Below are 228,137 nucleotides of genomic sequence, written 5' to 3'. Positions count from 1 at the left end.
AACAGGGAGCCAATACAGGAGAAATCTGCTCTCTCTTTCTAGTCCCTGTCAGGACTCTTGCTGCAGCATTTTGGATTAACTGAAGGCTTTTCAGGGAGTTTTTAGGACATCCTGATAATAATGATTTACAGTAGTCCAGCCTAGAAGTAATAAATCCATGAACTAGTTTTTCAGTATCACTCAAACACAGGATATTTTTAATTTTAGAGATATTGCACAAATTGAACAAAGCAGTCTTACATATTTTTGTAATATGTGCATTGAAGGACATGTCCTGGTGAACAATGACTCCAAGGTTCCTCACAGCGTTACTGGAGGCCAAGGTAATGCCATCCAGAGTAAGAATCTGGTTAGATACCATATTTCTAAGATTTTCAGGGCCGAGTACAATAACCTCAGTTTGATCTGAATTTAAAAGCAGAAAGTTAGCGGCCATCCAGGTCTTTATGTCTTTAAGACATTCCTGCAGTTTAATTAATTGCTGTGTGTTATCTGGCTTCATGAATAGATACATTTGGGTGCTATTCCTTCTGATGATACTGCCTAAGTCAGGGGTCTCGAACTCCAGTCCTCGAGGGCCGGTGTCGTGAAGGCGACTGTTGTTGTGATTTGGCGCTGTATGAACAATAGATGCACTAGAGGGGAAACAGCGGCACTGCCTCCAAAGCTGGAATGTTTTTACAGAGGGAAGTCATTCTTGTTTTTTTCCTCTACATCTTTTCTGACTGTCTTGAAACTTTTTCATGTGTCCCTGTTGCAACACACCTGAATACAATTAGTAAGACTCTATAGAACTTGACTGAATGCTGAGGTTGCTATTCAGCCAGAGAGATACTCCCATACAGCTTATGACAAAATTTAATCCGAAGTGATTGATGGCCCTAATCATGACCTTTTGACCTCCCCCCTCCCCCCGGAAGTGTGTAATGAGCATGACGAATTGCATCCGGAAAAGGGGGGGTGAACCCCGGAAGCGCGCCATCTGTCGCTAAGCGTGTCGAATTGCATCCTGAGAAGGGAGGGGGAAACCTCCGGAAGCGCGCCATCTGTCGCTAAGCGTGTCGAATTGCATCCTGAGAAGGGAGGGGGGAAACCTCTGGAAGCGCGCCATCTGTTGTTGGGAAAAAAAAAGTTTTTAGAGGGAGGGACTGCAGCAGGGGAGGGAATAAAAGCAGAGAGGAGGAGTCCGTCACAATTTCTAAGTCACAGACACACAAGATGGAACCTTTCATTCTAACCCCCAACAGCGCTCCTGTTTACTTGGACGGGGAAGAGATCTGCTCTCCCAAAGAAGAAGGCTTTGAATATGACATATTCAAATACAGCATATTTACTATGGAAGGCCTCGATCCGGACCTTATGACACTTCCGGAAATACTCCGGAAGTGTCTAGTCATTTTCAGACCTGATGCGTCATGTTCCATAAACATGAGGGGAGGGGTATGGTTCCTGAAGCACAGCGGTGATGCAGCAGCTGATTCTGTGCTGTATAGAGAGACAGAGCGGCAGTTAGTTTTCCGCAAACTCATAGTTTGAATTCTGTTTCGATATTATGACAATTTTCTCTGTTTTTTACAATAGCGGGTGTAATTTTACTTTCTTAAGCTGCACCGGCGTTTGTAATGGGAATAAAGACTGACTTCCTGTAGAGATTTCAATAGTATTTTATTTTCCTATAATACAGACGCAGTAAAAAAACCTTTAAGATACACCATAGCTTGTGATGAAAAGAAGAACTTTCTATCCGCTTGTAACCTACAGGCTGCCTACTCTATATGTGTAAAAAACGAATAAATATTCCTTAGTGAATACTACTTTTCCTTTTGAGAGACTGAAAAACAAACCATAATTGCCGTGACAGGCGATCTTGTTTCACACACACACACACACACACACACACACACACACACACACACACACACACACACACCGCGGGCCAAGGAGGAGTGAGACGGCGGAAGAGTTTTTTTCTTCAATACTTTTACAATAGGTTTTCTCAATAGATAGAAAATGATGACGCTGAGGAGTCAACAGCCGATATTATCATTGCTTGTAACCCGGTAAATAATTTCGTACATCTCCCAATAAAATAAGTCTTAGTGGAAAAAAGCTCATTTTCGAATAAGTTTATTAAAGCACCCCCCTCTGTGGAAAAGAGTCAACCATGAGGCGAGTTTTGTCAACAGCAATTGTCCATTTGGTAAAACAAATATCCGCCTCAAAGTCGTATTTTACCGTTGCAGAATGTGGAAAACAGACGGCGTTCGCAAGAAGGCAATCAAAAAAAAAAAAAAAAAAGGAAATTTGGTACCTCCAACTCTCCCGACTGCGCGCGCGCACACACACACACACACACACACACACACACACACACGCACACACACACACACCGCGGGTCAAGGAGGAGTGAGACGGCGGAAGAGTTTTTTTCTTCATTACTTTTACAATGGGTTTTCTCAATAGATAGAAAATGATGACGCTGAGGAGTCAACATCCGATATTATCATTGCTTGTAACCCGGTAAATAATTTCGTACATCTCCCCATAAAACAAGTCTTAGTGGAAAAAAGCTCATATTCGAATAAGTTTATTCCCCTCTGTGGGAAAGAGTTTTTTTCTCAGAGTCAACCATGAGGCGAGTTTTGTCAACAGCAAGAACAACTGTTGCCCATAAAGTAAAACAAATATCCGCCTCTAAGTCGTATTTTACCGTTGCAGAATGTGGAAAACAGACAGCCCTCACAGGAGGCACCATAGTTAAAATATTTAAATTTCAACTAAATTTGTAGTAATGATCGGATTTCCTCACTTATCTACACCACACTCCTTGTCCTTGATTTCTTATCGTTCCTCTGTCCCTTAATAGAAACCACATATATAGAAACTATCCTCCCTTTCAGTTGTCTTTTGCACTTCCATATCGCAAAGCAGTTACTGTAGGTTATTTTCTGCTTATGCATTAATGTAATTAATTAACTTATTTATCCTTAAGTAAGGTAATGACTTGAGTTCTAATGCTTTTTGTCTCTTGAGTTAGCTGTCAATGTGGGATTTTTTTCCCCTTTTGTCCAGTTAAAGCTGCCTTTCATTCTTCAACACAGCTTAAACTCTAATAGGTAAGCTTTCTTGTAATTTCTTAGTTCTGCAGGCTTCTTGAAAGACATCCGAGACTCTTCTTTGGATGCTGGCTGCCTTTTGTTTTGTTTTCTGTCAAGATGATCCCACACTGCTTCGATTATCTTGAGGTTCGAACCCTGGAGAGATCAATCCATGACTGATGCGTTGTTTCATCCAGGCATACTTTGACTACATTGGCAGTATGTTTGCGATCATTGTCGTACTGAAAAATGAAGTTGAAGCCAATCAGACACTACGTGGTATTACATGGTCGATCAAAATCTGGTGGAACTTTTCTACATTCATAATTTGATTAATTTGGATAAGAGCTCCAACAACACTGGCTGAAATCCAGCCTCAAAGCACGGTAGAGTATCCACGCTGTGTTAAAGACGGCTATAGACATTCACTGTTGTATCTCTCTTCGGACCTCTTCCATGCATATTTCAAATTTGGATTCATTACTCCATAAGACATATTACAGCTGATTTCTTTTTCCAGCCAATTTCTTGTGTAATTTGGCACACCTCAGCCTTATTTTTCTCTGTTCTCCTTCCTTAAGAATGGCTTATTAACAGCCACCCTTCCAACTCAGATAACTTTTGATGAGGTTTCATGAAATGTTTACAGCACTTGAGTTACTCGCCACGGCCATCCTAAATGCTAAAAACACTAAACTTTAATTCTAAATTACGTAATTAACGTTAACCAGAAAAAACAAGCCAAAGTCGAAATGTTGCTGAGCTGACCTGTGGTATGCTATGTCTTCTAAAGCACGTATAATGTAAACAGAACTGGTCTTTGCACAGAAGCCTGTGGAGCTTCATAATTAACCTCAGTGTGTGAAGAGGACTCTCCATTTAATAATAGCTGTAATAAAATGTTCTGGCCGACGGTGTTAAACGCTGCACTTGGGTCTAGCAGGGAAGATTTCAACTTTTCAATATGAATGAAGGCTGAAAACTGATTAGATTAATGTCTGATGATCTTTTCCGTGCTTCTTCAAGTTTGTAACACCAAACATATTAAAGGATGATGTAAGGCTCACAGGAAGAGTTTAATTAGACACACATTTACTATTTTTCTTTATACTCTTTCTTTCTTGACATGTTTAATATGATTACTATCAGAGGAGAAAATGAACCTTGTGTAGTCTAAAAACTTTTTTATTTAATCAAACTGTAATGTTGTTGAACTCTGACGGATGTGTCTTTTAATCTTGTCAACAAATCCTTAATCACCTAAATCTGCCATTTATCATCTTGTAAAATGTTCCCTCTGCTTCTGTTGCACATCTCCCCCCGACACTCTCTGCTTCACCTGTCCTGTGCAGGTGGTCCAACCCCTGCCTGCCTCCTTAAACTGGGGTGTTTAAATCTCTTTACCTCTGTTGTGAACTTCACACAAAGTTTGTGGTAACAAAATCAAACTGACGAGGATCTCGTTTGAAAAACACACACACTCACGAGACAAAATAAAAACAGACTGCTCAAAGCAAAAGCAGAGCCCTCACAGCTGGTAGTACAAACACAGTGACAACATGCGTATTAGATACCCTCAGTGCCAAAAGCATAAATATGAAAAAAATGTGATCACCAAGAATATCCTAAAAATGGCATTGAGGTGCGTGTTACAGTAAAGAAAAAAAAAAGTAGCCAAATTTTCATCGGAAAATGTTGAATTTTAGTAAAAACAATGCTCTGTAGTTTGATACTGTCGTTACAGACAAAGCAGATGTTTAAAGCCTTTGGACGCACATTTGAAACGCACTCATTCTCCTTATCAGCTGGAAACATTAAAGCCATAAAATGACTTTTTCAAACGGATAAAAACTATTGAACAGCAGCAATGTTGAGCCTGTTCCAAAATTTGAATGTACATGTGTTGAAGGTGCGGGTCTTGTTGAATTATTAAACATACTTTCTTTAATTTTTCGAGCCACAAAAACAACAACTTTTAATTTTCTTCTGCTTGAGTATCGGCCTCGGGTAGCTCTACTTATCATTGCTCAGTCAGTTGTCTGTTTGTGCTACTTTTTTTCAAGGAGCAGTGGATTATTGGTAAGGGTGACTTTATGTGTTTAGTTACTTAAGTGGAAGTACTGTGGAAAGTTTTACCTTACATACATAGATCTACCAGTACAGCTTCTGAGGTATCTGTTTACAAAATGTTATAATCTATTCAAAGGTTCTTTGCAATTTTACATTGATAAACATTATCCTTAACACATTTGGCCCACATAAAGTACTATGGCCATCACACGGTCATTTAGAATTGTTTAAATAACTCGTGTCTTAAGTCCTTCCATCAAACAGAAAATAAAAAAAAAAAACAAACATGGTTCACTTTTACATCACAAAATGTTAGAAATATAAGCCGTTCATAACAACCTGAAAGGCTGGGAGTTTAAAATGCAAACCGATGGAAGCAGAAGTAGAAGACTATAATGTCTCAGAGCACACGGTGTCTATTAATGTGTAGACATGTATAAATAAGAGCTTAATAAAGATGCTTAATTTCTTAAGAAATAAACAGGTGGAGTGATCTTTATCAAAAGTGGATGTTGCATCTGTGGCTAAACCACTGTACCCAAAAAAACTTTAAAAATCTACTGTGTGTGAGGCTGTGTAAGTAAAGCTTGCCCTTCACACCTGCGTGTAATAAACCATTTGTTGGGGGTTGTGGATTTGACACCTCAGCATTGTGAAAGTGGGGAAACATGTTTCTGGCTGTGCATAAGATTCCTCCTTACAACTTAGAATCTCAGTTCTAAATGAAATTCAGATGTTTTTTTAAGTATGGCTAATGTATTATTTGACTTCTAAGGCACACACACACACACACACACACAAACACACACACACACACACACACAAGAACAACACAGAGAAGAAGAAGAGGGGGTCGTTTTACTACACATCATAAAAACGCAATCATTCATCTTCCAACTGTATCTTTCTGTTCTGGCTTTAGAGTCATAGGTTGTTTACTGAGCCGTACTTTGGGAGTCATACTGTTGTGATACTGAGGAGAAAAGGGTAAGGTTTGATAGACTAAACCATTACACACACCAAACTTGAATAACCTAAAGAGTGTGTGATACTGCTAGCTGTGTTGTTCAGCATTAAACTCATCTACAAATGTGTTAGTAAAGAGCGACTTGTACTTCTGTCCCATTAAGCAACGGTTTAACAAATTTCACTGCAAACTATAAAAGGAATCTGGATTTATATAGAACATAGTAGTGATGGATTAAGTGCAGGAAACACTAGTATAAGGTGTCTATTGAACAAATCTCCTTCAGCGTTCAAAATGACCAAAGTGAGGCCTACAGGCGTTTCTCTCGATTGGTTGTGTTCAGGGAAAAAGCAGCTAAATACACTGAGACTGCTCCACATTGTTAGCGAGTTAACTCTGGATATCTGTAGGTTTTGTCAAACTTGGAGTGAACAAAAGCAGAAAAACAGTAAAAGATGCAGACAGTGAAAGTCTGGTTTATTTCATGAACACAATGAAACATTTTACAGTCCACAGAGCAAAGTAACATACATGATAAATAGATACACATAACATGAGAAGTAAAACTCGTCGTCTTACCACATGTTATATTCTGTAAACTTAAAATAACCACAGAAATTAGAGTTTAGTGTTTTAAGTCATCTATTAAAAAACATGAGTCAACATTACTGAAGTGACGCTTTAACGATGCGTCTTATCACCGTGTTTATGATGATAAAACATGTTCTCTCGTTAGTAGATGTCAGCGCTGTCACTTGTCATGAAAATGTCCAGAGCCAGGGTTCCTCTTTAATTACCATTGATCATTAATAGGGTCACAAAAGATTTGTCACATTATCCCCATAAACAAAATTGCTTTTATAGAAATCATTGTGATACAAATATTTAGATTCTTGATTCACAATGTGCACGAACTCAAAATCTTTAGAGGTTCATATTTATAAAGTATCGCAAATAATACATTTATACCATTGTATGAGCTACACTTCTTGTAAAAAACTGATTGAAAAAAGCTCCTGTCGTGACCTTCCTTCTGTGAGGACACACACACACACACACAGAGAGAGAGAGAGGGGGAGATCATTAGGATTGGAGGCGTTTTTGGATTTTCACTTATTGTTGGCTTTACAGTCACATAAAATTCATTCCAATTTTTTTGCCTTTGCTTCAATTAAGGTGTTTCTTTAAATCTACAGCAGCTTCCTTTTCAAAAAGTTTACTGACATAGTAAGGAAGTAGCTAGGGAACTCAGTAAGTATGAGCAACAACAGCTTAGGGACTGTTTCTACAATAAAGAGGAATTCATCATCATCCGCAGTTCATCAAAAAAAAAAAAAAAAAAGTGCCATTAAAAACAATTCAGCAGATCCTCAAAGTATGGATACAATCTGTTTTCAGCTGTAGAGGTACGCTTCATGTACTTATCAACATGCAGTTTAGAGGCTTGCATTAGAGTGCTTTGGTACTTTGGTATGCTCAAGAGTCTATTGTATGTTTGTCATGCAATTAAAAATTCAAAAATATAATTTTTAAATCAGTAACTTTGCAAATTTAGCGCGGACCCTCACCCCTCCCTCCGGCTCCCACGGCCCCGCTGTCACCGTAAGACTCATACTCTTCCCCCACGTATGCTGCTATTTCCCCGCGCCCCAATAATTCTTGTCCTTTTTCTGTTGCAGCCTCCCACAGTCCCGTTTTCGGCATTCCTGCGCGACTCATCTCCCGGTCCCTTGGAGTATGAGTCTTACGGTGACAGCGGGGCCGTGGGAGCCGGAGGGAGGGGTGAGGGTCCGCGCTAAATTTGCAAAGTTACTGATTTAAAAATTATATTTTTGAATTTTTAATTGCATGACAAACATACAATAGACTCTTGAGCATATTTATATAGCTAAATACACAATGGTATAACCGTGCTAAATAAAAGAGGCCCAAGTACCAAAGCACTCTAATGCAAGCCTCTAAACTGCATGTTGATAAGTACATGAAGCGTACCTCTACAGCTGAAAACAGATTGTATCCATACTTTGAGGATCTGCTGAATTGTTTTTAATGGCACTTTTTTTTTTTTTTTTTGATGAACTGCGGATGATGATGAATTCCTCTTTATTGTAGAAACAGTCCCTAAGCTGTTGTTGCTCATACTTACTGAGTTCCCTAGCTACTTCCTTACTATGTCAGTAAACTTTTTGAAAAGGAAGCTGCTGTAGATTTAAAGAAACACCTTAATTGAAGCAAAGGCAAAAAAATTGGAATGAATTTTATGTGACTGTAAAGCCAACAATAAGTGAAAATCCAAAAACGCCTCCAATCCTAATGATCTCCCCCTCTCTCTCTCTCTGTGTGTGTGTGTGTGTGTCCTCACAGAAGGAAGGTCACGACAGGAGCTTTTTTCAATCAGTTTTTTACAAGAAGTGTAGCTCATACAATGGTATAAATGTATTATTTGCGATACTTTATAAATATGAACCTCTAAAGATTTTGAGTTCGTGCACATTGTGAATCAAGAATCTAAATATTTGTATCACAATGATTTCTATAAAAGCAATTTTGTTTATGGGGATAATGTGACAAATCTTTTGTGACCCTATTAATGATCAATGGTAATTAAAGAGGAACCCTGGCTCTGGACATTTTCATGACAAGTGACAGCGCTGACATCTACTAACGAGAGAACATGTTTTATCATCATAAACACGGTGATAAGACGCATCGTTAAAGCGTCACTTCAGTAATGTTGACTCATGTTTTTTAATAGATGACTTAAAACACTAAACTCTAATTTCTGTGGTTATTTTAAGTTTACAGAATATAACATGTGGTAAGACGACGAGTTTTACTTCTCATGTTATGTGTATCTATTTATCATGTATGCTACTTTGCTCTGTGGACTGTAAAATGTTTCATTGTGTTCATGAAATAAACCAGACTTTCACTGTCTGCATCTTTTACTGTTTTTCTGCTTTTGTTCACTCCAAGTTTGACAAAACCTACAGATATCCAGAGTTAACTCGCTAACAATGTGGAGCAGTCTCAGTGTATTTAGCTGCTTTTTCCCTGAACACAACCAATCGAGAGAAACGCCTGTAGGCCTCACTTTGGTCATTTTGAACGCTGAAGGAGATTTGTTCAATAGACACCTTATACTAGTGTTTCCTGCACTTAATCCATCACTACTATGTTCTATATAAATCCAGATTCCTTTTATAGTTTGCAGTGAAATTTGTTAAACCGTTGCTTAATGGGACAGAAGTACAAGTCGCTCTTTACTAACACATTTGTAGATGAGTTTAATGCTGAACAACACAGCTAGCAGTCTCACACACTCTTTAGGTTTTTCAAGTTTTGTGTGTGTAATGGTTTAGTCTATCAAACCTTACCCTTTTCTCCTCAGTATCACAACAGTATGACTCCCAAAGTACGGCTCAGTAAACAACCTATGACTCTAAAGCCAGAACAGAAAGATACAGTTGGAAGATGAATGATTGCGTTTTTATGATGTGTAGTAAAACGACCCCCTCTTCTTCTTCTCTGTGTTGTTCTTGTGTGTGTGTGTGTGTGTGTGTGTGTGTGTGTGTGTGTGTGTGTGTGTGTGTGCGTGCCTTAGAAGTCAAATAATACATTAGCCATACTTAAAAAAACATCTGAATTTCATTTAGAACTGAGATTCTAAGTTGTAAGGAGGAATCTTATGCACAGCCAGAAACATGTTTCCCCACTTTCACAATGCTGAGGTGCCAAATCCACAACCCCCAACAAATGGTTTATTACACGCAGGTGTGAAGGGCAAGCTTTACTTACACAGCCTCACACACAGTAGATTTTTAAAGTTTTTTTTGGGTACAGTGGTTTAGCCACAGATGCAACATCCACTTTTGATAAAGATCACTCCACCTGTTTATTTCTTAAGAAATTAAGCATCTTTATTAAGCTCTTATTTATACATGTCTACACATTAATAGACACCGTGTGCTCTGAGACATTATAGTCTTCTACTTCTGCTTCCATCGGTTTGCATTTTAAACTCCCAGCCTTTCAGGTTGTTATGAACGGCTTATATTTCTAACATTTTGTGATGTAAAAGTGAACCATGTTTTTTTTTTTTTTAAATTTTCTGTTTGATGGAAGGACTTAAGACACGAGTTATTTAAACAATTCTAAATGACCGTGTGATGGCCATAGTACTTTATGTGGGCCAAATGTGTTAAGGATAATGTTTATCAATGTAAAATTGCAAAGAACCTTTGAATAGATTATAACATTTTGTAAACAGATACCTCAGAAGCTGTACTGGTAGATCTATGTATGTAAGGTAAAACTTTCCACAGTACTTCCACTTAAGTAACTAAACACATAAAGTCACCCTTACCAATAATCCACTGCTCCTTGAAAAAAAGTAGCACAAACAGACAACTGACTGAGCAATGATAAGTAGAGCTACCCGAGGCCGATACTCAAGCAGAAGAAAATTAAAAGTTGTTGTTTTTGTGGCTCGAAAAATTAAAGAAAGTATGTTTAATAATTCAACAAGACCCGCACCTTCAACACATGTACATTCAAATTTTGGAACAGGCTCAACATTGCTGCTGTTCAATAGTTTTTATCCGTTTGAAAAAGTCATTTTACGGCTTTAATGTTTCCAGCTGATAAGGAGAATGAGTGCATTTCAAATGTGCGTCCAAAGGCTTTAAACATCTGCTTTGTCTGTAACGACAGTATCAAACTACAGAGCATTGTTTTTACTAAAATTCAACATTTTCCGATGAAAATTTGGCTACTTTTTTTTTTCTTTACTGTAACACGCACCTCAATGCCATTTTTAGGATATTCTTGGTGATCACATTTTTTTCATATTTATGCTTTTGGCACTGAGGGTATCTAATACGCATGTTGTCACTGTGTTTGTACTACCAGCTGTGAGGGCTCTGCTTTTGCTTTGAGCAGTCTGTTTTTATTTTGTCTCGTGAGTGTGTGTGTGTTTTTCAAACGAGATCCTCGTCAGTTTGATTTTGTTACCACAAACTTTGTGTGAAGTTCACAACAGAGGTAAAGAGATTTAAACACCCCAGTTTAAGGAGGCAGGCAGGGGTTGGACCACCTGCACAGGACAGGTGAAGCAGAGAGTGTCGGGGGGAGATGTGCAACAGAAGCAGAGGGAACATTTTACAAGATGATAAATGGCAGATTTAGGTGATTAAGGATTTGTTGACAAGATTAAAAGACACATCCGTCAGAGTTCAACAACATTACAGTTTGATTAAATAAAAAAGTTTTTAGACTACACAAGGTTCATTTTCTCCTCTGATAGTAATCATATTAAACATGTCAAGAAAGAAAGAGTATAAAGAAAAATAGTAAATGTGTGTCTAATTAAACTCTTCCTGTGAGCCTTACATCATCCTTTAATATGTTTGGTGTTACAAACTTGAAGAAGCACGGAAAAGATCATCAGACATTAATCTAATCAGTTTTCAGCCTTCATTCATATTGAAAAGTTGAAATCTTCCCTGCTAGACCCAAGTGCAGCGTTTAACACCGTCGGCCAGAACATTTTATTACAGCTATTATTAAATGGAGAGTCCTCTTCACACACTGAGGTTAATTATGAAGCTCCACAGGCTTCTGTGCAAAGACCAGTTCTGTTTACATTATACGTGCTTTAGAAGACATAGCATACCACAGGTCAGCTCAGCAACATTTCGACTTTGGCTTGTTTTTTCTGGTTAACGTTAATTACGTAATTTAGAATTAAAGTTTAGTGTTTTTAGCATTTAGGATGGCCGTGGCGAGTAACTCAAGTGCTGTAAACATTTCATGAAACCTCATCAAAAGTTATCTGAGTTGGAAGGGTGGCTGTTAATAAGCCATTCTTAAGGAAGGAGAACAGAGAAAAATAAGGCTGAGGTGTGCCAAATTACACAAGAAATTGGCTGGAAAAAGAAATCAGCTGTAATATGTCTTATGGAGTAATGAATCCAAATTTGAAATATGCATGGAAGAGGTCCGAAGAGAGATACAACAGTGAATGTCTATAGCCGTCTTTAACACAGCGTGGATACTCTACCGTGCTTTGAGGCTGGATTTCAGCCAGTGTTGTTGGAGCTCTTATCCAAATTAATCAAATTATGAATGTAGAAAAGTTCCACCAGATTTTGATCGACCATGTAATACCACGTAGTGTCTGATTGGCTTCAACTTCATTTTTCAGTACGACAATGATCGCAAACATACTGCCAATGTAGTCAAAGTATGCCTGGATGAAACAACGCATCAGTCATGGATTGATCTCTCCAGGGTTCGAACCTCAAGATAATCGAAGCAGTGTGGGATCATCTTGACAGAAAACAAAACAAAAGGCAGCCAGCATCCAAAGAAGAGTCTCGGATGTCTTTCAAGAAGCCTGCAGAACTAAGAAATTACAAGAAAGCTTACCTATTAGAGTTTAAGCTGTGTTGAAGAATGAAAGGCAGCTTTAACTGGACAAAAGGGGAAAAAAATCCCACATTGACAGCTAACTCAAGAGACAAAAAGCATTAGAACTCAAGTCATTACCTTACTTAAGGATAAATAAGTTAATTAATTACATTAATGCATAAGCAGAAAATAACCTACAGTAACTGCTTTGCGATATGGAAGTGCAAAAGACAACTGAAAGGGAGGATAGTTTCTATATATGTGGTTTCTATTAAGGGACAGAGGAACGATAAGAAACGATAAGAAATCAAGGACAAGGAGTGTGGTGTAGATAAGTGAGGAAATCCGATCATTACTACAAATTTAGTTGAAATTTAAATATTTTAACTATGGTGCCTCCTGTGAGGGCTGTCTGTTTTCCACATTCTGCAACGGTAAAATACGACTTAGAGGCGGATATTTGTTTTACTTTATGGGCAACAGTTGTTCTTGCTGTTGACAAAACTCGCCTCATGGTTGACTCTGAGAAAAAAACTCTTTCCCACAGCGGGGAATAAACTTATTCGAATATGAGCTTTTTTCCACTAAGACTTGTTTTATGGGGAGATGTACGAAATTATTTACCGGGTTACAAGCAATGATAATATCGGATGTTGACTCCTCAGCGTCATCATTTTCTATCTATTGAGAAAACCCATTGTAAAAGTAATGAAGAAAAAAACTCTTCCGCCGTCTCACTCCTCCTTGACCCGCGGTGTGTGTGTGTGTGCGTGTGTGTGTGTGTGTGTGTGTGTGCGCGCGTGCAGTCGGGAGAGTTGGAGGTACCAAATTTCCTTTTTTTTTTTTTTTTTTTGATTGCCTTCTTGCGAACGCCGTCTGTTTTCCACATTCTGCAACGGTAAAATACGACTTTGAGGCGGATATTTGTTTTACCAAATGGACAATTGCTGTTGACAAAACTCGCCTCATGGTTGACTCTTTTCCACAGAGGGGGGGTGCTTTAATAAACTTATTCGAAAATGAGCTTTTTTCCACTAAGACTTATTTTATTGGGAGATGTACGAAATTATTTACCGGGTTACAAGCAATGATAATATCGGCTGTTGACTCCTCAGCGTCATCATTTTCTATCTATTGAGAAAACCTATTGTAAAAGTATTGAAGAAAAAAACTCTTCCGCCGTCTCACTCCTCCTTGGCCCGCGGTGTGTGTGTGTGTGTGTGTGTGTGTGTGTGTGTGTGTGTGTGTGTGTGTGTGTGTGTGTGTGTGTGTGTGTGTGTGTGTGAAACAAGATCGCCTGTCACGGCAATTATGGTTTGTTTTTCAGTCTCTCAAAAGGAAAAGTAGTATTCACTAAGGAATATTTATTCGTTTTTTACACATATAGGGTAGGCAGCCTGTAGGTTACAAGCGGATAGAAAGTTCTTCTTTTCATCACAAGCTATGGTGTATCTTAAAGGTTTTTTTACTGCGTCTGTATTATAGGAAAATAAAATACTATTGAAATCTCTACAGGAAGTCAGTCTTTATTCCCATTACAAACGCCGGTGCAGCTTAAGAAAGTAAAATTACACCCGCTATTGTAAAAAACAGAGAAAATTGTCATAATATCGAAACAGAATTCAAACTATGAGTTTGCGGAAAACTAACTGCCGCTCTGTCTCTCTATACAGCACAGAATCAGCTGCTGCATCACCGCTGTGCTTCAGGAACCATACCCCTCCCCTCATGTTTATGGAACATGACGCATCAGGTCTGAAAATGACTAGACACTTCCGGAGTATTTCCGGAAGTGTCATAAGGTCCGGATCGAGGCCTTCCATAGTAAATATGCTGTATTTGAATATGTCATATTCAAAGCCTTCTTCTTTGGGAGAGCAGATCTCTTCCCCGTCCAAGTAAACAGGAGCGCTGTTGGGGGTTAGAATGAAAGGTTCCATCTTGTGTGTCTGTGACTTAGAAATTGTGACGGACTCCTCCTCTCTGCTTTTATTCCCTCCCCTGCTGCAGTCCCTCCCTCTAAAAACTTTTTTTTTCCCAACAACAGATGGCGCGCTTCCGGAGGTTTCCCCCCTCCCTTCTCAGGATGCAATTCGACACGCTTAGCGACAGATGGCGCGCTTCCGGAGGTTTCCCCCTCCCTTCTCAGGATGCAATTCGACACGCTTAGCGACAGATGGCGCGCTTCCGGGGTTCACCCCCCCTTCTCCGGATGCAATTCGTCATGCTCATTACACACTTCCGGGGGGAGGGGGGAGGTCAAAAGGTCATGATTAGGGCCATCAATCACTTCGGATTAAATTTTGTCATAAGCTGTATGGGAGTATCTCTCTTCAGCCATTTGATTCATGTTACAGCAGCTCATGAGTGAATGAACACGGTGCAATAAAAGTACTTTTAGAAAGAAATTTTTCCAAACACTTAAATTTACTTGTATAGGGTTAGGGGTTGCCACTTCAGCATGCAGTCAAGTTCGTGAGTAAATCGCTTTGGCTGAGATTATAGTTTGTAGATTATAGCTGGTGATGCAATTCTGAAGGCTAGACCATCCCATTTCACATCCTCGCCCTTCCAGCCTTCTCAGTCTTTGAAGGACCCGGCCCGTGTAGAGCACAAAGGCTGCGTCCTCCGAAGGATGCAGCCTAGTTTTTGGGACACAGCTACAGTGTACTTTCAAGAACAATTTCCCATCAAAAATCGCAATTTTCTGTATTATTCGCCTCCTTATTACACACTACTCTACCGTTGTTTACAGCGCAGTCAGCCACTGTTTTTTTGTTTTGTTTTGTTTTTCCTCCAAAAATGACCTCAGACAAGAAAGCCTCATTTCTGCTCTTCAGTACTGAAGAAATTGAAACTTTTTAATTGTGCCAAATTGCAAAACGCTTAGCTGTGTCTCTAATGAAACCGCTGTAACTTTTCTCTGTTTCACTTCAGCAGCATCAGGTAATGATCCTATGTTGATTCATTGTAGCTTGCCATCACCAGTGTGTGAATGTGTGCGTGAATGGGTGGAGGACTGGATGTGTGAAGCGCTTCAGGGTCCTTAGGGACTAGTAAAGCGCTGTACAAATGAAGGCCATTTGCCATTCAGGGTTTTCTTCAGGTTTTGTTCTACTGTAGAATATTTTTAAGGATATCTCACTTATCTGCTATAAAAAGCCAGGCCAGGAAAATCTCCTTCATGTTTTTCTGTTTTATTACTTTGACACAAAGGCATCTGCTGTGATGCTCACACCCAGGGGCAATTCTAGGATCAGAGCTTTGGGGGTGCTGAGCACCCAGAAAGCTGCCCATCCAGGCAAGGTAAACTTTACTTGTCACAATGAGACTTCTTCCCTGTCTCTATCAGTCCCTGCATCCTTAAATGTCTCCAGTTGTCCCGAGTTCCCTCTGACTGTCTCCTTGGTGCATTTAAACCCCTGTTCCTCCCTGTCCTCATCGTCTGTTGTCTTCAGCTCCATTATCAGTCGGAATTTTACCCTCTCTGTGCAAGTCTGCAAATTTCTTTATTAAATCATATGATTCTTAAATTCACCAAGCCTCTCTGTACCTGGGTCCTCGTCACAAAACATGACATCACTGTTTTGTACATTTTAACACAATTTAATCCCCACATTTGTGAAAGAAAAGCAAAACCCTTTTTTGAAAAGTCTGTAACAAAACCATCAAATCTGATAAAGGTTATTTAAATGCTGCTAAAGACTACTACTGCCAAAGAAGAATGGATTGGAATTTAAAAAAAAAGAAAACATATCCTAACCTTAATTACTGCGGGAGAATAATGAATGATGCTTACAGTGAGTAAAAAGTAAACTGAGTGCATTTTTTTGGACAGAGATTCACTTTTAATGTGTTTGCATAATATAATACAGATACATAAAAATACACTCCAAAAATACAAGAGTCCTTGAAATGTACAAAATATTATTAAAACATTGAGACACCTTGGCCTATGGTACAATGTATACAATGCATGAAAAGATCTTTACTGCAGATACTACTATGGCTCTGCAGATTTTTTCTTTTCTTTTAAACTATGTCGCCTCAGCTTGAGGTTGGTAAATCTGTCTATCACATTTTGGTGGTCAAGTCTCTCAAGCATCTTTCTCAACTGACATCACAGCCAGGTGCTGGAGTCTGCTTTGACCCATGGTCCTTCTCAGCCAGGTATGAAGCTGACTCAAGACACTAAAAGACCTCTCACAGCTACAGCTGCTAACTGGGTTTGTTAGGGCAACCTGAATAACAGTTTTCAGTGTGGGAAAGATCCGATTATCCAGAAGATGAACTCCGCTGCGTCTCAGCCACTATCGCTCTGGCAGCAACGGCGCTAGAACCAGAGCAGGGGGGGGAGGGGTTATCTATACTTTTGTTGTTAAAGTGTTCCATCTCAATTAAGTACTGTATGCTTTTTATATTTTTAGTAGTGTGTCACACAAACAGCAGATATTGTCAAAAAAGTAAGATATCTTTGGGGGTGCTTTGATTCTTTTTGGGCTAAAATCACCCCTGCTCACACCTCTGATGAAGTCTCACAAGCGTCAGCTTTGTTTTTACACATAGATATAAAAATATGGATATGTACTGATAAATGATCAGAATTATAATATTTCTGCCCATCTGAGTTAAAGTTGAATCGAATCGGATTGAATTGAATTGGGACCTTGTGAATCGGAATTGAATCAATTACAGAAATCAAAATCAATACCTAGCCCTACTCTGGCTTCCTCGCACAGTCCAGAGATGTACTTATTGATACAACTAGTGATTCTAATTTGGCTGCGGATTTGAGGTGCTGTATGAGTGGTTTAAATGTGACTGATTATGCTGCCTTAATGACAGTAAACAGTGGATGTCTTTAAAAAAACATTTAATCAAATGAAAAAAAACAAGAGCCCCAGGTGGTGTATGGATGCTTCCCGACGTTCCTTATACTCGCGATCAGTGAAGAATATGTTATCATAACTTTCTTACCTTAATAATTTAGATCATTTATGCATATTTCCCCTCTAATGAATCATTACTATTTTACTAAGCCATTTTAGATTCTGCATTAACTTACTTTTGGTATTTTAGAGAAAACTGGTCTCACTTTGCGTTGAGGCTCTTATTTTATTCACCTTTCAAACTTTGTAAACAGGTCTCTTTTTATTCAATTTGAAATTTTTAAAAATGGAAACCTACCTTCTTTTTTAAATTATTTGATATTGGATAAATATCAGATTATCTGAGTGAGCTACACACCCTTTACCAGGTCACACCCAGAAAGGACACTGCTTTCGGGTAAAATTCAGGGGTAGGAACTTTCTGTTGGGGGATGTGTGTTGCAAGGGGGAACAAAACAAAGTCCGGACTGAGGGACACGCTGCTGTTTTGGTCATGTGCTAGTCGTTTTTATCGTCCTCATGGAAGAATCGTCGCTTGTGCCTTAACTTTTTGTGGTGTCGTGGGGACTTTGAGTGTCCGCATTTGGAAAAATGCAGGATCATAATTATTATTTCTCAGGAGAAAAGATCAAGGACGTGCTGTCGAACAAGCTGGGGCACGAAGAGGAAAAACTGGAAGAAACGAAAGTGTTCTTAGGCGTCGCCTTCTCCAGGTGGACCTCGCTGAAGAGGGACAAAAGTTTTCAGAGTGATGCCGAAGTGGCCTGCTTTCTGCTGGACAGGTAATTCAAGTTGTGCCCGAAAGCGACGCGTGAATCGGTGTTACTGTTAGAAAAATTACGAAGTGAGACACAGCGTAACAATTGCGTTTATTTGCATGCGAGGAAGCAGTGTTAACGTCCCTTCGAGCCTCTTTATCTTTCCAACGCTGTGCTGGGAACAGAAACGTGTGAGACGGTTTTACAGGAAACAGAGTTAGCTACGTGGTGTACTAGTACAGGGGTACTCAACCAGGATTTAGAGGTCAAGCAACATAGAACTATACGTACACACATTATAACCATTGAAACGTGATAACTGTGCACGTTCAAGTGACTGCTGTGAACAGTTTTAGGGGCTCATTTTCTTCCGCTCCTTTAATCAACTCCCCCACTTGTTTGCTCGTTAAAATAATTGAGCTCCAGCTTGTCCTTCCAGGATTATTATTTTTTAACCCGGGCTTACATGTGGAGGTGCCCATTCATGAGCTGGGATGACATTTAGCTTTGAGCATGTTCACTGTGGAGAAAATTGCATGGCTTTTTTGTGTGGAGGCATTGCTCTGTTTTCAATGGCCACTTTTCTTTTTGCACAAAACGTTTGTTCTTTATTTTTTCTCCGTTTTTCACAGCTTTCTCCGGCGCACTCGTCTGTATCGGTCCCTTTCATTTTCTACACGTATCGCTTTCTTCCTGCCGTCTTCTCTAATCTAATCGCTTATTAAGCCCCTTTTTCTACAACCCAGTAATGGCGGCTTTAGTTTTTCTTGAACGAGACGCTCGCATTACTCATCTAGTGGGTAGGGTTACTGACCAGCCAATCGGTGGCATGCAGTCGGATGACGTCACATTTCAGTACCTGTTCAGATCGCTTGGAACGCTGTCACTGTCACGAGAGAGGAAACAAGATGGCGGAGTGAGCAGCAACTTTACTGCAGGCGTCCGAACTTTTTGGCTTTTTTTTGTCCTGAAACTCTGAATTTATTAAAAGCAATAACCCGTTTTTTGCGCTTTTTGTGCACTTCAACCAGCCACTGGAGAACTAACTGTAAACCAGCTTTAATTTGTAATTTGTCCGGGGTTAATTTTGATACTTGTCCTATGATCACGATGGATCATGACTACAACGTTTCGGTATTGAGGGAGGCGTGTGACGAGGAGGATATTCAAGATTTGGAGATCACTGACATGACTTCCAAGGACTCCAGAATCAACTGGGCTCACACTCCGACGAAAAGCCCTAACCCGAAGAAAGCAAGAGGGGTGCGAGCGCAGCCGCTGGAGGAGGAGGACACCGCTGCAGCAATCTTGCAAGCAGTCAATGTGTTAACGCAAAAGATGGATGAACAGACGGCGTTGCTGCGTAAGTTTGAAAAGCGCATTGACATGAACACGGCGGAAATAAGAAAAAATAAAGAAAGTATAGTAGAACTCCAGGAGAAAGTTGGTGAGCTGCAGAAAGAAAACAAATCCCTGCGCAGCTCCTGTGAGGAACATGCTCGATATAAGAGGAAATGGAACCTAAGGCTGACTGGTCTTCCTGAGAAAGATGATGAAAACACGAGAGAGTCAGTTATCGGGATTCTCACCAGAGTTGTGCCCTTGTCTGTGGATAAACTGAGAGAGACTGTTGATACTGTTCATCGGCTGGGAAAGAGGGGGAACGCTGCATCTTCCGGGTCCCCGAGAGCCATAATTATCCAGTTTGGCATGAGAACGGTCCGGGACGACGTCTGGAAGAAATCGAGGCATGCGAGGGTTTGCAAGGAGATGAACATCCACTTCAAGGAAGACTTCTCCAAGGAAGATCGGGAGGCTCGAGTTAAGCTGTGGCCGCTGGTCCAGGATGCCAGGAGTAAGGGAAAGGGAGCGTTTTTGAAGGACGGCTACGCTCTGATTGATAACCAAAGAGTGGACCCGAACTGATTTTCTTTTGTGTGATCTTTTACACCTCTCAGGTATGCTGCTGTTGATTAAGCCTATTGCTTAGCATGTCATTTAATTTAAAATTTCCCGGTTGTTAAGGGTTATTGCACTGAATAGTTATTTTATACAGGACACGGCTGCTCGTTCCTGCGTGTCTTCTTAAGTTTCTTTTTCTTTTCCCCAATACTTTTGTAATAGTGTTATATATTATCTGTTATTTCCTTGAACGTCAGGGGGCTAAGAAACATTGTGAAGCGTAAGGCTATCTTTCTTTTTTGCAAGGAGCAACAGGCTAACTGTGTCTTTCTACAAGAGACCCATTCGGCAGAGGCAGACACAAAGTTCTGGAAAACACAGTGGGGTGAATCTGTTTTCTTTAGTCATGGTACGTCTCACTCAGCTGGAGTGATGATTTTATTTAATAGGTTTCCGGGAAATGTCATAGACTGTAAAAGTGATTCTGATGGTCATTGGCTGATGATAGTGTCAGAGATTAATGGTTCAAAATACATTCTGCTGTGTGTATATGGTTATACTAATAGAGCTCAGAATAAGAAACTTCTAACCTTCCTTTGTGAACAGTTAGAGCAATGGAAATTGAGCTATCTTGTTGACAAAGTTGTTGTGGGGGGAGACTTTAACATAGCTCCTGATCCCTCTGTAGATCGTCTTCCATCCAGGACCTCATGCCACAGTTACGATGAAAGTATCCTTAATTTGGTCAACAAAGTTAGTCTCTGTGACGCTTGGAGGCTGAAAAATCCATCTGTATCTCAATTTACTTGGTTTAATTCATCTAATAATGGTCAGTGTTCCAGGATTGATTACTGGTTAGTCTCTAACAATTTGATCAACAACATTTCTAAGTGTGAAATCTCCGCTTCCCCTCTAACTGATCACTGTTTGATTTCCTTATTCATCTCATTAACCAAGGTGAAACATCAATCCCTTATTTGGAAATTCAACAACAACCTTCTGCATAATGACAACTTCTGCCTTGAAGTGAGAAATTTAATTGTGGAAATTGATAAACTAGATATGTCACATGTGAGCAAATGGGAATGGTTTAAATTCCAAGTTAAACAGGTAGCAATTCAAATTAGCAAATCCATTGCTAAACAGAAAAGACAGGAGCAACAAAGCATTATTGAAAGAATTAACAGGCTATGCTGCAAACAGGATTTATCTCTGGACGAACATATACAACTAAACACTTTTCAATCTCAACTAGACAAAATGTTCTTAGAGAAAGCCAATGGTGCCTATGTTCGTTCAAGAGCCCGGTGGATTGAGGAGGGTGAGAAAAACTCTTCCTACTTTTTTAATTTAGAAAAATACAGACAATCAAATAAGAAGATTCAATCACTGAATATCAAGGGGGTTTTGACTGAGGACCATGACAAAATAAACGTGGAAATACTTCATTTTTACAGTAACCTTTACAAGTCAACCTATTCAACGGAGAATGGCACTGTGTTTCTGGAAAGTCTTAGAGGCCTTAATGGGACATTGGATGTGGATATAAAGGTTCGTATGGAGAGTAAACTTGCAATCGAAGAGCTGGACAAGGCAATCGGACAAATGCCCAGGGGCAAATCACCAGGTATTGATGGGCTAACAGTGGAATTTTACTCCTTTTTCTGGCATGACATTAGATTAACTCTTTACAGTGCTTACTTAGAATGTATCTCATCAACTAATCTTTCACCTACAATGAAACAAGGTTTAATCACTTTAATTCCAAAACCCAACAAAGACAAACTACTTCTGGATAATTGGAGACCCATAACCCTTCTGTGTAATGATTATAAATTACTGGCTCATGTATATGCGAACCGCTTAAATGATTGTTTAACACATTTAGTGGATGAATGTCAGTCGGCGTTTATAAAAGGAAGACATATACACAATCACATTAGATTGATTTTTGATATGCTTGATTATCGCCAGTATATAATTTGTATGGTATTAACATTTTTGACAAGGAATTCAAAATAATCCAGTTTGCTGACGATACTGCACTGTTTTTAAGAGATAAATCCATGGTAGCTAAAGCGCTTAACACTATCTCATTATTCTCCCAGGCGTCAGGACTATGTCTGAATATTAACAAATGTGAATTGTTACCTATTCACACGTGTTCTGATTCTAATATAGCTTCTATAAGAGTTGAACTGGAAGTTAAATATTTAGGTATAGTGATTTCTAAAAATATGTCCCGAAGAGAAGACAACAACATCTGCAATCGTATCGTCGACATGAAGAAATCCCTTAGTCGTTGGTTGACCAGGGATATCACTATATTTGGCAGAGTCATCCTTTCCAAAGCTGAAGGTATCTCTAAATTAATTTACCCATGTCATTCTCTTTATGTTTCTCCCCAAAATATTAGGAAAGCCAACTCAATTATTTTTCAATTCCTATGGAAAAACAAAACCCACTATATTAAGAGATCACAGTTGGTTAAAGATTATGAGAAGGGTGGTGTCAGAGCCTTAGACTTTGAATCAACGATCGGAACTTTTAAGATCAACTGGCTCAGAGCTTGCTTATCTCAGTCTGATTCCATGTGGTTTCATATACCCAGATCTTTATTTAAGGAACTAGGAGGAATTGATTTTCTATTAAAATGTGACTTTGAGACTAGTAAAATACCTGTTACACTCTAATTTTCACAAACAGATTCTTCATGATATAGCATGTTCTGACGGAGAGATTTCTGAAAAAATTCAAATGTACAGCTCTGCTATCACTTCCAACATAAATGAAGACAGGAAACTAAACAGCAGCGACGTTTGCAGGGTTACTGAAGTTGGGCTAGCTGGTATATAATGATGTGCTATGTGATCGCTAGCGACACAGCTATGTTAGCATAACATAAACAGTGAAGCTGGAGGACGAACACTAACACTTTTCCACTTATAAAAGTTAACGTGAAGGTTCTTCATGGTTAGAGACAAATGCAATCGCATGGCAGGATGCTGTAAACGGACCAAACTTCAGTCAGGAGAACAACTGAGATAATCCATCCACAATACGAGGTTAGTCATTAATATACTGCAGCAACATGGGAATAGAGCAGCTGCCAGAGAATTCAACATTAATGAATCAATGGTACAGAAGTGGAGGAAGCAAGAAGAATGAGTTTAATAAAGTTTGATTTATCTGACTGCTTTGTTTCGCTTAATGTGCCTTATAATCCCGTGCACCTTATGGTCCGAAAAATGCGTACTGCACACTGCAGTTTAATGTTGCAAAGCACCTCTTTTTAACTTCAGTGGATATTATACATGGTTATGCTCAGGATATGTCAGCCCATTTCTACTGGAAATGCCTTTTGGTTAAACTTTCAGCAAGGAATTTGCATTTGCACTGTTACATTTTTATAAAGCTTTAATGTACATAAAAACCAGCTTCTTGTTTAAGTGAAAATAAATGGAAGGTTGTCTTTTTGCGCTAGTAATGTTGTGGAGTTGTATTTTGTCTCGCATCAATTATATCGTCGGTTATATCGTTATCGCAAATTTTCAAATATATATCGTGATAAATATTTTTGGCCATATCGCCCTGCTCTACTTCACGTGACATATTATAAAGTCTGTATTATTAACTCTGTCATTAGGCACCATTCTTCTTATTTTACGGCGCTGTTGTTCAATCGGTGGACGCTCTGTTGAGGAAAAAAGCAAAAATTTGTTGCGGATACGGATTATTCATTGTTTAAATGTCCCGGTAGTCGAAAAGGAGGCAGAGCTGCTGAGAAATGCTAGGAGCTAACTGGGCGCTAACCGTATCATTCAAATATATTGAATGTTGGCAAAGAGAGGAAGTGACGTAAGATTTGCGCATGCGGGGTACCGATCGGGTTTCCGGTACGGATCGGGTAGTGACAAACCCATGTGTTCTGGGAATCCATCCTACCTCAAAAAACATCCTACCCAATGTTTCTGCGCAGACACGGCGCATGCGCACAACACCAAACTCACATTAAGTGTAGCTTGCCATCACCAGTGTGTGAATGTGTGTGTGAATGGGTGGATGACTGGTTGTGTAAAGCGCTTTGGGGTCCTTAGGGACTAGTAAAGCGCTATACAAATACAGGCCATTTACCATTTATTTACCATTAACTTCTTTTTCTCTCACCCATTCGGAATACTTCTTCAGGTTATGTTATGGTTAGGTTAGGGGTAGGGTTAGGGTTTAGTCACAAGCCACCGTCAAATTATAATACGGGTAGGACGATTTGTCAGAGTAGGATGGTTTCTCAAAACCCCGGGAGAGCAGGTACTAAAAAGTACTTGCTACCAAGTAATATGATCTAATGGAAAACCCTGAAAACCGTGCTGAGGCAATCTGACTAGGTATTAGTTAAAAAAGGGCTTAACTCCGAGCTGTGGCACTGTAGCGTCTTAGTATTTTCCACCATCATTATTGCGTTACACCTAGGGCTGCCTCAAACGATTATTTTGATAGTCGACTATTCACCGATTATTTTTGCAATTAGTCGACTAATCAGATTATGCATCCACTGGACATAAAGCGTACAGCTTATTGCACCAGCATGCATCTGCTCTTATATAACTATCATTAGCTTACAGCTTTAAGTGTCTAAGGTATGTGCTAACTAAAAATAAAGATAAGATGATAGTTTATTAAACTTTTAATGGAATTTGCAGATTGTCTCAGTGGTGTTTAATAAACTCAGCCGTCTGCTCCTTGCTCACTAAAATATAATAGGACACTGGAATAAATTCTCACATTTGTTTAATCAGTTTTCTGTTTGATGTTTATTCAGCTGTGTGAAAACTGTAACTTTAATCTCAGCCAAACTGATTTACTCAGGAACAAATAAAACACTGAAGAAAGCCAAACAGTAAAATTTTTGTTATCTAAGTGACTTATATATCATGTTTAACCTGAGTAGTGAAAGACCACAGGGGGTTTGCGGTTCTCACCAGCTCTAGTGAGCCTTGAGTCCCCCGGCTAGCTATCGAGCTGGTGGGTAACGGACGTCTCCGAAAACGTCGGAGCACTTATGCAAAAATGTGATGTCTTGATAAACCGAGCAGATATTTGAAGGTTACACAGCTACATTCTTGCTTGAAAATATGCTAAAAGTTTAGTAATATTAAAACTAAATAGCTGCTGCCATTGTTGGAAATTGGAATTGGCTGGGCCGTGCTATGTGTCTACGAATTTGGACAGCCTTCGTTGCGTCGCAATAGCGTAATGAGCCTACAAATGCAGCCACCGAAAGATGCGGCTCCTGAATTTGTACACGGCTACAATACCGGAGCCTGCTCCTGCTGCTGCTGCTGCTTCTTCTTCTTCTTCGTCTTCGTCTTCTTCTTCTTCTTCTTTTAATGGTAGCTGGCATCCTTGTACATGCATTGCTCCAACCTTCTGTTTCAGGCCGTTCTTACACTCTGAAATCCTACTACTTATTCCTGCATCTTTCAGGATCTTACAAAGCTTCAAACAACGCGTCGGCTATTAAATTAGTCGATGTAATCGTGACTTGTCGACTGATCGTGGCAGCCCTAAATACACCCCAGTGCTGTCTGCAGTGTCATCATAGGTCATCTGTGCAGTCGTCCACCTTCTGCCCTATTTGGTGATACATGATGGTCTTGGTTAGAGCAGTCAAAGGAGCTTGCAAAGAAAAGCGTCTGGACTTCTTTAAGTTACTTGAAGACGTTTCACCTCTCATCCGAGACGCTTCTTCAGTTCTAAAGTCAAATGGTGGAGAGTCCCAGATATAAGCCCTCCTTTGACTACGATGACCTGGATGACTGAGAACCTTTACAGACACCTTGGTTAGAGCAGTTTCGATCAGTCTCTGGATCAACCTTCTCAGGGAGGGAACGCAGCAGCATTCGCAAACAGTCAGCAAGGCCATTGCAACTGCTTACTTGTATGTTAGATGGAAGTACATGACCACCAGCTTCCTTTTGGATAACTGTGCGAGTAACGGCACTGTCACAAAGAACAGTTATTGGCTTACCTGTAGCCAGCAAGGATACTTGGGGCAGTTTTTCAGCTGAATTTAAGGAAATCACTACATTTTCAAAGACAACACTTCTGATTTCCTCCCATCTAGTCTCCCTTCCCATTTATCTTGGTGGTTATCATCCCTCTTGCGTTGATGTGCATGGCATAATAATTTGACACTGTTTCAACTACAATTTCCAGAAGATGGACTACAAAATGCACATCTTACTTCATGTTTTTACTGCATTGTTACAGCTGGTCTCAGAAACAATGGTGTGAAATGAAAAAACACATTAACTTTGTGCTGTTCAGCGGTGTAATTTTAAAAATGTGTATTTATCAATGTTAAAAAGGGTTCGAGTTTCACAAATTAATGTGTGTTTTGATGCTTGATCTGTACAACAGTGTTAGTTGTGGGTTAAATGTTGTTTCATTTGATCGATTCATGTGATAGGAACAGTCAGAGAGGAAGGTTAATGCCACCAGCAGTTGTCATGTAGAATTTAACATTTTGATGTTTCTGTTGTTTCCTCCAGCTATGAGAGAGTTGTGATGACATCAGCGCCCACAAAGGAAAAGCCTTCACAAGTCCCAGCTCCAGCTACCTTTGGCACCAGTCATTCTTTTAATGGAGCCAACAGGCAAGTCCTTCCATGTCAAGAAATTCCATATGTTTTGAATACGAATGAATACATGTTCATGTATATGTACACTACCAGTTTAAAGTTTGGACACACCTTCTCATTTAATGTTTTTTTTTCTTTATTTTTATGACTCTTTACATTGTAGATTCTCACTGAAAGCATCAAAACTATGAATGAACACATTTGGAGTTATGTAATAATTGAAAAAGTGTGAAATAACTTAAAACATGGTTTATATTTTAGATTCTTCAAAATAGGCACCTTTGCTTCTTTAGGTTGTTACCTGAAATGGTTTTCCAGCAGCCTTGAAGGAGTTCTTAGAGATGCTGAACACTTGTTGGCCCTTTTGCCTTCAGTCTGCGGTCCATCTCATCCCAAACCATTTTGATTGGGTTTAGGTCAGGTGACTGTGGAGGCCAGGGCATCTGGCGCAGCACTCCATCACTCTCCTTCTTGGTTAAATAGCCCTTGCACAGCCTGGAGGTGTGTTTGTCCTTTTGAAAAATAATTGGTAGTCTAACTAAACACAAACCGGATGGGATGGCATGTCACAGTAGGATGCTGTGGTAACCAAGCTGGTTCGGTGTGCCTTCAATTTTGAATAAGTCCCCAATAGTGTCACCAGCAAAGCACCCTCACACCGTCACACCACCTCCTCCATGCTCCACATTGGGAACCATGCATGTAGAGACCATTCGTTCCCCTTTTCTGCATCACACAAAGACACGGCAGGTGGAACCAAAGATCTCAAATTTGGACTAATCAGACCAAAACACAGATTTACACTGGTCTAATGTCCATTCCTTGTGTTTCTTGGCCCAAACAAATCTCTTCTGTTTGTTGCTTTTCCTTAGTGGTAGTTTCTTAGCAGCTATTTGACCATAAAGGCCTGATTCACACTGTGTCATCTGAACTGTTGATGTAGAGACGTGTCTGTTACTGGAGCTCTGTGTGGCATTTTCCTGGGGTGTAGTTAACTTGTGATTTCTGAGGCTCGTCACTCGGATGAATTTATCCTCAGCAGCAGAGGTGACTCTTCCTTTCCTGGGGCGGTCCTCATGCGAGCCAGTTTTCTCGTTGCGCTTGATGGTCTTTGTGACTGCACCTGGGAACACATTCAAAGTTTTTGCAGTTTTCTGGACTGACTGACCTTCTGTTCTTAAAGTAATGATGGACTGTTGTTTCTCTTTACTTAGCTGATAGTTTTTGTCATAATATGAATTCTAACAGTTGTCAAATAGGGCTGTCAGCTGTGTACCAACTTGATTTCTGCACAACACAACTGGTAGTCCCAACCACATTTAGAAAGCAAGAGATTCCACAAATGAACCCTGGCAGGCACACCTGTAAAGTGAAAACCATTTCAGGTGACTATATCATGAAGCTCATTAAGAGAAGGCCAAGGATTTGCAGCGCTGTCTACAAAGCAAAGGGTGGCTACTTTCAGGAATGTAAAATATAAGATATATTTGGGATTATTTATCAATTTTTACTTTGCTACACAATTACATACATCTTGCTTCATATATTTGATGTCTTCAGTATGTAGGTGAAGGAAAGATGTGAAAGGGAATTTATAATCACTTACAATGAGAACATCGTTGTGTACTCCAGACTCTGTGATTATGTCAGAGCTTCCCAAAGTGTGCCCCCCCCCCCCCCCCCCCCCCTCAATGAAAAGGGGGGGAAAAAATGCTTGGAAACTGCTAGCATGGGGCGCCCACACAAACGCAAAGCAGGAGATGAAGCATCGCTGAATATGTTTCCAAACCAACTTCATTCTAAGACAAATGGTGTGAAATGAAAAAACACATTATTAACTTTGTGCTGTTCAGCGGTGTAATTTTAAAAATGTGTATTTATCAATGTTAAAAAGGGTTCAAGCTTCACAAATTAATGTGTGCTTTGATGTTTGATCTGTACAACAGTGTTAGTTGTGGGTTAAATGTTGTTTCATTTGATCGATTCATATGATAGGAACAGTCAGAGAGGAAGGTTAATGCCACCAGCAGTTGTGTCATGTAGAATTTAACATTTTGATGTTTCTGTTGTTTCCTCCAGCTATGAGAGAGTTGTGATGACATCAGCACCCACAAAGGAAAAGCCTTCACAAGTCCCAGCCCCAGCTACCACTGATACACCTCGTTCTTTCAACAGGCAAGTCCTTCCATGTCTAAATTTATAAATGTTTTGCATATATTCAGGCTGCTAGTTTGGTTTTAAGATAAATGTAATGCTGCATTTTGTTGCCACTGGCTCAGAACTAACAAACTTTGATACAGTCAGTTTGGACTTTTTCTTCCAGCGTCTGTACACACAACCAATGGCATGAAATGAAACATATTTATATTTGTGCCGTTCATTGTTGTAGGTTTAAAATAAACCATCTGTTGATATGCTCCTCATCGTTAATGCCACCAGCACTTGTCATGTAGAATTTAACATTTTGATGTTTCTGTTGTTTCCTCCAGCTATGAGAGAGTTGTGATGACATCAGCGCCCACAAAGGAAAAGCCTTCACAAGTCCCAGCCCCAGCTACCACTGATACACCTCATTCTTTCAACAGGCAAGTCCTTCCATGTCTAAATTTATAAATGTTTTGCATATATTCAGGCTGCTAGTTTGGTTTTAAGATAAATGTAATGCTGCATTTTGTTGCCACTGGCTCAGAACTAACAAACTTTGATACAGTCAGTTTGGACTTTTTCTTCCAGCGTCTGTACACACAACCAATGGCATGAAATGAAACATATTTATATTTGTGCCGTTCATTGTTGTAGGTTTAAAATAAACCATCTGTTGATATGCTCCTCATCGTTAATGCCACCAGCACTTGTCATGTAGAATTTAACATTTTGATGTTTCTGTTGTTTCCTCCAGCTATGAGAGAGTTGTGATGACATCATTGGCTACAAAGGAAAAACCGTTACAAGTCATAGGTCCAGCTGCCTTTGGCGCCACTTTGAGTGGAGCAAACAGGTAAGTCTTTCCTTGTCCAAATTTGTATGTTTTTGTATATAGTCATGTATACATTTTAAAGATTAAATTCCATGGCTAGTATCTGTTTTTGGATCAGTTGAGCCCAACAGAAAACAGAACCATGCGCAAACACAAAATTAGTATTTATAAGAACCATTAGTCTCACGCGTTGTGGGGTATAACTCTGAATATCTCGATGGCTTATTGTTTTTCAGATTTCCGTATCCAAGATTGCCAAACGGAGTGGGGATGCGTCCAGTGACTAACCTTCAACCACCTGACCCCAGAATTCTCAAAATGGTTGTATTTGTACCTCCACGAGCAACATCAGTGTTAACACAAGTCAGGAGAAGTAAGTATTAAATTATTTTTAATTTTATTGTAGCCTATTAAATTACCATTATTCCCACAGAATTATGTAAAAACTATTAGATGGCACAATAACTTAATATTTGATGGCACTAACTTACACATGGCTGGGCATTATTTTATCCATAAATTACTACAATTGACTGTTGCAACTGCTCTGTACTTTGTGATTTAAACTAAAGAAAGGTAAATAATACAACAACTGTCAAATGGGTCCATCAGCTGTGAAGTGGAACTGAGACCTTTTCACCAGTTTTAATAAAAATAAATGCTGTTCTTGGATAATTTGTAATTTGAAAATCTTTCCAAAAATAGAAATGTGTCCTTTTATTTTCAAAATAATATTAAAACTGTAGACACACACTCATCCGTTATCCACATCTGTGTTCAATGCAGATGCCCAAGATGCTCCACCTCAATTAAATGCTGGTCTGAAACAGCGGGTCATAGATCATCTCCAGCTAAAGAAAAAACAGGAAGAAGGGCCCACAAAGATGGAGCTGGAGGAGCGTTGTATAAAGATGGAGCTGGAGGAGCGTCATATAGAGGAGGAGCAGGAGGAGTGTTGTATAAAGATGGAGCTGGAAGAGCATCGTATAAAGATCGAGGTGGAGGAGCGTCGTATAGAGACGGAGCTGGAGGAGCGTCATATAGAGATGGATCTGGAGGAGCGTCGTATAATAAATCAGCAGGAGCGCATTGAAAAGGAGGAGCAGGAAGAATGCCACTTAAAAGACGAACACAAAGAACGCCAAATAAAGGAGGAGCAGGAGGAACATCACATAAATAGCGAAGAGGTTGAAGTGAATCTTAATGGGATAAAGGAGGCTGATATCACCGGGTTCCTGCTCACTTCTGTTCATGTGAAGAGTGAAAATGATGAAAAGAAACCGCAGTCCCCACAACCTCATCAAGGCCCGCCTCTCAAAAACATGGAAGCGCAGACACAAACCAGAGGATCAGGTAAACAAATGAAAACAGAAACTGAGGACGATGAAGGAAGCAAAAAGGCTAGGAACTCTTATCACAGTAGCTGTTTACCACAGAATACTAATTTACAGGCTTCAGACTTCACCGAGACTAAAGATGGTACTGTGGATGGTGATAATTATTGGCAGGAGCCATTGTCTGCTTCTGAACCTGAAACTGAAGATGGCAAGAGTAAAAATTCTAACCTGCATCAGTCTCTGTCAGAATCTGGATCTGAAACTGAAGACAGCAGCATTGATAATTATAACTTGCACAGATCTTCATCAGAATCTGGCTCTGAAACTGAAGACAGCAGCATTGATAATTATAACTTGCACGGATCTTCATCAGAATCTGGCTCTGAAACTGAAGACAGCAGCATTGATAATTATAACTTGCACGAATCTTCATCAGAATCTGGATCTGAAACGGAAAGCAGCAGCAGCATTGATAATTATAACTTGCATGGACCTTCATCAGAATCTGGATCTGAAACGGAAAGTAGTAGCAGCAGCAGCAGCACCAGCACAAGCACCAGCAGCGTTGATAATTATAATTTGCACAGACCTTCATCAGAATCTGGATCTGAAACTGAAGGCAGCATCAATGAAGATAATGGTAAATGGCGGAAACCGTTGTTAAACTCTGAACCTAAACTTGTAAACAGTGGTGCAAATGGAAAAAAGCGATTTCACACACCAGAGAAACCTTTTCGTTGTAAAATTAGACGTAAAACAAGTAAAATATTTTAATAAACTAAAACAGATTACTTAAGACTCATAGGACAGGACAAACAGTTTGCAGCTTTTATAAAAAAAAAAAAAATGATGACAATAATAATAATAATAAGGTTAAAGTGTCAGACGTAGGGGTTCACATGGGGCCGAGAGAGAGACCATTTAGTTGTAGCGTCGGCAGCCACATGACTGATGGCATGACATGATTAATTATACATTTTTAGTGTTATGGTCATTGGTGTTTCTGATGGCTTTCTAGCATGCACGGCAGAGTAGGAAATTTGAACAAGGGGTTATCTTATCAAATTCATGTTTCTAAATTGCTGAATAGTTAGTTGATCAGTACAAGGGAATAATTCCAGATGATGCTGTGTACATGGTCTTTTGGTAATTATTAGTGGCAGTAATCTGATTTAAACCATTTTTGTTATGATGGCTAAGGTAACATCAATAAAGCACACTGAGAAACTGCCTCCATGCTTTTTCTTTACTGGAGCCTATCCCAGATGTTAGAAATCAAGAGAAGTGGGTACACTTTGAATTGACCTTTAAGGTGGAAGTCATTAAACTGTGATTTGACCAAGTTTTTGTAGCTAATCTCCAACCTTCCCTTTGTGAAGAAAAAAAAGAAAAAGAAAAAACATATATTTAAAAGATTAGTTGTAAAACAGCTAACTGATCAGCTGCAAAGGAATGGTTTATTTGAGTTTCAGTCAGGTTTCAGAGCTCATCACACTACAGAAAACAGGTGTACTTGGAGAGTCCTGATGTGTTCAGTTTTTTCAGAAGAAAGTACAGGAGAAATGTCTGTCGTTTAAAAAGATTTAATTTCAACTGCCGACCCTGGATCGGGCCATACAATTTTATACCCCAATAATAACAAGTGTTATTATGACATACTTCTTACAGAAGCGACGTGGCAGTCCTGCTGTCTCCCTACGAGTCTTCTCTCTGTTCATGTCCAACCTTGCCTCATATTGCTCCTCTTCCTGGGATAACAAAGACAGAACAAAAGAAACCACCTCCCTGCTTAACCTTGATTATTAATATTATCCTACTGATTCCATTTAATATCCAAGTTTGAGACATTCTATTAAGACTCCCTTGGCCCAGAAAATATCATCTTGACTGTTAACCGGCGTGATGTGTATGTATGTTGCAAAGAAAAGTCACTCTACGTCAATCGCAATATTTGAATTCAGTCATGGCTAGGGATGGGTATTGATAAGATTTTCACGATTCCGATTCCATTTTCGATTCTGTTTAACGATTCGATTCTTTATCGATTCTCTTATCGATTCTTTTTAAAAAAGGAGAACACGAAGGTCGATTAGCTTAGAACTTTGTTTTATATCTTCTCTTTGACCAAGATAGAAATTTAGGAGTAACAAATCCAGCAGTGAGATCTTAAGAGATCCAGCCTATGGCTCTTCAATGGGGAGTCACAGGGTCCCCGGGGAAAAAAAAATTGTAAATGTAAAATAATAAAATAAATATTCTTCTGTAGCAATAACAAAGTATAACATAAATTATTCTGTAGCAATTACACAAAAATATCCAGTAATGTCCCTGCCTACAATTAAACACATTCACTTACCGAAAATCGGGGGCATCTGCTGTGGCAAATGGGTGCAAGCCTTTGACCACAAACTTAGTCTCTGCTCGGTAACATTAGTCTATCCTGGCTTGAAAGGAGACGCTACCGGTAGACTGCAGCGAGAACTGCCAGCGAGCGCCAGCCAGACTCTGTCTCTCTCATCATGGTCATCTAAACGCACAGTAATGGCAGATAAGGCAGATCGCGCTAACATAATATGCACTGTTAGTTGATTATTTACCTGCCGCATTAACGGGAGAGGACGTGCAAACGTTACCGCTGCTGCTGGGTTGAGATTCACGAGTCCAGAGCGGAATTAAAAACACGACATTCATTTAAGGTCATCGCGTGTTTTGTGAGCAAATGCTTTTGCATATTCGTAGTGTTTCCTCCCTTAAATGAAATATCTACTTTGCAAGTAATTGCAAGTTGCCCTGTTGTCTTCCGTTCTTGTAAAATATAACCAAACTTTTGAGCGTTTGAGCCGCCATGTTTCCAGCCAGGTAAATGACGCTCCGCAACGTGGTGACGTCATTCAGGGCGACTGGAATCGATAAGGGAATCGTTTGCAAAAATGGCAAACAATTCCAAGGAATTGAAACAGTGGGAACCGGTTCTCAACAAGAACCGGTTTTCGATACCCATCCCTAGTCATGGCGCTGAATGAAGCTTCTGACCTTCATAACATGGAGCACCAACACTTTAATGAGCACATCGCAGTGTGTTTATAGGAAATCATAAAAACAGCTTTATTTAATCATTTTAATCCTAACAGTCCTCTAATTAAGGTTAATTATGGAATTCCACAGGGTTCAGTGCTAGGACAGATTCTTTTTTTTTTTTTTTTTATGTATTTATATATGCAAGTTTCAAGATTTTTTTACACATTCACAAACAGCGGGACAGAAGAACACAGACAATAAAGACAATAACAACCAAAAAAAACAAAGAAACAAACAAAAAAAACAGAGCAACAAACCACACAACAGGGTACAAGGCCAGCACTTATTAAAAACAGCAGAGAAGCAAACAAAGCAAGTGGTATACATGTCAAACAACTCACAATCTAGTGAGTCCAATCCACAAGATCAAATCCAAAGATCGCTAGGAGGAGCTGATAACAATCATGCAAAAACAGTTATGGGCAACAGCTCAGAATGAAAGCAGTTAAAACAATGTGGTCAGGACCCAGGGCGTGGACTGTCCTTCTTAATGTGGTCTATAAAGGGCCCCCATATCTTCCTGAACTTCTCCATGGAATCAGACGTAGAGAACCGAATTTCTTCCAGGTATAGACAGGAGACCATCTCCTCGAGCCACCTCTTGAAGCAGGGAGGGGAGGCGGATTTCCACTCCCCCAGAATCAAACGTTTGGCAATCACCATACCAAACATGAGGGCCTGTTGAACAGCAAAGGGAAGTGCCAAGGAGTCGCCGGAGCAGCCCAGGATCACCATAAGACAGTCAGGATACAGTTGCCTATCATAAACAGTGCTATAGAAACTAAAAATACTAGTCCAAAAGGCTGTAAGCGTAGAACAGGACCAAAAAAGATGCCCAAGAGTACCGTCCACAAGTTTACATTTATCACATTTGGGGGAAACGTTAGGAAAAATCTTGTTCAATTTGGTTTTGGAATAGTGCAGTCTATGGACAACCTTAAATTGAATTAACTGAAGCCGGGCGTTAACAGAGCATAGTTTTATCCGACTTAACACTTCAGCCCATAGATCGTCAGAGATAACCAAACCAGTGTCCCTTGTCCAAGCCTCTTTAATATGGCAAGAGGGGGCTGCCGAAGAAAAAAGGTTGACAAGCCGAGAAATTAAGTGTTTTGAGGTGGGAGGTTCGTTCATCATATTGTAAAAGACATGCTGTATGGGGATGGTATCTAAATTTGAGAATGCTTGCTTGACATAATTCCTAATTTGTAAGTACTGAAAAAAATGACTTGTAGGGAGATTGTACTTTGTCTGAAGCTGAGCAAAAGAGGCAAAATGATTGTCAATATAAAGATCCTTTATAGCAATTAACCCTTTGACAGGCCATTGTTTGAAAGCAGCATCCATTGTACTAGGCGTAAAGCTAGGATTGTGGCAGATCGGGGCAAAAGTTGACACTACCGGGAGTTTCAAGATTCTCTTAATTTGATTCAATATTTTTACGGAGTTGCAAAGAATAAAGTCATCACATGCACTTTTAATAACCGATTTTGAAAATAAGATAGCTGGCAAGGATGCTCCAGTGTGCTCGATAGCAGTGCTAAGCTCCAATTCGAGCCATTTAGGGCTGGACCTGCATCCCACAGCATCACCAACTATAGGCAGATTCCAGAAGACCCAGGCTAGGACAGATTCTGTTTACATTATACATGCTTAAGCTAGGTAGTAACATTAGAAGGCAAAGCATACATTTTCACTGCTACACAGATGACACGCAACTTTATCTATCCATGAAGCCAGATAACACACACCAACACTTCTTTCTTCCGTTTGTGCAACATCTCTAAAATTAGAAACATACAGTCTCAGACTGATGCTGAAGTAGCTAAACCATTTATTCTAGGCTCGACTAGTGTAATTTGTTATCATTAGGATGTCCTAAAACTCCCTGAAAAGCCTTCAGTTGATCCAAAATGTTGCAGCAAGAGTACTGACAGGGACTAGAAAGAGGGAGCATATTGGCTTCTCTTTATTGGTTCCCTGTTAAATCCAGAACTGAATTTATAATCCTGCTTCTCATGTATGTATGTATATATTTTTATTAGGGGTGCAACAATACTCATATCGATATTGAACCATTCGATACAGTGCTTTCGGTTCGGTACGCATATGTATCGAACAATACAAAATTTTTAATTTATTTTATCGACTTTTCTTCTGACGATGCTGTCTGTGTTGAGCACTCAGTGGATCTGCGTTCGACTACTCCGCCTAGGTTGCACTGTCGAGCGCAGATCCACTGAGCGCAGCGCAAGCTAGCAAGACAGAAGCTAAGCTTGTCGCAACATGGCAAATTGAACCTCCTCCACCCTCATTCAGATCTGGCCTTTGGAACTATTTTGGTCTTCTTGTGAAGCATGACCCTGAAGGTAAGCGCGTCATGGACAAAAGTAAAACTATGTCGGATGTGCCACGCAATGCTCAATTGGTGGGAACTACTGCATTAGCGCAGTTTGCTCGTTAACGTGTTGACGCCGTCCAGCCCGTGTTGACGCCATCCATATATATGTATATGTGTATATCTACGTGTGTGTGTGTGTGTGTGTTTAAATATGTATATAATAACGTGCAATCAAGGCCAGTGGCTACACTACTGCATATTTGAAATTTACAGGAACCATACCACTGGTGTGGCTGTAGCTCAGGAGGTAGAGCAGATCACCTACCTATCGGAAGGTTGGTGGTTCAATCTTTGGCTTCTCCAGTCTGCATGCCAAGTATCCTTGGGTAAGATACTAACCCTAAGTCGCTCTCTGATGCATCCATCGGAGTATGAATGTAGTTAGGAAACAGTACCAAGCTTGGGTAAAGTGCTTGTGAGATTGGGTAAATGTGGCTTATCCAACAATGCCACAGGTTATAAGCATTGTGATAAATGATGATAATTGATGACATCATGCTTCAAGTAAAAAGCTCAAGAGGAAGAATAAAAAGAATAAATATTTTATTAATCAAGAAGTTGGCAAGTTACTGTTAGAGCAACCAAAAAAGAAAGTGATTAAATACAAAATCTAAATACAATAAGGAGTTGAAATTAAATGCAAAATTAAAACCTAAATAACATTAGTTGATATACTCCATACCAGAAAAGCAATCAGGAGTAGATGTGTCCATCTGGTTCTGTGTTATCCAACACCACATAGCTGCTGTTTGACTGTGGTATGCTGATCCAAACTTATTTTGGTGCACACCCACCCACCCACCGAGTTCTGGTTTATACAGAAAAACAAAATGCTCAAGCATAGATTATTATTAAAAATATTATGACTAAACATGGTTATGTACCTTGGATATAGAAAATGTATAAATAAATGCTATCTGGAATTCAAGTAATATATTTCCCAATTACAATATAGCTTGCATCACTTTGAGCACATGGTACCACCCCTACTATAAATGTCACCAGCCATAGTCTCTATTTTTTTTCATACAGTACAGGGCATCCTTCAAAGCACCCAATAGCATGAACAGACATAATTAATGACCAAACAAACAAAAAAGATCCGTCCAACTTATTCATTAGCAGGTAAGTGCATTCACAGAACCTTCAAAGCTGTTACTCCGTGTGGGTTTTCACGTGTCTGTTTAGATTTCCCTTCTGAGTAAACGTTTTACCACAAACACCACAGCTAAATGGCTTCTCTCCAGTGTGGACTCTCATGTGTCTCGTCAGAGTTCCCTGATGGGTGAATCTCTTCCCACATACAGTGCAGCTAAACTGTTTCTCTCCGGTGTGAACTCTGATGTGGATCTTGAGATCGCGCTGATGTACAAAGTTTTTGCCACAGACATCGCAACCATGTGGTTTCTCTCCTGTGTGGCCTCTTGTGTGGGCTTTGAGATGTGATTTCCTGTTAAATCTTTTGCCACAAATATCACAGCCATATGGTTTCTCTCCTGTGTGAACCCTTGTGTGTGCTTTAACAAGCGCCATCCGGTTAAACCTTTTACCACAAATGTCGCAAGCAAACTGTTTTTCTCCTGTGTGAACTCTCATGTGTGCACTTAATTGTGTTTTCCGGTTATATCTTTTACTGCAAAGATCACAACCAAATGGTTTTTCTCTTGTGTGAACTCTCATATGTCTCTTCAGGTCCACCTGTTGTGTAAATCTTTTTGTGCAAACCCCACAACCGAATGGTTTCTCACCTGTGTGAACCCTGATGTGCCTCTTGATATTTTGCTGTTGTGTAAACCTTTCACCACAGATGTCACATACAAACGGTTTCTCTCCTGTGTGGATTCTGATGTGCGCCTTGAAACTATAGAGATGTCGAAAACGCTTTCCACAAAAATCACAATGAAATGGTTTTTCACCAGTGTGAATTCGGATATGTGTCTTAAGATTTTGTTTTTGTGTAAATCGTTTTCCGCAAATACCACAGATAAATTGTCTGTCTTGTCTGGGTGAATCTACATTTCCCAAATGCCTGGAGGAAGTTTCCATTAAATGGCTTGTCATGAGCCTCTGAACAGGCCTCTTGCTTTTTGGAGATTTGAGTCCATTTGCACTTGATGTAGGAGCTCCCTGATTATTTTCACCGTCATCATTTGGAGGTCCAGAATCTGACAAAGGTTCCTGCCAATCACCACCACCATCGTCACTATCATCATCATCATCATCTGAGACGTCAGTCGCAGAAGAGTCTGAAGCCTTCTCATCAGTATTTGGATCTGGGTTCCATAGTCCAGGTCCAGGTCCTTCACGGTCCTCTCCATCACTTTCTGTTTTTATCTGTTTAGCTAAGCTGCAAAGTGGAGGCTCTGCCTCTCCCATTTGATTCTGAAGGAGAAGTAAAGAGTTAGGCTTCTCTTCATCGTTTTCAGTCTTCACAGGACCAGCAGTGAGTTGGAGCCTGATGATATCAGCCTTTGTTAGATCATTAAGCGGCTCTCCCACCTCACTGTTACTGAGTTCATCTTGTTCCTCCTTTTTAAAGAGAAGCTCTGGGCCCTTCTGGTCCGGACTGTTGCTCCATTCATGGGAAACCTCTTCTTTGATCACCAGCAGCTGTTGGACATCTGCAGAGAACACAAAAACAGACACGGGACAACAGTGACTCCATATTCTTGTGGTCAACAGAAGAATTTGTATACATGGTGATGGTGCACACTGATGCTAACTGCTGTATCATAAAGTGCTTGAACAAGAATCTAATGTGAAAATAAATTAACACTTTTTTTTTTAAATCAAGCCTTCCAAATTCAACATATAACTACATGACCTGCAACAAATATGATTATTTCCAGCTGTGAAAGCACTATTAGTGTTTGTCATTAACTTCCAAATGCCAAATACTAAAAGTGCTTTTCCATTCTTAAAGAGCTTCCAAAGGCAAAAAACACCAAAGCCCTGTACCAGATTTGAGTACTTTACCACAAATGTCGCAAGCAAACTTACTTTCTCTTCTTTGTTTCCCAACAACAGTACAACCCCACAAGATAAAGCAGTACCTGCAGTCAGACACTTTTGTATCAGGACGCATAAGCAAAGAAGCATGTTTCTGCCCGGTTTCAGACCAGGGACTTTTCACATCTTAGGTGAACGTGATAACCACTACACTATGGAAACGGCACATGCTTCTACTGTATTTGTTATTTGTTTATTTCTGGACTGAAGAATATGTTTTCTTTAAAAAAAATTTTTTAAAGAACTGAAAGGGTTTAGTTCTTTTGACAAGCAGTTATCAAAAAATTATGCAATTTCTAAAACTGAAACAAAAGAGTAGTCCATTTTTTTAAAAAAATAATCTTTTTTTTCTCTTTGAATATTTACTTTTTTCCAATAACAAGACCAAATTATTTCTTATTCAATTAGCTCCAGGCCTGGCTATGGTTATTGTGAAAAGATGTGGGTCATTAGGTTGGTGGCAGTGTGAAAGATAAAAATACATATAGCAACATAAAAGTATCTCCAACTGACCAGAGCGTATTTCCAGCAGCTCGCCTCGATAACCAGTAAACTTGTTAGTGACTACTGTCAGCAGAAAACAAAAAGACTAAATCCACATACAAAAAGAAAGTAACTTGAGAGTTTCAGGTGCTGTTTAGTAAAATTATATTCTTTCTCTCAACTTCAAGTCACCTAATCCGTAACAAAAAGGGAAATAATTTAATTACCATAAAAATGTCAAAAACCTGAACCTAAGACTTTCATTTTTTGATTCTGTATTCTTTGTAAACAACAACAACAAAGACAACTGTAGCTATGTTGCTTGAAAAAATACATCTTTATTTTTATCACCACAGACATCTTACACACTAAGAACTATTAACTTACAATGTACAGGTTTAATTAAAAGAAAACAAGAAATCCATCAAAGAAGTTAAACATGACAAGGCATGGCCCAGGCTGCTAGCTGCATTGACTTTTTGACAAGATAACTAATCAAAAACAGATCTGGACGGGATGAGCTAGGCAATGACCGGAGCCAAACCAGATCCAGGTGTGATCCAGTCTGAATCCCCGATCCATTTTGGATCCATCCTGCCATAAAAACATAGTCTGACTGGGAAATGATCTGCTGATCTAGTTCTGGTTCTGGGTCAACAGTCTTGGTGGGTCCGACTCTGAATTTCAGATAATGAAACTTTAAACTGGTATTTTACGTCAATTAATGACTGAATTCCAACCTGTGGACACACTTCAATATGAAATGTAATTAGATTACAATCAGACTGTTTGCAGCTGGATTTTAAAAGTCACTTTAACAACACATTTTGTTCAGTTTTACAGTTTTAAGTCATTTCAGTCTCATGTTCACTGAGATTTTCTCCAAGATCTAGCTGTGACAGACATCTTTCCAACAGTATGATTGATTACAACACAGTAAACATCAGTGAGGACCTCACCTGGACACTGAACACCACACAGCTGGTCAAGAAGGCTCAGCAGCGGCTGTATTTCCTGAGGAGGCTGAGGAAATTTAATTTGTTGGCCAAGATCCTCAGCAGCTTCTACAGCTGCACTGTGGAGAACACACCATCAAGCTGCATTACTGCGTGGTACGGCAGCAGTACTGCTATGGACTGCAAACGCCTGCAGAGAGTGATAACAACTGCAGAGAAGATCGCCCTCTCTGCAGAGCATCTACCATCACAGAGTCCAGAGGAGAGCTGCCTCCATCCTCAAAGACCCCACACAGCCTCAACACGGACTGTTCACACTTCTGCTTTCAATACCAAGGTTTAGAAGTGTGAAATCCAGAACATCCCGATTCAACAACTCCTTCTCCTATCAGATTCCTGAACATCTGACCTACCTCAACTGCAATTTGCACATCAGGACACTTTGCACACTAAGTTCATTTTGCACATTAAGCTCCTTTGTACATCCATTTACATTGACATCTGCATACCTTACTTGTCTTCACTTATTTTGTTTGTACTTATTTATCTTTCACTATTTTTTTATCCTTATTTTTTTTATGTTATTTATCTTAATATCTTGTCTTATTTGTATCCTTATTTATCTTGCTCCTTCAACCCTACCTAACTTGGCATTGGTGTGTGGACAGCAAAGGAAGAATTTCATTGCACAGAGAAATGCTATTTCTTCTGTACACGTGACAACACTTTGAAACTTTATACAGGTGATTTTGATGTAAACAGTCATTCTATAGTAATGTACACTGTTTCCAGTCTAATTTAACTAACTGGCTGACAGTCTGATACCTGCATTAATATTCAAAGACTCTCACAGTTAGAAAGATGGATTTACAGTGGCTTGCAAAAGTATTCGCCTCCCTTGAACTTTCCCACATTTTGTCACATTACAGCCACAAACATGAATCAATTTTATTGGAATTCCATGTGAAAGACCAAAACAAAGTGGTGTAAAAGTGAGAAGTGGAATGAAAATCATACATGATTCCAAACATTTTTTACAAATAAATAACTGCAAAGTGGAGTGTGCGTAATTATTCAGCCCCCTTTGGTCTGAGTGCAGTCAGTTGCCCATAGACGTTGCCTGATGAGTGCTAATGACTAAATAGAGTGCACCTGTGTGTAATCTAATGTCAGTACAAATACAGCTGCTCTGTGACGGCCTCAGAGATTGTCTAAGAGAATATTGGGAGCAACAACACCATGAAATCCAAAGAACACACCAGACAGGTCAGGGATAAAGTTATTGAGAAATTTAGGCTTAGGCTACAAAAAGATTTCCCAAGCCTTGAACATCCCATGGAGCACTGTGGGACACTCAGAAATTGAAGGAGTATGGCACAACTGTAAACCTACCAAGACAAGGCCATCCATCTAAACTCAAAGGCCGAACAAGGAGAGCGCTGATCAGAAATGCAGCCCAGAGGCCCATGGTGACTCTGGACGAGCTGCAGAGATCTACAGCTCAGGTGGGGGAATCTGTCCATAGGACAACTATTAGTCGTGCACTGCACAAAGTTGGCCTTTATGGAAGAGTGGCAAAAAGAAAGCCATTGTTAACAGAAAACCATAAGAAGTCCAGTTTGCAGTTTGCCACAAGCCATGTGGGGGACACAGCAAACATGTGGAAGAAGCTGCTCTGGTCAGATGAGACCAACATGCAAAACACTATGTGTGGTGGAAAACTAACACTGCACATCACTCTGAACACACCATCCCCACTGTCAAATATGGTGGTGGTAGCATCATGCTCTGGGGGTGCTTCTCTTCAGCAGGGACAGGGAAGCTGGTCAGAGTTGATGGGAAGATGGATGGAGCCAAATACAGGGCAATCTTGGAATCCTGGGGCAGAGGTTCACCTCCAGCAGGACATCGACCCTAAACATAAAGCCAGGGCAACAATGGAATGGTTTAAAACAAAACATATCCATGTGTTAGAATGGCCCAGTCAAAGTCCAGATCTAAATCCAATCGAGAATCTGTGGCAAGATCCAAAAACTGCTGTTCACAAACGCTGTCCATCTAATCCAGCTGTCCCCAACCCCCGGGCCGTGAGTCGTTTGGTACCGGGCCGCGAGAGTTGAGGCTCAGGTGTGAAATGTATGGTTTTCAGGGTTTTTATCGGTTTTCAGCGTTATTTTGTTATCGTTTTTATCGTTAACTCTGTTTTCCTGGGTCTTTTCAAGTGTGTTATGAATAAATCTTCTTTTTTTCGGTACCGGTACTGGTTTTATTTTGTTGTATTTATCCGCGACACCTTAAAGGCTGGTCCGTGAAAATATTGTCGGGCATAAACTGGTCCGTGGCGCCAAAAAGGTTGGAGACCGCTGATCTAATCTGACTGAGCTGGAGTTGTTTTGCAAAGAAGAGCTATAATTGCAGCAAAAGGTGGTTCTACAAAGTATTGACTCAGGGGGCTGAATAATTACGCACACCCCACTTTTCAGTTATTTATTTGTAAAAAAATGTTTGGAATCATGTATGATTTTCGTTCCGCGTCTCACGTGTGCACCACTTTGTGTTGGTCTTTCACGTGGAATTCCAATGAAATTGATTCATGTTTGTGGCTGTAATGTGACAAAACGTGGGGAAGTTCAAGGGGGGCGAATACTTTTGCAAGCCACTATAATTCTTAGCTGATAATAAATAAGTGAGATATTCACTTTCTTCACTCATACAAATTGACCACTGAAAAATTAAAAAGCCAACATGGTAAATAAAAAGATAGTGAATTGACACCTAATCAGCATTTTAGTGTTTATAAAATGTAAACTTGTCTAAATTCATTTGCTCCACCAAGTGGTTTGATAGCAACTTTTGGAATAAGGAAATGAGTCAGTTTGTTAAAGAAAACTTGTCAGTGAGTAGGTTTAGTGTACAGAGTCTCACTCAGTTTAAGTTAACTTTCTTTGTGAATCAGAAATCCTCAAGTTTATCTCATCTCAGGTTTAACGAACACAGATTGGTTGGTTAAAACTGTTTCAAATAGCACTAAGACCCAGTACAATTTCTACTGTGTGTGGCTTCTCGTGTGCCTATTTAGACTTCCCTGTTGAGTAAAAGTTTTCCCACACACATTACAACCAAATGGTTTCTCTCCAGTGTGCACCCTCATGTGTCTCTTGAGGCTTCCCTGCTGAGTAAATCGCTTTTCACATGCAGGACAGCTGAACTGTTTCTCTCCAGTGTGGACTCTGATGTGTATTTTGAGGTCATGTTGATGCACAAACTTTTTCCCACATGCACCACAGCTGAATGGTTTCTCTCCTGTGTGTACCCTCATGTGCCTCTTCAGAACCCCCTGCTGTGTAAACATTTTATTACACAGATTGCAGCCAAATGGTTTCTCTCTCGTGTGAACTCTCATATGTCTCTTCAGAACGCCCTGCTGTGTAAATCGTTTTGCGCAGACAACACAGCTGAATGGTTTCTCTCCTGTGTGAACCCTCATGTGGCGTTTGAGATTTTGCTTTTTTCTAAATTTTTCACCACAAATGCCACAAACAAACGGTTTTTCCCCAGTATGGATTCTGATGTGTACTTTAAAACTATAGTGATGTCTAAAGTCTTTTCCACAAAAATCACAGTTATATGGTTTATCACCTGTGTGGACTCTCATATGTGTCTTCAGATTTTGTTTCTGTTTAAATCTTTTTGCACAAACACCACAGGTAAATGTTTTTTCTCCTGTGTTGACTATCATCTTTGAAAATTCACTTTGTTTCACTCTGTTAAATTTCTCATTAGCCAAACAGCCATAAGGCCTTTTGAATGAATGACATGTCTTCCTTCTCTGAAAAGAACACTTGCTTTTCAGTGATTTCAGAGTTTTCAAGTTTGATTTAGGTATAGGGCAACCACTGTCACCATCTTCGTTTGCAGGTCCAGCATCAGACAAAGGCTCCTGCCAATCATCTCCATCACTAATGTCTGTTTCAGAAGAGTCTGGGGCCTTCTCAACAGCATTTAGTTGGAAATGGAAATTTGGATTAGAGTTCCCAGCGATTTCTGGTCCTCTACAATCCTTTTCATCAATTTCATTGTTGATATTTGTAGCTGAGCTGCTGTTTGTAGCTTCTGCTTCTGCATTGTCTTCAGTCTGACTTTGATGAAGCTGTACAATCTGAGGTTTTTCTTCTCTTTCATCTTCACACTTCATGGAAATAGAAGACAATGTGCACTTAGTGCTAACAGCAAGATGCGCTCCCCCTGTATCGATCCACAGCTCCTCATGCTCCTCCTTTATGTGGAGGTGGTCTAGATTCTGCTGGTCCAGACTGGGGGTCCAGGGTAGCTCTTCTTTAATCACCAACATCTGCTGGACATCTGCGGGGAATACTGAAACATACATGTACATCACTGACTGTAGGCTTCTATATGTTCACCTTGATTTCAGTAGCTGTTAATGTAATCTGAAATTCAAGTTACAGTGGGGATTATTTTGAGACCAAAAATGAAACACTATCCATCACCAGTCACCCTAACAATTACAGTAATGGTAAGAAGTTTAAATCCACTTCTCATGGGTGTGAATGTCATGGTAATTTTGGGCTTTTAATTTTTAATTTCTTTGAGCTGTTCTTTTAAAAGTAAAAAAAAAAAAACCCAACAACAACAGAGTTCACAGTTTAATTTTATTTCATTTATTTGAATTAATTTAATTTATAGACGGCATTGCAGAAACACTGTACCAACTGTCATGCATGGTGATTCATGCGTGACAGTTTCATTGTCATCAGGCTGTTTTACTGCCTGTGCTAAATTCCACCAACAGAATGGAATAATGAAGGAAGACTACCTCCAAATTCTTCAACTTCACCTCAAATCAACAGCTAGATGGTTGAAATTGGGACACAGTTAACGTTCTAACAGGATAATGGGCTGAAACACATCAAAACTGGCATCGGGATGAATAAACCAGGCTGACATTAAGGTTCTGGAATGGGCAAAGCCCAGAGATCCATCCACTTGAAACTTTGTGAACTATGCTTACACTCGGATCTGTGCCAGGAAACCAAACAATTTTAAATAAACGCTAACAATTCTGCTGAGAAGAGTGGTCAAGAGTGGTCAAAATCCAGCCTGAATTATGTGAGAAGCTTGTTGATGGATAACAAGTCTGGTCAAGGTGCAGTTAGCTAAGGGACATTTAACCAAATATTAATGTACATATTTCAACTTGTATGACCCTGTGTGGCTTAGAAAATCCAAAATAAATTCAAAGTTGTGCACATAATTGTTGTTGTTTTTTAATCATTAAAGATGTATGCTGTATGGTAATTCTAACCTACCTGGAAAAAGAAGTATTCAAACAAATTGTTAAATGACCAAATTCACTATGACACTTCATGGCCATGATGAGTGGATGGAAGCTTTGGACCAAACATTTATCAATTTCATTTTCCCCTCTTCTGTAGAACCAGATTCCAGTTTGGATTCAGGAGATGGACTTAATCTTTACTTTTAAGATTAGGCTTCAAACTTATCTTATCCCTGAATCCTCCCTTAGTTATGCTGCAGTAAGTGTAGGCTGCTGGGGGATTCCCATGATGCACTGGGTGTTTCTTCTTCAGTCACCTTTCTAACTCATTATGTGTTAATAGACCTCTCTGCACTGAATCATACTTGTTATTAATCTCTGGCTGTCTTCCACAGCATGTCTTTGTCCTGTTTTCCTCCTCTCACCCCAACCGGTTGCGGCGGTTAAAAGGGAGTTTTTCCTTCCCACTGTCACCAAAGTCCTTGTTCATAGGGATTCATATGGTTGTTGGGTTTTTCTCTATGTATTATTGCTTTATATTGTACAATATAAAGCACCTTGAGGCGACTGTTGTTGTGATTTGATGCTGTATAAATAACATTTTTTGAATTGAAATTTTGGTAAACCACAGATCTTTATCTTGGGGATGTGGTAAAAATAAAGCTTAGATATAATTACTTATGAAGCAGTAAAGGAAGCAAAAACAAAAACCTCAAATGGCTAGAGACAAAATAATGATGGCTTAATAGACTGCCTGGAGGTCTTTCACACCTGTGACACCAAAACCTTTTCTTTCTTTCTTTGCATAAGATCTGATATAAGCGCATGCCATCATGATTCAGTTACAACAATGCTTTCACAATGAAAAGATTGTGGTTCAGCATGCCATCCAGTATGGAGATGTCAGGGGGAACGTGGGTCAAAATGATTTGGTCAAATTTCTCAGCAAGACGGAGCTCCTTGCTACACTTCGGGTTCCATTTTGAAGTTTCTCAAAGTGAAAAAGCTCAAAGTTCTTTGGGCTTAGCCAGCAGTCTCTTGATGTGAATATTATTGAGTACATCTGAGGACAAAGATGGAAATATGGAGGAGGAAACCCAAGAAGCTGGAGCAGCTTTGGGATGCCTGCAGGCCAGCCTTTGATTTCATACCCGATGACTTCGTGTCAAACTGAATAGCAATAGTTCTGCAGTTCTGTAAGCTAAAGGAAGCCGTATAAGACATTCAGTTTCATGTTTATACTGTGATAAAATAATACACTGATTTTCAGTATATAAAGTATTTACTTAACCCATTTAATCCCAAATGTTTCCCTGCAAAATGAGTGAATGCATTTTACTCCTTAGACTTCCCCTACACACAATATGTTGAATTAAATATCATAGGCAGTTAAAACGGCAGTTGTTGCCAGTGGGATTGAATGGGTATTTAAGTAAAAACATAAAATGTTTTGACAGTTTGATTGTTTTAATATGCAGCAGAGTGTTTGTTCAGCAATAGGCTGACATGTTTGTGATTATCATATAGAAGCAAATCTCAATTAAATTAATACTTTTTTAGTAGCCTTTAAATAAACTGGTGACCCTCAACAAAAACATGAAATACTCCTGACTACAAATTTTACACAAAATTAAAAGTAATATATTAGCTCCTATAATTGTGATGTACCCATCACAAGACTTTCCTCCAAGAATGTATCAGCCCATCAGGAGATAAATCCGAAGCATAACGTAAACACTGATATTCTATTGGAACTGGAAAATGTTGTAACAGCTCACCTAATTTGCTCAGCAGATCCTGATACACTGCAAACAGATTTATGAGCATGCAGAAGGACATTTATTGTTTAAAGGGAAATCTGATCATTACTGTTATTAAGTGGCGAGAGGTGCTTTGCATTACATGATCCAGGATGAAATCTTGGAATGTTAAAGTGTACAGACACAAAGTGGTTATCCCATAATCCCATATGTAATGATAAACATAGGGAAGGCATGTTGCTCTGTGATGTTTTCATACCACAAATATCTTTGTTTCATGAACTAAACTTAACTTTAGGGAGAGCACCGTCCATATTTTTCTATCTAAAAGCAAAAATCATGAAAAATTATATAAGAACATTCAAAAGCTGAAGAAGCTCCTTTACGGGTGACAAATAATATTTATTTTTTATAATGAAATTCCTAGAAAAAAATAAAAATAAAAAAAGAGTTGAATGCTTAGAACATTTTTTTTATTTGGTTGTACTTTTTCTTTGAGCTTTTAGGAAACCAAAAAACTGGAGGTCTGAAAAATGTTTCAGTCAGAGCGACGGTTACAAAATGCCACGTTTAAAGTCACCAAAATCAACTTTCGCCTTCATTCTGATGCTCAGTCTCAACAGCAGGTCGCCTTGACCACTGAGATGCTGCCATGTGACTGACTGATTAAAAATTTGTATAAATGAGTGATTAAACAGCTGTACCTAACAAAGTGGCCAATGAGCGTATATCTGCTAATTAATGTAACCAAACAAACCATTTAGATTAATGTCAGACATTTTAAGGAAGGAGTGAAATGCATAAAAACCCAATAAGCCTTAAAACAGATAAGTTTATTTGTATATATGTATTTATTTTTTTCATTTATCTCTTGTTTGCCCCTTATATCATTTGAAAGTTATATAGATTTTTTTTCTTTGCTCAAAGGTAGTTTTTAAAAAGGAATTACTTTAAAAACTACAAGATTTCTTGCATATGTGCGCGGTGTAAAGCGGCCGGGTGCTACACGATGCCCAGATGAGTTCCGCCTTTTTAACTCCGAGAACACAAAAAGTCATTGATAGCAAATACTTTTGTTATTTTTACAAATTGAGATTAGCAGATCGTGAGAAGATGTGCGATCGTGATCTCCACCCAGCCCCACAGCGAATCAGCTGTTAGCAGATTTCTTCGCATTCCAGCTGTGTTTATTCTTACCAGCGGTTTGGTTTATATCAGCGTCCTGCAGCTGTTCAACATCTGGAGGTTTAATGTCCGGCTTTTCTTCAAACTGCAGACTCTCAGCTCTGTTATGATCAAGATAATCCACTTCATTCATGGTGTCGACTCCTCTTTAAAATAAACTGCAGGCTTGTGTGACACGAACCAGGCCTGTGCAGAATCGATCACCGCCGATCACAGTGAAACACGCCCTGGTTACATTTGTCTGTCTCGCTTTGGTCCATGAACGTGTTCAAGTACTCAAAGGGGGATCGTGCTCTTCTGAATTATTTTGGAAACGAATTATTGATGTCTGCTGTGTTTTGAACAGGCATCTGCACGGACAGCTTCCCTCTTCATTCCACACAGCATCTCCACCGGCTTTTATTCGCGCTGCATTCACGCAGTTTACCCACGTTGTCATCCACTCACCTCGAAAACCATGAAACCTTTAAAACACAAGAGCACACGAAGTAATTCAGGCTATTAAAAATAAAACGGACCAGGGTTTACATGTGCGTTTTATCACGATGGTTTACTGGCCTCTAACGGCCGATCTCAAGAAGTGCATCACAACATAACGAGACGTACTGACACTTCCGGTGGGTACGTTCAAAATACAAGTTAAAGTATTAACCAGCATTAAGATTTTAACTTTGTAAAAGAAAATAACTTACTTAGGGGAGTGTCATTTTTTGTGTGTATGAAAAAATTTGCTGATACACAAAATAATGTTACAACACATCATTCTTATCTTGTAAAACAAAACCAAATGTTATGTTTTCTCTAGAGAGGGAAACAGAGATTGATTAAATATTTGGTTTTATATTTACAATCTGTTTTTATTTCTATAAACAAAAGAAACACAACTAGGACAAAATTTTCTCATGTACAGTATCAACCGTTTCTTCCTCATTTCCTTTTTTCTTCCACCCATTTATGTCTCTCTGCTTCATAGACGAGAGACTCCTCAAATTCTTCCAGGCCATCTCCTTGGCCATGCCTTTATCTCTGTATAGAGAGTACACTTTTGAAGGGCAGTAGATGTATTTCCCTGCCACTTCAGGGAAGCCCATATGAATGTGTGGGCTATTTGGTCCCTGTTCCAGGTCCATGTCACAGAATCTGCAGAGGCGGCCTGTTTGTTGGGATTCTGGCCTTTTCCTTTTTTTCTCCACCCTCTTCTTGGTAGCATCCAGTTCCCTCTGTCTGAACAAAGGGGTATTTTAGGGTTATCATTCCCTTAGCAGTTTAACTTTGATGCACCTTCTTTGAACAATAGAAATACTATAGTGGATGGAGGCTCCAACTGTCTCATATTGGGACTCGGGCTAACTACAGGCAAGGTTACTCTTTGTCTGCCTTTTTCCCTCAGGCTGCTGCTGCTTTTCTAAGATGCCTTCCATAATCTTCTCTATTGAGTCTTGTGTGAGAGATGTAGACAGGGATGGAGGAGGTGGGTTAAAGACACCTGGCTCCATGGAAGACTACAGGAACATTAGTTGTGTCACTCCCTTCTGTTGAAGAGTGCCACAGTTGCTGAATCTACAGAAGTTGTTTCTGGGCTTGTGTTCAAAGAAGAACTGATGTTTAGAGGTTTACCTAAGTGCTTCACATAACAGGATATGTACAGTTTCCTTTTTTGCCCTCAGTTTAACTTTGTTGTCCTCATCCATTTCATCATTTTTGCTAGCATTAGCCCCAGCGCTAGCCAAAATGTCTCCCTCGTCATTAACTTCACTTTCTACAGTGTCCATCTCAGCCATAGATTGAACTCGTTTCTTGTTTTTTGTCTTGCCGTGTTTGTCGTTCACCATAGCCCCATCCTAGTTAGTCATTTTCTGCTGTTTATCTTGGTAGTATTTCAAGTATTCAGGGGCTTTGACAAAAAAAGACCCGGGAACAGTAGTTCAGTGGTTGTGTCTTGTTCCTTTTTTTTTTCAGTGTATTACTCCCGAACCCTGATTTGATCCATATTTTCTGCACTCTGTACCCATACTTTCACACCTAGTTTTTTTAAAAAGTAAACGTGGCCACTTTTAAATAGCTCGTGACTGAATGTTTGGACTTAGAATAAATCAGGAAGATGTTAGAGTGAAAACGTAATTATAAAAATGTGAGTTTGAATTATTAATAATTAATGTGAGTGTAACAGTGGGTGCAGAGAACTGTGCTAGAAAAATTTGTTTGAGAACGGTAAAATCATCTAGAATTAATTTGCTTTTTTCATTTTCATTGGGAAATTTTTTAAATTATGAAGATTAAATTAAATTCAAACTTTTGTAAAAGAACAAAAAAACAAAACACACAAATCTAACACACTCCAAATACTCAATCTGTGGAAGTTAAATTAATTAACATGCAAATTTCCAATCCTTTATCACAGGTTACTCTGACTGTTTGTATTGTCACTCTACTTTGAAAGTCCACACCGGAAGTTTTGTACGTTCACACTGTAGTTTCTGTGTCTGACCACTGGAGGGCAGTGGAAACTGGTGGATCTCTTTATTTTAAACTGTGTTTACGATTACTCGGCTCTACCCTCGAAACAGCTGTGATTTTAAAGTATTTTCATGTTAAATAACGGCAGGTCTGTCATAAGTTTGCTCTAAATGGGCGCTTTAACCAAATGTCATACCAGAAGTGTCTGTCCCTGCCGGGACACCGTCCTTCCTGGTGTGGGTGTGGACACAGATGACTACACAAATAATGGAGGAGAATCTTCACAAGTCTGTCTCTTGAATTTAGCTTTACATTTAAGTAGTTTGCCCTCCTTTTTTGCTTTTTGGTTGAGACTTTTAGCTGGCATGCTGTGCCAGGATGGGAAATCTTTTTGGAAAAAAGAAACAAACCCGAGTGACAGAACAAGACAAAGCGATTTTGGTAAGTGTCACACAGCTAGCTCAAGTGTTAGCCTGGAATTCTGTGCTGTAAAACAGAGCGAGCTCTTGTGTGCTAATTTAACAACTTCGGTTATCGAGTAGCCCTCAGCAATATTTTATAAAGCAAAACATCTAAATGTTATTATTATTCAGGGTCTACTCTTCTGTCTTAACGTACTTAACCGCTTAATCCTCTTCGATTCGTTCTTTAAAGTGTCCTTTAAGCAAACACTGTAAGTCATTCAAATTCTAACACTGTAGTGTACTTATTTTTCTATGCCGGTATTACCGGAGGACCTTAACGTAAGCGCAGCCAGTAATAATCAGATTATAGCTGCTGTAGTTTGTGCAGACTGCTACAATTTCTAAACCTGGATCAACAAGAAGTTGGTATGGCTGAATTAGTTTGAAGCGTATCTGAGTGCAGTGCAGGTGTTTGCTTCGTTCATGTCTCTATTTCCTCATTTCAGCAACTCAAACAGCAAAGAGATAAGCTCAGGCAGTATCAAAAGAAGATCAATGTGCAGCTGGAGAAGGAGAGGCTTCTGGCCAAACAGCTGCTGAAGGATGGCAAAAAAGAGTGAGTACAGTATAATCAATGAAACCATAGTAATGATTGAAAGGAGAGTAAAGGCATATATGTTCTCAGCACGAAATATATCAATACTGCTCAATAGGGAGCGTAATACTCAGGACAGAAAGGACAGCTTCCCTGCAACTGTTCTTGCAGCTGACTTCCCAGAGTTCATTAATATAAAATTAAAATTAAGAAAAATAAAGTTTTGAAATCTGCAGTTCTGAAATGTTGTTCTAATTGATGTCTCTAAAGCTTATTTCAGGCAGAATCCTTAAAAAATAATAAATAGCGAAAAACACAAATCAAGCTGACGTCTTCAGTTGTTTTGCTTGTTTGAGCAGCTGTGAAGAATCCAAAATATTTCCTTTCACTGTCACCAAATTCAGTTTAACAGAGGGCTGAACTGGATGAAAATCACCTTCTCTCCAAACTTCTTTATCAACCTTCCTTTTGTTTTCTCTGGGTTATCTACTGCAGCTGACTGTGAGCACATGTACAGTGTTGGTGCATGTGCTCAGGGTGCTTGGACAGAGAATCAGAAACTAAACGTAAATCCAAAGCCAGTTAATAGTGGCAAGAAAGCAAATGGGATGGGAGATGGGAAAGAAGAGAGGTTTTTTTTACTGTTGCAAAAAGAATTTGGGAAGACGAGACATTTTGTGCAGCGCTTTTTTTTTGATTGTCAATCATCTCTTACATTTCTCCCTCCTTACTACAAGCTTTAACGTGTTTATTTGAACAGGAAAGCTCTTCTCTTACTGAAGAAGAAACGCTATCAAGATCAACTCTTGGACAAGACAGAGAACCAGATAAGCAACCTGGAGCGCATGGTGAGCGATCGGCGAACTGCACTGACACTCAGCAGCGTTTAGGTGGCGCTCACAGCTCCTCCCTGTGCTCCTCGTTTCAGGTTCAAGACCTGGAATTCGCCCAGATCGAAAGGAAAGTCATCGATGGATTGAAAGTTGGAAATGAATGCCTGAAGAAAATGCATGAGGTAGGTGATGACATGTGGCCTGCAGATGTTTTTAAAATTCATCACCTGTTATTCATGAGCTGTTATCAACTCTTTTTCGCTGCAGGTGATGTCTATTGAAGAAGTAGAACGGATTATGGATGAAACTCAAGATGCCATTGAGTACCAAAGGGTAGGTCCTTTCAGCTGGTAATTGGGTTCATTTATTATTTTAGCCTCTTTTACTTCATTCTGCAAGTAGATGTGGAGAGAGTGAAAATTTAAAAGGATTTCTCAAATCTCTGTAGATTAAATTTCACAGATGTAAAATTGGTTCGTATCCACAGTCATTTCACTTTTTAAAAACTTGTCGTCTCTCTGCAGCAAATTGACGACATGCTGGCCGGCTCCTTATCTCAGGAGGATGAAGATGCTGTGCTGGCTGAACTGGAGGCAATAACTCAGGTTAGTTTAATCAGCTTTAAAAGAAAGAAAAAGAAAAGATTAGATCGCACTTTTAGCAAGCAGCACCCTGCTCTTCATTTTGATTCTGAGTTCTGACCTGTCGGATTTTGAACTTTCTCTCAGGGAGATGTCGAGCTTCCTGAGGTCCCTTCAGACAAACTGCCAGACGTTCCAGAGGCCGCGGAGGAGCAACCAGGTTTGTTGTCTCATGTTTTTCCTATCCCAGGTTCACACTGCTGCACAGTCCTGTTCAAAAAGCAAGACTGACTAAAGTTCCAACCAGAAGTCTTTCATTATCCATTGATAACTCTGTTGTCACACCTCCTCAGGTTAAGAGTCTTGGTTTTATCCTTGACAGCACTCTTTCCTTCACAGTACATATTAATAATGTCACTCAGTCTTCTTCTTTTTTTTTTAATCTTCATATTAACCGCCTTCATCCTTCGCTCACTCCAAACAGTACCGTCATACTTGTCAATGCACTTGTCATATTTCATTTAGATTACTGTAATTCTCTTCTCTGTGGTCTATCTCAGAAATCTCTCCACAAACTGCAGTTAGTTCAAAATATAGCTGCTCATATTATATCCAGAATTAGATCCACTGAACATGTAACAGCTGTTCTTAAACAGCTCCATTGGGTTCCCATTCACCTCCCTGTAAATTTGAAGATCCCACTTCTTACTTTATAACCTCGCTCCTCCATATTTATCTGATCCTCTCCATACGTTTTATTTTGTTGTACTAATGTAAGGTGACCTTTAAAGGCACCTGTTAATAAATATGTTATTATTATTATTATTATTACTAATGACTTTTAGAATATGTGCATGACACTTCATAGAAAAAATCCAACAGCCATCCTCCCATCGTGTTTCATATCGCAGAGGCTGTGCTGAAACCTCAATAATATCTTCTTTCCACGACTGTAAACACTTCACCACCAGAAAGTAATTTTAGAGGAGTCAATAAATAGAATGCTTTTATTAAAAGGCTGTGCTGAGTCACCGTGGGCCCCGGTGACCTTATCACTCTGTTTAAAACTAAAACATGCAGTGTGATGAAGCTTAAATCTCGCTGCTGTCTCACGTCTTTAAAAAGGTCTTTAACGAGGTGTCTTCTTGTCACGTTGGCGCTTTATTAGATGCTTAAATGCAAAGCTCAGAAGAGAGAGGTCCTCAGAAAGCGAGGTTATTACATCTATTAACATCACGTTTTTATTCAAATAAATGGCAAAAACCTGCCCTGCAGCTGTTTGCAGCCACTACTTGCAGATTTTTGTGTCGATCATTGTTCTTTCGCTGCTGAATCAAAATGTCTGGAAAGATTCCCGTCTCATTAGATTAGATTAGATTAGATAGATTAGATAGAACTTTATTAATCCCTCGGGTGGGTTCCTCTGGGAAATTCGATTTCCAAAAAAGCACAGCACCGACAGAAGTTACAGAGTTACAGAATATTATATATATATATATATATAATACACACACACACACACACACACACACACACACACACACACACACATATATATATATATATATATATATATATATATATATATATATATATATATATATATATATATATATATATATATACAGAGACAATATAAATAAAATATACAAAGGGGATAAATAGAATAAATAGGAATAAAAAATAAAAATACAAGTGAATTGCACATTTCAAGTATTGAGTCTATTGCACTGTTGACTATTTACAAAAAGTATTGCACAAGGTATTGCACAGTGAGGTGAAGAGGCACTACAGCTTAGTTGTTCCCCCCTCCTTTGTCCTCCTGTCTCCCCTCCCTCTCCCCTCCAGGGAGGAGTTAAACAGTCTGATGGCGTGTGGGACAAAGGAGTTTTTAAGTCTGTTAGTTCTTGTCTTGGGGAGAAGCAACCTGTCACTGAACAGACTCTTCTGGTTGTTTATGGTCGTGTGCAGAGGATGCCCAGCATTGTTCATAATGTCCAGCAGTTTCTTTAATGTCCTTTTCTCTGCCACTGTCACCAGAGTGTCCAGCTTCATGCCGACCACAGAGCTAGCCTTCCTGATCAGTTTCTCCAGCCTGGATGAGTCCTTCTTTGCTGTGCTGCTCCCCCAGCACACCACAGCATAGAAAAGTACTCCAGCAACCACTGACTGGTAAAACATCCTCAGGAGCTTCCTGCAGATGTTAAAAGACCTCAGCCTCCTGAGGAAGTACAGTCGGCTTTGGGCTTTTTTATACAGGTGCTCTGTGTTGCATGACCAGTCCAGTTTATTGTCCACCCACAGCCCGAGGTACTTGTACTTGTTGACCACCTCCACCTCCTCCCCCTCTATCTGAACCGGCAGTGGACCTTCTCTGGACCTCCCGAAGTCCACAACCAGTTCCTTAGTCTTTGAGGTGTTGAGTTGCAGGTGGTTTGTGTGACTCCATGCGACAAAGTTCCTCACCAGACTTCTGTACTCCTCTTCCTGATCATCCCAGATACACCCCATGATGGCCGTGTCGTCTGCAAACTTCTGAATGTGGCATAATTCAGAGTTGTAGCAGAAGTCAGAGGTGTACAGGGTGAAGAGAAGAGGGGACAGCACAGTTCCCTGTGGTGCTCCTGTGCTGCTGACCACAGTGTCAGACGTGATGTCCTTCAGCCTGACGTACTGTGGTCTGTCGGTGAGGTAGTCGGAGATCCAAGCCACCAGGCAGGGGTCCACCTCCATCCTGTTCAGTTTTTCTTGAAGCACACAGGGCCGGATGGTATTAAAGGCACTGGAAAAGTCAAGAAACAGGATCCTGACCATTGCCATCTTTGTGATCTTTGACTCTCAGTTAATGGTGAGGAATGGTAGAGGCACACCTGATAGGAAGTAAAAGGCTGTCAATTGTTGAAGCTTAATCACTCTGGGGACCGTTAAATTGTGTGTGTAACATGCATATAAGCGTGAAAATGCTACATTGGATTTACTAAAAATGACCTACATACATGCACTTTCTATACACATAAAAGGTAAAAGTACTCTTTATTTGAAGTAAATGTTTTAATCAATCCGAGTATATATGTGAAGAGTCTTGGTAGCCTTGGTAGTTCATAGGCAGAGTTTCTTCAAGATTACATACTCTATGGTCACTGTAGCATGATTAGTACTCAGTAGATACTTTATACATGTATAATCTGTATTAGGCCTGGGCAGTGACACCCAACATCTGGTCGCTACAGAGAAGTTTGTAATTCCTTAAATGGTTGACAAGAGGCCATAAGGGGTTTTTGGGGGCAGCACCGTGTGCTTCTTTGCATCCAGTTTCACTCTACCGACGGCAAATGTCCAGCAAATCCTCGTCAACCATTCAAAAAATACAAATTTTTCCTTAGCAACCACTTGTTGCCATATGTTCGCTGACCCGTCTCTAGGCCCCTGTGGCTGAAACCTCAGTTTTGTTTCTGCATTGTTGGATCTGTGAGTTTTCTGCACTTGATCTGTGATCTCACAGCAGGTCCAGGTTGTGTGTTTTATGTTATTGGACAAGATGGTGATGATGTTGTGTCTGCTGTCAGGTCAGGCTTCAAGAAAAATGAACTTGGGTTTTATTTTTGCATAAAAATGAGTTCACTGCAGTGAGATCAAATAAAACAATACAGAATAAAACAATTTTGGTAAGTAAAGTTCAATAAAGTAAACTAGTCTCAGCAGAGGAAAAAGCTTGGAGCATAAAATAATACATTGGTTAACCAAACTTGAAAAACTTCAGGAAGATAACTGGTGTACATGGTATGCAAACAATAGCAAGCACTGAAGCATACTAAAATGCTGTAAAATACTGTAACATTACCTATAAAGATTTAGCATGTCACGACTCTACGGCCCCTCATCCTGCTTCTTTCTCTGTCAATCTCTTTGTTTCAGAGCGGGAGCGTCCCAAGAAGAAACCGCAGCGAGAGGCGCTCGCTTTGTAGGAGCACGACTGAGGATCTTCAGCCGACAGCAGCTGGTTGCTCAAAGACCCAAAGACAGCAGCCAGTCTCAGATAACCGAGCCTCCTCCACCCCATCCAGCGGCTGTTTCTCCTCATGGGCTGCAGGTTCACACGTGAAGCGAGTCAGGACCGGTTCACCGCAGTCACAAATGCTGATTGAACCATGAAGACCTGTGAGATCAGATTATCGTGCCTAACCTTTGTTTGATTAGTTCTCTGTGTTTACCATCAGTCATTTGACATACAGTGACCTAAAGCCATGTGTGTATGTCATTTTAATTCCTCCCTCAAAATATCTTCGCCTGATGGGTAATGTTTTTAAAGAACCAGTTCACCCACATTACAGAAACACACATTTAGCTCTGTGCATCCAGGTCTGTGCTGCCATGCTTTCTCAGATTGTGGTGATTTTTTTTTTTTTTTTTTTAGTTTTTAGTTTTTTTGCTTTACAGCTGCAGTAAGTCCAGCTGAGATTAAATTGCTTTTTTCCTGCTGTAGAATACATATATCTGTTCTGTCGTTTGTCCTGTGAGGGAGGGGTAAAAATGCAGAAGAGACATTATGATGGTGCTGTGCTCTGGCGATCTGATCCACCTTCCTGTCATCTTGTTTGCCCTCTGTGTGCTCACCAGTAACTGATACCTGTACAGCAAGTTGGAGTAAATGGAGTTAGCCCTATCTACCCTTATTGTAGACTTTGTGACCTAAACACATAGAACAAAATGATGGAGGAGTTAATTTCCAACTTTCACCATGAACAGAGCCTCCTTCACATATGGCGATAAATTGTTCACCCTAACATTTGCCTGGCTCTTTACTTTCTTTGATATATGTCGTTCTACTAATGCACTCAGCCTGTTTTTATCTGTGTAAAATCTCCCACTCAGCCTCCCTGCAACAAACGCACACATCTGGTGAAACAAAAACTTGAGGAGCGCAAAACAAGCATCTCCGCAAACATAGTAACATAGATGATGGATCGGTGATCGGTGAATGTAATAACAGAGAAACAAGCCTGGGAACCATCATTGGTCTCTGACAAGTTCACATAGAGACATTTTTCTTCCATGTATTAACTTATTTGTGATTGCAAAAAGGGATGATTAGATCTCATTTCTGCTAGTTTTTAAAAATCTTTGCTTATAAAACATTTGCATTTAGCAACAGGATGGAGGGGTACGTTGTTTTTCTTGTGATTTGAGTGAACTGATCCTTTAAAGCAGGTATAACAGAAACATAACATTTTCTCTGTAAAGTCTTTGGTGTCTTTCTCTTACCGTAAAGGCCTTCTCTTCATCTGGCTTTGCTTTCTGAGTTACTCAACCCACCCTAAAGTACCCCCCAAAAAACAAAACAAAAAAAACTATTTGCATCAGATTCGCAGAATATTCTCTCAGTCTGACCCCTTTTCAAGCAGCTTAACTAATCTAATTCCTTGCTCCCCTTGTGGATTAGTTCAGTGTCATTGGAGAAAGGGCTAATCATATCGTCTGTGGGCTTACCTCTGACGCCCAGACAACAGCTGGTAATCTCTTCAAGGTAATAACTTGACAGAACCTGGGGCTTTACCCATCAAGTATGATCAAAACTAATTATTTCAGTGTTTGCGTATGATGCTTTAGATTTTCTTACATATTCATGTTAAAGTGGTGCAAGAAGGGTGGCCTAGATCCAGAAGGCTTAAAGCTTGTGCATCTTTGAAGATCCAGCTAACTAATCTGTAAATCAGTTAATCTCACAGACAGAAACACTGATGACTAATACTGACAGTCTGCGATTCGCCAGTCCTGCTGCAAACTACTTGTCTTAAAATGGCCTCAGATATTGTACCTCTATATATTCTTTTTACAATAAAAGTGTTTTTTTATTGCCGTTCGTTATCTCACTGCCTGTAAATCACTGTTCCGATTGTTATTCAGTGAGTGAACACAAGGTGGCAGCAGATGACTCAGTTTTGAAGCTGCTGGTCTCCAGTTTTCTCTCTCCTCACTTCACAACTGACCAAGGCAGGTGGTCTCTATGTGTTGGAATAAATGGGAGTCCTTCTCTCCACTATCTCCAAATGCTTCTTATAAGGGATTCTTTCATCACTGAGCTTCTGTCTCTAATTTTGTAGGGTCCTTACATAAGGACCTTGAGATGACTGTTTTGAACTGGTGCTGTGTAAATAAAACTGAATTAGGTACACAGTTTACTGTGGGGCTTCCCTCTCATATCCAGATGAAAGTTATCTTGTAGCTAAAATGTAATATTTTGGGCCGCCTTATTTTTCTAAATCTATACCAATCAGGCATAGCATTGTGTTGGTCCCCCATTTGCTCCCCAAACAGCCCTAACCTGTCAAGGCATGGACTTAACTAGATGCCTGAAGGTGTGCTGGGGTCCAGCACATCCCAGAGATGCCCAATTGGATTAAGATCTGGGAAATACGGAGGTCAAGTCAACACTTCAAACTTGTTGTGCTCCTCAAACCATTCCTGAACCAGTTTTTGTGGCAGGGTGGATTATCATGCTGAAAGGGGCCATCAGGGAATGCTGTTCCTCTGAAAGAAGGTACATGGTTTCCAACCATGCTTAGGTAGAAGCTACATGTCAAAGTAGCATCTCAAGGTTTCCCAGCAGAACATTGCTCAAAAGAATCACATTGCCTCCACCGACTTGTCTTCTTTCCATGGTGACGTGCTGGTGCCAGGTTTTCCCCAGGTGAGCAATATCCATGCACCCAGCCATCCACGTGATGTGGAAGAAAATGGAATTCACCAGACGAGGCCACCTTCCTGCACTGGTCTGTGGTCCAGTTCATGCTTGCGTGCACATGGTTAGTGCTTTTAACAGTGGACAGGGGTCAGCACAGGCAGCTGGACTGGTCTGCAGCTCTGCATCCCCATACACAGCAAACTGTGATTCACTCTGTACTATGACACCTTTCTGTCAGAACCAGCATGAAGTTTTTCAGGAATTTCAGTAGATCCATCTGTTGGATTGGACCACATGGGCCAGCCTTCATTCCCCATGTGCCTTCTGTTCCTTCCTTGGACCACTGTTGATAGAGGAACACTCTACTGGAGATGCCCTGACCCTGAGGACAAAATGTTAACTTGCTCCTTTATATAACCCCTCCCTCCATGAATATCCATCAGTGAATATGATAGGTATTCACTTCACCTGTCAGCGGTCATCATTTTACGTCTGATCGGTGTATGTTTAACCTATTTCCCACATCACACAAGGGGAAATGGGTCAGATGATGGCATACAAAGAAATTTGTTTCCTGCTTTGGTGTGGAGGAGCTTGAATGTCCTGCACAGATCACTTTAACGATTAAATGACAGTAATGCTTTTGTGTCCATCTGGAATGAAAAAGGCTCTGCTGACAGTGAAAAATTGAGGGTTGTAATCCAATCATTTGCTTACCCACATTGTTTTAGCCTTATGTCAATTTATTTAATTTAAATGTGAAGATATTGAAAACTTTAATAGCACAGTGTGGTGCTAATGGGGGTACAGAGGTGTGGTGCTTTACCGAATTCTATAAAATTGCATGATTTATCTTTAAAGTAACGATTGGCATTTCATCAATGCTATAAAAGAAGGGGAGACTGTTGACGAGCCCTCACCATCCTCTTTAATTTCATCAGAGTAGGAGGCACAAGTTTAATGATCTGTGTTATTATAAATCTCAATGATTGGTCTGTTTTATGGTTTGCAACCTGATTTGTCATATTTTTGAATCAATATTAAAGATTAAAGGCCTTTAAAGTCTTAATATTAAAAAAACAAACAAAAAAACACACATAATGAATCTGTTACCCCCCCATTCTGTGGCTTCTAGCATGTATGACTAGCATGTATGAAAAGTACAGGCCCACCATGACCTTGCTCTGCTATTGTTCTGAAGGTGATCGAAGCTCATTCAGCTAAGGACAAAGCATCAGATAGATAGGGAGACATTAAATGTTCCCATCTCTAACCTTGAACCATTCTCTCCGACAAAGCCGATGTATTGACGAGTCTGAAATAGCCCGAATTGCTTTTGTTCACTTCACACTGTTTTTTGTTTTTATTTTATTTTTTTTTGAATGGACTGAATCCACTCTGACTGTGCACTACAAGCCTTTTCGGAGGTGTGTGGGAGTGGGCGGCGCACAGACTGAATGTCAGAGCGCCGCGCTTGCTGATGAATCACAGACGTGGATCTAAAGCTGAGAGAAAAAGCCTGAGAGGACGATGATGAGTAGGCTTCACATGAAACGCTGCTGAATAAATGCTTCAGGTATGTAGGTGTGTATGTGTAACCTGCCCACCCGGAGTCTTGCCTACCTGATTACACCCCCACTGTACTGAATATACACACATGCAGAACTTTACTGAAGTGAAATGTCATTTTCAACAAGTTTATTTAAAGGCCCCAGTCCTAAAGGACAATTTTAAGTACTTTGTTTCCAAATTCTGACAAGTCACTTAATTTTTACACTGTTTCCTGTGTTCCCCTTTCAGTTGCCCGTTCACTTCCTATCATCTCTCCATTTTTGGCTGTCTAATAAAAGGATGAAAAGCCCCAGATTTATGAATAAAATGTCTCTAAATCACTAATTAGCTCACTAAAATGTTTTAAATGCTTAAAATGGATAAAAATACATTGGAAAGACATTACTTCTGGGCTGGTGCCTTCAGGTATGCTGATTGAAGCCACGTGGATACAGCTTCATATAATAGACCATGGATATACCACTCTGAGTGTCATCACAGTCCAATCTTAGCTTTTTTGAAACCAGAGGTCATGAAAATGTGTTAAATCTGACATAAATATGTAAACTGACACTACATCCTCATGCAGTAACAGGTCATCTGTTATAAAGTGAGCCCACCCTAATTTGTTCCCTGTTTTATTTACCTGTTTGACACTGACAGAGATCATAGCTGACATATAAAGATCATGCTGTGTAAAAAAAAACCATAAATTTGTCTGGAAAATCGTCAGCCTGTAAATTCATGAGATCACAGACCAAAGGAGCCAACGACTGTTTACTTCCATACAATCAGGCCTCCCATTTGCAACCAGATGTGTTGCTCCACGCTGGTTTTTATCAAGACTGCATGGTTAAATGGCCTTCATTTTCAGATCCAGAATCTGCATTGATCTCATAAGACAGCTCATAAGCGGTTTCATATGTTATATATTTAGAATAATACCAATCTTATCCTGCCAAAAACGTCACATCTCATAGATGTTTATTTTGTGGTTTGAACCCCAGCCTCAAGTAGAACCCAGTTTAAACCAAAAGAAAATTTAAAAAGTATGTGTAAAGGAACAACCTTCAGCAAACCAATGTACTAACTGAGACTATTTTTAGGGGCTATATGCTCATTTTGGATTAAATGCCAGAAATTTGTATCAGGGGCATCAAAAGACTGGATAAGTTTAATGGTTAAATGCTTTGTGTTGTTGTTGTTGTCATTTTATTAGTTTCAGGTCATCATTTTTGCCACTTCACGCCTGAGTTCAGTCTTAAGCCTCCAGCTTTGTTTATTTCTCAAACTACCCATAATTAATAATCAATGTCTTAATTAATTTGTGTACAATTATACTTCAGAATAGGTTGGATGTCAGCAAACATAATGGCAGCTCACATTCAATTACGGAAACTAATTGTGGGGATTGAATATTCACAGAGGACTAAATCAATAGCCTCGCTGACAGTGGGAAGGCTGCTGTTTGCTCCAGTGAAGACCAAACATGCCTGATTGATTTCCACTAACTGTCTGCAGTTTGGTTTCCTCGGGACTCGCTCTAATCGGATGTGATGAACAAAACAAAATAAGTCTGTTCTGGTAGAGATCCACGGTGCCACTTTATTATCTGGTCTACAAGCTGCTCTTAAATATCTGCTCTATCTCACTAAACGAGAGAAAAAAAAGTGTTGCAGAAAAGAAAAAGGCATGACTGTCCTCTTTCGCACTTATCTTCTGTTATCTTCTGCTTCTGTCTCTTTTATTTAAATACATCCCCATTCAGCAGCTCTCAGATCGTGATGTGTGGGATTTCCCGGCCCACAATCCAGGGCTTACAAATCCAAGTAAATGTGGCTCCATCCCACTCATACCAACCAGAGCCCACTCACCCAACCGCCACACAAATATAGAGCAGGCACACATATGGGGCCACGGTAAAATCTTTCTCTGTTGTGGGTTTATTAAAACTTACATTTTCACAAAACAAACACACAAAAAAACCCTTTCCATTATCTTACAGCCCCTTTTATGTAGAGGGAAGACTGAGCCGGAGGGTCTAAATGACTGAAATAATAAACACAGACTGAATAAATCACTATAAGAATAGGGATACTGGAAAATGTAATATTTGTACCGACTAAATGGATGAAGATTGTTGCAGTTTCTGTATGGAGCTGCTCAGTCAGGTCTTGTGAATGGTTGTAGCAGAGGAGGCGTGGGGTGGCTGACACAGCAGAGCAGATGTGGCTTCTTTAAAAGCCGTGCTGCATTTCTCGACTCAGTGCAAAGCATCATAACACAAGAGCACACTGCCTGGTGGTTTCAGTCATGATGACTTACAATATTAATAATAATAACACAAATTATTGGCTAGAGGGCGAAGGAATCAGGTTTTATTACAATTATCATGAAAAAAAGATGCCTGATTACTGATAACTGAAACAAAAAAAATCACCCGACTTCAAGTCTTTAATGTCAAACAAGCTGTCTATACTCCCAAAAAGAAAAAAAGGTGATTCCTATAAAGTCTGTCAAACAGTACAAACCAGCCTTTACATTTTAAATGAGATTAGTGCTTTTTAGTAGGAGGAACTCAGCAGTGAAACCACCTGTCAGATTACCAACAGGGAAAAGCAGCTTCTAAAGCCATGAAAGAAAGCGTGTCAAAGTGTCTGTGCTAATTTAATTAAAAACTGTATTTTACTGCTAAATCTATCCATACATCCATCTATTCACCTCCACTTATCTAATTCAGGTTTGTGGGGGGCTGGAGACTTATCCCAGCTATCATAGAATAAGGTGTGGAGTACAGCTTGGACAAGCTGCCGCACTGTCAGGGGCTCTGCTGTATCCAGCTAAATCAGAATATAAGGACCAACTGTTTGATGTCATGATGACGATTTTAGGGTGGGTTCTTTCAGGGATGTTTACGTGATTTTTTTTTATGTGGGGCCCATCCATTTTCTTTGTGTATCCAGTTCGTGGTTGCAGCTGGGCCAGAGCCCATCCCAGCTGTCATAGGACAAGAGGCAGGATACAGCCCAGACAGGCTGCCAATATATGGCAGGATTAACACAGAGAGACAGGAAACCGTTCACCCTCACACATTCACACCTACACCCAAGTCCCCAGTTAACCTAATGCACGTCTTTGGAAGGATGAAGCTGGACTACCAGAGAGGAACCAACCCAGATTTGGGGGACACTGATTAACTGTATTTAGGAGGACCACACCTTTTCTCCATACCTCCTCTGCCGTTTTGGGGTAGCACAGGTTTGGGGGTCCAAGCAAATTTTACGGAGGCCAGTGCCACCCCTGGACTCCATTTTGGCTCCGTCCTTGCTTTGTTCTCTTTTAGATCCACATGCCAAAATCCAGTTTTGAGATTTTTTAACAGAGCGTATTTCTTATTTTTAAATTAAATTAATGTCTGCTTATTGTTAGGCTAACATCCGTTTTATCCTTCCCCCAGGCTTCAATGTGATACGCTGGAGAATGATGGCTCCTGCCGCTTCATCCTTATGTACTGTTGTAATTTAGGTCGCAAGTTACTCTATTTCCCACCGCCCTTGAAAGCAGCACCGCCCCTCTCAGAGTGAGTCCGCCTCTGCGCTCCAACCGAGAGGCACCGACTGACTGACTGGCTGCGTGGGGAGCCGGTGTGGGCGCAGCGGAGGACTTTCCTATAAAAGCAGGGATCCCACGACCAGACGCGCTCTTCTCTCTCAGTGAACGGCAGACAGGAGCCGCTCTTTCCCGCGAACAGCTGTTTCATTCCCCTTGTTACAGTTCGGAAAACCCTCCCAGCCTCATCCGAAAGGAAATCTTAGTCTATGGTTCTGACTGACACGCCTACAAGGATGTCCCGGACCGACGAGGTGCACCGTATAACGGAGAATGTCTACAAGGTAAGCCGGGCTCTTTGGTAGTTTGTTTCGGATCCGCCGACCGTGCGTCCTTCTGCCGCTCGGAGACACCTGCTGCACCGGTGAACCGCGGCGTTTAGAGGACGCGCTCAGAGGAGAGACAGCGGATAACTTTGTCTCAGCTGACCTGCACTGTGTCTTACCACTGTAGTAATAGAAGTGCCGGTTTATATATGCTGTGAAGGAATTTACTGATAAAGGAAATGCGTCCTGAACAGCTCAAGTTTATTCATCGTTTTCCTACAGCTGATGCTCTGAGTTTGAACTGTTGGAGACGGATTTTAGTCTCAAAATTCTTACAGGTGAATAATTTGTCCTGTTTTAGCCTATAACGTGTTATAAGTGATAATAAATCAGAGTCAGACCAGTCAAATCAGCAAAGTCACATTACAGCGATTAATAATGTTAGGAGTAACAAATTCCAGGTAGATAATCAATGACTCGAGGTGTAATTGATTTAAATTGCTTGGCACGGAGTATTTGATTTGCCTTAGGGTTGAGGGAAAGGGTTGAACTGTGCCCAATGCTACAATGCTACATTTGCAATAATGATGAGGGAGCCAGTTGTAAATGCTGCAAACTGACAGTTTGCCCTGGGGTGATTTATTTCAACACTATGCAGAGCAGAAGCTGTCAGCCTCAGTGGTAAATCCTGCTGTGAGCAGGTGAACTTGACATTATCTGCCTCAGTGAGACTGATCATTAATTTATGGAGTCTGCGCATCCTAAAAGGGGTCCCCATTGGTCCCAGCAGTCTTCACATTTGGGCTTTTTTTCTTAAGGTGTCTGTGCTGTTGATAGTTGGATCACTTCAGAGAGAAAGGACAGAGTCATTATCAGCATGGTGGTATTTGTAAAAGTCAACTGTAATTTTGCACTCTGGATGCCCCAAATTGGCATTCAATTTGGGATCTGAAATGCTGGTTGGAAAAGTCATGCTCAAGGTTTTGCTCTGCAGAAAAGAAAACAAACTGCTTCTCGGTGTCAGAGGTTTCTTAAATATCTCAGCATGCGCTGAGCAGACCACCCTGCACTTGTTGAAAGATGAGAGGCAAAACGTGGCAAATGATTATGTCCTCCATTTTTATTTCCACAACAAAGCCCCTTTTCAGCAGTGTCTGTGGTGGAGGTGGAGAAGTGTTACTCTTGACTTTCACTGCACTCAGGGCAGCTTTCCAGGCGAGGTAGATTTCAGCAATGGAAGTACGACAAGGGCTTTCCTTTTATGTGAGGAGACTTGTCACCGTTCCATACGCCTCCACAAAAATGCTCAGAGAGAAGATTCGGAGTGCCTAAAAGCTTGTTCGTGCAGGACACGACTTGGTGGATGCAGGAGGAGAAGGGCATGTGTGCTTACTGAGCCAAAGGTGTACTTGAAGGGGGGTTTGGTTCAGCGAGAGTTCATGGTTCCTTGTGTGACAGAGGCGGGATGGTGTAGCATGACATTACCATTTAGGCTGCTAAGGAAATGATAGGAATTTTTTCAGACTGGGGCTGACTTCAGCCAACACACAGATACACAAACCCTCAAAAGACTCTAACAAGGGATCAGAGGGGCACAAGCAGGAGGCTAGCTGCCTTATGTTGCAACCTGTGGGTGGGTTCTATAGCCTGAGCTGGATAGAAAACTGCAGAGAGGAGGAGGAGGAGGAGGTGGAAGATGATGAAGGAGGATAGGTAAAAAAAATGGTGGTTGCGTGATGGAGAAGTGGGCAGTCTTGTGATAGGTTTATTAGTCAGTTGATGACAAATTATCTTACTATAAATACTATAAATACAATACTTTAAATTGCATTTCTGATGTGATACTGATACCTTCTACTAATCTGATCCCGGGGTTACATTAACAAGCTGTCCCTCCAGAGCCTAGCTTTGTGACTTCAAACACACCAAATCAATGCATATTGTTAAATATATTCATTCATATTTAAAAGCAAAATAATGAAAGACAACTTAGTAAAGATTTTAAAAAGTGTTTTGCACTAGTTTGTTTTTAGCTCAGTGTGAGAGTCTTTACTGCCTAGAAAGCCACAAGAGATTACGCCGCATGTTTACAACAGAAGAGTTTAATGTCAAATACTCTTCCTGATGCAACCCCAAAGGGTATTTGTGTCTGTGGCGAATGTGTTAACCGCTAAACCAGGGATGTTTCATTTTGCATCAAGGCCACATGCAGCCCCCTTTATTTAGTTTTTACTGGGGTGAAGCAGTAAAACTGCCCTTTCTGTCAGTGTAAAGAGGTTTATCTGCACAGTTAATCCCCAGAATATCTTAATAATATGAAAAAGAAGTGCACTTGCAACAGAACATCTCAGTTTTCCTACATAATAAAGAAATGCCGCTGTAGTAAATCTGTCAGCACATTTCTTTGGGCTTAAATCTTTGCTTAATGGTGATGGGGGTGGTCTTCTTTATCTGCGAAGTGGTCCAGTAGGCCAGATTGGAGCAGGCCTTATGTTTGATACCCCCCACTACACCATTGGAAAGACATGTACAGCATGGTGATGTTAATTGCAGCCATTTTAGTCTCTCCTTCCTCTGTGATTGCACCTCCTCACACACGGAGTGGAGCAGACAAGGAAATGAAACGCCTCCAAACTGCTGACTCTTTGCTGTTCCCTTTCCCCACACTCTCGCTCCTGCTGAGGTGTGTCGTAGTAAAAACAGAACTGACCTGATGTGACTGGACAGCTCCGTTGATTGACTCCGTTTTTAAAAGAAGTTTTTGTTGGATAAGTCAGGCAAACCGAATGTGCCGCTGACCCTTTGGTCATAAGAAATGTCAGATAAACTGACAAATGTTTATCACAAGTAAATTTATGTTGGATTAAAAAGATGAAAAAGAAAAAATGTGACCATCAGTTTCAGCTTCTGTGAAAATCTGTGTTAGGATGCGGTTTTGTCTTGTCCAAAGAACGCCCTGCTCAGGGGTCGGGTATGAAAATGCCAACCTGCAGAAATGCAGCTCTGGGTTTTCTTCCTGTCATCAGCAGGCTGAAGCAGAGCGCTGCTGCCAGTCTGACCCCTGATGGGGGGCTGACTGTAGGAGGCTGATGCTCACTGGTGTGGCAGTTGGTAGTGTAATGGCAGGCCTATTGCTGGTCCAATGAGCTTTGTGTGGGACTGCTAAAGAAACGAACAGGTCTTTATTAATTCATTATAAGCGTGGAAGATGAAAAGGCCTGAAGGTGCTCGCTTCAACGCTCACGTCTGTTTCTCCACCGAGGAAAGAAGACGCAGACAGGATGACAGGAATGCACTCCTGTGGTGTTAGGATGGTGATCATCTCTTACAGAACATGATATTGCGGTAAAGTGTCTAACAGCATGTACCCACAGAGGGCATGCCTCTGTGTAAAGTCCCCAGTTTAAATTAGACTTTGACTTGCCTTTAATGATTGAAAACTACACCAATTCAGTGATGCACATTCATAGACGATTAGCTGAGAGGCTGATTGAATCTTATCATGTTCTGGTTATGTCCAGGTTATTCCACCTTTTCCTCAGACTGAGTATTTGCATGTTTTATCTAAGTGTGTTTGAAAAAGCTTTATTAGTTATTGATATGAAGTGGATACAATTTATAGAACAGAAAACAGTCCGAGAAAGGTGTTATTTGTACTTTGGGGCAAAAAATACTTCTTTTTGTTTTAATGTGTCAGTGTTGGTGAGCGGCTGCCTTTAATTGCCACATGGAGGTGGATTTCATTATGAGTGGAGAAAGGTCACCCATTATTCTGCTCAATGGTGGCCAAAGACTAAAACGTGAGTGTTTATTTAGAAAGTTTATGTTCCTCCATTGTGCATCGTACTTGGTAACAAGCAGTTATGAAGAGAATCCCTCTTCCCCCAGAAGACATCCATAGGCAGGTGAGTGCTTTAAGAAAGTAATAAGAAAATAACCTGTGTATGCTCTTTTGGAATAACAATAAAGCATTCATCATCTCCATCTAGTTGACTTGAGGAGTGACAGTAATGGTTTTGCTCTGCAGCTCGCAGAACAACAAGTGTGATAAGCTGCTGCAGTCCAAGATGCTCTTTAGCAGCGGCTGAACTTTGAAAATACAACTTTGAGGACTGTCTGCTAGTAATTTGATGTTGTTCTTTTATAGGGTTGAAAACTGTAATTAAATTACAGATGTCATTGTGAAGCTGTTAACACACCTCCAAGAGTATTATGTGGTAAATACGATGGTTGTTTTTAATCCTTTGTGTTTCTAGCACACAATGACCCTTTGGTGGATGAACGCTGGTTTTGTTTTCTCTGCCTCCTGTTGTTTTCTTTGTTTGCCTGACTGTTAGCTGCCGGAGCAAAATAAGTTGGACTCAACAGCAGAAGACCAAAGTCTTAACCTCTCTGCTCTGCTGCTGAAATGCAAGATGCTGAATCTAATTTTTGGATGACTCACATCAGTGGATGCGAGTGAGTGTGTGTGGGCAGTAGTGCCTCATGACTATATGTGTGTGTTTCACTTGTTTGTCAGCTCCCGTACTGTACTGCGAGAGTGGCTGGCACTGTGCGTTTTGTTTTTTTCTGATGTGAGATTGCACATCATCACAGAGCCAAACTATGAAGTGAAGTTATCGGTCTGTGTGGATTGAAATGTCAAGAAAAAAGTCCCAGAGGACTGTGTGTAGATACTACACGGAGACGCGTTTGCTACCCACTGACAGTGTGTGTACACTGTGTTTCCTCGGGTTGTTGTGGTTGCTGAACAAATGCCATCTGTATGTTTGATCAGGAGTGTATTCAGCCAAGCATTGTAATCCCAGGAGTACTGCAGGCTCAGGTTGTTGAATGAAGCTCGAGTGTCAGGGCGAGGCTGCCTCGATTGTTTCAGGTGTTTGATGGTGAGAGTGGACTAAAGGGAGATCAGTAGGTCAGTTGATGTTTTTTTGTGGTGTGTTTGTGGTATTTGTATATGCATTGAGCCATTTTAAAGTTTTCTACTGGCCACACAGCACAAGTTGTGTGTTTGAAAGACCACATAATACCTTATCAATGCGTTAGAGCACTTTGCTCTCAGATTGCGGCCTTACTTGTGGTTCCTAGATTATTTCAAAGTAGAATGGGAGGCAGAGCCTTCAGCTTTCAGGCCCTTCTTCTGTGAGATCAGCTCCCAATTCGGATTTCAGAGGCAGACACTATCTCTACTTTTAAGATTAGGCTTAAAACTTTCCTTTTTGATAAAGCATATAGGCTGGATCAGGTGACCCTGCTGCTGGGGGATTCCCATGATGCACTTGGTGTTTCTCTTTCCCCTCTGTGTTTATGCTTCACTCTGCATTTAATCATTAGCAATTATTAAACTCTGGCTCTCTCTCATGTAGTTTGCCTTTTGTCCTATCTGCCTCCCATCAACCCCCAATCAACTGGCAAATCACAACAACAGTTGCCTCAAGGTGCTTTATATTGTAAGGTAAAGACGCTAGACTAGAACGAGGACTCGCTCATGGGGGGGTTGTTTGAGGTTTGGACAATATAAAAGCGACTGTTATGGTCATTTGGCACCGATGGACCGATCTCAACGAAACGCTGTACAAAGTAATTATTAATATCTATATGTTGTTCACTGCTTTTTATAGTGAACAAGCTGGAACATATACAGAGTCCTGCTTCTGTAAGTGTTTGGATTTGGACTGTTGGTTGAGCCATACCAGGAATCAAAAGATTCTGTTTTTCAGTTAACAAAAGAAAAATCATAGATTCATTGATAAAAATACGTGATAACTTCATGCCTTGTTTTGTTGCTTAAAGCAGAACTGCAGTGAATGATTTTCTGAGGAGAAATTATTATTTGAGGCAGTTGTCAAAAGACAGGATTGAAATGTAGACAGGCGCTTGTTTGCTTCCCTGTGAGATATACAGGTGATGAAAGAAACCATCCCACCTCTGATTCTCCTGTTATTGACAGAAGCTTTCAAAGTGTCTCAATTGCAGCATCAATCTCTCCTTAAGATGCTATGTTAGTTTTTGTATTGCCTGACTGTCACCAGAGAATGTTATCAACCGATTGGAGTCATAAATCCTCCGTAAAATACTGTCGTACTATCAGGTCCAACTTCCGAAAGACATAAGGCAGTCCTCCTACTAAGCCCAAAGTATTTGTTCTCCAGGGAGGATTTTTTGTCGCGTGTGCGTGTTTTGGGAGTGTTGTGAGTAATACTACCGAACACTTTATCCCCACTGTCACACGTACAATCTGTTCAGGTTTTTTTCTCTATGAACACAGACTTTTCAGTTTAGCCAAGTGGACGAATAAGCAGAGAACTGCTATCAACATTAATCGTTTCTGGTTATTTTTAGAACTTCTGTTCTTTGTACCACAACCTCTTTTTGTTTTATTAGTTCATTGCTTTCTTATTAGAGTTCTCACCTCAGCTCATAAGCACCACAGGTGAGAAGCAGGACATCTGCCAGGAAATTGAACCTTAAAGGTTAGCAGTGGATTGACTGAGGAAGTGAAGGGTTTTTGGCAGAGACCTCTCAGCAGGATTTCCACCTCCTCCTTCTTTCACACCACAAAAGGATATTTCTGGGTCGAGTCCCACCTCTGTACTGATCGGGTAGATTAAACCAGTCTGGTCATTTTTCCTTTTGTTCACATTTGAAAGGTTGTCTGAGGTGAAAACAAGCCTCCGGCCTCTTTGCTCATGTGCATAAAAACCTATTGAATCCAGATGCTTTGCTTAGGCCAGATTACTCCAGTGTAATTGTTTCAAACCAGTGATTTTCTTCTCTGATTAGTCACAGTGCTTTCAGCTCTTTTGTCTCTGTTCAGCGTTATATCGCAGGCTTTGTGCTTCAGTCCCTGCAGAAAACTGTGCCTCCTCAAGCTTCAGGGTTTGTTCTAGCTTTGTGTGTCTTGTCACTGATCGTTGGGCAGCAGTCGTGTTTGTGAGCGTCACAGTGACGGTCTCTGACAGCGTTGTGGGGTGTGTGATGGTGTTATGTAAGATGGGAGCGGTGCAGGTAGAAGGGGATGCAGTTATGCACATGTTTGATATAAAAGTTAATTTAATTTATGTTTTCAGAGTCACGGCTAACACTCTGTGGCGCTTTTATTTGTTGTGCATTGACTGATTTAATGTATAGTACATCTTCATGAAAGTGGAGCAGCTAAAGTGTCTGATGCTTATGTGCATATGAGCACTGGACAAACAACCTAGTTGTAGGGCTGCAAAACTTTTTGAAAAATTGTGTGCAAAAAGCCAAAAAAATAAAAATGCAGAGCTAAAGAGGATTGCTTAAAAAGCATGCTTACAGTTAGCATGCAGCTCACAAGAGTGCCAGATGCCAAGAATTTGCCGATCCTAAATTTCCACAGTTTCTCTATTTACACAGATCTCGCAGGTATTAATATGATGGTACAATTTCAGTTTCTGTCAAATAGTCATTGCTTTTATTAAATTTGCATCAGCAGTTTGGTGCAACTGCAGCTTACAGTACTTCAGGACAGTATTTCTTAGCTTTAGTGGTTTAAAAAACACTTCGAGCATGAAACCAACAGTAATGTACCCTAATGCTTCACTTATGATGCTTAATGCATCTGTTGCTGTTTATTGTTATTTATGTACATCTACTTTCTTCGTTTTTGCGAGAAATCCCATACAAGATGATTTCACACAAGAACACACGTGTTCTACTGCTTGTTAACACAAATATCTAATCAGCCAATCACATGCCAGCAACTCAATGCATTCACACATGTAGACATGGTCAAGGAAACTTGGTGAAGTTTAAACTGAGCATGAGAAAGAAACTGAATTTAAGTGAATTTGAATACATTTGGAGTATTTTCAGAAACTGCTGTAATTTACAGAAAACACTCTCAAAAAGTGAGCAGCAGTTTTGGATAATGAACAGACTGCTTTGAGCTGATAAAAAGGCAACAGTAACTCAAATAAGCACTCATGACAACCAAAATATGCAGATGATCATCTCTGAATGTATAGAACATTGTTGTTGGAGGCCAGCGGGCTACAGCAGCAGAAGAACACAGTAGGTGTCACTTCTGTCAGTTAAGAACAGGAAACTGAGGCTACAGTTCGCAGGGGCTCACCAAAATTGGACAATAGAAGATCCAGGGGTGGGGCTTCTGTTGGCTGCTTCCAGCAGGATAACACATCAAAGCTCAGATCATCTCAAACTGCTTTCTTGAACATGACGGTGAGTTCAAATGACCTCCACAGTCAGCAGATCTCAATCCAATAGAGCACCTTTGGGATGTGGTAGAATGGAAGATTGGCATCACGTGTGCAGCTCATAAATCTGCAGCAGCTGTGTGATGCAGTCACATCAGTAAGGTTAAAAATCTGTGAGGATGTTTCCAGCACCTTGTTTAATCTGTGCTATGGAGAGTTAAAGGTCTTCTGGAGGTAAACGGATATCCAGCAACGTGTACCTAATAAAGTGACCGGTTGAGCTCAAGAAGGTAGTGAGTGTTTGTTAATAACGGTAATAATTTTACAGCTGCAAACTCAGTTTTTTCTTCAATTTTCAGCTCTGCCTGTTTAACCCCGGCTCAGTACTGAGTGTCGAAAGAAGACCTTCCTCTTTTCCTCACAGGGCAGATGATGTTTAAGATGGCTAGCAGCTGTAGCTAAGCATTTTACTTTGTTAATATTGTGCATGTTTGGCTAGTCATCTGTGGGAGTAAGAAGAACACCCACAAAGAACAAAATGTACCCAGAAAAACGAGATGCTTTTTGTGTTTCAGCCATTTTACCTCTTAAATGTGTGGACTTAAAATTCTTAGAAATATCAGTGAGCTGTGAGCATCCTTTGTGCTGTTTTACATTTCTTTACATAGACTACACAAACTGGACCCTAAATCAACATCCAGAAGGCGTCAGCTCAGTGCAGGTGCACAGTGCATGGAGTTGCACTCTGTATTATTTAGATTTCACCAACTGCTCTGTTACGACACAGCTTCCATAGCTGTCATACAACATAACTGCCGGCGTCTGCTGTGTGTTTGCAGCATGTCAGCAGCCTTTAGCACATCGGTAAGTTATCTAACTTGAGCTGGAGGGAGATAGATAAGGAGAGATGGAGGCTGCCAGGGAGCAGGGGCTTGGCAGAGGATGAAAGGAAAGTTGCAGGGATTGGATCTCAATAGAAAGAGTGTGAGGAGACAAGGGTGTGGATCCCCTGTTCTGCTCTTTTCTTTTCTTACACTAATTAGACTGTAATTAAAGGGGAAAGGCCTGAGGGGTGAAGAAAAAGCAGGTGTTTATGGAAGATTGCTGTATGTATGTATGTGTGCTTGTTCAATTGGAGATGTTGCTCTGGAGTGGCTTTTAAAGTGAAATTTGACTTTGAGAGAAGAAGAGAGGGGATGAAGATGTGCTTAGAGGGGTTTAAAAAGCAGAAATGTGTCATTATCTGATCCTTTCGTTACTAACACACACACACAGAGCCTCCTTTGAGATAAACGGCACATCTTGGCATCACACATGTGCTGATACGCTTTCATATGTTGTACCCTTGCGGAGGAAGCGGTGCCAAGATGAATCTTCTCCCGTCATTTTCAGATTTAAAACCTGACCTCGTTTACGGTGTTCATGAATACTTTGTGGGAACATATGTGATCGCGTGAACATGCATTCGTTCACGTGTAAATCTGAGAACAACTGGTGCACCGGCTGAATCAGATGCGTCACTGTGAGGCGATGACGATGATGATCTTCTTCCTTCAACACGGCAGCCGTGGAGACTCCCTCTCTTTCCATTACCCCCCCTTCCTCCCTCACGTCCTCGTTCTCGCCTCTCCTACCACCCCGTCAGCTTTCCTGTGGTATGAGCTGAACGTGAGGTGAATAAAAAAATGGGTTGCCCTGTCACGGAAGGGGGGAGATTCCAGCACTTCCATATATGGCTGCCGGAAGTTCACCCCTCCCTCACTCCTTCCAAAGCTGCATCTGTGGAATAGGGGGCGCTGACTCTCCTGCTGCTTGCCTGCACACAGATAAGAGCTCATCTGAAAGGGAAATTGGCTGACTTCACACACATGCACGTGCACATGCGTGCACACACATGGCATATCGGCGCTGTATTCCCGTCTCCTGAGGGCGTTGAAGAAGGGCGTCTTTAGCGCCGTGATTGTCACACTGGCTGAGCAGAGGCAAATAACATCCATTTTCTGGAAACAAATAATAAGGGACAGCAGCAAAGCACTAACGGTACATAACGGTGCATATATCTCAGCTCATCACTCCCACATACTGTATATAATGCAGTACGGGACTGCTAATTGCTTTCTTCACATTAGCAGCAATGTTATGCACTGCTTCTTTTGTGCGGTGCGTCACATGCTTTAAAGCTTTGGTGACTGGGAGCTCTAAAAACCCCTCTGTATATGTGTTTGTTGATATGTGATGGATGATCAGCAGCACGGTCTTCAGTGAGAAGGCTTCTCAGTGTGAAGCCATAACACTAATGTAAGCTATACTCACGAGAGAGCTCAAAATCACAGGTAGCCTTTTTCTACATATCAGTGGAAAGGAAATTTAACAGATTCCTAGATTTTGTTTAAGAAGGTGGTAAAATTTCCTTTGTGCTCGGCCGGCCAGACTGCTGGGAGAACCGCTGGATGAGAGGTTGGAGAGCTAACTTATCCGCTAAGGTCAGAAAACTTGGATGCAACGTACATATACAGCTGAACAGACACCTGCTAATTACTGCTAACTAAACGATTAATAACATACCAGAATCCATCTTTGTATCTGGAGGCGGGAAAAACAGAAATATAAGAATATGATCTAATTCATAATTTGAAAAAAATACTTCAGTGGTTCCTGGATCTGAAACTAAAAACTCATCACTTGTGTTTTGGCCTGTGTTCCAACACTCCACCAGATTTAATTAAAATGTATTACTAATTTTTCCTTCTGAATGTCTTGTGGGCTTACACACGGACAAACAAACAAACAAGACTGAAACCATGGCCGCACTTCTCCATCCAACCCTTGAAAATGACAAAATACAGTGAATGCAGTAAGGTGTATTCTCTAACCGTACTGTTCTTTGTTAGTTTTACCCTTTGGGGGTGATATTTGTTGGTTTCTCTGTCTCCACAATCTGCTCAAGGGCTGCCTGCAGGCATCTGTACGAGCAGCATTCAATAACCTCCGCCAAGGCTGAGCATTCCCTCCACACCATGCATGAACTGAGTCACTGGATCCAGAAAGAGATGAGGGCTGTTTTTCTTATTTAAATTGATGTGTTTGTGAAGATGTAATGTGAATTGTCCGATCAATTCTCGTGTCTTCATAGTAAAAATTCCTAGACAAATGCAGATCTGATTTTGACACTAAAACAGTCCCTGCTGTGTTGGGCAAAGCCCGGCTTCTGGTAATATTATCATGCAAATCCATTTATACCTGTCTGAGTAATCCTTCAGACAAACAGGGAAACAGACAAGCTGAACATCCTTGGTACAGGTAATAAGCGTCCAGGTGAAACACGCAGCTGAATTGGACCCAAGTTCTCATCATTTTTACTACTTCAGTTTGAACTTTCACATTAGGAGCAAGTGGCCTTGAAATTGTTGTCTCCTCATTAAAGAGCGCTTGGCGATTTGTTCAAATGTTCACAAGAGACACTAAAGCACCTGAGGTGATGCCAGCATCCATTTTAATCCGATTCCTGCCGATTGGAACGTTTCCTCCGTGAGAATAAAGACCTCTCTGTCGTTATCGGTGGGACTTTGTGAGAAAGCACACAAAAAACAGAACAGCCAGATTGGTAGAAAGCAGCTTCTACCAAAGAAATGTCTGAGTCATTACCAGCACACAAACGGAGACCTAATATGTGAACAAACACAATGACCATGGTACCTATGCTAAAAATGTCATGTGGTGACAACAAACCCCCGTCTGTACCATGTCTGGGAATGTTTCTACACCAGCTGATGCCACGAGAAACGGCAGTATATGAAGATAAGTCACGCTCATGCGCACACACGCACAGTAAAACTTGATGACAGGAGGTCACCTTGACATGTGACTGTAGTCAAATACACACCAGCGCCGCATGAGCCCTCCCCATTTCCGTGGCAACCACATAGAGCAGATGACCTTTCCTGTGTGTGTTTAATCTGGTTACATTTTGTATCCCACCCAGACGGGAGAACAAAGTGGAAACTTTCCTTATCAACTGTTGACAGTTTGGTGTTTTTGTGGTTGTTATCCAGGAGCTTTCTCATTCAGAAACACAGTTGAAACTTTTGTCACGTGACAGAGAAACAAAAGTTTTCTTTAAAATAATATTTTTATGGTAAATGGCCTGTATTTATAGTAAATATTTATATATTTTTATTAAACCAACCTGCGTACTGTTCCATCTCTGCTTTAGTTGTGGTCAAAATATGATGTTAGTGCTATTTTCTTTGTAAGGTAGAATGGGTGGAAAAAGTCAAGGTCATTAAAATAAGCAATAAAAAAAACATAATGGTGTTTTAAAATATTACAAATACATCGAGGAAAGTCTCCCCCCCCAATAACTCACAAGCTGCGCATCAGATATGGACCTCTTTTTCTTTCTTCTTCAAAGGAAGGAGGTGCCAGTCCAGTCTGCTGGCCCATCTTGCAAACATTTTTCTTTTTTTTAAAGAACGATGAAGTTTTGGGAGTTCCTGATCAGCCAACCAGAAGAAAGAACATCTATTTTCATTAAATACTAACAGTAAATAACTTGAGGCTGGTGGCTTTCACTCATTTATTTTTGCATTTTTTTTGTAGACTGTCTGTTTCGGTCTCCACCTGGTGCGTCCCTGCCTCTCCGTCCTCGTTGGGGTTGCCAGATCTCCTCTCGCTGGTTAATCTGTTTGGCAGCCAGCGCCGCAGCAGGTTCTAATGGTGCCACATGGCTGTCTTGGCTTTACAGTAATTTACGCCACGACATGATATGAACCTGCTGCTGTTTATGTAGGCTCTGACTCACCCCACGTTCTCATCTCCTGCCACCAAATGACACATGCTAACACACACATATATGCTCACACACACACATATAGACTGGCTTCTCTACACCATCGCTGATGAAGGCAGCTAGGTCACAATGTTCTTAACGCTGCTTGCTTTCTTTCCTTTGTTCTCTCAAGTGTTTCCCTCATCCATACCTGGGTGGGAGGCATGTATCAGATAGTAGGTCTTTTGAAGTAGGTTCACTACCTAGATGTTCTTTTTTAGGTTTCTGTTTCTCTGCTTCTCTTCGTAGATTCTTTTCTCCTTTATTTATTTTGACCTTGTTCTGTTCTTCTCTTGTTTCTTTCCTGCTTTGTTGCCTTCCTTCCTTGAGTGATCAAAAGAAACAAAATCTTAACAAATTAAATTGATTTTAAAGCATTTACCACGGACAGAGCTTTGGGTTGTTACCACCAAAATTAACTTGGGATAAGGACTCACAAAGGTTTATGCATGTGTGGGCTCTAAGTGTTTGTGTATATAATTCTTCAGTGTGTTTGAGTACACTTTAACTTGTCACGAACGCTGCAGTGTAACACCAGTTTTCCTTCACGCTGCCCTTTGTTCTGTTATTAATAGCTTGTATAACCTCTGCCTCTATTCCAAATCACTCATCTGTCATGGGACGTGGTGTCCGTGCCCTGCGATGTTGCTCTGATGGATCTATTAACCTTGGCTTTGAGGGCTAGCTGCTACCTATTCAATCTCCTTCTCATCATACTAGCAATCTGTTATGGCCATGGCAGCAGTAAGTAAAATATCAGTGGATTTAGGTTGTGGGATTTTTGGATAGATTCTTGTTTAAAACTGCGAAGGAGAACTTTGAAGAACCTTTCCAGCTTACAAAGGCAGCTCTTTTCATTATCAGTTCAACATTTGTTATATTTTCTTTCCTTTTAATTAACAGGGCCAGTGTCTCTAACAGGATGAAGCTGCAAATCACACCTTTCAAACAAGATGTTAAATTGAAAACAAGGTACGCCAAAAATCTCAGTGTACCTGTGGCCAAGGTGGTGTTTACTACACACGTTTTGTTTCCAACTACACAAAAACAAAATAAAATGATAATGCAGGATTTGAGAAATCTTCTTAGCTGCTCCTCCAGTTCAGGTTGGCAGGGAAGCTGGAGCCAAAGATGCAGTGAAATCAGCTGACTTTGGTTTCAGACTCATCGTTTATCACCTGAAACAGCTGATCATTTCAGCAAGCTCAAAGTGGAAGACTCCTGATTCTGTACTGTTTTCCTTTTATTTTAAATTACGTTTGCTCTTCAGCTCTTGAGGTAATGTCAGGTAAATATGCTTGGCCTCTCGTGAGCTCATTTTTGTGGTGGAGAAAAACTAAACCGAGTCTCCAATAACCACATTGGCTGTTTTGCAGTTTTCATCCCAACTCATACCAACATTTGATCTTGGTTTCTTTAAGCCAACATGTTTTTCCGGTGGTTGCCAATTATTTTTACTGTCCTAACCACAACCGGAGCTTAATCATAAAGCTGTCAGGACAGAAAATGCGATCCTTAGTTAGCAGATAGACCCATACTTTGTTTAGTTATGCAAACAGCCAGTCCTTCCTGCCAGCACAGTGCTCTGTGAACACACACACACACACACACACACACACACACACACACACACACACACACACACACACACACACACACACACACACACAGGACCATTAAAGTGCTGCAAACAGAAGGTTGTTCCAGAGTTGTGCTTTTGCGCACGCACACAAACAGTCATTCTGCCACGCTCGGATGCTTCCAGGATGAACATCTGTCTGGCCAAGTGCTGGTGAGATGTGGAGGAAGATAAATATTTCACCGAACAGACCGATAACATGTCAGGGAGATGGATCGTACTGCTCTAAAGTCATGTGCGTAGTCTGTGTGAGACTGCATGAGGATGCTCACATGCTTCCAGTACTCTGTCTGTCTATTGGATTGATAATTCATTTGATCTATTAATGCATCTTATTTCTCGTAGATGGTTGCTGTGCACTCGGCAAAGCTTAATTTTCTCTCCTTTTTACTAAATAATTATATGAACATTTGTTTCTTTCTTAAATATGCCTCATGTTGCTACAGTTACTATCTCTTGGCCAGACTTTGCCCTCCCAAAGGTTAATTCCATTTTGCTCTTTAGTCAGCTAATTATTTGCTTATCGTTTCTATCTTCACTCTGGGATCAGCGATGTGCTTCACGGTAGATTATCTCCTCTTTAGCATTTAGTCTGCGCTTGTCACATTAAAAAAACTGCGGCCTCAGTGACACTCAAAGTCCATTAATGATTGATTAAAAACTCGTGATCTAAAAAGAGCAGAAATCAGAGTATCTTTGTCATCACTTGTGTCTTGATGACAATTTTTCAACTTTTTCTTGAAGATATGCTTATAATTTCCCTCCAGATAACATTCACTCGTGTTCCCCCAAAGCTGCAACGTGATAAGACAATCCCTGTATTGTTGTGGAGGTTTGATGCTTAATTGGTAAGAGTGATTAGTGAGTCAATTAGAACACGTGACTGGAGCAAACGGGCAAAGTGAGACAAAGCAACGTTTGCTCTGTAATCCTTCTCATTTCCCATGCAGTCAGTTAAATATGGTCTTTCATTCAGTGGAATGCTAATCAGCCTCAGCCCCTGTTGCTGAAGGAACAATCTCGACTGATTGAGTGTGGATTAAGCAAGGACCGGACAAATTAATGATCCTATTAGATTATCCCCTAAACCGCATGAGCATGTCGTGACCAGGGGAGAACCCGTGAATTATGGCATGTTTATTGCATTGATAATGATTGACTGTTTGGTGCCGGCTGAGAGTCTTTACATTATTCACAGTTGTTACCCGGTTTGTTTGTGTGTGTGAAGGGCAAAGTTGTAGAACTCCAGCATGGACCCAACTGAACTTGGAAAATGTCAAGAACTTAAAATTGGTGGTGAATTGGTATTCAGTGAAGTATGCTGCTGTTCCTCTGCACAGATGTTTGACTTCAAGACTGCAGTCAGCAACTTTCATTAAAAAATGCACCCAATGCAATACGCACAAAAAAAGATTCTTGGAGTAAAATGCAACTAAAATATATAAAACTGAAGGTTTAGTTATTGGAACTCTCTCCAACTGAGCTTAAGATCTGTGGACTCAGTAGTCTCTGCACTACTGTATAGCTCTGTAATAATCATTCTGTACATACGATAATTTTTAACCCTACAGCTGTTTACAACTTGCATAGTTCTGTATAGCTGTATATCTCAGATTCTGTAAAGTTATTTATTTCATATTCTGTATAGTTTTTCATATTTATATCCTGTTCATAGCCTGTACATAGCTTGTACTCACTACAGCCTGTACATACTTATAGTTATAGAATATTCACAACATACTTCATACCGTGTACATTATAACATACCATAATAGACCCATTTCTGTAATATATTTACATATCTATATTTATTGTAATATATCTATATCACTAAAGCACTTCTGGATGGATGCAAACTGCATTTCGTTGCCCTGTACCTGTGCATGTGCAATGACAATAAAGTTGAATTCTATTCTATTCTATTCTCTTTTAAAAAAACAACTAAAAACATCTTTTTCGAATTGCATTTTGTTACCTTCTGTCTGTTTTTGTTTTTTTTGTGAAGCACTTTGAGATCTTTTTATCTAGAAAGGCAAAATAAAATTTTACTTACTTACTTCATATAATTAAACCATTAAATCAAGTAAATTTAATGTGACCAGATTCCATGGAGTTAATTTTCTACACTGTGGTTAAGTAACAACATTACATAAAACATTTAGGTGTAATCAGATTACTTAAAGTCAGGATTTCTGGCATATCTATTTGAGTGTATTCTGTTGTGTATAGAGGTTTTTGGTGGGTGTGCAGTTGAAGCCGAGGTGGTTGGATCAGGATGCTGAATTTCAGCATGTGAAGGGCCACTTGTAACTACACTACATCTGTCGAAATCACTCAGGCGCTCACTCTGGCAGAAAGGCACTTAGGTCAGGTGGGTGACAGAAATCTTGCATGAATTCAGACTTGACTGATATCACACTGCTGAGAATCAGACCTGAGTTAGAGTTTAGTGCCACATATATAAAAACTGCTTGGTTTCGGACAGTTTTTTAGCTCTTAAACTGCTCGCTTCAGACGAGAGAGAAACTGAGGAGAGAAAATATATAAAATAATTTGACCCATCAAAGCAAAGAGCTTTTCCTTTGCAATGTTTCTGTTTTATAATTTCTCCGTGCTTACAGTGAACACAGTGGTCACAATGACTGTTTCTAGTGTGCAGCTGAATGTGTCAGTAAGTAGCGCATATGAAATAGTTAAGGTATTTTAATAGGAAGCATCACATCAAGAATCAGGAATGCAACACATGAAGCTGGACCTGTCTGACAGTGATTACATAACGCAGCTCACACAGTGACACTCACGCAAACGCATACACAGACACACACTTCTTCACACAGTCGTTCCCCGTTCCTCGCTCTGTTTATTTAGACATGAGATCCAGGCCGCTTTCCATCATCTATTTATATTCTTTTGTTGATCGTTCCTTTCTTCCTGCCAACTGGTGGTACAGCCATGGTGATGATTACTGCTGCTAGGAGTGTTCCTCCGTACTGGGTTTGTTCAGCAGCCGACGCCTTGCATAACAGAAAATGCACCCAGAGATGGGAGAGAGGGGATCTGGATATAATTAGGTTTGTTTTTGCCAGGAAAGCCACAAAGAAACACCACCAATGGCCTTTTTTCTTTATGTGTGTGTGCACACACACAAAGCATTTATGACATCATATTGTAGCAATGCAGCAATGTCAGTATCCACAGCAGGGTGCTTCTGATCACATGCAAAACCAGTTTTGGACCCAGAACCTTGCAAAGCCGAAAATACTTTTATGCATTTAGTTTCAGTCCATTTCCCTGCATGTCCCACTCCTCTAACTCTTCCTTGGTGCCAAACTAAACCAACCTCATCTCATTTGTGCACCTTGAAGCTCATCTCACTGACCGGGCAGTCAGCCTATTTTCCTTGCAGCCCTGTGTCGTCCTGTCCTACTTCCCGCTTCCATTTCTTTGAAATCATGGAGAGGTTTGTGAACCAAGGTGACTATTCTGCGTCAGCCGGTGGGCATGAGCAGGCGTCCCGTGTAGCAGGCTGACTTGGAAAAAAGGCATCCATCAAATTTAAACGTACCCTACTCTTTCTTTGCAGAATACTCATTATTCTGTCTGCTCTGTCCCTTTGTGCTTCTTCCTTCAGGCACTTTGAAAAGAACACAAGCATCCTTACTGCCTCAACTGAAGTCGTAAGCCAATATCAAACAGTGATATGCTTCTAAATTCACTGATTAAATACGCTGTTCTCAGAATCTGTTGGTCCTTGCACTCTACAAGACCAAGGTGCCCTGTGGTATCTGGCAAATTGATGTTTGCAGAGGACCTTTTCAGATACTTCAAGCACACTAGAAACCCTGCAAACTTTGGCCTTGTGTCTTACTAGTTTTGGGGTACTTACATGGAAATAAGAGCCCACTTTAATGGTCTAAGGGGACCTATGTATACTCCAGGAAGTTTTTGCAGTTTGTAGTTCCTGCAGTGCTCACATGGAAAGTCTGGGACGCGTCCTTGAACGACTAGAGAACTACAAAAATGTTTCTACTATCTGAAAATACCAAAATTAGCGTGGGCCTTTTATATTTCACTAGCTGGGCCCACGTCCTCATTTTAGGTTTGACAGCGTTTTACTAGGTAAAGGTGATGCTTTGACATGAATTGAGCTGTGGTTTGGGGAAGGCCTCGAAGGGGACTGGCGACGGCTCCCGGGCCTGGCAGATCCCCGTGTACTGAATAGAAATGAAAAAGTTAAAGGATACATACATTCTCTATCACCATTTCCATTGAACACGCTGACTTTAGAAACTGTTTACTTAACTTCCAACAGGCTTTGATTGTTAAGACATGAGTGATGTTCTATTCACCTCATTAGTCAGTGTGCCATAACTGATTTAAGCGCCTTTTTGCACTTTCTAGGATTTGGATCATAGTCATGATGGCTTAGATTAAGGCTGTTTGTTAGATGCTGCTCATCCCTCACTCCCTTTACCTTCCCTCTGCTTCCATCCGTGCTGCCTCTCTGGCAAGTTTGAAAAGAAAGTTGCAGAGAGAAGATTTCTGCTTTTTAAATTGCTGGGTTTGGCCGGAGATGCAGCGAGAGTGAAAGGGCAGCTTGGATTGAGGGGGAGGCTGAGTCACTGCAGAGACAGACAGTAAAACTCATTACGCATTTGTTCTTGACTTTTTCTTCACTTCCTAACAAGGCCTCGGGCCTCTGTTTGTTTGTTCTCGTTGTGGATGCACTTCACTGCTTGTGCGCTGCTGACCAATGCTTGGCCATCTGTCATGAAGGAAGGAGATTTGGATTCGTGCACTGTTTTATGTGTATATCTGTTGGGGAGTAGTCTGAACTTGATATTGGCAGTTTTTCCCTGTGCTTTAAGTCACAGCGTTGCTCATTTTTACTCATCGTATTACCAGCTTGTTGCAGTATTTTGCCAGTCTTCTCTATTATTGCAGCTCCAGCTGTGACGTTTTCTCTCTGCTGCCAATCTCCCAGAGCAGCGTGTTATGTTGCTGAATGTTTCACAGGCAATAATCAGCAAATTCATCTAAACACATGATCTGTCTTCACCCACTTTGCTGTTCTTGATGTTTGACTTAATCTCCCCCACTCCGTTTAGCAGATATCTACAGAATCTGACTTTTCGGAATTGCCTATTCTGTTTAATGCTTCACTGAATAAAAAATGAAGTGCTGTGCTGTACAAGAACATATAAGCAAAGATTGGGGTGCTTAGTTTCGGTGTTAGTGTTCTCTGTATTTTGTATTAATGATGGAAAAAGCGATTTGTAATGTGAGAGTTATCACCTTGCCCCGCAGCGCCTCAGAGCTGCGAAGCGTTAAGCAATTTTACTGTTCTGGTTCACTATCACCGCTCTCATCAATCTCATTTCCAGCAGCAGGCACCTTCTTCCAGCTAAAGAAGCTTTGGTAAACCCGCCGTTCCGTATGTGATCAGGATGATTAACGCGGAACACAAAGAGCAGCTAAAGTACTGGACATTAACCTCTTAATATCCAACACTGACCCTCTAGGGTTTGGGTTAGGTTAACGGCCACTACTGTTTTCATTTGTTTGCTTGGAAACATTGTTTATGTGTGAGACTTCATTTAGGAGTTAACATCTTCTAGCTTGTGAAAGTTTTCCTATTTGGTATGTGGCTAAATAAAACCCAACCCGAACCCTAGGAGAGTTGACACCGTAGATTTTAACAGGTTAAACTGAAAGTTAGTGAGTAAATATTTAAGTGGAAAAAAATGTTGCTGGGTGTATAAGACACCATAAGGAATCATTTGTTTGTATTTATTTTATTTTAGCAAACTTTCTTTGTAGTTTTAATAAATATTTTATTTGAAAAAGTATTATTGATGTCCTGCAAGCTGTAGATGGTATAAGCTTGTTTAAGTTCACTTCCGCTATGTATGAATGGGGCTTTTTGGGTCCAACGATGATCGTCTTGATTTCATTTGTCTGAATTTCTGGTACTGACCTCTGAGACTCGATGACCGCCGGTGAAAAGGCAAATTTTGTGTTATTTTTGGCCACAAAAGCAATTAGCAGGAGCAGTGTGCCAGAGTTCAAGTGTTAGGGAGACAGAGGGAAATGGCACTGGGTCCAGGTCTGCTGCTGAGCTGAAGGATTCAGCGGCCAAAACCAGATTTTATTTTTAATTCATACAGCAGGGGAGCTGAGGGGACAAAGCACCACACAAACATACAAATATAAGCCCTCCCTCAGTGACTCTTTCCCTCTATTTCATCCAACCATCCTCATCGTCAGGCTCGGAGTCTTGAAATGAATCCTCTGCTCTCCTTTTCCTCGTGGTTGGCTTAGTTTACTCTGTCTATGTGTGTGTGTGTGTGTGTGTGTGTGTGTGTGTGTGTGTGTGTGTGTGTGTGTGTGTGTGTGTGTGTGTGTGCTCATGCCCCAGTAAAGAGCAGAGCTCTGTCACTGTAGCTCATGTCGGTGTTTGTATCGTATCTTTCCTGCTTCTAACCAAGCATACCTTCTCTTTTTTCTCTCTCCTTTTCCAGTCCATCATGGAGCAGTTTAACCCGTGCTTACGGAACTTCATAGCCATGGCAAAAAGCTATGAGAAGGCGCTCACCAGTGAGTACACCAACCATTTCTTGTTTACCGTCTGTCTTCGTCGTTCTCTCGTTCCTCCAGTCGTCCAGGCAGAGGGCCAGCTCACCCGACACTTGGCGCTGCTTCTGTATCGTCTTGATTTACCTGGAGACTGGTTAGCTTTAGGGTGACGATGGCTCAGATATTCACGTTAAGAGCATTGTTGATGCCAAGCTTACAATCCCCATCAGAAGCTTTTAAACTACACACACTAGTTTGTGCCTAGATCTTATTCACACGTTCGGTATTGTGCTGTGATGTCCTGTGATTGTTCCGCTGTGATGTCTTCCTCCTTTCTGTCCACCAGCAGTTCCTCTCATCATTCTCATTAACGTCTGTCTCTACCTTTTTATCCTTTGTCATTGCTTTTTGAGGTTTGAATTGGTGTGATTGTGTGTGCGTGGGGGGCAAAGAGTAGGGAGGTGTGGGAAACTGAGGTATACACTCAGTCAAGGTCAAAGACAAAACACAGGAAATATCCAGAGGGAGCTAAGTGGAGCATTAGCCAATGCAAAGTGGAACAGGGAGAGTCGTGAGAATAACGGTACCCCTACCCCATGAGGCCCAAGAAATGAGAACGAGCAGAGCCGGTATTCAGGACAAGACAGGATAAAAAAATGTTTTGAAAAAAGGAGAAGGTAGAAGGAAAAGACTGCGAGACAAATGTTCACAAAAACAGAAATTCCAAAATTCTCAGCAGTTATTGGAATCCTGGAGAATGTCCAGTGGCTTATTCTTTAACTTCACAAACTCTGATTAACTAAAGCTACGCAGTCAGCATGGATAACGTGATTTCATGCCTCTGGGTCAGGCCGATAATGCTTGTACTGATGCCTTGTACAGTATATGTATTTAGATAACACACGCCTCCAACCATGTTGAGCTCATTTATTGATAAGAAAACCTTCCAGCTCTGCTCTTAGATGTCACTCTGTGGAGGGAGGAGGATGAGGAGGAGGAAGAGGAGGTTATCGGGGTCGTATCATATATTCAGTGATGGTGCAGACTTGCTTGGTATGCTGCGTGCGGTTTCGAACCGGGCTCTCCTTTGTGTGCTCGGAGAGGAAATGCAGGGAAGACTCGGCAGCCTGCAAGAACAATAAAGAAGGCCTCACTCTAGTCTGATAGATAAGGCTAAAAATAGCCCTGCGACTCTCTGAGTGGGGATTACACTTCATCAATGCCAAGCAGCGGCACAGAGGCAGAGTTTAGAGTGGGGCTGGGCACCCAGCAAGCATCTATTGTCATAGGAAAAATGCCAGTGCAGCCCCTCCTCGTACTAGAAGTGGGGCGGCAGCTTGACATCTCAGCGGACTGAGAGGACCAGAATGATGCAGGAAGGAGCCTGCTTTCTGGGCTCGATGAGCACAGTGTGGTTTGGGATGTAGCGCTCAGCCAAACTCTCTCTTTATTAAAATCTTAATTGCAGCGTGGTGCAGGGCTGCAGCAGAAACGTGGGAGCTGTGCGGCTGGAACATGCTGTGCTTGTGGAGAAAGAGGAGAACACATGTGAAATCAAATAAAAGGAAGATGTCAAAACTGGGCTGTTCAGCTGAGACTGAGATTTCTGTCTTGTTTGGTGACATCACTGAAAAATCGTTGGTCTCAGTGGAACCTTTAAGCTTACAAGAGTACAAAGATGTGTCTACTGATGGCTCTGTGATTTAGTAATGGCCAACCTTTTCTTCAAAAGCAGTTAATTAAAAACTAGTAACTTTAGTTTATCTTTAATCTGCTTGTTTGGTTCAGTTACCATAAAACAGGAGAATATTTGAAGCTGTAATCAGGAGCTGTCTTTTTCCAAATTTAGCCCATTTATAAACGAGACGTTCGGGTTTTGAGCTGAATCAGATTTGTCTGCTTTCTGTGGAGGAATGTGAGAGGAGGCTTGATTGAGGTTGTGGAAAGCTTGATTTTGAAATTGATGACATTAACATGAGTCACGTGTCACCAACCTCAGCTGATTTAAACCTTGTTTATGTTTCATCTGCTCTGCTCTGTATTGGCTTTATATCACTGTTCTAATCCTCTTTACAGGCAGGTCCTCCTTTTCCTCGTCCTCTGCCTTCTTCTTCTTCTTCTTCTTCTTCTTCTTCTCTTCTTCTTTATTTTTTCTCCTGCTTCTGTGCCTCTCTGTCACTTTCCAGCTGACAGACAAGCAAAGCATTCCCTGGAGCTAATCCGGCTTCACCTGGACCTGCTCTCCTCCCGGCTGAGATTTCTCTGCACATCGATTAAATTAGCCTTGCTCACCCAGCCATCTTAGCCTTACCTCCATCCCCTTGCTTTCGCATCCACTCATATCCTACCTAAGCTTAACTCAAGCCAGGCTTCAGAGAAGCCGGAAAAGGGTCTTGGCCTGTCACTGTCATAGCTTACGGAGGAGGGTTGCACTGCTGTGTAAAGACTTTTGTGGCTTTTTATTCCTGGTTTTCATAAAAGAGTCCTCACAAAATCGTCTTACTGGAGAAATGAAATTGTTAAGTGCTTGTGCAGACTGAGAAGCCAGACGCTGTCTTAATTTACAGAACAATAACTTGCATAGCTCAGTGTCTCCGCGGACTTCTAGATGTGAATAGATTTTCATTGTTTTCCATGCGGGGATATGAATACTTGTCATTTTCCTGCTCTCTCTGTGGGATTCTGCATGAACCTTCTCTGGCAGTTCAAAACACACTCATCAACATGACGGCCCTGTAATAAACTCAGCGCTCATCCATATGTATATCCTGACTGGGCATGTGTCCTCTGTCATCATGACTTTCACTCCCCGTGTAGCTGACCCCTGACCTGCTTTAATTCACCGTCACCGCTGCCTGAGGCTGTCTTGCCCTCATTTCTAAGCCCTGAGTCACCGCCGTGTCTCGGCTCGTGTCCCCGGCTTCTGTGGCGATACACCGCAGAGAATAATGGTCGACAGTATTTGAATTGTAGAGTGCTTACACATCACTGCTGTGAAAGGGTTTGTCAGCATATTATTATGTATGGGGCTGTAAAGATGTGAGGTGCCATTAGGATTTTAAAGCTTTAGTTCATCCAAATTACGAGAATACTTATTTTTTCTGCTTATGCCATGCAAATCATTTTTATTGTCTGTCATAATGTAAATTTCAAGTGCACCAAGTGGCACATATTCAAAAAAGCAAACATATTGTTCACCTACTTGGTGTTTTTGCTTATATTTCAGAACCTCTACAGCATCTGTGTTTAATTTAGTCCAAAATCTGAGGGTCCAGGTTCATAACTAATTTGATTAGACTAAAACATTTATAACCTGTATATGAAGGACAAACTTGGAGTTTTAAACCACCAAAAGAAATTTAACTCAATCAGCTAGTTTATTAAACTAGAGAAGAAACATTACTCTGCTGGTCTAGATTAAATTAGATGAGATTAGATTAGATTAGTCCTTATTGTCTCCCTTGGGAGAAATTTGTCTTGGACAAGCGAGGGCGACACGTCACATAAAATCATAACTTCACACACTGATAATCGCCCTGAAGTTTGGTGCCTCATACCTTTATCAAGACAATGAGGAAATCGGTTTTAAGATTAATCTCAAGCAGCTGCATATAAGTTACAAGTGCCATTAGCTTTCTTTATTCCATTTGTAGTTCGTTACAGCATTATTGAGCAGATTCAAACAGGTTTTGGATCCATAAGGGTAAACAATGTTTAAAATGCCCTCACGTTATTCGTATTACATGGCACTGAATAAAAAAACAAAACAAAAAAACAATACAAATATTCATATTTTATATTTTTCATGTTTCATTTCTTCTCATTGTATTTCCACTTCTCCAAAGAGGCTGTTATAGTTTCATAATTATTATTTTTTAAATATACAGAATTACCTTTTGGGATGGATGCAAAGTGCCTTTATGCAGTACGACTGATTTCAGGCTGAGTTTTCCTCCTCCACTCATCTGTATCACACTCACAACCCACAAATAAACGATAAAATAAAATAAAAGTTTCAACATCAACACAACAGACAAAGTCATCATCAGTTTCAAAGAATGGAATAAGATCCTTCTCACGATGGTTCCTGGAGCCGAGAGGCTTTTCTCACTGAGCCTAGACTAACTCATGTGACCCTGGCTGAGTGAATAACCAAGGGACAGATCTTCAAAGTCTTCATCACTACAATGTTGTGCAGCCAGAGACTAAATATCACCAGACTCTGATAAACTAGACCAGTTTAAATGGGAGTTGATATTTCGACTTAATGTGATGCAGATCTATAACTGATGACAGGTCAGGGTAACTGATGGATGATTTAATTTTGGAACTGTATCCAGAAAAAAGATCAAATAAACAAAAGTAGCAGACATAAAATGATTCTGTGATCTCTCCATACCAAAAACCCGAGCTCTTTCCCCTCCCCTCAGTTCCTGCTCTCTCCGTCACGCTCTGTGTGTGCTCCGTCACATGACTCTATTTCCTCTATTTTCTGAGTGCTGCCTACTCCAATCAGAGAATGTATCAGATGATGATGATTAAAAACGTATAAACCTAAAATTTAGATCAGTGAAATGCAGGATTTGTCGGGTTGTCGGTTTACTTCAATGTGATGTCTACTTGAAAACTGCATTGTTTTCACATTTTAGACATAAGATTACTGTATGATGGGAGGAAACTAAGAAACAAACTCATTGTCAATATATAGCCCAGAATAGAGAAACCTTTTTTTCCCTTTATGACCTGAAAAAGAACCTTTGTGCAACTTACAACAAAATTACTTTTTTTAAGCATTAAAAATGTTTCTCCTGGTAAATTATAAAAGAGGAAAGTAATAATAAACGAGGTAAATAGGAAATGAAAAAGTCAATTAAGAAGAAGAGAGTCTGTTGGTTTCAAAATGCCCACATTTCAAATTTGGAAATTTACTGAGTGATTCTGCTGAATATAGGAAAACTGTTAGCTGGATGGTATTCACTTTGCAAGAAAACAAAAAACATATTACATTTTCTCTGTTGACACAGAATCTGACCAAAAAAGAAATCCTTTAAAACTGATTAGAACAGGGAAGATGAACAAATAACATGTTTGTTTTTTTTAATTTTCCTGTAATTTGGATAAACTAATCCTTTAAAATAGATTTTTCCAAAGTAGTTTGTGGTGAAAGGTTGTGCTTTGCTTTTTAACCTGGCAGTCTTGAGATTTCTGTTTCCTGTAGTTGCCTCCATAGAGCTTTTTCTTTTCCCGCCTGGTCTCCATTTCCGCCTGTCGATCTCCCAACCTTACCTCTCTGGGGGAGGGGAGGGTTGTAGGGGATGGTTGCAGAGCTGAAGAAGACATCATTTCAACTCCGCACCCTTGATCTGATGCCCAATGCTTCCATGTTTCCAGGTGTCACATATGCTGCAAAGGGCTACTTCGACGCTCTGGTGCGGATGGGCGAGATGGCCAGCGAAAGTCAAGGCTCTAAGGATGTTGGTGAGTCCTTGTAGTGGCAGTAGCACCCTTGATGGGGTACAGGGGGGTTACACAAGCAGATGGTGGATGGGATCGTGCTGTAGGGCAGAAGCAGCTGATGACCAACCTGAAATTGGACACACACACCCAAACACACACTCACAGATGTTTTTCTAGCACTTAAGTGCTTCAGAACGTTGTGTAAATCTTAAAGATGAGCGTTAGCCTGTCTTTTCCTGCACTTCAGAGCTTATTTGATACATTATCACCTCCAATTCATACAGTGAAACACATTCTGGTTCGAGAAGAATTAATTCTGCATGATTGTCACAGCTTGCCCATTTGGTTAATCCCTTGTTTCCTCACATTCCGGAAAGATAAAGGCTTTCCAGTCACTTTTTTATTGCACCGCTGTGAGCGAGTAATAAATTTACAAATTTGTTTGGCATTTGGTATTCACAAGAGCGCACATGGCGAGGTGGATTTGCTTTCTATTCATAATAAGCCCTCAATATATTTACAGTGCTAATGAAAAATCTTCCTGTTTTGAATGGCGCTTCCAGCAAGTTGTCAGGATAAAAATTTCCCAGCTCCCTTTGCTCTCACGCAGCGTGTCGTCTGGTTTCGGTTGGATCAGCTCTGGTTCTGTTTGGTATAGACGCAGCTATAGTGATAACTGGTGTTGATGAGAACTAGCTGATAGCTGTTGTATGAAGCAGGACAGCACTGTTATAATTGTAGACCAGGTCACATGCCGGGGCGTGTGCAGAGTCTTTGTTAGTCCGGGATTGTGGAGGCTTCTTCTTTCCTTCACCTTGATGGGATGTAAGATAGCAGGCGTGTCCTGAATCAGCAGAGGAGAGGAGGAAGAAAGGATGGAGAGATGGTTAGAGGAGTGTGAAACAGACATATCTGAGGTGACTGAGGAGGATATAAAAGCTGCATCCATTATTCATGTGAGGACCTTTTTTGGGGGCTTCCTCGCATTTCTTCTGGAGCTACATCTTTTCGCTTTTCCTCCCTTTCTCTCTTTGAGCAAATACCGGGTAGAGCTCCAATATGAAAAGCTCTTTTCTTTATCTATTCGGTTTCGCCTCCATGATTTTTTTTTATGTAGTTTGAATCATTTTCATATCACACTGTTTTAGGGTTGAATGTTTAAACATCCAAGCCGGTGACTAACTTTAAATATAAATCATTAAAGCCACTTAAAAGTAGGAGGAAAGGCCTTTGCACACCAAGACTATTTTCATCATGAGTAAATATTTCTCCCAAAATGTCCGTCACAGTGTTTTGCAACTGTTTGTAGGAGTCACTTATTGTGTATATATGCAAATATGCACTACACATGAACGCTTTTCATACATTAGAGATGATTCTTTTTAAAAAATGCAAATTTTTGACTTTGTGTGCAAACTCCTTAACAGGACATCCCATCATCCATCTCTGCATCCCCATTTCCATCAGCTTGGTTGCTCTTCTGTTTGCCTTTCATGCTCTCTGTCCTCCACGACTGTGCTTCTGTAGTCTTTTTGTCTGCATGTTTGTGTTTCTTTTTCAGTTTCTTTTTCTAGCAGCCTAACCATGACTCAGCAGCCCTTTAACAACTCAGCAGAACTTCCCTCCGCCTCCAGTGAAATGACAGACTAGGCTGAGCAAAATGGATTGATGCCGTCTCTGCATATCAGCAGCGCTCAGAGCGGCTGTGGTCTGTGCAGAGCGGAGGGGGAGCCCTTCTGACGGCGGTTATTGCTTTTGTGGATTCTTTAGCATATTCCATTACTGGTGTTAAGCCTCACGGCTTCACTGAATTACCTGATGAAAACAGAAGAAAAATGTAGTTTGTGGATGATTCTGCAGTCACTCGGTATGAAGTGTGCAATTTATATCAAAGTTCTCCCAGTTAATCCATAGATGACAGTGTCTCAGTGGGATTTTCTTTTCTGCAATAGTAGTAGACAAATATGAACGTTTTCTGGAGATACTGAATTATTAAAAATACATGAGCAGGCGATGAGAGATAATTATCCAATTTTTCTCATTAGACCAATTCAATGATACGTTATAAAGTAAACAGCCTCCTTTTGCCAGTTTTGCCGGTTTTGCTCCAGAAGAAGCCGGAGGAAACACTGAGCACCATTGTTGCTGCATAATGTGGAAAAACTCCCAAGCCTGCCAGCTTATTAATTAACAGATAACAAGGGTTGTGCGTTTGGTTTTGTGTGTGTGACTGAACTAAATTTCCTCAGCTGGCACATGTCTGTAGCTGTGACCGGAGCCACGAGCACAGAATCCCAGATAAGCAAAACTGTGTGTGCGTGTTTGCTGGGGATAATCACTCATCCAGGCCTTTACCACAAACTTCATAATTAATGAGGAATGAAGGCAGATTTGTAAAATCGTCCAACTTGTAATTGTTCCTTTAATTGGGTTTTGTTGAGGAGAAAATGTGTTGGCGCCGTGGAGCTGAAGTAACAGGGCCAAACTACAGACTGCTTCAACTCTCAAAGTGAAATCTGGCAGAAAGGCTCCGCCACCTCCGACTGTACTCTCTGAAACAATGTAATTAATCACAGCGCATTAAAATGAACAGCAGCTAATGGCATTAGCACATGAGCAGAGGATGGAGAGTTGCATGTGACAGGGTGAAATGAGGAGGGAAGTGAAGTCGGGCTGAGAAATTGACCTTGATGGTCAAAGAGAAAAATTTAATGTGGGATGGAAAAAGCACTGGACTGTTGATGAATTAGCTCACACATTAGCAGCTCTGATCTTATCCAGGCTAAACGGATCACTGCCGTTCCTCTTAAATAAAAGATGGCGCAAAAGTTGATCATATTAGACATTATTGAACAGCTTTAAGTTACAATAAGTGTCCTGTTTGTGGAAGATCTGATGTTTTAATGAAATCGTGAATGAATCTTTGAGGCTGACGTTTGCAGTTTGAGTCTGTGATAGTTTTTCTTGTCCTGTAATTGTAAATGGTGAAATCCACTTTGTCAGATGGCGTTTGTGCCTAATCATTAAGCACAAGGCATTTTATAGCAGTGGCACCTGGTCAATACTGGTTGCCTGTCCTAAGTTGGTCTGCAGAGTCCACTTGAGGAGGCTGAAAGGGTGGAGGTGGGCTAAGTCACAGGTAAGTCAACCATAAAAACCACTTGGTTAGATTAAGGCATTGAAAGTTACTTATTTGGTGAAATTTAGTGGTTTGATTTAAAAGGCACCCTGCACCTTACCCCAGGTGGCAGCAACCTTCGACCAGTACCATAAGTTGCTGTAGGACCGTGTGGACAGCCTAGCTTCAGTGTGGCGAAGGAACTAGTTCCTAACTGAAACTTCTGTCTGTGTATATTCCCAGTTATCCATTTCATGGTAACCTGTAGATCCTGAAAATATGTTTTACCTCTTCAGAGCTTAAGAAGCCTCTTAGATGAGAGGCGGAACAGCTTAAAAACCTGAAGAAGTCCAGCTGTGGTTTTTTTCAAGCTCTGAGGACTTCTACATGGGTTTGCTGTTCTGTTTCTGGCACTATCACCAAACAATGACTCGTAAAAAAAGCAAAATGTAAGCCTTGAAATATAAGCATACAGCAAAAAAGGTTGACTTAAGGATTTCTGGTGACACCAGCGGTAAAATAGTGTTGTGGATTTCTTCTCCTTACTGGCCACTTTGAGCATTTTACACCAAAAAACATGTTCATTCATTCATACAAGGCGTTTATCCTTCACATACAGCATTATATATGGAGTATATGGATGTTCACACACTGATGGATGCATCAGAAGTGATCGTGGGTTCAATATGCTGAGTGAAGCTTCGATGTCTCAGTGAGAAGCTGAAGCTGCGATCAGTGGGAGACCGCCTCTACTATTTGAGCGTGAGTCGCTGAACTAATCCAGCCTTTACCCATGAATAGCGTTACAAAAAAAATGTAATAAGGACTAATGCATGTTTCATAATAAAGCCTCAATCTGCTTTTCAACCCATTTTCAGCACCAGTTATTAACAGCAGAGGTTTATGAATGTGTCAAACTGCAAAAGAAGTTCTAACACAGAGATGCTCACCACGGTGTTTTTAAACTAAACACTCTGGCAGCTTTGTGTGTCACTTAAGAAGCAGCTGTGGAGACATGGGAACAGTTTAATAGTAGACTTGAGCTGCCGACACACAAACACATACTCATAAATAGACTTATTGTACAAGCAAACACCCTCACATGCCAGAGCAGGCCATAATCAAACTGACTAAAAAGCAAGAAAGCATTACATGATTATTATCCACTCCTGCAGCCTTAAAATAAACTGACACACATCTCCACACGGGGACAGAGATGGACCGTGTGGTGTCATACATGCTAAACAACACTTGAGAAACTGTGACAGCAAGAGGAAATGATGCACCGCTGTGCTTCATTCACTTGTTCTTAATTTACGCGATGCTGTCAGAGTTTGAACAACTGCTCTGCTGCATGACTCCCTGTGAGGAGAGACGAGATACTCCATGACTGCAGAGTGGAGTGTCATCCCACTCATCCTCTCCGCTTTCACTACGCTCTGTGTCTGCGAACGCCCCCGCTTTGATGTGGGAGCTCAGGCAGCCCTGGGAGAACACGCCGACTCTGCACACATTTCTAAAAATAGATTAAGTGAAACGCAGCGACTGGAGCTGCTTCAAAGCAGGAGGAGAGAGGAGCTCGGCGCGCGAGCCGCAGCCCAAACATGGTTCGCCGGTGATGTCAGTATCGATGAAAATGACATTATCCTTCTTCCGTATACTAAATATGGGCATGGTTGTGAGCAAAAAAATAGGAGGCTCCTGCAGTTCCGGTTCCCCTTTGTCCATATAAGGTCTCTGCCATTCAAATGCAGCGTTAGGCAGGGATTGTACTCACTCAGGTCTGTGCTCAGACACAAAACCTGCTGGAAGCATGAGGAAAAACAGCCCTTTGGCTTTTCTTATCGTTTCCTGCAGTACAGCTAATTTAAAATCAGCAGACTGTACATCCAAACCCGCATTCATTAAAATCTACTTTAAAATCTCGTCATTACTCAGGCTTTTCACGTATGTCTTACCGCAGGTAGAACATGGAGCAGGATTGTTCAACAAAACAGGATTAATATCATGAGCCTTATAAAAGATGACCTCATTAAAACTGTTCTGCTCATACAAAGTCTGCTTGGGGTGGCAGCAAATGGAGATGAGATCCAAAAAGACATCCTATTCAGATGTTCAAACTACCTCAGCTGTCGCCTCCTGATGTGAAAGAGCAGGAGCTTCAAGCCTCCTCTGGATGTCTGTCTTTAAGGCTGAGGACAGCCAGTGGCAAAGATGCAGCTTCATATGTGAGGGTTCAACTGTAAATCGACTGGTAGATCAAAATCAAATCAAATCAAAATCAAATCAAAATTTATTTATATAGCACATATTAAAAGAAGCTTTGCCTTCTGGCTCAGCTCTGTCTTCGCTTGGATTCTCTGGTACATTTACATCACCGCTGATGCCGCACCGGTTCAGCTCACGCTCCATCTTTTCATCACTCCCGTGTAAGACCTTGAGATAACTGAACTTCACCGGTTAAGAAGTCTTCCCTCAGCTCAGACAGAGCCACAAACTGTTCTCCAGCATAGATTCTGATCCCGGGTTTCTCACAGTCTTCTCATGGTAATGTTCCGATGAGGCCAACAGAGCAGCATCATCCCCCATTCTGTCTTTTTTACAATTAGATTAGGACATTATTTTCTAAAGCACTGATTTATAGCGCTTTCACTATACATCAGCTCTTAGGTAGATTTTTATATTTCTGTGTCTGTTATTCATGAAATATATTAATTATTGTTTAATTCCATAGTAAGCACAAAGACCTCATGATTCCTGACTATCTTCCACCAGAACTCCAGCTCACTTGGGATGCGTGTGAGCAAATTATCGTGGTGTATCCGCATATTTTATGCTCTCATTTTGTTCCTATTCATCAAATTAAAATCTATCCCGTGTCTTCTCATTGCCGTGGGCTGAGCACTCTGTAGCATAACATCCATCTCATTAAATCAATTTAAGGTTAATTTAGATGGCCAAATTTAAGGTCCAGGAAACAATTACCCTTTGGATGATTAATTCATTGCAACACATATTAGAGAACTGTGTCGACCTTTAAGGCATATTTCTCCACTTCAGCCAACATACTGTTAAAGGATAGCACGCTTTCACAAATGGGAACAGGGCTAGATGCAATCAGTGACTCAATTAGGCAACGGTGGGGGAGAATGTAATTCTGACGGGTCAGAAAGACAAAAAAATTCCTTCCTGTGGTTCAATATTCATCAGCAAATTTCACTGTATAATTTTCCCCTCATTTGTCTCTCAAATAATTAGCTGGTGTTGCAGAGGGAAGTGGTTTGAATCGCCTCTCATGCTGCACAGCTGGATGGCGGCAGCAGAAATATGAGCACTCGCTCTTTGAAGCAGAGGTAGAGAAAACAAGATGAAAGCAATAATAAAGGCTCGTAAAGAGGGACATGAAAACATCATTTGTGACATTCTAAGGCCATCGCTTAGGGAAATTCTTCCATAATATGCACAACTGGTGTCCCTCCAAATGTGTCTTGCTTGAAATCTCATGCTGCTCAGCTTTAGGGAAAAAAAAGCTGTTGACCCCAGTGTAACCCTCATTTTTCTGATCCAGCAAAGGCAGAATTTCCCCTGAGCTTCAGCTCCAATCTGAATTCAGCCAACATTCATTCTGCATAGAGGGGAGAAAATGCAGCAGGAGCAAATGACCGTGTATAACTTTAAAAATCATTGATTGCAGCATTTTGAACCATCGCTTGACGTGCAAAGTCAAAACGAAAGGATATTACTGGAGTTTACACTCAACTGGAATGATGAGGGACACAGCACAGGATGATAAATCGGTTAGTGTTTGCTTTCATGCCGAAGCGAGGACAGTTTTCCTTTTTCTGTGGAGAGTTATAATTTTTCTTTCTCCTGAAGGTCTTAGTACATAATGAAGTAAGTACATCCCATCTCATCCCAGGGTGTCTGCTACTGCCCTTTAGATGTCCTTTAGATACTACTGATGTTGCAGAGATGCATTAAGGTATACTTTGGCACTTTAATGAACCGGATGCAGCAATTTAGTCTTTCAGTCCTCTTTTAAAACTCTAAAGAGTGCAAAGAGCCGGGTGGTAGGGGACGTGGTCGAGTAATGCTCTACACTGCACATAAACGATGGACATAGTCACTGAAATTTCCACATTTTGAAGAATTAACTTTAGCATTTTAGCTGCTGCTGGAACCTGGGGACGGGTCATAGGGGCAGCAACGTAAGCAGAGAAGTGCAGACTTCCTTCTCTCCAGTCACCTCGTCCAGCTTATTCAGAGGAGCTGAAGGTGCATACTCTCCAGCATGTCCTGGGTCTACACCGAGGCCACCTCCCAGATGGGCATGTCTAGCACACCTCGCCCAGGAGGAATCTTTGTCAGGGTCCTGAACCGCGTCAACTGACTCCTTTTGATGTGGAGGAGTAGCAACTTTACTCTGATTACTCAGAGTGACTGAACTCCTCACCCTGTCGCTAAGTTAGCTGGAAGCTGTCCTTTGGAGAAAGCTCATTTCCACCGCTTGTATTTGTGATCCCATTCTTTCATTCACTACCCAAAACCCGTGACTGCAGATCAAGGCGGGCGAGGCTTAAATGCTTACCTGCCAGCACAGCTGTGCCACCAACTTTTAAGCCTTACCAAAATCCAAACTTATGTGTGATTAAAAAAAAAAATATTTGATATATATTCCAAAATATATACTATATAAATATTTTGGAGCTACCCTCTTGTCGTCATTGCCAGTCGTTAGAAATGCACAGGTTTGTCAGCCAGGAGACCGCTGTTTGTGTCCTGTCTGGTAGCTTCATGATTTACACTTTGTTTGGCTTTGTTTTCACTTCCTCAATCAATCGGACTAAATTAGGACAGAACCAAAGCACGCAGTGTTCCAAAAGGGCTTAAGATACAGTTTTTGTCAGCTTTTTTTCCCTAACTGGTGATGTAACCGAAAACCCAAGTGGCTAATCTGCGACTGGGTACCAAACTATCCTTCCTCTGCCCGGACATCACCAGAGCAGAGCTGCCCTGCTAATTTAACTTCCCTTTACTGCTCCTGCCTTTGTCCTCATGTCACCCCAGGTGGAGAGGGAGGATGCAGAGAAACAAAAAGAGGAAGAAACAAGAGACATGGTGAAGAGAGAGATGCAGAAGAAAGAGCAAGGAAGGCGAGACAGAAAGCGATGTGCTCCCGGCTCGTTAGCAGCTTCCACCCAGTCTCTTGGCAAATCAAAACCAAACTGCCGAGTGAGCACAAAGGCCGGAGCGCCGGCACTTTGATCACCTCCACCTGCCCTTCATTAATACAACCCACTGCAATTCATCAGCACTTTAAAACAAGCTGTCTTGTCAACAGTGAGCTGGACGTCTTTTTGGGTGTCAGTCAACTGACAAAAAAGAGATCAGCGAGGGATTGTGTAGTGATTAATTTAGCAAATGTCTCTAATGGGATGTTAATGTGGCTTTAATAATGTGTTGGACTATAAAATGTCCTTGAGCTGTCGCATTGTCCTTGATGTGGGTAGTCGGCCAAATGGTGACTTAATGATGCTGATAATAGAGACTCTGATCTGAGACACTTTTCATACATGCGAGTCGTTTCGCACAGGAAGCTGTTGTTAGGCTCTTGATGCCTGTCTCCTCCCAGGCTTGTGGGATTTTCTCTTTCTGCGTGTTTATCCATTTCAAAAACCGAACATAGTGGCACTTGTCAGCTCATTATTAACTTATTGTCACCAAGCTGTAGCGTGAAGCTGTCAATGAATTCTCCTCTGTCATGCCTTTTTAAAGCAATGCCCCATTTAGTGGAAGAAGAGATGTTTATAGGCTTGAAATCCACATTATACCCTGATTCCCACTGTCGCCTGTGCCTCAGTGTGCTAACTCTATACAAGCACACAGAGCAAATATATCTTCTTTTTCTTTATTTGTACATTTCTCACTGTGAGAAACGATTAGAGGTCAGAAGTAATGATTTAAGATGACACAAATTGTGTTTACCTGCCTGGGTCTCTGTTGATTTGTCGAAATCCCATCCACCACTCTGTGCCTGCGTCTTTGTAGCAGCTTGCATCTTCTGCCACAGATGATCACTCTTCATTTAGCACCCCATCAGCCACCACGTAATGATTATGTATAGCCAGTCATTCCTATCGATCTCCTGTAGCTCGATCGCGCTTTTAAAAGATTCATTTTTCTTTCCGATAAACTGCAGAAGCGAAGACGTCAAACAGCCCAGATCTAAGATGACATGTTTACACTCACTTCAGCGGGATTTGTGCCCTTATTGTAATTTATAAGATGAAACGCAGTGACAGCTTTTAACATGTCAGCTTGGGTTCTTACTGCCGGTGGAGTGCAGGATTATAGCTGGACTACAGATGCACCAAAAGTTATGCTGATTAACTGCGAGTACAACAAAAAAACTTGTTATTACTTTGTTGTCAAGTGGATACTTAAAATCTGAATGCTAAATCAAGCATTGTTACTACTTCTGGGGAAATTTGCACATGTTCTCGGGGGTGTTTATATGCACCCTGATGCAGCCGGTGTTTAGCAAAATTAAAGACCCAGAAGAGCACAACAATAACGGTGTCAATCATGCGGCATTGTGGAGGACAAATCTCCCCGCAGCACCTTGTACTCCCTTCACTGCAGCTTTCTGGGGATTAGAGCTGCTTGTTTGCTTTCAGCCTTCTATAATACAGTCCCTGCAGAGATGCACACTACATAAAACACTTTCCTTCATATGGCCATTAACTGTGGCTCACTCCCTCCTTCTCACTCTTTAAAGCCCAGGAGCTGCATGGAAAAGTAGCTGGGGTAATAAACCCAGATGTTAGCGCTGCCCTTTGGTTGCCCAAATGAGTAATGGGCTTGTTCCCACCCTGCAGTCTGAACTGCTCTTACTGCACATATCCACTGACAGAGTGTGGTTTGGCAGTTGAGTCACTGGAGTGTTGAGCGAACTGTGATTGCTGCTTTTTTTCTTTTAAAATCAACTTTACTCCACTTTTGGTTTCTCAGCATTTATGAGTCATTATTTCTCAGCCCATCTATGTTGAGCTGTTGTGTTTTTCTCATGTGTGCTGTAAACCTTTGAATCTCACTTAATTGCTTTTGAGCATTAGGTTTTCATTTGTTAGCTAGATGTGTCCTTTTTGTGTTAATTTTTCCAAGAACAGCATGAAGGAACAATGTCATCCTAGGTGGAAGACAATGCGACTAACTGTGAGAGTGTGGCCTGCTTGAGTCTTGGTTTGTGAGAACATTTTGCAGACAAAAGCAGCGATTGTGTATTTAATCTTTAATTGATCTGGACCTGCGTGTGCTGAGTGTTTTACTCCCTTTTAAGCCTCAGATGTTGTGATCGGCTCTGATTAACAGTAAGCAGCTTACTTCTGCTGGGTAGAAGTCCGATATTTCACAATGCAAGGTGGAGAGATTTTGGATTAGATGGGTGCAATTAAACAAGAACATCCAGGAATTTGGGGATTTTCCAGGTGATAAAAGCCTGTGGGTCAAAGCCACAGAGGAGCACTGTGAGACCTGTTGGCTCTTTAACAGTTTTTTTCTTTATTACAAGTTGGTTTTCATTTTTTGACCCTTGTTCCCATTGGCTGTAATAGTATTGAACTTTGGCAAATGGATCAGGAGATGCCTTTCAAATTTTACTTATTTATAGAAGATCGGTGCAGCCATACTGAGATCTGCTGTTGGCTTTGCACTGTATAGTGTATTGCTGTTTATTATTGTGCTGCTTGACAAATAAAACACCAGAACACCACCGTAACTGAAGGTCTACCTCTCAGTAGAGCATATTCAAATTCAAATTCAAATTTTATTTGTCACGTACACAGTCATACACAGTACGATATGTAGTGAAATGCTTGGACAACTGCTCGTGACCTAAAGAAAACAAAAAGGAAAAGGCTATGAATAAGATAGGAAATAAATATGAAAAATTAAAAAGGGTAAATTTAACTAGGAAGGAATAAAATATAAATTAAGGTTTAAAAATGAAATAACTGTACAACACAAATTAGAATGAAGGGTAAGGTATTTATCAGATAATTTGATAAAAGTGCCAATAAAGGCAATAACAGCACAAATGTAGTTAAGCTGTGTGGTTCAGTTTTTGGTAGCAGGCTGCAAACTTGCTTATTTCTGCTGTAAAGTTGAATATTTAAACGTAACCGTCTCACTTTTAGAGCCTGCCTCAAGTGGTCATTAGAGGTATTGCAGTTTTTGGCACATATGCGTTGCTTCATTGTTCAGCTGCTTGTCTCTTACTAAATTGCAGACATTGTGGTGATAGTTATGCTCCCATGCCAGCTTGTTATCAGTCAGAACTGCCCTTGAAGGCATAAAAGCTCAAACGAGGATTTATTTATTTTTATATGCTTCAGCAGCTGGTGGCAGGGTCACCATCTGCTGCTCTAAAGTTTAAAGTGAAGTGAATGTCTCTAAAGTTAAAGTGAGATGCTCTCAGTATGTTGATGTGGAGACTGAACTCTGGCCTGCAAGGGGATGAGAATCAGAGAGAGAAGTCTTCCTCCTCAGGGACAATGAAGAACAACGTAAATTAGCCTGCAGGTACATATTTAAAAACCCAGAAATATGACCAAGGCCAGTTCTTTAAATGTTATTACCAGCTGAGAGGCAGTTTTGTTGGCAGTGAGGGAGGAAGTATGGAAACTAATGTCTGAGGGCTACCTGTGTGATTTAACACACTCGTTTCTCTCTATTTGGACATTTTCTGCTAATATATGGTGAGAAATTCTGAATATTTTCTCATAGGGAAATATAAAGGAAAATGGCCAGAAATGAGAATAATAGAAATAAATTAACAAGGAAGTTGAATCCTCCCCAAGAATCTGATATTTTGTTATATTCTAGAAATGAATGCCCCTTTAATCTTCAGTATTCTGCTACCCCCCTCTGGCTGAAATCAACATTGGTGCAGTTGTGTGTGATAGAGGTGCTTGAGTTCAGCCCGGTCGCCGTCGCTTGTCGATGGCCAGCGGCTGTTTATTAATGGATGGGATGGGAATGTGCGTTGGGTGTCCTCCAAGAATCAAAGGAGAGTTTTGAAAGTACACATCAGTGCATTTATCTGCCTCGTTGGCCCCAACGCCCTATTCGCCGGCAGTCAGACACTTCCACAGCGTTATAGCCTTTCGGTGCATTTTCATAAGGAAGCAGGAGGCTTTAAAGTAAGCTGGTGCGTTGGATGAGAAGGGCTGTGGGCTCAACTCCCCTGTGTGGCTTTCTGTTCTGCATGCATGAGTCAGGTTTGCCTCGTGTGTGACATTGGAGTTTTGTGTGAGGTTAAAGGGCAGCCAGGATGACATCTTGCAGAAGTTAAAATCTTGTACTGAGAAACTGGTGACAGCAAATTTACAAAAGAGGGATGTGCTGCACGGCTCTGATAGCTATTAGCAAGAAAACAGAAACCATTTACTTTGTGTGTTTTGTAGGACTAATAAGATTACCTTATTATACTGACAGTGACAGGCAGAAGCTGTTGCAAATGAAGCAAATAGGGGAAAGTAGGGAAGAATGACGGCAAGAAAAAAGGCTGGTATTGACCTCAGCTGCTATACATCTATCTGAAATACTCAAGTTATTTAGCAGAAGCTTGGATGCAGACTTAAATCCAGTCCCCTTAAGTAAATATAAACTTCTTTTCCTTCCACCTCTGCCCCCACCTCCTCCTGCTCCGACCTTTCCTAAATCCCCTCTATCTCATCTGCATGAACACAGCACTTCCATTAAGCCCATTAATCCTGTCCAGGCAGCCCACTCTCTGTGTCCCCTCTGACTGTCCACTGTCCGGTGTTCACAGGTCTACCAACACACTCACATACACCCTTCGCTCAGACTCACTTCAAGTCAGCGCTGCAGCGGCGTACATTATCTAATGTCAGCATGCATTATGCAGGAGGCAGATGAGTGACATTAATATATATTAGTGGGTTCATTTGGAATAAATCGGATGCTTTATGGTGCCGCTGCAGCTGTAAGATGTACTTTAATTTAGGCTTTTTCATAAAATACCAAGAGCGGTTTACTTAGTGTCTTATATTATTAATATTATATTCTTATATTGTCTAAGAAAAGGGAAAAACTTCTGTATTTCCAAATATTATGGTAGATGTGCAATAAGAAACTGCAGTACATGTACAGGATGTTCTATGAGATGTGTTTGTTTTTATAGATGATTAACTATTATTTTCTTAAGGCATGTGAGAATATTAGGTTTCCTTTCATTTATAGGTTATATATAATGTTACTAGTACATTACTTTTTAGTATTAAAGTATATTACCTTGTTTGTAGAGCTTCACTGATGCTGGGTTTTTGAGGCAGATACTGAAATTTGAGAATTTACAAAGCATACAAGTAGGGATGCACTGATCTGGGCTGATGTTTTAAAAAGTGCTTGGATTCAGATAAAAATATGTTTAAAAAGAAATTTGTAATTTCACAATTTTTTAAAATGTAGCCAATCCAAAATTATTGATGAATATCAAAAAAACAAAATTGCCAGTATATCAGTTTTCCCCTATTTACGTGTGTTGATTTCCATACGCTGGACAGTATTTCGTTGACAAACAAGAAGCCGACACGAACATTTAAATAATACATTTCACGACCAAATTAATACCCCAGTTTTTAGTCAGTCCTAACATCTGCATGAAAAATCCAGTGTCCGTCTGAGCTCTGGTGATGCGGAGAGCACGTAGATGGTTTGTAAGGGCAGGGTCAGACTAACTGCCTGTCTGAGTGTTTTTCTGTGTGAAATCTTGTTGTGTGTCTCATTTTTCCTGGGGTAGTTTGATCTGTCACTGTCTCTTCAGGTCTCTATCCCTCTGTTCTTTGCTCAAACTAGATCTTTTTGTTCCTTTTTTTGTTTTTTGTTTTTTTACAATGCATTGCGTATTCAGAAGAGGCAGCATGTAGGTATCTTAAAACAATGCGCACCTCCCTGGCTGCATGAATCATCCTTTACTTTCTACTTAGTTTTTTGTGTTTTGTTTCGTTCTCTATTTTTAGCTTTGATTTCTTTCTGGGGTCTGCTTCTTGGTGTTTCCCCCTGTTATGTTGTAGTAATACATATGTCTTATTGCAAGGATGAAATACTAAAGATTTTTTCTTTTACCATGCTGTTCCTGTGTGTTTCTTAGCAGTAGTGTTGTAAGCTCTTGGTAAAAGGGAAATCCACATACTTTCAGTAGGTTTCTTGGTTAACACTCTTATTTTTCATTCATTAGCGCATATTTCTCGAGTGCACTTTTAATTTTTGTCACTGTTTTGAGTTTCGTCTGCTTCGTCGATATCATGAGCTGTCTCATTTTGTCCTCTTCCCTCGACACCGTACACCTGTCTCTCATCTGTTTTGCGCAGCTGCATGGTCTCTCTTTTTGCACGATGTGTGTTGCTCTCACACAGAGTTTGAATGATTTAATATCGCTATCTTTTTTCCCTCTCTCCCTCCCCTCCCTTCTCTCTTTTTGTTTATTGTCTTTCTTTGTCTTCTCTCTCCAGGGGATGTGCTCTTTCAGATGGCTGAAGTGCACAGACAGATCCAGATCCAGCTTGAGGAGATGGTGAGCATGTGGTGGTGGTGTTGCTAAAATCAGCAGTTCTTAAGCCTCGAGCCAGACGGATTGTGGGATGGTTGCTTTGGAGTCACACGATATATTTTAACATTTAATACCCAGCAGGACACACTCCCTACTGTACACGAGTAGCTTCTACTGTAAATCCAGTTTCTAATGGCAGCAACTCTCTTTATTTGCTATGGTTTGTTTACTGATACTCTGATATGTAAATTACAGTCATTACAGACTGAAAACATTCTCATTTCACTTCTCCAAAAGGTCTTTATTTGAATCCAGCAAAGAGTAAATTGGCCAATTGTGGCAACATTAGAAGGAAACGCTCAGTCAACAAAAAGAAACAGCGAGGAGCATCCTGTCTTTAATGTTTATGCAAATTGTGTTAAAGGGTATTTTGCAACTGGAATCCTTGATCTTTTGGATAATAGGTGTCAAAGATTCAAGGTAATAATGATATTTTTTTTGTGCAGTGGTACAAGATGCAGATTAGAAACTGAGCAAATATTAAATTTTTATGCAAATATTTCATTCGGTGCTGACTCTCAGCAAGTTAAATAGAACTTGGGTTATATGAACATATCCAAAGGAGAGAAGGAAGGTCACAGTATATTATGTGCAGAATCCAGTCTATACTGTCCTGTGTTCTCTCAGCTTATACGTGCACACAGGCAGCAAACTCGGTGCACACTGCCAGACACCCTCCTTTATTTGCATTGTAACTGGAAAAGTCTCACACTTCACGGCATTCCTCTGCACCAACACTAACTCATGAGTGACGTTCCTGTTTTAAAAAGAATCTGCTGTGGTTGATCATGTGACTGCTTGAGGTTTCAGTGCATTTTGTTGTTTCTTGCATTGTGTTTGAGGCTTTTCTGTGTCTTGCAGTTAAAGTCGTTCCACAACGAGCTGCTCACAGAGCTGGAGAAGAAGGTCGAGCTGGACGCGCGATATCTGAATGTGAGATTCCCTTCTTCACAAGTCACTAAACTGTGCCGCTCTGATGGGCCTTTCAGCCTCTTCTAGCTTATTGTTTTGGTTTGGCTACACTGTTGCTGTTTAGTTCAAACGCATCACTTTGAAAAATACTTGCTGTGTGCTGTTGGAATAAAAGCTGCAGACTGGTTTAGAAACCACCTGGAGAAACTGGTGGAGACCAAAGCAGCGCTAAAAGAAGACTAACTGATGGACACTAGCTAGCCTTTACTTGATTCAGTCAATTTCATTCATCTCTAAAATGTTGTAGACGTTCATAGACAATGATACCGTTTAGTTACGTCTACCTTGTGCTTTCCTGAAGCATTTCATGGACATTCGTTGGGTACTTCTTCATGTTTCATTTTAAGGAAAAAAAGATCCCGGCTTAATTGCATGAATTTTATGAAAACCACTTGTGATAAGAATTACTGCTTGAGGAGATTCTGATGGCATAATATTCAGATTCATTATGTAACAGGACACCTGCCCCACCACGAGCTTGAATAAAACATCCTGTTGGACCTCTCATGGGAGTGAATTTATGTGGAATACAGTAAGAACCACATTCTCATAAAATCACTGGCTCGGAGTCAAAATGCACTCCTTAATTTTCCACCGGCTTTCATCCAAACCACTGCAGCAAGTTACATAAATCACATCCTATTCTGTCCCGTGAATAGTGAGAAATTCTGGGAAACTGAGGAGTTTTGCACAAAAAGAACAAAATTAAGTGGAGGAATTTATTTGGGGTGATCTGTGTTTGGAATCAGCCCCCAGAGCGTTATGTAATGCTAAACAAAGGGTTTCTAAGCACTCTTGGAGGGCTTTTGGATGAATGTCACTCAAATATGTTTTCAAAAGAATGCTTTAATTTGATTTGCATGTTCCTTTAAGTTGTTAGGAACATATTATATAATGCATACTATTGACATGAACACGCTACAGTTGATGTTGTGATACATACATGTGATACACAAAGAAAAGAAAAACATCCGATCAGGAAACAAAATATTGGGAGTGAGGAGGAGAAATAAGAGACCTCAGTTCTCCTGTCTCAGTGATGCAGAAGCTGACCACTTGTCAAATAAATGTCTGCCTCTGTCAGTGTGAAACATCATCTGCTGATGCTGACACGTGCGAGCAGCTCTGCTGTGCCCCTGCTGACTTTGTGCTGCCCCCCTTCCCCCCCAGGCTGCACTGAAGAAGTACCAGATGGAGCACAAGAGCAAAGGGGAGAGTTTGGAGAAGTGCCAGGCAGAGCTAAAGAAACTGCGCCGGAAGAGCCAGGGCAGCAAGCACCCGTCCAAATATGGGGACAAGGAGATGCAGGTCAGTGTGTGAGTGTGTGTGTCGGTCAATGTAAATGTGTGCAGCTTCTTCAGTGGCTCAATAAAGAAAAAAGCAGATGTCTATGGATCACCAGTATCCGTATGGCTATCTGCAGGACCTCTTTTAAAAAAATGCATGGCAGCATGGCTACAAATGCCAGTGCCAAAAAAATGTGATCCGGCTGGCTTCAGGCCAGCATGTGGCGCAGACAACCTGTCAGTCAGCTTCTGCTGAAAATGTCTGTTTCACATAATTCACTCCATCTTTATTTCAGCAGTGTCAAAATTCGAAACGCCAACAGAGACTTTTAGTGAACTCGTGCTGACTTTTCAGTCTAACACACACTCGGCTCCTCCTGGCTCACAGATGCTTTCCCTCCTCCTGATGGGATTTGAGCCTCAGTGCGCCTAGTAATCCGTGACTGCTGCCGGTGCTGATGGGATAGGACGTGCTGAGCTGAATGGGATGTGGCCCCCGACCGTGCATTCGTGCTTTGTGTACCCGGTCTCTGAGGGGAAGTGGAGATAGCGAATGTTACCACTCAGACAACAACACACAAATTTTAATTGAGACTGGAGTTTTAGTGTAGATCATAAAACAGTAGATGCCAACAGACATAGTAATATTTAGTCTACTCCCCAATAGAGTAGACAAAATAAAGCCATGTGGGTTTTAGACCTACCAGACTGATGATTTGGGTAACAAGCATTATCCTGTACATGCTGTTTAAATGTTGCCTCTAAAATGTGTATAAAATACCTTAAGAACCCAAATAAAAAGTCTATGGGAAAAAAGTGATGAAACTCTTATATATTATACTAATAAATCAAAGAATCTGTAGAGATGTTGCACCTAAAGAAAAGATCTGACAAAGCAACAGAAGCAAAATAGATGCTGATGCATAAAAATTGCTTATGTCCTGCTAGATTTAAATTTCTGTAAATTAAATTCAGTTTTATTTATATAGCACCAATATAATATGAGCCATGTTAACCAAAGCTAACATGGCTATGATCGCCGGTGTTGCACCAGTTTAAGAAAAAAACAAGCATTATGATAAAAGGAGCTTGACTACATCTATTTGGTAACTGTTCAATGCACTCCCACAACTTTTAATAATTTATCTGTGTCATTAGTTGCTGCACTTATCGGCGTTGCATAATATTTGTTGACAGTATCTAGGCCAGGTGAATGGGTTGAGTGAGGCATATTTCTCTCGTGTCCCGGTAACTGCTTGAGCGGAGGCGTGATTAGACGGTGCAAGTCTCTGCGCTCTCATCTGTAGGTGTTGCAGTGACACATGGTGGGCGTGCCCTCTTATACAACCTGCACAGGAGATGCTGCTGTTAGCTGCTGTGATCTGACAGGCTGATAGAGAGTGAGGATGCAAAGGGAAGGAAGATGATATCCTTTTATGTTCTTATGCTTCTTAGTTAACGTTTGCACACGTATGCAGCCTTATATAGGTTAGCCTTAATTGGCTTCAATCCGGAAATCGCTTTTGTTACAGCTGCAGCGTCATAAAGTCAGTTTCAGGCAGATTTTGCTGTCTCCACAGCTGGCTGTCTGCTTACTCAAATGTCACACACACTTGTTTATGTTTGTATATTTGGGTGTTAGCAATATGCTGAATGTATGATTGATGGACCTCTGAAGCTTATATGTGTTGTCAGCACTTACGATATCAAATTAAACTCAGTGTAAAGGGGAATATGGGGCTTCATCTGCTGACAGCCTGTCAAGCACAAAACAAGTACTCACCTGCAGCTGCACTGGGTAAAAACAGAGGTTCACACGTCTCTTTAGAGGTAATTTCTCTGTCACATCAGCTATTGCTGTTTGAACAGAGCACTGGTCCAAAGTATGTATTGTAAGTTCCCTTCCCCTGAAATGTATTACGGTCATTGTTAGCTGACTTGATACTATTTAGAGATCAGTTCTGGTCCAACTTACAAAAATTTACAGAAAGAGAGGTCATCATATATCATGAAGTCATACACAATGTGGTTTTAACTTATTGTTATACTGCAAAGAAAACAGGGATCAGAGGCTAAAAAGCTAATTGTGCAGCACATATAAAGGCTGAAGAAGTCGCCCTGTGCTGCTCTGTGGGAGCAGCAGGGGAGGTAATTATTGTGTAATTGTTAGTGTTGCCGCAGTGGATGGCTGCTGGAGCATGAAGGGGGCGGCCAAGTCGGTCGTTCCAAAAATCGATACGGGGGGCTGGGTGGGGGGGTTCAGCTGCAGCATGAGGAACACCAGCACAGGGTCTGTCATTCCCTCTGGGCCTTAATGTATTATTGGGTGTGAAAGCTCCGAGCAAGAGCAGCCACGTCTTCACCTTTTGAGTATGCTAGCATGTACTGTGGACCTCCTGACTAGCCTTAGCACAGTCAGAGGGCAACAGCATGTTTAAAAAGCCAGATTCTTGTTGTGCATCATAAGGGCTCTCGTGGGAATCAGGTCTTGGCAGGAACAAGTGACACCAGGCAAAGGTGAAACACAGATCTGCCTTTTTGTAGCATGGCATACAGCAAGGATCTGGGTGTTTTCTGGCAGCAGCAAGCTTGAAAGTTTGCTTACTTCCTTCCATGAAATGAGGCCATCACTACAGCATCCTCCACTGTCTAACTTTTAATTAAATGATGGCACAGCTCACCGGTGCCTTCTAGAGCAGCGAGGAAGAGAAAACACAGATTAAAGTAACTGCCGCTCGTTCCTCCAGCTCAAGACTGATGTTAATATTAAAGCGGGCAGTTCTCAGGGGCAGCAAAACTTCTCTTTAAGCACAGCACACAGTCTGATGTGTTTGTTATTTGGACTCTAGGTTTAGGTTATGCTCATTAGAACAGTTTTATTCATCCTCCAGTTTAACATTATCATGTTTCAATGGAAAGAATATCAACATCAGTACTTCACATTATGATTAATGCTGCAAGAGTTACAAGGTCAGTACATTTGCAGAATCCCAGGATGATAAGAAGAGAAATAAAATGTTTTTAAAAAAAGCTGAATAGAATAAAAAAGAAACCATTTTCTTCTCCTTTGATATTCATGAACTCTAAACTCAGGAAAACACTGAATATAAAACAACATAACTGAATAATCTTCAGTAATTTAGCAATAGTTGTATCGTCATCCTGTCAAATATGAGTGTTAGTGAGTTGTTTTTATTTTAGATTATTGTAAATAAACATACTCTGTGCTTTTTATGCTAGTTTTTACAAAACAAGACTGACATGGCCTTTTACTACTTTTAGAGACAGTACTAGTAATAAAAGTATTTGATGAATTTGCATTATAATTAGCCGTAATCGAGTCGCACTGGCACTTGAATGAAGTCTCGTCGGTGGTCTCTCATCAGCGCAGAGCCATTTCCCTTTATACGCTTGTTCGACTCACTGCGGTCTCCTAAATCATCGATGTCCTACTGAGAAAAATACACCAGCATGCTTTTCCACACTTTTCTGAAGAAAGTCTCGTCTTTCTGAGATCTCTTCTGTTCGGGGCCAACTCTGAATCTTCCCACACTGATTGATTGCAGAGACTTCAGCTCGTCCGTTTTATGTGCAGCTTACAGAAACTGTGAGATGACCACGCTTAGGACACAGATCGTTCGTGTGTTTCATAAAGGGACAGAACATATCTGCAGACACTTGTTTAATGCATATTTCTGCATATTGAGCAACGATGTCACAGATATTCACATTAATCAGCAGTAACACCAATCAAAACTACAATCTCATCATGAGAGGAATGCGAGGCTGATGAGAGGTAAGTGAGAACTGTGCATAGTTAAAACCTTTTTCTTTGTTTCTGTGTGTGTTTATTTTTTTATGGGCGTCTTGTTGAAGATAAGAGGAAGTCAGCTCGTAGCCAGCTTGGCTGTGATTAATGATCTCCCTCTGCCGCTTGTGTGCTCTTGTTCTTCACGTGTAAACACACTTAGCTGGCTCCATCAGACACATTTCTGCGTTACATAACCAGGCTCAGTTGATAAGTCGCTTTAATGGAAATGTTACGAATGGAAAGAGATGCGGTTGTTTCTACATTTATGTGCCGACGCTTTTTTGTTGTGATCATTTCAGATGCAAAGAATAGAATCGCACCCTTTGCTCACATTACAATACTGATTTCTGATCAGCTGTAAAACAGACACCAAATATAGCATGATATACAAATAGGTTATATACTGTAAATGTAATTATAGTTTAATAACTCTGAACCCTGCTTGTTAGATATCATACGCTACTTTCTGATATCCGAGTTCAAAACTATCCTGCTAATATCCAAAATTACAGCATAAACGGTATATAAACGATGGGCATAGCAACCACGATGTCACCCTTTCTGTTTTCAGCTATAAATTTACACCTGCTGACTTCGAGGGAATTATATTTGGATGATTTCTAACTTAAAAAAAATAAAAAACATTGCTTGTGGCTAGGTCCATCTTTTATGTACCGTCTATAGGATCAACTCCCTTTTGGGGATTTTATTATTGTTATTATTATTATGTTGTTGTTGTTGTTAGAAGTCTGCCACATGTATCTGATAACCAGGTTTTATTTGAAACACATATGCTGTAGGCCTTCTACTCATGAAGATGGGACCTTACTATTTGGGTTTCTTATGACTAGGATCAGCGCTGAGACATCAAAATCAATTTCATTTTATTTTTATGGCTGGCAGGCTCCTCTGGAGGGAGTTAACACAATAGTCTGTTATTACTTTCGCCCTTTTGGCAGTTTGCGTTTACTTTCCTCTCAGTGAGACACAGAAAGCTTTAGCTGTAAGAGCTGGATGTGGAGGTAGTCTTTAACCTCTCCATGTAATGAATGAATTTACCTACAGCCGTACACTGCTTAACATCCCTCTGTGCAGCTCGGTGTCATTTTGAAGAAAACGCTGCAAACGGTACCGATAAGCTTTTTGAATGGCCGTTTCCACCACAGACAGACATGTTTCATACTCAGCAGAGTTTTTGCACCAGTGATTTAGACCATCTTTAATGTGAAAACTCGGTGATTACTTGGACACCATCTCCCTCTGTGCACAGGCCTTAAATGCTGATCGGGCTCACTGTCAGCAGAAACCAGAAGCAGTGTTTGGCCAGATTTATATTTGTGTAAAGGCGGAGCTTTTGGGTGAAGAGTGGCTGATTGGCAGTAACATGAAAAGCAAGTAGGAATCTAATTAGGGCTCCATATCTGAGGGTGATCAGGCTTAATGTAGTGAAGCTGCATGAATAATGGAGAAGGAGCTGTGGTGAAGAAATGCACTTGGATGTGCAGTATATCAATTATCCAGGGATGCTTTTATAAACATTTGCATCCTATATTCCATATACGTTCCTTTCTCATGCATATGCAATGGCAGCATAAGGATTATTTAAGATATAACAGAATTCATGATCTGAGAGATTACATTGACATACTCCTCGTTTATTCAAGTTTTTGGTCTTTTCGAGGAGGTTAAAGTTTTATTTTGATTCTTCTACTGTAGCTACACTTGATTTTTCTACTTGTCATTGTTTCGGCCTACTTAAATGTAATTATTATTACATTATGCAATATTATTATGATGATGATAAACCAAAAAGCTGCTGTTGCCAAATATTTCCCCCCTTCCTTATACAGTCTCTTTAGATAGATCAACCATGTGTAAGTACAGTATGGCTTTTTAAACTAGGTTTTAATACCAGACCCGTTATAACGCAGTACGTCTGCAATAAATCCTAAATAGAATAAAGAAAATGAGTTATGCCCCAAAACACATTCAGGGACTACAGTTTAGTCTAAGCTTGCAGCCCTTTATGTCTACATGCTGTGAGTAAAGGATCTTAGAGGAGGAAGGCTTTAGGCTTCAGATAGAGGAGACCGGTTTGGCAGCTTCTGCTAATTAAATGTCTCCTTTTACGTTTTTCGGTTTCCTTTTGAGTTCACATGGCATTCTAGGAAGATGACATAATCACGAGGAATTCAGTAAATAAACAAGTGACCTCCTCGGTAAACCGCAGATTTATTTCCTGTAACTCTTAAAGAGTAAAATTCTCAGGAAATCAGGCAGAGAGCTGACGGAGGGGGAAACCGCTCCGTCAGTCACTTCCCGGTGATTGACTGCACCCTTCTGGCCGCTCTAACCTCGCGACGGTCGGAATGCGATACCTGCAAGCGGCTCCACCTCCGCTGTTTTTATGACTCATGAATGGCCTTCATCTTCCTCTGCTGCTGCCACTTTTTTGTCACCATTTATTATTCCAGTGTGGGTGATTGGTGCATGTTCAGCCTTTGTTCGCCTACATAAACAACTTTGTTTAGTTCTAAGAGATTGCTCTTTTCTGCTAAATAACCAGATTCAGCCACATGACTGTCTTTATTGTGTAGCACTGAGTTTTACCACCTGCCTATGAGGAGTGCACAGAGCACATTATTCACCCCATCACAGAAACTGGGTGGTGAAAAAGGCTCATAATTAATGGGTATATGTTTCACTTTTGGAAAAAAGGATGATTTTAGCATGAGCAGTCATGCTTTCTGTCTTTGGTTAAACTATAGATACTTGTAGACAGTATCTTACATAGTATCCAGTTTTTAACAAAAGAGTTGCTTTATTTTTGTCAACTTTTAAGCCACAGTGGATCATCTCTCTTCATTTCATCCTGTCACACAAACCCTCGACATGTCTCCCTTCATTACATCCATGAGTCTTCTCTGAGGTCTTCCTCTTTTCCATCTTTAACACGTTTTGTCCAGTATATCCACCCTCCCTCCTCTGCAAATGCCCAGACCATCTCAGCCATCCCGCTCTAACTTTGTCTCCAAAGTAACGGATGCTCTTTTACTAATATTTTGTTTTCATTTTAACCGGAAATTGGTGATAATTAACATAAAACTTAGACGTAGAAGAACAAACAAAAAGTTGGCTGAACTTTGATTAAAATGCAAAAGAAAACCGAGCTTGTGTCTCTTCGTGTGGTAGGATTTAAACCCCCAACCAGAATTTAAATAGTTCAGATGTCCAAAATCTTTGTAATATCAACTGTCAAATATGTCACAGGAATAGATTATATGCATATTTTTCATGACTGCACTCAACCTAGTCTCCGGCACAAATGGGGCTCTGTGCTTCCAACTGTAATCACTTTGTAGTGAAGAGTGAAAGGATGAGATTAATTGCTGGTTGTCTGCAGCTGTTGCCACATCTTACCTGTCAGTCGGGGTCTATTAGACTCATTAAACACCAACACCAGCACAGACAGCCGATCGCTGTGAATGTGTCTTCTTCCTGAAGACCAGTGACCGTCTGTATGAAGACACAGGTTCAGTAAGGAGTGGAGATGACATAGATCAAATAATCATACCATACTCTTATTTATGCCTACTTTTATTACAGTCATAATCTCGACAGAGTTTTAAAGCACTCGCAGTGATAAAGTGTGTAAATGACCCCCAGTGAAGGATTATCGTAAAGCTAACGAGCATATGTAGTTAAGGTTCGGCACAGTATTACACTGTAATAAACACTGCGTGGCTATGAGAGTGTTATTGGTTAAAAAGCAGGAAAAATAAATATTTCTAGAGTTAGTCGGTTCCATAGAGAACTACAAGCCTAAACAATTAAATGCATGATGAACCACTCTCTGCAAAAGCCCTCACTTAACTCCTAAATGTAACATCAGCAGATAGAAAATCCACCACTGCTTATTTCACAATAATGTCTTCACGGCCAATTTTCTCAATAAGGACGAGTGGAAGTGAAAGCCTTCCTGTTTTAATGTTGATCTCTGTGCATTAGTGTTATTTTGGTGCCTGCACATTTATTTCCACAGATGATTTTTAATTAAATCTCTCAGCCGGCAGAGCGCTATGGCTACATTTTAATTGGAGCACTTACTATTTAAAGGATGAGCTAAAGCTTTACATGAACACAAGCTTACTGTGACGATATTGTTCAGTTTTGCTTTTAAAATTTAGATTTTCTTTAATAATTCAGCAAATTCTTATTTCTATTCAATTATATACAGAAAAAGTCTGAAGAAGCTTTTTTAAAGAGTCAGAAAAGAGTCAGCTTTCCCCTTTGTCACGAGGTTGTTGCCACAGAGAGTAGCTCCACGTGTGTTTTACACCAGACGCTCTTCCTGACACAACCCCAAAAGGGATTTTTGGCACAGATAAAACAAAAATGAATATCATGTCAATAAAATACATCTACAGTGTGTAAAATCAGTTTAACTGGAGTGAACCAGTTTAAAGAGCTGTGAAAACACAAACTATGGACAAAAGTGGTCGAGGGTCAGGTAATGACGTGAATTAATAGTACCTAAACGGGGCTCAGTTTTGCTGTGAGAAGGTTACGCGAGCTTATAGCAGCACAACTAAGGGATGGTTTAGGGTGACCTGATCCAGCCCTAATTATAAGATTTATCCAGAAGGAACGTTTTGAGGCTAATCTGGAGAAGAGGGTGTTTGTTTGGTGATCCCAAACCGGTTCCATAGGAGACGGGTCTGAGCTGAAGGCTCCGCCTCCCATTCTACTGTTAGAAACTCGAAGAACCCCAAACCAGCCCGCAGTCTGAGAGCAAAGTGCTCTGTTGGGATAATATAGCACTATGAGGTCTTTAAGATATACTGAGGCCTGATCATTCAAGGCCTTGCATGTGAGCAGAAGGCTTTTAAATTAAATTCTGAATTTAATAGAAAGCCAATAAAGAGAAGCTAATATGGGAGAAATATGCGCTCTGGTACTCTCGCTACAGCGTTCCAGATCAACTGAAGGCTTTTCGGGGAGCTTTTAGGGCAACCTGATAACAAAGAATTCAAGCAGTCCAGTAAATTTCAGCTTTGCATAAAATACTTCAGATGATTTCTTTTTATACATTCAGTTTCCCATGTTGTCGGTAAGTGTGATGTTGATGGTGAGGCAGGAATATTTTCTAAAGAACACATGATTATGCTTCATTAAAGGACTAATTAGTACATCTGGTGCTGCTTAGTGTGTGATGGTGGTTATAGCGCAGTGTTAGGTCATTTAAGTGCTGCTTAAAAGTCACCTCTCTTTTCTTTATTTTCTCTTTTTTAAAAGCTCCAGTCTGCCATCCACAGCACTGGTGCTAGTTCAAACAGCCAGTTGCACATGACAGTGCGTAGGCTTCTAAGTTTCCCTGCAAACCACCGAGCCGCGGTCATTAACGCCTCATCCAGGAGCTCCTTGCTGTCTGGCACTCAGAGAATGTTGTTTCACATTATGTGACACCGTGGGAATCTGAATGTTTTCACTTACGTAAGCGAGCCTGCGTTCATTCTAATTTTGCCTTTGTGTGCCTCAAGGTGATTGTGGGTGTGGACGAGTGGCTCCACTTGTTTGGTGGAGAGGAGCCATTCTGCACCCTTACGCAGTACAAGCACTAAATGGACTCAGTGGGCTGAGCCGGTGAAGGAGGTTGAATGAGTTTAAAAGCTCGATATAGCTCGGAAAGAGCGGATTTCAACTAATCTGCGGGAAATTTAGAGCACCAGTCACTGTGATCACATAATAGATATGTGATCAGACAGCCTGAGGGGCCTGACTTCTTTCTGTCTAATTCACGGTTTTCAGGTCTGATGTGCTGTGACATTTTCGATTAAATTTTCAAGGCGGCACACGAAAGCCCAATTTGTCTGCTTTTTATATGTCATGATTGTGATGTATGATGCCTGAGCCATCGAAATTCTGTCCATTATCTGAAGTCATTTAAAGCTTTGATTGTTAAACGGTTGATTCACCCACTTCACATAACAGTTTTCGGGGGTTTTGAGAATAATCAAGACACCGCATCCCTGAACTTCTGTAAAAATACATTTCTGGAAAGAGATTTTGTTCTTAAAAACTTACTCCAGAGTGTATCAGTTTATTAATCACCGGAGTAGATGTTGCGCATTTCCAGTCCAGTTTATGGCGTCCTACTTTTTCCTTGAAACTTGTATTATCAGTCGAGTGTCTGGATTAAGATTGTCCTCCATGTTTTTGTTTCATGTGCTTTCTTTTTGCTCCTAGTATGTGGAGGCCATCAGTAATAAGCAGAGTGAGCTGGATAACTACATCGCTGAGGGCTACAAGAACGCTCTGTCTGAGGAGAGGAGGAGGTACTGCTTCCTGGTGGACCGTCAGTGTGCTGTGGCCAAAAACAGCAGCGTCTACCACAACAAGGTGAGAAGATATTTGATATGTTTGAATTGCTGTTGCTCCTACAACACCATCATTTATGTTGTTCCAAAACCTGAAAAAACAAGAACTTTTATAGGTTTTAAAAGTTTTAGTTTTTTTTAGTTATCTTTGTTTTTACAGTCACAAGGCTGTGACATCACAACAACACGATTGGTCTTCTCACTGACTGTTGGTCGTGGTAGGACCACATTCATAGCTCACTGGTAACTGAGGCATTTCCCAATAAGGGTAGCAGGCTAAAATGCTGTTTTAGGACTTCCAGTTGTGTAACAGGTTTGTGTTATTGTAGGGTCTTTAACTTCCAATGTAAATCGCCTTGAGGCAACTGTTGATGTGATTTGACGCTACTGTATATAAATAAAAATAAATAAAATTGAGCTTTGGGGCTTTATCAGCTTTATATTTGTATTCCTGGAAACAAATGATGATGCGCAGATCAAAATAATCATTACTTATCTCATAGTGAGTCTTTATGCAGCCCCTCAGTTTATCTTCATCATCTTAAAAAAGATGTTTACCTTTAAGTTGTTACAACTTTAGGACCACCCAGCTTCAACCTTATTGTTTGACTTCAGAGCCTCGGCGAAAGTATGAATGTATGTTCCCACTTGTTTGGTGGGGAGGAGCCATTCTGCACCCTTACGCAGTACAAGCACTAAAGCACTAAAATCCAATATTTCACTCCAAATGAATGATCATGTTTTCTGCCACTTTTACCGCACATACCGTACAAGCTGTGATAGGAGACGTGTGCCGCTTTATCGTCTTCCTTTACCAATCGCGGTGACCTTCTGCATTTTTCATGTATTAATTCCATGAAAAACCCTAAAGACGCCTCAGATGCATCAGCCAATCACGACTCCTGTATCGCACTCCCTCACAAATGGTAAAATGTGAAAATGTCAGTTTCCTGTTTTGTCTGTTTTGTACAAATGTAAAATGTCAATTATTTTTAAAAAAAAAAGTAGCAAAGGGAAGTGCGAGAGGATGTAGAAGAGGAGGATGGGAGGGAGTGTGGAGGTCGGTGGGAGGGAGAGTGACCTACTTCTGCAAGAACACTTGGTTCAGACTCACTGTGTGTGGGTGTGAAGTGTCTGAATGGGTGATTGATAGACAGAGGGAGGAAGCACAGAACACAAACTGCTGCTGTGATGATAAAACAGCCTTAAAAAAATTGTCTTAGAGGAGTTCACATTAATACTTATTTTTGAAAAAACGGTTCCCACTTTCAGCTTTATCAGTGGATGTGAGGCTCTGAAAGACTCTGATAGTTGAATTAAACTCATGTGGTGATGATAATAATCATTTGTAGTCACCCTATTTATGCATAAATACATTTAGATTTATGTAAATGTATTTTTGGGTGGTTGTGAAGCTCAGGACCAGGTAGTTGCTTCAGACTCAGGGAAGCAGCTGAGGTATCACTATGTCGCCGTTTCTTTGGTTGTAAGAGTATTAGAAATGAAATGTAATCCTAAGTTATTGCTGCTTTGCTCCACTGAACTGTTGAAACCCTGCAGGTCCGGTACTTCTTAGTTACCCTCAGGAGTACATGTACTGTGAGATGACTGCTGAAGCTCTCTGTTACTTTGGGAAATCTCGTGTTTTATTAGTTACTGTAGGCGAGCGGCTCTCTCGTGCTGTTGTCAATCAGCCGAAAAGAAAGAATGAAAGAAAACAGAGCCGCCTTCTCCTTGTCGATTTCTGTCATCACTGCTAAAGCTCTGCCCACCTACGCTCCACCTTAACTATGTGAAAAGCTTAGATTGTTATGACTCATCTTTTTCGCCAACATCCACATGAACCAAGAGAGAGTTTGATGAAAACACAAAGCTTTGCGTGGGTCATACTTCATTCATCGCAATTTCACTGATGCAGGTACAAAAAGGAAGCGCTAACAGTGTTTCCTTCTGACCTGCTTTGTTCAGTGATAATTTAAGTCCCCTGAAACAACAAAAGCTGCATTAACTGTGGATAATCTACGTATGTTGTGTACTCACAGCCTTATAGCCACAGGTGGCGTGAGCTGACACGGCCGTCTCTGAGCCCGACGACCAAACTCTCCGTAGAGAACAAGTTTGAATCGCCACTTACATGATGTCACTTTATCAGTGCGAATTAGTTCTTGCTGCACTTTTTTTCCCTTTGTGTATGTGTGAGTTTGTTTGATCATCCAACCCACACGCAGACACCTGACACTGTGGCCCACATGCACTCAGCGGGGCCAGACAACCTTGGAACCACGCTGTGTTTATCCTCCACACCAGCCTGGCATGGTTAAAAGCTGTTTGCAGAGCAGATTCTGCTCGCCGTCTTTCTTTATTCATGAAAACTCAGAACTTCATCATTTATTCACTGATGACAAATGCAAATGAGAAGTATCTTTATGTAACTGAACTACTGTATAATGTATGGCTTCTCATCCCTGGTGGCCTGCGCTGACTGCGTGTTCTTTCTCCTTTTTCCTTTTCCCTTTTCCTTGCATCACCTTTTTGTCTGCTCGGATTATGTAAAAAAAAAAAAGTGTTGTTATATTGATGCCTACAGGGGAAAAACACTTACAGAAGCGGCTTTATTTCAGAAGGTAAACAAACTAGAGAAATATATGTACACCCACAGCAAACAGGGGCAAGCGCTGCTCCCAAAAAAACAGAAAAATTAACAACTCACGCTGTGGAGCTCCAGCTTTACCTGTTTATTGCGCCACAAAAAAGTGATATTCACAGCACATCTGTGAGCTTTTTTCCTCTTTTTGTCAGCCAGGTTTTTTCTTACAAATAAGAAATATTTTATTTCTTTCTGGAATATTACATAACTGCTTAAGTGGCATACGGCGCATGTGCAGAAGAAGTTGTAAAGTGAGTAGTGACTTTGGCGGATCCGCTGCGCTCTGCTAGTACCCTCTCATTTCCTTTCAGCTACAGATTCAAATGATTTAAAACTTACACATTATTTTGACTACCAAGTATTTCTCATCTCTTTCTTTCAGGGGAAGGACCTTTTAACTCAGAAGATCCCACTGTGGCAGCAGGCTTGTGCTGAGCCCAACAAACTGCCAGACCGTGCCATGTTTCTGGCCCAGCAGATGAGTGGTGCAACGGGCACCATGCCTCCTGGTGCTCATCACCCCGGCCTTCCCATCTCTGAGCCTATTCCTGGTGCTAAACCCCTGCCAGTGCCTCCAGAGCTGGCAGCCCTCAGGGCCAGCGGTGGCATGGGACAGCAGGTGAGTTCTTCTTCTGGCCTGATTTAGTTTGCCAAACACTGGTACACCCGTGTGCTTTGTTTCTTCACGCTCACTTACGTGTTAGAAATAAACATCTGTTACTATTGTGTTCCAGTGAGCTCGCTGTGGGCTTGTTGTGATAGAGATTCAAGCTTAGACTACAATGTACAATAGACTGTATGTAAAAGATGGGTGTAGCCACCATGATGTCACTCACTGGTTAGTGAATTTCTATGAAGTCTTCTGCTGTTTTCACTGTTTCTAGCCATTGGAAAACAGCACAGTTCAAAGAGTCGCCCCCTGCAGGCAGTTAGAAAAAATGCACCCAGAAGCTATGTCAGTCTTTTTTTAAAGAGTTTTCGGTTATGGACACTTTCTAACTCTTGAGGTTTGAGAATGAGCGGTCAACTGCATCGGGGAATCCCTCAACACATCCTCACAAAATCTGGGTCAAGGGAAATGAAATCATTTGGTCCTTATATCCTCAGGCTCTTTGGCACCCTGCCCCCTTCCTTCTCCTCCTGCAGGCTCAAAAATGAACACAGACTTTCAAGATTCAAAGACTTCATCATTTTAATTACGGTGGTGCAGATTAGTAGAGTTTTATAACGGCAGACTAAATATACTTTGAAATTCTTTTTGCCGTCTCCCAGCTACTCCTTAAGCTTATCTTCAAATCAGCGTGAACTCAAATAGTGTTTTCACTAATCACAATTTCATGACCCAGATCTGCTCTCCTCCTTCATTATCACTAATGAGCTTCAAGATGTTGCGTAACAGCCTTTTGTGACGTAACGAGAAAAAATGTTTGCATTTTAATTGCCTGCATGCAGAGGCTGATGGGAGGTGTGGAAGGAGGGATGCCTGTGATGAATGGTACGGCCGGCGTTCATGGAGGAGAAGACTACCAGCAGTGGATGGAGGGCAAAATCGCCCAGGGCAAAGCCTCACCGCAGACTCAGCGGCACGGAGGCGAGGTGTACTCCAACACCCTACCTGTGCGCAAGGCCGCCCCAGCCAAGAGCAAGACCACACTGAGTAAGGACACACACTGTGGGCTACATTTATTCTGTCGTGGTGTTTAATCTAACATGTCCTGGCAATAATCACACTAACGCTGCACTTTTCTGCTGAGCAAGGATGCTGATGAAAGGACTCGTTAACTGACTTCATAATCCTAAATGTATTTTAAAATTAAGAAAGGCTCAAAAGACTATATGTAATATAAAAGTGGCAGACACTTTCTCCAGTCCTGCATGGCTGTTTTAGTTTTAGAGAACATTTGCAGTTTGGTTCAGTCTTATCAGCCTTATTTCAGCCCCAGCTCTAGCAGCTCGTTTCACAAAGAAAGCTCCACAGTGTCTCTCTGCACAGCAATAAACAGCAAAGTGACGACGAGACTTAGCTTCAAGAAGAAAGGAACCTCTAGCAGTCACATATAAAGCAGTCAGATATAGGTGAAAACACAAAAGAGCAAAGTCTGAGGAAAAAACAACATAATTACAGCAGTAATATTCAAGAGGATAGAAAACGGCACTCCAAATAAATGGTTCTCTTTGTTTCCGGCAGCTGGATATATGAAAAGACCATCGTTTGCTTGGCAGAATATTGTGAGCCAGTGTTATTTCAGGGCGGTGAGTTTGCCAGCTTGTTGTGGAGTTGTTCTGCTGTTTAGTGGCAAAATGAAAATATCTCGAAAAGCAAATTTAACTTGGCATTCAGCGTGCTTTTAATCACAGTGAATGTACTGGAAGGTATATTTCCAGAAAAGAATTACTGCATCTCAGATATAGAAAAAGCTAATGAGATGACCCGGCTGCCACACACATGCTCGGTGCCGTTTTAATAAGAAAGAGGCCAAAGCAAGTGGGAATAGAAGGAGATGTGATAATAAAACCAAAGTAAGACGGTACATTTCTGAGTAAAAATAGATTCAGAGGAGAATATTTCACAAAAATGTGAATAATATAAAAATCTACATTGAATAAAATCCCTGTAGACATTCTGTATGTTTCAAGCATCGTTAAGGGCTTTGTAGCAAAAACTGAAGTTTATGGCAGTGTGATAACAACTGTCTTCCTCCTCCTCCTCATCTCCACAGCAGAGACCCGCACGCTGCCCCGGTCCAGCTCCATGGCAGCAGGTCTGGAGAAAAACGGAAGAACTCGTGTCCAGGCCGTCTTCTCCCATGCTGCCGGTGACAACAGCACGCTGCTTAGCTTCGCTGAGGGCGACGTGATTACCCTGCTGGTACCCGAGGCCCGTGATGGCTGGCACTATGGAGAGAATGAGAAGACAAGGATGTGAGTGCAAAATGAAATGCAGCAAAAAAAGCGACAAATGCAGTTCTGTCAGGATCACTGTAGTCAAAGCTGAGTCGTTATTTCCACCTGCAGTGATTTATATTCGGCCCACTTGGAGAGAGGAGTGACAGAATAGAGGAATCTGCGACAAACAGACATAATGTTAAATAAGTCAGAAATGGCATGATCAGCATGAAGTGGAGGAGCTGGGGCGAAGAAGGGTTGCAAAGTGGGTTGCAGCGGCAACTGCAGACTGTAGGTGAACAGGTCAGCCAATGCTGTGCATTTGATTTTTGTGTTGTTTATATTTGATGTCCTCCTTCTGCAGGCGTGGCTGGTTTCCCTTCTCCTACACACGGGTGATCACTGAAGGAGACTCTATGCGGCAACTTCGAGTACACAAGTGGGTGTTTGCACTTTGCAGACTTCATTGTTTTGAATGCATAATCAAACTGAATGTTATTAAGTTAAATATTAATATTATTCACAGAAACTTAATGATTTTGTTGGTTAACCTGCCAGATCTCCTTTACCAGTAGAGTTGGGGTTTTTACATAAATATTAATGTGAGATGTTACTCCTTACTCGGGCAGCGGGGTGGAGCTGCGTTGTATTACAGCAATGATGTAATTGTGCCCATGTACAGTGCTTGTGAGTCCATCAAATGCACTGAAGCATTTTTCAGAAGCATCCCAGAAACGGCTCTCTGTTCTGTGCGGCACAAAATGCACAGCGAGTGTATTTTGGCCAAAGTCATGTCAAACTGCACAGAACAGATGAAATGGGCAGGAAAAGCATTAGGAAGCTGATCAATTTTCAAAATAAAAGACCCTGGCTAAAATCTTCTGAAATGCTTTGGTTGGGATTTGATGCTGTGTGAAGGATGACACAAACCCCACCGAAGACGAAGCATCCCACACACAAAAAATGCACTTAGGAGCTGGTGAAAGCCTCTGTCTGCTGAACGTAGTCACACATCGATGAAGCAATGAGCGAGGAGGGGAGGGAGGTGGTCTCACACACACACACACAACCCCGTTCAGCTATCCTAGTGAGGACCTTCATTGACATAATGCTTTCCCTAGCCCCTTACCCTAAACCTAACCATAACCTAATTGTAACCCTGACACTAAAACCACATTTTGAGCCTCAAAAATGGCTTTAAATGCCTTTGTGAGGACCAGGTTGTGTGTCCTCACAAGCAGTTTTCAGTCCTCACAAAGATAGCTAGACAGGAACACACACACACACACACAAACAAACATAACAAACTCTATATACAAATATCAGACTCTAGGCTATACTGCCTCAAAATAACACTGCGATATGACGTACTCATACTGGGAACAGTAATGCATGTTATTGTATTACATTGCATAAATATAATGTGATTGCACTGCCCCAGCACTCAAAATGATATTGTACCTTGCAGCAAAAGTAAACCAATCATGAAAGTACTTCCAAAATCAAAATCAGTCCCCTGATGACTCGCCCATATACCTTCCCTACCTAGAGACATCAAATGTTAGCGCCTGATTGGCCCAGGAGGAATTGCCCGATGGGGGATCACATGATTTACAGTTTCCTCCTTTTCTGTGTACTTCTTTGTGTTTCTAGTCTCCACCATGGCAAAAGCAGCAGCACGGGCAACCTTCTAGAGAGAGAAGACATGGCTCTCCCCGTCCCTGATTATGGCATCCACTCCCGTATGGCAGCACAGAGCGCTGCTGCGCTGCACGGCAGACAACAACGCCCCTACAGTGTGGCGGTGCCAGGCTTCTCACAGGTGGGGGGCCTGCAAAACAAGCACACAAACACATGCAAACTCTCATCCACCCACATGGGTTCACACATGACACACGAGCAGTCTCACGAAACCTGGCAAAGATCTCGTCTGTCTCAGAAAGTTTGGAGGTAGCTTCCCCCTACGTGCTGCCAGCCGGAGATGCTTCGCTTTGACTCGCTCTCTCTTAGCTTACATAAACGCACAAATCAGCTCTGCCTCGCTTCACATTCCTGGTCACAGAGGGTCGAGTGTAAGATGAGGCACAGCTCAGATTGCAGAGGTCTACCGCTGTCGCTGAAGGAAGTGCTTCTGACAGGCATCAGCTGATAACAGAGTCGGCGTTCAGCCAGGCTAAAGAGAAGGCAGCTGTGGTGATGGAGGCAGCTTAATTTTTCAGAAGGAAAAATCAAAAGTAGCCTTACGCAACGGTAAACTTCACTACTGGCCCACCTTCCCTCCTACGCCTCACCTGGAACATTACATGTGGGCGATGCCTAATTGCTCAGCAGTCATGTAACATCAAGCTTTGAAACATCTCTGCTGACATTTAAGGAAAAATGTGTTTTGTAATTTTGGTCAAGGATATGTATGCGTGGAAGTTATTCGGTCATTCACTTCTGATTTGATCTTTAATAAAGCACAAAATTTTGTTTGTTTAATATGAACATAAAAATGGAAAATATGTTAAATATATTTTACACTGTTTCACTTTTAAGTCATCAATTTCAACCAGTCAGTGAAAGAATAATGAGATGATAACCAGGAGAGGGGCTGATGTATATTGTAGTGTATTTTCCTACCATACAGCTTCTTTAACATCTCCAGTTTTCGTTTGATGATGCTGCATCTTCTTCTTTATGTTTCTTTGTCGCCACCTTCTGACTGCTTTTGTCATTGCAACAGTTCACGACGTTTCAGAACCAGGCTCAACTAAACTCAATTTTTTATTTTGGTTAACAAAAATTATTTTTGTTAAGAGCACATTTTGTAAAATGTGCCTTTAAGAGAGAATGCAGTAAAATTTAAAAAGTAAATTAAAAAAAATAAATTTATTAATAATAAATATTATTAATTAATATTTATTTGCTCAATAAATAACAATTTATTTTTACAGATCTTTTACATTTGTGTCTTCTTGTTTTTAATAAACAGTTGAAATTGTTAAGCACTGTCTTTACCTTATTATCTTATTAGCTTATATTATCTCATCATACTGGTATGAGTGACAGTTAATGTGGTTTTCATGCTTTATTTCAGAGTTCATATTTAAAGTGCACAAACTAAACGTTTCTTTCTTCTTTGATTATGTCTTTGCAGCAGGGAGTCGAAGAGTATGAGCCCCGCTTCCCCACAAGGTAAGAACCACTCAGCTTGATTCAGTCAGTGTGTTTTTTGTGTGTGCCAGGAATCAGCTTCAACTCAGTTCCAGTTCAGTCATTTCAAATGCACTCGGCAGTGTTTGTGGGTGGGAAGCCAAAGTGGAATTCTGTCCCGTTGGCTCGAGGGCTGGAATCTGAGGCATCAGTGAGAGTTAGTTTACCAAACAGCTGAAGATGGAGAGATGAGGGATTGGGACAGATCCTGGTGCATGCCAAGTTCAGACCCACAAACAGACAACCAGCAGGACACACCACACTCTTTGTGTTGTTTTTCTTAGTTCTCCTCTGTTTGCAGCAGCGTGATAGGAATCCATAGGTGATAAGATGGTGCAGTTCTGACCGCATAATGGTTTTAAAGAAGGCTGGCTTTATCTTTAAGTCATCCATTAGTAACAATTGTTTCTCTCTGTAAAACTAGATTACATTAATCATCTCTTAGTGCTGTTTTGTCAAAGCCACCGTGTGGCTCGTCCATGCCCAGTGAGTCCTCTGGTGTTTAGAAGTGCTGCTGTTTTAACACAAATCATACTTTAGACACCTAAACCAAGTCGTTTTTAATGGCTAATCCCAAGCCAGCAGTTTTTGGTGCGTAAACCTGACGAGTCAAAGTGAAAGTAAAAAAGTGGGGACTGTTATGCAGTCTCGATCTGGGCCCAAACTAGGATCCTTAACTGATAGACCTGCTTGTGGGCTCCAAAAAGCCAGTATTCCTGAGTCCAGAGGACATTGTGCATGAAATGGGGAGTCACAGGAGGCACCTGACAAAGTGGCAGTTAATTAGACCTCAGGAAGAGAAATAGTTGATTAATTTAAGTGTAAGTCGTTTTAAGTTTCCTTTTGTTCATTAAGTTAAGAAAGAAAATCATGCTTTGACTCCACGGCACCTTCCCGTCACGCCACCGCCCCCCACGCTCCATGCAGCTCCTTCTGTCTGCTAACTGCACTCACTCAATCCCTGCTCGTTAAAACCACATCCACATTTTGCTTTAAAATGAGGCTCAGATCCAGTTAAACTTGTAGGTTATGCTTGTCATGTCAGAGGGTAGACGAGGTTTCTGCGTCTGCGTGTGTCCTGGTTTTGTGTTTGCTGTTGTTTCTCCTGAGCCAGCCCACCTGGAAGCCTCTCCCTCTCTGTGTCCACAGTTCCACAGAGGGCAAATTGATTTCGACAGTGTGAGGACAGACAGACAAACAGGCACAGACTCAGCCACACGATAGGACATGCACCTCGCTGCCCATCTGTCATCCTTAACCCACCCTCTTTCCCGCCTCCCTACCTCCTTCTCACGACAATAAACTCACCCCAAGCCGGTCAGTTCGAGGAAGACGCTTGGGTGTCTTTCTTTTTCTCCCTCTGATCTCCCTCCCTTCGTCCTTCAGTCCTGCCCTGTGCTGTCTAACTGGCCAGTAGCCACACTGGGCCGCTGGTGGAGCTTTGGTGCAGAGCCAAGCCAAAACCAGAACAAAGTGGACTCTGTGCCATCCGCATATTCAAAATCAGTGTGATGGACATTTTCTGTGAGGAAAATGTAACCTTTGCTTGTCTTTCATGCATGTACATTTCTTTTATATATTGCTGGGAGTTATATTTTCCCAACGAAGGAACCTGATTTTCACTAATGTCAGTGCTCTCAGTTAGAAAGACAGTGTAAAGAATGATATGTAAATCAGGGTGTAATCCTAAAGTGGTTGATCCCAAAGAGGATTTTTATATTATGTAAAAATGACATTGCAATCAATGCTTTTACTGGATCTTTCAGTATTTAACAATAATTCTACCTTTTCATGCTGTGAGGTTTTGTATTCCTCTGACATAAGAGGCCATGTATCGCGAGTAGTGAACAGCTCATGTAAATGTTTTCACACATGAAACGTGGGGGAAAAAAAATGTGACGGGAATGTTTACTGTACATAAATGTGCCATACAGAAGTGCTTGTCATGCAGTATCTATGATCAGTTTATAAAAAAATGCACCTTATGGAAGTAATAGTCTATATTTCTGACTGTGTGTAAACAAACTTACTGTAACGTTCTCAGTGTGAGCCTCTGCGCTCGGATGGACACACAAACACACCACTCTCGGGGTCCTTTGACTGTCTGTTGTGGTGCCTGAATATTGTGCCAAGGCTGAATGGGGTCAACTAACTTACGCGAGGCTCTGAGCCGAGTTTAGTGCTGAAACTGTTTGTTCGTTAGTCAGTTAACTGATGTGTTGTGCCGATTAAGTGTTTGAAATAACTTATCAGGCTTAAATGCCAAATATTTGTTGGCTTCGGGTTCTCAAATACAGACATTTGCTGCTTTTCTCTGTTTTTATATGACTGCAAATTAAATATATTAGAAGGATATCACTTTGACATCACCAGTTAAAAAAGAAAGGATCGATTAATTGCTCATAAAAATGATTAGAGTTGGAGGCAAACTCTGGTTCATGCATGAAAGAAAAGACAACTGGTATTGCGGCGCTGCTCGGTACACGTGAAACCATTAAAAAAGTTTTTTTTATCATAAATAAAAAATAGGCATAAAGTTCATTTAAAAGATTCAAAATCCGTTTCTACTTTCAAAAATATTCACATGTGGTGCTTCTGCTGTCGGTTAACTTCTGTGATTAATGTCGTTTTATGGGAACTTAAGACTTCACATGAACCATCAGCGGTATTGTGATTAATAGAAAAAAAACTACACTGGCTACAGAGTGGTGATTATACTGTGCTGCAGACTGAAGGCACAGCCGCCTGCAGCTTTGAAGGGGAGAGGAATTCATTTGTGGTTGAAGCCTCATTCAGCCTTCTTGTACTGCTGTCTCTGCGATTAAAAGCCTGATTCGTTTTTTTCTCCAAACCTCAGTGAGTAAAGAATGTCAAGAGAACTGTTTGTCTGATCCTTTGTGTGCTCAATAAAAATACCGGTGTGCTTGTCTGTATGTCGGCCCAGTTAGTGCCTGTCTGTGCTAACCGCTGTCCCTTTGTTGACATCTGGTGTCCACGAGCTAGCCCGCTGGGACGTAGTTTCGGCTTCTGACTGAGTGCTTTCTTCACCAAAGAGAGGAGGTTAAAAATGAAACTGTGCATCTCTCCCATTCCTCCTACACTGCAAAAAATGCTTTTACTAAATTGTTAATGAGGGAAATTGTTTGAAGAGTCTTGCAATATATTTTTTTGCAAGTATGTGATAAAGTAAGGCACATGCATTAAAAAAAAAACCAACTTTCAAGTGCTGCTTTTCTGATCTGCCACTTATAGACAGAAAAATATTTCCAGACTCTGCCTGAGACCTAACACAGACCTTTTTTGCACTGTAGAAATGTTCTCCTTGCTGCACATGTCTGTTGTCTCTGTGCTCTCTTCTTCTCCTCTCCGTTTGTCTGTCACCTAACACTCGTCTTCCCCCCTTAGCTTTGCCAACCCCCCCGTCTTTTTTCATCTCTGTTTTGATGAATTTAGAGACAAAAGTCGAGTGCAAACGACTGGAAGCTGCCAGTGTTTCTTCTTTCTCCACTAAAATAGTCCAAGGTATGGCTGACATCGCTGCAGAGATAGCACACCAATCACCTGTGGCTAATAACGCCAGCATTCACTGACGTGCTCTGATTGTGAGGGGTTTTGTTGTAAAAGAGTTACAAGGAAAACATCTAAATATTGTATAGAGAATTTATGTATGTGCATGCTTTGGGGGCACCAAAAAGTGTAACACTGATGACCTCAAATGTATGGTGAATTTCTACTCTTACAAAGTATTAAATAAATTTATTCAGCTGGATATTTTTATTGTTTCTGTTCGTTTTTTCCCTGAAGGCTTTGGTGTGACATGATGAAACTTTTACGAAACACCATTTGAAGAAGCTTTTAATTAGCCTTCAAGTGCCAAACTAGCTCGTAAAACCAACGAACTTTCATTGACAGGCAGCATTTCAACTCTCGATTCTGGCTTTAAGTTTGTGCTGACTAAACTTTAGTCACCACATCTTTTCTCACAGCTAACAAACTGGGGATCGCCTTCTTGCTTTAATACATTAACAAGCGGCTCTTCTTGCACATTTGACATCACCACTCTTATCTACATTTCTGGAACCGAGACCCATCATAACCTCCCACCGGGCTTGTTGCATGTACAGTGTGTGTGTGTTCTGTGCACAGTAGTACTTACACTGCATCCTGACCTGCTATACACACCCACTGGCCTGCTCCTCCTGCTGCTAGCAAAGGTACTTTTTTCAACTCAACTGTGTGTGTGTGAGTGAGTGTGTCTGTTTGTGTATTGCGATCAACACAACGTGTTCATTTTAAGTGTTTTTTTATTTTTGTAGTTGTTTTGCTTCACTGTGTGGTGGGTTCACATGCCTGTTTGCCTGTTTTTTAATTTAATCTTTATTTTCCCCCATGTGACACATGTGAATATGTATTGGTCATAATTTAAATGTAAACAGTCTCGGTGAATTTGTGGAGTTCTGATCTGTTTTTTGTCATGTTTCAATTTAATCTAAGTAAATGATGACAATAATTTTGGCTAATTTAGTAATATTAAACAAGATCTTTGCTGAGTTTGACTGGCAGCCTCTGCAGACGCTGTGTTTAATGTGGTGCTGATGTTGGTGAAAAAATCCTTCTTAACCTTTGGCTCAGTGAAGGTACAGCAGTGAGATCATGATGGAAAACTGTTCAGAGCAGTCATGTAAAAGTCTCACAGTGTTATCACTGAATATATCTGGCACTGTGTTACAGATAATAATGTGAAAAAAATCAAACAAAAGGAGCAACAGTACCTTCTAAATACAGGCTCCAGTCAGCTCAGTCTTGGTCTGTTTTCCCTTTTAATACCTTTAATGATACCTTGTGTTAACAGGAAACCAAATATATATGCCTTATAATGTGCAGCCATGTTAGGAGGAAGTGTGTAGTAATTCATTTCCCTGTCTCACGTTGGAAGATGTGAGTTGGTATTTGATCCTGACTGTTGACACATGGGGATTGTTTCTGCCTTTCAGTACAGGGCCTGATTACGCCCGCTTTTGAGTGACCAAAGCCCATCGTAAGTGAATAATCTTGGGTCTAAAGTGTCTTCGTGTATCCACTTGCTTTTGAATTTTTCATTATAACTGAAAGCTGCTTCATTTTTTTGTGTTTTCTTTGTGAGCTGTGGAGTGGCTTTTGGGTTATTTCCATCGCTGTTTGTTTGTTTTTAATGTGATGTGACTGCTGACCTCATCAGCTGATTGTGGGCTGTTACACTTTGCCTGAAAAACGTGTTGTTTGTTTCGGCATCATGCTTTTCGCCTCAGCTTTCTCTCTATTTGCATGACTCAGACCTTTTTATTTTCAGCAGCAATATGGCTGAAAAAAAAACTCAACCCATTGTTCCATCCTGTGCTCTTGTTGACCTCGTCTTCCGTTACCATTTTACATTTTAACAAATAAAAACCACAATCCCTTTTGCTCTTTTTCTTCCTAGCGATGATCCACCAGGCGAGCCGGATGTGGAGGCCCCGGCCAAACCGCCCCTCTCCGACGATGAGGATGAAATCGAGGAGGACCACCTTGATGAAGCTCACTATGATTCCTTGGAGAAGACTTCCAGTCCTCCTGGGGACTTCTGAGCTTTCTTTCAATGTAAACCAGCTGTAGGTGGATCACTGGTGCACAGTTTCACCCTCAACCCTAAACTGGAAGGCTCTGATTTACCCTCGGTATTACAATAATGCTACAAAATGAAAAGAATGAAATATAATCAGCAGATAAAGTGCACTACAACATGTCACGGCAACAGTAATCTCTGTAATCGCCCGGAGAAAATGTAAATAAATACTAGGATTGACTTTATATTTAACCACGTAGCAAGGAAGCCACATTCAAAAGTTACAAAAATGAAAGATGAGGTTTTCCTGTTGATTGGTGACTTTGGTAAAGTGGCATTTTAGATGAGCAGCAGTGGAGCTGATTCACTTTTGTAAAGGTTTTAAAGCCTACAAGGAGCATGTGGTGTATAAAAAGAAGAATGAGAGCAGATGTTTACTCGTGTGGCTCATGTGGTTCATTTTAAAGTCAGAATTGTTGCCTCTTGTATCGTATCGTTACCCAAAGACTAAAGCCTAGCTCCATGTAGACTCACAGGATCATTAGCCGGTCATTTAAAATGCAGCTCCTCCCCTCTTGCCTTGTCAATGAAAGGGCTTTAAAATTGCTAAGCTTTACACCATGCTGGGGGACTCACCTTTGAGCCTCACCTCTCAATACTGCCTTTTCACCTGGCAAGAGCACCTCATGCTTGTCAAACAGTCCAGTGTTTGCACCATAAGAAACGTCTTATTCAGAGACCGATGATCTTAAAGCACGACGGCAGAAAAAAAAGTACTGAAACACATCAGAAAGGTAGATTATATGGAAAAAGATATCTGTAGAATACGTTTGTGCTGATAGCATCACAACTGATAAGCACACTACTCGTAGTACTGTACCTTCAACTAATTCTGTACTCACAGGAAATCTTTTATCTTTCTGCAGTACTAGAGATAAGCAGCCGTGCAGGCGTTTGTACCTACACTTAATAATGAATTTCACTGCTTCTCAGATTCATGTTTGATTGTTATTGTTCGTAGTGAACAAGCACTTTATAAGATCTTCTTAAAGCAACATGTTCAGCTGAGATTTAATTCAGTAACACAATCAACAGGAGAAACTTTGTAATTGCATGTTGTTTATCTAGTTTAAGGTAATCGTTGACAGGCAAACAGGGTCACGCTAACGTAGGTTGTGTTGGTTGCACTGAGGTCATTAAGATGTGCTCGTTTCGGTGTCTGTGGTTTACTTGTTTAAGAATTTAAAATACATTTAAATCTTAGATTTAAGTGGGGGTGTAATAATAACTTGATAAAGTACTGAAAACTACATTTAGAAAAATCACACCATCCCTCTGCTTTTCCCACTTATTGAGTTATTGATTATTTTTCATTAGCATGAACAATTATTTGATTACAGTAAGTGTCATGGTTCTTACTGATAATAATGATATTCTAGGGTCCAGTGTGGGTACCTGCTCAGGTTAGGTTTGGTTTACCTTCATGTTGGAATAGCAAACTGGAAAACAGGTTTGAACTACTTAACTGCTGGATATATATCTAGGGGGAAGGACCCACGTCAGGAATTATGCAAAATTTCAGGTCTCAACTTTTTTGAAAATTATTATTCAGAAAATTATTCCAGGATGTGAAAGTTGTTTTTAAAATTTTTGTCCTCGCATCTTTCAAGCATGTGTTTCTCAAAATTATATCCAAAATTTGTGAAAGGCTCATTTTCAAAATAGGACATTTTGAAAGTTTCATATTTATCTGAGTATTTTAATATATCTTAATGGAATTTTAAAATATCTCCATAAATATAAAAAATTACCTCTTTAAAAATATTTCAGTGGATGAGGGTCATTCACTGAAATATCTTTTAAAGAAAACCAATAACACAAGAGACCTGAAATTTTAATTCCTATTAATAAGTGATGAACTGACATAAAAATACTTTTTTTTTCTTAGCCTTCAGAGAACCAAATTTCTTTTAAGTTGTTGATGAATTTCATCAGTAAATTTTAGTTAACAGGACTATGAGGTGAATTCCTATTCACAATAATAAAAATTAAGACTTTGAGATTTGACAAGAAACAAATTTGAATGTAACTGGTTTTAAACCCGATTTAAGCAACAATTGCAAGTCTGATTTATTTGTTTTTATACTTTTCATATTAGCAGAGCAGAATTAGCCTCAGTACTTTCCGCCCTTATTAAAGCACCCGTACCTCCAATGTAGTGAACGACGGAGCTTGTTATTACACATGGATGTAATCCATGTGTAATAACACATCGAAACTATCATGCACCTTATTGTATGTGCATGCAAAACATGTATCCACCACTAGATGGCAATAAAACTCGACTTCCTCACCTGGATTTAGACGGTTAGAAAGGAAAAAGAGATTTTCTTTAAGGCTATTTTTAAAGTTTCTAGAATTTTTCACACATATTTTCCCCAAAGTCAGCTGGTATTCAGCTGTATATGTCTGAGGATATTTCCAAAAAACGCCATTGTTTTATATTAATTATGAGGAAAAATCAAATTCTGGATTCTGCAGAGATCATGCTAGTACCTTCTCATTATATCAGAGTACTTGTGTAGTACAGAGGTACATATATATCCATAATGATTCACCTGCATTGGGTGATTCAGTTATTCACTCTGTTTTGTGCTCTGACCTGCTATGATAATCATTTTTAATTGTCTTTCTAAGGAAACTGTTCTTGATTATTGAGATCAATTCATGAAAAACTTCACTTCACTTCAACTATATGCTTTATTGTTCTTATAATATATTTGATAGTTAAAATTATCAAGTCTTCATACACTTATAGTGCTGTCTTCAGTTTCCCTATAGTTAATACAAAATTACACGGGATGTTTTGGAAATATCTGCATTATTTATTATTAGATGATCCCACATGTCCCAGCTCATTTTACAGTTATGTTTCAGGGGGAGATATAAGAAATTAGCTGAAAACTATGTGACTCAGAAATATGGAAACCAATAAAACCTACGTTAATGTAACATAAGGAGTACTGTACTGGCAGTCTACACTATAATGATGTGAGTTGATGGTAAACAAATTGTTTGTTTTTTAGTTTAATTCTGACAATAAAGAATCAAGTATTTAACAATATTGTGCAGTGTTTTTTTTTATCTGTTATAATGCTCAAAAATTTAACCCTGAGAAACTTTAAAATTGATCTGTTACACTTTTCCTCATTAATTTTAAAGGTGGTCAAAGTTTTAGCACAGAATAAGATAAATAAGGATAGCTGTAAACACACAAAGCTCGACTGGTACTCTTCAGCAATAAAAACATGGAGCTGGAACTGAGCATAACAGGCTCCCTTTAACATGCTGTCCTCAGTGAGTTGCATGACACAGAGTGTAAAGATGATGAGAATGTACCATGCATCGACTTCACCCTTCCACCTGACAACAACAGCATCGTTTCTCTGGATATTCTGCTGGGATATCCTGAGTCATCCTGCATGCAGGCGATATGCTACACCTGATAAATCCCATTTTTATTCCTGGCACATTATCTCAGATGGGTTGTAACCTTTTGGTTACACAGAGTCATCTGATGCCATTATGATTCACTTAGAAGAAAACACAGTTTGAAGAACAATAGTGCTGGTAGAGTAAAACCTTTAAAACTTAAACGATAGAGGTTGAGAGATTAAAACTTTACTACTTTTTATTTGATGTCCTAAAGCAGGAGTGTCGAACTCCAGGCCTTGAGGGCTGGTGTCCTGCAGGCTTTAGATCTCACCCTGGGTCAACACACCTGAATCACATGATTAGTTCATTACCAGGTTTCTGGAGAACTTCAAGACATGTTGAGGATGTAATTTAGCCATTTAAATCAGCTGTTTTGGATCAAGGACACATCTAAAACCTGCAGGACACCGGCCCTCGAGGCCTGGATTTTGACACCTGTGTCCTAAAGGAATCCACTTGTTTGAAATATAAAATTCTTTATGGAAAAACACAGAGTTTAGTTTCAGATCGTCTTCCTGTGAGTTTAAGGACAAATGGAAATGGGTGTTGGATTTGACACTCACCAAGAAGTTTCTTCATATATTGGCTTGCCTTCGTGACCCTTCTACCTGATCCTCTGCCTTTCTTCTAACCCAGCTTATATTGAATTTTTACTTACTGTAAAAAATTGCCCAAATTGAAGTCCTGTAAGAGAACTATAATGCTAAAATGTTTTGAAAAAATAACATCGATTATCTGAAAAGTTTGTTTGGGTAAAATACAATGTTTCCTGTGCCTGAGGAAGTTCACAAGCAACCTGAAAACATATCAATCTTCTGTATTTTTACATTCCTGTTAAGTTGATATAATATGCGGTACGTTTATACTATAGAAGACTTTACACACCATGTGACTGGAATTTGGTGGCTTAATAGGTTTTGAGTGCAAAAATGGTTCCCATTGCACCTTTTAACACAGACAACGAAGATGAGAGACTGTTTTGTTTTATACATGGATTTAAAAATGAAGTTTTAAAAACTTATATTTAATATCAGAGTTCTTCAGTATTTGTTGGTTGTCCAAAATGAATCTAAGGACTCTTTAAATTTTACATCTGAACTCTTTAACAACTCTGTAAGATTTTAGAGTCTACATGTGTAAATAAATTAATTGATTTAAAAACACGTAAAAAAATGGCCAATATATTTAACATGTGTAAACCAGATTTTATTTGTAATTGATAGAAGGTACAGAAAGTAACGATGTGACCAGGTCATTGTTGGGGCACACATTATGACAGTATCTCAACCAAAGCTTCTCCCGCACGTTTGCGCCTTTGGTTCAAGGCCAGTGAGCTTCCTGTCTGTCCTCACAATGGGGTGAAAACATACACAGCATCTCTTTGGCAACAATAAACATAAGAGATTTTTTAAACCTTCCCTCCCTCACAGATACAGTACAGCAATACTCTAAAAAGTATTTTTGTTGAGATACAAAAATATTACGGACAGCCATCTAGATGTTTCTATGCTAAATTGTTACAGAATATTAAAGCCTTGGAAGGCAAACAAACATTTAAGACACTACATGTTGATCACCGAGCATCTTTCAAAGGTGGAATCAAACTTTTCCATCCAGCAAACACACCAACCCATCAGTCTTTCTCACAGTTTTACAAACAGAGCAAAGCATGACAGCATTTTCTTATCATCATGACATCAGCCCTCTGTGGCCTTTCAACAAGCTGATCAGACCAGTTAGGCTTATTATAAATTAGAGTCTCACTTAACAACAATGAGGCTCAAAGGGATTCATTTTGTGTGATAATGATTTTGAACAGTCTTTTCCTGTTAGTCTGAAAAATGTCCAACAGTTCAACTTCTAATCCTAGAATTATTGTACAAATCTGCTCCAAACAAGTTGTTCCAAACATAACATGATGGGTAAATGGTCAGAAACAGAGAAATACTGGATCTATAATGTGCTGATTTACAAACACAAAAATCACATTTGTTCAGACAAACCTCAGTGCAGACAAAAACCGGACAGTATTTAAATGTTGTTGGGTAACTTGAGATGTTAGCGTGCAGGGATGGGCAATATGATGGTACACACCAATGAAAAAATGTTTCTACCGCGGTATCTGTTACTGCTTTTCCACCAATGTGGCATTCCTGGCAGTTCTGCCTTGGAGTCTTTTGAGAACCATTGTGACAGGTTTGACAGCGTTGTGGTTTTTCCACTCTACCATGCCTTTCTTTGGAGACAGATATTTATTTGGAGGGTGAAGGTATGAAAAGCAGCTACGCCCCTAAACTCCTGTATTGAGATGGAGTTACAGTGGGGCAAAAAAGTATTTAGTCAGCCACCGATTGTGCAAGTTCCCCCACTTAAAATGATGACAGAGGTCAGTAATTTGCACCAGAGGTACACTTCAACTGTGAGAGACAGAATGTGAAAAAAAAACCATGAATCCACATGGTAGGATTTGTAAAGAATTTATTCGTAAATTAGGGTGGAAAATAAGTATTTGGTCACCTCAAACAAGGAAAATCTCTGGCTCTCACAGACCTGTAACGTCTTCTGTAAGAAGCTTTTCTGTCCCCCACTCGTTACCTGTATGAATGGCACCTGTTTGAACTCATCATCTGTATAAAAGACACCTGTCCACAGCCTCAAACAGTCAGACTCCAAACTCCGCCATGGCCAAGACCAAAGAGCTTTCGAAGGACACCAGGAAAAGTATTGTAGACCTGCACCAGACTGGGAAGAGTGAATCTACAATAGGCAAGCAGCTTGGTGTGAAAAAATCAACTGTGGGAGCAATCATCAGAAAATGGAAGACATACAAGACCACTGATAATCTCCCTCGATCTGGGGCTCCACGCAAGATCTCATCCCGTGGGGTCAAAATGATCATGAGAACGGTGAGCAAAGATCCCAGAACCACACGGGGGGACCTGGTGAATGACCTGCAGAGAGCTGGGACCAAAGTAACAAAGGTCACCATCAGTAACACACTACAACGGCAGGGAATCAAATCCCGCAGTGCCAGACGTGTTCCGCTGCTGAAGCCAGTGCATGTCCAGGCCCGTCTGAAGTTTGCCAGAGAGCACATGGATGATACAGCAGAGGATTGGGAGAATGTCATGTGGTCAGAAGAACCCAAAGTAGAACTTTTTGGTATAAACTCAACTCGTCGTGTTTGGAGGAAGAAGAATACTGAGTTGCATCCCAAGAACACCATACCTACTGTGAAGCATGGGGGTGGAAACATCATGCTATGGGGCTGTTTTTCTGCCAAGGAGACAGGACGACTGATCCGTGTTAAGGACAGAATGAATGGGGCCATGTATCGTGAGATTTTGAGCCAAAACCTCCTTCCATCAGTGAGAACTTTGAAGATGAAACGAGGCTGGGTCTTCCAACATGACAATGATCCAAAACACACCGCCCGGGCAACAAAGGAGTGGCTCCGTAAGAAGCATTTGAAAGTCCTGGAGTGGCCTAGCCAGTCTCCAGACCTCAACCCCATAGAAAATCTGTGGCGGGAGTTGAAAGTCCGTGTTGCTCGGCGACAGCCCCAAAACATCACTGCTCTCGAGAAGATCTGCATGGAGGAATGGGCCAAAATACCAGCTACTGTGTGTGCAAACCTGGTAAAGACCTATAGTAAACGTTTGACCTCTGTTATTGCCAACAATGGTTATGTTACAAAGTATTGAGTTGTATTTTTGTTATTGACCAAATACTTATTTTCCACCCTGATTTACGAATAAATTCTTTACAAATCCTACCATGTGGATTCATGGATTTTTTTTTTCACATTCTGTCTCTCACAGTTGAAGTGTACCTCTGGTGCAAATTACTGACCTCTGTCATCATTTTAGGTGGGGGAACTTGCACAATCGGTGGCTGACTAAATACTTTTTTGCCCCACTGTATTTATCCATCCACCCATCCATCCATCCATGTCCACTTATTTAAAGTTTTGTAATGGTGGCAGCAAGCAAAGGTATTCAAGTTGTCCTTCTCCACAGCATCACTTTCAGTTTGGACTGGGGAATCCTGAGACCTTCCCAGGTCAGGTGAGATCTGTCCATTGGATTCTGGGTCTAGCCTGGTGTCACCTCTCAGTTGAGTGTGCCTGAAAGAAGTTCCCAGGCGATCCCCTAACCGGATATCCAAATGACCTCAACCACATCTTTAAAGCTGAACAAAGATACCCTGCAGAGGAAACGTGTCCACTTGTATTCCCTACTTTAATCTTCCGGTCATTACCTTGATACATGACCAAGGATGAGGGTTGGAACATAGACTCTTAAATAAAAAAACTTTTCTCTTCACCACAACAGCCCAGTACAACACCCACATCACTGCTGATGTTTAATGAATCCATCTCATCCTCCACTTCCTGATAATTAGAGAATGAACCATAACTCACACTTAGAGGTGCTGACACTCATCCCAGCTGTTTTACACTCAGTTGAGGGGTGAAGGTCATGCAGTGACCTTGAGTTAATAAAAGCAAAACAAAAAATGCAACAATACCAAAAATCTATCTTTAGAGGCCCAAACCATTTTTGTGCCAAGCTGGACTCGTGCTTATTAAGGCTGTAAAGCTGAATTTTTTATACATGGGAGTTTATGGGAACTGACTCCAGCCTCAAGTGGCCATGATAGGAACTGTGGTTTTTGGTACATTCCCCTCCCATGACCACTGACACCAGCAGGCCCAGCAGTTTTCTGTTACTAAACAATTACTTTTATTAATACTGTGAACCAACACTGTGTCGGTGGAAAAGGGATATATGCCTTCAGTACCTCCGTAGGCTGCACTACATCTTCTCGCATGTCAGTGAGTATTATTGCTCTCTAGCAATGTTGGATTAACAGTATCTTTGCATCAATGTGATGAAGTGCCTTGATTTGTCAGGCATCTGCTGGTTAACCAAAACAGACATTTTGTCTATATTTTTGAGCTGAAGATCCAGTACACGCACATCATGATAAAATATTACATTATATTGCCCACCCCTACTGGCTTACATCACTGTTAGGTTCAGTCGATGTCAGTTTTAATGACCTGTGTACCTGCCTTAAAAATAAAAACACTTTCCTTTTGTTTCTTAGCCGTAAATTCTTGTAAATGTGAAACCATGCATTGCTATATTATAAGAAACTTTCATAAGACTTCAGCCTGAAATGACCTCTGTACTTCTTCCCATTATAGTCACAATGTTGTGTCTGATGCTTACAGTAAAGAGGAGTTGGCTGCGATTGTGGTGCTGGCGCCCAGTTTGGTAAATTGAGTGATGTTTGTGTAAAACAGTACAGTCGCGGTCCTGATGTGACAATGAAAAAAGTCACAAATAATTATTAGGTTGTCAAGGTTGCTCAGCTGTTTCCTCAAAAAACAGAAAACATCCTGTAAGCAGACAGCCATTAGGATCCCCTGCGCTTCCATCTTTCACACGAGCACGTCTCTGAATGATCCCAAATACTGACATTATATTACTTGCGATACTTTAAAGATTCTTTTTGATATTCATTATTAATACAGGTAAAACCATTTCCTAAAAAGTATAAAGTCTGCGGAGCTGTACAGTCTTGTTCAAAGTGCTGATCCTTTGTTGAAAAGTCAGAAAGTTGACATTGTGTCTTTTACTCAGCAACAGTTTAGCAGTCCTCTTTCTTTAAAGTCCAGGTGGCTCCACACTCTTATGAATGCTCCCCATGACGAATTAGAAAGTGAAAGATGTGGCAAATGTAACGCTTTTCAAAGGTCTGTCCTTCCACATTGTTTCTTTAATCCCAAAAAAATATGTAGATTCAACATACAAGTTCCCCCTGGTTCCTTAAACTCATCATACATACCGTATATATTAATATTCTTGAAATATTATATATTAACAATTCTCTTTTCAGTATTCTAAACAGCTTAGGCCAGACCTACATGGTGGTGAGACGGACCTTTCAAAAGTGTCCACAGGCGGTAAGAGGCACTGTCTTGTGTTTCTAAAACCTGACGTTAAAAATGAAATCAGTAGTCATGCTAGTAGACCGAGTTGTTGTCACAAAGAGGCAGTAAATATCCACAGCTTCTTATTCTTTGTCTCCATCTTCACTGCTTCCTGCAGAAACACAATGAGACAGAAAGGATTAATGTACATCACCCATTTTTACAGGCCACTGGGCATCTTTATCCCCAAAACATTGGCACATATCAAAGACATTTGGCAAGAGTGTATTTTCTCATTATTATGGCAATTCAGCTTTTGGCAATATGCTGCAGCCAACAATTGCATCTTTAATGGGCCAGGTTCCCAGACTGGGTTTAAGTCTAACACAGCAGAAAGATGCATTTTAGTTTTATTCTTTATTTGTCAGCGATCATGCACAAAAACTGTGATCTCATAAGATGCAGCTACTAGCCAGTTTCCATCTGACATCTCTGGGAAGAAAAAATACAGAGTGTAAAACCTTCATATCAACACGTTTACTGCAACGTTTTCATAAAACCTATTGAAATAAAGCTGAAAGTCCACATGATGATTGATTTTAAAATTCGCTGTGATAGTTTACAGAGGCAAAATTAGATATGTATATCCATTGTTAAAAATATGAGTTTCTCGTGAGTTTGCAGAAGTGACCTACCTCCTGCAGATTCCATATCAGAGTCTGAGATGTGAGTGATGGAGAACCGGGAAACGCTGGAGGGAGAGACGGTAAAGCGGGAATACTGCACGGCTGGTTTAGTGTCTGGGGTTGTGGTGATGGAACGGGGTGGAGGGGATTCAGATGCGGCTGAGGATGTTGGCAGTGGGAGTAGGGGGAAGTCATCTTCCCACTCAAAACCCGCACCTGAGTGAAAACAGCAAAGGGGAGGAAGTAATAGTTTGATATCTTAACATGAGAAAGTCTTCAGTGTGCTAATACATTGTGTGTAATCATATTCACATTTGCACATTTGAAAGTAAAAGAATAATACATACTCTCCTCCGAAATGTTCCCGTCTGAAGAGTCATCTGAGGCATTAACCCTTTCTTGGGGTTTGGTTCGAGAACCTTCTGCTCCTAAAGGAAAGCCATGCTCGGCGAGCTCTTTAGTTGGGCTTTCCTAGCAGTTGTGATATTAAAAGAGTCAGTGAGTGGACCAGAATAAACATTATTGATGTGCCATTAATAGAGCCAATATTAAGGCTAATCTTCCCTCTTTGACACTCACCTGGTCAAACAGATACACGGTAACATCGTCAAAAAAAGACACTGTTTTCTTCTTGTGTTCGAGCTCCTCCTCCAGGTTCTCCTCAGTGAGCAATGCTGGCATCTTGAGCAGGCTTCGCAATTTATGGGCCTCGCTGTTGTCGCTCACCACAATAGGCACTGGGTGGCACTCTTCCTCACTCTCTTCCCCTCCGCTCTGTTCCTGCATATTGTAGCTTTGCAGCTCCTCGTCCGACTCGTCGCTGTCATCAGTATCGCCGTCCTCCTCGTCGGCCTCCTCCCCGTCGGCCGGAGATGCTCTGCCCTCTGTTGCACGGAGCGGAGGCGGTGGGGTGGATGGAGGTGGAGGGGAGGAAGAGGAAAATCGTCTGGTGTTTGAGGTTTGTTGCAAAGCTACCTCATCTTTGGGTAAGGTGTGTTTCATTTCACTGGATATGCCTGATGGCCGGTTCTGAACCATCTCGGTTGCTGCCTCCTCTGAAGTTTCTGAAGTTTGAGCAGAGTCTTTTATGTCATCTGCTTCCTCCTTATCTAAATTTACGTTGGTGGCACAATCTCCATTCAGGGCACCAAGAGCTTCTTCCATGGCCCCCACCACCTCAGCTGCCCAGTCTCCCAAGGATGAGCTCTCTTCCTGTGATGGCCATTCATCCAGTCCTCCCTCAGTATCAGAAGGCTCTGGAGGAAGTCCTAAAGTCTCATCTTCGCAACAGTCCTCTGTCAAGTACTCCTCAATCTCTGGTGCAGGAGAGAATTCTGTTGTGTCTGTTACTGTTTGTTTCGTTTCAAGTTTTATGTCCTTGTTCACTACAACATCCTTTAGTTCTTCCTCTCTATCATTTTTCCTTTTTGCAGCTTTCTTTTCCTGCATGTTTGGTTCTTTTGCAATGTTTTGCTCATCTGTTTTCCCCATCTGGAGTTCCTCTCCCTCATGCCGAGTCTGCTTTTCATTCTCATAGTCTGAAAAGTAGGCAGAGTCTCTGTATGGCGTCTTATCGCTCAAGGGTAACAGAATTTGGTCATCTGCCTGTGATGCTTCTAGTGCCAAATCTTCACCCATCGATGACTCACCCTCTGTGGGCACCACTTTAGGTTCAATTCCCTCTTCCTCCAGGACTTCTTCCTCCTCCAGGCTGGCATCAAGAGCAGGTTTTCCTAAAGGTTGTTCACGAGGTTCATGAGGTTCTTTGGGAACAAACTCGGGGCTCTCATTATTTTCGGTGTCATAGCCGCTGTCCATAGCTTTAGGTGAGCTGGAAGGGTGGGATGACGCAGGGCTGGAGCCTTCACAAGACCCAGCTGCAGACGGCAGATCCATGGAATCCATGGAATCGGGTGTTCCTACCTGCTTTTGTAGCAACTTGAAGGCGGGAGAAGCATTCAGCTCACTGGACTCATCAGCGAAGATGCCTGAAGTAACATCAGTTATATCGTCTGTGATGTCTTCCTCTTCGTCATCGTCACTGCAGTCGAGTATGTCAGCAAGGCTTACATTGGAATCTTCACGGTCGACACCACTGTCACTGGTGTGACTCATCTCTGACTGTGGATCTGTCACCGCCACCATCACATGCGTGTTATCATCAGGAGGTGGAGTGGCTTGAGTGGCTTTTGTCATTGTTAGAGTCACCTCTTCTTTTCTAGGCTCTGGCAGTTTCTGTATGATTTCCTTAATAACGTCCTCCCTCTTCTCTTTAGCTTGGACATCATCAGTTGTAAGATCGACATACTGTTCTCCACAGTCCACAGATTTGGCCACGATGGGACCTCCTGGAGCTGGTGATAAATTGATCATCTCTTCATTGCTTGGCATGTCAATGACTTTATCTCTGTAGTTAGTGTGACTGTAGAGCTGACAAAAGCTTGTGTTTCGAACAAGCAAGCCAGTGAGTGGGTCAACAAAGTGCGAGTGGCAGCACTCTCCAGATGTTGGCACCTGAGTCTCACCTTCATGGCACATGTAAATGTAGGCATTGCAGTTTTCCGAGGGCACCATAGCATGATGTTTACTCAAACTAAGGCAGGCACTATTATCTTTGACCTGGTGTGGCTCAAGATAATCGATGGGTTTGGGTAGAGAGTGAAAGGCCAGGCTGTGTCCTTCTGGCCAGGAGTCCTCGATGTCTGTACTCGGCATTGTATAATGGAAATCGGCGTAGGTGTCCTGTCGGCAACTATGGCTTGCCCGTCTCTGGTGACCGGCACTGCTGTGGCGGTGCTTCGAAGGCCAAGTATTGCACGTGTGTCTCTCAACAAATATGTCCTCATCTTCCTCTTCTGAGTCACTGTCTCTGTGTCCGATGAAGAGAGCCCCCTGAGTCTCCATGTTTATACTGACAGAGTTACTGTTGTGTCTTGTGTGGCTGGGCATAGTCTTCCTCAGGGAACCCATCATGTCATAATAACCTCCAGTGACATTCTTTCCTATAATGGACGTCTGACTTGTGTCCAGGTATGTGTCTCTGTAAGCCTGCTGAGATGGACTGTTTATAGAATGGGATATCACTAGTGGGTTCTCCAACTCCCCCAAAGCCTGACGCAGGCTTCTTGAGCCCCAGCTTTCCTGATGATGCTCTCTGGAGAGCTCACCTCCGATCAGATAGTGATCTATTCCCAAAGGTGGTGAGTGGTCAAAATAATAGCCCCCATCTCGATCTTTATAGGACACATAGTGACTAGACTCCCAGGGTCGTAGGGGGCTGTTATCTGACACTTGACCTAAAAGGGGTTCCATTGTCAGGGAGATGGCGGGACTTGAGTCATTAGAGTCATACATGTCAGATTTATGGATGTCAGCTGACCAATAAGGACCCATAGTTTTAGCCTGTGATGGGCAGGCCATGCACTCACCCGAGTCTGCGCTCCCAGTCAGGAAGCTCCCACTGCTGCCCTGGTAGTCTGGGCTGTATGAGACCATGGTGTAGTCTGGATCAATGTTACAGTCTACTGGTTCCTCAATGCGAATGTAGTATTCACTGTTTACTGAGGGGCTATGGGCACTGAGGACAGGAAGTACACCTGGAGCGTGTAGATGTTTAGGTTGATAGTAGGAAGGAGAAACTCCATGGCTCAGGCTTTCCATGGGACAGCCTCCCACAATGCCTCCAGGTGGGTAAAATGCTTCCTGACAATGATGGTTTACCTGACCTAAGGTACTAGACGTGTCTGGGGCTCTGTATGACTGGTCTGCCCTGGCTTGCTCCCACTTGTACTCAAAGTTCAGGCCGTGGCTGGTTTCAGTGACTGTTAGTATGTCATCTCCAGACTCTGAGTGGTAGCCATCACCAGTAGAAAATGGTTCTAAGAGTGGGAAAGATGAGGTGGTTGATGAGGGGTGGTCCCGTGACATCGCTGAGGCACCACGCTGACTGTTGAATCCAGTATTGGGACGCAGGGAGTTCCAGCGTCTCTCAAAGTCCTCTTCGGCCTCGCTGGCCCCCTTGGCACATAGGTAGCTGAGCAGCAAGTGAACTTCCTCTGCGGTTGGCCTCTGATCAGGCTGCAGCCAGCAGAACTGCATCACCTCATACCTGTAGACCCAAAACACAAGGCACAAAGAAAGAAAGAAAAGTTTAATTAAAATTAAATGAAAGTAGGTGGGTGATAATGAAGTAATTAAATATATAAAAAACTCAAATACGTAAAATCAGAAAATAATATTGCAAAATCTAATATGCAACATAATCCAAACCAAAAAATCAATATATACACGTGCCATAACTGAGGCATGGAGCTGCACCAAAGCCCAGTATGGAAGTAAAAAGTTACTGCGATGTTCATTGTGAACTGTGAATCATACAAGGCTACAGCAACAGAGTCCAAGAATAGTGCAACAACAAAAGAATAACAATTGGAAGTTCATTAAACCTCCTCCTGAAAGGGATTTAATTGTGTTGCTTTATGTGTTGTGTTTTGTGGGGCGATCGTGACTCAAGAGTTGGGAGTTCGCCTTGTAATCGGAAGGTTGCCGGTTCGAGCCCCGGCTTGGACAGTCTCGGTCGTTGTGTCCTTGGGCAAGACACCTCACCCGTTGCCTACTGGTGGTGGTCAGAGGGCCCGGTGGCGCCAGTGTCCGGCAGCCTCGCCTCTGTCAGTGCGCCCCAGGGTGGCTGTGGCTACAATGTAGCTGCCATCACCAGTGTGTGAATGACAGGTTGTCCAAAGGCTTTGAGGTCCTTAGGGACTAGAAAAGTGCTATACAAATACAGGCCATTTACCATTTTTGCTGCATTTATGTGTGACTCACCAGCGTTCAGCGAGGGGTACTTTGAGCAGCGGTTTGGGCAGTCGCAGCTGCTGCTCCCTAACAGCGTAGGTCAGCACTTGTCTGTCAGAATAGTGTCTGTAGGGCTGGTTTCCCAGCTCGAACAGCTCCCACATAGTCACCCCAAGAGACCTGAGACACAGGACAAGATTAAATATATCTTATTAGTGACTTCATGTACATTTCATGTATACATTTCTTATAATCCTGCAGTAACGTCCATCCTTTTATCTACTGTTAAAAACTTACAACTATATAAGCGTTTGTTAGTGTATTAATATTATAAAAGCTCCTGTGTGTTTCATTCTTTATAACTTATATCCATGGAGTTAGGGCTGGCGATTTCACGTCTTACAAACTGTTCAAAAAGTAATAGAGAATTACAATAATATTATCATAATATATATTTGGCCTAAAACTTCAAAATTTAAATCTTATTCAACAGAATGCAATATAATCATTTTGTTTTAGACTTCTGGGAGTGACGACACGCTGGTGACATCCTCAGTAAGTTTGGAGCTAACTTAAGGATTGTTTTAGGTAACTTGGTACAGTATTTAAAATGATGGTTAAGGGCTATACATGATGTCAGCGATCGTCCTCACAAAATACAAAAGATCATTTGTATTGATCAGATACCAGATGTTGCTGTGTTTGGTCTGGTCTGCCACCAGCAGGTTTCCGTGCACCTCGTCCACCAGCTCTGGAGCGATCCAGCGCAGGGGCACGTACATCTGGTCTGATGTCACATAGTAATCGTCCTGAAACGAGGGTCAGGTAAATTGTTAAGTTGCAGAAATATGACAAAAAACAAATTCAAACTAAATGACCTGCTGGACAATTTAGCCTTTTCTGATATAATGCTAAAAAGTGAAAAGAACGTTCTTATAACCCTGCAGAAATTCACTCGACTGTGATTAATGTAAACTTAGAACCATTTGGGAACTGACTATTTATATAACGAGCTTGCTTTTTTGTTGCCTGCTAGTGATGAATACAGAATATATTTTCAAACTTTACAAAGAGCAACAGGACCAGTTTGTTGTTTGCTGATCTTTTTCACATTTAACACACTGGTTGTGTACCTTGTACTTTGTGTGGGCCAGACCATAATCTCCGATCTTCACTGAGACATCAGCCGTCAACAAGCAGTTTCTTAAAGCCAGGTCACTGGAGAGGGGGGTAAACAGCTGTTATGTCTCTCTAACATTAGCAAACACAAAACAACAAGACTAGAACATTTTTATCAATGTACAAAAATGCTTAGAAGTCCTGCAAACAACAGCATTTAGTCCTGTGTTTTCACAGTAGGCTAAAAATAAACAAAACAAATTAAGTAAATTTTACTAAAATGAAATAAAATATACAGGAAATGCCTTGCCGTAAGTGCCCAACAGGACAAGAGTAATTACTTGTATTGTTTATGTCATTTAAAGCTTCAGGTACTTCTTATTTTGCATTTGAAATATGAATCTATACTATTATAGGTAAACTTATCCACCATGATTTAAAGTCATGACTTGAATACTTTAAGTATGTTTTGATGATAAAACCAGGTGTACTGTTGTAGGAATACAACTTTTTCTTTTTTTGAGTATGAAGTGAAATGAAAACTAGATAAAATAACAATAAATTATTGGAAAAAATACAAAAACTGGAGTCCTGGAGAGGAGGGATCACCGCCTGCAACAAAATCACTGATGCTGGAGTCTTTAGGGAGCACTCAGGCAGCACCAGGATATTGTTTCAGGAAGCGACCGAGAGGCAAAAGGCTAATCTCAAATTCAGAGCGAGATATCTGTAATACTTAGTAGAAAAATCTCATTGAAATAAAAAAAAAATATCTTTTTGAATAGAGCACAGCAGACAGAAAAATAACACACACACACAAATATGAAAAACGGTTAATAAAGCTGGATTTTCAAGAAGTTTGAAGGACATGTTTGAGGAGGGCTTTTGATTCATTCAACTGAAAGCAGATCAAGCTTGGGTTAAGCATTCACTGAACGTTAACCGATTTAAATGAATGGACACGTGTGAGGTAGTTTGGAGGCTTCAGCAGTAATACTCTACAAATAAACTGCATTAGATGACTGCATCTTGTCTGTTAGTAAAGCCATCCGGTGTTCTCACTGAACAGCAATGACTGAAATCTGTTATCAGTATTGAAGAACAGTAAGTTATGATATACAGGCTCACTGCTGTAGATCACAGAGACGATAACCTTATGGCTAAAATCAAAGGCGTCCTTTAATTCTACTATCCAAGAAACCAGATGAGTCAGATGGTGACTCTTAAATTAATGATCGTTATCAGGGCAAAAACCTGAGTATCTGTTGGACACCAAAAGAGTGGTAGTCGGGTCACTTTGTGCAAATATTCTCTGCAAGCTTTCAAAACTTTTTGGCAGCATTTCACCAACGGGTAGAAATGTTTTTGAACATGTGCGACTGCTCTTCTAACTTCTGCATTTCCCAAAGAAGTTCTCTTTTCCAGGCCACCAGGGTAAATACAAATTAATAACTTTGACCACCTTCTGGTAAAAATTCGTTTTAGAAATATGTACGAGAGCTAGTCCTAGCCGATGTCTTTCTAACACAATACGTTGACGATTTGGAAATAAAGTCATAGCAGTCTGGACCGTTTTAAAATATTTAAAAAATACAGGCATTTACGAGAGTCACACCTTTTGGTCTGCATTTTGAAAGTCTCTGGTTAAGATCAGACTGAAGGTGAGTCGGGGCCTGTGCTGGGGCAGAACTGAGGCATACAAAAAACTAACTGCTTCAGCTAAAAGAGGACTGATGATATAGAATAATTGTGTTATTTATAGGGTAAACAGAGGTAAACAGAGACTGCCTGCTTGACTGAACAGCATCAGTGACAGCAGTCGGATTTCTCAGGCTTAAGTCTGAAACGACTCTTTACCTGTGCGTGAAGTTGTGTTTGTGCAGGTGCAGGAGGCCTGAGGAAATGTCACAGGCCATCCTTTGAAGAATCAGGGGCTCTGGGCTCATGGTTTCAGAGGTTCTGCAGCTTCTGAGGTAACCCTTCACATCCCCCTGCACATGAAAGAGAGCTATAAAACATCTGTATGACCACTGGAGGGCAGTCTTACTATTTTACTGCGTCGTCTTTGTCCAGTCATGTAAACTTTGATTGGTGTCAGAAACCGGAACATTGCACAGGAGAAGACCAGACGAACTAGCAAATTTGTTGTCTTCACTTTTCTTTATGGAAATGGATAATTAGAGATTTTAGGGATGAGCCGAGAAATCCGGCCATCTGAGTGAATTAAGCTTCTCTTTGGACTAAATATCATCTTCTTGGCAGTCTTCATTCTAGTTTGTCTTAAAGCTTTAGACTGTTTGGAGTCTACATAATAAATAACAAGTTTGATGCTAATAATTGCAAAGTTTCCTCTAAGTTAGATCTGAATGGGATGTTTTTGGTTTAGCTTTTGCTAACATTTCCACACTCGACCTCGCCTTATAAGAGGAACTACCCACCTGCACTTAACCTACAGTGGGAATAAAAATAAAAGATGAGAAGTGGCAGGAGGCTCTTGGTTTTACTATTATTCACTATAAATATCTGTGTGTAATCTACTAAACCAATCACGGTGAAGGATTCTGGGAAGTGGTTGGAGTGGCACAAGTGTAAATTGACTCACTTTAAGCTTGTCTGCCAAATACTTACAGCAGCTGCCAAGAAGGATTTTATTAGACAGTTAATATAACATTCTACAATGACAAATTACTAAAATGCTTTCAATCAGTTGAAGTACTACAGAATTTGGATTAAAGTCAACAGTCAAAAAAGTTGTCAAGGACATTAATAAACTAATGTTAAACACGGTGATTTTATTAAAATATTAAACCCTTTAAATTAAACTGGGATCGTCAAAATAAAATCCCCAGTTGAGATTTGGTATTGTATATTTTTTTTTCATACAATGATTTAAAGAGTGTCTCTGTGCACCTGTCTCATGGCTTTGAATACTCACCAGTGGACAAAACTCCAGCACCAGCAGGTAGGGAGTGATCTCAGTGCACTGGGCCAGACACTGCAGCAGAGCAGGATGCTGGAGGGCACTGGAGAGCAGAAGAGAACAGGATCTCAGCATGCACATATTATGTATCACCTTTAAACACGAGTATATGTTTTAGTATTACATGGGTATAAATACTTTTGGTATTGAGATATGGTTGATATATTTGAGTATTCAAGAAAATATTAGACAACCACGCTGAGACACCATCCATCTTAATTTAACAAGTACTGTTTTGTGGTAATATCATTTATTTTTCATTCTTCATACTCTGCTTTTATTTTTTCCATTTAACCTTAAAGTACATTTAAAGTGTTTTTTCTTTTACTCTGATTCGATTTTAACCTTGATCTGCATTTTATTCTTGCACATGTACCAGGCATACATTTATTCTAACTTATTATTCTTATGATACTCTCTATGCACCGATCACCTTTAACAACTTTAATGCAATCCACCGAGAGGTCTGTCATTATTATACTTTTACAAGCTTGTATGTGTTACTGTTATTGCCGCTGAGAAAATTTTAACCTATGTTAACGACAAAGGGGCAAAATAACAGCAACACGTTAGAATATAAACACCGTGACCTCAGTCTGATTTTTTTTTCCAACAAAAATGGAAAAAGTATAAAATTTTTAAAAGAAGAGTTTATGACAGAGTTATTGTATTGGCTTTACATTGCATTTGTATTCCCAAGGAAGTATAAAGTATAATTTGCCCAGATAATGCCTGAATCCCTCTGCAGGGATAAATAAAGGATTAATTATTAGGATGAATAATTATATATTACAGTATTTATTAAGTATATTTAAAGACATGCATCCTTAGTTTTAACTAAAATATTTGACTGATTGTGATTGGAAAACAAAAGCATGATGCTATACATAAAAGTTACAGAAAAGCAAGTAAAAGCAAGTTTCATAGATCCTGGGAAGCTGACCCGTCAGTATTTTATAAGTTTATCTCAAGTTTTGAACATAAAACATTTGCAGATGTCTGCCTCAAACACCCGGAAGGGTGACAAGAAAGAGAATTGAGAGAAACCAGGAGCAAACGACAAACAAAAATGGACTAAAACGTCAGGACAGAGGACACAAAAATGACAAAGACATGAGAGATGCTCAGGGCTCAGGGGTGGCTCAGGTTTACCTGATCCAGCTTCAGTTAAGGAGACTTTATTAAAATGTAGACTGGACATATGTAAGCACTACTTCTGCCCTTTCAATCAGTACTTTTAGACTGTAGATTTTACATGTACTGCTTAAATTGTCCATGTAAGAATAAACTACAGACACATGTGAGGGAGGTGAAGGTGTACCGGTAAGGCTGTGCTTCTTCCAGGAAGTGCATCTGGTCCTGTACGCTGGCACTGGCTTTGAGTTCCTTGACCACCACTTGGGTGGTGTTCAGGCCTGCGTTCACCTCCCCCAGAAGAACCTGAAACAAGTAGAGACAAATGCATACAGGGGAAGGCACACAGACAGGATGGCCACGTTCACATAAGCAAACACATTAAACATGCAATGGGAGTACCATTACACAAAGACAGACAAAACGAGATGAAGCAGGCATGCGGGAGTTCAGCAGTGCAGATAATACGCACAAACAGATGGACATACCCAGTGACGGTGCACAAGGATGAGGAGGGTGGATGAATATTCATGAGTGAACAGTATGAATAAGAAAAGGAGGAGAAGCAGACAAAGAAGCAGAAGGGGGAAACGAGAGAGAATGACAACAACATGTTATCTGGTTGTAAAAACATGTTAACACACCAGAAGGTTTAGGCTGCAAGGAGGGCTATTACTTTGAAAATTTAGCAGCGTAAAATTTGTTCTCAAGGCCTAAGTCTATCACTTTGGGAACAAGCTGACATCAAAGGCGAGAGGATCAGGCTGGCATTACACACTCAGACATTTCAGGTAACGCAGCGTGTCGGACATTTTTAACCGACTCCCGCTCCGAGCAGGAGCCGGGATCACAGCAAAGACTAACAGCCATGATGTGAGTCTCAACGATGCTGCGTTTCATCTACCCGGCAGGGAGCGACAGATTTGAAATTACCAGCAGGTTTTTATGAAGATTGAGGTTTCTGAAGTGGGCTCACCTTCCCAAACCAGCCATTCCCAATCTCTTTCAGGTAGAGAAGACTGTGGCGGCTGAGATCTGTTGATTTCAGGAGTTGGACTGAATAAGACAGAGAAAAAGAGAAAAGATGTAACAGAGATTGGTGAGTGTCAATCAAAAGCCTTTGAACTGAAGTCATGGTCACTCACAGCACTAAACATTTTGCATGTTTTTGTCCATTTTCTACAAATTTCTTTGCGTTATCGTCAGTGATTTAAACTATTTAAACCGCGCTCATTGAGAAAAAATGAAAGTACAAGTGATGAATTGCAGCTGTCCTTGTGGAAAGTTGGTGTCAGTGGTAACATTTAATTTCTTTAACTAAAAAAACAAGATTGTCACTGATATATAAAATGAATCCACCTGTAAGTGGCATAAATTATTTGTACACACATTAAAGTTTCAACTCCCCCATTTCAACTGCACATGCATATTCCATGTGTGCAGTTTACATAATTTTGACACACTAAACATACTAAAACTAATAATCTTAATGTTATATGTATTTGTCAGTCAGATGGGTCAAGTAAAGTAAAATCCACTAAACACAAATCATTTCCAAAAATACAATCGGTTCTTCTTCACTGGACAGTACATACGATATATTGGATCAAAAGTACATTATCATTAGAATGTAATGCAATGTAAACATTTAATGTTCCATTATCACGCAACAAAATCATGATGGCACTGATGGATTTCACCACTCAAACGGGGCTCGGACATAAGGAGTGCTTATCGACTATATGAAAATGGAGGGAAACCAAATGCCGAAAAAAGTTTAAGTGTTCATTAAACAATTATAAATAGAAGAAGAGTGCACGTCTTACACTTGAATGCCTTTTTAAAAAGGTTTTCAACTTAAAAAAGATTAATATTTAATTAAAGTAGTATTTAAAAGCTTCTGAAAGACATCTTACACCTGGAAGCACTGAATAAAATGTTCTTAATTTAAACATTTCTTAACATCTGCAAGTTCAAAAAAACATCTGCATTTGCTGGGGTTCCTGTTTTTTCTGTTTTTAATAGTTTACCCCACTTTAATGCATTTTATTGTTTTATTAGTTCATCATAAGTTTATTAACCTCTCTAAAACATCTATGCGAGAGCTCCTCTGAGCCTGGGACAATTTCCCAAAGAACAAAAAGAGATCTTTTATCTTACCACGATCACATTTCTTGATCTTTTTTATTCTCTCTGCCTGTTTCATCATAATACAGATGAAATGGATTATTCTTTAATAATAAAAGATTTCCTGGTTTTACTACTTTCTATTATAATGACTGGACTTAAACCTGAAACATATACCAAAAGACTAATATGTACAACATGAAGAAATGATATGACGCAACGCACCAGATCCAGGTTGTTAAGTAGCCACTGAAGGGTCCATCCTCTGTTCAGTCGATTGCTGTTAACCGCCTCTAAAGCTAAACATCCGCACATGCCAGTGGATGCTGCCCATTGTTGCCCAGACAAAGCAAACTCTGCCCCTAAGTGTTATTCTCTACCGAGCCGTCTCTGTCACCGGTCTGTGTGGCGGTCCTCCAGCTCACCGGTGCATCGCTCTCAGCATCCCCCGATGACCCGCGTCCTTCCTGCTTGCTGAACATACCCAACCGCCCCATCCTGTCCCAGCTCCACCGAATGAAACAGACTGAGGGTAGCATCCCCTCCTCTCTCCCCTCACCATCTATCTCTTTCTTTCACTCTGTGTCTCCCACGATGGAACTTGGATTCTGGGCGTAGAGGCAGACAGACAGATCTTTGTGGTGCTATCTTCCCCCCTCCAGACTGCGACACAGTCCAGTCACTGTGTGGAGGCCATATTGGGCACCCCTGTCCCCTTCCCCTGACTGGTCATTCCTTACACCCACTTACACTCTTGCTGGGCCATAACAGAATAGCCACTATTGTCTTTTTGCTTAGGGCAGCATGGCACCAGTTAGGACCAGTCAGCAACACTGGAGCCATTATCTGTGAGCTCCATGACATAAGAATGAACTGAGCTTTGGTGATAACTGTGGCATGCAATGAGTTCCACCTACACCCTCATGTTTACCACAAATATTCATAATTCTGACGGAACAATGAGAGAAAAGAAACTCTTAAAGACTATATTAAGCATTTGTTAACTTTCACATTGTCTCTGGCACCATGTTTGGTTTGTGTGCACGCTGCAATGACATTTGTAAGGTATAGTGGGGTATCTGTATATATATATATATATGTAGGAGTATATATACTGTATGAGGGTGGATGTGAAATAATAGATTGAATTTTTCCTTAACATGTAAATGTTTACTCACAACAATGCAAAAGAAGCTGTAGCAGCATATGTTTGGTTGTCTTTGTATTATTCTACTAATACTAGATCTCTCTGTTCATGCATCCATGCACTCTTTATGAATTCATTTATTCCCAGGCCTTTCAGCCCTTAATTTAACCATCACGACTACGTTTCTAACCCTAACCTAATTCTAATCTTAACCCTAAGCCTAAAAGTTGTAAATTTCATGACATTTTAATCAGTCAATTGATCCAAAACTCTCACAAAGGTAGCCCTATGCATGTCAATGTAAGCTCGATTGTGTTTGGTCCTGTGTCCAAACACAATTGCTCAGAATAAGAACAGAAAAATATGCTCACAGAGTGCTTGAAATGAAAAAAACCCACATTACTGAGCTAAGTTCTGAGATCCTATTTATAAGTTAATTTCATTTGACAGCACTGACCGGCCCTTACTAAGATGCTGAGCATGTTGATAAGAATGCATCAGGCTCAAAAACCCCAGCAGCCGGGAAGCCTTTAGCGAGATGCACGTTGGCAAAATCAATCATGGCCAAATGGAATTCCCATTATCCCCTAACAGTCCAGTGCATCATGGCTCACTCTCTGCAGGTGCTGAGCTGTAGTGCTGTCCTTGGATAATCATTTAAAGCCAATTATGACGTTTAACCATCCTTTTTGTTTGGCTACAGACGACAGAGCAGCGAGACTGTTCTATATGAGATAAATAAGGATCATTTTGAGCTGTGAATCATGTAACTGTGCCGAGGCCAGCGATGAAAGAAGCGGGAAATGAGTAGAACATCTCCCTTTTTTTGCTTCAATTCCTCATTGTGTTTTTATGTGTGTGTGTAGCTGTTCTCATGTGTAATATGAGTGGGTGTGAGCTCCATTAGTCGTTACAGTGCAGCCTGCAATGCACAACAGCTGCATCAGGGCGGGTCCTTGAAACTGGGCTCTGGTCTGAGCCAAGCTCTCGCAATACCGGTGTCTCATTAGGAACTCCACTTATTCACACAGTCCAAGCACAGCCCCACAGCGCTGCAGGATGACAGAAGAGATGGGAATATTGGCTGAAATCCTCCTGCTTCAGCCCTCAGGAATTATCAGACATTAGAAATCTGAGACTCACACCAGCACGGTGTTGAAAGTAACGTCAGGAGCTTTCATTCTTGGAGCCCCTTCATTCGCTTCCTCAGTCATTTTGTGGCAGTCACTGCTCTTCCTTTGTAGTTTTTTCATGCTTTTTCTTTGTTTTTGTAATTAAATGTTCTTCTTCTCTCTTTCTTTCTTTCTTTTATAGTTTTAATATTTTATCCTCATGAAAAAGCTTTCTAAACTGCGTTTGTAGGAAGATATACAGATAAGTTTGAAGTTGAAGTAGAAACGTTAGAGTAAAATGAGACCTGTTCTTGATGAAATGGCAGCAAATAACTGAAAACTAAAATTATGAGAAACGTGAGAAACATGAAATGGAGCGAGACGGATCATTTTCTTTACCTCATTTCCCTTAAAAACAAATACCCCAAATGATGTCACTGGGTGAGGCAGTCCTCAAGGTGCAGTAATGAATCCCTGACTGCCACTACAATACAAACCATATGGCTCCTATTATTTACAGAAGAAAAAACGCCTGCTTTAAAGGATCAGGTTCCAAAATCATAGGAAATAAGTAAGAGAGTGTTTTCTAACGCGCACAACGTTGTATACAAATGAATTTGGTTTTAATTGCCAAAGTTTTGCTTTTGATGCCATGAAACCAAATCTGCCTGTCTAGATCATAGACTGTATATAAAAGATGTTGGAAACTGTGATCAGGAACGTCTTTGAAACCAGATGTGACCAGGATCTACCTGACAAAAGAGCGACACTGCATGATCAGACCATAACAACTTGTCAATCACACGGCTAACGGGGACCACAATTTACAAAAAGCACATCTTGTTGAACTCAGAAAGCCTTGAAATGAGTGATTAACATAAAAACTCTTGAGGAAAGTGTTTGCTGAAGTCCTTTCCTGCAGGTTTCTATACAGTCCAAGCGATAACCTCTGGGGGCTGAAAAAGTCTGCCAACAAAGAAGTGCCAAAAACTGCAGCTCCTTCAGTGGCTGTTTGAGTCACTCTCCATGGACTCCTGTGATAAAACGCATTACAGCATTAAAAAGCAGGTTTACAGCCTGGTAGTAAAACACAGTTTTGTCTGCAGACCCTTTCCTCCCCCATATCAACCGTGCTGTGGGTAAACAGCTTTCAGAACCTATCCCCTGGCATGCCAGCAAGGCCTAAGTTTATGTGTGTGACCACTTTGTGTAGCTGAGCGGAGGCAGTGAAGTGGAACAAAACCACAGGTGACACTACGCTACTATGTCCATCTATTTTTTTCTGTAAGTAAAAATTGACCTGACTTTTCAGACCCGGGTTGCATCCATCTATCATTAAAGGTATATTGTGTAGGCATCATAAAGAATAAGAAACAGAATTCTTCCTTATTAAAATAAAATTACCCTTCAGGATTTTATTTTTTTATTCGACTACATTCAGACGTGAAACCGAGCAAACATTTACATTTCGGTGTATTTGTGCTTTGTTGCAGACCCGCGTTTGCGTGGGCTCGATCCACAAAGTCTCACCACACTCCAGTGCCATAAGTTTATCAGGCAGCATCAGCCCATTAACACACAACAAGGACCATTGTCACATACGAGCAAAAAGGAGAAAGAAAGCATCAGAGTGAGAGGGGAGAATTCTCACTGGGGTTTTGTGCTCTTGCATGCCTCACATACCAACAAACAGCAGTGTAGGCTGGCCGCCTGGACATTATTATACAACAGGCAGATGTTTGTGGGAGAGAGTGAAAGCTAAAGAGCACAGAGTTCATTCTGTAGGGACCTGCAGCGAGGGATTGTGGGATAGGTGGAGATCCAGCTGACCGAGGCTAGCGTAAGGGTGGTGTTCACTCCAGGGACAAATGTTGACGAATGCCAGACACACTCTTATGTTACTCTCACACCCTTGATATGCACTTGAATGTGTTATGTTCTGGTACTTTTACTAAACTCCTGAAAGGTTTGCATCAGTTTGTAAATGACTGCACGCATAAATGACTAACCAATGATTAAAAATTGTCACAAGTGAAATTAGGATTGGATATTCTTTAAACTCTGGTTCATTTCACATCGTGCCTTCCAACAGCAGAGAAAAAGCACAAATCACTTTAAAGTTGATCCGTGGATTTCGGAGATTTACTCTGTGAGAAAACAGCAAAGGAAAATGGGAGGACCCTGTTTAACTGCTTCTCCTTTTTCAGAATCAGAATCAGAAGACTTTATTTATCCCCAAGGGGCAATTAACAAACAACAAAGTGACTGAAAGGTGAATAAATAACTATAAGTGACTAAAAGTGAATAAAGTGTCGGTAGTATAAGAAGAGTGTGGAGTAGTTTATGTTTATGGGTGTGGGAAATGTTCTTATCGGCTGGAGTTAAAAAGCAGAGTGGCTGAGGGGACAAAGGTGGCTCTCCTCCTCCTCTCTGTCCTGCAGGAAATGCATCGGAGGCGTCGCCCAGAGGGGAGCCATTGAAATGCGGGGTGAAGAATGTGAGAGGGGTCGTTGATGATTTTGGCGGCCTGTCTAAGAGCCTGTTGACTGAAAACCTGCCAGAGTTCTGACAGGTAGGCCAATGATTTTAGAGCACACTGATGCGGTGTGCTGCAGTCTGTTCCTGTATGAAGGCTGAGGGAGTGGAACCAGCAGCTGATGGAGGTCATGATGCTTTCCAGGAAGGCGTAGTAAAAAGTCATCATGATGAGTGTGCCGACTCCAAAGGAGTTGAGTTTCCTAAGGAGGTATAGCTGTTGGTGGCACCTCCTGAGAATCTCTCTGTGTTGGCAGAGAATTTCAGGAGGTTGTCAAAGATGGTTCCCAGGTATTTGTGCTCCTCAACTACCTCCACTGGCTTCCTGTGGATGGTGGTGGTGACTGAAGCAGCCAGATCCCTCTGCCTACTGGAGAATTCACCACCATCTCTTTGGTTTTGCTCACGTTCAATTCAAGTTGGAGCTGTCACACCACTCTACAAACTCCTGCAGAGTGGACCCGTGGTGTTGTGAGGGGCCTGACAGCAGTGACAGGAGAACTGAGTCGTCAGCATATTTAACCAGGTGACAGTTGGGCTGTGTGGATCTGCAGTCATCGGTGTAGAGGATGAAGAGAAGGGGGGAGAGCACACAGCCCTGGGGGGAGCCAGTGGAGGTGGAACGGAGACCGGAGAGAGTTGCTGACCCGAACTTTCTGAGTCCTGTTGGTCAAAAAGTCCAATATCCACAGGATTAGCTGCTCATCCAGGTGAAATTGGGTGGAAAGTTTAAAGGCTGGAATATGAGGCTGCAGAGTGTTGAACGCTGATGAGAAACCAGCAAAAAGAAGTCTGGCGGAGGAGTCAGGGAGTTCCAGATGTTTGTGGATGGAGTCCAAGATGAAGATTTTTGCATCATCGACACCTCTGCGTGCACGGTAAGCAAACTGGAGTGAGTCCATCAGGGGTCATTTGCTCTTACCATGTGCTGTTTTATGATCTTCTCCATGGCCTTCATCACCAGGGAGGTGAGGGCCACAGGACGAAGATCATTCAGAGACTTTAGGTTGTTTCTTTTGGGGATGGGGATGACTGGAGTGTTTCCACAGCTGGGGGACGGTGTGACTGTCAGCTGAGTGTTGAAATAGAGTCCGGAACACACTTCCTAGTTGCCCTGCAAAGGGCCTCAGAACTCGACTGCTAATGTTGTCAGGGCCGGGTGAGCTCCTCTCCCTGGTCCTCCTGAGGGCTCTCACCACATCCTCAGTCCTGAAGCTGAGTGCAGAGCTGCCAGGTTTGAGTGAGGATCTGGACTCCTCAAGCTGGGACATGTTGTCCATCTTAAACGTGGTGTAGAAAGCGTTGAGGTCGTCAGGGAGGGAGGAGGGGTTGCTGCCCTCCACCTGGATGGTTCTGGGGGTGGTGACCACCAGTGTTGGTCAAGTTACTTGAAAAAAGTAATCAGTAACTAATTACTGATTACTCCCCCAAAAAAGTAATCCCGTTACTTTACTGCTTACTTATTTTCAAAAGTAATTAATTACTTAGTTACTTAGTTACTTTTTAAAAACACGATTTACAACCTGAAGAGGTGATAAAGTGATAGATCTTTCAGCCCAATTCTACTTTTTCTGCATAATCCATCATACAAAATGTAATCAAATGGAAAAGTCTCTTTTTAAAACTTGTTTTATTAGTTTTAATCTTTTAACTTTATGCATCAAGCAAAAATTAATTATATGCAACATTCACTGAGTTGAATAAATTAGTTTAACATTTAAACCTATTTTCTGCACATTCCAGCACATAAAATAAAATATTTTGTGTGTTTACACTCAGTCTTTCAAATAGATGCAAGTGAAACACAGCAGAAAATAAATAAAGTCAAAGACTCAGCGGTCCTGTTGCTCTATTTTCACCTGTAAAGCAGGAGTGGGGTAGGCGGAGGTTTACCCTGGTGCAGGTGTGCCGCGGTCAGTGGAAGAATCCGCGAGTTTCTCTGTGAGTTTCCCATTACGTCGTAGCTACTCGGTGCTTGCTCGGAAGTTTAGGGGTTTTTTCACTGTAAAAAGAAGTTTTCTTCCCACGCACAGCGGACACTAATGTTTTTGTCACTTTTTATGGAATCAAACTCAAAGTAAGGTCAGTACTTCCACGCTTTAAACGCTGCACGCTCATACTCTCTCTGCACTCGATATATGATCCACTGTTGATCTGCACACAGCTGTTGTCACTAACGGCGCACTCGCTTAGTCACTGTCGTGAGACATTCTCGCAAAAAAATCACGGTTTTAGTAACGCAGTAACGCAGCGTTCCTACGGGAAAGTAACGGTAATCTAATTACCGATTTTGCAATAGTAATCCCTTACTTTACTCGTTACTTGAAAAAAGTAATCAGATTACAGTAACGCGTTACAAGTAACGCGTTACTGCCCATCTCTGGTGACCACAGTATTCACAGAGGCCATGGTTTTGAGGCCCTGCCAGGCTGAGTGGAGGTCCCCTGTGGTGAATTTTTTTTTCAAGTGTGTTTTTATACTCCAGTTTAGCAGTTTTTATGGTTTTTATTTATCTTGACCTCCCTGTTGACCTCCTTTTTGTCCAGTGCAGAGCCGGTGAAGAAAATCCTGAAAAAGGATTTTTTTTTACACCTTTACAGGTCCCTGTATGTTTTTTTTAACCATAGGGAGTATACATGATAGTTAGACTGTCTCCCTGCTGTCACTCGCTGGTTTGCTGGCTCCCATTTTGAAGCCTTTTTGGCCGTCATCATCGTGCATCTGACTGAACTAATAGTAGGCCCGCCCTAAATCATGGCCTGCTTTATTGTCCTTTTTGACAGTAATGGGAACCATAATTTAGAATGGTGGAACTGAAACCATGAACTCATCAGGAAGGTGTTTAGCTGGGTTGTTTTCTTATTGACTTCTACACAGTCACACCTATTCTCCAACTGCCTCCTTACTGGCCACTAGAGAGAGTGTCCAAGTAAAGCCCTTCTGCACTGACTTCACTCTTCAGCCTCTTTGAAAATGCTCCAGTTTAATTCAAAGTTCCTGCCCGTGTCTGTGTTTGGAGTACTCGTGCTTCCTTGGAAAATATGACGTTACTGTTTGTTTACTGGAAGAACTGAAAGGAATTTCTAAAAGCTGAAGAACTCCACTCCACTGGGACCTTTTTTGTGTTTTTATATATATATATATATATATACATATATATATATATATATATAAAAACACCCAGCACGCCCCTGCGGGCGGTTTATCCTTCAAGCTCGGGTCCTCTACCAGAGGCCTGGGAGCTTGAGGGTCCTGCGCAGTATCTTAGCTGTTCCCAGGACTGCGCTCTTCTGGACAGAGATCTCCGATGTTGTTCCCGGGATCTGCTGGAGCCACTCGCCTAGCTTGGGAGTCACCGCACCTAGTGCTCCGAAGCAGCTGGATAGCGTAGTGGTTAGACTACACGCCTTTGGAACAGAGGATCGCAAGTTCGATTCCTGCCTGGGGCGTCTGTATCCAGTAAGGGTCCTAAGGCTAGACCCCCTATGCTAAGCAAGCCTACCGCAGACATGAGCGATAAACTGCTTAATTTTAATTTTGCTAAAAAAAATTAACCATTATTTGTACAGGTAGTTCACTGTAAACTGGATTCAAACATAGAAAACAAAGGAAGTTAACGTGCAGTGTTAACTTTAAAAACTCGTGGATTGGGAAGTCCTCGTTACACCTCGTGGAAACAAAATTTAAAAGTAAAACATCCAAAAGGTCAAGTAACAAAACTGTTCTTTAAACTGCAAGTGTTGCTGGAGCTTTGATTTGTAGGAAAAGAAGTTCCTCTTTGTATTAGTAATGCCATGGCACCACAAGCCACATCCACCCTTTTGATTTGAGGCATGAAGTAAGCAGCAGCAGAGAAATTAGTTGTAGCAGCGTCCTGATTGCAGTCACCTTCAACCACAACAGCCAGCTGCTCCTGATGCACAAACAGAGGCTTCTGTTCTGCACTGTGCTTCTTAATGTTTGTTGGAGTTATTGCTTGGAAACGAGTGCCATAGCACGAGTATGTTGTAAAGAAAAAACACAGCTGAGTAATCAGCATGCAAACAAACATTAACACGTTTTATTTCAGTTCAGAAATGGAATCAACGCTAGATTTCCTAAAAGTAAAATAAAGATAAAAATTGTTCTTTTTTGAATCCAGAGAAGTTATTTTAACTATTTAGCTTAATTTACCTCCTGTTATCGAGCACTAAACATGCTGTAGTTTAAAGATGGCAGTCTAGGTCAACCCACTTTGACCAAACAGACTGAAATATTTTCCAATTTTCCAATCCCATCCAGTCGAATGGAGTCTTTGCCAGGCCGATTCTGGCCCCCGGGTCTTATGTTTGATACCCTTGCATTAGGTGAATTGCAGGGAAAGTTTGGTCCAGCTGATTGGCTCCAGCCCTCGCTCAGCTAAACTGAGCTGAACTCACCTGATCGAGCTGGTTGCTTGGCGACTGGCAGGGACACCTCAGTGAGCGGCAGGATGTAGACGTCAGGACTACCCTGGGAGGCCGGCGAGGCCAAGGTGGACATGTCTGCATGGTACTCCTCCCCGTCCACATTCTTGAATTCCTGCAACACGCCAGGAAACATGCACAAAAGGTCAAAGGTCAAGCTAATGAAGAGTCTGCTCCCACATGGGAAAAAAAAGAAAATTCAAAACTGTAAAACAGTGCAGAGTAAAATTTCAATAATTATGCAACTTCAAACTTAAACAGCATTTAATTTGAGAGTCAGCTCCTTAAAATGCAACTCGCACATTAGAAGTGAAAATTCTCCAGAGACCTCCGCCGTTTTGTAATTTGAGGAAAATATTCATGATGGAAACTTGCTGTGTGTTAATGCATGTTAAATCAAAGCATGGAGGGTTCTTTCATACCAATGAAAACACTGCAGCTTTTGGCCCTGTGCATTTATATTACAATGATGTCAGTGGGAGCTGACAAGTCTTCCACATTAAATGATGAGCAGACTCCTAAATCTATTAAAGAAACAACAACTTTATAACTTAAACTTTTTCTCAACTTCATTATTCAACCTGAGTTCAATTAACTACCATTTTTATAATATGGGAACCTACTGAAACTACCTCACACCTGTACGCATCAGACCATGTGTTGTCAAAATATATCTCATGGTTTATTACAGCCCATGAGTGCAACAAGAAACATTACCGTTGTAGTCGTCGCAGCAGACTGAACCTTAATCTGAACAAACACAGCTGCTGTCAAGAAATGGAACAGCATCACCTCACTAATGATTCATGATTTAAACTTTGATTTTTCAGTCATTATCAGCCCATTCCTTGTGCCTAACCATTTCAGGAAGAATGTCGGTCTTGGTGGTTTCTTCCTGTTAAAACCTTTCTTCCAAGAAAGCTTGTCTAAGAGAGTTCAGGCTGAAAAATAAAGGTGCTCATACCAAATATTGACTGACAAACTCCTTTATAATAAAATATAAAGAACAATATAAAGCTCAAGACTTTCGCACCTTTAACTTTGTAGCTTTGCACTACAAACTCTTCCATGCTGGATTGCATCATACAGTTCAATCAGGCTGCTGTAGGCCTGTGAGAGGGGAGGGGCCAGGGCGATCCTCCGTTATCATCACTGACCCTCAACAACAGAAAACAGAGATTTTTGTTGTTTTTGTTTGCACTAACCCTGATTATTGTGGCACTGATGTATGGTTATGTAGAAAGTTGATGATATTTTGGCACAAGCACTGAAGCAGAGCTGAGATAAACTGAAACAAGCTGTCCTGGCTCGGTTCTGCATTTCTGTGAGCTGTTTGTAAAACTGTTGGAGAGTCGCAGTGTAAACAAAGCCAGTCTGGAATGTCCAGAGATTATTAGCTCTAAGATTACATGTATCTCAATCCTCTTCTGAGATAAGCTTGATGACTTACGCGTTTTGGAAACATGTAGAGGACAGACTGGAGACGAGAGCTTCGCTGTCTTACTTTCACTCCACAAAAAAATGGTTTTCTTTAAATTAAATTTTCATGCAAAATTGACAATGAACATATTTATTAAACACTAAGGCACAAAGGGGGTCTTTTAACGTGATTTACTACCAATTTAGACAATCCCTCTGCTTCACAGGCCCTAAACAGCAGCAGGCAGAGTGATCAATGCATCTGCGAGTGGATTAGGGAGGTTGGTGTCACACCCACATCCCTGGCAAGACAGATCCTTTAACATGGTTAAAGATCAAATTGAACTTGAAAGAAGCTGAAAACAAGAGATGAGTAAGGTAACTTGTTTTAAATTGTTAACAAAGAAAAAACAAAGAAAAACTGTGCCCACATTTGTAAAAATGTTGTATGAATGAACATAGTGAAGACTCTATAATACTAACTATACTAAAAATCAACTTGCACTCTAAACCACTATTGAGAAATGTGAAGAATAAATGCTGTACTACAAACTAACAACAAAGATAGAAAAAAAGGGCTTCTTTCTCTGCCAGGGCTGAACAATTTTGCACAACAGCTGCAAAGCTGAATTTCATGAAACTTGGTGGAGAGGCGTGGCATCGTCAAAGGAAAAAGCCATCAAATTCTGGAGCAGATTCACATTTTTTAAATATTAGCTCACTTTGGCTGTTAATATTCTTTTGAATGTTGCATAAAATAGGTCACAGGTCTTGTTTCTAATTCAATTTTAAAAAATGCATTTAGGAGCTGGTGAAAGCCTCCGTCTGCTGAACGTAGTCACACATCGATGAAGCAATGAACGAGGAGGGGAGGGAGGTGGTCTCACACACACACACACACACACACACACACACACACACACACACACACACACACACACACCGGATGTCAGAATAAAATCTCTCAGATGGGAGCTGGAAAGCAGCGGTGTCCCATCGCTGGAAAAGACTGACCTTCTGCGGCCCTCTGAAACACCCACACAAACACATGCACACATAAACACCTCCATCTCATGCCTCATCCTGTCTGTCCCCCAAGAAAGTGGGTGCGCACACACACACACACACACACACACACACACACACACACACACACACACACACACACACACATATTAGTGCACCCCCCCTTCTTCAGATCCAAATCTTCACACGGCCCTGCTCGCCCTCCTATTCAACATGTGGTTTCACTCTCCACACTTTCCACACTGGCACACACACTGTCACTGCAGACTTGCGCACACACACGCATACACATACAACAGCATTTACACAACACCATAAGCATCCCATTCTGTGAGTTCTGCAGTCAAAGTGTTTAATCTATGGCTGCAAAAAATGTGTACTTTTCATTATTGTGCACAAATTTTGTCCTGTAATGAGTCCAAAACCTAAAGGTTCTGCAATCGTATGAAACAGATAAAAGCAGCACACGATTTCCATCATGCTTTATAGAAATGTCATCTTTGCTTGACTCATGAAAAAAATCAAAACTAATAAAAGGGGAAAAATCTTAACAACAAATGCATTTGTTGTTAAGATAAAGAAAACCTCTCAACATCTTTGGATTTCCTTTGCAAAATGTCTGTTTCCAATATTTACTTTAAACTTTCCTTCTTAGTAACAAAAAATAAATTCTCTACAACATCATCTGCAAGCTTACCTCTCCCCAAAATCTGCAGGTGAAGATGACATCCCAAATGCCCTCAAATTTGGGTTACAGCATCTCAACCTCTTTTTTCCCCTTACATACACACTGAGTGCCCCCCCGCCCCACTTCACGGCTCCCATTGGTTGAGGGCAGCAGGATGATGGCAGTGGCAGGAAGAGCGGCTGCAGCAAAAGGCTTCATCACGCTGCACTGAGAGTTTCACTGTTGCTCCACAGAGAAGAAGGAAGACAAAGGTTTGCAGCTTGACCACTGAGTGTCCCTGGGATTACTGGGGATGGAGGGAGAACCAGAAGGGGGGGACACAGAGGAAGAGGGAGGAGCAGTATCTCCCAGTTCACAAGTGGGACTGAACTTATGGTTATCTCATGAGGGGAGAAACTGAGCCCCCAGAAAAATGTGTGAGAGAGAAAAATACAAGTGGGAGGAGGAGGAGGGATGAAGGGTGAGGGAGTAGAGGTGGGGGGATGGGGGGTATTCACATACTATATGTGTGACATCACTCGCTCTCTTCCTTTCTCTACTAAAATCCAGAGAACATCTGCGGGGCAGTCCCCTTCTCCACAAAACCAAGAAAAAAAAAACAGCCAGATGTATTTTTTATTAACACAACGCTTGTAAGGACATTCCTTTCACTGCTTTTCTCTCTGCCTTTTAACCTTTGACCTCACTGACCTTAGTCTACACTTAAGTTGACTAGCTCTATAACTTATTTAGGTTTTCTAAAAATTCCCTTGCTGTGGATCATGTTCCATGTGTGAAACTTGCCTGTGGGCTTCCTCCGACAGTCTAAACAAAAACGCTTGTTAGATTAACTGGTTTGATGACGTTGGCTGTGGATGTGAAGCAGATCGAGGGATTAAAGGGCGCTGAGGTATTGAAGCTGTACATTAAGAACAGAAGAGCAGAGGAACTATTCATGGTCGAGTGACCTTAAGCTGTATAACTGAGAGACTTTCACTATGAAAACTGTTTGAGTCAAACACTGCTGCTGTTTTAATAGACTGGTATACAGCAAATTAAGATATTTAGGAAGCAGGTTTACTGTTATTATTATTACATTATTATTGCTTCTTTTTGTGGCTCAGTTTAGATTTTGCTTCATACTTGTCTGATACAGCTCTTTTGACAGGAATCAAATTATCTATGTAACATGTGTCCTTTTTAAATTAGATGAGATGATAACAAACAGCTTAAGCAGACCAAATCTCCTAAATTCGACTCTCACCTCCCCGCTACTGTCTGCAAAACACAGAGACCTTTTCGCTCTTGCCCCCCCTCCTCAAAGTGTTTTTTCCTATCTCTAAAAATCCCCCTTCCTTCTCTGGGAGAAGCTGTGTCTAATTCCAGATGAGGCCCCGAGGCCGGATGCACTGCAGGCTCATGGGTATGCCCTTCCTCACGCCCTTGCGCCCTCTCACTTCCCTCTCTTCCCACTCCTCTCGACAGGTTTTTGAAGTGGGTGGTCCAACCAGCCAAAGACAAAAACCAGACATGAGGCACATCATATATATTCACTAGGAATCAGTTTTTGTAACATACAGCCTGACAACCCATCATGCATTTAGTGCTGAAGAAAGAACAGGATGTTATGCAATATGACTAGAAACATTGCTGCAATCAGACATTCCTGATCCAGAGTGAGAGGAAGTGGTGAAAAAAAAGGAGATGAGAAGAGACCTAAAGGCGAACATGTCTCATTATTAAAACAATCTTACATGTCCCTGCCTCTGTGAGGAAAGGTTATCTGGCAGGCCTAATCACACTCATTCAACAGCTTCACAGTAGCATAAATGATTCTGCAATTTCCTCTAAAGCGCCTTGAATTATATTAATTCCTTACACAATGATGCAACATAAATTAATAAAGTAAAGAATTAATCATTAATATGGAGCACAGTAGAGGCTTGCTGTGGGAGACCAAAGAGAATGCCGTATTAACAAAGCAAAGAAATTAATTATTTTTAAAAAATATTTGTTTTCCTGTGAAAAAAAATATATACAAAAACTTTTGCACCCACATTTTGAAAAAGGTGCAAATAGGATATTTTAGAATTTTTTGCATAAGTGTTAGTTAAAGCTAACATGCTAAACCTGGACTGTGAACATGCTATTAGGTGAAAGGAAATGATTACCAAGTAATTTTTAGCCAATGAGAAGAGGCCATGTCTTCACTAATCATGGTGATGTCAGTGTAGTGCTACAGTCACAGTAGAGAAAACAGGGTCCAGTCTGTTTAATGTGCTCGGTAAAAATTGCAAATCTGTTTCCATTTATTGTAAATCTGACTTATATCAAACAGGAATTTAAATTAACTGCTTACATTCAGAGTCCAGCCAGAACCCGGACTGGACTCCAGGTAGGTGATGTAGGTGCTGTAGGACAGCAAGTTAACTAAAACATTACATACTTTCTTGGCAACCTTGCTTTCATATAGGAACCAGTATAAAACCAGTTGCCAACTAGTTGAGCCGAGTCTGCAGACAAGCTGCCCTTGTTGGCAAAGACTGGCTCAGATTGATCGCTCCATGTTTGGCAATCTATGTGTTTATAAACTGGATGACATTATTTGCAAATCATGTCATCATGTCTGAGAGCGACTGCACTCAGTTGACTGTTTGTAGACAGGCTGCCTCTCACCAGGTGACCTGTGGAATCCCCTTACAATCAAAAGAGGTGGAGGGTCTTGCCTGCTCCACTTCTGGGAGAACAGCTGTTCTCTGCCACTAGTTGCAGTCATAGAAAGTGAAACAATTTGCATTACTCATACATGTATTTCTGAGTTGATGTTCATTGTTTTAAATGATCATGTGTAGAACTTAGCAGAACAGTCATGATCAAGAATCATCATCTGCCTCCACCTGACCCCATCCCAACCCTCTGCACATCCTCCTTCATCTGCATCTACTGTACAAACCTCCTCTGTGTTCTCTTTTCCTCCTGCCTGGTAGCTTCATCTTCAGCATCCTTTGTCTAATCTATCCACTATCCCTCCACGACACATGTCCAATCCATTTCAGCCTTGCCTCGGTCAAAACTCATGGACTACACATAAGAGGTGGTGAGAATGACGATGAATGCAAGTACTCTGCTGGCTAACTTTGGGCCCTGATTGCATGGATTTTAATGTGGCATGAACCAACCACTAAGCATTGCTGCTGACCAAGTAGACTATCCCCTCTCCCCCACCCCCATTTCAAATAGGAAGTGAACTCCCTGATGAGTCGTGGCAGAGCACTGCTGGTTGGCTGTTAGGTGAGATGTTTTAAGGCATGTCCAGCTGGGAGGAGACAGTGGGCAGATCCGAAAGTTTAACTTAGTTTCAAACAGTTTCCTTGTGGATTTTGTTATTTTCTATTTAATTTTCTGTTAAATGTTTAAGTCTATCTTACAGTTTTCAGTTAAATAACAACCTCCCTCTGTTTCTTGTTATTTTCTTGCTGGTGAGACTGTCCAGAGGAAAAATACAGAGATGAAGGCACCTGCTACGACCTGTGAGTGCACATACTGCAGGTTTTCATTCAAACCCTGATTGTAAACAACCATATACTTGTTTACAGCACAGCTGCAAAAGGATACTCAGCTCACAATAAAACAGAATAACTGCAGATAAGGGCACATATTCAAGTATTTTTGTACACACCATCTTCCTTGTTCCTTGTCCTATTTTCTCGGGTGCCATGACCCATTTCAGCGTTTTGCTCAGAAACGGGGTCTACATCAGCCACAAGACGGTTCTGAAAAGCTGCAGGCCTCCGACCACTCCACAGACACGGACAATACCACCTCTGTGTGCTATTTATCCTTCTTTCCACTTCAATATGAGTATAAGTGGGTGAAGACAGTATGTGCCGATAATGGTCATCTAAAAACAAACTGTGAGGAATGTTCTGCTTTTAGGCCATTTGCAGTAACACTTATGGGCAGGGAAAGCAAGCATGCACATCTCTATGCAAGAGTCCAACTCATGCTTTAATTTTTGACTCTATGCCTCAGATGTAATCATATTTCACATGGAAGCAGATGGAGAGGCGCACCTTGAAGCCAATCTTGCCCTTCTTGCAGCAGAGGCAGGCCAGCATGAGGAAGACGAAGGTGAAGAGACCCGAGAACGAGATGGCCACCACAGCCAGGGATGATGACCAGGACAGTTCACTCAGTGGAGCGCCATCTGCAGGACACAGAGTGACAGAACGAGAGTGTTAGCAGTGGGATGAGATTCAAGTGATCAAATTGTACATTAAAGCATCTTATTAAGGCACAAAAGCATGCAATGACATTAAGGCCTTTTCATTGCATTTCTTTCTTGTGATATCTCATATTTTCATTTACAAGTCAAATGCTTGATTCATTGCCTAAAGTCGTGTTTTTGATGGAAATTAAATTCTCGGAAACATTATAGTCTTCTAGCAGTTACCCAGAACCACATTACACCTCTGCACAGTACAACGCCGAAATGAAAGGTTGTGGAATTTGCTTTTTTATTACATTTTGTATATACGATACAGACATTTGATGGTGATTTGAAAAAAGAAATGACACTGGCTAACTTTAATTTGTTGTAACCAAATAAAAAGGATGTTTTTGTATAATAAGATTCAGGGGGATGAGTTGAAGCGTTATTATTTTGCTTTACTGCAGTGCCCTAGAAACAAGCTCATACTGCAACAACCTCTGCCTGATGTGCATTTTTATGATGGTTTTCTATTCTGTCCTATTCAAAGTCTGCTGCTAAGACTAAATGGAGTTATCATGGAAATACAACCTGATCATTTCCAAAAAAATGGAAGTCTTTGGGACATCAACATGAACAACTGGAAACATGGTCATACAATTCACAAGTTCTAATGTCACGCAGAGCTTCATGGATTCGCTCCTAATCAGCTCTCCAGAAACGCAGTCTGTTCATAACAAATAGTGCCTGTCATAGACCCAGGTCATCACACTCCTGCAGGCTGCCCTGAAAGTAACTCAAATAATGAGCAAATAATGAGATCAAGCCCTTCAAAAATTCATTATACAAAGGAAGTACATGTACTCAAACACTGTACTTGCATTTCACAGTCAGATATTTTCATTTTTACTCTCCTATACATTTATTTGTTTATGTAATATACTAATTATTCTGTAGATTCTAATCAGCATGTAATATGTATGTAATATTTTATATAACAATAAAACTGCATTGGTACAGTAAATTCGGGCCTACCTTTACCAGCTTGTCATAAACATGTATTTTAATCAATGTCCTGTTTTGCAGAATGAGCATTGTTACTTTTCTCCGTGTTTGTGTGTCATCTGTGTTTTAGAAATGCAGCAGCAGTAACAATAAAAAAGACAGAAAACACCAACAAAATTAATCAAAGAGTGTGTTTGTCTGAGACTATTTGGGACACGCTGCTAATTGGCTAAGCTCATCTCAAAGTCTTGTATGTTACACGTAATTATCACACTCCAATTATTTAGCATGTCGAGGACAGATGTATGTTTTTGTGGTTTCCATCACATTCATTGAAACCTGCGTAACTTTGTGGACCCTCTAAACATTCCCTGTTAGTGTTGGTGTTGGTGCAGCAGAAGTGGAGCCTGCACTTCATCCTTGATGAGAGATTTCCTTGCTTTCTGCGAGTCATAAAGATTAAAAAAAAAAAGAACATTTTTCTGGATAAAAGCCAGAAGATAATGTCTGTCCTGCATCGCTGACTTTTGAATATTAGCAAAATTGAGCAAATGAAAATGTGGGACACTGTCTCAGGATGTGGGACAGGCCTACCAGGCATACAAATCCTCTGCAGTCCCACATTAAGTCAAACACTGGACAACCATGTGGGATATTTTACAGAGAGTCTTCAATTTTTATCTTTCCAACTTGGAAGCTAAAGTTTGTTTTTTAGTCTTATGTTATAGTTGTATGTAGTTCCTTTTCTCCTCTCACAACACCTGTAAAAAATGCTAACTACCACATCAGCTTCTTTCCTGTTTGGTAATCATAGCATGGGTTTCAGGGAGCTTTTATACATGTGTTCACTCTGGTAAAGTGAACACACGTTCACACTACAATCAGCCTTACAATAAATGCTTTTCACACACAATATCATAGCATGCACAACAAAGCAGAAATTAAAAAGGACTGAAAAAGCAGATCACCACACTGATGGCACCCTGTGAGGCACTTTGGAATTGAGGAAGATGATAAGCACCTTCGCTCTCCTAAATTCACAGTTTTTCAGTCTTAGAAATCTCGACAACCAACCCGGTGGTATAATTAAAAATGAGATCCAAATGTAATCATGTTACAATATTAATGAAGCTGATTTATAATATTTACACACTCCAATCCTGGCTCAGAAACCCAGTGCTGCTCTCTCGTGAGGTATTTTCTTCAGTCTCTCTCTAAAAGCAAAGCTTCGGTGGCTTGAATTATCCTCCATGTGGGCTTCGTGCATCCTGTCCAATCTCATAAATAAAATCTTGTTCCCAGTTTGCCCAGTTTGGGCAGTAGAGCATTTTTCCCCCCTCGTTTTCCGACAGCTTCCGAAATGCAACCGTTACCAGGGAAACAGATTGGAAGGACGGCCAGGCAGGATTGCCTTCAGCTGTAAATCTCTCACACCAGTTCCTGCCAACACCAGTGCCACCCAGCTCCACACACACACATATATACATAATAAACAGAGCACACAGAGTCATTTCTGCTGCCAGTTTGTGCTGATCCTCTGAAAGCTGGTGCAACTGGCTCTCAGTGAGTATTGGGCTCTTAGTATAATTGGACAGAGAGGGAGCACTGTTGTTTGGGAGGCTGGCCGGCAGAAAGAAGGAAGAGAACATGCAAATTTAACAGTTAAATACAGGATTAGCTGGCCAGCTCAGGGGATTTTGGAAGTCAGCCTCTGAATTTGAATTTTACAGATTTTTTTTAATAAAACTGGAAAAATAAAACAGTGGTCCCTTAACAGTGAAGCATGATGCCGTCGAGTGGGAGGAAGAGATGAAAAAGTCAGCTTTCTAAAATTAGTCAATATCCATTTAGCGCTTAGCGATACTACACAAGAAGATTTACATTCAGTTACCTTTATTGTCAGGGGGATAATTACAGAGCACAGACGCACAGCCCAAGTCTGTCGTGGTTTATTTAAAACTCTCTTGCTGACAAATTCACACACCATGTATATTAATATCTGAGGACTACAAACAGCCTATTTGCCAGAAAAATTAATACATGGCATTTAAACCCCGCTGGTGCATTTTCATTACGAGCCCATGTAAAACTATTATGCATTTCTTTCTACACGTACAAAGCATTGTTATCTGGTGCAATTTTGTATTCGTGCTATCCTATATTATTGCTTCATTTTTGCCAAAAAAGCACACATAAGCTGTCTTCATTACAAAGTCAACACCATCCAACTGCTCCAAGTATTCACAAGAGTGTCACATGTGCATTAAACAGTTGTAGAAAATGGACACCTAAACTTGTACAGTTGTTAAAGATCCACTGATTTATATTTGGACGTTTGGCTCTGTTCACAGCACAGAACAGAGCAGGCATCACCAAAAACAGAGGTGAGCAACTCACCTGGACAGGGTAAAGCACCTCAAGCTAGCTAGCATCATAGGTTTGCATAGGTAATTCATTTTTAGGGTAGTGGGTGATTCAAATCATACCTGGGACATTTGGGAAGTGAAGTATTTGTATTCTCTAAAGCTGTTCTTGTGTTTGACTTCCTGCGGCCCTCATCTGCTCTGTGCAGCTGGAGGTGACCTCCTTAAAAAATTCATCTGACACTATTTTAAGCAATGCAGAGCAGAGAGCTGCTTCTCGTGTGGCTGGTTGAATGTCAAAAATTGTCTTGAGTGTTTGGGAAGGTAATTGATGCAACTAATGTATTCCCAGAGTATAGCATATACCTACATATAGCACATTTATGAAGCATTATTTTAAAAAAAAAAATGCAAATTAAAGTGTGCCATAGTGGGATTGTGTAGAAATACGGAAGAAAGTGTTACCATCTTATGTCTAAGCTTTTTCCAGTGGAAAAATGAAGGTAGACTCTGAAAAAAGCTTAGACAGCAGTTAGCAAAGCTGCTATATCTGAAGAGAGTGCAGGAGGAAAAAGAGAGAAAGGCTAGTGATAATATATTGGTGCAGTCATGCGATGCTGTTCAGACCTGTAAATGTTATGTGACAGGTAATGCTTGAGTCTGTCTTTGTAACGGTCCAGAATATAAAAGAAATGCCTTGTTTTTGTCTCTTCTTCACCAGCTGTGTAAAATCAATGCTATTGACCACTAATTCTAATGACATAGAGAAGATTCATTCTCTTGCTAACTGTAATGAGACAAGAGGGACAAATGTTTAGTACTTAAGGTCAGTTAGTTTACTTGGATAGGCCCCTCAGGGAACTTCACTAAGCACACTCCAACATAGAGTGAACAAGTAAGAAGGTGCACTCACATTTTAGTGGATGTTGCATTTTTTTCTCTCACTTTACTAGTACTGCCTGCAGCCTGAGCACCATATAGCTCTCAGCTAGTCAGAGGTGGTAGCCATTTTTAGCCTCCCTTGGCAGAACGCTGAAGCACATCTTGATGACTAAATGATGAAACGAGTGCGAGCATGAGGAGACGAGGTGAGGGCAGAAAGAATCTGAGAAAGACGAAAAGAGCTGTGTACTCTGCAGCTTCTCCCACGAGAGAAACTCATCTCAGTACTCCACACAGAAATGAGCTGAGGAGCAGCAGCTCGAAGTCTAACGGAGAGCAGACAGAGGCAGAAACTGCAGTGTGTTAAAAAACGGAGTCTATCTGACAGCCTCACGTGTTTGTTCTGCCTTCACAGAGACGGAGCTGAGTGAAAACCCACTCGGGATATTTTTCCAGCTTAATGAGTTTCCCGCATTATATCCATGACACCGACTGATTTCCAGAAAACCCCAGCACCACAAAACCCTCTGAGCTCTGCATTGCTGCAATATCAAATGCTAGCAATAGTTCAAAAAGTTGCACTGAAGCAGAGACTTCACATTTCGAGAAAGAGATAAATTAGCCATTCTTTTGAGATTTGAAAATGAATATTAAACTACTGTAATTTCTGCAAGCTAAAAATGAAGTCAGAGCCAGCAGGTGATTAGCTTAGCTTAGCCACCACAGGTTGCCTGGCAACATCATGGTGATGACAAAGCACCAACCAAAAACGTGTCCACCAAGCATAATTTGTCCTTTTAACATTTGTGTTTTCATCAGAATAATCTAACCGAGATATGATGATAGAATAATTTCATGGCTGGTAGGCCATATTTACATTTAGTCATATCAACCTTTCCATCCAAAGCCTTGCAGGGAAATGAGCAAGGGTGTTTCCTAAAATGTCAAACTATTTCTTTGAGGAACGCCACAGCGGCCAAGAACAAGTAGAAGTTATATTGCTGAAAGTGAAAGCGCTCGGTGAAATGACCTCTTGTACTAAAAGCCCTTCAAGGGTCCAAAAGTTCTCACCAACTCCATGTGCATGATGCAGTTTTATGTAAGCACATTGAGTTTATGTGTAATGAAATGTGCTTTATAAATAAAACTGCCAATGTCATTGCAAAAAAAAAGGACCTGAGGATAGTTTTGGTTTCCATCCTTCATAACTATTGCTAACTATCGCTAGCTTGATTGACAGGTGTGTTGCTGCTGTAGGTGCCAGGTGTCTGTTGGACTTCACTGTCTGTGCTTTTTAGAGCATTTAAGCAAAATTCTATGACTAAAAATTTGATATCAGGACACCAGTTAGCTACCATGTAGGGAAAAACACGTATTCCCCTGGTTGATGAGAGGTTGCTGGCTGTCAGTAGGTGAAATCAGTTTCAAAAAAACGTTGCACCAAAAACTTCCTCGTGATTTCTTTGATCACTAGCAGTGATCAGCAGCAGTACTTTGGCTGGAAAACACAAATTTACCCGCAAATATTTGCTAACCAACCAGTGAGCAACAGTGAAGCTTGAAGTGCAAAGCAAACCGAAAACAGAGTCCGTTTACGTTTTTCATGAAATCAACACACAAAAGAAATGGATTTTGAGTGATTTAGCTAATAACTTGAAGCTTATGTGTAAGTTCAATAAGGAAGGTCTGTAATCACTCATCTGCCTGCTTTCCTGGCTGTTTGGCTGCTAGTCTGTTCTTTACATCACTTCCACTTTCCCACTCTGTCAAACTCAATACTGACATCATTACTCTAGTCTAATCATCTTCTTGCTTGCCTCCGCAGGCTCCATTCTGTGCGCTTTAACTCTTAGAGCTCTTTGATTATTTTTCCTTTAAGACTGTCCTTCATGCAATCCACCCCCTCCCTCATTGCTGCGTTAGAGGTCCATCTTAATCTTTACCAGCTCCAGCATCTAGACTCCAGAGGCGTCCGGAGGGGTTCTATCACCACTTGGATTTGATTCTGCCATCTTGCATCACTGGAGTTTAATCACCAAATACATTAATTAATTTCTCTGTCATAGTGAACCACGATTAATTCTCTCAAATGTTGCCTCCTATTCGAACTGTCTTCAACATATAAATAAATGAATCCACATGGCAGGAGCCCAAACACAAGATTTCAGGTTTCAAAACAGAAACCAGTGGGTGACATCATTTTGGATGCAGCCTGGGGGTTTCATTCTTACTGACACACAGCAAAGCTGGTATTTTCCATACACCACAACCAACAAGCAACTCAGCTCCGTCAGCTCTGAGTCACCATGCTGGTGTGACTCGTCTTGTCAGATGCACTAAAGTGAAGCAGGGGTAGATCAGTCATTTCGATCAGAGCGGAGCGGACAGCCTCTGTGTCAAGTTTCATCTCCGAGCCTCGTCAACATAATACCATGGCTATCAGCCTGGATGGGGTGACCCATTATGTCATTAACTCTGCAGGTGTTAAGAGCATGAAACAAAAGCTCTTCATCAAACACAATTTCACTTGTATTATTACATTACAGGCATTTTTTTCTAGACCTAATTTAGCTCTCAGTGTGTCACTCCTTTTAAGCCTACTCCCTCTTTGATAGCCGACTTTATGCAGTCGCTGACAGGGACACTATTCACTGCCTGAGGTAAAGCCAGAATAGTTGCAGCTCTGCTCTGGCTCTCAGCCTGAGCTGGCCGCTCACATCCATCTGAGAGCAATCAGCAGGAAGTATATCCTGGGGAATGCTGACACCCTTCACCCATCATCGGGCCTGTTACTGTCCACGACAAAGCTAAATTATCTAAAGCTCAGCAGAGAGAAAGGTGAGATCACCTGAAGGGCTGGAAAAAGGCCAGAGCAAAGATTTAGCACTGTAATCCCAATTAAGGCTGATAGAGGGAGAGTGAAAAGAGATGAGGAATAAAGATATTCATTCCAGAAAGCCGGGCAGGATGGTCTTTTTGACATTTTAATCAGTAATCATCAGGCTTTCCAAAGGACAAAATATCTGAAAATCACTTGAGGTCACAGAGCCTTCAATGAAAAGAAATGAAAGGTCACGCGCAAACTCCATGTTTAAGATAAGAACATGGAAACCAGATCGAGGTTCAAGGAGCTTTCTGAGCTATATGCAAATGTGGCCGATAGCATCTTCAAAAGGTCACCGTTCTACACATACTACATCAGTCTGGACACAACTGAACTTTATTAAAATGTTACATCACGCATGGATGTAAATTGTATGCCAACTGAAAAATAACTTTTCCTCTCTGTGACTGTCAGCATTTCATACCGACCACATGTCATACCGAGGTCTAAAAGAACCCGACAAGGCTAAAATCACTGTAGTGTGGTAGATGTGGATCACACCTACAACAGCTATATTTCACAATCAGATAGCCAAACATCACTTACACAGACTGTTCAGATTCAGAATACTTTATTAATCCCTAAGGATATTTTGTAAAATAACTTCCCAGCCCAGATGGTACTCAAAACCACAATCCCTGGTTAGGGAGGCCAGTGCCTTATCCATTAGGCCACTGGGGCTGTATTACCAGATAATAATTTTTTACAATATAAATTAAAAATGTATGTGCCATTTCATAAACTATGTCTCTTGGAAGTTGCATGATGACCTTACTTATACGAGACTCCTTACAGCCAAAACTTATTGTTCCCACATGCTTGGCTGGCGTGATGGGGCAGTGGTCAGCTCTGCTGCCTCCTCGGGGTTTGAATATGCTGGACTGAGTTTTTAGAGGTGCTGTAATAGGGGAGTGTATTTTCACTAGTTTCATAAAGAAATAAAGGGAAATAAAATCTTTTTCTGAATGTCTTTTCAAGAAAATGGTTTGCTGTCTTTCACACCACATCTCAACATCAGTTCAGTGAGGTATTGCTGGACTGTTTGGCACGTAATGACTGCCAGCTAAATACAGTGACAGTCAAACATGAGAAAATGCCAAATGAGTGATGTTTGCAACCCACAGAAGTAAAATAACCACAACAGACAACAAATCAGCTTAAAAATGTTGAGGATTGATGTTTTCCCCACCGTGTGACCTCATTTGTCTTCTATCATGAGCTTTGTTGGCCATGTTTCTACATCATCTGCCTTAAAGTCCTGTAAAGGCTAACAGGTCCTGACATTTTAAATTTTTTTTTTGGTTTGGCTTTTTTTGTTTATACTGACTTTGGGTTCGCCAGAATAAGACTCAGCACCAGAAAGCACAGACACTTGCTTCCAAGAAACTCATTCTATGGTACTGACCACTGTGTAGAGTCCCAAAGAATGAGTTTCTTCGCTGGACCCATCCTTAAAGATAAAACACTCACGTATCTGGAGAAATCTTGGAGTAAAGCAGCTCCTTCTTCAATTCAAGTCACCAGCTGTGGTGGTACAAGAATGTAAACTGGGTGCTTCGTATCTCACCTTTGGAAGATTTCCAGCCACACCCACATGGGAGGAGATCTTGGGATAGTCCCAGAGCTCCCTGAAGAGATTATATAACTAATAGGGCCTGGAGGTACCTCAAGCTCCGCTAAGATGAACTGGAAAATGTTTCTGGGAAAAACAGTCTAAAGTCTAAGTCTAAAATGGGAGTGGGAGAAAACTGGAGATGGATGCATGGATGGATTTTTCTCCCTCTGCACCACCTAAACCGGTCATGGCTTCCCCTCCCTGAGCTCTGCAGGAGGTTTCTTTATGTTAAAAGGGACTTTTTGTTGCCTTGAGGCGACTGTTGCTGTGATTTGGCACCGTATAAATAAAACTGAATTGGATGGATTGAAATCACCACTAAGTTTTCATGATTCAAATGATTCTTATGCATATCCTACAATACACAATGGAAATATATAATTAATTGATAGAAGTTTAGATATTAGATTATTATTAGAATCGATAAAAACACTTTAATCATTCCACATTTTGCACACACATGAGCTTCATTAATATAAGTTTTAAATCTCCTACAGTCTGCAGTAATCAGAAACAGAAAAGCCCTTAATTAATATCTTATGAGCAATCTGAGGAGCACGAGCAACCATTACTTTTCACTTTTGTCTGGTTAAGCAGCCTTCAGGGTCTTTACTGCATAAAAAATACTGTATTTATTTCATGCACATCACACCTAAAATAGTCTTGTGAATTCTAAATAAATTCATAAGAAACACATCAATCTCCACTGCAGACAACAGGAATGGGGATCAGAAGTTAAGGAATGGATACAGTCAGTAGAAGCTCCTGAATGTATGAGTGTCTGTGTGCCAAACTGGTGACAGAGACGAAGCTTCTGCTCTTACAGCCAACACGGCCACTTTATCAAAAATGCTGGTGCTAGTGAATTAAGTCTTAGAGAAACCCCTCTTCTGTCTTCTGCTACCCTGCAAAACTCCTGCTGACATCATTCGGTACATCCATGTTTACCGAGAGCAAGATGGCACCAGGAAGAGTCATTATTAAAGAAAAAACAACAACAGAGGAGAGGTATGGTGACAGGAGGCAAAACAGATGGGTGGTGGGAGGGTTATAGATAGTTAAACAGGAACATTTGGGGCAAACACATGTGAACTGCGTGAAGCCGATGATCTGGTCATGAACAATCTGCGTTGGGGGACAAATACGAAACCAATCTGCTGTACATCTGCTGGCACACACTTCTGCTTCTGGTCATTCTTCATACTGACAGAGCGACATGTAGAAAAAGGCAGAAAGACAACAACAGTGATGCAGGTTTAGTTTCTCATCACCAACGTGAATGTAAACAGGACCAAATGCTAGCAAACAGCTGCTGGAATTTCTCACTCAAGAGCACGCTCAGAAAAATAAAATCAAATGGTTTCCATGGTGACTTCTTCCCCTGAAATCCCTTTCAGACTTATTCAAATGCCCTCATAATCCTCACAGATGCCTTGCCAAAACACAGAACAACTTGCCCTGACAGCAGAAAGAAAATTAACCTTTCACGCTCTCTTCTATAAAACCGTCTTACATTTCGACACAATGCAGGCGACAAGCATTCTTCACATTTGCTCTCAAACAATAGAAACAAAAGAGCAAATTAACAGTAGAAGTAGGAAACATATGAGGCAGTAGGTCTGTTACCACAGCAGAGTTTTACAACAGTTTCAGGTGTGTGGAAGCAGGCATGTGACTTTACTTGTTTTTATGGTATCGATATAAATAAGTGTGCTTTTTTTCTTTTACCCCTAGAATACAGAATAAATTCACTTATGGCGTCACTTATAGAGTCAAAGTAGGACAGCAACCTCATTGAGACCTTGGAGGGGAAAAAGAAAGACTGAGCGTGCAGCACCTTCAGCCTCTGAGAAACCTTTTCTGATTACAAGATGTTTGCACAGGTTGCCTGGCAATTTGTCTCCAAACAATCGCTGTCTTACACTAATAGTTGTTTCCCTTTTTGTAATACACTAACTCTTTTTCACGTCCAATATAAAGAATGATTATTAAACATGATCACATGTTTGTGTGTCCCTCAGCCGCCCTTTTAAGTGACTCTCAAAGATGAGGAGACTTGTACTTCCCTCACTGACAGTGGAAGACTGTTCCAGAAGCTCACTCCCTGATATGACAGAGCATCTGTGAAAAGGTGCCAGTTCACAATCACCTCTAACAGTGGATCGAGTCAGTCGAGACCCGGCAACACTGCTAAACTTTTGTTTAATAAAATCACTCATTGGTGGAGGCGCCAGACCATGTATAACTTTGTATATTAGACAGGAAGATTTAAATAATATAATATACAACAGTGATATGAAAAAGGTTTTTTATCTAATATTTTCAATGCTCTTTTGTAGCACACTTCAATTGGCCCAATAGCAGCAAAGCTCATATAGGACCAACTTGTAATACAGTATTCAATATGAGCCAGTATCATAGAGTGCAGGAATGTAATCGCTGCTGTGTCTGTTAATGATGTGCGGATATGTCTAAAGTTCTGTATATTAACATTTACAGTTTTCACTACTTTTTTAACGTGTTTTTAAAGGATAATTTTGAGTCTAGTAGCACTCCCAAATACTCAAATTCCTCAACATTAATTAGTTCTTGTGCACCCAGGCAAACTTTTACTGCAGCCGCGGTTGTTTTAGGTTTACTAAAAAACATTGATATGGTCTTTTTAACATTAAGGCACAGGCATGAGTCAATCAGCCATTTTTGTAAATCATGTAATGCCAATGAAAGCCGATGGGCTGCATCAGCAGCAGTTTTGGCTTGTGTAAAAATTACCGTATCATCAGCATACATAATCGTGTCCACATTTTTGCACACATTGGGCAAGTCATTTACATAAAGTGAAAATAACAGGGGGCCTAGAATTGAACCCTGAGGGACACCTTGCGCACAGTAAAGATAGGGTGACTTGCTATTCTTTATTTGCACGCATTGTTTTCTATCTGATTGATAAGACTGTATCCATTTAACGGTGTGATTACTAAAGTTAAATGTTGACAGTCTAGACAAGAGCTTAAGATGATTCACAGTGTCAAACGCACGCTTGAAATCAAGAAAAACAGCCGCAACATAACTGCTTTTGTCTAAGTAAGATTTCACTCTCTCAACAAAAACACAGACAGCCGTTTCAGTTGAATGAAGAGTGAGAAATCCGAATTTCAACTTGACATCCTGTGTATGCTGGGTTTTAAAATACTGTCGTTCACAGCTGTATATCCTGCTCAGGTCAGTTGATCAGCAGCTTGTAGCAGTTCCTATTGTAGCTCCTCGGCTTTCTCAGTTGCAACTCTGGAACTTTGGAACAACCTCCTCCTCCAAATTAGGTCATCCAAATATTCAAATCCCAGCTGAAAATTCCCAATTGTTATTGATGTTGTTTGTTTTACTGTTTATGTTTTTAACTTTTAAAAACTTTTATTTGACTAATGTTTGAATTGTTTTTCATATTTTTAAATGGCTTAAATGATTTGCAATACACAAACAACTCAAGCTCCACCCCCCCCCACCCCCACCCCCCCACCCCCCCATAATAAGCAGATGTATAAGCAGATGGATGGATGGATGGAGTAAATTGTTGTCATGCAGTCTGTTTAATGTTGTGAATAAATGAATAAAGTAAAAAGATTTGCTTCTAGGAGGACTTGGACATTAGCACTGGGAGCAAACTGAAAAACAAGTGGGATACATCCTGGACAGGTTTTGAATCCATTACAGAGCTAATGCATAGAGTCAGACAACCATTCACCCTCACATCCAGACCGACAGCTTATTGATCACCACTGAAATGTAGGCAGGCACAGGGAGAACGTGTCAGTTTAGTTGCTGTTTCAAGCCTAGAATCTTCTTTCTGTGGGGCCACTCTACCACCGTCCAAAAATCATCTGTCTAAAATTTTAAGTCATCTCTGAAAAGCTCTGCAGGATTTTGAGGCACTCTTTATCCAAAGAAGGGGAAGCTGTCGCCGTGACTCACTGTAACACAGCCTCAGGACCCGTTTTGTCAGGAAGGACTCAAACCTTGCTTTGATTTTTAAAAAGTTCATGTGCTATTGTTTCTCCCACCTACTCTTACTTTTCACAGCTAAACTCAACTTCTCCCGGCCCACTGGATTTCCGCCTATTGAAATCACTGTTAATAAGTGCAGTGCATTTCTAGCTCATTAACAAGTTGATATCAGCAAACTGCAGAGACCATGTAGCTCCTTCTGAATTGGCTGAATCAACTGTATTAATGTTGGTAATTTAATTTACCAGGATGTCTGAGGACAGGTGGTTCTTCCTCAGAGTCCTCAAGAAGAAGAGGCGCTGGTGAGCCTTCTTGACCAGCTTGGAGCAGTTGGTCGTCCAGGTGAGATCCTCGGAGATGTGGACTCCCAGGAACTTGAAGCTGCTCACACGCTCCACAGCCGTCCCCTTAATGTGGATGGGTGGATGTGGGTCAGCATTCCTCCTGTAGTCCACGATGAGCTCCTTGGTCTTCTCGGTGTTAAGCAGCAGGTTGTTTCTGTCGCACCACTCAGCCAGACGATCCACCTCCTCCCTGTAGGCGGCCTCATCGTTGTCACTGATGAGGCCAATCACCGTGGTGTCATCTGCAAACTTAATGATGGTGTTGGAACCATCAGCAGGTCTGCAGTCGTGGGTGAAGAGGGAGTAGAGGAAAGGGCTCATCACACAGCCCAACGCACAGCAATTCTGGACGAATAATCCGGTTAAAAGTAGATAAAAAACCGCTAAATAGCAGATTCTGGAGAGACACTGAGCCTCGCGTTGTTCACGCGCCGCCATCTGGCTATAATAATGAGCTCTTCCAGCAAATTCCCCACTGCTGGTAAGTTTGACATTTTTGTAAGCGTTCAGCAGTCAGTGTGTTGCATTAAATTCGCTACATGTCTGCTTTAATGAAGTTACGATTTTCACTTCAACTCTCACTGTCACTCAACTCCCTCTGTCACGGTTCTGGGTCCGTTGGACCCAGTATTTTGAGTTTATTATGTTTTGGTTTATTTCTGCTTCATGGATTGTTTTCTTCTCGTAGTGATGATGATGATGATTATTATTTCTTGTTTCTGTGTATCCGTGCTTAAGGATTTGTTCTCAGTTATATCTCACGTTTAGTTTAGTTCAGATTCCATGTGTCATTCTGTCTGTCTCTCAGTGTAAAGTCTGCATGCTTGTTTAGTAATTCATGTTTCCTGTTTTATTGTGAAAGTCTTTGTCTTATGTTAGTGTGTGCAGCTTAGCTCCCCCGTCTCGTTAGCCCTGATCTCTCCCAGCTGTGTCTCCCTCCTGTTGCCGATTCCCCGTTACTACCCTGTGTAATTAAGCCCTGTGTTTTCCCATGCTCAGTGTCGCGTCGTACCCTCAGAATTATGCCTGTGTGTCCTTGGTCTCAGTGTTCCATCCTCACTCCATGTTTGTTTTTCTGCCAGCAATAAAGCTGAGGTTTTTTTGAGTTTCAATTCTGTGTTCGAGTCCTGCATTTGGATCCTCATCTCTGCCTGCCCGCACACAGAGCCCTGACACCCTCTCATTCCCATGTACAGTGCAGTGCCAGTTTGTCAAAAGCAGGGAAAACTCCAGAGCTAAGAAAATGAACAACAGTGCAGGACGACAAATCCTGTCTTCAAGGGTTCTGGTCTGGTGTTACGCTTCTGTTTAGGTGGAAGGGAGTGCAAAAGGATGTAACCAGACGTCATTGGTTAAAGGTATTATTTATTAATGCAAACTCAGACAAGAACAAGACACCAAAACCTGAATGTAAAGTACTCCGGGGTGAACAACAGTCTATGGAGGGACTTTGTGGAATAATATGGAGGAGGATTTGGAAAGATGCACAAATAGAAATCAGTTTAAATAAAAAACCAAACAAACAGGAATTGCTCAGCAGTTTCTTTTTGATGTGAATATGATGGCTTTCAGGGTTTTTTTTTCAGTGGCCGGACACAGCTGGCACATCAACGGGCCACACCATGGATTCAGCCAATCAGAAGGGGACTCGTCAGGCGAGAGCTGTAATATATGGCCAAGCATACGTGTGAGGAATTGGAAGTAAGACTGTTCTTGATGAGTGGATGATGAATAAACACCAGGTTCTTCTCTTCAGCTCTCCACATTCATACATGGAGTCCCACTGAAACTATTTTCTCCAACACTTTCTGTTCTTGCAGAGGACTGGGGGTGGGGGGTGGGGGGGTTCTGTGATCCATCACGTCACAGACACACGGATAGTGGCCATCTCCAGCTGACTCACAGCCCTCTTTCCCAGGATTAAAACCCATCCTCTAACCCCTTCTTCTTCAGTATCACGACTGTTTCTCAGGAAGTGTAATCTTTTTCCTGCCTCTTTCCACAGATAAGAGCCACACTCCATCAGCGGGTGCCCTCATTCCCAAATGTATGCTCTTTTTTTTTTTGCAAAGTCATGCAGGCTGCTCTCCAGAATTTATGGGATGCTTTCAAAAAATACTCCCCACTTTCATTTCCTCTCCCGAAGCCTTTCACTGTCATTCAAACTAAGACCCTCGAGTGGAGTCACAGAACAATTACACTGTACGGACACATAGGATATGGAGGATTAGCTATTCATATCACGCGGGAGTCGGGTCTGCCTTCCCTACATATAAGCAGGCGGCCCACGTACTGTAACCTAATTACACAGGAAGCTGTAATTCGGAGCTGCTAACCACAAAACACATCTCCCCGGAGCAGCCATATTATCTCTGCTCAGCAACCCTGTACAAATAGGAGAATAGTCCTCCGGATCACCCGCGTCGGCACTTCTGCCTGCAGGAGTTTATTTATTTCAGTGTGTGCATGAATGCGATGTCTACCTGATTTCCCCTGCCCTGCTGTGGCAGAACTACACTTCAGTATGCTGAACGTGTCGTCGGCTGTCTGACAGCCTCCACCTGAGGCTCTGCTCCCGTTTCCCTCCCCTGATAACGCGCTGCCCAGAAACACCACAGTCTCGTCTGGTTTATTCAGCACAGAGCTCTCTGGAGGGCCGGATGGGAACATCGGCAGGATGTCCAGCAGTGGTACATAGTTTCCTCCACCTTTCTCCTTCACACTTTTTTTCTCTTTTGTTTACTTTCATTTGGTTTTGTTTTCTTTTTCATTTTCACCAGCCTTTCGTTTCTTCCTGTTTATTCCATTTCAAGTCCTGTTTCTCTTGTTCTTTGTTCTTATTTTCCTTGTTTTCCCCTTTCTTTCCTTTTCTTGACTTTGTGTATTCCTTTCTTTCCCTTCTTTCTTCCTTGTCTGTCCTTGTCCTTCATTTTTCCTCATTTTTCTCTTCCTGTTGTTCAACAGTTTCTTCTCTTTCTTTACCAAATTCTCTATTTTTCCCCTTTTAACACCAGATTTTCCCTTTTTCCATAATATCTTCGATTTCCTGTCTTCGTCTGGTACTTTTTCCTCTTTCTTTCCCATCTTTTGTCTGCACTTTCTCCTACCTGACCTTTCTGTCTCATTTTACTCCTCTTGATTCTTTTCTGTCTTATTTTCCCTCATTCTTTTCTACCAATTCCTTCTTTATTTATTTCTTACTCGTTGACTTTCTTTCCATTATCTTTTCTTACATTTCAAATGAAGTGCTCTCACACTCACATGCTGAGGCATTTATCTGAAAGTGTGCCCCATGGTACGCTCTCTGTGTGTGTTTGTGATCTTTTAAAGGTCACAGCAGTGTAAAAACCAGCAGTGCAGTCCCTCCCTCTGACCTCCCATCATGACAAACATGAATGTCACTCCTTTGTTTGCCTTCGTCTTCTCTGCTCTTTTTTCTCCATCATAAGACATCGCTGTCCCTTGGGATGATGGGATATTGTTGTACGTGTATGTGTGGGTGCCTTGCACTGAAAACAGCCGGAGCATGGTTATTTTACTCTGTGTGGGGATAAACAGCAGTTGTATTGTTCTCTGTGGGTTTTGCTTTGTCACAGAGAGGAGAAACAGACAGCCCGCTGCGAGGATTTGAATGTTAGTAAAAAAAAAAACAAAACTCACACTCAAGGGCAGATAATGTGGCTGTGTCGGCTGATAATGTGACACATGGATGTGAATATTAATGAAATGTGCTCTGAAGATAATGGTTAAAATGTTTTTGACATCTGTGCCATCACTGCATTTGACATTCATGGCCTAACGGTGCATTACCCCTCAACAGGAAGCTTTGCTTTCAGTGAGGAGACAGACGCTGGTGGATAATGCTGCCCGACCTCACCAGGAAAAAGACAATACTCGCTGATTTTTGAAGGGCAAAAAAGCATCTCTGGTTATAAATGCTATTTCTCGCAGCAGTGTGAGTAAGTGCGTGAAAATGTCCTTTTCAGAAAAGCGCTGGCACATGGTGAGGAACAAAATGGAGAGAAATTTGACTTCTAACATTACTGAAAGGTCTATTTTGACTTAAATCAGAGTATGACTGGAAAACTAATTAAGTGGTTTTCGTATCTAAGCCACCTGCCAACCACTGGTGCCAAGAAAAACTTCACCCATAGACAGTAAAGATAGACGTGGCCATCATGATGTCACCCACTAATTCCTGAATTCCCAAAATGAGTGTTTCTACCATCGCCATCTTGGATGGTTTTAGAGCCACCCAGTGGTCAGTTAGCAGGTTTTTGAAGACAAGTCATGGTAATCTGTTAGCGACCAAAGCAATCACATGAAGGTTTTTAGTGCAACACCCTCTTTGTGACTGATTTTACCCAGTAACAACCAGCAGCTACTCGGCAACTGACCGAGGGCTACATATTTTTCCCTTGATACCAGAGGCTGTCGGAGAGCGCCGACGTCCTGTCTCTAGACCTGTGGGCCTGATAGTCCTAACCTAACAGTCAAAGACACCATCGAGTAAACACAAACGCTATCAGACCTGAAGGCTCAGTGTAGAAATGCTTAAAACATGCATTCTTTCAAATCACCAGCAGCAGGAGACACTCAAGGTTACCTCCAAACGCAGTTTGTCAGTCACTACCTCAGTAACGTTGCTAGGGTTGCAAAAATGTCATAGTAGTCACACAAGTATCCATCCATTACCACAAACTGTGGATGAGTTATGGCACCCTCTGATTCTGGATTCTGCATTTTGAAGCCTCGGTGGAATCCTTTCGGCTGCCTCCGGGTTTGTTTTCTGCAGCTAGAAGTGACCGTCATTTGATGAGAGGATGGAGCGGTGAATTATCAGCTAATGCTAGCTGAGTCACAAACCGTACAGGTGCAATGCAGAGCCGATTATCTAATTATTGAAAAGTAACAGACTGAAAAAATACTGGGCTTCACTCATCATATCTGATGCACAATTCAGTTAAAATGTTCTAAGAAAAAAAAAAAGCTCCAAAACCACAAGCACAGTGGAGAGGTCAAGTTTAGGGACTAGATTTAGCATAATGCAAATGGATGAATTATGGATCCAGAGTGAACATTAACCCTAAAGTCATTTTTTACTATTAAAAAGAATTAGCTGAAGAATGATCTCCAAGACTGACGCAGAGAATCTTAGTAAAAAAAATAAACCGCTGTCTCTTTCCTGATTTGCATTTAATTTGTTTATAAGTATTCAGCACACAGTCTCAGTGAGTTCATTTGTCAAGATGTTCACTTGAGAAGATTATTCGGTGTGATACGTTGTAAAATCCTGACATTTATCAAGCCCTCGCAGCTTGGAGAGCAGCACAGAAGAAGGGCACGATGGGTCTTTGGAGTGTGCAGTTCATGTGCAGCTGAGCTCCGAGTGCAGCGAAGCATGGAAACACAACAAGGCCTCACGTAGATGACTGTTATGTATGCACACACAGGCACCATTAAAAGTGAAGACGTCTGGTAAATTGAACCGTGGTACGCAGGAATGTCGGAAACGTGCTGGAACATTAGATGGTTCACCTGAGCGACCCTGGTGAGCATGTGAGCGGAGCATGAACATGTCCTGCTGTTAGTGGTTCTTATGTGGATGAATCATCACAGTTGGTGAGACTTAATGGAGCAGAGAAGATAAAAACCATCATAACAGGCTGTGGAGCTGAGGCATCCCTCTATGCCTACTTACTCCTCTGGTCCTCCATCTACTTCTTTAATCTCCGACTTCCTCCTTCCTCCTCACTATTCTCTCCCAGGAGCCTTCCTACACTTCCCAAAAACTCCCCTGTTTGCTTTTTCGTCTCCCACTCGCTCACAGGTTTCTCTCCCTTCTCTGTCTCTCTCCTGTCATCTCCTCTTGTGTGTGGATGAGAAGCCACTGAAGCAGAATGAATCTCCTCTTCTTGCTCTCGGCTGTTGCACGTGCTCAGATATGACATCACATCTCAGATGCAACACGGGGGCTATTACATAACACACACACATACTTCAAATTTATAAAGAGATATTTTATATTACTGTGAGATATAAAAATATCATAGTTTACAGCGGTGCATTCCTGCAGGTATTAAACAGCATATAATTTATTATATAAATGTATTTTACAGTTTTATCCTACGTCTTATTCATGTCGACAATATTTAATAACACCAGTGCCCACTCAGCTCCGTTAGGTTTTTATGACATGTTGCAACCAGAAGTTTTTTAAAATGATAAAAATGAAAAACGTAACCAAGACCTACACACTCAACACCAAACAGCTGCAACAGTGAGCATCATGGTGGAGGATATTTTTATCTTAGGATTTGGTGGAGACCGAACAAGAGTAACAAGGATTTGTTTTAGTGGCCAAATGAAGCTTAATGTGTGCCAGATGTGTGTTGTGACTTTAAGCGGTTTAAAAAGCGTTATTGATATTTATCATACATTTGTGCTTCAGCTTGTATAACCATGTAACTGTCCACTCTGAGACAGTAAAATAAAAACAATAAAGCACAAAGAAGCCACTGTATGATACTGCAGACCAGTGGTTGTTGGAAATACAGCACAAGGAAGCACCACCTGATGACACTACGGTGAACTACTCCATCACAGGGTAGCCTGTCACAATTGTATCTCCTTTAGAGGATTATATTAAATGTTTAAATGGGACGTACGTTACAAACTTCCTTCACAGTCATCTTCCCTTTACAGCTGCTACTTCATTATAAATGCCCTTTGCCCGTTTGGAAGATTTGACTCATAACTTTAAAGCAATAATAATAATTTAAACCCAGCAGCAGAGCAGGGGAAGATACAGTTTGTGCTGCAGGATGCATTTTTATTTCAATGAGGAAAAAATACTTTTGCGGTATAACAACATGTTCTTTTATGATATTTTTCCATTTTCTGTCACTTATTATGGCGCTAACTGTTTAATGTTTTCCTTTTACAACAGGAAGCTAATTCCTCCATATAGATAGAAACTATTTAGCCTTGACTACATGTGATATTTACAGAACTGATGTCACTTCAGTTTAGGTTGATCACTTCTGATTTGTTTCTTTAATTTTGAGTTTAGGGTTTTACAAGTTTAGATTGTACTGCATCCGTTGCCTTTGTGCGTTATTTTCTTGTGCTAGCCTGGCTGGTCACTGTGAACTGTTATTTTCCCTCAAAACATTTTCATTCAGCTTCATTGCACTTCTTGTTTTTTAAACCTGGTTTACCTGCAGTAGGCGTATGCCCCACAGTTTGAGAGTCACTGGGTTAACTGGTCATCCTAAACCGCCTCTCTGTGTGTTCGCCCCGTGATGGACTGGCAACATGTACCCTGACACTCTCCAAATGACAGCTGGGATAGGCTCCAACACCCTCAGAAATCTAAAGCTGAATAAGCTATTAGGAAAATGGATGGACGGGTTCCAAATGCTAATAAGGTTATGTAATAAGATGCAAACGAGTTTCGTGAGTTGTAAAGCTTTCTGATTTCCTAAATAGATTTCCTTTGTTTTAATCAGTCAAACAAACAAGCAAACCAACAAGCAAACACACAAAAAGTGAAATCAAATGGCTAAAAACACAAAGTGGAGATGAGGAAATTCCTGTCAGGAAAACTACAATTCTTAGAAAAGGAAAGAACAATCGGTTTGAACCCAAGAGTTAAATATATGACACTCGTTACTGCAGACATTAAAAAGCTGACTTGCAAATTCCGATCCATCAGGAGTGTTTAAATGTGGTGGCATTTTTCTCCTTCTCTCTTGGACATCTGCATTAAAGCACCTTTTAGTTAATCAAGTGTCCTCACTTTGAAAGAGCACAGAGGCTGTGAAGCATCTCTTCACAGACTGCAGCATCTTTTCAAGTATTAATGAGAGATGCAGGCTGGGTTTGTGATATGCGTCTGCCATGATTATGCGTGATCACAGGCAGCAGACACGCTCTAAAGTGCCCCCCCCCCCCCCCCCCCCCCATGTTGTGCGCAGGTTTCCAAGCATGGTTGCCATGGAAATGCTTTTAGTATACCAGGCTGCCTCATTTTAGTGTGTTGCAGTTTGTGAAGTGCGTTGATGGCTGGGAACATTATGTCTTTAAAGTGCTTTTACAAAGAGATGGGACCAGAATTAGAACTTCCTGTTTGGAACTAGAATAAGAACAGGTATGGAATTTTATGAGAGCAGAGGAAGCTTTATATAACTCAGTTACATGAAACAAGGACCAGCTGAACTTGTATGATAAGGCTTTAGGTAAGTCCGCTATCTCTGTCCATCCTTGTGAGTGCATGTGTGAATAGACACACATATGGCACCTACCCAAACCACTGAATTCAGGTGTTTCAATCACTTCCATGTCCACATGTATATACAATCAAGTGCCCATGTATGCAGACCGCTTCTACAAACGTTTGTAAAAGAATAGTTCACTCTCCTCACTACTAAATATTCCTCAGTCAACTGTTATTGAGATTATAGCAAAGTGGAAGTGGACAGTGAGGTGCATAGTGAGCATGCATCGCCAACTTTCTGCAGAATCAGTCGCTACAGATTTCCAAACTTCATGTAGCCTTCAGATTACCTCAAGAGTTGTGCATAAAGAGGTTCATTGAATGGGTTTCCATGGCAACCAGCTGCATCCAAGTGAAGGGGGGGATTACGATGTGGAGTTGTTTTCAGGAGTTAGTCTCGTCCTCTTAGTTCCAGTGTAAGGAACTCTTAATGCTGCATTTTGGACAACTTAATGCTCCCAACTTTGTGGGAACAGTTTGGAGCCGACCTCTTCTTTTCCCAACATGACTGCACCACTATGCAGAGCAAGGTCCATAAAGATGAGCCATGGATGAGCAGGTTTGGTGTTAAAGTCTTGTTCTCCATCTGATAGAACGGATGAATTAGAGCGGATACTGTGCACCAGACCTTCTCATCCAACATCAGTGTCTGACTTTACAAATGTGCTTCTGGAAGAATGGTCAAAAAATCCCATAAACAGTCCTAACCCTCACGGAAAGCAGAGGAGATGAAGCTATTATAGCCACAAAGAATTGTCCAACATCACATGTGGATGTTGGCCAAACCCTGTGGATTAACAATGGGATGTTGTTCAAGTTCATATCCATGTGAAGAGCATGTGAATAATATAGCGTACGTGCAGGTCTCTCATCAGGACGAGTTCTGTCACATGCCAGGCAGTGGTTACTTTATTCCTTTTACTTGAGATATCATTACATGCTGCAAAAAAAAAAGGGGCAGATCTGAGGGGCAGATCAGAATAAAAAGTTCCCAATTATCACATCACCAAGGAGAAGTGCATGAATAACACAGAATCAAGTACAGCAGATAATGATGAGTTACTTGGAGACGGAGCGAAACTATGAATAAATAATTAGGTGAGGGGTAGTTCATAAATATCTGTGAGACAGAGTTGACTTTCTTCATGTAACTTGTTCCTGATCTAAACCACCACTGAGGGCTGAGCAGCACAAACTAGTAACCACACATCCTTAATCAACAATGGCTCTGGTGCCTTTGCATCCCTTTAATTGTGCCTCTGTGGTCTCTTGAAATTTCTTTTGTTCATTTTGGATTTGTTTTTGAATATTTTTGTCTCTCGGTGGTTTGTTGGAACTTCATTGCAGTCATTTTGTGGTATTAATGGTTTGAGTATAAACTGCATGGCACTTCAACCATATTTCACACACATTGTAAGCTTTTTATTCATGTCACTTTATAGTATTCAATTTAAATCCTGCAGGGGCCTCAAAACAACTCGATCATTCAACGTGTTCTCATCCCAGGGTGTAAAAACCTTTCATGTCAGATAAAGACATATGTTTGTCTTGATCAGTCCTTATTATGGGATGAAATGTGTTCTTTTTCACTCACTGTGTTTATACAACACTACATTTAATCATTTCTTACTTTTACCTTCTGCCTTTCTTCTCGACGTAGGTCGAGGTGCTGAAAAATAATTCGTTGTCTTTTGAAAAGACTGAATCTGAGTAAAATGAACAAATAAATCAGGCCTCACAACATTAACCTTGTGTGTCAGGAACCCGTCTCGTTATTGCTGTAACCCAGTGTGTCTGGGCAGTGACAACAGTGCCTCTGACATCCTGATGTTATTTAATGAGCTGTGAATGGGAAGAAATGAGCTGGGTCGTTACTTTTTTATAGCTGCATTTGATATTATCACATTCAAAGTACAAAGTTTCACTATGATTTCACTATGAAATACAGAAATGAATAAATTTATTATAGTTACCTATTGATTTATTGAAATAGCCTCCCATTCATTCTATAGTAACTCAACATAGACTAGACAACAGACTCAGACTTCAGTTTTTGCTGAGGAATGACTCATCTGTAGCTGATGCAGGCACTTTCCAATTCATGGCTCGCTCGGTCCTCACTCATTACTTACATTTCTCTGAACCGCTTCTTTTTCCTCTCCTCTACCTGCCATTTTCTTCTCTTTATTCCTTTGCATTGTTTTCAGCTTATCGTACCACTACTGGGGTAAAGTGAAAGAGGAAAATGAAATCAAAGGTGTGCCGTGTATCTCAGGGCCTGCTGGCTCCAGACTCGGCCATGCGTGGCTGTGATCAGGGAATACTGATCCACACTGAAGTCGCTGATGTTCTAAATATTGGATGAGCTCATCTGTGACTGAGAAGAGGAAGGGGCAACGGCCAAAACACCATGAATTGGAGCAAATGCTGTCACACAAAATGCGAACGCTAACACATCCACCCACGCAGCAACTACACAGATGCTCTTTTTCTTTTAGTCTCTATTCACGTTGAAAATAATACTCTATATGTGTACAGACAAGCTTACTGCCACCGCTTGGATGCTTTCTGAATGTGTAATGAATGTATATGTAAATTAGCATCCTTCACTCCTCATTGTCACTCCTTATCATAACATGAACAGCCAAACTCCTCCAAGTGCGACGCCTTCACGTGTGGCGGCTGTCGGCTCACGTGCAAACTACTCAGGAGCAAATGTGAGTGAGAGAGCAAGCAGATACAGATTTATAGATAGAGAGAAAAGAGAGAGAGAGAGTTTTTATTCTTTCTCAGATGCTGATTGGTAAAAAGGGCTCTGAAAACGCTGAATTAACCTGTGATGAATGGCAGTGCTGAGCCAGGAAGATGTGTTTCCATGGAGATGGTTTGATGGAGTATCTGCAGTTTAACAGCTACTGATGCAGATGGTGGTTTAAAAAGCTGTGTGGGTGGTCAGTGGCGCTGACCTCACAGGTCAACTGCCATGCAGACCTACCATGTGTCAAAGTGGACCCTTCAGGAAGAACTAAATGACATAAATAAGTCCTCCATGTTCTAGAGCAGGTCTCACACGTGGAGTAAAGCAGGCTTTTTTGTTGCTCAGTGGTTTAACTTCATCAAAAGTCCTTTGAGAAGGAAGTCTTATCACTCAGAAGCAATCTTTGAAATGCCTTCAGACAGTTATTTGATCATTTTAAGGCTAAAAGAATGGCAGAGAGCGCCAACATTACTTTCTATGGCCTTGCAGGGATTACTTTGTTTTGTAGGTAGTTACACAATCTGTGTTTCCCTTAATGACAAGCCAGCAGGACTGGGGGAAATAACAGTTTGGCATTTGAAGGTTAAATTGAATCCCGAGAAGTAAAAGGCTAACTATAAATGAACTAAACCTGCTTTTGATTTTCCAAAGAATAAGCTCCTCTGGTCAGCATGATGCTGAATAACAGCTCTGGATAAATCCTGACAACTGCCTCCTCTGGGGCATTTCCAGAGTCCATGAGTGGGGTATCAGCTTCCATGTCTAAAGATATGCAGTTACTGTGTTTGGTTAACTGGTGATAAACTGGCCATAGGTTTGGATTTAAGTGTGAACAGCTGTCTGTTTCTTCATGCTAGTCCTGTGGCAGATTGGCGACCTGTCCTGGGTGTACCTCGCCCTATGGGATAGGCTCCAGCCCACCCATGACTCTGAATTGGATAAGTGGACGAGAATGGATGGATGCTATCAACTTATTTATATTGTAAGACACAACGTAGAAGTGTCTGAAGCTCATTTTAGCCACCGACTTTATTACATGAGTCTAATTAATGCAAGGCAACTTATTTCAGGGTTATAAGACTCATCCTGTGGCACTCAGTGCTCACAGGGACATAAAAACTACACATATATAATCAAATCTCATACAAACCATATCAATCTAATCAAAACTGCTTCAATACTTTTGAACTTTGAACCGAAATTAAGTTGTTGTTGGGTTGAGGGTTTTTTTGCAAGTGGTACCTCTACTACACATGTGTGCAGTTTCATTAGTGACTCATGCCAGTGTGCTAATTCACTTTATGAATAAATTAATAGCCCCATCTCTCTGCTCAGATCCACCTTTGCTATGAGCAGAGAGACAGGCCTGCCATCATACAGATGAAATGGTCATGAACCTCTAGCTAAAAAGCTTTTTAATGACCCTGTATTTCTCCCACGGACGTTTATTTTTAATTTTATTAATAATCTGTTGTTGTTGTTGTTGTAAAGCAACATCTTTAGGTATTTTTGATAAGGGCTCATTTACATACTATATTTTCTGAAGATTATAAAGAATTCTAGGTGTTGTGTGAGGCACCACTAGTTGTTTGGGTCAAAGCCAGGGGGCACTGACTTCTAGTGGTGATAGGAGCAAAGGAGCCATGAAGGAGGTCGAGGTGGATGAATAGATGGACAAAACATTGAACCTGAGGTCAGGAAGCTTCTGTTTGTCCCTGACTCAGATAGTCAGTATTGTTTCTTTTAGTTATAAAGCCTTAACCTTAATCATACATTTCTTCATTAGGAAGAGCCACTAAAGAGCTTTTTTGGGGGGGGGGGGGGGGGGGGGGGGGGTAAGTTTCACTGATAACCTATAAGATTGTTCTTATTGTGAAGGAGTCATGAAAAGGAGACAGAGAGTGGGGGAAGGAGTTGTACCCAGACCACTGCATTTAGGCTTGAAGCATGTTGCTGCTGCTCAACCACTGAGCTAAACCAGCACCAATGAAAACCTGCTGTGAACCAAATTATTTCATAAACTCTAAAAAGTATGCATGTGCACCAAATATTCACCACAGTAGTGCTGTAACACCATAAAAGGCTGATTATGTTTCAATATGAAAATTAAGGGGAACGTGTGATGCAATTATAAGCTAATCTGGTAACAGGTTGCAGGTTTCTCTCCCTGGATAGGCTGGTTTACAGATTAGGAGGGAGACTAAATAACCTCAACCTCACGTTTTTAAGGTTAACCAATTCACCTGGGGCCAAAATGTGATCTGCTTGAGTACTTTTATTCTTTGATAACTGTTTAGGACAAATGAATGATGGCCTGTAACTTAGATTTGTATTATTTTAACTGATACTGATTCCTCGTGATAAGAAAGACGCTAGTGTCTGTAGCACAAGTCCTTTAAAAAAAAAAGTCCCTCTAGGCAATGAAAAAGCTGACTCATGCACAACAAGGAGAATAAATCATATGTGTTTTCTGGTATGGGCATATCCCATATCAGTTTTTTAGTCACTAAATTCCCTGAAGAGCATCATGCAGCTATAAAGATAAGATGAAGGATGCTATGGAGTTGGTAAAATGGATGATTCACTCATTTGTGGTTTCTGCTCTCACTGCATCTGAGGCTGATACTGCAGAAAGTGCTTTACAGATGTTTCCTTCTCTAGTTTTGTGTCTCTGGCAGCACACACAGGATGGCCTGCTGTGACAAAGGGCAGGCCGGTATGCAGATATTGGAAAGGAGACATAATTACCTCAACCTCACTTAAATGTTTTTAAGGTTACATATTTGCAAAGATAATCAGAAACCGCATCTCTCAAGAAGATGATTTTAAGTGGACCGTTTCATTAAATTTTAAAGTTTGCAGTCATTATTTCTGTGGTCTTACATAAGGCATCTATCTTTGTCTTACAAAGAGAGCTCTATGTTGGTTTTTTGCTTTAATTTTTCACCTATCTGCTTCCTTTCTTTATTTTTACTGCGATTGTTTTTCTGTCTCGTTTGATGAAGAGCTGCGGAGCTCGAAATGGAACAACAAGGGACAGAAAGACAAAGGAGTTGTGTCATTTTCCTGTTGACTGCTTCTGTTTCAACCACTGGCCACATCCGAAGCGTGGAGCACAAACGAGTGTGTTACCTGCACGCATTGTGTGTGCATCCTAAATAGCTGTGGCATGGTACAAGCCTGGTGTCACAAAATTATAACTGATAAGGTCCATTAATAGAAGTCTTCATTACAACAGAAAGCGTGTGGCTGGTTTCAACGGTGCCTTGAAAAGAATTGATGAGGAGCCTGGTGCTCAGGTCAGCTAATGATCCTCTGATCTGTGCAGCAATAAAGGCTTTGTGAACAAGTGGTCACTGACATTGTTTTCTTTTTCTCCATGGCAGCCATGTTAGAAGGAAACAGACAACAGAACAACCTTCACCCTGAAACGCACAAACCAGCAACTTTGTAGTTTGAAAATGTCCACATGAAACAAAAGGGCTTCAACCATTTTCCTTTCTTGTTTTTTCATTTTCTTCTCTTGGGTTTGGTTTATAACTATTTTGACTGTAAACTGATCGGTTTGTTTGACTGTTTTACTCACTACACAAACAAAGCAAGAGATCTTAAAGCAGCTGTTTAGTAACTCTGTGTGTTTTGAGTGTACTAGTTGTATCCTCATTTTCTTGCATTTTACATTTACTTTCATTCTCTGGTTCAATTTAGGTACTAAGAGGTGCTTGGTTAGATTTACGCCATAAAATGAACTGTTATGTTTGGGAAAAGTTGTTGGCAAATTGGGCTCTTATAAAATAGTAACCATGGCAATCTAAGTGCTAACCAGGTGGCTCAGGAGGTAGAGCGGGCGGTCTGGTTGCTTCAGTCTGCCAAAGTATCCAGTGTGTTCACTGGAGTAGAATAATAGATAGAACACACTCTGACATAGAAACAAGTGTTTGCATGAACATGTGAGTAAAAAATGGCGTGTTGTAGAAAATGCCCTGAGAGCTGAAAAGCACTTTATAAGACCAGTTGGTTTACAAATAAAATACATGATCACCAGCATAAAAGCAAGTAATTAGGATAAATAAGCATGAAAAGGCTATTTTGCTGTCCAATAGTAATAATAATAATTGCCCTTGTGATTCAGAAGAAGGAATTCCACTGCAGTGACTTAGGGAAACAAGGCTTTCATAATTTTAAGAGTGTAAATTGTGAAATAACTTTTAGATGATGCCTAAAATACATTTCTGTGGTTAACTGCAGCTTAAGACATTTTCACATTTTAATCTATAAAATAAAATGAATTGAATTCTCTCTCTCTGTTAGAAAATCGATGCTTAAAAAGAATAATTCAGCTTGTCAACATTATTGTATCAACATTGTCTGCCTCAACCACACGTCTAAAATCCAATTTTTCTAAATTCCAGTTTGACCTACAGAAGTGCCGTCCCTGCAGCGCTGTGCACTGTGCGCTGTGACATAGCGTAGTTGTTATGGCTCTTTGAATTATCTGCATTTCAATGTAAGACATTTACCAGCCACCTATAGTGATTAAAACCACAGTAACACATTAGGTGTCCTGACCGACACAGAGCTTTACATCTGTATCGCAGTCTGCCCAGTTCTTTCACTCACATGCTGATTTCATCTTTCTGTCTCATGTTTATTCCTCTGCCGACACCCTCTTCATCTCTCTCTGCATTAGGATGCACTTGGAGTCTGAAAACCAGTCACCCCATTGCTCAGCCAGCTAAGCTTGGCCAATGACAAATCCTTCTAAATAACTAGCTTAGCTACCTGCTGTGATACTGTGCGGACTGTGAGGGCTTCCATTAAACAATTCATAGAGAGGAGAGATTGATAGATTTAGAGATGTGGGTACAGACAGACATTAAGAAGAAAGGCTTGAGGAAGATAAAGGAAACTACATAAAGCGGCAGACAAGACGAGGATTAAAAGCGAACAGCATCGTCGTGTATTGATTGAATCTGCAAAAAGTCTCCAATCAGTCAGTGTGGGGCTCCATTCATGTGCTGACTGTGTAGTGTAGTGATCAGCCTCTCTTGTGCAAACAGACTAAACAGGGCAAAGACGATAACTGGATGTTTCACTTTATAGCAAGTCAATTTGCCATTAATGCCACGACTGAGAGGCTAAAAAGAGACTAGGAAATGGAATTATTCCTGCAGTACACTCATGATTGCACAGACAGACAAAGTCATAAAAGAAATAATAGACAGCATGGTTTCATCCGGAGGACAAATTGCTTTTTTAGGCTTGTTTTTTTTTTTTTAATCCTGATGTGCACAGGCTCAACCGTAACTACAGCTGCACTCCAGAGATGGCTGCCTGTTAGACCACATAGTTGCTCCTTTTCAGAAGAAAAGCACTGGGAAAACTTGGAGGTGCGATTATAGCCACAGCCTAGAGGTTGGAGCGATGCATCAAGTAATAACATGCTTGTAATTTTACATTTCAATACAAGGTTTATCATTTATATGCATTCTTAACAAGAATGTCTCTTTTGACCACAGCAGTTCTTTAGAATAATATTTTGAGCAGTTGGTCCCATTTGGTTTCACTCTTGCTCTATTAGCACATTGATGGGAGGCCCAAATGTGCATGCAGCCACATTCCTGCCAACACTTTCACACTATTCTGCTAATCGACAGTTGGTGAGCAAAAAATGCCAAGAAATGCAGCAATGCACCAGCAACAGTTAGCGAGATGGACTCGAGCAAGCAAACATGGCGGTGCACACAGGATTTGAATTTTATTAAGAAATTACATTTTCAGAATATTTTTGGAAAAGGGAAATGTGTTTCCCATTTTTAGGCTCTAGGAGCGCACACATTGCCTTTTGTTGATAGCACGGGTGTTGCTAGACAAAAAAAATGTACTGAGGCAATAGTGGGCATTTTTGTTTGTTTTGCTGTGTAAAAAATGTGTTATATAAAATTTTCAGCTCAGTTTACTTGAAATATTAATGACCTGATTCAGCTATTTAAGCTGAAACATATTTAATCTAAAACCTTTTTTTTTTTTTAACTCTTCTGAGAAGTTCACAAGTGCCTCTTGATTCACCTTTTCAGTATTTAAATGTATAGTTTATTTTTCATTCATGGACATGCTGGCAAGATGTGCTCTGCAGCTTGTATTTTGGGTTAGGAGCATTGCTTTAATATTGTGCGTCTAAATATAATGTTTCTTTTTCCATTCATTATCAGTCTAAATCCAATGCCAAATACACATGCTTGTAAAAACTCATAAATTTTACTTGGACATGACAGATCAATACCAGGGCATGTGCCCCAATAAGAGGGGAGAGCTGAGCGAGACACACTTTGTGCCCGCATGTTTGTTTGCAAGAAAAAGGTTCATTGAGTTTGAAAATTCCCTTTTGTACTCCGTGGCTAAACTGGACTTTCCCAAATAGGTCATCTCTGAAATACTGAAACACACCAGAAGACTTGCTAATTATGCCTCGCTGGGAGATGTTTTCAAGATCAATAATGGATTCGCACTTTCAGTTTTTAGGCCAGAAAAATGAAAAACAAAACTTCCTTCGGTTCTTCAACTCAGGGCCTCGTTTGTTTTCATATCAGGAGCTGTCCATAGTGCTAAAACATCCCACATGCTGTATGACAGGAAGGCAACATAACTTTTATTTCAGCTGCCTCTGAGGCCAAAACACCCATCAGGCTTGCTGTGTATTTAGTCAACAACACCAGAATCTCTCTGATCAACTGTGAAATTCAGTGGACCTGATCAGGGCCTGCAGAGACATGGATCCAGGCACAGAGCTAGAGGGAAAGCACAGAAGAGATCTAAAGAGGCGATGGGTGTCACACTCCATCATCCATCCCATTAGTCAGACACAGAACAGGGTAAGATGGAAGTCGCAGGATAATAAACCTTGCTCAAGGGCACCGCTGCATCTGAAATCAGAGCAGAAATGAACCTAAAACTCTCCAGCTGTGCAGAAATATCTACAGAAACAAGCAATGAGAGGATCAGGAGGTGAAACACTCCCGTTGTGGTAAAAATTAAAGCTCTAGTGATCCATTATCATCATCATCATCATTAGGGCTTATGCACTGCTTTACCGTTGAGTCTGTTATATAAACGAGAGAACAGGTGGATGTGTGTGCAACCTGTCGTCCAACATCAAAATAAAGGAGAAGCTGATCACTGTAATCAGCTGTAATCAGCCTGTTTGCTGTGAGCAAGGTTAGTGACTAGCTCATGCCAACTGCTGCTAAAGCTCTTTGGATTGCCTTAGTGATCAGTGGGGGCATCTTCTGTAACTGTGAAGCTCTGACTTCTACTGGACTGAAAGCAATGCAAAGAAACAGCTTGTATTGCTCTATATGCTCACTGGGATAGTACAACCTGGGCTAACCACTAGTCTGTCACAGAGCCACACATAGATGCACATAGACCCAGCCATGCGTATAAAAACTGAACGTTAGGCAGCTACAAAAAACACTGAATACCTACTAATATAAATCAAAGTCACCGTGGTTTTGGAAACACTGATATTGGACAGGAGGTCATTTTAAAGCAGTGCTCCTGTGTGGAAAAAGAGCTTCTGCGTGGACCGTGACACTTTTTTAATTAAGTGTGGCTTCAGCTCAGTAGTAGGTGGTCCCACCTCCCACACACTCATGAACTAAGATGAATCCCACTTCATTTACAGAGCAGCAATCACACTGCTGGCCAACACAGAGCCTCATGCTGGACCATCTCTGTACAGCAGCAGAGAGGCAGGATGCTGGACCCTGATGAGTCTATTATGCTGCTGTGTTACGGGTGACCCTGGCCACCATGCAGAAAGACAAGAGAATTTCCCCACAAGGATCAATGAAGAATTACATTTCATTATTATTTCATTGAGTTTGCCTTTGAATCGCCACGAGACGTTAAAATCATCACAGCTCTTTTTACACACAGCTGGTATGACACACGCCCAAATCCAAAGGGATGAATGTTTAACTTTCTGTTCTGCTCTAATTTGTTTTGTGAGAAAACTAAAGCACATTAAACATCAGACTTTTGGCTCCTGATGTTCCTGCAGTCACTGAATTATCGGAGCCCTTACTTTGAACAACTTCTCCAAATATTTCATCCTATCATCTCAAATTTTTGGCATTAAGAGATCATAAAACTTCTTTTTAACATTCTGAGAAAATCAAACACATCTTAAGTTTTATTATCATCAGGCAAACACCATCAACAGGAGCACTCTCTTTGTTCTCTCACCCAGTGTCGTGTCCACTTTGTGCAGTGTTGTTTCTCACACAAGCACAGCTGTGGTCAAAAGCCACAGAGCAAGTCCAACATGCCAAGATACCTCCACAAGAAGCTGGTGATCAGGGTGATAAGTCAACCCACTGTTCTCACATAAAAGAGGCAGTGGAGTGAAAATATTTGAGAAATTAAAAGCAACTCTGAGGCGGTTAAACAATAAAACGTGCCATACTTCACCCAGTGTGTGTGTGTGTGTGTGTGTGTGTGTGTGTGTGTGTGTGTGTGTGTGTGTGTGTGCTATGAATCCTTGTGCACTTTAAGTGGTTTTGGTGGTCAGTAAGGCTGGAGAACTGCTGCATAAATGCCAGAAAAGAAAGCTGGCCGTGTAAGCTAACAGACTTATCTGTATCACTACCTGATCCTTAAGGCAAGAGAGGATCTGACTATAATTAAATTGAGGTTTTACTTAAATTAAGCTTTTCCTTTTGTCACGGTCCCTGGGTCTTGGATCCGGGGTTCTGAGTTTTGGTGGATTACACATCTGTTGTTGTGAAGGGATTATAAGCAGGCTTTAGTCTTCTGTTGTTATTTGACGTTTTTGTTGTTTTATGCATTTTGTTCCTTCCTTTGGTTTTGTTGAAGATCGATTCTGTTCCTCCATTTCCTGTTTTATTTTGGCAGTCTCTTTTTCTTTTGTGCATTGTGCTGAGTGTAACCTCCCCTTTCCTGTTATGCCTGATTTGTTCCCGCTGTATTTCGTGGCTGATTCTTCTCATTATTACCCGATGTATATTTATTGTCCGAGTCTCCCCTTGTCTGTTGTTGTGTCCTCTCTCATGGTGTGTGTGTTTTCTGAATCCATGTTTTCCACTCTTTTGTTTCCCAGCTCTTGCCCTCTATTCATGTATGCTTTTTATTATTGCAGGTAACAGCATTAAAGATGCCTTTTGAATTTGTTCCTGCATCCCGAGTCCACATTCTGCCTGCTACACGCACAGCTTAGAATCATGTTTTAGGATTATAGAATCATATTAAGGCTTGTAAAATAATGCAACGTGGCTACAATTGTTTGCAGAAGCAGGAAAGCTGGCAAAGAATAGAGCTCGTCCTAAAAATCTTTGTTTTTCACGACTGAATTCTCATGAGAAAAACACTGAGACATCAGACAATCTCATTTTCCATTTAAACGACTAGTCTCTTATTTTGAACCTGCTCTGGGGCCAGTTAGGTCTGCAGCATTTGTTACCATTGTGAATGCAGCCTGTTAAGAAATGAGCACCTCCCTAATTCTAAATAAATAAATAAAATAACCCTGGGTTAAATCTGAAATTCCATTGCTAAACCCAAGATCCTGCAGATCTGTAGCACAGGCCTATTGAGATAGACGTGAAATAATCCCTATAAGATTCTGGTTGCAGTGTTTGAGACACTGATCCACAGTCTTTGCAAAATCTTATAGTCTATAACTAAAAACTCTGGCTTATGCAGCGCTGTCTTTAGATGTGAGAGACTGCCAGATCTTAACCTTTTGTGCTCTTTTTAAGGTACAGAAGCTTAACTGTGCAGCAGGTTCAGCAGTTACAATGCAATGTCCACAATATGTTGGACATATTTCAGATGTACAGTGTTTACAAGCCGCCGTGGTAAAAAGGATTCAGGGTTCAGACAATGGTAAACAGCCTGGCTGTTGCTGACGGCATCTTTATGTTGCATCGAGCTATTAACGTATCAGTGCTGAGAGCACGTTTGTGCTTTTCGACTAATGCAACCCAAGAATTTCTAAAACAAGTAGAGTTTGACAGGAATTCACCTTAAATCACAACAGCTGGATCTTAATTTGAACCGAGGTGGAGACACGTGCGTAGGAGGCTGTTTGTTTCCGTCTAGAAAAATAGTTTGTGTGCAATCAGAAGCGATTATTCTTCAGACGAACACACACATGCACGCACAAACACAAAGAAGCTCTCTGAGTGCAAAAGCTATTAGTAATCAGAGGCATGTTTGCTGCAGCCTCACTTAAGACACTCCGGGTCTTTCAGTACAGAAATGAATTTTTTAACAAGCTGCTCTGCAGAAACTGAAAACACAACTGGAAAAAAAGCAGCTTGTGCTTGCAAAGACTCACACAGTCCTTTCATCTCTTCACATCAGTGTGAGTACTGGAGAGCTGTTCCTAACAGGAGGTTTTAAGGTGCAGATCAGAGGAGGAAGCTTTTAGAGGCTTTTCAATTGCTGTAAATAGCATGAATTTAAATTATAATCATAGCTTTGTACATTGCACTTCTGTAGGTTGCCACCAGTTTGAGCTTCCCCTTCCATCAAAGCTTCAACATCAGCTGCTCGATCACATTTAATCCCTGATTTTTGGATGCAACCTAGTTTTTTCCTTAGTGTGAAGATCAAAGATCAACACACGCCCTCCTCGACCAACTCCTGTCATACATCTTCGAGTCAACAACCCCTCTCAACTGGGTTTTACCTGCTCCTCTGGCTCCCTGCCTGCGTCCTCCAGCAGCTCGACCTGGTTGTTTAGTGATAGCCTGTAGAGATGAAGGTCTGCTGGGGGTTTCAAACACGCCGTGTCCTGCTTCCCCTTCTGTTTTGTGTCCATGTAATTAGAGCGTGCTGCTGTATGCGTAGCCAAGAGCCCACTGAGAAATATGAAATGGATAACCTGGGGCCCGGGAAACGAGCCAGCGCTGCCAGTAAAAATCACCCACACCATCATCAGCAAGCCCTGCCTTTACTGGGCTGTGATGTCATCCCTGTATCCGCCCTCTTACACAACGGTCATCACAGGGAGAGCCTTCTCTCTTTCACTTTGTCCTTCTATAATCATATTTGCTTTGACATTTCTATTTCTCAGCTACATCAGGCAGCTTCTGCAGTTGATTTTTCCCTTATTTAAAAAAAAGCTACATTTTTAACTGCATTTGAAACATTACGCAAAGAAAAGGAAAAACAAAAAGGAACACAACAGCTAATCTATCAAGACATAAAAAATTGGATGAGGCCCCCTAAAACAGCAGCTGCTAAAATGCTTCAAAAGCCAGAATCTAAAACCAGTGGGCCAAGTCCATCTTTAATATACAGTCTGTACCTCTGAGGTAAAGACAGGTAGATTTACTATAAATTATTGAGAGTCAGCATTTCCCAAATCTACATGACAAATTGGTCTATTGGTTGAAAAATCTCTCAGTTTTCCTTTGACATTATTTTAGACAAGGGATGTCAAACTCATTTTAATCCATGCGGCACATAAATGCAGCTCAAACTGATGCAAGGTACATTAGAGCAGTAACCCAGTTTGCAAGTATTTACATTTAAGGCCAATCAAATTCACCTATAGCCAAGATTTTCTTTTTAAAAGAAGCTGACAGCACAGGTCCAAGTCAAATACAATATATTGTGTATACACTACAATACACATGATAAATAGTCTGGGATAAGATGGGATAAACTTAGAAATGTAGAGTTTCTGCAGCTAAACAAAAAATCTTTTTTACGTCTCTATGATTCAAACCACCTGCCTACATCTACTGTAGAAATATTTCTAATTATCCATTGTTTTCACTTTTTGAGTAATTAATGTCATCACTTATCTATATATATACTTTGCAAAGTAGTTACTTTGGGTTCTGGCTCCTGGGCCAGCTTTGTTTCTATATGTTGGTCCCACATGAAAGAGTCTGATACACCTTGGTCACAACATAGCACTCTAAATTATAAAACCATATGGGGAAGATGCATTTGCATCACAACTGACAACTCAAAATATAAGCATTAAATTCAGCACTTTTATAGGCACAACACACAAACAGGTCATGACTCATATTCTTGAGCAAATGGGACTCTGACAATACAGAGTTGTTTTCTCATTTAGTGACCTGGTACAAACCGAATGCTGCAGAGGCTAAATGTTGGAATGGGGGAAGAGGGATTTATGCAATTCAGATAATGTGTTTTGAAAAGGGCAGGAGGGCATTATGAAACCATTGTAGCCACTGCAAGGAAGGCGGCGGGGATGCACTTAAGCATATTTGGCGAATAGCAAAGGGAAGACAACAGACATGCGCATTAGACTTATGGCTCACAGAAGGCTTTATGTTCAAAAAAGCGGTCCAAAAACTGAAAGTGCTGTTGTAGACAGTAGTAATAAATTCATGTATTATTCACAGGTGGACAGAAAAAAAATGGGAATGCTACAGATTGCTGCCTCCTGGTTGCCATAGAAACCACCGAAATGACAGGCCAGCAGTTGCTTACGCTGAATCATAAAAAAGGAAGCATTTTGGTTTCCGGTGATTTCTGATTATTTCATCGTTATGTGAGGTAATCTGCCTCCGTTCATTGTCTCCCATAATCCTCTCCTTTGTCAGCATTAATTGGATAAGTCCAGCTAGCCTACTCCTCCTCTCCCTGCTCCAATTAGGAGGAAGCCTCTGCTCCTCAGCTCCCACAATTGCTTTTCACCTTTCAACTTCCCTACCCCCTTTCACCTTTCCACCCAGATCACCTTTGAACTGTTCAGCTGTCCTGAGGTTTTGGGTGGAGGCAAATATTAGAGCTGTGTGTGTAGAGGTTTTAAAAATAGGCATCGTTTACACGCTGGAGCCACAATTTCTCATTAAATCGCTTTTTCCCTCCCAATGCAAGGACACACAATCGCAGGTGGGGATATCACATCGTTTCTATAGAATATAATGATGTGCATTCAGCAATGATAACATGTGCTCGCTTTGTCAGTGCTTTAAGGAGCATTCTTAAATAAAAGCACAGTGTCTGCGTCGGCTCACCTGAGCTGAAATGGGAGCTGAGAGCAAAGCCGGGGCTGAAAAACCCTGAAGACATCATCATCAGGAGAGCCAGCATCTTCACAGCCGGCGTGGCAATGACCGAAAGAGAAAGCAAATGCAGGACTCGGAGGAAAGCAAATTAGGCGACACTATTTCTCGAGCATGGCTTCATTTCTCCCTTCCGAAGCGGACCTATGTCATTTCGCAACGCGCCCCTCCATTCCTCCTCTTATCGGTGTGATTTAAGACAGATGCGGGCAGAGACGCAGTCCTCCTTCAATATAAAGTCACCACAATCTGAGGACTTTTTCAAAAAATATTTAAAAATAATAATAAAATAATAATAAAAAATTCTCCCGACCTCCAAAATCTAGTTTTTCCTTCACCTCTGCAAAAGTACTGTTAACTTGATCCTGATTTGTGGATTGTGGCTCTCGTTTTCTTTTCTTCTTTCTTTTTTGGCTGCTCAGTTTCCCGACACCTGGATGCCGTTCACATCACCTGAGAGCTCCCAGCGAACATCTCACACAATGACACTTCTGCAAAATAAATAAAAACGGGACAAACGTTCAGTTTTCTGTCAGAGCTGCCGGAGCTATCCGAGGTGCTGACAGCGAGAGCGCCATCTTGCTCGGTAATGCACCCAAAGAGAATTTATGGAGCGTTTTTGCGCCCTGTCTGCAAAAAGGGGGGAGGTGGGCTAGGGAGACTGTGGATAGGCTACTGTGCTGCTTGAGCAAGTTCAGCTGACTGACATATACAGTACTGAAGTGAAGGATCGGCAGCGAGAAACGTTGTTTTTCCTGCTAAAAAGACAATTTGCCATTACTGACGTAAAGGCCGCACCTTCATTTCTATTTTTTCTTCTATGGTGTTACTATATTTGTGTTATGCTTGTAGAAACAGAGCCCGCAGCAGTGTCTTTCCCTGGATGAGTAAAATGATAGCCATTTAGAAAATCTCCCATGAACAGGCTGTGATGTAATGCAGGAAAAAGGCACACAGCAGGACTTGGCTCTCAGGACTATCCCCGCTCTAATCCTGCTGTTCATACATGTTGGATGAGGCCCCCTCCCCCCACCCCACAGCATTCAGCCTCAGCCAATCCCCCCATCCTCCTCTCCTCTCATCAGATTGGATTCCTTGCACCAGAGGGAGTTAACTTTTTTTTTCCTTGTGTATCTTACATCCTTACTATGATTGTAATGCTTCACCCACGCTGGGCCACAGAGATGTCACAGGCTGAGCTGCCAAAGAAAGAAAAGGGATAAATATAATGGCTCAAAGCACAAACACAAACTCTCTGTTAGGTTTTCTATCACTGTAGCTGTGCACCCTGCTCTTTGTTGCATGGATGAATTGTTATGCAATATATAGTTTATTATTAATAGATATCTAGTCCTGGTGAATATCCCTACTTGAAGTGCCAGAAACACAGAGAGCAACGCAAAAATCACCAGTGCTGTGTAAGTAAGAATTGTTTCTGGGTGACAAATTCAATTCAGTTTCATTCAAAACTATACATGTTCACAACTACACTCACCTCAAGGTGCTCTGTATAGTAAGGTAAAGACTGTGAGAGAAAATATAAAAATCAGATGATCTCCTATGAGAAAACACTTGACAACAGTGGGAAGAAAGAACTCCCTGAACAGGAAGAGGCCTCCAACAGGGGCTAGCTAGATGGTGAGGGGAAATAAGAAGAGGAAAGGGAGTAAAGGAAGACAAAACACAAGTACTCAGTGCATGAGTGCATGTTACCGAACAGCTTGAGAATATAGCAGCACAACACGCTCACCTGATCCAGAGTTTGTGCCTGTCTCCTGAATCCAGACCTGAAGCCTCGGCCTGTCATTCTACTTTTAGAAACTCAGGTAAGGCTGCAGTGTGAGAGCAAAGTGCTCTGTTGGGATGATGTGGGACGATGAAGTCTTGAGACATTAAGGGGCCTGATTAAGGGAGAAATACATCTCAACAAATGCTCATTTCTAAAAGCCTGCATTTTATTTCCCTCTTGTTGCCCTTTCAGCTGCCTGTGGGTTTCCTCACTGATCAGATTACTTTGCAGCCGGTATGTCCTGAAGGGCCATTTTCATCTTACATTCTTCTTTGTTCTGCAGATCCCAAAATAGTCTAACCCTAACCCTGTTATAATGCCCACTGAAGCACTGAGATGTTTTATATAAAAACCTCTAATGCATGAGAGTCCTGCATTCACAGTTTTACTGGTGTGCAAAAACCATTAGCTGCAAAACATACTCAAGCATCAAGAGTGAAAGTGCCCCTCAAGCAGGCAAAAAGCACATTTCCTAAGGTGAAGGCTATTTTAATCACCTCTTATCATGCTGGGTTTTTTAATCAATGTTATGGTTAAGTAACCACACCTGTAGAAAAATACATTACTCTTTTATTTTTATTTAATTGAGCAGAATCTGGTATTTAGATAGCTGACACCTAGATAGGCAGGCAGAGATAGACCGAATAATAAAAAAAGTGAATCCTACAATAAATAAACAACATAGTAAAAGTACCTCAGGTGCATATTGAGAACTAGATTCAGTTTTAGTGCTTTAGGGTCAAGAACATGCCCCAAAGCTATAACCAAAGTCACACCTGTGCACTCTGAGAATGAACAGCATACATTTGTTAAGTCTGTGAAATTGTACTGGAGGCTTTACGATAATGACGTGGGTTCAGTCAAACATATTGTTTCCTTGGGCTTTCAGTTGAGGTTTACTGTGGAGGTCATACTCAAACATTCCTCTCTCTCTTACAGCATGTCTCAAAAGTACATATCCTCAGCTGGGTTCTGTAGCTGTGGAGGATCAGCGGCTTTGCTCTGAGCCCCTCCTGAATGCCTGAGCTCCTGATCCCATCTCTGAGTCCAGACAGCCTTCAGAAGAAGCTCATTCTCATTCTTCTAGTCACTACACACAGCTTGTGGTCACAGATGAGAGTGGGGATGCAAATCAGCAGCTTGGCCTTCACACTCAGCTCTTTCTTCAGCACAACAGATCAGGCTACCAAACTAGACGCCCACTGGCTCTTGGTAGTACCTCAAAATTCTGTCCATCAAAAGTTATAAACACAGGGCAGCTCTAGCAGAGTCCAGCAACCACCGACAATGAGTGTGGCCTATTGCTGACAATCCAAACCCTGATCTCCCTGCAGCTGTACAGGCACCAAACAGTCCCTGACAGCGGACCTGATACCCCATCCTCCCAAAGGAGCTTCAACTAAGGCCATATGCCTAAGTAGACAGTCAGGGGGTGAAGAACAAATAGCTTCTCTAGTGCCCCGCCTTGGTCTACCAGTCCAGACTGTGTTGATGGTGGTAAATTAATATTGTGCAAAAATTAATCTGTGGAGGCTTAAAAATGATATTTGCTGAAGAACTGACTTTCTATAGCCTTTAAATTAAGTTAGATCTATAAGTTTATTGGTATTTTATGAAGTACTAGATGTGATTTCTCTGTGTGTACCTGTGTACCGAGACAGTGAAAGCAGAGGAAGGCAAGGAGAGGACGGCATGTGGAAGATGAAGGAGAGTCTATATTTTCCTATTTTTGGATATTTGATTTCTCTGACAGGAATATTCCTTCTAAGTCTTTTCACTTCTTCTCCCCCTCCTCCTCTTCCTCTTGTTTCACTGTTTCATCACGTCATATTCGACTCACTGATACATTGTGTTGCATGTCTGCGGTTTCCCTGGAAACAGAAAGGAGAGGATAAGATGGATTTCTGAAATGCCAGCAGAGAAGACAGTGCTTCCCTCTTACTTAACATTTACACCAAGTGGGAAGAGCTTGAGGTGAGCTGCGCTGAATCTTTGTACCTTTATGTATTTTTCTTGTCAGCTAATTACACCCAAAGCATTATGCAAATCAACCTGCATGTATTTTGTGGCAGGTAAAGCAGAAACTGAATTACACTGATGGAATTTAAAAAGCAATTCACCCCTGACACCACGTCCACCTTCATCCTCACCCCACAATTCAGAGCTGTCCCAGGGGGGCAATGAGGGTGGATCGCAGTGGCCCCGGGCAGGCTTTGAGCCCAGCCTTAACAGCTCCCTCTGGAGATCCTGAGTTACTGCTTTCTGCTTTCACTCTGTGGGGCCTGTAAAGAGCATCTGCTCCAACAAGCTTGTAACAACAACTTAGAAATATTCGATCAAATAGAATATTCTACTAGATTATATTGTGTTGACTGGAAATATTTTATGAATTCCTGCCTCTCTCTTAAAAACCCATCAGAGAAGTGTTGAATACATTTGAAAGAGCATGTTGGTCAGACCGTTGCTGTGTTTAATGGTGTCTGATGGAATGACATTTAGGTGTGGTTATAAAGACTCTGCTATCATCAAGGTTTAGTCTTCAGTAAAGCATTAATTATCTGCTAATATATAAACATAAGCACATCCCTAACCATTGGCTGGGCCTAAGGACCCGTGGGCCGGGTCCTTCAAAGACCAAAAAAAGCTGGAGGTGCGAGGCTGTAAAATGGGACGGTCTAGCCTTCACGTTTGCGTCGCCAGCTGTCTTGGTGGAGTTTGATAAACTCAGTCTGCTCTTTGCTCACTAAAATATAACAGGACATTGGAGTAAATTCTCGACCATCTCACACTTCTGTTTAATCAGTTTTCTGCTTGATGCTGTGTGAAAACCAAAACTTTAATCTCAGCCAAACTCAGGAACAAATAAAACACTGAAAAAAGCCAAACAGCAACATTTTTAAGTGATCTAAGTGACTTATATATCCATGTTTAACCTGAGTAGCGAAAGACTGCAGGGGGTCTGAAAACGATGTGCTGGAATTCCGGTGTTCTCGCCAGGTCTAGTGAGCCTCGACCACCCGGCCAGCGATCGAGCGGGTGGGTAACAGACGTCTCTGAAAACGTCGGAGCACTTTTGCAAATATGCGATGTCTCGATAAATCGAGCAGATATTTGAAGTTTACACACCCACATTCTCGCCTGAAAATATGCTAAAAGTTTATTTTGCAACCCAGTAAGAGTAATAAGAGTAATATTAAAACTAAGTAGCTGCCGCCATTGTTGGAAACTGGAATTGGCTGGGCCGTGCTGTGAATTCTGGGATAGGTTGGGCCACGAAGGATGCACCTGACCCATCCTTAAAATCCGGGGAAATGAAGGATCCATTTGTCGACCACATTTGGAGTGGCCCTTGAATTGGGACAGCCTTCGTCGCCTAGCTGTGACATAATCAGCCTTCATATGTTGCCTCCGAAGGATGTAGACCCTGAATTGGGACACAGCTCTGGTCTCCTGTCCAAATATGTCGGATACTGTCGGGTTCTTGGCTCCCAGAACCCAACATGGCAGTAGCCAAAACACCAAAACAGAGTCCAGAACCAATGGATGACATCAATGAATGTTCAGTGAGGTCACATGGCTGCCCCAATAATGAGTGTCCAACAGGAAACCTGGCTGGCACCATATCTGGTCCATAAACAAGAGAAGTACAGCTTGGGGGTGGTGCTGAACTTTAGCCCCAGCTGATATAGATCCACTTTCAAAGAAGCTTTAAAAACAATCATGGTGGTCACATCCACCTTTTATATACAGTCTTTCATATTAATGCCCATCTTCCAGGTAGGAGTGCAGCCAGTAAAGTTCTTTCTTGAAACAAAAGTTCAGTTGCAGTTTTTGACAGCATGCATCGTTGTCAGCTACGAAAAACACAGAACAACTCACAGGATTTAATATTTAATATGACACAAACAGTTTCCAGGAGAAAGGGTCTCCAATTGGCAGAACAATTAAATTAAATACAAAAAAATTATCTTTGACGCTATGAAAAAAAAAATCTCTACATCATCTGAATATGCAGATCTGCTAAGCAAGCAGAACAGTTGACTTAGCACATTGTATCCCATAATCCCATATTGTACAGGATTCACATGCTTACATGCTGCTCACATTCAGTATATGTTGCTAACTCATGTATTGTGGTTTGAAGTGCATGTTTTGTTTTGTTTTTACCCACAATATTTTCAGATCATCAAACAAATGTAAATATTAGACAAAGATGAAAAAGATTAAAAAATTCAAACCTACATGGCCCTGTGTGAAAAAGTGATTGGTGATCCTGGATCACCATAAATGATTGTTCTATTGTAGAACCCAAGTGTGCTTCAGCCTGAGGTCACGAATGGTTGAACCACAGCAAGTCCAAGACCTGAGGCATCAAAACTGCCCTGGACCATCACACTACCACCACCACATTTTACTGTTTGTTTGATGTTCCTTTTCTGGAATGCTATGATATTTTTACTCCAGATATGACACACACCTTCCAAAAAGTTCAGATTTTGTGAGTATTTTCCCCAATAGTCTTGGGGATCATTAAGATGTTTTGACAAAACCGAGCTGTTGTGCTCCTTTTGTTCAGCACTGGTTTTTGTCTTGGAACTCTGCCTTACAGGCCAGTCTCTTTCTTATTGTAAATCATGAACTCTGACCTTAACTGAAGCAAAGGAGGCCTGCAGTTCTTTGGATGTCATTCTCTGGTCACTTGTGACCCCTTGGATTAGTTGGCGCTGCGCTCTTGGGGTAATTTTGGTTGCCCACTCCTGGGAAGGTTCATCACTGCTCCATGTTTTCATCATGACTCACACTTTGGTTCACTGGAGTCCCACAGCTTTGGAAATGACTTTATAACTTTTTCCAGACTGAAAGATGTCAGTTACTTTGTTTCTCATTTGTTCCTGAATTCTCTCGGATTGAAACATAACATCATGCTTTTGAGGATTATTTATTCTACTCCACTTTGTCAGGCAGGTCCTATTTAAGAGTTCCCTTGATTGAGAACAGGTGCGGCAGTAATGAGGCCTGGGTGTGGCTAGAGAAACTGAGCTCAGCTTTCATACACCAGAGTTTATTTATGTTATAATAACATGCATTTTGTGTTTACTTGTGTTGTCTTTGTCTAATATTTACATTTATTTTATGATCTAAACATTTAGGTGTGGCAAACATATAAAAATAGGAAATCAGAAAGGAGGCAAACACTTTTTGACACTATATTTGTTGTTTCCTTATTATTTCACATATAAATCCTCCACATTCCTTATTTGGAGGATCAGTTTTTCCATAAATTGTGATTTTTTTATCAGAGTTTTTCCACTTTCTTAAATGTGTGCTTAAATCAGCGCTGTTATTCTCAAGGTTCTAAAATGCATGAGCAAATATATTGAAGACTAATTAATTACGAAGTCTAAATGTTTGTTCATGAGCATCTGCTTGGGTGGTGGAGTTACCCCTACGTCCTGCAGGCAGGAACAATGCCCATGGGGAAGGAAAATGATTAAGGCACAAACTCCAGCAACAAACTCTGCAGGGAGAAACAGGAGCAGCGCATTGTGCTGACTGCCAGGAAACAGATAACGCCCTAAATGAGTGTGTCACAGTGATTCTAACAGCACCCTTTTATGTTGCTCCTGGATGCAGCAGATTGTTAATTTGTGGAATTATATTAGAAAAAAAGAGTCATTTTGCTTGTTTACAAGCTAAGACCCCTGCTGGCTGCCCCACAGCCTGTTTCTCCATCTAACAAAGGCACTGAACCGTTTTGTTTTGACTCCTAAAAGGAAGAGTTTCCTTCTGCAACTTTGTCTCAGAGTTTTCCCATTTAGAGAAATTTACATATCTGCAAACCATTTTACAGACAATGCTTTGTTGTATCTTGACCGTCTCTCTGCTCATCTTCCTTCCCAGCCATTTCTGAATGCACAATAAAAAGTATAAAACATTAAACCTCCTGCAGTGTGTAAGGCAACAAGTCAGTGGTTAGAAATGTATCACTTCCTGAAAGTTAGAAAGAAGTAAATCTTTACAGGAGCTTCCTGTGTGCACTGATTGGTTTCATCATGAAATCTCAACCGTGCTTCCTTCCATTGCTCCAATCAAATCAATCAGCCTCGTCCTTCCTATCTGACATGGTTCACAGAAAGGTGTGACTCTCCCCCACATCAGATCTGCTCCTAACATCCTCTTTCAATAGGATGTACAGTATATCAAGGCGATCACGGTAAGACTCAACAACATATTCTGCAATAAAAATGACTCCAAAAAGGACTCTTTGGCATTGTATGTGTTAAAATCTAATGAGCACTGGGAACATTTCATTTTTCTACAACCAAGTATATCACAGAGTAACTTTGAAGGACCCAAGAAAACCAAGACATTAGAATTTCAACATTTTTTAAAGATGTTAATGTTTGTCTTTGGAATAACATGGTAAATAAATGACAGGAGACAAACTGACTACAGTCTGTTGTACTGTAGATAGCATAGCAAACCTCCTGTTGTATGAAATCTTGATATAATGCAAACCTGTAGCAAACCTTAGATGCAGTGGCTTCCTGATTTGACAGGGCTCAGTACTTTCGTTAAACCATTAGTTGGGGCAGTTTCCTCGGGCAAACAGAAAGAGCTGACAGCCTCACTGCATATTCCCAGCATGTTACTGCAGTCTCTGAAAACTCTTTCCCTTCTCATTGCTTTCACTGTGGTGGGCAAACTGCAAATTAAGAGCCATTGTTTCCTCTTTTTTTATGAATGCCACCACTCAAAGCAGCACTTATTGTTGCCATGGCAATACTGGTCTCAGGCTTGAATCAGCCTGAGGTATCACGTTAAGTTTCTTAGCTTTAGATGTTGAAACAGTCAAACTCTTGTTCTGACGGAGGTCACTGTGTTGAGGGTGGTGCTGTCTCTGTTTTATTGGAGATTATGTATCAGAATTTCAGGAGCAGGACCACGCCTCCAAACACGCTTCTTCCGGCTGTCATCTATATAGGTTCCCCCAGTTCTGCAAGCTGATCATTCTCGTTTACGTGCCCCACCCTCCCTCCTTCTTCTCCATTCTTTAACTTTTCCATTTCTATTCAGTGCATGGGGATCTGCCAGGCCCGGGAGCCGTCGCCAGTCCCCTTCAAGGCCTTCCCCAAACCGCAGCTCAATTCATGTCAAAGCATCACCTTTACCTACTAAAACGCTGTCAAACTTAAATTAGGACGCGGGCCCAGCTAGTGAAATTTATTTCATTACTTTATGTTGAGCAGAGGTTGAAGTTGGTGATATTTTACCTGAGCAGTGATTCCCGAAGTGTTGGCTGGGGTCCACTGGTGGGCTGTGGATGTACTGCAGTATTAACACAAATTCACTTTGAAATTACTCACAAGTATGTACAGTTATGGTTTTATGCATTTATTTATATAAAAAATGAATTAAAACTGTTAATAGAAGGTGGTTTGTTTGGTATATTACTCATCACTCTGACTTAAATTTACCGCTTTCGTTTTGTGTCACAGTGGCACATGACACCAGTGGCTCCAAGAGGCTCCGCCCAAGGTTAGAAACCTCCAGCAGAGGACAATGAATAAAGGAGGGGAGGGCGAATAATGGACTTTATTCATGCATTCTGTCTTCTTCAACTGATTTTCATTCCTCTCCAGAGCATACCTCCACCTCTCCGTGCTCTCTCCACCTGTTCCCTTCTCTCACTAAACACTGACCTCAACAATAAACTGAAACATAGAAAAACAATAATTTCAGGTGTCTGCTAAGGGTCAGGCTCACTCTTTCCTGACATTTATAAACTAACCCAGGGATGTTAAACTCGTTTTACATCGTGGGTAGCCATACGTTTATCTTAAGTGGGCAGGACCAGTGAATTTCCCTCTTGCCATCAATGTGCAGTTTCAACAGTATGTCTCAATTTTTGTACATTATAAAGAAACGCTTCTGTAGTAAATGAAAGAAATATCAGTTTATCAGTACGAAAAATTGTAAAACATGAAAATTTGGTCTAAAATTCATGTGCTCCTAAACATTTCCCAAAGCTATCCACTGAGTCAGATTGCAGATCTTTGGCTGATTGTAGCCCCCGGGCCTTGTGTTTGTCACCCCTGAATGAACCTGTGAGTCAGTTAACTGAATAAATAATGACAGCTGCTTAGTCATAATTTAGTTTGCTGGGCTGGAGACCTGCCAGCATGGCTGCATATCAGGCTGCACACGTTAGACAAAATGTCTCTTTGTCATTTTAGATCCGTTTTCCTGCAGGATCGCTGGCAGGAGTTAAATGTCTCTGTGATTCAACTTACTTTCAGTCACAGGCAGTGCAGCACAATACTGTTATACACACAGCATCAGGACACAGCTTTGTGTTTTCACACATCATTAGGAGGTTGTATGCACGACTCTGCCGTGCTAATGCACCACACTAATGTGTGTCTGCTAAATGTGACGCCTCAGCTGAATTAGCCTTTATGGAGTCAATTTCAATTAGGCTCCGAGGCTCGCTGGATGAGTCCTTCAACACCCAATTCAGGGATCTTAATGAGATTAATTACACTTTTTTCATGCCAAAGATTTTTTTAAAAGAGCAGTGGGAGTGACAGGAGTGGAAAGATTTGGGTTTTCAATTTACCATCGTGCAATGAAGTGCAGCCGTCATGCTGCGTTATCAGTCTGCACTGGGGATAAAAACAAAATTCACTTTTTCTTAAAAGCTGAGGTAACGCTGTGGAAACTGATGCAGAACACAAAAGAACACTTACTCCGGACTGGATGCTGTATATCTGTATTTAAAGTTTCTCTTTTATTTGATGAGAAGGTTAAAGCTGGCAGCCCGAGCTCTGTAACCAACTGTGCCCTTCAGGGTAAATAAAGCATGAATGAAACGCCACAGGACGTCAGTCAGAAACAAAATGCTTCAGCTGTCTGCCTGAAGACTTACAGTGAGGTTTCCTTTCCAGATGGGAAAAAATAAGCTTCATTCATTTTGTCCTGCTTATTTGGGTGTGGGACACAGGGGCAGCATTCCTAGATGTGCCCAGACCTCCCTCTCCCCAGCTGAGAGACATCATCTCTACAGGATGTCCTGAATATGCTCTATGAACGCCTCCTGGTTGGACATACCCAAAATACCTCAACTTGGAAGTGTCCAGGAGGCATCCTAAGTGATGAAGAGGAGCAGCAGCTCTTCTCCTGAATAACTGAGCTTCACATCTCCCTCCAAGGGTGAGCACAGACGCCCTCCTGACAAAGCTCCTTTTATCCACTTGCATCCATGTTCTTACTCCTTTGGCCTCCACCCACAGTGTAGATTAATTAATCCGTTAATTAAATTTACTAGCATCGAGCGCCTTTGTAGCAGAACTGAGGAGAATGATGTTTAAAAGTATGAATGCAGACATGATCCATTTGTTAGTAAAGTGGCACTATGAAGCCATGTTGGTGTTTTCAAAGTGCACATGATGAACAAGGATCAGAAAGAGGACCAGGAGGCCGCTTCACTAGTTTGCATGTAAAAATATCCTTTATACTGAATCCTAAGGACCAAAATGTATTAAATGAACTTCATGCTTTATTCAGTATGGCCTCAAACTAACGTGTAAGACCATAAACTCATCCAAGGAGTGTTTCCAAAGAGCAAGGCAGACATTTACTCTACGACAGGACGAGTCTTTGCAACCAGAGGGGTCGCCCCTGCCAACTTCACTTTTGAGTCCCCCTGTATGTCCTTCTTTTACACTGCCCATAATCCAAAAGCACGAAAAAGTAGCCTCTGATAAGAGTGCACAAAGTGTCCACATACGAACATCAAAGTAGCTCAGACCCTTACAAAGCCAGCTGGGAGCGGTGCTTCCAAACATTAAAAACAATGACGTGCAAAAGCTTGACAACATCTGTTGCCAGAACAACATCTCAGGAAATAACCGCAGCGCCTTAACTCGAGAAAATACAAAAATAAAACTACCCTGGTAATTTGGGGGAACTGATTTCATCTTCGCAGCAGTGATTTCCATCTGTTCTGCTGAGGCCTTTTAAACCACAAGTAATCATGGGTTCTGTTTATCCTGATGAGCTACACAGCTGCTTTTATCTGCAAAGTGCAGAGCACAGATGATTTGTTGTATGAATTCTAAATATTTTTAAATTTCTGCCGAAGGACTAGATATAGCTTTTCTGATAAAAGCAGCGTGCAGCAGTCAGAGACATCCGAGATGTGCTCAGGCATTGTGGCTGAGCAGGAATCTGATTTTAGATCCTCTGGATCGATACCCTGTAGGAATCAAACTGAGGGAAAAAATAAGATTTATCAAGCCTGTAGGCAGTTTCTCTTCTATAATTAATTTCTCCAAAGAATACGTAAGCAGACAAAAATTTTTAAAGGGATCCTGATAAATATCAGAGCCAGCTCCACCCTTCGTGCTGTACATCATCTGCTTCGTGGTGCGCACGCAGTCACCCAGAATGCTTCGCTGCTCATACGTTATTTAACGCACATGTTAGCTCACACAGCTGTATTATATAACTGTGTGGTGCAATACTTTCTTCTGCAGAGCCCCATTTCTGTGGCCTGCAGCACTTGTTTATGAGTGTGTGGCGAACGGGCAACAAACCCGATTACCTGCCTGTTGAGATGCTGGCAGGGAGCCTGGCCCGTCTTTCTTCAATAAATCATCACTGTAACGGTGATTTCTGATCAAAGCCTGGAACAAATTTCTCTCAAACAGCTGAGTCTCACAGACTTCCACTTTCACTTGGATTACAGCCGCAGATGAGCTGCCTTTAATAATTGTCTCTGGTGTGAGGTTTTTAGGGGTAGTTCACCACATAGAAACAGGTCTGTCACGACTTTCCAATGAGCCAAAGAATAGTAGTTTATTGCAGTTTCAAGTTCAGAAAGTTAAATATTACAGACCTTTAAACAGCTTTTAAATGGACAACAGAAGACACTTAGAGATGCAGCTGATGCAGGCACACTTCTCATGTTCCATGCAAGGCTATATTCACAGATATTCTATTAGCTAAATGCTAACATGCGCATGTTTAATGAGTTTACAGTTAAGTCACAGATCCAACGAGCTAAGTGCATTTTTTCCATAAACTTCTTTGTAACCCAGAGTTTTCTTGCAGCTTGAGAATTTACCCTCTGGTGACCATGAAAAAGAAAGCAGTTTGTCAGCACTTCCCCATAGGCTTCACGTTTTCAGACCATCTTTTATTTACAGTCTATAGGGAAGGCTAACAAAGAGCAGAAGGGAAACTATCAGGACTGAAAAGGATTAGAAACTAAATCACTAAGAAAAGAAACCAAAAACCATCACACTGTGCAGATTTGGGGATATTATGTTCAACTCAACTATGTAAGGAGGTTGTTGGATATGTGAGCAACTTTCCTTTTTAGGAGGAATTCTTAAATGTGAAACACAAAAAAGTGTTTTACATCTCTAGTGAATATACTTTCATATGACCTTCATGAAGATGTAGAGGTAATATTTCATTTTATTTTGTGTTCTCACATCCACCTAATATGCCAACCTGGCACTGGTCTAGTGCTTGTGCGTTTTGAATCCAAACTGCACGACATCCTGGAGCAAGATTTAAGGCATTAATGTTGGGAGAGTGTAGTTCTGAGAGTATATAAAGAAATATGGATATAAAAGTAGTCTGACAAATTTAATCAAGGTTCTCTGGTGTCATCTGACTTCGTGCCAGACACTGAGAGACTCTGAGGTCCTGGCAGAAGCTTTGATTTTAGTCCTGCTATTTATTTGACAGCTAACCTTGAGAGACTAAGCCAAAGATCTTTAATTGAAATGATAAGTAATGATATATCTCCACTCAAAAACATTTTTAAAAAAGCAATTAATGAGTGCATGTACTTGCTTAGAGTTGTTAATTAAAGCAGTGTTTCCGTGATGCTGCAGTGAATGGAGCAATGAAAAAAACGCTAAAATTAAAATTTGTATCTTGTACTCTTTTTTTTGTTTCCCCTGCAGAAATAAAACTGATGAACTCTAGATTCACAACACTATGAATAACCTTAAGGCTCTGTGCCAACGCTGGCTTCTGTTTAATTTCCACCAAAGGGTGTCTGTCCTCCAGTTCAACCCCATCAACAGGCCTAACATGGGGTCTTGTTCCAGTACATCTGGAGAGATGTCTGCCACAGCAGCAGCCAAGGCTTTAATGGCTCCGCCGAGGAGAGAAAGACGGGTGCAAGGCCACCGGTGGCTGCATCCTTCCCGTATATATGAGATTGAAAGAGGGGGAGGGTCTGTAGCAGGAAACCTTGAATCTGGTGAGTAACACAGGACATGCTGGAGATGGTAAATAGGACCTTGTGCCTGGTCTGCAGAGTCAGTTACTGGTATCGATTTCCAATGTGTCAGTGTTGTTCTCATTTTTTTTCCCCCAATCACAGTGTTAATTTGTTAGAGCGGTAAACAAGATGTGTCCCGTTTCTTTAGAACTGCAGAATGGTCCTGTTTTATTTATGCTGTGTATTTATAACCTTTAGGCAAACAGTGAAAACAACTTGTTTCTCCAGGCCTTGATGTGTAAATGATGGTGTGAAACTGGGGGGGGAGCGGAGTGATGAAACAACCAGTGGAAGTGCAGCAATACCCTGCTTCATGCGCCGCAGCAGCTTCACTGGTCGCCTTCACGTCATCTGCTGCATCATTTGTGCTGTTTGCACAGCTTGTTCCACAACATAAATCACATGCCGATGCTAACCTGCAGTCTCTAGAAAACAGTCTCTGAATGCACATGATTTAAGTTAAGCTTGAGTACGCTTGAGACGATGAGTACTCTGAGATCAGCACATTATTAAGAGAGGGACTCGAAATATCCAGCAGGAGTAATCTTACTGTGACTAATCATCCAACCAGGTAATTGAGGTTAAACTAAATCAGAGCGTGAAATAACAGCAACAATGCCAAAAAAATGAGAAACAAATTGCTGCATGTTAGAGTGCGATTCAAAATTAAGCTCTGGACGTCCTTACCGGCGTTTTTGTTGGGTGACTGATCAGCATTTTTAAAGTTTCAAGGACAGGGGAGGAAGAAATGTTCCACCAGTTTAAGCCAAATGACGAAAATGGAAAAGTATTTGGAGAAAAGTCTAAAAGTTGTTTTTCTAAACTTAGTTTAATCCTCTGCAGCCATCAGCCTTAATCCTAACCTTAACCCTAGGCACTCAGAATATTTGTGTTTTTTAACTGAAATTGTTCTCCTGAGTCATGGCAATAAAGGAACAAGGAATTATTCATGTTTTGTATTAAAAAAGGTTATTTTGGCTTTCTCCAAAATATAAAGTTAGCGATGGGATTTCCGTCTATGATGACTGAGAGTTACAATAAGCTGAAAAAGGAAGCAAAAAGCAAAAGAAATTATTCACAAACCTGCTTCAGGGGGCTTTCTGATCTACACTCACATGCACTTCATTAGGTACACCTGTTTAACCATCCATTCATGCAAACATCTAATCAGCCAATTATGGCTGAAACTCAGTAAATTTGGGCACATAGATGTGGTCAAGGTGACCGGCTGAAGCTCAAACTGAACATCAGAATGGAGAAAAAAAGTGACTTAACCTCAGCATGGAGGTTGATGCCAGGATGGCCGGTCTGAGTATTATGGCAGGAGATAATAATAAAGTTTTACTGATGCAAAAATCTGTATTCAGCTTGCAAGAGTTCACATTTGTGGTTTAAAACTTTGGACTCTTCAACAGCTACTCAGTAACTCAGCTACTAGTAATCTTTTCTATATTAGACAAGAGACTAACTGACTGGCCACACACTGATCGGGAATTAGGCCCATTTTGTTTTTCACTAGCAGGTTAAATTAATAAAAGATTCAAAAAGGCTATTTTAGGAAGTCTTGGTGGCCACAGGCCATTATGTTCACAGCTATGATTCAGATCTCTTCAGATATGTTATAACAGATTTTTGAGTTCTGATTTGGAGCTTTGTTACAGCTATTTGGCAACAAAAACTTAGCCCAGACAAAAACAATAAAGAACACTTGATTACTTATTTCCTCATGGCCGCTCACAAATATCCAATGAATTGATCACATGGTTGTGACTCAGTATACTCAGGTATGTAAACATGTTCAAGATGACCTGCTGACGTTCTCTTCTCTGAGCTCTCTGGGTGAAAATGCTTTCTTGATGTCTGAAGTCAGAGGAGATCAGGCTGATAGAAAGGCAACGCCAGGGCATGCAGAAGAGCATTTCTGAATACACAACATATCAAAGCCTTGAAGGGCTGAAGCGGCAGAAGAGCACACCAGGTCACTCCTGTCAGATAAGAACAGGAAACTGAGGCTACAGTTCACACACACTCATCAATGTTACCCAGTTTAATGAATCTTGATTTTTGCTGCAGCATTTGGATGAACGGGTGAGAACTTGGAAAGCATGAAACCACCGATTCATCCTGCCTTGGCAAGTGTAGGGGATATGTTCTTGACACACTTTGGGCCCTTTAGTACCAGCTGAGCATCGTTTAAACACCACAGCTGGGTTCTTGAGCTTCGCAGTTAGTTCACTGTACTCACATGGCCTCCATCTTCGACATGGAGCCGACAAATCTGCAGCAACGGTGTGTTAAGGAACGTTTCCAGCAACTTTTCGAATCTGTGGCACAAGGAATTAAAACATTCTGAAGGTAAAAAGGCATCCAACCTGGTACCAGCACCCTGTACCTTTGAACTGTCCAGTGAGTGCATATTATGTGACAGCTTCATTCCTCTGATCCTACAGATAACATGAAAAGATTCAAATGTTAGAAAAGCAGAACAAAGAATATAAATAATATATAAATAAGGCCTGAAGCAAAAGGGAGCATAGAAATACATCCAGGACCCCAGAATGGATACGAGAAACGAATAAAAGCAGGAAGCGAACTGGAAAGAGACGAAGAAATAAAGAAGAATTTGTAAGTAATAGTGCGACATTCTGGAAGATGAGCTTATTTCCTTTCTTGTGAAGATAAACACTGCTGCAGCCAGAAGTCATTTGCAGGAAAGCTCAGTTTTTAAAACTCCCTGTGAAGCTATGAAGCGTTGTTTTCACACACTAATAAGATATAATGTTTTCATTACTGAGCTTCAGAGGTTGGCTCACAATATTTATTCCTTCTATTTAATTAATCTTATTAAACACATCATCATCTTTATAATATAATCGCATTACTCAGAGCATCAGCTTGTTCGACTGTTTCAAGTCTGAGATGATTACAGGGCGCACGCAGTTTGGAGTGCAACGGCTTTTTATAAAGTTGATATTTGTGTAAAATCTTTTATTGAAAGTTGTAATTGGCAGCTTGTAAAAACCACATTTCCCTTCTGACAAGAAAACAGAATTGAAGAAAAACAATAAAGAACTGAAGTAAAAACAGAAGATAATAAGGGAAGGAAACCAGACTGGAGAAATAGAAAGAAGGAAAAATAAAGAAATGATTGAATGAAAATGCTGAAAGAAAATTAAAGTAATATTGTAATATTTTGGAAAATGTCCTTATTTACGGTGCACGGCAGAGAAATACAGGAACCATCTGCTTTTACAATCCCTCTCTGAAACTGTGACGCGTCCTCTTTGCACTTTGGTTTCTGCACAGAATAAACAGAAAGGAAAACGTGTTAATCACGGAGCGTTAGAGGATTTTCAGCCACGGATGAAGAAAGTTGATGCTTCACTCACGGAGCACGACATCAATAACACAGGTGTGTGTCTCTCTCTCTCTATTTGGCAGCCATGCATTAACAGTGGCTTGTGTAATAATTTGAGAAGCTGCTAATATGTGAGTCATGAAGATGATTTCTGATGTCACGTCATGTTAGGACAGAGCGTGCGAGAGAGCAGGAGGACAGAACAGATACTGAAGGAGTGCGAGGATGCTCGTTACCAAATCAGTGTCTAAGAAACTA

General features: G+C 41.0%; 6 protein-coding genes across 25 annotated transcripts; 3 read left to right on the top strand and 3 right to left on the bottom strand.

The window, feature by feature from the left end:
- The first annotated feature begins 17,857 nt into the window (after positions 1-17,857).
- Positions 17,858-38,187, top strand: LOC147323875 (uncharacterized). 4 transcript variants are annotated; one of them, XM_086304490.1, is made up of 7 exons: positions 17,858-18,217; positions 26,647-26,751; positions 28,816-28,911; positions 29,226-29,321; positions 29,636-29,734; positions 29,950-30,086; positions 30,500-38,187. In XM_086304490.1, the coding sequence occupies exons 1-7, from the start codon at positions 18,027-18,029 to the stop codon at positions 31,822-31,824; spliced, it is 2,049 nt and encodes a 682-aa protein (XP_086160616.1). In that variant the 5' UTR covers positions 17,858-18,026; the 3' UTR covers positions 31,825-38,187. The 4 variants fall into 4 exon arrangements, with proteins under 4 accessions (XP_086160616.1, XP_086160617.1, XP_086160619.1 ...); XM_086304493.1 differs by lacking the exon at positions 17,858-18,217 and adding an exon at positions 20,032-20,151; XM_086304491.1 differs by lacking the exon at positions 28,816-28,911.
- Positions 37,092-40,614, bottom strand: LOC147323874 (uncharacterized). Its single transcript, XM_086304903.1, has 2 exons — positions 40,555-40,614; positions 37,092-39,247 (listed from the first exon to the last, which is right to left on the bottom strand). Exons 1-2 carry the CDS (start codon positions 40,612-40,614, stop codon positions 37,685-37,687), a joined length of 1,623 nt encoding a protein of 540 aa, XP_086161029.1. The 3' UTR covers positions 37,092-37,684.
- On the bottom strand, positions 40,336-49,795 carry LOC147323873 (uncharacterized). Its single transcript, XM_086304526.1, has 2 exons — positions 49,231-49,795; positions 40,336-45,351 (listed from the first exon to the last, which is right to left on the bottom strand). Exons 1-2 carry the CDS (start codon positions 49,349-49,351, stop codon positions 44,024-44,026), a joined length of 1,449 nt encoding a protein of 482 aa, XP_086160652.1. The 5' UTR covers positions 49,352-49,795; the 3' UTR covers positions 40,336-44,023.
- Positions 49,796-51,757: 1,962 nt separating this feature from the next.
- LOC147323872 (charged multivesicular body protein 6-like) lies at positions 51,758-59,945 on the top strand. Its single transcript, XM_086304541.1, has 8 exons — positions 51,758-52,116; positions 52,586-52,695; positions 53,435-53,522; positions 53,603-53,689; positions 53,775-53,840; positions 54,032-54,112; positions 54,236-54,308; positions 58,004-59,945. Exons 1-8 carry the CDS (start codon positions 52,054-52,056, stop codon positions 58,051-58,053), a joined length of 618 nt encoding a protein of 205 aa, XP_086160667.1. The 5' UTR covers positions 51,758-52,053; the 3' UTR covers positions 58,054-59,945.
- Positions 59,946-60,095: 150 nt separating this feature from the next.
- Positions 60,096-137,503, top strand: baiap2b (BAR/IMD domain containing adaptor protein 2b). 14 transcript variants are annotated; one of them, XM_086304517.1, is made up of 16 exons: positions 60,096-62,346; positions 65,779-66,214; positions 87,365-87,440; positions 92,811-92,897; positions 107,529-107,590; positions 108,488-108,559; positions 109,769-109,906; positions 119,942-120,094; positions 123,102-123,338; positions 124,172-124,376; positions 125,440-125,641; positions 125,970-126,044; positions 127,259-127,427; positions 128,748-128,782; positions 133,795-133,838; positions 134,259-134,397. In XM_086304517.1, exons 2-15 carry the CDS (start codon positions 66,140-66,142, stop codon positions 133,820-133,822), a joined length of 1,614 nt encoding a protein of 537 aa, XP_086160643.1. In that variant the 5' UTR covers positions 60,096-62,346; positions 65,779-66,139; the 3' UTR covers positions 133,823-133,838; positions 134,259-134,397. The 14 variants fall into 14 exon arrangements, with proteins under 14 accessions (XP_086160643.1, XP_086160642.1, XP_086160639.1 ...); XM_086304516.1 differs by having other exon boundaries at positions 128,745-128,782; XM_086304513.1 differs by lacking the exon at positions 134,259-134,397 and adding an exon at positions 132,254-132,322 and having other exon boundaries at positions 133,795-133,835.
- A 4,185-nt stretch (positions 137,504-141,688) lies between these two features.
- Positions 141,689-211,002, bottom strand: aatkb (apoptosis-associated tyrosine kinase b). 4 transcript variants are annotated; one of them, XM_086304476.1, is made up of 14 exons: positions 210,381-211,002; positions 173,082-173,215; positions 165,870-166,011; positions 155,507-155,586; positions 154,718-154,836; positions 153,352-153,439; positions 152,274-152,407; positions 150,431-150,515; positions 149,985-150,106; positions 149,328-149,477; positions 145,083-148,611; positions 144,851-144,974; positions 144,513-144,719; positions 141,689-143,989 (listed from the first exon to the last, which is right to left on the bottom strand). In XM_086304476.1, the coding sequence occupies exons 1-14, from the start codon at positions 210,454-210,456 to the stop codon at positions 143,961-143,963; spliced, it is 5,019 nt and encodes a 1,672-aa protein (XP_086160602.1). In that variant the 5' UTR covers positions 210,457-211,002; the 3' UTR covers positions 141,689-143,960. The 4 variants fall into 4 exon arrangements, with proteins under 4 accessions (XP_086160602.1, XP_086160603.1, XP_086160605.1 ...); XM_086304477.1 differs by lacking the exon at positions 210,381-211,002 and adding an exon at positions 208,064-208,254; XM_086304479.1 differs by lacking the exons at positions 173,082-173,215; positions 210,381-211,002 and adding an exon at positions 169,039-169,398 and having other exon boundaries at positions 141,690-143,989.
- Between the last annotated feature and the right edge of the window lie 17,135 nt (positions 211,003-228,137).

The sequence above is a fragment of the Aulonocara sp. 'chitande type north' Nkhata Bay genome, linkage group LG8 (genome assembly GCF_057382095.1).
Source record: "Aulonocara sp. 'chitande type north' Nkhata Bay isolate Kocher_YH1m ecotype deep benthic linkage group LG8, A_spYH_male_GT1.1, whole genome shotgun sequence".
In the NCBI taxonomy this organism is placed as follows: Eukaryota; Metazoa; Chordata; class Actinopteri; order Cichliformes; family Cichlidae; genus Aulonocara; species Aulonocara sp. 'chitande type north' Nkhata Bay.
Note: the sequence above shows the minus strand (reverse complement) of the source record. Positions and strands in the feature narration are given on the sequence as shown.

What these genes read in the sequence shown, in the direction of transcription:
- baiap2b (XM_086304504.1), top strand. Translation starts at nt 66,140, where the DNA reads ATGGTTCTGACTGACACGCCTACAAGGATGTCCCGGACCGACGAGGTG. An exon ending in ATGGGGACAAGGAGATGCAG is followed by an intron (nt 109,907 to 119,941) that starts GTCAGTGTGTGA and finishes TTTTGCTCCTAG; the next exon opens with TATGTGGAGGCCATCAGTAA. An exon ending in CGGCAACTTCGAGTACACAA is followed by an intron (nt 126,045 to 127,258) that starts GTGGGTGTTTGC and finishes TTGTGTTTCTAG; the next exon opens with TCTCCACCATGGCAAAAGCA.
- LOC147323874 (XM_086304903.1), bottom strand. Translation starts at nt 40,614, where the DNA reads ATGGATCCAAAATGGATCGGGGATTCAGACTGGATCACACCTGGATCT. An exon ending in CTGGATCTGGTTTGGCTCCG is followed by an intron (nt 39,248 to 40,554) that starts GTCATTGCCTAG and finishes TACAGCAGTTAG; the next exon opens with CATCAGTGTGCACCATCACC.
- LOC147323872 (XM_086304541.1), top strand. Translation starts at nt 52,054, where the DNA reads ATGGGAAATCTTTTTGGAAAAAAGAAACAAACCCGAGTGACAGAACAA. An exon ending in AACTGGAGGCAATAACTCAG is followed by an intron (nt 54,113 to 54,235) that starts GTTAGTTTAATC and finishes ACTTTCTCTCAG; the next exon opens with GGAGATGTCGAGCTTCCTGA. An exon ending in GGCCGCGGAGGAGCAACCAG is followed by an intron (nt 54,309 to 58,003) that starts GTTTGTTGTCTC and finishes TCTTTGTTTCAG; the next exon opens with AGCGGGAGCGTCCCAAGAAG.
- aatkb (XM_086304476.1), bottom strand. Translation starts at nt 210,456, where the DNA reads ATGCTGGCTCTCCTGATGATGATGTCTTCAGGGTTTTTCAGCCCCGGC. An exon ending in TGCTGGAGTTTTGTCCACTG is followed by an intron (nt 152,408 to 153,351) that starts GTGAGTATTCAA and finishes TTTCATGTGCAG; the next exon opens with GGGGATGTGAAGGGTTACCT. An exon ending in CCGTGTATCTGTTTGACCAG is followed by an intron (nt 144,975 to 145,082) that starts GTGAGTGTCAAA and finishes CACAACTGCTAG; the next exon opens with GAAAGCCCAACTAAAGAGCT.
- LOC147323875 (XM_086304490.1), top strand. Translation starts at nt 18,027, where the DNA reads ATGCAGGATCATAATTATTATTTCTCAGGAGAAAAGATCAAGGACGTG. An exon ending in ACACCTCGTTCTTTCAACAG is followed by an intron (nt 28,912 to 29,225) that starts GCAAGTCCTTCC and finishes TGTTTCCTCCAG; the next exon opens with CTATGAGAGAGTTGTGATGA. An exon ending in GTTAACACAAGTCAGGAGAA is followed by an intron (nt 30,087 to 30,499) that starts GTAAGTATTAAA and finishes TGTTCAATGCAG; the next exon opens with ATGCCCAAGATGCTCCACCT.
- LOC147323873 (XM_086304526.1), bottom strand. Translation starts at nt 49,351, where the DNA reads ATGAATGAAGTGGATTATCTTGATCATAACAGAGCTGAGAGTCTGCAG. An exon ending in TGATATAAACCAAACCGCTG is followed by an intron (nt 45,352 to 49,230) that starts GTAAGAATAAAC and finishes TGTATGTTTCAG; the next exon opens with TATTCCCCGCAGATGTCCAG.